General features: G+C 43.1%; 1 protein-coding gene and 3 pseudogenes across 1 annotated transcript; 1 reads left to right on the top strand and 3 right to left on the bottom strand.

Moving 5' to 3' along the window:
- Positions 1 to 68,880: 68,880 nt before the first annotated feature.
- LOC134912323 (5S ribosomal RNA) lies at positions 68,881 to 69,000 on the bottom strand (annotated as a pseudogene).
- Positions 69,001 to 80,264: 11,264 nt separating this feature from the next.
- On the top strand, positions 80,265 to 195,330 carry LOC134909486 (probable cation-transporting ATPase 13A4). The gene is made up of 30 exons (XM_063916410.1): positions 80,265 to 80,575; positions 87,168 to 87,341; positions 88,347 to 88,493; positions 89,790 to 89,860; positions 90,481 to 90,561; positions 101,764 to 101,833; positions 101,953 to 102,087; positions 103,494 to 103,566; positions 107,166 to 107,297; positions 108,495 to 108,665; positions 111,579 to 111,736; positions 114,808 to 114,996; positions 143,075 to 143,136; positions 143,310 to 143,460; positions 143,570 to 143,653; positions 144,689 to 144,845; positions 148,267 to 148,384; positions 150,049 to 150,173; positions 150,782 to 150,951; positions 157,596 to 157,718; positions 159,045 to 159,124; positions 160,313 to 160,355; positions 169,740 to 169,849; positions 172,980 to 173,076; positions 176,029 to 176,101; positions 177,211 to 177,385; positions 189,180 to 189,367; positions 192,327 to 192,415; positions 192,547 to 192,627; positions 194,675 to 195,330. Exons 2-30 carry the CDS (start codon positions 87,171 to 87,173, stop codon positions 194,924 to 194,926), a joined length of 3,576 nt encoding a protein of 1,191 aa, XP_063772480.1. The 5' UTR covers positions 80,265 to 80,575; positions 87,168 to 87,170; the 3' UTR covers positions 194,927 to 195,330.
- A 9,918-nt stretch (positions 195,331 to 205,248) lies between these two features.
- LOC134910903 (52 kDa repressor of the inhibitor of the protein kinase-like) lies at positions 205,249 to 205,881 on the bottom strand (annotated as a pseudogene).
- A 29,867-nt stretch (positions 205,882 to 235,748) lies between these two features.
- Positions 235,749 to 235,867, bottom strand: LOC134913059 (5S ribosomal RNA; annotated as a pseudogene).
- Between the last annotated feature and the right edge of the window lie 52,491 nt (positions 235,868 to 288,358).

Raw genomic sequence — 288,358 nt, 5'->3', positions numbered from 1 at the left:
CCTTGTGGTCAGCGCCTGTATACTTACTGACATCAACTTATCACTTTGCGACTCCCTGTGTCTAGTGATGTTTCTGTCGTGATCAATAGCAGCCTCTCTCAATGTGGACACCGACAGACCTCGCCAACATGGTTGCGTGGTCTGAACCCTAGTCTTTAATGTTTCCTTTAAACCATCCATCAGTACAGATACTGCTACTTCTTGGTGGTTTGGGTTGGTCCTAATGTCTTCTATTCCAGTGTACTTTGCCATTTCTAATAGTGCCCGGTGGAAATATTCTGCTGCCGTTTCGGACTCTTTTTGTCTAATGGAGAATATCTTGTTCCATTTAACAACGGCTGGGAAATACTCCTTTAGCTGTAAATTTATCCTTTTTACATTATCTTTGTTGTACACATCTGAAAGTGGTACATCTTTATCTAGTCCACAATCAGCTAAGAATTGAACTGAGTCGACATTTGAAGGTAAACAAGCTCTTAGCAGTATCTGCCAATCCTTGTTGTTGGGTTCTACAGTGTTACCTAGATCCCTGATGTATTTTTGGCTAGCAACTAAGTCTTTCCTGGGGTCAGGAAATTCGGACACTATTGTTCTTAATTCCATTCGGGAAAATGGTGTGTACATGGCAATGTTCCTTATGGGAGTGGCTCCTGATACATCTGTTTTCCCATTGGGAACTGCTATTACTCTAACAGGGTTAACTCTAACAACCTCATTCTGTGTAGATTCTACAACTTGTGGTGAAATTGTTTCAGTATAATGCATGGTGCCGTACTTACCCGTTGACACGACCTCACCTATCCCTCCGCTAGGGGCCTTCGCTAATCTCGTGGGTGTTGCTGTGCCTACTGTGGTCTCTGCTATGGTGGCTGCGAGAGAGAGAGCTGAAATTGTTGCCGGATCGTCTTCTTGATCACACTCCTGAGGAAAGTTCAAAACAGGGTACAACTTGCACGGGTTAATAATTGTATGGGTTACTTGGTTAACATCATTAACATTTACAGGGTTACTAAGTGTTTGTGTTTTACAACCCAGTGCGTTTCTCTCCGTAATCAACTTTTCTCCTGCTATGTATGGTGGTGGCGGGGCTGTGGCTATCAGTTTCCTGACTGCCCCAGATCCTGCCGCCAGAGCCAAACCTCTCTGTATCTCACCTTCCTGTTGCCACAACTGTAAATAATCATGATGCTGAATTCGTCTCTTTGTTGATTTTATGAGACATATCCTCCTCCTTAAATTTTGTAACACTTCTGGACTGAAGCTACCTATTCTTGGGAATTTCTCCCTGTCTTGTACAGTCATTCTCTCCCATTCATCACATAAAACCTCTGTGTGACTTCCGTATTTTTCACACATGATGTACCTTGCCGACCCGACTGGTCGGTTCTCTGAATCAACCCGAACCGAGGTTGATCGCCCCCTACCTGAACAATTGGCCCCCATAATCTGCAGGTGTTGCTTACTACTCCTTTGATCTTTATATCACGGTCTTCAGCGAACCTTTACAGCAAACCAAATTATTCAAAATAGGCCGGCGGTGGCGGTTTACCGAGTACCCCACTCACTCGCCCACCTCGACCAATACGACCTGATCACACCGATATGGTGCTGGCGTACTCGATACAGGGCCCTACCAAAAAAAACCTTCTGTTTACTGGAACATATGAGGGTTACCCGCAGGACACTTACTCTTTCCAGTAAAGGTGGGGTTGTTAGATAGTTCCTGAGTGACCAGCGAACTTCCCTTTAAAAATAAAAAATTACACAAATCACGTCAGAATGTACAAATAGCGTTTGTGACCACTTTACTCTAATGGTATTAGGTCAGATTACTAACTACTGCACACAATTACGTGCGGTACAATCGTTCAGTACATAAGCACTACCTGTTATGTACTGAGAGATCAATGGAATCGAAAATTGCGGCTGCGAATTCCTTCAGCCAGAGCTTCCAATGGCCTATATGGGTTTTAGCACCAACCCCCGGGGTTGTGCTTCTTGTACCTTTATAGCGAACCTTCTTGTACTTTGTGACCTCCTGGCCTTGTCCTTGTGACCTCCTGGTCTTGTTACCTTGTGGTCCGCTATACTCTAATGCTCATATTTTATTTAACCAAGGATGCCTCCTTAGCCACCGTATATGTCACTTACACGTATGTCCTTTACGAGTACCCGATTTCTTTTTGGTTCAACCTCTAAGTTATATAAACTTATGTAATAAAAACACACTCACTCAACACATGTACACTTTCGTTTCTATATCTATTTCTGCGCAGAAATTTTATTTAGCCCAGCTGTGTTACCAATTAGGAGCAGGATCTGTTAAACTAAATTTCAAATTTTCCAAAAATAGATTTGCGTTATTTACCGCGTCGCGTTATCTACCGCTGTGCGTTACTTATCGCCTTTGCGTTACTTATCGCCTTATCACAACTTGAGCTACGTGGGCGTAACCGGACGCTACGTTGCGTAATGTACGCTGCGTGCGTCTGCCTTTGGATTGCGTACGCTAGTCTTTGTTAGAGACACGTGTACGCAAAACAAAAGATCCACCGTAACACAATTTCTACTTTTATCAATGTAGATGATCCCTGATCATCTACCGCACACCACACTGACTGCCTTATCTCCCAGACAAGCCGTGTGTTGGTCTATACTTTAGCTATTACCTCTACTATGAAATAACAGCAAATCTCTTTTAGCACTTTCTATCAACTATAAAAATTGGCAAACAGGAATAGTGATATACGAAATTGAAAAAGAAATGCAGATATATATGTATGCGTGCGTGTATACGCAAGACAGAAGAGAAATAAACAGTTTTAAAGGACACAAGCATTTTGTTCTTACTTCCGGTTCCCGGATTCCTTCAGCACTCTTTATCTAAGCGAAGCAGACGCTTATCCCGTCAGCACTGTGAGACAACCTCCCACCCTTTGCTGGGGGATAATGTCTGCTGATCTATCTAGTGCAGATATGAGAAGGACAGGACGAGTCCCCAATTGACAATGTTAAATTCCTTTGTCGTATAAACAACCCTTAATGAAGTCTAAGAACACAGTACGCCATTTACTTAAGAAGTACCGTAAGGGTACGCTTGTTGCGTAACGATCGCTTAGCCGTAGGCGAGACGCTCAAGCGTCACGTTCGCTCACGGCCCAGTGATCACAGGACAGCACGTTATTGGTGATGACTAGAGTAATGATTCGCTATGGCGTAGCGGACGCTCGAGACCACAAGGAGATCACCAGCGGCGCAGACGCTCACAACGCTATACCTTTATGTCTAAACCTATTATCAATGAAATACACAGAATACCTTAATGTGAATACAGGGTGTAAGTGCAACCTTGTGTAACCTGACTAACTACAAAGCTGCTTGAGCGTCACCGACGCTCAAGTGAACACTTAAAACTATAGGAAATACACAGATACTGGTTTAGGGTCCAAAGCCTATTATCTGTATTATAACTATTATACTTGCAAAAAGAATCACAGTACAAATGATACACTACAATATAACAGAGACTTCCTAACCAAATAACTATACAAGAAATACAATACAATACTATGCTGATCTAATACAATACGATACTAGTCAATGGGAGATACAAGAGAAAGAGAAGGGAGAGAGAGAGAGACGGAGAGAGAGAGAGAGATTGGCTCACAGTAAGACAATATGATTACGGAGAGAAACTTACGCACAAAGGGTATGATCGCATGCGCCTCGATATCCAGCTCCCGATTATCAGCAAGAAAACCGTTGATGAGAGTGAAGTTGGATATGGTCGGCCTGCCTATTTATGCCCCACACACAATGCAATCTCATAGTCCCTACAATCCCATTGTCCATTGGACGAAGGAATTCGGCTTCGCACTATAACAAAAGGTCATAGGGTGATTCATACAGGTGGGCTGTGACGATTTCAAACAGCTCAGGTGGGTGGGAAACTAGGTTTCCCGCCGCATACCTGAGTAAGAGTAAATAATAGTAATGGACATAAACTTCTTATGTCCATAACTATTCGCACGAGCGATTAATACGCTCCAAACCAACACCGGAATATTGCTAATTAAATACTCTTCCGATGGGTACCAAACACTGCTGTATGATTCCTGTTAGACCCTTCGCACAATACAAAGAGGGATTCCTCCATTCAGGGACATTCTATATTAACCAAACTTTCAGAATCTATCAAAGGGACCATGATCTACAAACTACATTAATTGTGGAAATATGTAACGATTGGGTCGCACGCTACGACTACATACTCTTTACCGTAAATACGCATACCGATGCGAGGGGGTGCACGCATCAGCGGGTATGCGCTATCACGGGAAAGCGCACGCATGCGCAGCGCGGACCAGCGTGAGGTGCAAATATGGCAGCGTGTATAGGGATATTTTTCTGACTTTGACAACACCATAATACCATCGCAGCCCCAATCGGACTAATAGGGAAGATGGTGGATGGGGTCCCTCTGGGATCCCTTATTGATACCGTTTAGCCTAGGGTCCCTGAAAAAATATGTTTTTTTGTTGATGGAAAATTTGTATGTCTGGTAGCCAGGGTCATATAAAAGCTATAGGTTACTTCCAAATCTGGCAACATTGTTTAAAGGTATGTTAAAAATATAAATAAAATGGTATTAGTTTTTTAGGCTAGTATCTAATTTTTTTCTTTACAGTTATTTTGATATTGACAACATAAGGACGATGTCTGAAGAACTAACATATACTACTTTATCGACTGTTAATTTGATTGAAAAAAAAAAAAAAGGAAAGTTGAACACAGGACAAAGAAATTTGACTGGAAAAAAGAAAAAAACAAAGTTGAATCCAGAAGAAAGAATAAGATCTTATAAATTCAGTAACGTGGAAAATGAAGTTCTGGAGGAGTGTGTCTTAAAAAATTATTCTAAGTTATTTGGCCTACCCTCTCCTCAAAATACAGTAGAGAGTAAAGCAGCAGTTTGGCAAAAAATAGCAGATGAAGTGTCCTGTGTAGGAAAATGTCGTCGTACTGGATTAGTCTGCAAAAACAGATACAGCGACTGTAAGTCAACAGTAAAAAAGAAATTAGCAGCTTTACATCGTCATTCCAAGGGAACTGGAGGAGGTTCACCACTGGAAATAAGTTTTCTTCCGTGGGAGCGTAAACTAGAGTCAAAAATTGTAAAGGCAGCAGTTGTTGGAGTGAAAGGCGGAGTCGATAATAGCGACTTCCTCAGCTTTGTTGGTAATTTATGTTTAGTTATTTTTAATTGTCATTTAAATACATATATCTTCTGCAGGGTTCAATGGCTTCCACAGGAAAATCCCTTGGGTTATAGGTGTAGGCGGAGTCCGGGCACCAACAGCAAATCTTTGCTGTATCCCAGAATGCACATCTCCTCTCCCTATAACTCACCCTCCAGGCAAGTGCAAATCATTTTTTTGGAGGTGACCGCGGGGGCACCTTCGCAGGTGATGATACAGGCATCACCAAAAAGCTTACATTTTTTTCACTTTGAGAATGATTGAGCTGATTAACACCGTAACCAGGTATTCTTCAAAACTTTCCTGTCTGTGCCCGGACTCCGCCTTGCATCAGCACACCCAGTCAAAGAAATGTAAAGTTCCCCAGCTCCTTTGGACCACATCTATACCGCATCGTACTAATTCCCCAGTATCCTTTATGGACTCACAGAAAAGGATTTACCAGTAGGTAATCAAAATCCTATTTTCTTGCGGCCCACCCAAGACTTAGACTAGATTATTAGGTTCAGGTGGCATTTTGATTTTGACATGCATGGTATAACGCAGTGAATCTGCATTTATTTAACAATATAAATCTAATTTAAACTTCTTGGAACCAGTTAGAGCTGTTTGCAAGTTTTGACAGTGGGGCACTTGTATAGTTCTATGCTTATCTTCCTGGAATGGATGTAATTTTGAGATGTTATTGGTTTTATTTAAATATAGTTGGCTTATGTTTTGCAAAAATATTCAGGCAAATGGTCTTGCAAAGGGATGCTCCTCTCTCCAAACTCAGTGTTTCTCCGTTCAAGAAAAAACGTTTTTTCAAAATTCTTTTTTGAAAAATGTGTTCTGTATTTTGCAAATTATAGGAGATGAGGAAACATCTCAGAACAAAATGAAAAGTCAGAAGAGACTAAAGAATGATTTAGCCACTTGCTCTAAGAATATCAAAAGTCTGGAGGGTAAGCCTGTTTTTGTGACACTATTTTGCAATTTGTGTATTTTAGTATTATACACTTGTTGGGAAAAAATTTGAGTGATTGTTTTTCTTTCCAGCAATCGTGTCTGTGGATGAAGAAGATACTTGTGGTACAGGGGAAGAAGACTTTGGAGTTCCTTTAGTTAACGTTGACAATCCTGACGAATTATACCCGCCAGAAGATTCTTTTGTGTCATTGGATCACGATCTTCAAGAAACATTATTCGAGAAATCAGATTCTACAATTTCTTCTCTCTCCACCGATACAAGAATTCTACAGACTGGTCAAGTAGATTCTGGAAACAACTATTTGAAAACAAACCCCGTTTCTGAACATATCAATGATGTTTTTGAAAAATCTTTAGAACGTTATAGGAATATGTTAAGTGGTGAGGTCAGTGGAGTTAGGGATGATCTTCAAAAAATTAATGAAACATTACAAAATTATCTGAAAGAAAATTCAACCACATTGAGCAGTATTGCTAACTCTCTAGATATAATTGCCACCTCTTTTTCAAAATCAGCACATACTCAAGATTCTGTCAAAAATTTAGCCCACCCCTTTAAAACAATATGCGTCAAGACTCAAACCAGTCCAGAAACCTTGAATGAGAATTTAGTCGAAACACCTGTGAAATCCTCAATGTGTGACTACAGAAATGAAATCAAGCCGACTAACAAAACACTTCAGAAAAGAGTTAAGAAAGTTCCCAGACGCTTTCTTTTAATGTAGTTTTCTCTTACGTCCTAGAGGATGCTGGGGTCCACATTAGTACCATGGGGGTATAGACGGGTCCACTAGGAGGCATTGGCACTTTAGGAGTTTAACAGTGTGTGCTGTATGTATGGACACAATATGTACTGTATATATCGATGTATGTATGGTTGTATATATGGATGTATGTACTGTATATACTCGAGTATAAGTCGACCCGAATATAAGCCGAGGCACCTAATTGTACCACAAAAACCTGGGAAAACTTATTGACTCGAGTATAAGCCTAGGGTGGGAAATGCAGCTCTAGCCGTACACAGCCCTCAGTGCCAGATATGCCCTCATACTGCCAGATATGCCCCAACAGTGCCAGATATGCCCTCATACTGCCAGATATGCCCCACAGTGCCTGATGTGCCAGATATGCCCTCATGCTGCCAAATATGCCCCACAGTGCCAGATGTGCAAGATATGCCCTCATGCTGCCAGATATGCCCTCATGCTGCTGCCAGATATGCCCCTCATGCTGCTGCCAGATATGCCCCTCATGCTGCTGCCAGATATGCCCCTCATGCTGCTGCCAGATATGCCCCTCATGCTGCTGCCAGATTTGCCCCTCATGCTGCTGCCAGATTTGCCCCCTCCCCAAGTGCCAAATATGCTCCCCCAGTGCTGTTACTTACCCCTCCGTCGATCCCGCGCTGTCTTCGGAAGGAGGGACACGGAGCGCACAGCGCGCAGCTCTCCTGTGTCCCTCCTGCATCTCCGGCGTCCGTGGCGGGTCTATTAAAGGAAGTGCCGGTTCGTGATCAGAGGTCACGAACGGGTACTTCCTTTAATAGACCCGCCACGGACACCAGAGATGCAGGAGGGACACAGGAGAGCTGCGCGCTGTGCCCTCCGTGTCCCTCCTTCACACTGCACTGACTTGAGTATAAGCCGAGGTGGCTTTTTCAGCACAAAAAAAAGTGGTGAAAAAGTCGGTTTATACTCGAGTATATACGGTATTTATAGAGGGAGACAGTGGGTATGGAGGCAGTCATGTGTGTGTGTGTGTGTGTGTGTATATATCTATATGTAATTACGAACTGAGGCAGTGTGTGTATGTATGGTTGTATATATGAGTGTAGGGATGTGTATATGTATATAAATAAAGGCAGTGTGTATATGGATGTATATATGAGTGTACAGATGTATGCATTGAGTGTGTATGGATGTATGTTTGGAGGCAGTGTACGTATGTATGAGCGTTAGTGAATGTATGCATGTATATCTATGTAAGTATGTATGATAGAGGCAGTTTGTGTGTATATGTATATATATATATATATATATATATATATATATACTGTGTGAGAGATAGAATGAAATACAGAGATGTGTGTATGTGGCAGACAGAAAGGTAGATAGTATATATGTAAAAGAGTGCGAGAATGAGAAAGCCCGAGAAAAAGTTGAGAGATGTGAAGGAATGATAGAGACGGAGTGAGTATGTATATATGTATGTATGAAAAAGGCAGTGTATGGATATGAATGTATGTATGAGAGACAAATTTAATAGAAAGAGATAAGCTGCTGGGTAGGGTCCAAGTATCAGGGAAGGGTGTGCCACTGGTTGTAGCTATCAAATAATTAAGGTTGTCTTTGAGAGATACATCCTTGTTGCACACAATCCAGTCAGATGGCAGGAAAACGTATGGGAAAGTGAGTAATTGATGGTGTTAGTGGGCAGTCATTTTGCATAGGGTGCTAAGAAACCTTGCTCCAGGCCTGGACGGGATGAATAGGAGCATAACTAGTTTGCCAATTGGGTGCATAATATACAACCTTGTATGTCCGTGGGAGAGTGTTGTAGTAAATTTTTGTCCAAATTTACAAGTGCTAGTGGCCCTGCCGTGGATTTCATTCATTATGTAGGCTGTCAAGATTTCCACACTGTAGGTGGCACAAATACAAATGACATGTCTATTTTAACTTGTTTTAATTATCCAACATAACCTGTGCTATAGTTACAGTTGTAAACATCGCTTCATTCTGTTGTTAATTGTGTATGCAGGTTTGACATATCTAGTTTCTAAAATTTAAGAATTTTGAAAATATGAACACATTACAGCCCTTTTAAACTAATCTTGATATAGACCACATGCTTTCGCTAGTCTTCAAATAATTTGATTTTTGCCTAGTGTTTAATAAACCCTAAAACCTGTTGTTTGATATATTGTCAAAATACAATTTACTAATTGTGCTTTCACAATGCAATTTTTTTGTAATTTTTACAAATGGTAATTTGCTCAATGCCGTTGTTTTATAGACAATAAATGCACTTACTTACATATTGCCTTGATGTCATACCTATATCAACAATAAGCTGTAACCAATTTGTGTGTAAAGCCATCATTACCTCAAAAAAAATAATAGAAATTTTTGAAAGGTTTACGGGTATATTCAATTGAAGTCTGATCCATTCCTACATTCATTTGTCGGATTGGATCCGACCTGGGCTATTCAATGCTATCTCAATTCGACATTAAAAAAAGTCATATGTTGCTGCGTGTCATATGTTGTCAGGGTAACGAAACACAGGAAGTGGTGTTATTCTTAGCACCAAAGGACGGAGCAGATAGAAATAGCATTAGTAGGTTCTGTTATACAGCATCCCATCTTAGTGTTACTATAAATATTATACGGCTCTCCGTAGGCATATTATTATAGAGGACCAGATTCTGTCATACTAAAACCTGAACTCTATAATAATATGCCTACGGAGAGCTGTACTATCAGTTGAACGCAACGTCCCGGCCACGCTACTCACGCTATGTGAGCCGTTGTCCTAGCCCGGTCATGTGGCTAAACAAAATCACGTGACCGGATCATTACCAAATATGGTCTTTTTCCGGCCTATACTACGGATAGGAGACACCCAATACTATATTGATTGGGTAACATCTACTCACGTGGTCGGGACGGATCACGTGACTAGGAAGTAACCAAGATTATTCTCCAAACTCCATATGATTCTACTATATCCTATGCTCGTTTTTCAATGCTGCTATCATAGTAAGCTTTATATTCCAGTATGATTGCCTTCTGAGTTACTAAAGTTTTATTATGATTACTCCTTTTATGATGTGTTTTTTCACCTGGTGATTATTGATGCCAGGTGTCTCAGTTCATCTATAATTATGAGGGTATATAAGTCTGTCTTAGTTTATCCAAGACATATGCTCCTGAGGAAGCTGGCGGTGACCAAGACCAGCGAAACGCGTTGAGCCCCCTTTCCCTCTTGACCACGGGCATCGCACCTGCCATTCTCAATCATCTGGCAATTTTTGGACTTACAAACTCCCATAGGATCCTCACTAGTGCTGTCTATTTGGAATCTCTGGACATTCCCCTGCTGCCATTGGACCTCGACCTGCAATTGAGAACCAAGGGGACTTCTTCCTGAGACCATGGTAATATCCATATCCAAAATTTACTGAGGACACTTTGGAGGACTGAGCCCTAGCCAGAAAACAAGTGCATATTGCCTAAGTGGAGATAGAAGTGGTCACACGTTAATTTGAGAGACTCTCAATCCCTTATCTATTATATTACCCTTTTGACAATTAGATTTGTTGTAATCATTTTTAGTCTAATTTTAATAAATGTATGAATAATTTTTTATTGATAAATTTGCATCCGTTCATTATTTGAAATTCAGCCGGCGCCAGTATACTCTCTCGTCCTGTATTCACTCTTTTTAGGGACTAACCATCCCTATACAGGCTGCTGGTGACAGCGCACTCACCTATTGTTCTATTGTCTATGTTTCTTAAAGTGTTTTACATTGCAAAAATAAAGTTTAATGTGTACTTCTAATGTTATTTGGGTATGTTTTTTTGTTTTTAAACTTGTGAACCTAAAACCATTATTTAAAAGAGTCGAACCTAAAAACTGTAATATTCATTTAGGTACTGATCACAGCTGAGAGGACTAAAATTGTATGCTGAAAAGTAGTAGGCCAGACCTTGGCATCTTGTGGATTTCCAGATGCGATGAAACTACATGTCCCAGCATTCCCTGCTACAATATTGGTGTTAGGGAATGTTTAAATTGACTCAAGGCATGCAGGAATATGTTCTCACAACAGTTAAACACCCACAGGTTGTCCACAGGCCCGGTGACGGGGAGGAAGGGGTCAAAAGGGACATCCATCAAGGGCCCCGATGTTGTGAGGGGCCCCAAGGACCTCCTGCGGGAGTGCAGCTGCTGCAGCATGGATTCATGCATGTAACTGTAAAAAGGTATTTACATTGCGGCATTGCGCCACCCAGAGCTGGCCCTAACCAATTTGATGCCCTTGGCAAGATTTTGGTTGGTGCCCCCTAGCACCACCGCTAGGTCCACCTCTGACCCTGCACCCCTTTCCCAGCACCATCACCCCTCCCCTATAGCAGTCCTTATTCTGGTGTTCCTACCCCCTATATTTTAAATAGGAACAGTGCGCACATTCGGCACACAGCCTAAAAAGGGGCATCTTCTTGCTGGGAAGGGGCATGGCCACACAATAGTACCCATAATTCAAATTCCGCCACAAAGTGCTGCAATTTTATTCACATTTTATCATGCGATAGTGTCCTTATTCATGTTACATCACACAGTAGTACCCTTATAAACATTACTCCTCACAGTAGTGCCCCTTATTCACAATACATGACACTGTATTGCTCCTTATTCACATTACATCACACCATATTGCTCTTTATTCACATTAGACCACACAGTAGTGCCCTTTCTATACATAACGCCACACAGTAGAGCACCTTATACACATAATGCCACACATTAGTAATGTATTTATACACATAGGGGGTAATTCCAAGTTGATCGCAGCAGGAATTCTGTTAGCAATTGGGCAAAACCATGTGCACTGCAGGGGAGGCAGATATAACATGTGCAGAGAGTTAGATTTGGGTGTGGTGTGTTCAATCTGCAATCTAATTTGCAGTGTAAAAATAAAGCAGCCAGTATTTACCCTGCACAGAAATAAAATAACCCACCCAAATCTAACTCTCTCTGCAAATGTTATATCTGCCACACCTGCAGTGCACATGGTTTTGCCCAACTGCTAAAAAATTTCCTGCTGCGATCAACTTGGAATTACCCCATAATACCACACAGTAATGCCCCTTACACATGACACACATTCTTAATGTCCTTATAAGCATAATGCACCTTACACATTATGCCAACTTTTATTAATGCCCTTATACACATAATGTCCCTTACACATACAGTATGCTGCGCATTATTAATGCCCTTATACACATAATGACACACATAGTGCCCCTTACACATTTGCTGCACATTATTAATGCATTTATACACATGACACGCATAATGCCCTTTACACATATGCTAAACACTATTGCACAAACAACCCACTCACACACAGCACACATACAGCCATTAACACTGTGACCCCTGCCTGCTTGGATACAGATGTGTCCTCATAAATCTTGCCTGGCATGAATCTGCTTGCAGCTCCCGGCCAGCTCTGATAACACCGGGCACCTTTTTTATGAAAAATCATCTTATTTGCATTGCTATGTGGCTAGGATGCTAAAGCGGCTTCTGCTGATTAAAATGATATGCAGCATGCCTATATTCTGTGTGCAACTGTGGCTGTATCTGCATACAAAATGCTACACACAGAATATAGGCATGCTGCATATCATTTTAAGCAGCAGAAGCTGCTGGTGCCCCTAGGCATATCAAATGCCCTAGGCATTTGCCTAGTTTGCCTATGCCTAGGGCCGGCTCTGGCGCCACCCGCCTGCCTGATGTGCATAACTCCCAGCCCCCCAGGTGAGGAATAAAACACTCTCAGGCAGGCTGTCAGCTTGTGGGGACTTGTAGCCTGGTCTGGATAGCGGTAGGCATCTGTGTATATTGGTAAGTGTGCGCTCTTGTCTCTCCAGGAGTTTGGGGATTTGGAACTAGGCTTCTGAAAGGAGCTGATAAATGATTTCTTGACTCAATGGATAGAACAATAGTAATAGAATTAGATGTTAAATATACAAAACATTGTAAAAACAACAATGGCATTAATCAATAAAATAAATCTCACATACCTGTAACACAAACACCGTGGATAAGCAGTGTCTTATACAATTTCGAACAGCATTAGTAGGGGAGCGCCCATTCCTCTGATTGCCACTTATTAGAAAGGAGGTTTAGCAGTTCATGGAAATTTATTCTTGTATCAATAGCATAAGTCCAGTAACCTATGGCAATTATAGGAATGGGCACTCCTCTACTAATGCTGCTCGAAATTGTGTAAGTCACTGCTTATCCAGGGTGTGTTAGGTGGGATTTATTTTATTGATTAATGCCATTGTTGTTTTCACAATGTTTTGTATAGTAAACATATAATTCTTTTAATAGTGTTCTATCCAGTCAAGAAATCATTTATCAGCGCCACCATCTATTGTTTATTGTGGGTCTGACTACCCCCTTTTTATGGTGACAGCATAAATGAAAGCATAGCATTTCAATCGCCTAGGTTGTATTTATTTACCAATTTGGCTTCTGAAAGAAGCTGTATAAATATGGACTGTTTCCCACGGAATGTAGTTGGAATCCCAGAAGTCAGAATGCTAACGTCAGCATCCTAAGTGCCAGAATTCCAAACGTAAGTATGCTGTGGAGGGTTAGGGTTAGGCTGTAGGAGGAGGGTTAGGGTTAGACTGTAGGGGTCGGTTAGGTTTAGGCTATGTGGGGAGGGTTAGGATTGCAGGGAGTGATGTGTGGGTGTGAGATCAAGGGGGGGTTGGGCTCAGATATATCAGTGTACTGGGCACCAAGATTTCTGTTGCCGGCCCTGGTTGTCCGGATCTCTACTAGGAATGTGTTTTGGCATTACATTTTACAGGCTGTGTTAGAAAAATGACATTGACAAATACAACAAATAACCATTCACACACAGCCAGGGCTATTTTTGTGGAAAAATGGTCTGGAACACCATTGTGTTCCTATTCCCGCTTCCCCTGCTGTGTCTTGGGAGCTCCGAGGGTGCTTTGTGTAAAAATGACCCAACAAAAATGGCCACTGTGTAGCAGTATACAGATGCTAGAGGTCATACTGGAACTCTACCATCTGTCAAGACACAAAAGTGTAGGAAATGCTGGTGATGCAGAAATGGTGTTGCAGAAATGTATCTTTTCTCATGAAACCCCTGGCAATGATCATAAAACCCTTGGCAATGAGCAGCAGACCCCTGGTAATGAGCAGGAAACCCCTGACAATGAGCATGAAACTCATGGCAATGGTCTTTACCATTGTAGAGCCCCTGATATACATTATGCCAAGTAGAGTCCCTGAAATACATTATGCCGGATAGAGCACACACTATGCCAGGTAGAGTCCCTGATGCACATTATGCCAGGTAGAGCCCACATTATGCCAGGTAAAGCCCCCGAAACACATTATGCCAGATAGAACCCACATTATGCCAGGTAAAGCCCCTGATACACATTATGGCATGTAGAGTGTATGCGTGTTTGTGTTTGACTCCTCTACCCCTGAAGACACATCTTTACCTTATGATGATACAATCACATAGTGGGAAGCCAGGACTGCACTGCAGCTAATTATCACAGCCTCCCAGGGTGGCACACACTTGCATGTGTTACCGTTGGTTCTGCGCCCATAGTGCATATGTGCTGTGTGCCAGGCACTGCTGGCACACGCCAAGTTATGGCCCTTTCTGAAGTATTAAGGCTAATATTTGGTTTCCAAAGGAAAGCACCTGAGTATTTAATTTCTATATGGTATTCTATTTAAGGTTAGATTTACATGAACCAATCTATTGAGGGTTAAGTAACTACTGACATAGGGACTGATTCATTAAGGATTGCAAATGCAAAGCTGCTTGCATGGCAGGCTGAATATGCTTCAGCAAGCTGAGTAAACTCAAACTTGCCATCGCAGGTCAGTTTGCGATGCCAAGGAAACTGCATCTCACGGCACGCCCTGATTTTCCCAAATGCCGGCTGCCCCGCCCCTGTCCCTCCTCGCAAATGCTTCTGCCTGTCAATCAGGCAGAGGCATTTGCATACCTGTGCCGCAATTGCAGGACCCGCATGCAGGAGCCTAACATTGTAGAAATGCAATAAGGATTACTTATGCTTATGTGATCCTTACTGAATCACCCCCCGTCGTGTGATTTCTCCACCTCAAATGTCTACTAATTTGTGTTAATTGGAGTATTTATGTGGCCATGAGTACACCCTGCCTGTCCTCACATGCTGCAACTGCTTGAAGAAACTGCATCTCTGGATCTATAGGAGGTATGTTTGGCAGTGTTTAGGCTTAAGGGCTTGGTACCATAAGTGGAGAAATATCAAATGAGTAAAGTACAATCTTTTCTTCTCCTTGTTCACTATAGGACTTATTCAGGTTTGTTAGCAAACCAAGAAAGTTAGCAATAGGGCAAAGCCATCTTGTACTGCAGGTTGTGCAGGTGTAACATCTGCAGACAGGTTTAGATTTGTGTGGTGTGTTCAAACTGAAATTTAAATTGCAGTGTAAACATAAAGCAGACAGTATTTGCCATGCACAGAAACAAAACAACCCACCCAAATCTAACTCTCTCTGCAAATGTTATATCTGAGACCCCCCCCCCCTGAAGTGCACATGGTTTTGCCCAATTGTTAACTTTCTTGGTTTGCCAACAAAACTGAATAACTCCCTATGTCCTTCTGCTTCTTGTCCATTTGCAGGTGTCCCAGAAATTACTGGATCTGTGTATGAGAAAGTAAGTTTGTTTTTTTTAAGCAACACTTTATTCATACCACTGCATCATGCTATGTATACTCTTATTAAACAAGGACAATGCATAGGCATTTTGTGTAATGTACCAAAGGAGACAGCAGGCATGAATCCAAAAGTAGTGCAGTCTCTGTTAACCATACCTCCCAACTGTCCTGATTTTGGTGGGACTGTCCGCTGTCCCATCCGCGGGCTGCAGTATCTCGTTGTGGAGGGTAAAACAACATTGGCGTTTCTATAATGGATGCAATGGTGCACATGGGCCCCTGGGTCAAGGGGGGGCCCACACTACACACATTAACCCATTTTAATACTTACCTTGCCAGAGTCCAGCGTCAGGCGCTGCGATCGCGGCAGAAATTGCCACCAAAATGGCCCCAAATTGGTCTCCAGATCATGGTGGGCTCCATGTTTCTGGAGACCTGTGCATGCACAGTAGACCCCGGCAAAATCCCGGAGTCTACAGCGCCGTACAGAGGATGGGGCCCACCTGGAGGTGAAACACCCCTGGCACACAACATTTATTCACCTGCAGAGAGGGACAGGGGGGCATGGCCAGCAGCTCACAGAGCGCTGTTCATGTCCCCATAGTGACAAAAATTATGGACGCATGCCAGAGTCACACACAGATTTACCTCTTTTAAAAAACAAGAAGTTGGAGAAGGGGCATTTCTACAGAGGAGCATTTTGCCAGAATCTACTGCGCATGCGCAGGTCTCCGGGAAACAGGGAGCCCGCCATGATCCGGAGACCAATTTGGCTACCATGCATGCACGGCAGCCATTTTGGTGGTGATTTCCGCCGTAATCGCTGTGCCCACCATTGGACTCCGGTAAGGTAAGTATTTTTAAATGGATGCAGTGTGTGCGGTGTGGCCCCCCCTGGACCCGGGGGCCTGCGTGCACTGCACACATTGCACCCTTTATAGAAACGCCAATGAGTTGGAGGTATAGTTAACACATACAATATTTGGTAAGATAGTTGTGACCATAGTGATGTTTGAGAATTAAAAAAGGACTTAAACTGGTGATCCAATTTCACAGCAGTTATGGGTAAAATTAAAAAAACTTACATATCCATACTAATTAAAAGCAAAATGTTTCTAATACATGATATTTACTAGATATTTTTGTGTTTAAATGTTAAACAAGTACTCACCTACTGGCTGTGTGGAAGGAGTAGATGTGTCATGTAAAAGCTCAGCGACCAGCAGCCTTGGAACACGTAGACAAGAAGAAGGCTGCAATCATGTCAATGGATCTGCACTTGATGGACGTTACAGAATGAAGACATGTTTAAACATATAATGGAAACACGTAACATGTGACCACTGTGCATACTACATTAGTACATTTAAATTACCTACCACCTCATCATCCTCAATTATAGTTTTGTCTGATTTGACAGACAACTTTTTGTGGTGCTGTGAATAATAATAATAATAATAATAATAATAATAATAACATTACATACAACTTATACATTTGTCAACTAGCTTCAAATGTTTTTCAATATAAAATATATGTGCTTTAAATACATGTGCGTTACCACTAGAGAGGAGCGGGTTCGGTTCTCCGAGAACTGAACCCCCCCGAACTCCATATGGTTTACACGGGTCCGAGGCAGGCTCGGTTGTTCCCGCCTGACTCGGAAAACCCAAAAGAGGGAAAATGTCATCATCCCGCTGTCGGATTATCGCGAGATTTGGATTCCATATAAAGAGCTGCGCATCGCTGCCATTTTTACTCATGCATTGTAGAGAGAGCAGAGAGGACGTGGCTACGCTCTCTCAGTGGCAGATCTCAATATCAGTGCTCAGTATAAGTGCTTACTTATTGCTGCTCAGTAATACTAGTAGTGTGTCTCTCTTGCGCTGCATCTTGCTGCTCAGTGTCAGTTCTCAGTAGTATCCTCATCAGTGCTCAGTATCACTGCTCATTGTGGTGCTCAGTAATACTACAGTACATTACTAATATACCAGTCCAGTGTCTTGTGCTGCATCTTGCTGCTCAGTGTCAGTTCACAGTAGTATCATCATCAGTGCTCAGTATCACTGCTCATTGTCTTGTGCTGCATTGTGGTGCTCAGTAATACTACAGTACATTACTAATATACTAGTCCAGACTCCAGTGGCTTGTGCTGCATATTGCTGCTCGGTGTCAGTTCTCAGTAGTATCAGCACCAGTGCTCCGTACCACTGCTCATTTCTTGTGCTGCATTGTGGTGCTCAGTAATGCTACAGTACATTACTAATACTAGTCCAGTGTCTTGTGCTGCATATTGCTGCTCAGTGCCAGTTCTCAGTAGTATCATCATCAGTGCTCAGTACCACTGCTCATTGTCTTGTGCTTCATTGTGGTGCTCAGTAATACTACAGTACATTACTAATATACTAGTTCAGACTCCAGTGTCTTGTGCTGCATCTTGATGCTCAGTGTCAGTTCTCAGTAGTATCATCATCAGTGCTCAGTACCACTGCTCATTGTCATGTGCTGCATTGTGGTGCTCAGTAATACTACAGTACATTACTAATATACCAGTCCAGTGTCTTGTGCTGCATATTGATGCTCAGTGTCAGTTCTCAGTAGTAGTATCATCATCAGTGCTCAGTACCGCTGCTCATTGTCTTGTGCTTCATTGTGGTACTCAGTAATACTACAGTACATTACTAATATACTAGTCCAGACTCCAGTGTCTTGTGCTGCAACTTGCTGCTCAGTGTCATTTCTCAGTAGTATCATCATCAGTGCTCAGTATCACTGCTCATTGTCTTGTGCTGCATTGTGGTGCTCAGTAATACTACAGTACATTACTAATATACTAGTCCAGTGTCTTGTGCTGCATATTGCTGCTCAGTGCCAGTTCTCAGTAGTATCATCATCAGTGCTCAGTACCATTGCTCATTGTCTTGTGCTTCATTGTGGTGCTCAGTAATACTACAGTACATTACTAATATACTAGTTCAGACTCCAGTGTCTTGTGCTGCATCTTGATGCTCAGTGTCAGTTCTCAGTAGTATCATCATCAGTGCTCAGTACCACTGCTCATTGTCATGTGCTGCATTGTGGTGCTCAGTAATACTACAGTACATTACTAATATACCAGTCCAGTGTCTTGTGCTGCATATTGATGCTCAGTGTCAGTTCTCAGTAGTAGTATCATCATCAGTGCTCAGTACCACTGCTCATTGTCTTGTGCTGCATTGTGGTACTCAGTAATACTACAGTACATTACTAATATACTAGTCCAGACTCCAGTGTCTTGTGCTGCAACTTGCTGCTCAGTGTCATTTCTCAGTAGTATCATCATCAGTGCTCAGTATCACTGCTCATTGTCTTGTGCTGCATTGTGGTGCTCAGTAATACTACAGTACATTACTAATATACTAGTCCAGTGTCTTGTGCTGCATCTTGCTGCTGTAGGATGCTGTGGTAGTGTTCTGTCACTGTGCATAAGTCATCATCATTCCAGTCACAGTGGTATCTGGTATCTATCTAGTGGTATCTAATTCCAGATATTACCGCCGTCCAATTCCAGATATATTACTGGCATATAATTCCACACACTAAAAAAATGGAGAACAAAAATGTGGAGGGTAAAATAGGGACAGATCAAGATCCACTTCCACCTAGTGCTGAAGCTGCTGCCACTAGTCATGGCAGAGACGATTCAATGCCATCAACGTCGTCTGCCAAGGCCGATGCCCAATGTCATAGTAGAGAGCATGTAAAATCCAAAAAGCAAATGTTCAGTAAAATGACCCAAAAATCTAAATTAAAATCGTCTGAGGAGAAGCGTAAACTTGCCAATATGCCATTTATGACACGGAGTGGCAAGGAACAGCTAAGTCCCTCTCCTATGTTTCTCATGACTAGTGGTTCAGCTTCACATGATGATGGAAGCACTCATCCTCCCACTAGAAAAATGAAGAGTTAAGCTGGCAAAAGCACAGCAAAGAATTGTGCATTCTTCTAAATCACAGATCCCCCAAGGAGAGTACAAATGTGTCGGTGGGTCTGATGCCTGACCTTCCCAACACTGGACGGGAAGAGGTGGCTCCTTCCACCATTTGCACGCCCCCTGCAAGTGCTGGAAGGAGCACCCACAGTCCAGTTCCTGATATTCAAATTGAAGATATCACTGTTGAAGTACACCAGGATGAGGATATGTGTGTTGCTGGCGCCGAGGAGGAAATTGACGAAGAGGATTCTGATGGTGAGTTGGTTTGTTTAAGTCAGACACCCAGGGAGACACCTGTTGTCCGCGGGATGATTAAGACCATTGACATGCCTGGTCAAAATATCCCCCCCCCCAAAAAAAAAATAAATAAATCACCTCTTGGTGTGGAATTATTTCAACAGAAATGCGGACAACAGGTGTCAAGTCGTGTATTGCCTTTGTCAAGCTGTAATAAGTAGGGGTAAGGACGTTAACCACCTAGGAACATCCTCCTTTATACATCACCTGGAGCGCATTCATCAGAAGTCATTGACAAGTTCAAAAACTTTGGGTGACAGCGGAAGCAGTCCACTGACAACTAAATCCCTTCTTCCTCTTGTACCCAGGGCCGGCCTGAGCTTAATTTTTTTGGTAAGCGAGTTTAGACTGTGTCGCCCCTTGATGGGATCAAATTTTAAAAGAGGTGTGGTCTCACAAGAAATGGGTGTGGCCACACAATAGTACCCCCAAGGGTACAAGGAGTTAGTGTTTGGGGGGGGGGGGGAGAGAGGGGAGGGGAATGCACATGCACCTAGATCAGTGATGGGGAACCTATGGCACTCCAACTGTTGTTGAACTATACATCCCAGCATGCCCTGCTACAGTTTTAGCATGGCCAAATAGCAAAACTGTAGCAGGGCATGCTGGGATGTGTAGTTGAACAACAGCTGGAGTGCCAAATGTTCCCCATCACTGGCCTAGGTGCATGTGCATCCCCCTCCCCCCGCCCCCTCCACCACCCCCACCAACACCCCCCTAGCACCTACACCCTGATTTTGAGTGGGCCACTGTGAAAAACATGGGAGATATAGGGGGCCAAACATTTGAGTTTTAATAAAACACAAGTAAAGATTAAAATGCCATCAGAGCCACAGCTGCTTCTTTCTATGCCATCAGACCCCTCCTCCGCAGGACACCAGTATTTGTCACACATTTGCCCATGCTCACCAGCTACTGACAGTAGTGGCACTTATTCACATTACGCCATACAGTACGAGTCAAAATTCACATCATGCCACACAGGGGTAAATGTTAACATGACTATAATGAGTAAATAAAATACCATTCTGCCTTATTTGCATAAACAGATATTCTGCCTGTTACAGAAAAGCTGGGTGTGCGCCCGGAGAACGTCCCAGTAATTGTCCCTCTGTAATGGGCACTGGGCAAAAGGGGTGCTAGGAGCTGCCTCTGTCACTGTGTCACCCTAGCAGGGACCTTTCTAGACAGATACCTGGTGCGTAAGAACAACTTGATGAGCGGGTGAGTGTAGAACCACAGTCCAGACTTGTCAATGCCGGTTACCCGCACCAGAGCAGCTGCAGGTCCGGTGGGAAGGGGGGGGGGAGGCAGAGGGTGGGGGGGGGGGGGAGAGTGACATGGTCACCCGCGGAAGGGGGAAGAGGCATGGTCACCTGCATACAGAATCTGTTTGGATGCGGAGCTGCGTGTAGAACCACAGCCCGCACCCGATGCTCCAGCAGCTGCAGGTCCAGAGGGGGCGGAGGCGGAGGGAGGAGAGAGACATGGCCACCCGCACACACAATTTGTTTGGATGCAGAGCTGCGAATGTGACTGCCGGAGCTGGCGGTATGCAGCAGGCAGCATGGGCTGGGAGCATGGTCTAGGCTGCCGGCACCCTCCTCACTGTGGCGCCTTACTCTTGCGCATACCCCGCATAATGGGCGGGCCTGCCCTGCTTGTACCCAAGCTCCTGCAAACCACACCACCAACTAACTCCCTCAATGTCATTTTCCCCCTTAGACAGGAACGCCAATAGTCCTGCAGGCCATATCACTGGCAATTGGAATGGGTAGAGTTGAGGGCTGCGCTTAATCACCAGCTATATTTAGGCAGCAGCTGTGCAAGCAAATGGAGGGGATCCACACTCCCTTCCAATATAGACAATGAAAATGTGGGTGTGTTACACTGCGCTTACCATATCAAATTTTAGTGAAAACTGTATTCCAATATATACAAAATCAAGAGGAAGCATGTAAATATAAATAAAAAAGGTTTATTAATAATAAGATAAAAGATTATAATAACCTAATACCGGTATACTATACTATACAGGTAGGACAAAACATATAGACAAACACAAAAACACAAAACAAACAAGGATGGTATTTTGTGGGGTAGATACACAGAATTGCGTTTTACTCGTCCCCCATAATAAAATTCCAAATGGATTAACTGGAGAATGAGGCACGAGTATAAGTGCCTGAATGTTTCTATAAAACACCCTTTGCTGGGATGTAAATCCGTTTCTTATGTCCAGAAATCAAAGTCAATGTTGTATACGAGAGCAGTTTTACTCACAGTAATAACAGGTGTCCGTAGTGAGCAAAGATTGTCCCTGGTATGCAGAAAAGTTCTCCGTCACTGGTGCTGAAAAGGGAAGAAATCCAAGAGTCTGCCGGCAGACTGAATAACTTGTGCTGAGATCGACCGGTTTCACTTGAACCCAGGCTTCATCAGGATAACTGAGCAGTGTGATGTTCCTGGATTATATCCCTGCTGGGCCTTGTATTTCCGCCCACACTCTGATGCCATGCGGAGCGTCACTTCTGCCCTTACTATAGTTAATGCTGTTTAATGAGGCTGATTTTGTCCCCTTCTTAAACGGGACTTCCAGTTTATGTTATATGCAAGTATCTCCATTTAAGCATAAACCAAAAAGGTAGGGACAGAAATAATAATACAAAACAAAAACAACGCAGACAACATAAAACATAGGACACAAGGCATATGGATATTTATAGGAAAAACGGATAAAAGTAAGAAATTTTATAAGAGATTTCATAGATTTTGCATAGATTTTTTTTTTTTAGGATAAAATTATAAACAAAATAATAGAAATATATAAAATAAATAAAAATAGTTATAATAATAATAATAATAATAATAATAATAATAAAAAATATAACAAAAAGTAATATTAGTAATAAGTAGTGGGTAATCGAAAATGACTAATAATTTGCAGAGATCTGAGAGATAGGAACCACCAATTAAGATGATAAATCCGAACAACGTATATGTTGGGTAACTCATATATAATACATGCCTAGAATATAACTAAATAGTGCACATACAAACAGGAATGGATGTATGGGGCTGAGCTGTATATGGGATGTATCTGGAAAAACACATACTAGTAGAGCACATACTGTATACCATGTATCGATTATTTAGTATACACATAGAATGGAATGGATGTATGGAGCTGAGGTGTATATGGGATGTATCTGTAAAAGCACATACTAGTAGAGCACATATATCATAAATTGATTATTCGCATAGGAAGGGATGTAGGTCAATTTCTGCATTAAGACCTTTGGGGGAGAGGGTTTCCAGTTCGAATATCATCCGTGCTTCTTCTTTCTTCCCTTTTAAGCACCAGTGACGGAGAACTTTTCTGCATACCAGGGACAATCTTTGCTCACTACGGACACCTGTTATTACTGTGAGTAAAACTGCTCTCGTATACAACATTGACTTTGATTTCTGGACATAAGAAATGGATTTACATCCCAGCAAAGGGTGTTTTATAGAAACATTCAGGCACTTATACTCGTGCCTCATTCTCCAGTTAATCCATTTGGACTTTTATTATGGGGGACGAGTAAAACGCAATTCTGTGTATCTACCCCACAAAATACCATCCTTTTTTATGTTTTGTGTTTTTGTGTTTGTCTATATGTTTTGTCCTACCTGTATAGTATACCGGTATTAGGTTATTATAATCTTTTATCTTATTATTAATAAACATTTTTTTATATTTACATGCTTCCTCTTGATTTTGTATATATTGGAATACAGTTTTTCACTAAAATTTGACATGTCACTGGCAAGTCTGACGAGTCCTCTCCTAACTGGGATTCCTCCGATGGATCCTTGAGTGGAACGCCTACTGCTGCTGGCGCTGCTGTTGTTGCTGTTGGGAGTCGATCGTCATCACAGAGGGGAAGTCGGAAGACCACTTGTACTGTCCAACAGTCCTTTGCGAGGAAGATGAAATATTACAGCAGTCATCTTGTTGCAAAGCGGATAACTCCTTGACAACTATGTTGGTGTTAGACGTGCATCCGGTATCCACCGTTAGTTCACAGAGACTTAGAGAATTGCTTGAGGTAGTGTGTCCCCGGGAACCAAATCCCTTCTAGGTTACACTTCTCTAGGCAGGCGATACCGATAATGTACACAGACGTCAGAAAAAGAGTCACCAGTGTCCTAAAAAATGCAGTTGTACCCACTGTCCACTTAACCACGGACATGTGGACAAGTGGAGCAGGGTAGACTAAGGACTACAGTATATGACTGTGACAGCCCACTGGGTAGATGTATGGCCTCCCACAGCAACAACAGCAGCGGCAACAGTAGCAGCATCTCGCAAATGCCAACTCGTTCCTAGGCAGGCTACGTATTGTATCACCGCTTTCCATAAGACGCACACAGCTGACAACCTCTTACGGAAACTGAGGAACATCATCGCAGATTGGCTTACCCCAACTGGACTCTCCTGGGGTTTTGTGATATCGAACAATGCCACCAATATTGTGCGTGCATTACATGTGGGCAAATTCCAGCATGTTCCATGTTTTGCACATACAATTAATTTGATGGTGCAGAATTTTCTGAAAAACGACAGGAGCATGCAGGAGATGCTGTCGGTGGCCAGAAAAATTGTGGGCCACTTTCGGCATTCAGCCACAACGTGCTGAAGACTGGAGCGCCAGCAAACACTCATGAACATGCCCTGCCATCAGCTGAAGCAAGAGGTGTAAACGAGGTGGAATTCAACCCTCTATATGCTTCAGAGGATAGAGGAGCAGCAAAAGGCCATTCAAGCCTATACATCTGCCTACGATATAGGCAAAGGAGGGAGAATGCACCTGACTCAAGCGCAGTTCTCCAACCCTTTGAACTTGCCACACGTGAAGTCATTTCAGACACTGCCAGCCTAAGTCAGGTCATTCCCCTCATCAGGCTTTTGCAGAAGCAGCTGGAGAGACTGAAGGAGGAGCTAAAATGGAACGATTCCACTAGGCATGTCGGACTTGTGGATGGAGCCCTTCATTCGCTTAACCAGGATTCACGGGTGGTCAATCTGTTGAAATCAGAGCCTACATTTTGGCCACAGTGCTCGATCCTAGGTCTAAAGCCTACGTTGTATCTCTCTTTCCGGCAGACACAAGTCTGTAGATGTTCAAAGACCTGCTGGTGAGACAATTGTCAAGTCAAGCGGAACGTGACCCGCCAACAGCTCCTCCTTCATTTTCTACCACCACTGGAGCTGCCAGGAAAAGGATAAAATTTCCAAAACTACCCGCTGGCTGTAATGCAGGGCAGTCAGGAGCAAGTGCTGTCATCTGGGTCGGACTGAAGGACCTGCCAACAATTACTGACATGTTGTCTACTGTCACTGCATATGATTCTGTCACCATTGAAAGAATGGTGGATGATTATATGAGTGACAGCATCACTGTAGGCATGTCAGACAGTCTGTATGTATACTGGCAGGAAAAAGAGGCAATTTGGAGGCCCTTGCACAAACTGGCTTTATTTCACCTAAGTTGCCCCCCCTCCAGTGTATACTCCGAAAGAGTGTTTAGTGCAGCCGGTCACCTTGTCAGCAATCGGCTTCCAATGTTACTTCCAGAAAATGTGGAGAAGATGATGTTCATCAAAATGAATTATAATAAATTCCTCCGTGGAGACATTTACCAGCAATTGCCTCCATAATGTACACAGGGACCTGTGATGGTGGATTCCAGTGGGGACAAATTAATACTCTGTGAGGAGGAGGATGTACACAGTGAAAGGGATGAGGAATCGGGGGATGAGGATGAAGTGGACATCTTGCCTCTGTAGAGCCAGTTTGTGCAAGGAGAGATTGATTGCTTCTATTTTGGTGGGGGCCCAAACCAACATGTCATTTTAGCCACAGTCGGAAATTATGGTTATTGAGATTAATAATACTATAGTATCAAAATTACCCCCAAAGTCTATGATTTAAGCTGTTTTGTATAAAAGCACTGCAGGTCTGTTTTCAATGATATGTTTCACAGATGGGCGTGCTTGGCGCTGGGGTGTGAGCTGGCTTTTCCTTTCTGTGTCCATCTGACAGAGGTCTGGTCCCTATAAGTCCCAGTGTGTCTGTGAGTGTGTGTGGTACATGTGTGGGACATGTCTGAGGCAGGGAGTTCCTCCCTGGAGGAAGCCATTTTAGGGACACAGAGTTGTAAGGTGGTGATGCTACCAACACACCAAGAGCCTGCATGGGTGAAAGAAATACGTGGTAGTATGCATCATATCAAAGATTAAATAAGGCTATATCTAATGCTGCATGCTGGATATGTAGAAGATGTGTTTTGTCAACATTCTGTTCTTCCATCTGCAGGCGACCCTCTCTGGGTCACATAAAGTCCATTTACAAATGTTATGACTACTGCTACCGACACAAACTCTGAGTCCTGTGTTGCCGATAGGGATTCCAGGGAAATAGATCAAATAAGACTCCCATGAGCTTTATATTTTCTTTCCCAGCAGTCACCCCCTATGTTAGATAGTGCACTGTCTAGGGTGACAAAGAAGGTAATTCTCCCTGCACCTGACACGGCTTCACTAAAAGAGCCGGCGATCCGAAAGGTGAAACTATATTAAAATTAGTAATGTGCACCGGAAATTTTTCGGGTTTTGTGTTTTGGTTTTAGATTCGGTTCCGCGGCCGTGTTTTGGATTCGGACGCGTTTTGGCAAAACCTCCCTGAAAATTTTTTGTCGGATTCGGGTGTGTTTTGGATTCGGGTGTTTTTTTACAAAAACCCCTCAAAAACAGCTTAAATCATAGAATTTGGGGGTCATTTTGATCCCATAGTATTATTAACCTCAATAACCATAATTTCCACTCTTTTCCAGTCTATTCTGAACACCTCACAATATTATTTTTCGTCCTAAAATTTGCACTGAGGTCGCTGGATGGCTAAGCTAAGCGACCCAAGTGGCCGACACAAACACCTGGCCCATCTAGGAGTGGCACTGCAGTGTCAGACAGGATGGCAGATTTAAAAAATAGGCCCCAAACAGCACATGATGCAAAGAAAAAAAGAGGTGCACCAAGGTCGCTGGATGGCTAAGCTAAGCGACCCAAGTGGCCGACACAAACACCTGGCCCATCTAGGAGTGGCACTGCAGTGTCAGACAGGATGGCACTTAAAAAATAGTCCCCAAACAGCACATGATACAAAGATAAATAAAAAAGAGGTGCAAGATGCAATTGTCCTTGGGCCCTCCCACCCACCCTTATGTTGTAGAAACAGGACATGCACACTTTAACAAACCCATCATTTCAGTGACAGGGTCTGCCATATGACTGTGACTGAAATGACTGGTTGGTTTGGGCCCCCACCAAAAAATAAGCAATCAATCTCTCCTTGCACAAACTGGCTCTACAGAGGCAAGATGTCCACCTCCTCCTCATTGTTCGATTCCTCACCCCTTTCACTGTGTGCATTCCCCTCCTCACAGAGTATTAATTCGTCCCCACTGGAATCCACCATCTCAGATCCCTGTGTACTTTCTGGAGGCAACTGCTGGTGAATGTCTCCATGGAGGAATTGATTATAATTCATTTTGATGAACATTATCTTCTCCACATTTTCTGGAAGTAACCTCTACGCCGATTGCTGACAAGGTGAGCGGCTGCACTAAACACTCTTTTGGAGTACACACTGGAGGGGGGGCAACTTAGGTAAAATAAAGCCAGTTTGTGCAAGGGCCTCCAAATTGCCTCTTTTTCCTGCCAGTATACGTACGGACTGTCTGATGTGCCTACTTGGATGCGGTCACTCATATAATCCTCCACCATTTCTTTCAATGGTGACAGAATCATATGCAGTGACAGTAGACGATATGTCAGTAATCGTTAGCAGGTCCTTCTGTCTGGACCAGATGTCAGCACTCGCTCCAGACTGCCCTGCATCACCGCCAGCGGGTGGGCTCGGAATTCTTAGCCATTTCCTCGCAGCCCCAGTTGCGGGAGAATGTGAAGGAGGAGCTGTTGGCGGGTCACGTTCCGCTTGACTTGACAATTGTCTCACCAGCAGGTCTTTGCACCTCTGCAGACTTGTGTCTGCCGGAGAGATACAACGTAGGCTTTAAACCAAGGATCGAGCACGGTGGCCAAAATGTAGTGCTCTGATTTCAACAGACTGACCACCCGTGAATCCTGCTTAAGCGAATGAAGGGCTCCATCCACAAGTCCCACATGCCTAGCGGAATCGCTCTGTTTTAGCTCCTCCTTCAATCTCTCCAGCTGCTTCTGCAAAAGCCTGATGAGGGGAATGACCTGACTCAGGCTGGCAGTGTCTGAACTGACTTCACGTGTGGCAAGTTCAAAGGGTTGCAGAACCTTGCACAACGTTGAAATAATTCTCCACTGCTCTTGTGTTAGGTGCATTCACCCTCCTTTGCCTATATCGTAGGCAGATGTATAGGCTTGAATGGCCTTTTGCTGATCCTCCATCCTCTGAAGCATATAGAGGGTTGAATTCCACCTCGTTACTACCTCTTGCTGCAGATGATGGAGGGGCAGTCTTCGGCACGCGGTGGCTGAAAGACGAAAGTGGCCCCCAATTCTTCGGGCCACCGACAGCATCTCTTGCATGCCCTTTCGTTTAAAAAAAATTCTGCACCACCAAATTCAATGTATGTGCAAAACATGGGACGTGCTGGAATTTGCCCACATGTAATTCATGCACAATATTGGTGGCGTTGTCTGATATCACAAATCCCCAGGAGAGTCCAGTTGGGGTAAGCCATTCTGCGATGATGTTCCTCAGTTTCCGTAAGAGGTTGTCAGCTGTGTGCCTCTTATGGAAAGTGGTGATACAAAGCGTAGCCTGCCTAGAAACGAGTTGGCGTTTGCGAGATGCTGCTACTGGTGCCGCCACTACTGTTCTTGCTGCGGGAGGCAATACATCTACCCAGTGGGCTGTCACAGTCATATAGTCTTGAGTCTGCCCTGCTCCACTTGTCCACATGTCCATGGTTAAGTGGACATTGGGTACAACTGCATTTTTTAGGACACTGGTGACTCTTTTTCTGACATCTGTGTACATTCTCGGTATCGCCTGCCTACAGAAGTGGAACCTAGATGGTATTTGGTACCGGGGACACACTAACGCAATAAATTGTCTGATTCCCTGTGAATTAACGGTGGATACCGGACACACGTTTAACACCACCCAGGCTTCCAAGGCCTGAGTTATCCGCTTTGCAGCAGGATGACTGCTGTGATATTTAATCTTCCTCGCAAAGGACTGTTGGACAGTCAATTGCTTACTGGAAGTAGTACAAGTGGTCTTTCGACTTCCCCTATGGGATGACGATCGACTCCCAGCAGCAACAATAGCAGTGCCAGCAGCAGTAGGCGTTACACTCAAGGATGCATCGGAGGAATCCCAGGCAGGAGAGGACTCGTCAGACTTGCCAGTGACATGGCCTGCAGGACTATTGGCTTTCCTGTCTAAGGAGGAAATTGACACTGAAGGAGTTGGTGGTGTGGTTTTCAGGAGCTTGGTTACAAGAGGTAGGAGGGATTTAGTTGTCAGTGGACTGCTTCCGCTGTCACCCAAAGTTTTTGAACTTGTCAATGACTTCTGATGAATTCGCTCCAGGTGACATATAAGGGAGGATGTTCCTAGGTGGTTACCGTCCTTACCCCTACTTATTACAGCTTGACAAAGGCAACACACGGCTTGACACCTGTTGTTCACATTTCTGTTAAAATAATTCCACACCGAAGAGGTGATTTTTTTTGTAATTTGACCAGGCATGTCAATGGCCATATTCGTCCCACGGACAACAGGTGTCTCCCAGGGTGCCTGACTTAAACAAACCACCTCACCATCAGAATCCTCCTTGTCAATTTCCTCCTCAGCGCCAGCAACACCCATATCCTCATCCTGGTGTACTTCAACAGTGACATCTTCAATTTGACTATCAGGAACGGTACTGCGGGTGCTCTTTCCAGCACTTGCAGGGGGCGTGCAAATGGTGGAAGGCGCCACCTCTTCCCGTCCAGTGTTGGGAAGGTCAAGCATCGCAACCGACACAATTGGACTCTCCTTGGGGATTTGTGATTTAGAAGAATGTACAGTTCTTTGCTGTGCTTTTGCCATCTTAAGTCTTTTCATTTTTCTAGCGGGAGGATGAGTGCTTCCATCCTCATGTGAAGCTGAACCACTAGCCATGAACATAGGACAGGGCCTCAGCCGTTCCTTGCCACTCCGTGTCATAATGGCATATTGGCAAGTTTACGCTTCTCATCGGACGCTTTTAATTTTGATTTTTGGGTCATTTTACTGAACTTTTGTTTTTTGAATTTTACATGCTCTCTACTATGACATTGGGTATCGGCCTTGGCAGACAACGTTGATGGCATTTCATCGTCTCAGCCATGACTAGTGGCAGCAGCTTCAGCACGAGGTGGAAGTGGATCTTGATCTTTCCCTATTTTACCCTCCACATTTTTGTTCTACATTTTTTAATGTGTGGAATTATATGCCAGTAATATATATATATCAATAGCAATGGCCTACTGTACCGTACTGCTATATATATACTAGTGGTCAGCAAAATTCTGCACTGTCCTCCTACTATATACTGCGCACAACTAAAATGCAGCACAGGTATGGATGGAGAGTATACTTGATGACACACAGGTAGAGCAATGGACTACTGTACCGTACTGCTATATATATACTGGTTGTCAGCAAAATTCTGCACTGTCCTCCTACTATATACTGCGCACAACTTAAATGCAGCACAGGTATGGATGGATAGTATACGTGACGACACAGAGGTAGAGCAATGGATTTCTGTACCGTACTGCTATATATACACTGGTGGTCAGCAAAATTCTGTACTGTCCTCCTACTATATACTGCGCACAACTAAAATGCAGCACAGGTATGGATGGATAGTATACTCGATGACACAGAGGTAGAGCTGTGGACTACTGTACCGTACTGCTTTATATATACTGGTGGTCAGCAAAATTCTGCACTGTCCTCCTACTATATACTGCGCACAACTAAAATGCAGCACAGGTATGGATGGATTTTATACTTGTCGACACAGAGGTAGAGCAATGGACTACTGTACCATACTGCTATATATATATATACTGGTGGTCAGCAAAATTCTGCACTGTCCTCCTACTATATACTGCGCAAAACTAAAATGCAGCACAGGTATGGATGGATAGTATACTTGACGACACAGAGGTAGAGCAGTGGACTACTATACCGTACTGCTATATATATACTGGTGGTCAGGAAAATTCTGCACTGTCCTCCTACTATATACTGCGCACAACTAAAATGCAGCACAGGTATGGATGGATAGTATACTTGACGGCACAGAGGTAGAGCAATGGACTACTGTACCGTACTGCTATATATATACTGGTGGTCACAGCAAAATTCTGCACTGTCCTCCTACTATATACTACAATGCAGCACAGATATGGAGCATTTTTCAGGCAGAGAACGTAGATATTTTCAGTACACTGAGCACAGATATTTGCAGCACACTGAGCACAGATATTTGCAGCACATTGAACACAGAAACTGAGAGAACGCAGCCACGTCCTCTCGCTATCATCTCCAAAGCACGAGTGAAAAAGGCGCCAATGCGCGGCTCCTTATATAGAATACGAATCTCGCGAGAATCTGACAGCGGGATGATGACGTTCGGGCACGCTCGGGTTAACCGAGCAAGGCGGGAAGATCCGAGGCTGCTTCAGAACCGTGTAAAATGGCTGAAGTTCGGGGGGGTTCGGATCCCAAGGAACCGAACCCACTCATCACTAATTAAAATGGTAAAAAAGCGTCTCATCAGAAATTGACACGATTGATAAAGATGAGATACTCCCTAAGTTAGGAAATATCAAAAACGCTGCCGCATACATGCTAGGAGCAATGAAAGATATTGGACTTTTGAGTTCACAAGCCGCTACCAGGGCAGTATTGGCTCGGCGGGCGTTGGGGATTCGCCAGTGGAATGCAGATGCAGATTCCAAGAGAAATATGGAGGATCTCCTATACAAAGGTGAGGCCTTATTTGGTGAGGGACTGGAGACGTTGGTCTCGGCGGCTACCGCAGGTAAATCGACATTTTTGCCCTCTGCACCCTCAAATGCAGTCCTTTTTCAGCCCAGTAAGTACAGCGAGAAGATGTCTACAACGGCTTCAGGTTACCAAGAACAGAAGTCTACCCCTACTTCTGCCAAGTCCACAGCATGATGCTGGGGATTCCTCGCGGGAGGTAGCTCAGGTGGGGGCACGTCTAAAAACTGCTCAGTCAGAATTGGAGTCAATCTGACCTGGATCCCTGGGTGTTACAAATAGTGTTCCAGGGGTACAAACTGGAGTTTCAAGACGTTTCCCCATGCCGAATTTTAAAATTGACCTTGCCAGCGTCTCTTCCAGAAAGAGAAGCACTTATAACTGTATTTCAAATTTTATGTAAGGACCAGGGCATAGTCCTGGTGCCTGGGTCACAACAAAGGAAGGGGTTTATTCAAGCCTCTTTGTAGTTCCGAAACCAGACGGCTCGGTCTGACCGATCCTGAACCTAAAAAAATAAAAATAAAAATCTGAATCTCTACTTAAAACGGTTCAAGTTCCAGATGGAATCACTGGGGGCAGTGATTTCCAGTCTGGAGGAGGGGGATTACAGGGAGTCAGTTGACGTAAAGGATGCTTACCTGCATGTTCCCATTATTCTCCTTACCAGGCTTATCTGAGATTCGCGGTTCGGGATTGCCATTACCAATTCCAGACGTTACCTTTTGGTTTTCTCCACGGCGCCAAGGGTTTTCACCAAGGTGATGGTGGAGATGATGGTCCTCCTGTGTCAAGAAGGAGTCAATTTAATTCCTTATCTAGAAGATCTCCTGATAAAGGCGAGATCCAGTGAGCGCTTGGTACAAAACATCGCGCTCTCCCTGTCCATACTCCAACAACACGGTTGGATCATACATTTTCCAGGAAAGATTATTTGTTTTTCAAAACGATTCTGGACAGGGTAGTTCAGAGAGTTTTTCTTCCGGTGGTAAAGGTTCTGGAAATCCAGAAAATGGTAATACTAGGTTTGAAACCATCAAGAGTGTCGATCCATCAGTGCAAAGATGGTGATGGCCTACGAGGCCATACAGTTTGGCAGGTTCCATGCCAGGGTATTCCAGTGGGACCTGTTGGTAAAGTGGATACCACCTACACATGCACCGGAAGATAGTCCTGTTGTCGAAAGCCAGGATTTCACTCCTGTGGTGGCTACACACCTCGCACCTATTAGAGGGACGCAGGTTTGGAGTTCAGGACTGGGTCCTGGTAACCACGGATACAAGTCTCTGAGGCCGAGGAGCTGTCACTCAAGGAAAAGCTTCCACGGAAAATGATAAAGTCAGGAAGCCTGCTTTCGCATGAACATGCTGGAATTGAGAGCCATTTACAAAGGTCTTCAACAAACGGTACATCTTCTTCAAGATCATCCTGTGCAGATCCAGTTGGATAATGTGACAGCAAGACGAATGAAAAGCAGAGCGGAAATGGCAGAGGTGATAAAGGTCCTCCTCTGGACAGGAAAAAACGTAAGGGCTCTGTCGGTAATTTTCAGTCCAGGAGTGGACAACTGGGAAGCAGACTTCCTCAGCAGACATGGGGGTATATTTACTAAGGTCCCGATTTTGACCGAGATGCCGTTTTTTCTTCAAAGTGTCATCTCGGTCATTTACTAAACTCAAATCTCGGCAGTGATGAGGGCATTCGTATTTTTTTTGAAGTCCAACAAAAAAAATACGAATGAATACACCATCGGTCAAAACGCGGCTGTTTAAGTATGAATCTCGGTCATTTACTAAGAAGTGCAAAGCCAAAAAAAAAAAAACACTGCCGTGAAAAAATACAACTCGTAAAAAAGTGCTAAAAAAAAACAGACCTGCTTTTTTGAGCCGTGATTGGATAGGCATGCACGGATCCATGAGATCCGTGCATGTATATCAGTGGGAAGGGGTGGGAAAGTGTTAATTTTTAAAAAAAAAATTGCGTGGGGTCCCCCCTCCTAAGCATAACCAGCCTCGGGCTCTTTGAGCCGATCCTGGTTGCAGAAATATGGGAAAGAAAATGACAAGGGTTCCCCCATATTTAAGCAACCAGCATCGGGCTCTGCGCCTGGTCCTGGTTCCAAAAATACGGGGGACAAAAAGCGTAGGGGTCCCCCGTATTTTTAAAACCAGCACCGGGCTCCACTAGCTGGATAGATAATGCCACAGCCGGGGGTCACTTTTATATAGTGCCCTGCGGCCGTGGCATCAAATATCCAACTAGTCACCCCTGGCCGGGGTACCCTGGGGGAGTGGGGACCCCTTCAATCAAGGGGTCCCCCCCCCAGCCACCCAAGGGCCAGGGGTGAAGCCCGAGGCTGTCCCCCCCATCCAATAGGCCACGGCCGCAGGGCACTATATAAAAGTGACCCCCGGCTGTGGCATTATCTGTCCAGCTAGTGGAGCCCGGTGCTGGTTTTAAAAATACGGGGGACCCCTACGCTTTTTGTCCCCCGTATTTTTGGAACCAGGACCAGGCGCAGAGCCCGATGCTGGTTGCTTAAATATGGGGGAACCCCTGTCATTTTCCCCCCCATATTTCTGCAACCAGGATCGGCTCAAAGAGCCCGAGGCTGGTTATGCTTAGGAGGGGGGACCCCACGCCATTTTTTTTACAGTTTTACAGTGCTTATTTAAAAAAAAAAAAAAATGAACCCCAGCACGGATCACACAGATCCGGCCGAGATTCATTTAGAAAAAGTCGGCAGTGTTTTGCTAATCACTGCCGTAAAAAACTAAAAAAAAAACACGAATGACATCGACATCGGAACAAAAGAAAATGCAGAATACGACAGCTTAGTAAATTAGTCATAATAAATTCAAAAAGTTGCAGTTTTACACTTTCGATGTCATTCGTGATTATTCTCCCACCAAATCGGGAGAATTACGAATGTTAGTAAATATACCCCCTGATCTCCAGCCGGGAGAGTGGAACTTCCACCAAGAAGGCTTCACAGAGGTGACAAGTCTTTGCGGAATTTCTCAAATAGACATGATGACATCTCGTCTCAACGAGAAGCTTCAGAAATATTGTTCCTGGTCAATAGACCCTCAGACAATAGCAATAGATGCACTGGTGACCCAGTGGCTATTCCGATCAGTGTACGTATTCCCTACACTTCCACTGTTCCCAAAAGTTCTCGGGATCATAAGAAGAACGAGGTTTCGGGAAAAATTTCATTGCCCAGACTAGCCAAGGAGGGCTTGGTGCCCAGATCTTTAGGAGTTAAAAAAAAAAAATATCCTGGGCCTCGTCCTCTTCATGAGGACCTACTACAGTAGGTGCCGTGCGTGTACCTGGACTTACCTCGGCTATGTTTGACAGCATGGCTGTTGAGAGCCGGATTCTAGCCCAAAAGGGTATTTCCAAGGGAGTCATCCCCACTCTTATTCAGGCCAGGAAAGGAGTAACGTCTAAACGCTACCACCATCTCTGGTGAAAATAGGTGTCTTGGTGTGAATCCAAGAAAGCTTCAACAGAAGAGTTTCAGTTAGGGTGTTTTCTCCATTTCCTACATGATGGAGGGAATGCAGTATGAAATGGGACTCCATTAAGGTCCAGTTTTCAGCATTGGCACTTTTCTTTCGAAAACTATTGGCTTCCCTTCCGGAAGTTCAGTCTTTCGTGAAAGGCGTGTTGCGTGTCTACCTTCCATTTGTGCCTCAAGTGGCACCTTGGGTTCTTAATGTGGTGTTGCAGTTCCTTCAATCACGTGGTTGAACCTTTACAGAAGGTGATTTTGCTGTTTCTCACTTGAAAAGCGGTCATCCTGTTGGCCTTGGCATCTGTAAGGCGGGTGTCTGAGTTAGGGGCCTTATCTCACAAGAGCCCTTATTTGATCTTCCATGAAGATTGAGCTGAATTGAGGACACGTCAACATTTCTGCCAAAGGTGTTGTCCTTTTTCTGCAGGAACCGACCTATGGTGGTGCCTGTGGCTACTGACACCATCGCTGAGTCAAAGTCTCTGGCTATGGTTAGAGCTTTGAAAATTATGTTGCCTGGATGGCTCAGATTAGGAAAACAGGCTCTGTTTGTTCTGTATGTTCCCAACAACATTGGGTGTCCTGCTTGCAAGCAGACCATTGCGCGCTGGATCTGTAGTGCGATTCAGCATGCTCATTCCACGGCTGGATTTATACTAGAAGGGTGGGCTCATCCTGGGCAGCTGTCCGAGGGTTCTTGGCATTGCAACTTTGCCGAGCAGCTATTTGGTCGGGTTCAAACACTTTTGAAATGTTTTACAAGTTTGATACCCTGGCCGCTGAGGACCTCATGTTTGGTCAATCGGTGCTGCAGAGTCATCCTGTTATGCACACCAGTGCCTGCAGGAATGTACTGGTGTCAGAACTGTTATGCACTCCAGTGCCTGCAGGAATGTACTGGTGTTTGAACTATTATGCACACCAGTGCCTGCAGGAATGTACTGGTGTCTGAACGGATAGGTATGCAAAGCAAATGAACTCACAGACAGACACAGAAGGTGATAGGGTAACAAAATACACACAAAGTGAACAGAGAAGCCCAGAGGCTAAGGAACTGGGTGTCTCCCTAGTATTAGTAATGCTCAGATGGGAAAAGCAAGATGTTGTGTTTTAATACGTAGAGAACCCGAAATGCTGTTGCTAAGGGCAACAGCAAAACCCTAAAGGGTTACCAACGGGTGTGGCAGTAAACTCCTTGGTCAGAGATGGAATGATAGACACAAGGAGAGTCTCCACAATCCTAATTCTCACTTGCAGTGCACAGGTTCAGCTTACTGCCACTAAACTGACACCTGACACCTTGCACAGTGAGACAGGATTTAGGCAGGCAAGTCTTAGAATACAGCCGCAAACTTGCTAAGTTCACAGAGTAGTAAAAGAACCCCAGCAAGCTAAACGACTGACTCCAGTCTTACTGCTAGGTCTGGATTGGCAGAGTGTAGTACCAAATCCCCAGGCCTATTTGCAGTAAGCAACAACAAATACAAAGCTACACAGTACTGGCTAACTTTCAGGAACTGACTAACCAACAAAGATTCAGCAGCATCTGCTTAACCTGAGAAGAGGCCTTATAAAGCAGGTGCTGTCCACGCCCCACTCGGACCTCACAGACTGTGGGCACAAAAACCAGCACCGGATCCCCTGCCGTGCACAGAGCCTGTAACCACTGCACAGCAAAAGACCCGAACCGGAGTATCAGCTGCGCTCAGGTTACTCCGCTAGCACTTGTCTCCCGGTTGCCATGACGACGTGGCAGCACAGGGCAGGAGACCCTAACAGTACCCCCCCTCTGACGAGGGGTCAAAGAACCCCTACCACCGGGTTTATCGGGGAACTGCGAGAAGAAAGAGCGTATCAGTCTGGGGGCATGAAGATCACAACTGCGCACCCACGACCGCTCCTCCGGGCCATACCCCTTCCAGTGCACCAAAAATGACAGCCGACCCCGAACCATCTTGGAGTCAAGAATCCTTTCAACAACAAACTCCCTCTGGCCACGTATCAGAAGAGGGGAAGGTCTTCCACTGGAAGAAGGATTACTAATCGCCCGTTTTAAAAGGGAACAATGAAATGTTTTATTGATACCCAAAGAACGGGGCAGATCTAACTGAAATGCCACCGGATTGATAACCCTGGTGATCTTATAAGGGCCGATGAACCGGGGGCCTAACTTATGAGATGGCTGTCTCAACTTCAAATTCTTGGTAGACAACCAGACGAAGTCTCCTAATTTGAAGCTGCAGGGTCTTTTCCGCTTATCAAAAACCCTTTTGGTCACTAATGACACAGACACAAGGGCTTTCTTCACTTTCCGCCAAATACCTCTAAGGACCGAAACCACAGAGGAACCACCAGGCGTGGAGTCCAGGGGGTCAAAAGAATTGGCCTTAGGATGATGCCCATACACACAAAGGAAGGGAGAGATCCCTGTAGCAGAGTGAGCCGCGTTGTTATAGGCAAACTCCGCCATGGACAGATGAGCAACCCAGTCAGTCTGACACTTGGAGACATAACACCTGAGGAACTGCTCCAAGGACTGGTTCACCCTTTCAGTCTGCCCATTAGACTGCGGATGGTAGCCTGACGACAAGCTGATAGAAATCTGGAGATCGGAACAAAATGCCCTCCAGAATTTGGCCACAAACTGGGATCCGCGGTCAGAGACCACATCAAGTGGCAACCCGTGGAGACGCACAACATGCAGCATAAATAATTCAGACAGGCGTCTGGCCGATGGCAGCCCAACCAGTGGAACGAAGTGCGCCATCTTCGAAAACCAGTCAACGACAACCCAGATGGCTGTCATCCCCGAGGATTTGGGCAAGTCCACCACAAAATCCATTGAAATGTGGGTCCATGGCTTAGATGGGATAGAGAGTGGATGTAATGGGCCAACAGGAACCCCTCTAGGTGTCTTATTTCGGGCACAGATGTCACATGCCCGAACCCACTGATCCACATCCTTAGCCACCGAGGGCCACCACACCGCCCTAGATAGCAACTCCCGAGTTCTGGCAATACCCGGGTGACCTGCCGACTTCTTGGCATGGAATTCCAGGAACACTCGCTGTCTTAACCTAGGAGGCACAAACAAAAGACCTACCGGAAGGTCTGGAGGAGCCGGCTCCTGTGCTCTAAGGACTAATGATAAGAGGTCCTGGGTAATGCCCACTTTAATACATGATGGGGACACAATGGGCAACGGCTCCTCGGTGGTCTCCTGGATTGGAGCAAAACTCAGCGAGAGCGCATCAGCCTTGATGTTTTTTGACCAAGGGCGATATGTTATCAAAAAATTAAAGCGAGCAAAAAACAAAGCCCATCGTGCCTGCCTGGCATTGAGACGCTTCGCTGACTCTAAATATGCCAGATTCTTATGGTCGGTGAGAATTGAGACCACAAACTTAGCCCCCTCAAGCCAGTGTCTCCACTCCTCGAGTGCATCCTTAATAGCCAACAATTCCCGGTTACCCACGTCATAATTCATCTCGGCAGGCGAAAATTTAAGGGAAAAGTAAGCACAGGGATGAAGGCGATTATCAGACACTCCCATCTGAGAAAGCACTGCCCCAATACCCATCTCAGAGGCATCCACCTCCACCACAAAAGGACGCTCTGGATCTGGGTGTCGCAGCACCTTGGCCGATACAAATGCCCTTTTGAGACGGGCAAAAGCCGCTTTAGCCTCACAAGACCAGTGAGCAACATCCGCCCCTTTCTTAGTGAGTGCCACCAAAGGCGCCACTATAGACGAAAATCCAGCGATAAATCGTCTATAAAAATTCGCAAAGCCCAGGAAACGCCGAAGCGCCTTCAAACTAGTGGGCTGCACCCAATTCAGGACTGCCTGTACCTTGGAACCCTCCATTTGGAAACCTTCTGGGGAGATAATATATCCTAGAAATGCGATTTGCTGAACTTCAAATTCGCACTTCTCCAGCTTCGCCCCAAGCCGGTGGTCTCTGAGTTTGTGGAGGACTAAGCGTACATGCTTCCGATGTTCCTCCAGGGAATGGGAGAAGATTAGGATGTCATCTAAGTATACAACTAAGAATCTATCCAAATATTCCCTGAGCACATCATTCATGAAATCCTGGAAGTCTGCCGGGGCATTACAGAGCCCAAAAGGCATCACCAAATATTCATAATGCCCTGAGTGGGTATTAAAGGCAGTCTTCCATTCATCCCCCTCTCTTATTCGGATTAGATTGTACGCACCGCGTAGGTCAATCTTAGAAAAAATGGTGGCAGTACGAAGCTGGTCAAACAAGACCGAAATGAGAGGCAGTGGGTATGAGTTTTTAATCGTGATACGGTTCAATTCCCTGAAGTCGATGCAGGGTTGCAACGAACCGTCCTTTTTACCCACGAAGAAGAACCCCGACCCAACTGGAGACTGTGAAGGTCTGATAAATCCCTTAGCCAAGTTCTCCTGAATGTACTCTGCCATAGCCTGAGTCTCAGGACGTGACAGGGAGTACAACCTGCTCTTGGGAAGCTTAGCATTTGGCAAAAAATCAATGGCACAGTCATAGGGGCGATGGGGAGGTAGTACCTCTGCAACTTTTTTGGAGAACACGTCCGCAAAATCTGCATAACACCCTGGCAATCCTGGCAAACTTAGCTGCGAGAGCCTGACTGGAAGGCTCAAGCAACTCCTGAAACAATCAGTACCCCAACTAAGAATCTCCCCAGAGACCCAGTCAAATTGAGGATTGTGGGCCCTTAACCAGGGTAAACCCAACACCAATGGGGCAAAAGTACAGACAGTCACATAAAAGGACAATTTTTCAGAGTGTGTGGCTCCAATAAACAAAGAAATCTGGCTAGTGCAAGAGGTAATTTTACCTTGGGATAATGGTTCCCCGTTTAACCCACAAATCTCAATTTCCGATGCCAAGGGTACTAAGGGAACAGAGTGTTTCAGGGCGAATTGGCGGTCCATAAAAACCCCGTCGGCCCCACTGTCCACAAAGGCCTCAGTCTTGACAGTTTGACCGAGGATCTTCAAGGTCACCGGAATGATAAAAGTCTTCTTGGGAAATTCTGACTTCTGGCCTGACAGGATATTTCCCATCACCCTCAGGCCCTGAAGTTTTCCGGCTTTTCTGGGCATGATACTACCACATGACCTTTATTCCCACAGTACAAACACAACCCCTGCTGTCTCCTCCGCGTCTTCTCACGCGAGGAGAGGCGGGTAGCCCCAATCTGCATAGGCTCCTCGGAAAATTCCTCAGAGTCTGAGGTTCCCTTGGGAAAGAAGGAAACCTCAGTCTCCCTTTCAAGCCTACGCTCTCTCAGCCGTCTATCCACCCGGATGGATAACTGCATGAGCTGATCCAAGCTATCAGGCAAGGGATATTGTACCAGTTGGTCCTTTATCTGGTTAGAAAGACCTCTTCGGTACTGGTGTCTCAGGGCTGGGTCATTCCACTGGGTATCATGGGCCAACCTCCGAAACTCCGTACAGTAAACCTCAACTGGCCTTCGCCCTTGCTTAAGGATCAAAATCTGAGCCTCGGCTGAGGCCGTCTTGTCAGGGTCATCATACAACATGCCCAGTGCCGTAAAAAAAGCATCAACACTTTTAAGCGACGGACAGTCAGGCTGCAACCCATATGCCCAGACCTGTGGGTCTCCTTGTAGCAAGGAAATCACTATGCCCACCCGCTGAATCTCCGACCCAGAAGACTGAGGCCTAAGCCGGAAGTATAGCTTGCAGCTCTCCTTGAAACAAAAGAACTGCGAGCGATCTCCAGAAAAACGATCCGGGAGATTTACTTTCGACTCCTTAACCCCTGAAGGTGCTGCTGCTGCGGGAGCTCCGCCTGCGGCCTGGGAGGTGTGAATTTTAATGGACAAATCATTAAATTGTCGAGTCAGGACCTGCACCTGATCGACCACCTGTTGCAACGTATTTTGAGGGGTATGCTCCATATTCCCACAAAATTTCAACAGGAGTATTAGGCTGCTGAATATGTTATGCACACCAGTGCCTGCAGGAATGTACTGGTGTCAGAACTGTTATGCACTCCAGTGCCTGCAGGAATGTACTGGTGTTTGAACTGTTATGCACACCAGTGCCTGCAGGAATGTACTGGTGTCTGAACGGATAGGTATGCAAAGCAAATGAACTCACAGACAGACACAGAAGGTGATAGGGTAACAAAATACACACAAAGTGAACAGAGAAGCCCAGAGGCTAAGGAACTGGGTGTCTCCCTAGTATTAGTAATGCTCAGATGGGAAAAGCAAGATGTTGTGTTTTAATACGTAGAGAACCCGAAATGCTGTTGCTAAGGGCAACAGCAAAACCCTAAAGGGTTACCAACGGGTGTGGCAGTAAACTCCTTGGTCAGAGATGGAATGATAGACACAAGGAGAGTCTCCACAATCCTAATTCTCACTTGCAGTGCACAGGTTCAGCTTACTGCCACTAAACTGACACCTGACACCTTGCACAGTGAGACAGGATTTAGGCAGGCAAGTCTTAGAATACAGCCGCAAACTTGCTAAGTTCACAGAGTAGTAAAAGAACCCCAGCAAGCTAAAAGACTGACTCCAGTCTTACTGCTAGGTCTGGATTAGCAGAGTGTAGTACCAAATCCCCAGGCCTATTTGCAGTAAGCAACAACAAATACAAAGCTACACAGTACTGGCTAACTTTCAGGAACCTCACAGACTGTGGGCACAAAAACCAGCACCGGATCCCCTGCCGTGCACTGAGCCTGTAACCACTGCACAGCAAAAGACCCGAACCGGAGTATCAGCTGCGCTCAGGTTACTCCGCTAGCACTTGTCTCCCGGTTGCCATGACGATGTGGCAGCACAGGGCAGGAGACCCTAACACATCCGCACTCTCCCACCCTTTCTAGAGCTTTGGTATAACCCCATGGTTCTTGAAGTGACCCCAGCATCCTCTAGGACGTATGAGAAATTAGGATTTTAATACCTACCGTTAATCCTTTTCTCTTAGTCCGTAGAGGATGCTGGGCACCCTTCCCGGTGCGTACTGTATCTGCAGTTATTGGTTGTGGTTACACACAGGTTGTGTTACGATTTTTGTCAGCATATTGCTGCAAATTCTTCATGCCGTTGGCTTGTGTTCTGTTGAATGGCCCGTTCTGCAGCATGCCCCATGGTTCTTGAAGTGACTCCAGCATCCTCTATGGGCTGAGAGAAAAGGATTTACCAGTAGGTATTAAAATCCTATTTTAACTAATAGTTTAATAATGCATGGGTAATGTTTATAGCTCCACCTAATTGAAAGACAACTATTTTATAAACTTTTCTTGTAGTGGAACAAAGACAACTTAACCTTAAAATACACATAGAAAAATAAAATAATTTGTCTTGTTACATGCATGAATAGCAGCAGCCTCTGTGCTACTTAAACACTGGTACAGGACTGTGTGTGTGTGTGTGTGTGTGTGTGTGTGTGTGTGTGTGTGTGTGTGTGTGTGTGTGTCTCTATCTCTAGACCCAAATGTTTAGGTGCATAACAGATTACACAGGATTCAGACACCCAGGCGGGGAGGGGGAGAAGCTGGGATCCCGGTGTCACAGCTCTCTCCACCCTCCTAGCTCTCCTCTGGTCAGAATGCTCTGTCGGTAGCTCATGAAACATGATATTCCTGTGTTGCTAGAGATGTCAGTGTGCTCTGGCCGAAGGGCTCCCTGACAAAGGGATGCCCAGGGTACAGTATGCCCTGCATCCCCCTTAATCTGGCTATGACTCAATAACATTCATTTCCAGTCATTTCCAGTCATTTTTGACCACCTCACAGCTCACAATATAGTTTTCATCCAGTTTAGGCCAAAAATTTGCACCAAGTTAGCTGGATGACTAAGCAGTGGGCGGTACAAACATGTGGGGGTATATTTACTAAAATTTTGTGTTTGTCCGATTTTTTTCTTCTAAGTCCCAACACGGGAATTTACGAAGCACAAATCTCGGCAGTGTTGGTGCAATTCGTAATGGTTTTCACGGCTAAGTTCAGAAATACGAATGAATAGACCATCGGCCAAACGCGGCTGTTTGTTCATACAACACGGTAATTTACTAATCATTTGTATTTGGGTGTTAATCTCTGCTTGCTCAATTGCGGCCGTATTTTTTTGCGATTCGTTAAAAAAAGCAGCAAAAAAATACACCTGCTTTTTTCAGGCGTGTTTACATGTGTTGCAAAATCAATGTCACCTGGATTAGGATGCCTATAAAAGGAAGTTAGGCCCATTTCAAACAACCTACACTCAGAAATGGCTGCTGGAGCATGGTGCAGTGATCTTTTGTGTGCTGTGGGATTCCTCAAAGTCGGACATCAGCCTGTAAGTAACCAGGGCCAAGAAACTGATCATGGTCAGCAGGTTGTACATGTTCCGCGAAGGCTGCGCAGGCCTCATTATTTTAGGGGGCATATAAACTTGAACGCATTGTCCGATGACATGGTCATACAGATGTTCTGTCTAAATTGTAACAACATTTTCCATCTGTATGACCTTGTCAAACTGGGCCTAGACCCTGAGACAGCACGCTCTCGCCCTGTCTCAGGCCTGCACAAACTCCTGGCTGTTTTGCACTTTATGGCTACTGAGAGCTTTCAGGCTGTGTCTGGGGATGTCATTGGAATCTCACAGCCCACCTTTTCAAGAATACTGACACAGGTGACGTATACCTAACAACCTCCTCTGTTTCTTTGATGTTATAATTACTCTCAGTGGCCAGTGATGATGTTATGTCATTAACTCGCATTAAATTTTTTTTTTATCAAATATACACACAGGTGTTGAATGTTTTGCAGCCCCACATTGATGCCTCAATCTGCTTCACTACCCAAGAGTCTCAGTGGCATGCTGTCAGGGTAGATTTCTATGAGCTTGCTGGCATACCCAATGTGCTGGGAGCCATAGATTGCACACACATTCAGCTGAGACCACCTAGGGGCAGGCAGCACAGCTATACAAATCGACATCTAGACCACTCCATAAATGTGCAGGTGGTTTGTGATGCAAATCTAAAAATAGTGAGTGTTGTTGCTGGTTACCCTGGGGGCTGCTATGAGTCTTTCATCCTCAGTCAGTCATCCCTCTGTGATAAGTTTGAGGATGGACAAATGCCAGATGGATGGCTGCTGGGTATGTAATTTGAAATGTTTTGGACTTGGTATACTAATTAAAAATACACCATGTTACTTATGTGTTGTTGTATCTTAACAGAAGCATGTTACTATATCTGTCTTTCAGGTGATGGAGGATATGTCTGTTTCTCTTGGCTTCTAACTCCATTGTCCCGACCTGATTCCCCTGCTGAACACAATTACATTAATGCACATGAGTCCACACAGAATGTGATAGAAAGATGTTTTGGGGTGCTGAAAGCAAAGTTTCAGTATCTGGATAAGTCTGCTGGACTTTTGTTGTATAGTCCCTTGAAGGTAACTCAAATTGTGTTCTGCTGCTGCTTTCTTCATAACATGTGTTTGCAACAAGATCTGCCACATGTTGATGAGGACGAGGAGGATGAAGAAAGCAGCCAGGAAGCAGAGGAGTTAGAGACATCTGGCGACACTTGGAGTACAGATGTAGGGAGGCAGGTAAGGCAACAACTCATAAATACACATTTTTAAGGTAAGTATATTTTGCATCTTCCATTTATTGTGTAAGGCTAAATTTTGTAAGATAATCTATCTGTTAAAAACCATTACTCAGAATGTGTCTATCTCCTTTAGACATACAAACATACCCTTGCTATATGCTTTTTAATGCAGTATGTGTATTGTGCTGTTTGAAATTATCCACACATCAGAATCAGAATCACATGTATGAATTTGGGTTAAGTATTCATAAACTTAAAATGTTATATACTTTAAAATAAACAAAAAAACCTTATGTCATTTACTTTATGAATGTGTGTTACTTCGTAATGTAACACTTACACACATTTATTAACTTAGCCTTGATGAATACATGTGTCCCTATGTGTGGTGTACCATTGGATTTAAGGGACACAAACGTAGTCTCATACAAAATAATTTATTTTTTGGGGTTTGCTGAAGTAAACTTTATGTTTTTGTAGACAATACACAGTTTACAACATATATACATTACGCACTTTCATGTTTGTTATTTGAAAAAATACATTTATTTGGTTCTGACTCATGTTTCTGATTCTGATTTATCCTTTTTAACACACGCAAAATGTTAGAACAATAATGTCATTCATGTTTATAAATAATGTTCAAATTTGTATTATAAAATATTAGGACACTATTTACATACACAATAGTGTTCTTATTGTAATGTCCAATATATAAGAAATTTAAAAAAAGTTTGCATTCACAATGTAATTTGTATTGGTCATGGAATAATATGTCTGGCTGCCAATTATTATGGCTGCAGGAGATTAGATTGATTGGAATCAAGAAAGAATCATTAGTGAATCTAATATACTAGTCTTAATTCTGCAGGCTAAAGACATTCTTACTGGCTGCCAATTAGTATGGCTGCAGGAGATTAGATTGATTGGAATCAAGAAAGAATCATTAGTGAATCAAATATACTGGTCTTAATTCTGCAGGCTAAAGACATTCTTACTGGCTGCCAATTAGTATGGCTGCAGGAGATAAGAGTGATTGGAATCAAGAACGAATCATTAGTGAATAAAATATACTGGTCTTATTTCTGCAGGCTAAGATCAATGTGCAGCTCAAAGAACATTTCCCTCACAGAAAAAAAGCAGTTTAAGAATATTTGTTTGGCAACAAAAACTTTGTTTTTTACATTGCTAATTAATGATGTAAAAAAAATTTGCAGGGTGAAAAGTGGTGTATATATATATATAGATATATATATATGCAAACAATCAAACAATTACTAACTGTGTTTGTTTTCTTCTCATAACAGAATTTGTGATGTATATCTTTTATTTTATTTTTGGCTGGCTGGTTGGACTGGCCTTTGCCTTTACCACTGTCATGTTGGCGTGGTTTGGTGGAGCGCCTTGGTGGTGAGGACACAGGCAATAGAATTAGAGTATTCGCTCCAGAACTGCTGCTTGGTTGCTGTTGGTGCTGGGATCTGAGTGTTTCATTGAGGTTAGTGAGGGTGGCATTGAGTTCATGTGTTGCAGCATTTTGATTTTCTAAAATTCTGGTGATAGATTCATTTATCATTTAATTATTTTCTAAAATGTTGATATAGTTTTGCTGTTGTCTGTGCTATTCTTCCATTATGCATTGTAAGTTGCCCATGACATGTGTAATGTCTGCACGCATGATTTCCATGGTATTTGCAATTCTGGTGTTTGGTTCATTTTGGCGGCTGATATTTCTGCTGATCTTCTGAGGTGAGATGATAGGCTTGAAAAAAATTGGGTCTGCCTATGCAGGCAATCCTGATTAGTGGCCTGCTGGGTAGCCCAACTGTCCCAAAACACTTGATCAGGGCCTTGTGCTAATGGTGTTGTTGGGCTGTGTTGTTATGGTGGTGTGTTTTGCTGTGGTGGTGTACTCACAGGTGCTGGGGGGCTGTTTCCTTCAAATACTGGCTGCATTTGTAGAGTGATTGTGTCCTCCATTTCACTGTGTTGATGTGGTTGCATAGGGATGCTGGTACCAGTACTAGAATCTGGGGAAGAATAAATTTAGATGTTAGTTATCCATATGCTTTTTACATTGTTCAAAAGCAAGAATCATGGAACACAGGCATTTCAATGTTGTTTTCAAATATCCAGCATAGCAACATCATCACTCATAATTGATACATATACATATGCCTGTTTCTGGCAAATGTGTGTGGTCACTTCATTGTGAATGGAAGCACATGAGTTGTTTGCTAGATCAGACAAACTGCACCTTAAAAACACCAGTAACCACATAATGTGTTGCCTTGTAATGTCTAAACCAAAAACCGAGTAATCTTTTTGTATGTTGGGGCAATGTTATCTAAAACACACATCTTAAACTGAGGTTTCAAACCTTACTATTTGAGAAGCTTACACATGTGTTTATGTTGCAGCATCTCACAGACAATCTGCTACTCTATGGCTGAAGTGGACATAGATATATTTAATGGAAGTAGACAAGGCATCTTGGCTTGGGTTCCATTTGATGTTTTTGTCGCCTCGGTAAGTAGGACTGATTTTGCAGCTTGAAGACTTATTTAAAATTGTAAGGGATTTTTACGAGATGACTAATATATTTGTTGGTTTCAGATTCTTACTCACCATCCAGATGAGGAGAGTGTGGTTTGCATCTTGGAGGTGTGTCCAAAATTTGCAGTGGTGGTACCAAAGAAACTGCAGACAATCTTCGTGGCGGGGTAGCCTGCTGTGTTTGGGAGTGGCCATCAGACCGGCCTTTCTTTGTTGGCACATGTGTCCTTCTTTGTGGGGGTTCAGGCAGACGCCTTCTGCTGCTCAACACTTCTGTTGAGTGACATATTATTTAAAGTAAATAAATTGGTATGGCCATACCTTTACAAAGTTAACCTGTACTACAATGGACACTTTACCTGCTTCCGCACCGTCATCATCCTCAGATGTCATGGGACTGACTGCAGGACGAGCAGTAGAGCTTTTTTTCAACACTGTAAATAAGGATATAATGTATAATTGTACATTAGTAATGCTTTTGTTGTTAAAGTGAACCATTATTTTGATAAATATTACATGTCAAAAAATTTACTCTGTTTAATGTTGAAAATTACCAAAATGTAAATAAAAACACAGATGCAATATGGGAAGTGCTACACTGGAAATTATGTACAGGACACAAACATCGGACACAATTAAAAATACATACTCTAACAAGGCAAAACACACACAACTAGATTTGTACATCTAATGTAATTAATTTACAATATAATACTGAAATTGGTCACTGATGTGTCAATACAAGCACACACTAGCACCATAACAACAAATACATGCGTTAATCTTTGATTACAAAGCAGAACAAACATAATAGTAATGTCACTAAGTCAGCAGGGCTGTGCCAGGGTACAAATACAACCTCTTAATGGGCCAAATTAAATGGGTTGGTCTGCAACATGAATACATTCTGTACAAATGAAATTACACATATAACTGGTTGCAAAGTGACTTTGCACTACTCCAGCCTATAACATGTCAACCACTGTTTTGTGACCATTGCACATTGATAACTTGACAAATACATCTAAAAACATAACGATAATAAGTAATCACAAGATAAAGGACACAATTACTGCTGTACAGTTCAATGACACACCAAGCCAACAAACACATGGAAGATGAAATGTGACAAAACAACATGACATACAATAAAGTACTATGGGGTAATTCTGAGTTGATCGCAGCAGGAAATTTTTTAGCAGTTGGGCAAAACCATGTGCCCTGCAGGTGTGGCAGATATACCATGTGCAGAGAGAGTTAGATTTGGGTGGGTTATTTTGTTTCTGTGCGGGGTAAATACTGGCTGCTTTATTTTTACACTGCAATTTAGATTGCAGATTGAACACACCACACCCAAATCTAACTCTCTCTGCACATGTTATATCTCCCTCCCCCTGCAGTGCACATGGTTTTGCCCAACTGCTAGCAAAGTTCCTGCTGCAATCAACTCAGAATTACCCCCTATGTTACATTGACTTTTGCATAAAATATTTCCCCCCACAAAAATACGCCCAATTGGAGAGAGTATTAATGTGCAACTTCACATGACACACATTTACAAACACAAAAAAAAAAACATAATGTAAAGAATAAAACACATCCTCACCATCCTTCCTGGCCTGATCGGAATCCCGGACATGGGTTGCTTGCACAACTTCAGGAGGTATTAAACTCTGCATGGGCTCCTCATAGTCCAGATATATGGCAATAAAGGGCTGTCCACCCCCGGTTTTGCATGCTGACTTCGCCTCCTTTGCCATTTTTGACTTGACACGCCGCTTTATGTCATAGTACCGTTTACGGCACGTGTCCTCCGTCCCCTTGACCACCCCCTCACTATTTACAGCAGAAACTACTTTCACCCACAACACCGTCTTCTTCCGTGTTGGCACCTTGGCGGACTCAGGCCCAAATAGCTGCCGCTGATACTTCATCAGCTCCCGCACCAATGCCACAATTTCTGCATAACTAGATTTTACATTCCGCCCATTCTTAGTAGTGGTGCGTGGCTGCGGAGCTGTCCGACTCACTATCACTATCACTTGAGGCTGCTGCTGCAACCTCACCCACCTCCACCACCTCACTAACGTCACTTTCACACACCTCCTCAACCTGACCAACCTCCTCCCCCTCACTCACACCCTCCACTTCACTCACCTCACCCACCTCTGACTCACACATAATTGTGTGTTTAAACAATTAACACAGAAAAATAATAAGACAAACAACACACTCCTCCACTACCACTGCACAACACACACACACACACACACACACACACACACACACACACACACAAACACTGACAAGGGACTATAAATAAAAAAACTAGGACAAAAAATGAGACAATACCAAAAAAAACAAGACTACAAGAATGACAAGATTACTTTCAAACACAATACTACACTCAAAAATCGCAAACCAAACTCCTCACCAAACCAACTACTCACCAACCTCCACAGCACAACCTCCCTCCTCACCACTGACTAAACCCATGAGGTGCGGATGGTTTGGGGCGTATTTATATGGTTGCGCACAGACACTCCTACATCAGAAACACAACCAGTCATGAACGAGGATGAAAATCGAAACTAAAAGTGAAAATGCGGCAGTGATTGAAAAAAAACACTGCCGCGTTGTACTTTGAAAAAAATCATGTAAAAACAACCTAAACACGAACGCAAACGTCATTCCAGGCCGAAAATTGAGCAAAAAAAATGAATGCTATCGACATCGGAAAATACGAAAACCAATAACTCGACAGCTTCATAAATTAGCGTATATAGATTCAAAAAGTTGCATGAAAATGCACCCGATAAAAAATGAGTTTAAATACAACACAAATTGACTCAAACATGAATATTAGTAAATATACCCCGTGGTGCTTAAAATTCCAACATTGCACATCTAGTAAAACAGAATGGCACTGCATTGGCAGACAAGGTGTCAGTTTAATAAATGATGAAAGTGTTTGTTATCTACACAAGAAGAATGTCAGTAATGCTCCAAACAGCGCATAATGCAAAGAAAAGAGGTGCAAGATGGAATTGTCCTTTGGCCCTCCCAACCACCCAGTTTAACAAACCAATCACTTCAGTGACAGGGCATGCCACTTGGCTAAAATGATTGGTTTGTTTGGTCCCTCATAAAACAAGCTGCCAATGGGCAGTGAACATTGCTGGCAATGATCTCTATGTACACAAACTGGCTCTACATAGGCAAGATGATGTAATCGTCACCATCATCTAATTCTTCATCTCCATCATTGTGTACATCCTCTTCTTCACACAATATTAATTTGTCCCCGCTGGAATCCACCATTACAGATGCCTCTGTATTTTTGGACTTAATTGCCAGTAAAGGTCTCCTTTGTGGAATGGGCAAATCATTTTAATGAACATCATCTTTTCCATATTTTGGTGATGTAATTTCCTACACTGATCACTGAAATGGATCCTGGCTGCACTGAAAATTCTTTCTGCGTATACACTGCAGGTTGGGTAACTTAAGTAAATCAAAGTCAATTTGTGCAAGGGCCTCCAAAACATTGTTTTTTTCCTGCCAGTAGTGACTGTCTGAAATGCCAATTTGGATGCTATCACTAAAATAATTATAAACCATTCTTTGAATGGTAACTGTATCCCATGGAGTCACCGTAGACACGTAACTAATTGTAGGCAGTTCATTTAGGCCTAACCAGATGTCATTAGGTTTTACTGACTCATCTCTTCACCACCAGTGGGTCTGTTAGGAAAACTGAGTTTTTTCCTGGCAGTAGCAGTTGCCAGAGAAACTTAAGGAGGAGATGTTGTCGTGTCACATGCAACTTGAGCTGACAAATTGTTCACCAACAACTTTTTGCATCTCTTCAGATTTGTGTCTGTCAGAAAGATACAAAATATGACTTAAATGTAGGATCAAGTATGGTCGCCAAAATATAGTTATCTGATTTCGAGAGATTGACGACCTTTGGATTCTGGCGAAGCAAACACATGGTTTGATCTACAAGTCTGACATGCTTAGCGTACTTGCTTCATTTTAGCTCCTCCTTCAGTTTCTTCAACTGTTTTTCCAAGAGACTAATTAGGGGAATTACCTGTATCAAGCTGGCAGTGTCTGAACTAACTTCACCTGTGGCAACTTCAAAGGGTTTGAGAACCTTGCACAACATGGAAAGTATTCTCCACTGCACTTGAGTATGGTACATCCTCCCACCTTTCCCTATGTCATAGGTTGTTGTGTAACCTTGGATGGCCTTTTGCTGCTCCTCCATCTGCTGAAGCATAGAAAGAGTAGAATTCCACCTAGTTACTACCTCTTGCTTCAGCTGATGGCAGGGCAAGTTCAACGGTACTTGGATCTGGACTGGTTGTTGTTGCAGTTTTAGCCAAAGTTTCTGAATTTTTTAAAAACTTTTGATGAACGCGCTACAAGTTATGTAGCAGGGAGGAGATTCCTAGATGGTTAAGATCCCTACCTTAACTTACTATGGCTTTACAAAGGCTGTAGATGGCTTGCCTTTTGTCCATATTTGGGTAGAAATAACTTCACATGGAAGAGGTGTATTATGTTGTATTTTGCTCAGGCATGACAACGGGCTTTTTCATATAATGGACAACAACTCTTTCCACTGGTGCCTAATTTACACAAACAACATCCTCAGCATCAACATCCTTATCATCAACATCCTTACTAGCGCCAGCTACACAAATAAACTCCTTATCCTGTTGCACTTCCACGAATCATCCTCAATTTGTCAACATGTTGACACTTGCTGCTAATCCCCACATTTTCAGAAGGCACAAAAATGGTGGAAGGAGCCTCCTCTTTGAGTACAGTATTGGAAAGGTCAGGACCACACATGGCACTTGCGGACACACTTAGGGATGACTTTACTAAAGCTTCTAAAACAGAGAATTTGTGATATTGTCCATAGCAACCAATCTAATGCTGTCTATCATTTCCCCATTGTCTTTTAGAAAATGATAGACAGCATCTGATTGGATGCTATGGGCAACATCACCAATTCTCTGTTTTAGAAGGTTTAGTAAATTTACCCCTTGGACCCTTTGTTTCTGAGCACATAGTTGGTTCCTGTGCCTTAACGAGTTTCATTTCTTTTACACTACTACCATCATAAAAGGCAAAACCCCCACTCATAAATACAGGCCAAGGCCTTAGCCTTTCCTTGCAACTTCATGTGGTGAATGGAATATTGAAAATTTTATGTTTCTCTGTAGCTAACTTTATTTTTGATGGGGTTTTCTTTGCCACTGTACAATCATATTGCTTCTGTGATTTTACATGCCCTGTCTTAAGCCGTTTATGTCCTTTAGCATCAGCCTTAGTTGCTTCCTTCAGGCAGGCATTACAGGGCTGTCCCCGCCAGATCCACCAGAAGCCTCAAAAGTTTCTTTCCCCAAGCTGTCCGCCTGCTGAACTCCTGAACATTGACTGACTAGATGTACATGTAACTAACTTGTGTCCCTACGGTATACCTATCTGTGTAACTTTTTACTTGCCCCCCACCTGCTTACCTGTTACCTACTTGGCTGTTGTATAGCAAACCGAAGACAAATTCCTAGTATATGCAAGTATACCTGGCCAATAAAGCTGATTCTGATTCTGATGATGTTGAAGGACCTGTATCGTCATTACTAGTGGCAGCACCTGCAACACTAGTATGTGCTTCCTGCTCTCTTCTTAATTGTTTGTCCTCCATATCTATCAACAAACACGAACAAAGAGGGGTACAGCACACACCACAAGTTCTACAAAAATGTACCAACTACCAATATGTGTATGAGTCAGAGATAATAATCTAATGGTGTGGTTTACTTTCACCTACAGTGTCACACAATATGTGCATTAGTAATAAATAAAATATATTACTGTGGAAGCACCTTCACACACAGGGTCACACAATATAGTATGTATATGTGTATGAAATAAAATATATTACATTGTTGACCTTCACCTACAGTGTCACACAATACATGTATGAATATGAAATAAAATATATTACTGTGGTACCACCTTCACCCATAGTGTCACACAATACTTGTATGAATTGAAAATAAAATATATTACACTGCAGTTGTCTTCACCTACATTGTCATACAATACGAGTCAGAAATAATAACGCTGCAGTTCACTTTCACCTACAGTGTAACAAAATACATGTACATAGTAATCTGACACTTCAATTTAATTTCACCTACAGTATCACAAATTCAATATGTGTATACACTGTGGTCTGACCTGCAGTGTCACAGAAAAATAACAGTATGGTACACTGGGGTTTGTTACAAAAAAAAATACATATATTTTTTAAATCATATATTTAGCTTTTTATAACTGGTGCAGAGCACCCCTAGATTGGCAGAGGACCACATATTGACACAGCACCCCTTTATATACAACAAAGCATGGACCACCTACAGTTTCACAATACGTGTATAATTAATTATACACTGTATGATTATTCAGCAGCCCCCTTATGAACAGAAAGAGTACCCCTGGAGGACACAGTATCCCCAGCCAGCTAATTTCTATACTTTTAATTATTTAATAAATTGGTTCAGCTGCTGCTTCTAATGTGAGGTAAATTGTGGACCTCACAAGATAAAAAAAAAGCATACATTTATGGGGTTTTAATCCCATACTAGAATCAGTCCTTACCAATTTATTATAGAGATATATGATTCAGATATCAAGATTTAAGAGAAATATACATTTTATTAAGAAACACACACATAAAATTACAATATGTAACAATACTTTGAAGGTCATAACCTTATGCACATTAATTAATTACCAATCAATCTATATCCAGATTGACTGGTTATTAATTAATGTGCATAAAGTTGAACTCTTCAAAGTGTGCTATATAACAACAAAAACATTTCTTAGAATAGTGGAGCATTGTTACATATTGTCATTTTAGGTGGATGATGAGATGTACAAGGCACCGCTCACCATGCCCTGCTCCAGCACATAGTATGGCTCATACAGTGACTTCTCCACCACCATTAGTAGCAGCAGCAGCAATGCACGCAACCCCGGAGCCCTGCACCGAGCAGCCATAGTGATTGTTACTGTGGCCATAGAGACTTCTTCTGTGGCGGCCTCTCTGCCCATGAAGACACCATGAAGTGGCCTCTGTGGATGATTTGTGCCTCGACTTCTTGAGCAGCAGGTTAGCTCGTCTGAGTCATCATCCGGTTCCTGCTAGATGGAATTGTCCTTGGGCCCTCCCACTTACTTATATGTTGGATATTAAAAAGGACATGCACAGTTTACTAAACCAAGAATGCCAGTGACAGGTACTGGCACTTTTGTGGCTGGAAAGCTTGTTTTTTTTTGGGTCCTCATAAACCAATTTTTTTTTTATGAGGCAGTTGATGATGAGGATGTTAATTACATTCTATTCTTGTAAAATAAATATCATGAACTTGCTACAAATTACATAACATGTAAGAGGTGCCTATATGGTTAATGTGTTAATGTCCCTATCTCTTCTAACTTTGGCCTCACAAATGGAGCAGATGCCTTCACAACCATTGTCAGGATTTGGATAAAAATAATCACATACCCAAGAGGTGTTTTTGTTGTTGTTCTTATGCCCAGGTATCACAATTGCTTTCTTTTTATCACAGGCAAGAATTGCAGGCACTGGTGGCTGACTTACACAAACAACATCATCAAAGTCCTCATTGTCAGGTAATAGTAGTAGTACACACATATCGCCCTCATCCTGTTCCACTTCCACACAAGCATCCTCAATTTCTATTAGGTCCTCATCACCATCTTTGCTTGTACTGTTCCCCAAATGTGCAGATGATGCAAACCAGCAGAAGGAGTCAAAAGAGGCTTCTCCATGAGGACAGTGTGAGAAATGTCAGACTTACACTTAGCTGATGTGGACACCCTTAGACTCTCCTCAATGATTTGTGACAGTTCTTAACACACAGTTTGTTCTACTGCCTTAGCGGTTTTCATTCTTTGACACCTCTTCTAGATTCTGAGTGAGAACGGCTTACATCATCATGAGAGACAGAAGATGTATTGCTGAGAGTTGTAGAATCACAACTTATAAATAAATGTTATGTTTTTCTGCACCAAACATGTCCTTTATTAGAGGTGTTTTTTTCTTTACCACTGTAAAAGTTAAAATTTTTATTTCAGATGTCCTGACTTAAACCCTGTATGCTAGGCCTGGTCAACATGTGGCTCTTCAGCTGTTGTAAAACTACAAATTCCAGCATGCTCTGTCTGAGTTTTAGCATTCCCTAATAGAAAAACTGTTGCAGAGCATGCTGGGACTTGTAGTTTCACAACAGCTGGAGAGCCACAGGTTGGCCTGGCCTGCTGTATGTCCTTGGGCATTAACTTTAGGAGATGACATTGAGGAGCTTGTATCATCATGACTGCCACTAGCAGCAGCTGAAGCACTATTATTTATTTGCTACTTCTGCTCATCTCTCAACTGATGGTTAACCATATCAAAGAACACACAGAAGTACTGCAAACAATAGAATAATATTTTTTTCTTTCTACTTTTTTTCACTTCGTAGCTCAGCTTGTACTGTGTTGAACCACAGATTTTGTTTTAAATATGTACCTGAACAGATGCACTTTGGAACAGAACACAGACTTAGCTCAAACAATAGAACAATATGTTATTTTTTCTACTTTTTTCACTATGCAGCTCAGTTCACACTATGTGGAGTCACAGCATTTTTATATGTATGCAAACAAATGCAGTGAGGTACAAGACACAGAAGAAGCAGTGCAAACAATAGAGCAATATATACAGTATATATTTTTTTGACTACTATTTTCACAAATGACAGCTCACACTGCGGGGTATCACAACACTTATGTGTATGCAACCAAACACAGCAGTGTACACACATACAACAATTTGCACAATTTTTTTTTTAAAACGTATTCACTTTTTTGTGCAAATGACACTGCAGAGTCACACCACTTATATTTGAAGTGGACACAGCACTACACAGCAGCAGCCACTGACTGGAGTGTACAGATATAGCAATGCTCATCCAACCTGCAACTCCTCTGCACGGGCACACATTCCGCGTCTAGGCACGGGTGTGACTTAGTATGCCTAGCTGCGGCTTAGTGCGCTGCCCATGTATTCCTATGGGCGCGTATACTTAGACGCATGCACACATCCTATTTGTGTGAACACTTACACTTGCTGTGCCTGGATTACCGTAAATGTGCCAAGCTGCAGGCAACACATAACAGCACACATTCCTTCCACAGAGGAGAAGTTGCTGAAGGAGTTCCAGTGGCATGGATAGCTTGGCAAATAGGGATAGAATGACGAAGGTCAAGATATTTATATGGTATGTAGAATGATGAAGTAGGATAAAATGACTATTTGAGAAAGCTACAAATAAATGCATATGGATGAATAATAGAGGACAGTAGGTGTAGGGTGTTTGCTTGGAAGTACAGTATTACATGTTTATTGCTGAGCTTTCTATGTCTTGTTCTCTTTAATGTGTGGATATGCAGCATCTTACACAGGACATATGCTGAGAAGAAATAGTGGAGCTTGAAGTGCCTTTGTGACAGAACTTGGGAACTGATACTGAACAGGTAGTGCTGAAACAGCTTGGACTGAGAGGCATGCAATGGTGATCCAGAAGTGGCAAGACTCTACATGCTAACACAATGTCCTGATTAAATAATTACTCATGTGGGAGGAAATAACATGGGAAACTGGAATGATGGGATAATAGTCAGCCAGACAGTTGGAATTAGAGGCTATACAGGTTGGAAAGGGTGTGCTTATCTGATATGGTCATGGATTTTAACACTAGATGAAAATGATGGAACATAGGGAAGAGCTCAGAAAGTAGACATTACATACATTATAAGTTCAATGTCTCTGGTGGTACTGAAGGTGTAATTCACAGTTCAACAAAAAGTGCGATGTGAATATCAGAAAGAATTGTGTGAATACTGCCGTTCTAATCCTTTATAATTTCTTCATTACATTCATTGAGGCTATAGTGGAAATGCACTCACCAGACATCTAATAAATAAAGGTTTTGAAATATGTTTATCTTTCTCTTTTTTTAGTTCTTCTTTAAACCAACCAATTCCAGGAAACCATTTAATTATGGGGAAGAGAAAGTTGCAACCTCTTCTCACTGCTGAGACATACTTTATCCAAACAATGGGGGCATTTTTGCACAGCGGGTGACCAGCAATGTACTGCACATGCGTATGCACCACAATGCGCACAAGCATCGGGAAACAACAACAGGCATCACCGGACAGCAACAGGATGGTGTAAAAATGTAAAATGCATGAGCGTTCGCAAGATGATTGGCATGAAGAGTCCATTTGTGGGTGGTAACTGACCGTTTTCTGGGAGTGTCAGTGAAAACGCAGGCATTCCCAAGTGTTTTGAGGGAGGGTGTGTGACATTAGCTCTGGACCCGATCAGCCTGTTCTCCTAGCACTGTAGGAGTAAGTCCTGGGCTGCGCACACACTGCACACTGGGGAAAAATCATTCAATAGTGAGTGTGGTGCGAACGGATTTGCAGCTGTCCGCTGACTGAGGGTTTTGTTGCAGCTTGGTGTACACATGCGATCGCACACTTACACAGCAAAAATACACTCCTTTTGGGCTGCGACTATCTGAACGCAGCACCACAAATTTAGCAGCCCAGCGTTCAGGTCTGAATCACCCCCAATCTCAGAAAGAAAAACAAAAACACTCTTATAATGTTTTTACTTAAAATGGTACAACTTTGCTCATAGGAGCAAGCAGTCTCTCCGTGTGCTGGTGCGTTTCATCAGTACAATACCTTCCTTTCTTAATTCAATTGAAACGTGTTGGCCTATGGGGAGACTACTTGCTCCTGTGATCACAGCTGTATACTGTAGTTGAATTAAGCCTGTAAGAAGAGGGTTTGATGTCCTGGCAATAAAAAAAATCTTACTTTATGCTGAGCTCTCCATATATATTTGGTACTGGAAATTTTCTTTCCCTCTGCCTGTCTGCACTTGTGTTATTGACACATAATAGTGTATTACATTTTATAAACTTAAAACACCATGGAAGTAGTCCTTTTTCTCCATTAGGTTGTATGGATGACGTTTGGGGAAAAGAGGGTGTAACATGCTATTCCCTATTATATATATTATATACATGGTTTCATGAATTTGGTTGTTTTGAAGAAATAAAGAGGAAAGAAATAGAAATATGCATATATATATATATATATATATATTTGATTGCCTATATTTATTAGATGTTTGGTGAGTGAGACCACAATGGCAGTATTCACACACAGACAAATGACAAATATCTTCTAGTAAAGTAAATCGATAGCAGCAAATACACTAAGAACAATAATAGTATAATTTGGAGGGATCAAGACACATGTAGCCAAACCAAGGTGGCTGATGAGTGACATCATTATCATCATCATCATCATCATCATCAATGTATTATTTGCACCAGGGGTTGAGCTCCTACAATTGACATGTCTCCTGATAAGCACATAGGCATTTCTACAATGGGTGTAAGATGTGCGGTGCACATGGGTCCAGGGGGGCCCACACCACACATGCTGCACCCATATATTATACTTACCCCTTTGGACTAATGCGGCGGCGGCCCTCCACTGCAGACACAAATCACTTGGAAAATGGGCGCTGCAGCCATTTCTGAGTGATCTGCACATGCGTATTAGAGATGTTGGTGGGAACAAGGTGCGGGTGCCATGTTCCCGGAGACCTGCACATGCGCAATAGACTCTAGCATAAGGTCAGAGTCTACTCACTGCCAGAGAGGAGAAGACCCACATTGGAGGCAGCACGCAGGCCCTCTCCCCTCTTAAAACACCTCTGACAGATATGCATTTTGTTGTGGTTGGCAATAAGATGCTTTTCTTTCACTCACTCTCCACCTTCCGCCTCTATAAGTGTAAGGAGTACAATGACATGTGGTGAGCTAAATAGCTCAGAAGGCACTGGTTAGCACCAGAGCCAGATTTACATGCAATATATGAGCCAAAGCGTACATTTGGGGATTATAGACAGGGAGGTGCAGCAGTATAAACTCCTGGAAATTTGGTGAGCTTTCATCAGAGATGTGCATAAAAGTAACCCAGGTGAGGCACTGCCTCACCTGCCATAGACGTTTTACTCTAGAGTTTTGGGCCCTCATTCCGAGTTGTTCGCTCTCTAGCTGCTTTTAGCAGCATTGCACACGCTAAGCCGCCGCCTACTGGGAGTGTATCTTAGCATAGCAGAATTGCGAACGAAAGATTTGCAGAATTGCGAATAGAAAATTCTAAGCAGTTTCTGAGTTCCTGGTTTGACGTCACAAACACACCCAGCGTTCGCCCAGACACTCCTCCGTTTCTTCAGATACTCCCGCGTTTTTCCCAGAAACGCCAGCGTTTTTTCGCACACTCCCATAAAACGTCCAGTTTCCGCCTAGAAACACCCACTTCCTGTCAATCACACTACGATCACCACAGCGATGAAAAAGCTTTGTTATGCCGTGAGTAAAAGACCTAACTTTTGTGTAAAATAACTAAGCGCATACGCTATGTGAACATTGCGCATGCGCAGTTAGCAGATAATCGCAGTATAGCGAAAATCGGCAACGAGCGAACAACTCGGAATGACCACCTTGGTTATAAAAATTATTAGAATAATGCAAAGAAGATATTTCTAACATATTCTTTGTATTTTTCATATACTTTATACAATCAAAACTCTGGCACAAACGTTAGTCTGACAGGAAAGGCTCTGCCTCACTTGCCTCACCTGCCTCACTCCCCCACACGCATCCTATTCACCGTAGCGACTGAGGGATAAGAATTCTTGCTGCACATGTTTTGCCAGGTTTGAGTATGGTATACGCCAATTTATAAAAGCATATTTTTTTAAAGTCTGTGTCCATCTAATTGTATACTTTTAATTGCATTTCTTCATTGTGCAAATTTCTGTCATGAAACACTTGCCCCTTATTCATAAAAAAAAAAAATTGCAGAGAAGGCACAAGTTTACATCATTCCCCAACTGGGTATACAAATCGGACCTGTGGCACTGTGCACGGGAAGGACATGTTTCAGGTTTGCATCGTGAAAGCTCTTCTGTCTATTTATAAATTAGTATCACACTTGTCTGGTTTTAGCTGGCACAATGTGAATATAATTAATCTGTCTTTGTTCTGCCAACATATTCTCTCAGTGCTGCTATACATATGTACACTTAGAGGAGCACCAGCAGAGCAGTTGGCACACTGACCCAAAAGCCTGTACAATTTTTATCAAAAGAAGTCTTTTTTCAATGAGTTCTCAATGGTACTCAGCACTGGAACCTTTTCTTTGGTATGGACTTTCATTCTTATAACTAGTTCCAGAAACAGAACAAAATCAGTGAAATAATTTTGGAAATGAATAAAAGAAGCACCTGAAGACTTGTTCCAGAATACAGAAGCCACTACAAATTGTGTATCAGCTTGTAGCTTTACTTGAGTACCAGCAGTATTTTTTTTCCATAGAAGAAAATCACTGCATACAGTACTTTGATCTTTAGTGCACAGTTTGGACAAGTGCAGGACTGGCATTAAAATATTTAAATCTGTATGGCGGAAGTAATTTACCAAATTTTGTAATCTATTGACATAAGTCAAATTGTCACCTAGACAATGCAGGAGTGTTAATTAAAGGGGTGTGCACATTACGTAAAAGCTGAGGATAATCTTCATACTGAGCCTGTGGTGCTCGTGGTTATATAAATAGGAATCTAGAGTACTAACATTGTCTGGAATGCTCTTTTGTTGTGTGAACAACAAAAACATGAAGTCTAAAGTACCTCAAGACCACTGTGCAATTATTAATGATGGAGAGGAGAATGAGATGGTGAGTTTAGTTTTATCTGAGTGACTTTTATGTATAGTTTACACAAATTATAGTTATACTTAAAAATAAACTTTTTCTTAAACTGACTGTACTATTGAGTTTATTTAATTATAGAATTGGACTGAAGAACTTTTTCCTAGATTTTTTTTTTAACATATAGTATCAAAAAAACGCAAATCACTCTGGTGAAATTGATATTTATATGAATTTGAGAACTTTTGTCATTCTGCAGTAGTTTTAGGTCAAAGCACTGCAAAATATAACAGGGATTATTTACTAACAGTCTGCAAATCAGCAATTAGCTGTAATTGTTCTATTGCAATTTGAAGAAAGGGTGATGGGAACCGCACAAGTCCAAATTCAAAATATTATTGAATTACTTCTAAATATAGCAACCTTATGTATATGGATAGTCTATCCTAGTACATATAATTGTTGCTTTCAGTGGTGCTCCCTAGAGTCAGAAAATAATCTAGCTAGAGAAACCAAAACAAAGAAGTGTTTGAGAAGTAGACTCTTTTTTGGGGGCACTCTAATTCAGAGGATGACATTATAACATATATGGTACTGATAAAAGCATTTTTAATAGATAGATATTAAAAAAATAATTTTTAGGAGTGTCTATGTGTGGGCAAAAGGTTTCGCGAAAATATAAAGATCAATAATCAATAATGAGTGATATCAATATCACAGTCTCAAAGATGCCGGAAATCAATAACTGTAGTACTGTGATTATATCATCATTGCACATTGTCTCTCATGTACTATATGACCATAATTTATTCTGCAGATACCCATTCTGGGTTATTGTGAATACAGAGAATTAAATCATTGGTCATGTGGGACCGATTGCCAAATGATATAAATGTGAGTGACGTTATATTTGGGAGTCTATTTGTTGCAGTACCAGGGTGTTCAGAGGTGGTCTCCCATCCTATCTATTACTAACCCGGCCTTCCACTGCTTAGCTTCCAAGGTCAGAAGAGATTGGGCATCTCCAGTGAGGTATGACCGCAATTATTGAACTCGCCTTTTTTAGTCACTTCAAACGTATATAATGTAGTCTTTATATACCTGCAATATTGCAATTGATAGACATGTATGGTACAATTGCTAGAAACATGAGATTATATGCAATTACCTGACCTAGTCACCATGTGACACGTCAGCCACAAAACAAAGTGCACAGGTAAATACAGGCCTATTATGTGGGAAAAAATGTTAAAACCACAAAATATTCATAAATGAACTGGCCTGATATTTAGAAATATGTCATAGGAGCACCAGTACGGCCGTGTCAAATTTATACTATATGTAAATATTATTACTCTGCACATACTGCAGGTAAACCATGAAATACACAATAGTATATAGAGAAAATGGCACCTCTATACTTGTTTAAAGCAGTGTTATGTCAATGCATTTGCACCTTCCATCCGTGACTACTCATAACAATGTTATGAAAAAATTAGCCTTTGCTTGCTATTTATCAGCAAATCATGGCTAGAAAAATAGATATAAACTTGAACACTTGTTCTTAGAAGCATACCTATTGAAATAGGAACCTTCAGTACAATAACTGAAACCAATCAGTTTCAAACTGAGATGTGTAACCAATGGTGGTATTTCCACAGTTAAATCCAGCAGTTGTCACAGTATTACTACAATTGTTTACTTTTATGAGTCACATACATTTACCCGGCATTATATACCTCTAAATGGTGAAAGAAAGACCAAATAATCCTTCTGATGTTGCTGGCTGGGATATGTACACAATAATTGTTGCTGGTCGTGATTAAAAAGAAACAGATGTAACTATTAAGTGACTAATGTATCACAAATGTATCTAATGTTCATGTACTGAGTTGCCAGAAATACAGGCAGTACTCTGATAATTCCTGGAGACAAAGTCCCACTATTGTTGCTAATTTGGAAGGAAATCAACCGTTGCTAATGTACAGAGAAATGTTTCAAAGGTTCCAACTGATTGTTACAAATTGTATAAGCAGCGTTCTAATGATTGCTGATGGCTCTAAAGATAGTTCACATGGGTGCGGGGTGTATACGATGCCAGATACCAAGTGGTGGTACTGCCGCTGGGAGTCCCGTTTCCAGCCGTGCACCGGCTCCGGGGATTGCCGCGGCGTGCGGTTGAGGTGTCTGCGTGGCCGTTGCCTGGTGACCGCCTAGAGACTCCGGCTGATGCGGTCACGTGTGCGCATCACGTGATCGCAGTTTCCTGTCCTGACGTACGTTTCGCAAAGAAAGCTTGTTCACAGGGCGTGCTGTAATCTCTCAGAGTATCAGTATTTAAGGATAACTGCTAGTAGCTAATTGGATACTTAGTTATGACAGACATTTGATCCACCAATCCTTTTATTTTTCTCAGTTCGGTTGAATGAAAGGGTTTGGCTCTTCATCAATAAATAATTATTGAGAGTTATATTATTATATTTGTGTGACCATAGAGTGAATGGGGAAGGGAGGGAAGGAATGAGGGGGGGGGGGGAAACAGGGGAGAGAGGGTAAAGGGAGGGGAAAGGAATGGACGATTATTGTATAGCGGTGCAAGCTATGACGTGTGTAATAATATTAGCGGCATGTGAATAATAATAATTCGTGCAGGGGATGCATACCTAGTATGTGATAATAAAAATTTATCATTAAGGTTAATTAATTAGATAATTGTGCTCTGTGCATCTATAAAGCTATGAATGGACGAAATACATATAAAGGATAAGGAAAACAGAAGAAGAATGGGAAAAGATTTGTGTGGATGTGTTTATCTATGCTAGATTATATGGGTGATGGTGAAAAAAGTATTGTTCTTGGAAGGGAAAAAAAAAGGAGAAAAGGGGGATGTGAATGTTAGACGCAGTATTTATAGTGAATTTTTATTATGTGTGAAACTTTAAACAGTAAGAGGGCAATATATAAATAAAAAAACTCTAATGGAGCCCATAGTGAAACCATGTGAGTAAAGTGATTGTGGTGCTAATTGGGTAAGTATTGTTAAAAATGGGGAGAACTATTGCATGATGAGGTATGTTGATGAATGATTAATTATAAGGTATGAGCCATAATTTTTTTTTAAAATGTCAATATACAGCAGATTTGATATTGTTGCAATAGCAATGGTAGGAGTTAATTCAAATATACTCCATAATTTATATTTTCATTCATCCAGGCTGGGTATATAGATCCAATCTTGAAAATCCACTCACTCTCTTTTCTCAGTAGGTTTTCGGTTAAACTGCCCCCCGTATTCCGAGTCTAATCCTCTCCAGGCCAAAAACTTTCAGCTCCTCCCATCTACCTTCATGGTGCGTGTAAAAGTGACGGGCGACTGATGTTAGTTGTTTCATCTTAGCCTTGTCTGAGATGGCATTGCGTATTGATCCTATATGCTCTAAGATGCATTGCTTGAAAGGACGGGTTGTCATGCCAATATATTTCTGATTGCAGCTGCATCTAAGGCAATAGATGACGCCTTCAGTTTGACAGTTCATGTAATCTATGATTTGTATCATTTTTCCATATCTGTCCTCTATTTCCTTTGTTGGATCAATGAATTTACAGGCCTTGCATCTACCGCAAGGATGTGTTCCAGTGATTATTGGTTTTTTGCTGGGAAATTTTTGGAAATGACTCCGTACAAGGCTGTCTTTGAGATTTTTAGATCTGCGCCAACTCATAGCAGGCTTGGGGCCCAACTTTTTGGATAGGATCGGATCTGTATGTAGAATGTGCCAATGTTTTTGTATTGCTTCTTTGACTACCCTCCATTCTTGACAAAAGTTGCCGACAAAGCGAATGGTTTTGTCGGCGGTTTTGTCTTTCTGTTCTCTTTTGAAGATTATATCCTCTCTCTTTATATTCGTGATGGTTTTCATGGCTTTTTTGATTGAGGTTTTACTGTATCCTCTATCACCAAGTCTCTTGGTTAGTTCTGCACTTTGTGTTTTGAATTCTTTATTATCTGAACCGTTTCTACGAAGATGAAGAAATTCCCCTTTCGGTATATTCTCTACAGTTGGGGGGAAATGAGAGCTGGTTTGGTGTAGTAATGTATTAGTTGCTGTGCTTTTTCGATATAAATTCGTGGCAAGCATTCCTTCTGAGTTCCTATAAATCATCAGGTCCAAAAATGGTAGTTCAGACTGACTTATGCTGTGTGTGAGACGGATGTTAAGGTCATTTTTGTTTAAGTGCTCAATGAATTGGTATAGTAGCTGTGAGTCGCCTTCCCAGATCATAAAGATATTGTCTATATATCTATTCCACATAATAACGTGGGCTGTAAATATATCGTTGTTATCTTTAAAGACAATTTCTTTCTCCCACCATCCGAGGAATATGTTGGCATATGTGGGCGCACAAGCTGCCCCCATAGCCGTACCCCTTGTTTGGAGGAAGAATTGATCGTTAAACGTAAAGAAGTTATAATGTAGCACGAAGCGGAGTAATTTAATGAGAAAAAGATGAAAATCTTTTCTTCCTTCATTATGTAGAAAATGTTCTACTGCTCTTATTCCATCTTCGTGGCCTATAGAGGTGTACAATGCCTCAACATCTAGAGATACCAGATATTGGTTGTCCTCTAATCTTAGGTCGTGTACTTTCCTTAATATGTCAGTTGTGTCTTGGACATATGAGGGAAGATCTAGAACGAAATGTCTGAGATGCAAATCAAGAAAGATGCTTGCCCTCTCTGTTAGTCTCCCTATCCCAGACACAATGGGTCTTCCCAGTGGGTTTTGGATGTTTTTATGTATTTTTGGCAACATGTAAAAGTGGAAATTCTGGGGTTCTGAATCAATAAGTAATCAAACTCTTGTTTGGTAATTGTTCCTTGTGCTTGTGCTTGGTTGATGATGTTGTCATAGATTGATTTATAGTTCTGCAATGGATTGAGTAGTATTCGTCTATAGCAATTAGTAGTGCCAAGTTGTCGCTGTGCTTCCTTAATGTAATCTGTTTTGGACCAGATAACAATATTGCCCCCTTTGTCCGAGGGCTTAATAACAACATCATGCCATGTCTGTATTTCTTTAATAGCATTTCTTTCTTGTCGAGTGAGATTGGAATGTCTCCAGTATTTATTTTTGTTTATGTGTATTTGATCAAACTCTTTGGCCACCAGTTTCATAAAGACCTGTACTTCAGGGCAGATTTGCTCTTGAGGGAAATATGTCGATTTCTTTCTACAGATAGGTCTAGTGGTGAGTTCTTCTTCAGTATATGAAATTTGTTCTTGTTCAAGTTCCTGTAATGCAATGAGAGCTTCTTGTTCAATCTGGGATAGATCTGAGGATGTTGTTTGAGAGGTCTCCAGCATCGATGCACCATTGGTTGTCACTTCCAATTGGGCCAGTGGGAGAATCGTTTCTTTTTCAGCATATAGTTTGGTTAACAACAGCTTTCTGCCAAATAGTTTTAAATCTTTTTGCCCTTTGAATCTATTGAAATGTTCAGTGGGGGAGAAAGGCAGGCCTTTATTAAGTATGGATTCCTGTGTTTGTGTAAGTATATGATCTGATAGGTTGATAATCTTCAGTTTAGAGTCATCATCTTCACAGGTTTGAATTACCAGCGGTCCTGTTGGTGTTGTCTCTTGTATGTGTTGCGGGTCGGGGGGGGGGGGTGAGGAATCCCATTGCTGCGGTCCTCTTCTTCCTCTTGTCCCCCCGCCTCGTCTTCTCCCTCTTTGTCTTCCTCCTCCTCCTCGGGGATCCCCTAAAAAAGAAGCTGAGTTCTGAAGGTTGCTGGATGTGTCTTTCCTAGCGTTGGAGTATCTCTCTGTGATGTAATCTATGGTATCTTCTGCTCCAGATGTATCCGCCTCAGATGACGAATATTGGGCTGTATGCCTTGGAGGATCTCTTTTCCAGGATGATTTCTGCCATTTGAAGATTTTGCCAGATACAAAGTCTCTTTTATCTCTTGCATATTTGGTCTTTTTTCTGTCTATGATTGTTTGCTCATAGGCTTGGAGTTTCAATTTGTTTTTTTCAAAGCATCGTTGGAATTGAGAGTCCTTCTCCCAGATTTCCAACTTTTTACCTAGTTCATCCAGGTTACGTTCACACTCCTCCAATATTATGTTGTTATGTTTGATTAAAACATTCATAAGTTCATTGGAACATTTTAGAAGGGTGTGTTCCCATTCTTTTTTAAGATTTTCACTTGCCAGGTCGAATGTTGGAAAAACTCTTGGGCGAAGGCCACGTGGAGATATTTTATTTTTGATATAATTTTCTAGAGTAGTCAGATCCCAATTGGTTCTAATTTGTTTCCATAGTATTGAGTTCAATTTTTTAAAATCCTCTTCCCAACTGATGTGGGGTTCAGTATTTTCCAGGTCACTCGGAAAGATGTCATCTAGATTATCCTTATTTTTACATCTTGAGCAAAGCTCTTGTTTTAAACTGAAACTCATGTTATAGTGTATTTGAAAACTCCTAAATTGTAAATGTATACACGAGACAGGGTTTCCTAAGAGAAGGAAATGCCTGTTCCTATATTATGTGACTGTGCAGGTGTCCCAGGAAAGCTGAGTTATCAGCTAATATATGGTTTTTGAAGAAAGGGTGATGGGAACCACACAAGTCCAAATTCAAAATAGATTTTAGCCTCTGAAAAACTGAATTATTATTGAATTACTTCTAAATATAGCAACCTTATGTATATGGATAGTCTATCCTAGTACATATAATTGTTGCTTTCAGTGGTGCTCCCTAGAGTCAGAAAATAATCTAGCTAGAGAAACCAAAACAAAGAAGTGTTTGAGAAGTAGACTCTTTTTTGGGAGCACTCTAATTCAGAGGATGACATTATAACATATATGGTACTGATAAAAGCATTTTTAATAGATAGATATTAAAAAAATAATTTTTAGGAGTGTCTATGTGTGGGCAAAAGGTTTCGCGAAAATATAAAGATCAATAATCAATAATGAGTGATATCAATATCACAGTCTCAAAGATGCCGGAAATCAATAACTGTAGTACTTTGATTATATCATCATTGTACATTGTCTCTCATGTACTATATGACCATCATTTATTCTGCAGATACCCATTCTGGGTTATTGTGAATACAGAGAATTAAATCATTGGTCATGTGGGACCGATTGCCAAATGGTATAAATGTGAGTGACGTTATATTTGGGAGTCAATTTATTGCAGTACCAAGGTGTTCAGAGGTGGTCTCCCATCCTATTACTAACCCGGCCTTCCACTGCTTAGCTTCCAAGGTCAGAAGAGATTGGGCATCTCCAGTGAGGTATGACCGCAATTATTGAACTCGCCTTTTTTAGTCACTTCAAAGGTATATAATGTAGTCTTTATATACCTGCAATATTGCAATTGATAGACATGTATGGTACAATTGCTAGAAACATGAGATTATATGCAATTACCTGTCCTAGTCACCATGTGACACGTCAGCCACAAAACAAAGTGCACAGGTAAATACAGGCCTATTATGTGGGAAAAAAATGTTAAACCACAAAATATTCATAAATGAACTGGCCTGATATTTATAAATATGTCCTAGGAGCACCAGTACGGCCATGTCAAATTTATACTATATGTAAATATTATTACTCTGCACAGTATATAAATATATATATATATATATATATATATATATAACAAAGTATAGCTCCAGCACTCCAAGCCTCCCCCAAAGGGTGTACCTTGCTCTGGTGCCTTCCCTAGGGAACCCGTCCCTAATGCTTAATTTCCAAACATCAGAGGCGGCACTCAAAGGCTGGTGAACAAACGAATGCTGTATTAAAGTGAGGTTAACGTTTCAGGGACCACCTCCCAGGCCTGAAGATGGGGAGGTGGTCCCCGAAATGTTGACCTCACTTTAATACAGCATTTGTTCACCAGCCTCTGAGTGTCGCCTCTGATTTTTGGACATTATATATATGTATATATATATATATATATATATATATATATATACAGGGGTAGTCTCACACTCTCACCCATCATAGGTAGCGGCTGGGGTGCCAAATCAAAGCCTGACCCAATCAAGGAGCCAGACTCATAGTACAATACAGTGTTTCTCCACATACAGTGGAGAAAGATAGCACTCTCCAGACTTGCGTAATCAGTATAAGCACCAAAGTGATTTATTAAAAAAACTAATGTTTCAGTCCCGTAATGGGACCTTGAAAAAGGTCCCATTATGGGACCGAAATGTTGGTGAGCCCTTTCCATTTTTTCTGACATGAATTTGTATGGAACAAAAAAACTTTTTTGAATAAATCACTTTGGTGCTTATACTGATTACGCAAGTCTGGAAAGTGCTATCTTTCTCCACTGTATGTGGAGAAACACTGTATTTTATATATATATATATATATATATATATATATAAATTACCGATTTTAAGGAAATGGGGTGACTTAAACAAGTTGCACACCCTACCTGCTGCAATGCTCTGTTCTCTCCTTAACTCCCTCTTTTCCTTGCAGCAGACTCATGCATTCTGATTGATGGATAGCTCCAGCCATCCGCCTATCAGTATGTGGAGACATCCCCACCACTGTGATTAGTGTGTGGCCATAGCCTTCCACAATCAGCATCATAATGAATTTAAATATATGTGCTACTGTGGGAGTTAACTAATAATGAAAATGAGGGAGGTAATGGGGATAATTTTGTTGATTAGTGTTGTTAAAAATTAAGCTGAAAGATTACATTATATTTGAGGAGGGTTTAAATAATGATGAGAGGTATTCATGAAATGCACGACTAATCAGAAGATATCGTTAATGATGCAATGCTGCTAAATGCAGCATGGCATGTTAGATTGTGCCATTGTACCATTGCATCATGCAGTGTGTACAGGCGGCATGATAGGTCTGCCCATCTGCTAGTATATCAGCCTGGAACGCATGGCTCTGAAGGGTACCCAGCCTTAGACAGATACTCAGAAGTTATGTTTAATGTGCTCCAGGTGGTTAAAATCAACATATGATTGACATTGTTTTAGACTGATATACAGTATCTAGCATATGATTATTGATGGTAATAATGGTTTGAATGCCATTGTCAGCTGATTACTGAAGACATTACCTGCTGCACAAAATATGTTTAAACCTTCAGCTTTCAAGAGAATAAGAGGTTAAAACAACTCAGGAGAATTTAGCAGATATAACGAAAGCTGTCTCATCCATGTCCCAAACCAAAATTTTTCCTTATCTTGGTATGTGGTAGGTACAGGTCCTCCAACGCGTTTTGTCAATTAGACTTCATCACAGGGCGAAACGCATTGGGTGACCTGTACCTACCTCATACCCAGATAAGGAAAACATTTTTTACTTGATCTTATTGTAGTTTTATATATCCATTTTTAAGTGTTTAAGTGTTTTAGTTCAGCTGTGATTGTATTGTTGTCCCATTCTTTATGTCTCAATTTTATGGTAATAAAATTTTTTTTATATTACTATTGGCAATTTTAGCTCATTGTTTGACACTGGTGGTCGCTATAAATCCCTCATCCCCCCATTTCTCTTACATTTCTCCAGGGAACTACCACCCCTGTTTTTATTGAGGGACCCAGCTGACGCCCCACTAGCAGCACAGGGGACTGTAATTTTATCTTGCCATTTTTAACACAACATATCTGATTTATATCACATGTGGTGCAGTAATAATCCTTTTCATTATATATATATATATATATATACATACAGGGGTGTATCTAGAGGTCAGAGAACACCTGGCAAAGTAGGGACTGGCGCCCCCCCCCATATTTGAAATATGGAAGTTTTGTGCGCCAAAAAGGGGCATGGCCACACAATAGTACCCTTAATTCATATTACACCACACAGTAGTGTCCCTTACTCACATTACACCCCACAGTAATGACCATTATTCACATTATGCTACACAGTAGTACCCCTTGTATACATTACTCCACACACTAGAGCCCCTTATTCACATTACTCTACATAGTAGTAACCATTATACACATTATGTCACACAGTTGTGCCGTCGTCAGACGGGGACTGGTTGGACACATGCAATGTGGGGTCATGCTTCACCACTCTTCCGGTTTTAGTGGGCTTTCCTCTTTCGTATTTAAGGTAATTGAAAACAGGGTGTGTGTGTGCCCGGAAATACTGGATTCTCTGTGTGATTAATTTAATGCTCAGGTGCCATCTGAAGAATAATGTAACCAGGATATATATACCTAAATATAGGTAAGATATTTCTTGATAAATGCCCTGGTGCCCACAGCATGGAAAAAGAAGGCAGGCTGTAGTAAAGTAGCTGCCAGAACTCACAGGTCTTCCTGTAATGTTAGCAATGGACGCTGTGCATCACAAAAGTGGAAAAATCAACACAGTTGGAGGGATTTTTACCCTTTTGTGATGCGCAGCATCCATCTCTAACATTAACAGGAAGACCTGTAAGTGCTTGCAGCTACTTTACTATAGTCTATCTATCTATCTATCTATCTATCTATCTATCTATCTATCTATCTATCTATCTATCTATCTTTATATAAAATCACCCTGCTGCGGCACCCAGAAAAGAAAACAATGAGGCAGGTCTCCTGGTCAAAACTGACCAGGAGACCTGCCTCATTGTTTTCTTTTCTGAGTGCCACAGCAGGGTGATTTTGTGTAAATAATACTGCCATCCAGGATTGTTTAGAAATTAAGCACAGATCTCTTTGTGTATATGCCCCATAGCGAAAATGTTATGCGGCCCCGCACGTCACTATAGCTGACTCTAGGTTGGCCAAATCTAGTTAGATTGCTCACTTCACTGCTGGGAAGTGAAGTTAGCGTGTGTGTCCCTCGCTCAGCACACATCGCGCTGTGTTCTGAGCGGGACAGAGATGTGTGCTAAGGGTCCTGTGCTAGATTACTCAGCACACATCTCTGTACACATCGGTATGTGTCTACGCCCCTTTAGTCTCTCACCCACTTATGTAAATCCTTTTCATTAGAAAAATATGTGTACCAAAAATCATTATGATCTGACCACTTTTACTGTGTGTTCAAGCCATAAATGTGTATTTAGTATTGAAAATGGGTTATTCTGTAGAGTCCGTACCCTCTACCCTGTAATAGCCAACAGAGCCAAAATGAGTTAAAATAAAGGCAATATTCAAAAAAGCAATTATTAGAATGTGAAGGCAGCGGCATCCCGCCTGTCTCGTGAACGCTGGGATCCTGACAACCGGTATATTGACTGCATCCCCCTTATAAGCATCAGGAAAGCACATCTGGGGCTCCTTAGAACAAAATAGGACCATGAGACCTCTAATTCCAGAAACTTTATTTTTTTCACTATATAAGGACTACCCTAATATATATATATAACCAAGAAAGAAGCAGGCGGCACTACAAGGCTTTTAAGTAGGTAAGTTTTAGTGCACGAAATTCAGTGCATATAATCAACGTTTCGGGGCATAACACCCCATCATCAGGATAACAAGTGTGTAAAACAGCAAACATATTTATACTTACAAACTCCCGCCTGCACCTGCCCGCTGCCGGACGCCGGTCCGGGACTCCGCCGCACTAAACGTTGATTATATGCACTGAATTTCGTGCACTAAAACTTACCTACTTAAAAGCCTTGAAGTGCCGCCTGCTTCTTTCTTGGTTGTATTTGGGGTTGCTATACCCCAGGAGGGCACACAAGCAAGTTCTATAATTGGGGGCCTTTGCTGCCCTGCAGGAGTACCAGGTTGGAAATATGCTATATATATATATATATATATATATATATATATATATATATATATATATAACAAAGTATAGCTCCAGCACTCCAAGCCTCCCCCAAAGGGTGTACCTTGCTCTGGTGCCTTCCCTAGGGAACCCGTCCCTAATGCTTAATGTCCAAAAATCAGAGGCGGTACTCAAAGACTGGTGAACAAACGAATGCTGTATTAAAGTGAGGTTAACGTTTCAGGGACCACCTCCCAGGCCTGAAGACGGGGAGGTGGTCCCCGAAACGTTGACCTCACTTTAATACAGCATTTGTTCACCAGCCTCTGAGTGTCGCCTCTGATTTTTGGACATTATGTATATATAGATATAGATATATAGATATATATATATATATATATATATACAGGGGTAGTCCCACACTCTCACCCAACATAAGCAGCGGCTGGGGTGCCAAATCAAAGCCTGACCCAATCAAGGAGCCAGACTCATAGTACAATACAGTGTTTCTGCACACACAGTGGAGAAAGATAGCACTCTCCAGACTTGCGTAATCAGTATAAGCACCAAAGTGATTTATTAAAAAAAACAACGTTTCGGTCCCATTATGGGACCGAAACGTTGGTGAGCCCTTTCCATTTTTTCTGACATGAATTTGTATGGAACCAAAAAACTTTTTTGAATAAATCACTTTGGTGCTTATACTGATTACGCAAGTCTAAAAAGTGCTATCTTTCTCCACTGTATGTGGAGAAACACTGTATTATATATATATATATATATATATATATATATATATATATATAAATTACCGATTTTAAGGATATGGGGTGACTTAACAAGTTGCACACCCTACCTGCTGCAATGCTCTGTTCTCTCCTTAACTCCCTCTTTTCCTTGCAGCAGACTCATGCATTCTGATTGATGGATAGCTCCAGCCATCCTCCTATCAGTATGTGGAGACATCCCCACCACTGTGATTAGTGTGTGGCCATAGCCTTCCACAATCAGCATCATAATGAATTTAAATATATGTGCTACTGTGGGAGTTAACTAATAATGAAAATGAGGGAGGTAATGGGGTTAATTTTGTTGATTAGTGTTGTTAAAAATTAAGCTGAAAGATTACATTATATTTGAGGAGGGTTTAAATAATGATGAGAGGAATTCATGAAATGCACGACTAATCAGAAGATATCGTTAATGATGCAATGCTGCTAAATGCAGCAAGGCATGTTAGATTGTGCCATTGTACCATTGCATCATGCAATGTGTACAGGCGGCATGATAGGTCTGCCCATCTGCTGGTATATCAGCCAGGAACGCATGGCTCTGAAGGGTACCCAGCCTTAGACAGATACTCAGAAGTTATGTTTAATGTGCTCCAGGTGGTTAAAATCAACATATGATTGACATTGTTTTAGATTGATATACAGTATCTAGCATATGATTATTGATGGTAATAATGGTTTGAATGCCATTGTCAGCTGATTACTGAAGACATTACCTGCTGCACAAAATATGTTTAAACCTTCAGCTTTCAAGAGAATAAGAGGTTAAAACAACTGTTTACTACACATACATTATGTATGGGGCATATGGTTTACTTTTGAAACAGGAAAACTATAAAATCATATTAAGCAACAGAATTTTGATAATGCTGCCATTTTGTCTTTCTGCCATGAATATATAAGGGGCCTAATTCTGACCTGATCGTAGATGTGCTAAATTTAGCAAATCTACGATCAGCTTCCCTGACATGCTGGGGGACGCCCTTCACAGGGCTAGTCCGCCCCGCATGTCAGGCCCTGCCCCGTCGCACAAGTACAAAAGCATCACACGACGGCAATGCTTTTGTACTTGAAGAGTAGCTTCCCACCAGCGCAGCTCCTGCGTGCTGGCAGGGAGCTACCAGTCACTGTGAGGGTCGCAGCGGCTGCGTGTGACGTCATGCAGCCGCCGCGGCCCGCCCCCCCAACAGTACAGGCACGCCTGCGTTGCCCGGACCTCCCCCCTAAATGGTGGCCAAATGCCGCTGGCCCTCCCCCTTCCACCCAGTGACCGCCTCTGCCTGTCAATCAGGCAGTGACGATCGCAGGGGGGGGATTGCAGGGCTGAGACAACCGTCGGCTGTCCGGCATGCGCCGGCGCACTGCGGCACCGGCGCATGCTCAGTTCAGACCGGATTGCTGCTGTGCGAAAACGCAGAGCAGCGATCAGGTCTGAATTAGGTCCATTGAACAGTGATCTGATATACCTAATTGGTTTCTCAGGGATTCCGTGTTACAGCACACACAGAATATAATCACAAAAACAGCTATTTCCCCTCTCTTAGGCTATATACTGTACATATTCCCTGTCGTAGATTGATTAACACCTGGTACAACATCCATTAGGTGCATGTTTGGTAATCTATATACATAACAAGATTAGGATAAGATTTCAAACATATTATAATGTATGACTGCTGTAATACAAATAGTATTTTGCCTCTCTTTAATCCACGAATGGTTACATGATAAGAACTAATTAACTAGCTGTTATTCCTTCCTTTATTTGTTTGATGTATCTCCAAGTCCCATTAATCATCCAAATCCCTGAAAATCGGAGGACAGTTTGCTGTCCATGAATTTAATGATTTCTCTATTTAGGTTATTGGTATTTGTGTAATTTTTAACTATCATAATAAAAGTCCTCTTTTTTTGTTTTTAGATTTACATGTTTACCGCATTTGAGATTAGACGCACAACCAACCTTAGCTGGATGACTTGTACCCAGTATAGGAAGTAAATACCCAAATACTGCTGTTTTACTTCATTCTTTTCTACACTTACACTATGCTCTTGTGTGGAATCACCCTTTTATCTTAATGCTACTGGTGTGGCAAGCTACTCTGTGCCTGCTGAGAGTGCATCTGTTGCCATGGCTCTGCCCTATATCATCATTGCTTGACACAACTTTACAATTGTTTCTCGCAGTACACTGTGAAATGCACTTATTTCTGTTAGGAGTTGTCGCTGGTATTTATAAATACATTTCTTTGTACTGTGTACTGCAAAAACATGTTTTCCACTTATTACATTTTTGGGAACTCTAAGGGGCAGATGTACTAACAGAAGCCAAGCCTTGAAAATGATAAATACAGTGAAAATTCTTGTACATAGCGCTCCTCAATATTATGGGGCAGATTATCTGCCGCAGATGTATTAACCTGGAGAAGTAATAAAGCAGTGATAAGCACAAGGTACCGCACCAGCCAATCATTACGAATTTGAAAAACGACAGGAGCTGACTGGCTGGTGCGTTATCACCTTGCACTTATCACTGCTTTATCACTACTTTATCCCTTCTCCAGTCTTAATACATCTGTCCCTATATGTCCTAAAGCATTTTCACTGATATTTATTTGCCTGCACTAAATTACAATATGAATATTGCACTTTCATAGGTTAGTATGGCGGTGATATTTTCCTCGGCTCTTACTAACATTTGAGACGACTGTGGGGGTTCAGACCTGATCACTGCTGTGCGTTTTTGCGCAGTGGGCGATCAGGTCCAAACTGCGCATGCATATGCACCGTAATGCACAGGCACGTCGTACGGGTACAAAGCAGATCGCCACTCAGCGATGGGTTTGTGCGATGGATCCATTCACATGGGCGAACGCAAGGAGATTGGCATGAAGAAGGTGTTTGTGGGAATCAAATGACCATTTTCAGGGAGTGTCTGGAAAAACGCAGGCGTGTCCATGCATCTGCAGGGAGGGTTTCTGACGTCAATTCCGGTCCCAGACAGGCTGATGTGATCGCAGCAACTAAGTAAGTCCTGGGCTGCGCAGAGACTGCACAAAATCTGTTTGTGCAGCTCTGCTACACATGCGTTCGCACATTTGCACAGCTAAAATACACTCCCCCTGTAGGCGGCGACTATCTGATCGCAGCAGTGCAAAATTCGCTTGCTAGCGATCAGGTCTGAATTAGGCCCTGTATCTTTTCATCTGTGTGGGCTGTCATTGGGGGTCATTCCGAGTTGCTCGCTCACTAGCAACTTTTTGCTGTGCTGCAATTAGACAGTCGCCGCCTATGAGGCAGTGTATTTTCGCTAGAGATGTGCACCGGAAATTTTTCGGGTTTTGTGTTTTGGTTTTGGATTCGGATCCGCGGCCGTGTTTTGGATTCGGATGCATTTTGGCAAAACCTCCCTGAAATTTTTTTGTCGGATTCGGGTGTGTTTTGGATTCGGGTGTTTTTTTTACAAAAACCCCTCAAAAACAGCTTAAATCATAGAATTTGGGGGTCATTTTGATCCCATAGTATTATTAACCTCAATAACCATAATTTCCACTCATTTACAGTCTATTCTGAACACCTCACAATATTATTTTTAGTCCTAACATTTTCACCGAGGTCACTGTATGACTAAGCTAAGCGACCCAAGTGGCCGACACAAACACCTGGCCCATCTAGGAGTGGCACTGCAGTGTCAGACAGGATGGCAGATTTAAAAAATAGTCCCCAAACAGCACATGATGCAAAGAAAAAAAGAGGTGCAATGAGGTAGCTGTGTGACTAAGCTAAGCGACCCAAGTGGCCGACACAAACACCTGGCCCATCTAGGAGTGGCACTGCAGTGTCAGACAGGAAGGCAGATTTAAAAAAATAGTCCCCAAACAGCACATGATGCAAAGAAAAAAAGGAGGTGCAATGAGGTAGCTGTGTGACTAAGCTAAGCGACACAAGTGGCCGACACAAACACCTGGCCCATCTAGGGGTGGCACTGCAGTGTCAGACAAGATGGCAGATTTAAAAAATAGTCCCCAAACAGCACATGCAGCACACATATGGATAGTATACTTGACGACACAGAGGTAGAGCAATGGACTACTATACCGTACTGCTATATATATACTGGTGGTCAGCAAAATTCTGCACTGTCCTACTATATACTGCGCACAACTAAAATGCAGCACAGGTATGGATGGATAGTATACTTGGTGACACAGAGGTAGAGCAATGGACTACTGTACCGTACTGCTATATATATACTGGTGGTCAGCAAAATTCTGCACTGTTCTCCTACTATATACTGCGCACAACTAAAATGCAGCACAGGTATGGATGGATAGTATACTTGACGACACAGAGGTAGCGCAATGGACTACTGTACCGTACTGCTATATATATACTGGTGGTCAGCAAAATTCTGCACTGTCCTCCTACTATATACTACAGTGCAGCACAGATATGGAGCATTTTTCAGGCAGAAAACGTAGATATTTTCAGCACACTGAGCACAGATATTTGCAGCACACTAAGCACAGATATTTGCAGCACACTGAGCACAGATATTTGCAGCACACTGAACACAGAAACTGAGAGAACGCTGCACTTCCTCTCACTATCATCTCCAATGCACGAGTGAAAATGGTGGCGACGCGCGGCATCTTATATAGAATACGAATCTCGCGAGAATCCGACAGCGGGATGATGACGTTCGAGCGCGCTCGGGTTAACCGAGCAAGGCGGGAAGATTCAAGTCTGCCTCGGAACCGTGTAAAATGGGTGAAGTTCGGGGGGGGATTCGGATCTCGAGGAACCGAACCCGCTCATCTCTAATTTTCGCTTTGCAAGTGTGCGAACGCTTTTGCAGCCGACATCAGTTTTTTGCAGATTCTGAGTAGCTCTGGACTTACTCAGCCGCTGCGATCACTTCAGCCTGTCCGGTCCCGGAATTGACCTCAGACACCCGCCCTGCAAACGCTTGGACATGCCTGTTTTTTTCCAAACACTCGCAGAAAACGGTCAGTTGACACCCATGAACGCCCTCTTTCTGTCAATCACCTTGCAATTTATCACTCTCCAAGGATTGATAAATCTGGGCCTTGGTCCTTAGGACCCCACACAGTTCATGTTTTCCAGAGCACCTGTGGATTTGTAAATTGTGACAGTTGGTGATTCCCAGTGCCCCGGCCGGATGGTTGAGTCTATATCGGAGTGGCAGGAGGGACCTTCTGACGTACCTAGGGGAGGAGACACGTCACCAGGGGGAGGAGCTACGGCCAAACAGGGTACCCGAAAAGTACCCTCGCGGGCTCGCTTCGCTCGCCACCTGATTACTAAAGGTAATAGTTGGTGGCGTGGATAGTAGAGGAGCTATCCCGCTGGCCTAGCTCCTCCCCCTTGTGTCATGACTCCTCCCCCAGACGGAAAAGGTCCCTTAGCCCACTTGATTCTAGCATCTACCCCGGCCGGATTACCTAGAAAATGTGAACTATTTGCGGTCCTGAGGACCGAGTTTAGAGAACCACTGGTCTTGGGGCAGAATAGTAACAGTTGTGGTATCTGCCTCCTCCATCGCAGCACTGTGTAGGTGAGGCAGGAGCTGCATTACCACTGAGAACATAAAAAGTTAGTACATCTGGCCATAACTTGAGTATGTATTAACGTTATTTTTTTATGCACAATGGGGCAGATTTATTAAAATACTTGCTACGGCCGCTATGTGTAAGAACCCGCTTCACCTCCAGATCGTAGTGAAGTGGGTTAATATAATGCCAGCATGTATTAATAGCATGTTTGCTGAAGAGGAAGAGTGTTAAACTACCTGTGTAGTTTAATACCTGAGATTGTTAAACTACCTGTGTCTTCAGCTGTTTCTGCTCCCACTGACAGGTGCTGCATACTGTCTGCACATACGCAGGTCAGAAAATCCACCAGCGGCTCCAGGGGCATTATTGAGAAAAAAACTTTATTGTTTTTTGTATGCTGACAGCCGAGGACAGTGCTGTGTCCCAGACAACGTCAGCTGCTGCCGTTGAAATCGATAGCTGCAGCTGTCGGAACAGTCAATGCCACTGACTGTTCATACATTGCCTGGGATATCGGTGTTCTATCTTAAAAATAGTGTCAATAATGACAGGGATGCATAGTCATGTAGCAAACATATCCTTCTTCTTACATGGGGAGAAGCTTCTCCTCCATAATGACTGTTAATACATCTACCTCATTGTGTTCTCAGTGATGTAGGACTATCTGGTGACATTTTCCCATAAAAGATTTGGTTTATGCTTAGTAGTAAAAATTCATCCTTATCTGCCCACCATTAAGGATGGGATAGGGATAAATGCACAGAGGAATGATGAGGATGAACTTTTCTATCTTCTCAAGGTCAGTAATCAGCATTTTAGAATTTACTTTTACCAAGAGCCAAACCTGCTGTCTCGTGATCCTTATACGCCAACTAGTGCGTCTATTGGCACCTCAGGTTACCATTCATAGAACCATATTATCTACAAAGGAATGACTAAATAAATAAACAAACCTGTTTCATTTTATGATGGTGACTAGATTATAAGCTCTCAGAAGTTTCATTGTTATATGCTGCCAATTGCTTAACTTGGTGTTGTTAACAAAAACAATGCTTTGACACAGGTAAAGTTTGTTACTTTTCTTTGTGTATGTCATAATTCTCTGCAAAGTAACTGATAGTAAATACAAGTAAGCTGAATATTGTGTCTAGAGCGAGTTGTGTAACTTCATCTCAGTCGCCAGGAGGCAAGATAGAAGTTGTCACTCCCCACCGCTCCCATGCCCATGCTTTGACTTTGTAAAACAAATTTAGACCTGACAGTCAAGTTTTTATAGAATATGAATTGTGTCATTTTGATTAAAGTTTATTTTAGATAAGTTAATTTATCTTCTCCTATAAAACGTGACTGTAGCCATAAGTGTATCTACAGTATTATGGATGCAGGGTGTGTTGTTTACATGGCCCTCTGGTTCCTTGGGGGCCCACACAGCACCACTGCACCCATTCCCAAAATGTACCACGCCATCAGCACTAAATATATTATTGGGAACATGGCACAGGAGCACATGCCAGGTAATAGGGGCTGTGGGACTATTGCAATGGATACAAAATGGGGAAATAGAGGAGAGATGTCCCCTTAGGACTGGTGCCCATAGTTGATTGTCTCCATAGTCTGCTAGAACAAGTTGTACCATTACAACATTTGAGTGAACTGGCAAGGCTCTATTACATCAAACTTTTTCTCAAAAATATTGCATGTTTCTTATTTCGATCACTATTCAACATTACTGAAAAAGGCTATAGAACTTTAGTGTAGCAATAGATGCTAAATTCCTGGGGGGTATACAGTAGTTACTCTAGGTTGATTTAATTGTTTTTTTTTTTATCAATTTCAAATATACAAAAATTTTTATCCAAATTGATGTTGTGCTTCAAGGGTTAAAACAAACACACATTTACTGACATTTAAAAATATTTGAAAAAAATAGTCTGTTAGTAATTTGACCTTTAGTAAATATACTCCCTGGAGTCAGCTTATAGAAACAGGCTAGTTGTGGTCTTTGCCTCTTCACCTGGAGAAGCCACCTTTCTCTCAGGGATGAATGTGCTCACCATACTCAGTAGCTCACAGGTCTTAAAGATATGTTAGTAGCTGCAAATGCTTGCATAAGCGCTGGCACCAGGGATGCTGGAAACACCAAGTAGGAAAAAGAAAGTATTCACACTGGCTGGGGGCAATGAAAAGAATAGTTACAGTAAGTTCAGGCAAAGACATAGTTGCCGACATTCTTCCTACCCATTTCAGGAGAGGGCAGACAGGTCAGCATAATAGGGAGGAGTGTGGGGGGGGTTCAGTGAAGACAAATGAGGCTGGACCAGGCATGTGGTTTTCGTGATCGCATCTTCCCCCCCTCCCTCCCCCCGCTATACAATGGCAAGGTTACAGGCATTGCACAATGGGGGGGCATGACTACAATGACACAATTTAACATGAATTGCATCATCTCTGGGGTAGCTGGTAGGGGCAATAAGATTCCAGGATACTTGCCCACTTTTCTGGTAGCACCACCCAATTTTCAGGAGCCTCCTGGTCATTTTGGGAGACTAGGCAAGTATGTGCAAAGGTCACGGCATCTCGCAACCCAGAAAAGAATACAGGCAAAACCAGTATCAGAGAATGCTGTCAAATGTTGTCTTTGAGCTTAAATGGCTTCGTTTTATAGTATTTTAACATATTAAGGGATCTACGTATGTACTAAGCCTTGTATAGAGATAAAGTGGATAGAGATAAAGTACCAACCAACCAGTTTTTAGTCTTCTAGTGAGGATGTAAAATGTGTAAATAAAAAGTGAAAGATAAATAATACATGCAATCTCACAGAGATATTTGCTCAGCAATATAGCAAAGGTATTGTGTATATGAGTGTCCATTAGTCTCGACAAATAGCCACAGCCATAGTGAGCATCAACAGACATACTGTATCCCTGCAGAGCTGGTGCAAGGTTTCTTGGCACCCTAGGCAAAACTTCAGCCTACTGCCCCCAACCACCACCAACACCCACTTCCCAGCCCTTCAGATGAAAGATCCGCAGACACCACTTGCATTAAGTACAACCAGGATGTTTCTTTTGAGACATCCTTAATTTTGTGATGGTCAGACTCAATGTCCCCTGACTTTATAAAGCTGTAGACATGCAGCACTAAAGCTTGTTGATTTGCTTCTTAATGTTCTATGCACTGTGAATGGCCTGATTCTTCAGTGTGCAATACTGATTTTGCCATTGGCAAATTTGGGGTTAACTCTTAAATTAATGTGTCTACAGCAATCTCTGAGAGTTGTTTGACCTTCAATATACAGACTGGTATCTAGGACGTGTGCCTCTTTGCCAATGGAGAGGCAGAATGGGGGAGGGAAGGGATGTGCAAACTCCGCCAAGTACAATAAAGACGCAAAATGTAGGTTATACACACGGTCACCTTCATAAATATGTATCCACTCATACTAGATGTATTTTTTACACTTGCATACTGATGATTATGATGATGACGACTAGTATTAAGCTAGATGTATCTCCAGATGTGTACGACTCTGCATATTACATTGGATATAACATTAGAAGTGGAATGAGAAATATATTGTATTGCTTATTTTGTTGCTTGTGCATGAAGAGCTCTAAGTTGGTTGCATCTTGGCTGCCAGTCCGAGTGGATCACCCTATTGTAAACTACAATACGTGTCCACTAACCTTTCTGTGAAGGAATTTTTCCTTAAAGTTCAGAGGAAATTTAAGGAAAAATTACTTCACTGAAAGGGTAGTGGACAAGTGGAATAGCCTCCCATCAGAGGTGGTAGAGGCTAAGACTGTAGAGCAATTTAAACATGCTTGGCTTAGGCATATGAATATCCTCACAAAGAATTAAGGTTCAAAAAGGGTTGAGATTACCTAAAGGATAAAAAAGGAGCAGACTAGATGGGCCAAGTGGTTCTTATCTGTCGTCAAATTCTAGGTTTCTATGTTTCTATGTTACAAGTGCACCAGTGCTTAAACAAGCAGTATATTATTGTATACACAGATGTGCTTCCATACACTGTTGCTCAAGTAATGGTAAAAAGCCTCTCTTGACAAGCTAGGGCCATGAGTGACTCAGCCGTGCTGAGGCTCTATTTTTATTCAAAATGTTCATCTTATTCATGTAAATAAAACATCTGTGTTTGACTGAGTCTGACCCTGTGTAAGAAGTGCTATGATGCAGCGTGTGGGGCTTCTTCTCATGCCAAGTTCTGTTGTATTTCATCTGTAACTTTGTACATGTCTAAAACAAATTCTTGTATGGTTAAAGTTGCAGCCCAGCCCAGAGAATTATGTTTGGTCAGAGACTGAGATACGTGAGAGTTTTCAAGGTCAAACACTGGTACTAAGAATCGTATTTCGCTAAATCTGTTTTTCAAAGGTCTATCCAATTATGTTTATTCGCATCCAGACGAATTAGACAGAAATCAATAGACCTGCCTGATTCTGGTCTTTAAGTATGGGCAAAAACAGAATGGGAGATCCCTGTATTTCCACGAACCAGCACCGGTTGCTTCCTGTTCCCATCACCTCTTTTGAACCCTCACACCTCATCTACTGTATCAAATCTTATCCCTAGATAAATATCCTGTTTGGTTTAATCCTCCTTTACATTCATGCTGTTGAGGTTGCATAAGGTAATGTCCCATAGATATAAATCCTTATTTATTTTGGATACACGCCTTCATTTCTCAGAATCAGAGCTATACTTTTGCAAAATTCAGCCACCAGCAAGTTGAGCCGCTAACATTATAACAATGGAGCCTATTTATTATTTATCAGGTTTTTAATTCAATACACAGTTGCATTAGCTGGCTATGACGAGTTAGTTATTCATTGCCAGGACAGCATATCAGAAATGAGGCTGTCTGGACCAGGGGTGCTTTAAGAGAGGAAGATGCACATGTGCAGCCTCCTCCTCTGGGCCCCCTCCTCTCTGCCAGCAATGTTGAAGAGTCTGAGCACTAGAGAGCTCAGACTCTAATGCAGGTGCGCAAATCATAGGGAAAATTACACAGAGGCCATTTTCCCAGTGATTTCTCTACTGCGCATACGCAAAATGCAGTAAAAAATGTCTGCTGGACTCTGGAGGAGTAATTATTCACATGCAGCGTGTGCTGTGTGGGCTCCTCCCTGGACTCACCACAGACACTGCACCCATTATAAATATGCCAGTGGTCTGGACTGATTTGCAAATGGATCTCTGAAAGTGATCCACTACAATAACTGTACACAATTCAGAGTAATAGATAATGTAATTTTAAATATTACCTATCTCATAGTAACATAGTAACATAGTAACTAAGGTTGAAAAAAGCCAATTGTCCATCGAGTTCAACCTATTTGTGGTCTCCTATGCAGTCTTATTATAGGACTAGTTATTTTTATGTTAGGACTAGTTAAATTAACTATAACGCGTGCCTACGCACCATAACCCTGAATATCTTTATCCAATAGGAATTTATCTAACCCATTCTTAAAGGTGTTGACTGAGTCCGCAGTTACTACTCTCTCAGGCAGGGAATTCCAAACACGTATTGTCCTTACTGTGTAAAAACCTTTTCGCCTCAATGTGCGGAAACTCCTCTCCTCTAACCTAAGCAAGTGACCACGTGTTCTCTGTGCTGATCTTATAGAAAACAGATCCCTCCCAAGCTCTGTGTATTGACCCCTTATATAGTTGTAGATGTTGATCATGTCCCCTCTTAGTCTCCTCTTTTCCAATGTAAACATGCCTATCTTTGCAGGCTTTTCCTTGTATTCCAGCATCTCCATGCCCTTGATTAGTTTGGTCGCCTGCCTCTGAACCTTTTCTAGCTCCAGGATATCCTTTTTGTAATATGGTGCCCAAAATTGCACACAGTATTCAAGATGTGGCCTCACTAGTGATTTATATAATGGGAGTATAATACTCTCGTCCCTTGCATCAATTCCCTGTTTTATGCATGCTAATATCTTATTAACCTTCTTTGCTGCACTCCTAATTTGGGTACTGCTGCTTAATTTGTTATCTATGTGAACCCCTAAGTCTTTTTCCAGTACAGAATCCCCTAATATTACCCCATTTAGTATGTAGTTGTAATTTTTGGTCTTGCCCCCACAGTGCATTACCTTACACTTGTCTGTGTTGAATCTCATTCTCCATTTTGCTGCCCATGCTTCCAGTTTACTTAAGTCATTCTGAAGAGACTCAGCATCCCCCTCCATATTTATAACCTTGCACAATTTGGTATCGTCTGCGAAAATTGACAACATGCTCTCTAGACCTAGTGTTAGGTCGTTGATGAAAATGTTGAACAAAAGTGGTCCAAGTACAGACCATTGTGGCACACCACTTAGTACTTTGGTCCAATTTGAAAATGATCCATTGACCACAACACGCTGCTCCCTATAATCTAACCAGTTACTGACCCAAGTGCATATTGTGCTCCCTAGCCCTATTTCTTGTAGCTTATAGATAAGATGCATGTGTGATACAGTGTTGAAAGCTTTTGCAAAGTCTAAAAAGATTATATCCACCTCCTTACCCTGATCCAGGTTCGCACTTACTGTTTCATAAAAGCCAAGTAAGTTGGTCTGACATGATCTGTCCTTCACAAATCCATGTTGGTCCCTTTTAATGACCTTATTTCAAGCATGTCCAAACTGCAGCCCTCCAGCTGTTGTGAAACTACATATCCCAGCATACCCTGACACAGTTTTGCTGTCAGAGAATGCTAAAGCTGTGTCAGGGCATGCTGGGATGTGTAGTTTCTCAACAGCTGGAGGGCCGCAGTTTGGACATATTTTTTTTTCCAAAAAGTCATTTTGTGACTGTGGGAGAAGTTAGTATACTGTATAAACATTATGTCATACTCAGGAGTGTGTCTTAATGTTCTCCTGCCTATGCAGCTCCTGAAAGCCATTTCCTCATTCCTTATACAAAGAAATATTTATACATGAATTGTGCTCTCTCTAAAAGGCAAAGCTTATTGAGACTTTTAGAGCTTTCACTAAAAATGTCTGTTTCTTCATTACTGTGTAACGGTAGTAAAGAGGGATTAGATATTGCAGTTTGTGTTGTGGGGTATAACAGTGAAAGCCTGTAGCCTCTGCCGTTAAACGTATAAACATAATGTGGTCATTCCAATCTCACCTATAGTACAACACACACTCACTGCATTTTTGAGCTTGTATTATAGTTATGCGTTTACCATTTTGAGAGAAATACTATTTAGGCAAGGCTTTACACATACAATATAAAATACGTTTTATAGGACATTTTTCTGATGACATGTTTCTTTTTGGACGTATGCAATGTTGAACTGTTTATTATCAAATATAAACCACTATCACTATTAATACTTAATCTAAGTTTTAACTGTGTTTTATTAATAGGAAATGTTTGGCTATAGAGTGAGTGTTCCATGGATTATCCTGTGTGTGATTGGTTACTTTATATCAGGGGGGATTCTTCTGCTGATGTTCTATTGGAAGCCAGAGTGGAGTGTGTGGGCAAACTGTGTCCCATCTTCATTGGAAAAAGCCAATGTGGTTTTACTAAGATCAACTGTGAGTATTTGTTCTTCACTTTATAAACAGTAAATAGTCCAATATCGCAGAGCGTTATAATGTAGCATCCCCTTTAAAACAATATTTGACTCAAGTACAAACAGATCCGTAGGAATAACACTTGAATTTGTTGTCGAACAATGTGAAGAAGAGATTACATTTATTTTATTTTTATTTTTTAATTAAGACACATTGGAATGCCTTTATCATAAAAAATATACATAAGGCAACATCTTTATTTAGGATACTGAATTGGAGTACATTGAATTGTATTTTGCAAGTATATTAAAAATGCCTAGTGAACTGTCAGTTGCACTGCAAATGTATTATTTATTGATAATACATTTGTAATATGGTTGTATTAATTATGCTGATTAAAACTGTTTGCAGAGCATATCTTCGGAGATTTTCCTCTGCAATGCTCTAATACCAAACTTACGCTAGTGTGGGCCATGCAGAATAATACACTGCATTTCCACTTATGACTGAAGGGGTATAACTGTGCTGTAACAGGGCATCTTATCATAGGCAAAGTTCAGTGTGGGTGTGTTGTTACAACTGAGGTGTGGGACACAGATACACCTGTTTCCAGGTCAATCTCTGGTACCCCTAGTATAGGGCTGGTGCAAGTGCACACTGCTGACAATGACTAGTACCAAACCAAGCATATAGATAGTCGGTGGGCACGCCAGAAGATGCAAATTGCTGTGAACATAGGCATACATACATACATACATACATACATGTTTTCCAATGCACAAAAAGCTGGGGCACATGGCCCGTTTTCCATACAACTCAGTTTCAGGCCTTATGTGTGTATTTCAATGATACATAGATTAAGTTCCTTAAAAGGAATTACAGTAACAACACCCCCGCCCCCACCACCACCTAAAAACTGAAGAAGAAAAAAAGTTGTCATATTTATTAACACAAAACTCATTACATGGGGGGCCTGATTTCTGATCAAACAATGTAACCCACATGGATATCTGCCCTCTCCTGTAGGATGAAAGAAAGAAATACACCAGGAAGAGGGTGCGTTGGATTACTCTGGAGGCATTTAAAGACTCTCTTTTGAGTGGATCACATTGTCCTGTAATTGCAGATGAAGACTCCATTGTGAATAGATCCATAAGAAGGCCAGATCTCAAAGTAAGTTATTCACTTATTCTGTAATGTACATCTCCAAGCGCTATTGTCCCCTGTCAATGAGTTTCTTTTAGGCATGACCCAGATCATTAAAACCTGGGTCATACCTGTCACACACAAGCTGGGGCACTGACCTGAGTTACAAGTCCTAGTAATAAGCCTGGTAGATTGGTGGATGACAGATAAGGGACAATTAATCTGTTCCTTTCACACATAGCCAAAACCTGGGTCGATGTGCATGCACAGGAAAAAATCCTGGGTTTTTGTCGTATGTCTGAAAGGGGTATTATTGCAGTGTTGACTACCTGGTGATGCTGCTGGTGTCTTAAGTTTAGTTGCTGCTTGGTTGAATCATATAATTATGGAGCCCTGTTTGTAAAATATATTTTTGTTACTTTTTACCTTCTTGAAAGCTGAGCAATGAACAAAACTTAGGCTTCCCATCCACCAACCAATCCTACTGTATATTAAATCATTAGCACCCACATTTGGTAGTTTTGCCTTCATCCCCACCAAACAACCAGACATTAAAATAATAGCATTTTTTGTCAATAAATAAAATCTTAAAACTAAATTATTAGCATTCATATTTTAGTAAGTGCAGCCATTGGTGGAACTGCACAGCAAGGTACCTGGTGTCTCCCTTTTCTCACTTCTACTTACCACTAGTGACTCACAGATCCAGAATGTTATTGTTGTAATAAATAAGTGCCAGTTCAAATTCCAGTTTGTTTGTATGCTACTAATAATATTTAACAGACATTCCCTGTACACTATACTTAATAACAACTGTCTTGCTGACTTCAGGGAAGCAAAATAGTAATTAAGGGTCTGTTGTCCCTTATTCTCTACACAAATCATTATCTTTATACTTAGGCTCCTTGGCTTCACAGTCACTCTTAATGGTTTTATTTGGATTGGAGGACTATACATGCCTATAAATGCACACAATGGCAATGAGTCTGAACCGCACACAGACCTGATCGCTGCTGTGCGATGAGTAGCTCCCTGCTCAGCATGCAGGAGCTGCGCTGGTAGGGAGCTATTCATCAAGTACAAAAGCATTGCCGCTGTGTGATGCTTTTGTACTTGAGTGACGGGGCAGAGCCAGACATGCGGGTCAGACTAAACATCAATTAATTATTACTATTATTTTATATTATTATTTTATATTATTATTATTATTATTATTATATTGGAAACTGAAGAAAAAACTAACTTCAAATTAAATTGTGCTAAAGGGCAGGCAAAACAAAATACATGTTTTATGCTTATTTTAAAGAAAAATCCTTTTTTCAGGTGAAATTCATAAGGGTACAGAAAATCCGATATGTCTGGGACAATTCAAAAAGAAAATTTGAGAAAATTGGGTAAGTAGAAAGTTAGGAGGATCAGAACATTGTGTTTAGTGCAGGTCTATCCCTTGTGACAGTGAATAATGAGGATACTACTGTATTTATCTGGCCATACTTTATTTCTGCCGTAGCCCTGAAACTTTATATAAACTTTATAAAATCAAGCACAACGTAGAAGATATGCACTCATAAGGGTTAGTCTTCTACTATTGCTGTCATCTTTTTGGGGTATTTACAGTAATAAAAAGTCAAATAATGGGCCGGATGTAATGAAGTCAGAGTTGGCTGGAGGTATGGGTTTCTAACCGAACTTGGCTGTTTTTTTAAGCAGCAATCATTTACAAGGCATGATTTTGCCTTATACATGATTGATGCTTTAAAAAAAAGTCCAAGTTGAGCCGGAAACCCACACCTCTGGCCAATTCGGAATTCATTACATTCAGCCCAATGTGTTGGTTCTTCCAAATCTTTTGCATTCCTTATAGTTCTTTTATGTTCTTTTACATTCCTTTACAATGTTGAAGGCTTGATAAACAGAACAGTACAATATACATTTTATATTAATCTATTTAAGTAGACAATGTGATTCACAATCTATTATTTAAGTATACATGCAATCATTTCTGGAATTCCAGAACCCTAGAAGAAGAACATACTTGCCATAGCATGCATTCAAAATATGGACTTGGTCTGACCAAAGAGGAACAAGACATCAGGTAAGCAATACTTGAACTTTTTTTGGTCTCTACATAACAACACAACATTCATAGGCTTATTTTCTAAAGTATAAACTTGCAATGTCTTATTAACGGTTATGTAATTGGATTATAAAACACGATGATTACATTTACAAAAGATTCTAAGAAGAGATAAGTAATGCAGTTACTGGTTTATCCCATTTTGAAAAACATAATTGCTTTGAGTCAGTCAGGTGTATCTCAAGACATACCCAACTCTAAAACAGTAGCTTTGGTGCCAGACATATGTCAGGACTGGTTGTATGCTCTTAGAATTGTAGAGATGTGGCTTGATGGTGGTAATGCTAAAGTGGAATGACACTATAGGGCAGGGTTTTTCAACTGCTGTGCCGCGGCACACTAGTGTGCCGCAGGCAGTCCTCAGGTGTGCCGCCGCTACCCGCCCGCCAGAGATGCCTGCCACACCACTAATACCTGCAGCAGTAACTGATATCAGGCTTGGGCAGCGCAGAGAACCTCCGTGGGCTGGCCGTGACCTATTGCAGTGATGCACCGCCGCATGACTCATAGGTCACCCGTTCCACGTGGTATCGCCATCCCCCGCCCGTCCAGCGCTTCTCCATGGTGTGCTCTGCTCCGACGCGATGCAGGGAGGGAACGCTCTGTGCTGCTTCTCACTGCCCCAATGCTAAGGACTGAGCTGTATACTGAGGTTGGAGCCAGTGGGTTTTTTTTTTACCTGGGGGGGGTGGAATTACCATGTGGGGACTGTGTGCGGAATTACTATGTGGGGACAGTGTGAGGAATTACTATGTGGGGACAGTGTGCGGAATTACTGTGTGGGGACAGTGTGTGGAATTACTATGTGGGGACAGTGTGCGGAATTACTATGTGGGGACAGTGTGCGGAATTACTGTGTGGGGACAGTGTGTGGAATTACTATGTGGGGACAGTGTGCGGAATTACTATGTGGGGACAGTGTGTGGAATTACTATGTGGGGACAGTGTGTGCCATTAATATGTGGGGACAGTGTGTGCCATTACTATGTGGGGACAGTGTGTGCCATTACTATGTGGGGACAGTGTGTGCCATTAATATGTGGGGACAGTGTGTGCCATTACTATGTGGGGACAGTGTGTGCCATTAATATGTGGGGACAGTGTGTGCCATTAATATGTGGGGACAGTGTGTGCCATTAATATGTGGGGACAGTGTGTGCCATTAATATGTGGGGACAGTGTGTGCCATTAATATGTGGGGACAGTGTGTGGAATTATTATCTATGTGGGGACAGTGTGTAGAATTACTGTGTGGGGACTGTGTGTGCTTTTTATATGTGGGGACAGTGTGTGCCATTAATATGTGGGGACAGTGTGTGGAATTACTATGTTTTATTTCTACGGGAGCCAATGTATTTTTTTTTATAGTGGGGGTGAAGCTATTTATTTTATTTCTGCGGGGTCCAACTGTTTTATTACTGTTTATATTTGTTATATATTTATATTATATTGATTAAGAAAACTGATGGTGTGCCTTGGCAATTTTCAAATGTTGTTTAGTGTGCCACAAGTTTACAAAGGTTGAAAATCACTGCTATAGGGTATATATGTAATAGCCTCAAAGTTGCACCCAAGGGTTTTTGACAATATATCTGCTATATTTAAATTGATGCTTTAAATCTAGCAGCTAAATTCCCCAAAACTCCCCAGGTGTTTCATTACATTTACGTTTACCCCTATTTGTACACAATAAAATAATGTAAAATAAAGGCATCAATATACAAGAATACAAATACACAAGAATCAATATTGTATTGACAGTTATCCATAAAATGCCAGTCAAACTTTCTATATTAAATAATTAAATAGAAATAGAAATAAAAAATAAAAATTTGAATTTTAAATATAAGCATCTGTTGTTTTCCTTTTTAAAAGTCACGTGGAAATAATTTTTTCAGTATGAATACAAATTAAATGATCAGTTCAGTAATACAAAGGGATGACCATAAATGCAATCTAAAGAATCCTTATGGACCGGGTTCAATTAGCCGTGGTAATTACAAAGTAAGCGCTTGTGGCCTTGGACTTTTATGGCCAGAGCTATTCAATTATAAGCCCTTTTCCTGGTGCAGTAAATCTGCGGCTAAAACATGTTAGATTCTGGGATAATAATCTACTATTCCTGGATACCTGACCAGACCTGCGAAGAAGGCATAAAGCCCTAGTTACAGGTGATTTCTCTTTGAGCCTCTCTCAGACTTGAAGAGAGATCGCATAAAGTGCTGCCTGTGGGCTTATCATAGGCTGCAATTGAATAGCGCTGGCTACTGCATAAGCCCACGGCTAAATGAATCTGGCCCCATATTTATAATATAGTTGCAATTTATAGTGTATAGTAGAGATGAGCGGGTTCGGTTCCTCGGAATCCGAACCCGCCCGAACTTCAGGGTTTTTTACACGGGGCCGAGCAGGCTCGGATCCTCCCGCCTTGCTCGGTTAACCCGAGCGCGCCCGAACGTCATCATCACGCTGTCGGATTCTCGCGAGGCTCGGATTCTATATAAGGAGCCGCGCGTCGCCGCCATTTTTCACACGTGCATTGAGATTCATAGGGAGAGGACGTGGCTGGCGTCCTCTCCGTTTATAGAGATTCGAGAAGAGAGTGAGACAGTCTCACTAGAGAGAGACACAGTAGTAATTTTGGGGAGCATTAGGAGGAGTACTACTACTACTAGTACTTGCTGAAGTGAAGTGATAGATAGTGTGACTGTATTGTATTATCTGACTTGTGGGGGAGACACTGACAGTGGGGAGCAGTTAGAGTCTGAGAGCAGGACTCAGGACTCAGGAGTACATACTACATATAACGTACAGTGCACACTTTTGCTGCCAGAGTGCCACACCAGTATAATATATATTGTGATTGTATGCTTAGGAGTACTACTTGCAAGTTGCTGATAGTGTGACCAGTGACCTGACCACCAGTTTAATAATCACCACCAGTTTAATTAATATATATATATATATAATTGTATATAATTAATATATATATATAATATTATAATTGTATACCACCTACCCGTGTTTTTTTTTTTTTCTTTCTTCTTTATACATACTACTATAGTAGCTTACTGTAGCAGTCTGCGGTGCTGCTGAGCTGACAGTGTCCAGCAGGTCCGTCATCAGTCATTACATAATAAATATATATACCTGTCCGGCTGCAGTACTAGTGATATTATATATACATATATATATTGATTTCATATCATTATCATCCAGTCTATATTAGCAGCAGACACAGTACGTTAGTCCACGGCTGTAGCTACCTCTGTGTCGGCACTCGGCAGTCCATCCTTAATTGTATACCACCTACCCGTGGTTTTTATTTTTTTCTTTCTTCTTGATACATACTACTATAGTAGCTTACTGTAGCAGTCTGCGGTGCTGCTGAGCTGACAGTGTCCAGCAGGTCCGTCATCAGTCATCATTACCTAATAAATATATATCTACCTGTCGGGCTGCAGTACTAGTGATATTATATATACATATATATATTGATTTCATATCATTATCATCCAGTCTATATTAGCAGCAGACACAGTACGTTAGTCCACGGCTGTAGCTACCTCTGTGTCGGCACTCGGCAGTCCATCCATAATTGTATACCACCTACCCGTGGTTTTTTTTTTTTCTTTCTTCTTGATACATACTACTATAGTAGCTTTCTGTAGCAGTCTGCGGTGCTGCTGAGCTGACAGTGTCCAGCAGGTCCGTCATCAGTCATCATTACCTAATAAATATATATCTACCTGTCCGGCTGCAGTACTAGTGATATTATATATACATATATATATATTGATTTCATATCATTATCATCCAGTCTATATTAGCAGCAGACACAGTACGTTAGTCCACGGCTGTAGCTACCTCTGTGTCGGCACTCGGCAGTCCATCCATAATTGTATACCACCTACCCGTGGTTTTTTTTTTTCTTTCTTCTTGATACATACTACTATAGTAGCTTAATGTAGCAGTCTGCGGTGCTGCTGAGCTGACAGTGTCCAGCAGGTCCGTCATCAGTCATCATTACCTAATAAATATATATCTACCTGTCCGGCTGCAGTACTAGTGATATTATATATACATATATATATATTGATTTCATATCATTATCATCCAGTCTATATTAGCAGCAGACACAGTAAGTTAGTCCACGGCTGTAGCTACCTCTGTGTCGGCACTCGGCAGTCCATCCATAATTGTATACCACCTACCCGTGGTTTTTTTTCTTTCTTTCTTCTTGATACATACTACTATAGTAGCTTACTGTAGCAGTCTGCGGTGCTGCTGAGCTGACAGTGTCCAGCAGGTCCGTCATCAGTCATCATTACCTAATAAATATATATCTACCTGTCCGGCTGCAGTACTAGTGATATTATATATACATATATATATTGATTTCATATCATTATCATCCAGTCTCTATATTAGCAGCAGACACAGTACGGTAGTCCACGGCTGTAGCTACCTCTGTGTCGGCACTCGGCAGTCCATCCATAATTGTATACCACCTACCCGTGGTTTTTTTTTTTCTTTCTTCTTGATACATACTACTATTGTAGCTTACTGTAGCAGTCTGCGGTGCTGCTGAGCTGACAGTGTCCAGCAGGTCCGTCATCAGTCATCATTACCTAATAAATGTATATCTACCTGTCCGGCTGCAGTACTAGTGATATTATATATACATATATATATTGATTTCATATCATTATCATCCAGTCTATATTAGCAGCAGACACAGTACGTTAGTCCACGGCTGTAGCTACCTCTGTGTCGGCACTCGGCAGTCCATCCATAATTGTATACCACCTACCCGTGGTTTTTTTTTTCTTTCTTCTTGATACATACTACTATAGTAGCTTACTGTAGCAGTCTGCGGTGCTGCTGAGCTGACAGTGTCCAGCAAGTCCATCATCAGTCATCATTACCTAATAAATATATATCTACCTGTCCGGCTGCAGTACTAGTGATATTATATATACATATATATATTGATTTCATATCATTATCATCCAGTCTATATTAGCAGCAGACACAGTACGTTAGTCCACGGCTGTAGCTACCTCTGTGTCGGCACTCGGCAGTCCATCCATAATTGTATACCACCTACCCGTGGTTTTTTTAATTTCTTTCTTCTTGATACATACTACTATAGTAGCTTACTGTAGCAGTCTGCGGTGCTGCTGAGCTGACAGTGTCCAGCAGGTCCGTCATCAGTCATCATTACCTAATAAATATATATCTACCTGTCCGGCTGCAGTACTAGTGATATTATATATACATATATATATTGATTTCATATCATTATCATCCAGTCTATATTAGCAGCAGACACAGTACGGTAGTCCACGGCTGTAGCTACCTCTGTGTCGGCACTCGGCAGTCCATCCATAAGTATACTAGTATCCATCCATCTCCATTGTTTACCTGAAGTGCCTTTTAGTTGTGCCTATTAAAATATGGAGAACAAAAATGTTGAGGTTCCAAATTTAGGGAAAGATCAAGATCCACTTCCACCTCGTGCTGAAGCTGCTGCCACTAGTCATGGCCGAGACGATGAAATGCCAGCAACGTCGTCTGCCAAGGCCGATGCCCAATGTCATAGTACAGAGCATGTCAAATCCAAAACACCAAATATCAGTAAAAAAAGGACTCCAAAACCTAAAATAAAATTGTCGGAGGAGAAGCGTAAACATGCCAATATGCCATTTACCACACGGAGTGGCAAGGAACGGCTGAGGACCTGGCCTATGTTCATGGCTAGTGGTTGAGCTTCACATGAGGATGGAAGCACTCAGCCTCTCGCTAGAAAAATGAAAAGACTCAAGCTGGCAAAAGCAGTAGCACCGCAAAGAACTGTGCGTTCTTCGAAATCCCAAATCCACAAGGAGAGTCCGACTCCAATTGTGTCGGTTGCGATGCCTGACCTTCCCAACACTGGACGTGAAGAGCATGCGCCTTCCACCATTTGCACGCCCCCTGCAAGTGCTGGAAGGAGCACCCGCAGTCCAGTTCCTGATAGTCAGATTGAAGATGTCAGTGTTAAAGTACACCAGGATGAGGAGGATATGGGTGTTGCTGGCGCTGGGGAGAAAATTGACCAGGAGGATTCTGATGGTGAGGTGGTTTGTTTAAGTCAGGCACCCGGGGAGACACCTGTTGTCCGTGGGAGGAATATGGCCACTGACATGCCTGGTGAAAATACCCAAAAAATCAGCTCTTCGGTGTGGAAGTATTTCAACAGAAATGCGGACAACAGGTGTCAAGCCGTGTGTTGCCTTTGTCAAGCTGTAATAAGTAGGGGTAAGGACGTTAACCACCTCGGAACATCCTCCCTTATACGTCACCTGCAGCGCATTCATAATAAGTCAGTGACAAGTTCAAAAACTTTGGGTGACAGCGGAAGCAGTCCACTGACCAGTAAATAAATACCTTCCTCTTGTAACCAAGCTCACGCAAACCACCCCACCAACTCCCTCAGTGTCAATTTCCTCCTTCCCCAGGAATGCCAATTGTCCTGCAGGCCATGTCACTGGCAATTCTGACGATACCTCTCCTGCCTGGGATTCCTCCGATGCATCCTTGCGTGTAACGCCTACTGCTGCTGGCGCTGCTGTTGTTGCTGCTGGGAGTCGATGGTCATCCCAGAGGGGAAGTCGTAAGACCACTTTTACTACTTCCACCAAGCAATTGACTGTCCAACAGTCCTTTGCGAGGAAGATGAAATATCACAGCAGTCATCCTACTGCAAAGCGGATAACTGAGGCCTTGGCATCCTGGGTGGTGAGAAACGTGGTTCCGGTATCCATCATTACTGCAGAGCCAACTAGAGACTTGTTGGAGGTACTGTGTCCCCGGTACCAAATACCATCTAGGTTCCATTTCTCTAGGCAGGCGATACCGAAAATGTACACAGACCTCAGAAAAAGAGTCACCAGTGTCCTAAAAAATGCAGCTGTACCCAATGTCCACTTAACCACGGACATGTGGACAAGTGGAGCAGGGCAGGGTCAGGACTATATGACTGTGACAGCCCACTGGGTAGATGTATGGACTCCCGCCGCAAGAACAGCAGCGGCGGCACCAGTAGCAGCATCTCGCAAACGCCAACTCTTTCCTAGGCAGGCTACGCTTTGTATCACCGGTTTCCAGAATACGCACACAGCTGAAAACCTCTTACGGCAACTGAGGAAGATCATCGCGGAATGGCTTACCCCAATTGGACTCTCCTGTGGATTTGTGGCATCGGACAACACCAGCAATATTGTGTGTGCATTAAATATGGGCAAATTCCAGCACGTCCCATGTTTTGCACATACCTTGAATTTGGTGGTGCAGAATTTTTTTAAAAACGACAGGGGCGTGCAAGAGATGCTGTCGGTGGCCAGAAGAATTGCGGGACACTTTCGGCGTACAGGCACCACGTACAGAAGACTGGAGCACCACCAAAAACAACTGAACCTGCCCTGCCATCATCTGAAGCAAGAAGTGGTAACGAGGTGGAATTCAACCCTCTATATGCTTCAGAGGTTGGAGGAGCAGCAAAAGGCCATTCAAGCCTATACAATTCAGCACGATATAGGAGGTGGAATGCACCTGTCTCAAGCGCAGTGGAGAATGATTTCAACGTTGTGCAAGGTTCTGCTGCCCTTTGAACTTGCCACACGTGAAGTCAGTTCAGACACTGCCAGCCTGAGTCAGGTCATTCCCCTCATCAGGCTTTTGCAGAAGAAGCTGGAGACATTGAAGGAGGAGCTAACACGGAGCGATTCCGCTAGGCATGTGGGACTTGTGGATGGAGCCCTTAATTCGCTTAACAAGGATTCACGGGTGGTCAATCTGTTGAAATCAGAGCACTACATTTTGGCCACCGTGCTCGATCCTAGATTTAAAGCCTACCTTGGATCTCTCTTTCCGGCAGACACAAGTCTGCTGGGGTTGAAAGACCTGCTGGTGAGAAAATTGTCAAGTCAAGCGGAACGCGACCTGTCAACATCTCCTCCTTCACATTCTCCCGCAACTGGGGGTGCGAGGAAAAGGCTCAGAATTCCGAGCCCACCCGCTGGCGGTGATGCAGGGCAGTCTGGAGCGACTGCTGATGCTGACATCTGGTCCGGACTGAAGGACCTGACAACGATTACGGACATGTCGTCTACTGTCACTGCATATGATTCTCTCACCATTGAAAGAATGGTGGAGGATTATATGAGTGACCGCATCCAAGTAGGCACGTCACACAGTCCGTACTTATACTGGCAGGAAAAAGAGGCAATTTGGAGGCCCTTGCACAAACTGGCTTTATTCTACCTAAGTTGCCCTCCCACAAGTGTGTACTCCGAAAGAGTGTTTAGTGCCGCCGCTCACCTTGTCAGCAATCGGCGTACGAGGTTACATCCAGAAAATGTGGAGAAGATGATGTTCATTAAAATGAATTATAATCAATTCCTCCGTGGAGACATTGACCAGCAGCAATTGCCTCCACAAAGTACACAGGGAGCTGAGATGGTGGATTCCAGTGGGGACGAATTGATAATCTGTGAGGAGGGGGATGTACACGGTGATATATCGGAGGATGATGATGAGGTGGACATCTTGCCTCTGTAGAGCCAGTTTGTGCAAGGAGAGATTAATTGCTTCTTTTTTGGTGGGGGTCCAAACCATCCCGTCATTTCAGTCACAGTCGTGTGGCAGACCCTGTCACTGAAATGATGGGTTGGTTAAAGTGTGCATGTCCTGTTTATACAACATAAGGGTGGGTGGGAGGGCCCAAGGACAATTCCATCTTGCACCTCTTTTTTCTTTAATTTTTCTTTGCGTCATGTGCTGTTTGTGGAGTGTTTTTTGGAAGGGCCATCCTGCGTGACACTGCAGTGCCACTCCTAGATGGGCCCGGTGTTTGTGTCGGCCACTAGGGTCGCTTATCTTACTCACACAGCTACCTCATTGCGCCTCTTTTTTTCTTTGCGTCATGTGCTGTTTGGGGAGTGTTTTTTGGAAGGGCCATCCTGCGTGACACTGCAGTGCCACTCCTAGATGGGCCCGGTGTTTGTGTCGGCCACTAGGGTCGCTTATCTTACTCACACAGCTACCTCATTGCGCCTCTTTTTTTCTTTGCGTCATGTGCTGTTTGGGGAGTGTTTTTTGGATGGGCCATCCTGCGTGACACTGCAGTGCCACTCCTAGATGGGCCCGGTGTTTGTGTCGGCCACTAGGGTCGCTTATCTTACTCACACAGCTACCTCATTGCGCCTCTTTTTTTCTTTGCGTCATGTGCTGTATGGGGAGTGTTTTTTGGAAGGGCCATCCTGCGTGACACTGCAGTGCCACTCCTAGATGGGCCCGGTGTTTGTGTCGGCCACTAGGGTCGCTTATCTTACTCACACAGCTACCTCATTGCGCCTCTTTTTTTCTTTGCGTCATGTGCTGTTTGTGGAGTGTTTTTTGGAAGGGCCATCCTGCGTGACACTGCAGTGCCACTCCTAGATGGGCCCGGTGTTTGTGTCGGCCACTATGGTCGCTTATCTTACTCACACAGCTCAACACACAAACTGCAACCAGGCGCTTAATTGAATTTAATTAATATATCATCAATTAATTATTCTCAAGCTGCAATACAGAGCTACTGACTTGGGGTCTTCAAGTCAGAATAATTAGCACAGGTGGTCCCTGTGCTGATTCCCAAAGCTGCTTTACCAATTAGCTCTCTGCGCTATTTATTATGGTATGGCTGATGTTCAAATGATCAAACTACAAATTTTACTATATTTCATATGTTTTAATACACATAAAAATTAGACCGGTTTATAATATCATAAACAATGTAAAACAATAATAATCAGTATTATCAAAAATACTATAGACTTAACACAAGGAGGTGGAGCCAAGCTACTATATGCCCAGTTCTCGTAATGGACAAATAGTTTTAACTATACTTCAGTCCGCATATTAAACTTATTAAAATGCACATTCATTTATTTCTGTAACCCATGTAGGGATATGAGTTCCTTAAGTGCTTTTTAAAGATGAACAATGTTCCATATTCAACTGCTCGTCAGCAAAGACAGAAATAAAGCATGAAAATGCGCTCCTGGACGGAGCCTTACGTGTAATAACTGTCCGTGCTGTGTATCGCAAATTGAAGCCCCCAAAGGTCTGTGTCGCGGTCCCGGTTTCAGGGGATCAAGCGTCTGCAATGACGCCCGCTGATGATGAGGGTATCCAGCCACAGGGATCAACGAGACCGCACCGTTTTGGTGCTGCTTGCAAGCACCCAGGTCCCGGTCTCTCTCCTCTCAATTGCTGACGGGCTATTGTTGGTGGCGATGAACAGCAATATTGGTAGGTTCAAGAAGAATATATGGGTCCAAAATCCACACTTCTGACGCGTTTCGCTCCTTTTACAGAAGCTTTATCCAAGAGCTACCTCATTGCGCCTCTTTTTTTCTTTGCGTCATGTGCTGTTTGGGGAGTGTTTTTTGGAAGGGCCATCCTGCGTGACACTGCAGTGCCACTCCTAGATGGGCCAGGTGTTTGTGTCGGCCACTAGGGTCGCTTAGCTTAGTCATCCAGCGACCTCGGTGCAAATTTTAGGACTAAAAATAATATTGTGAGGTGTGAGGTATTCAGAATAGACTGAAAATGAGTGGAAATTATAGTTTTTGAGGTTAATAATACTTTGGGATCAAAATGACCCCCAAATTCTATGATTTAAGCTGTTTTTTAGGTTTTTTGGAAAAAAACACCCGAATCCAAAACACACCCGAATCCGACAAAAAAAATTCGGTGAGGTTTTGCCAAAACGCGGTCGAACCCAAAACACGGCCGCGGAACCGAACCCAAAACCAAAACACAAAACCCGAAAAATTTCCGGCGCTCATCTCTAGTGTATAGTGTATATTTTACGAATGTGGGAAAGGAATCTTTCAATATTAATATTTACTCATTAATATCTTAAACTCTTCCTTTGGGTATTGAAATAAATAATAAAAATACACTAAATATTAATATACATAATACTGCATCTAATACATTGAGTAAAATTCTATTGATATATATAGCTTCAAAAGATTATACTGCATTTTATAACAGTATACTGCACGTCTGATCTTAGCAATAACAATGTGAGATCCTATTGTAATTTATTATTTAATTGTTTTACAGGAGATTGGTGTGTGGAACTAACACCATTGAAGTAGAAGTTGCTCCCCTCTGGAAATTATTCATTAATAAAGTATGAACAAATATTTGATATTATTATTATTTAATTACATTGATAGTTTATTATTTGTGAAGCTTGTGATTTTCAGAATGGAGAGGAAGACTGATGATATCTCTTTCTTTCATACACAGGTATTAAATCTGTTCTACGTGTATCAGGGTTTCACTGTGGTCTTGTGGCTGGCTGAAGGGTACCTGGGTTATGCCATCGCAATTCTACTTTTATGTATCTGTACCATCACCATATCTCTCATGGAACTCAGACAGGTATACTGATAACACAATTCTGCATATTTCAATTATGAGTCTTAAAATACATGTCTTTAACTGCATACATTTTACAATCAGAAGTTTCCAATGGTTTTCAAATTTTAATCAATACTGTAATTATATACCTTGTAATGCTAACCTTTCATAGAGATAAACAGCCAACCAGATTATCAGATTGTCTGGTCATAGTAGCAGGAATGATGTGGCAACTGTAAAATACATTTTAAGCATTATGTCCACTGTTAAGTCAGGAAATTATTGCAGCCATTGAGGTAAACCTGTCTGAAGTGTGTCATAATCTTAAACACTACGTAGGAAAGTATAGTGATGAAGTATCATCTTAATTGCTGATGTAGGTAGTGTTAATAGTATACAGTATCTAAAAGAATTAAGCCAATCTTGGTCAGACAAGGGCCTAAAAGTCTGAGGTAATCTCTTTTCTTCCATTTGTGGGAGTTAAATTCCATAAATTGGTTAGAAATTATATCATAATTCCTGCCCCCTCTCATTTGTATTGATATTGATAGGGCTGTAGGGTCTTTATCTAATGCGGAGCCCATCCCTAGTCTTCTGCCACATAATGTTGAGCCTGATAGTTAGCAAAGGGATAATGGGCCAAGAAAATTGGGCCATGAAATTTACTAATACTTGGATGGAGATAAAGTGGACGTAGATAAAGTAACCGGCCAATCAGCTCCTAACTGCCATGTTACAAGCTGTGTTTGAAAAATGGCAATTAGAAGCTGGTTGGTTGGGACTCTGTGCACTTTATTTCCATCCAAGGCTTAGTAAATAGACTGATAGAATGCGAGGGGCCTCCTGAGGATCTTATCAACTAAACAACCAATAGATCCTATACCCTAGGTCGACCACATTGAAAAGGGATTAGTAGCACAGCCATGTTGAAATTATGGATTACATACCAATGAGACAAAAAGGGTCTTGTGTGCATTTAAACCAGCTTTATGGTGTAGTATTTGCCATAATCTACGGGTGTTCCAAAGAAGGGGATCTTTCTCAATTCTTATGATCTCTCGCAGTTTAAGAGTTTAATATTGTTTAGTGCTAGAGACTCTTAGGCAGAAAGGAGTAACAGCTGATCAGTATTTTTATTTGTTTGAATGAAGGAAATAAGTATTTTCTTATTCTACACCCTACCACTGAGCATGTAAAGGATTAAACCTTCAGCTATTGCTGATGCAGAGCAGAACATACAATAATTAGCATTTTGCAGGTTGTACCATGACACCTTTTGCCAACATGTTGCACTAGATAGAAATATTTTCCCTAATACGTTGCATCTTAAGTTATGGGTGGGGATGTCATTTGTTTGCTTGCTACCTTTTAGTAAAGCAGTACTGTACATATGATTTTACATGCATTTCTCATATTTACCAAAACAGCAATCTACAAAGCTCGACAATTTGGTCAAAGCTCATAATAACATGATGGTGACTGTGTGTCCAAGAAACAAAGGTATTTTTACTACAATAGTTCTAACTTTTCTAATAATAACAACCTCAAATTAAAATATAGTATATAGCAATGGAATATGTAGAAAATATCAATAAGTGCAGAGCAATTGCCAGTATATAATAGATTATGTAGAGTGTTTGCTGTACATAAACAGGAGAACTCACTAACAAAACTATTTGTGCGTTGCATTAATATGGAGTCAAATTAGTGTCAGTGTGCTTTCAGAAGCATCACAATATTAAATTGTTGTAATGGAGAAATAATCATAGCAGGGACACATAAAAAGGATTGCAGACATATACTGCACTAATCAGCAAAAATGTTACACTTAATCTCAGACAACAAACTCTGTAATACCCCTTTTATAATGCCAGCTTTTAACACGATTATTGCACATGAAGGTGCATAACCTGTGTTGCTATTTGGTGCAAATGGCCCCATTTGGTATAATCTGGGTCGAGTGACCCATTATTCCAACTTGGGTAGCTTTCAGGGTTGAACACGGGTTCAAACCAGCAAGTTGTGCTGTGTAAATAGGAAGCCGGGTCGCATCAACCTGGCTCCTGTTCAAAGTGTATGTACGGGCAGCACTTGGAGATCATGTTATTTCAAAGCACTGCCCCGCCACATCACTGCTGATGTCGCCAACCCGGCAATGTGCCGGGTTGGATTCAGCGGTGGTAAAGGGGCATGAGGAGGGTCTGGCACGTGAAGCTCCTGTATCAGGCTCCCAGGTGCAACCCGCTAAATTAGGTATAAAAGTGGTATAAGTGACATAAAGGCTAGGATAAAGACCATAATTCTTTGGTTCATAAACTGTCTTGAATCACGGCACCCTAAAGTATCAGCATTTTTTTCATGCCACTCTTAGGGTAAAAGTGTTTTTGTTTTTTTTATAAATGTAAAACTATTTTTTTTTTAATTAAGTATATTGTGCCTACCTATCATTCTTACATACCTCGCAACGTGACCCATCTCTGGAAGGACAAAATACTCTGTTCCCGGAATTCCTTCTTAATTTATAATTGCTGTCACCTGTATGTTCCAGTACTCCCAGCTTAATTTATGATTGCCTGTGTTGAAACACCTTTGTTATCAATTAACTAGCTCAACACCGGTGTTGTCAATCATAACTTAAGAGATAAGGCCAGGAACAATGCATTTTGTCACTCCTGGAATGGCCATGGTGGGAGGTATGTGGCTAGGATCACCCTGGCGCTTTTCACTACGTTTAATGCATAGCATGTATTGTATTCACGTCACATTGAGATAACTACTTTCTAACAGGAAAACAGTAAGGAAGTCAGACTGACGCATTAATGATCGATGCTTTAGTGATTTTGAAAATGCTGAGAGCAGCATTTTAGACATATGTGCAAGTTCTCAATAACAGCATTCTCAAATTAAAATCCATTTTACAGTATTTGATTAGACCCTATCACACAGCGTTTTTTTTTTTTTTTGTCTCCGCTGAGAAAAAACACTATAATTGTTGCCTTGAAAAATGCTTGTGTGACACTACCATGTTTACTATTCCGGTTGCCAGGAAACCCCTTACATTATAGCAATAGTATATTTAGAATTTTAATACAGCTTCAAGTTAAACAGATCTCTTCAGTATCACAAATGAAATAATTAGCACCCATTTGAATCTTTTAAAATGTGTCAGAAGTAATGAATACACCTGTGTGCCAATGAGGAGATCTGGAGAAATGCATTGTTAGGGGTACACTGCTTTAGATCATCAATAATGTTAATTATTAATACTGTATGACATACACTATCCAGTGTATAAGGAATCAAATGTGTACATATGTCCAGGTTCTTCAGCCACTCCTCCAGACTTCTGGTATTGCTCCAGTGCTCCGCATAGCAGAGAACCTGAATTGTGGAAGGTGCTCACATAAAAAAAGCAAACATGCAGGCTGGCCCTACTGCTGCATTGGAGACCACCCTCTAGAAATCCTGCATTTGCTCCTGATCCACCTGATTAGCCCTGAAATTATCAAAATCACATGTATGTACAGTAAACCCTTAACTACATCCGACAATCTCTATAAAAAAAACCTTCATCCTAATAAATCCCATTAAAGCAGAAACCCCTTACCACTTTATTGTCAATATTACCAACATAAACTAGAAAGAGAATGAGAGAGAGAGAGAGAGAGAGAGAGGTAAACAGCAGTTACGTGTGGTGAGGTGAGGCAGGTGAGGCAGAGCCAGAGTTTTGACTTTATAAAGTATATGAAAAATACAAAGAATATATTCTAAATATCTTCTTAGTATTATTCTAATAATTTTTATAGTCAAAACTCTGAAGTAAATAGTCTATGGCAGGTGACCTATCTTTTCTACACATCTCTGATCAAAAGTCACCAAATTCCCAGCAGTACATATTGCTGCACCTGTGTATAATGCACACATACACCCTTTGCCTCATATATTGTTTGTAAATTTATCTCTGGTGCTAGCCAGTGACTCCTGAGCCATTTACCTTACTGCACATCCCTGGTAAACAATGGGGTGAAGGGGACAGCCTAATTCAGATTTGCATTGTACAATTAATAGACTAAAATCCCATTATTTAACTAGTTATGTATTAAAGTATTAAGGTGAACGAAATTACTAAGAAGAGTGCGGAGTCCTTGGTGTATATATATATATTTGAGCAGGTGGTCTCCTAATCCTAATTATGTGTGATATAAACTACCCTTTGTGTCATTTTATTTACTTTCAATTTCCCCCATATGTTGGACAGCTGGGTATGCTTTGCCATCTAGCATACTTTGGGGTAGAAAATAAACCCCGCTTGTTTGAACCCAGCAATGGTTGATGACCATCTCTGGAGTTGAATGCTGGTGTACGTGGTGGTGTAATAAGATTCTCTTGCTTTGGGTGCTGCTGAGGTTACATTTTGGTGCATGTGTATTTGTAGGAGGGATGACCATTGGTGGGCTAACCATCAATGGTTAAACTTAATGGTTTCCTCAGTGATGGTCATCCATTCCCTTGGCTATGCTCTGTGCCCCAGCACCTTGTAGAAAAAAAAATCAAAACTATCAGGTGGTTTTGTGTCTGTGTCATAGATGGTGGGAAACCATTTGCTTATCCTCCATTGATGGTAAAAGTATTCAACATCTGGTATAGACAGACCATCAATGATCAATGATTTTGATTCATCAGTGGTTGATGGCCATCCCTAGTTTGCAGGGGGACAACAAACATCCTAGCACTGTCCCTTTTATAGTTTAAGTAGTTACCAACCTGTCAAACTGACAGAACAACATAGCAGTAATGTCAGCACCAGCAACTGTGTGCGCCCAAATGGAGCACCACTTGAATAAAATTATGTGATGGTAATTGTATGCCATGTTGTTCTTGAGGTGTAACTAAAAATGTAATAAAACATGTGATTCAAATATAGTATCATACACTGCCTAATTGCATACATTACTACAAACATGAATTCTGCCTGATGTAATGAAATGAATACATGATTAAATAAGTGTAGTAAAAAGGCATACGTGATAGAGCTTCTATACATGTTGTGCTGTATTCTGTCACTTAGTTGATGTCTCTGTTTCTTCATCTCCTTGCAGATTGCAGCCAGGTTGAGTCTCGACATTTAGTACCAGGGGATATTGTTGTTTTAAATGGCAAAAACTTTTTCATGTCATGTGATGCAATTTTGCTGAATGGAACATGTATTGTGAATGAGGGTATGCTAACAGGTAGGTGACAGCTGGCATTGTTGAAATTTGCTGTATGTCATCTGACTAGGAAGTAGTAAAAATAGATTCTAATTTACGATGTAGCTACCTGTTATTAAGGCAAGTTGCTCCAGGGAACTATTACAACATACTGTAAATGTAATTTATGAATATACACAAAATGCCTCAACAGATCTATATACAGTACTTCCCAATATGTCCTTAACTTGCAAGCACAGCTTATCCCAATTGTACAGTAAGTGCATTTACTATAAAATGTATCCTTCCACACTCCTAAACATGATTGTATTCACTCTTTGCTTTGAGATTGATACTTTATTGTTTATTGCAACTGAGCAGCTCTGAGAGATCTGTTGTACTGTTTTATATTTACATTTTGGGTCTTATTCGCATCACAGATGCAGCAAAATACCACTCCAATTATACTAGAGACACTGGGCTGTGAATTTAACCACACAGGAAACAGTTCTAAACACATGCACAGGTGCAGATAAAGCACAACTGAACTTGGCTTAAGAAGCCGCGGTTGCCGCATTGTAGCATTTTGTATACAGATTCAGACAAATTTGCACATAGATGTACAAATGACGCACATCAAATAGATCAGTTAAATAAAGCAAAGTAGTTTTGTCACTTTTATTTGTTTTATTTGCGCAAAAAGAGGCACATTTAATGCTAAAAAGACGCTTGGCTTTGCCGAGCTATATCGCTGGTTGCTAATTAGGGGAAATCACCAGTGCATACACACTGAACCATATAGATGAATTATATTGTTCAATGATGTCATCCACCCCCACCCCCACCCCCAAACATGCAGCTCAATGATATAGTTAAAGTTGAGCTGCATGTTTGATAGATAATGCCTGCGTGGGAACAACCCGCTAGTGCGCGCATTATTCATCGTTCAGGCATACACACTAGACGGGATGTAGATATGTAACTGGTGGTCAGGAGACTGCCGGTCACATTACCTCTCCCTACATCCCACCCCTTCACAATCCTGATGGTCAGCATGCTGACCAACAGGGACTATTACCACTCATGGGTGTCCACCCCACTAGATGATATGATATTTTAAAAAAGTTATCGTTCATACCATCTAGTGTATCGCCCAGTGTGTACGGGGCTTGAGATATTTATTACTTTCATTTATGTGAGAAAGTCAGTGTTTAGCCATAACTTTGTCTGTTCCTCTAGGTGAATGCATTCCTGTGACTAAAACACAGTTACCACATGGAGATGACACAATGCCTTGGAAACAGTACAGTGGAGAAGATTATAAGCGCCATGTACTATTCTGTGGAACGGAAGTGATACGAACTGAATCCACTGCACAGGGTCCAGCCAAAGCTGTTGTGTTAAGGACTGGTGAGTTTGATTATTGGCAGACTGACATTGCCAAGTTCCATGTAAAGTTTGTTATATATTAATAATTAGTACTTGAGTTAAAGTCAATAAAATATGTAGTGTAGGTTAAGGTTCATGTTTTTAGTTTTAATAATTTTCCCCTCGTGTATTATTTTTAGATTTTTTACTTATGTTTAATTTAAATCAGGCCTGGCCAACCTGTGGCTCTCCAGATGTTGTGAAACTACACATACAAGCATGCCTTGCCACAGTTTTAGCCTTCCCTAATAGCAAAACTGTGGCAAAGCATGATGGGACTTGTAGTTTTACAACAGCTGGAGAGCCACAGGTTGGCCAGGCCTGCTTTAAATACTTGCACTGGTGATTGTATCTGACTTAAATCTTAAATTATGTACTTTCCCCAAGGCTGATTAATGGGCCTAATTCAGACCTGATCGTAGATGTGCTAAATTTAGCACATCTGCGATCAGTCACACAGACATGCGGGGGGACGCTCAGCACAGGGCTAGTCCGCCCCGCATGTCAGGCCCAACTTCCCCCGCACAGGTAAAAAAGCATCGCACAGCGGCGATGCTTTTGTACTTGAAGAGTAGCTCCCTACCGGTGCAGCTCCTGCACACTGGCAGGGAGCTACTCATCGCTGCGAGGGTCGCAGCGGCTGTGTGTGATGTCACGCAGCCACCGCGGCCCACCCTCCGCACGGTCCGGTTACGCCTGCGTTGCCCAGACCATACCCCTAAATGGTGGCCAAACGCTGCCGGCCCGCCCTCTAACGCCCGTCGACCGCCTCTGCCTTTCAATCAGTCAGAAGCAATCACAGGGCTGAGACGGCTGTCGGCTGTCTGGCATGCACCGGCACACTGTGGCGCCGGCGCATGCGCAGTTCAGACCTGATCGGCTGCTGTGCAATTAGGTCTGAATTAGGCCCAATGTCTTTTAGTGACCATGACTACAGTTGTTATATGTACAGACAAGGGTCATTTTAAAATCCTCTTCATTACTAGTGAATGCCTTTTTAATGTATTTTTAAGGGGAAACATATTATAATATAACTTCAAAATAACATAGAGCACCTCTTGTATAAAAAATGCTTTGATAAAAAGTTAATAATATACAATTTTAGTACACTTGTAGGCCTGTAAACACTCCATGTTTAAAGTTGTTGGTAAGGTTGAACAGGACTGAAGAATGACATACGTAATATACTGTATATTACACCATTAAGATCTCACTAATCTCATTAATCATCCTGGAAGTTAAAATATGTTTACAAAAACTTTTACAAGATACAATAATTGAGTTCAACATATAGGAGTGTATTCAATTCATGTCGGATCCTTTCCATCGGAAAGTATCCGACATGTGAGTATTCAATGCCCGGCCAAACCCGACAGGGCCTGTTCCTGACAATGCCAATCTGACTTTTTTTAAAGTTAGATTGACATTGTCAGAAACGGGGCTAAAACCTGTCGGGTTTGGGCGCACTTTTGACAATACACGTGGATCGGCGGCTTAAGTTTCAAATCCACATGCTTTCCGACAAGTCGGATTTCCCGACTTGTCGGAAAAAAACAAGGTGCATTGAATAGGTCGGAACCCCTTTCCGGCAAGAGGACAATTTCCGACCAGAATTGAATACCCCCATAAGCTTTATAGTACTATGAGAGAGGACACCTTTCTTGACTCAAATTGACAAATTCATGGCCACTGTACTTGACAGCTACCTTTCAATTCAAACAGCTGGTTGCTCAAAGAAAGCCTACAGCCAGTGGTGTCAACAAGGGCCCTAAATTAGAGGGATTGCAGCCCAATCAGAATGCCTTGCTCAGTAACCATGCAATCCTCATTCCAGGCATTACATGAGACTACACAATAGACTGATTTATTTGTAAAGCTTGGCATACATTACAATTATCTGGCATACTATATGTCCAATCTGGCTGCTTGGAATGAAAATCTCATAATGTTTGGGAGCAAATGACAATCAACCATTTGCACCCAAACGCTGGAAAAAAGACTTAAATCTAAGTAATTAAATAAGGAGCAGTCTTGGTCTCACAAGTGTCATCTCCAGCCTAAACAACAATAAACCATCAGGGATAGGCCACAGCACTCTGGCATCAGGGAAAACCCACCTCCCTTCACCTGGCTCAAGGGTTGTGCCCAGGAACACCCACAACCATAACCATGCTACGAAGTCCTTGCACCTATGACTGGTTGCTAGCCTGTGCTTTCCCACCTGCTGTCCCTATCTGCAAAAAATGAGGTTTAGCAAACAAATAAAACATAAGCAAAAACATAAAAAATACAGTAGTGATGACTGAGTGGGAAATCCACTGGGAGCTCTAAACTGTTGCTGGAGACGTTGTTGCCGCTGGACTAGATATGTCCCCGCTAGACCACCAGTGACTGTTTGTCAACATTCTATCATGTCAATATTTCAACCATGTCAACATTCTCAAATCAACATTATGGGCGGTATTCAATTCTTTTCACCTCCTTCCACAACCGTTCTGCTTCTGCTGACAGATGTGGTATAATAATTTCAGCTTGCTACCCCTGGAGTAGCGAGGGCGCTCAACCATTTATGTAGTTAAACCTGGTTACTATGGGCGCAATATGTGCGATAATGGGGATCACTTCAGAAAGGAGATTGGGCATGATATATCATTTGAATACCGCCCTATGAATGCACAGTATGTGACTTTTTGAATACTTGCATAAAGTATATTTTGCTTTTTGACTGTATTTAGTATGTTTATGATATTTACCCATATACTTGTATGTAATTTATATTTCTTTGTGTGTTTGTGTATAGTATAGGTCTGATTGTGTATGCCGAGAATTATGATTATTTTATACTGGAAATTTGTGACATATAATTTATTGTTTTCTTTTATGGTTATATTTTAGGCTTCAATACAACTAAGGGGGACATGGTGAGGTCCATATTGTACCCAAAACCTTTAAACTTCAAACTACACAGAGATGTTAAATGGTTTTTCATATTTTTGGGAATTCTTGCCATTGTTGGCATTTTATATGCTGTGATCATATTTGCACAGAGAAAGGTAATGCAATTTGTATTATAATTATTTACTTTTCCACTGAGATGTTATTTTATTCCATAATGCAATTAAACATTAACAATATAGCTAAACATATTGGTTACACATATGGAACCTGTTCCTTAATTATCTTCATTATATGGTTGTGATGCCTATGGCAACTAATAGAACTATAGCTGTAATTTATTTTAGATGTTTTAGATAATAAATGCAAATTACTGATTTGCACCTATAACTTTGGAGCTATAATCATAAAAGTTTTCCTTTGAGAATCTGAATCAGTCTCTTTAATATACAGTACCAAGGGTAACCAAGAAGTGTGCTTTCTCCCCAATAATCTGAGTCTGACTTTTTTGCAGCAGTCCAAAGAGTAGTAGGAAAAGGTGTTCTCACCTCATACAGTATTGTTGGTTTTACATTCCAAATATGTTCTAGGAAGGAACACTAGAAAACACATACAGTACTTGCCTTCCCAAACTTATCCAGCTATCGTTTCATATAAGTCAGTTGTTAATTCATTTCCTTCAGTGTGAAAACTTGTCTTGTAATGTGTGATCAGCACTGCCAGTGCCTATATCTCTGGTTCTCACACACTTGTTCAACAGGACTACACACTCATTACCAGCGAGATCCAAGCAATGCATGCAGTATATAAAAAAGTGTTGATTAACCAAAGGGATTTGAAACCGCACTAGACCTGTGAAAAGTTTACACAGACAATTTAAACTCACTATGAGTTATGAAACAATATAGTGACCAACATATAGGCTCTTTTGGTAAGATACCTAAGGCACTAGGTTGGTGGTGCTCCCAGGAAATTAGTTCAGCAAACTAGAGTGGGTGGACCTACAAGTAAGTAGGGAAAAAGAGGACTAAAGGTCTAACCCGAGGCACACTTAAATATAATTATTATTTTAAATTTTAACTTTTAATATTTCTACTTATAAAATCTGAAAAAATACACAAATCTGAAGGCAAACGTTCAAAAAATTCAAACAGTAAATAAATTTAAAATGTCACGGCAGACCGTTATGTATAACAATGGTGATAAAGCATATATGTTTACATCAATTTAACAGCAGATGTTTAACAATCATCTGTCTGTACAGCAAGAGCAAAAATATTGTTCAGCAATAAATGTTCAACACTTTTATGTAGTGAGATAATCAGAACATCAAAACATCAATACAGCATGTCGAAATACAATAAATCATAACAAATAAGTGAAAAACAATGCATAAAAGTCTCCCCGAGGTGTATTACCTCTTAATAATATCGTAGGAAAAAAGCACTTGACTGTGTCTTAATTCTGAGCCACCATGTTTAAATCACAAATATCTGTGTGGAGTTTCTATGTGTCTCTAAGACAACGTTGTTTGAAGAGAAAAAATTACGGGCTGACTATGCTCGTACTAACCATATATAGGGGTATATGCAATTGCGGTCGAATTCCTGAAAATGTCGAAAAACGGGACATTTTCGCCCAAAAAAAAATTTCGACAATGCAATTCAGTACTTTTCGTCAAAAAAATGGACTTTCAAAATTCGACTTTTTGAAATTCGACATTTGTCAAATTCGACATTTCTGCAATGGTACAAATGCGGCAATTCGACAAAAGTATATTCAATTGAAGATTGTAAATTCGACAACAGTGCTGTTAGACAGTAAATTCGTCATTTTCAATCTGCCACACTTTGCTGGCGGAATCTAATAAAAAAATTTAAAAACATGTTTTTTTTTGTGTTTTTTTTATTGGTAATAGCATATCTATTTATATTAGAAGGGATTAGGTACTTGGTTTGTCTATTTTGGAGGCACAAGTATTATTTATATATATATTTTTTTTAAATTATTTTTATTTTTTAAATGGAATGGTAAAAATCAGAAAAAAAATGCGTGGGGTCCCCCCTCCTATGCATAACCAGCCTCGGGCTCTTCAAGCCGGTCCTGGTTCTAAAAATCCAGGGAAAAAACTGAAATGATTTTACCGGGGTATTAAAAGGTGCTGATCTTCTGCTGTCCCATATCTGCCTAATGCATCGAATATTGAGATGAGAGAGATCTGCTCCCTTTGCCCCGGTAAGGAAAAAGAAAAGTAGAGGTACCCACTTCTGCTTTTCCAATGGTGCTGCTCAGAGCTCTCTGTTGCTATAAAGCATTGCAGAGTAGCCCGGCTGCTGGAATGAGAGAGTGAGTGGCCTATAGGAAAAGTACACATGAACGATAGGAAGCTGTATGAGGTGGACACAGATAATCTGCTGTACAATGCCTTGTGCGCTGCACATAAATTGCTATCTTGTTAACAAAAACAGTGCACGAATTGGAAAAGCTGCTAACTCATTGAGTACTGTACCAATACAGTGTTATACTCATGCTGCATGCGATGATCCTGGTGCTGCTACAGTGGGTGCATCTGGTGGCTGATGAGTACACAGAGAAGCCGCCGCCGTCTGAAGTCCAAAACCGTCTTTGTGTATTTTTTCAGATTTTATAAGCAGAAATATTAAAAGTTAAATTTTAAAATAATAATTATATTTAAGTGTGCCCGGGTTAGACCTTTAGTCCTCTTTTTCCCTACTTACTTGTAGGTCCACCCACTCTAGTATATAAAAAAGTAATACTTCTGTGTGTAGTCAAATCTAGGAGTCATGGGAGATGTGCATCCACTGGCCTCAAAAGAACAAACGTAATTTTGTTGGCACATTGGCTACCTAAATCCAGAGGTTTGTCCAATTCAAATATGCATGATTTGTGTACATTGATAAGAGACACCACATTGTCAATAGAATAAAAACACTAGTAAGCAAACTGATTTTAGTACTTCTTACTCAGTACACTTCATCACTACACGTCTATAACCGAAAACATAACCTACTGTATATGCCTCTTATGCCTTTTCTCACTTTTAGCCCAACGGAGACTAGTGGGCCTCACATAAACTGAAGGCAAAAAAAATTACCAGTGAGGATTCTCTTAGGTCGGGGAACCACTGCTGTACACTATAATAGAATAGAAATAAAATTATATACTCTATGCTATTCTCCATGATTTCAACTCTTTATTTAACTAATAGATTTCTGCTTGGAGAATTATCGTGGAGTCCCTTGTTCTTTTGACATCTGCAATTTGCCCAATCATACCAGCTGCTCTGACTGTTGGGATTCTCTATGCCCAAAGCAGATTAAAGAAAAAGAGCATATTCTGCATCAGTCCAGACAGAATCAACATGTGCGGCCAGCTCAACCTCTTCTGCTTTGATAAAGTAACTATGTTTTCATTTTCTTTCTACATATTTAATATCACTCTTAGATTATCTCATGTTTTGTACAAATACACCACTGCCACTGAGGATATCATTAATGAGTAATATCATTTGGATCCACCTAAAGAATCTTATTTCATCATTCATAGGACTCTAAATTTCAGGAAAACATTTTTGGACAAGATGTCATGCGCTATAGAGACTGCATAATTTGACGTTTCTATATTTATATTGCTGATTTAAACCAGGTGTATATATACCATTTTTTTCTTGGACTGGGGGTTAATGTATAACACAGCCCAACACGTGTTTTGGTGCCGAGGATTTTTGAGCTGATTTTATGTATATTTAGTGTGCTGATTTCATATATACATTAATTTTCAACTATCAGCTCTAATTTTTGGGATATAAACTAGAGATGAGCGGGTTCGGTTCCTCTGAATCCGAACCCGCCCGAACTTCAGGTTTTTTTACACGGGTCCGAGCAGGCTCGGATCTTCCCGCCTTGCTCGGCTAACCCGAGCGCGCCCGAACGTCATCATCACGCTGTCGGATTCTCGCGAGGCTCGGATTCTATCGCGAGACTCGGATTCTATATAAGGAGCCGCGCGTCGCCGCCATTTTCACACGTGCATTGAGAGTCATAGGGAGAGGACGTGGCTGGCGTCCTCTCCGTTTAGAGAAGAGAGAGACACAGTATTTTGGGGAGCATTATTAGGAGGAGTACTACTATACTGTATACTACTATACTACTTGCTGAAGTGATATTTATAGATTAGATAGTGTGACTGTAAGTGTATTATCTGACTTGTGGGGGAGACACTGACAGTGGGGAGCAGTTAGAGTCTGAGAGCAGGACTCAGGAGTACATATAACGTACAGTGCACACTTTTGCTGCCAGAGTCAGTGCCACACTGCCATTGTTGTGACCACACTGACCACCAGTATAATAATATATTTTGTGATTGTCTGCTTAGGCCTCGGAGTACTAGTTGCAAGTTGCAACGTGACCTGAAGTGACCACCAGTTTAATAATCAATCACCACCAGTTTAATATATATATATATATATATATATATATATATATAAAATTGTATATAATATATATATATATATATATAATATTGTATACCACCTACCCGTGTTTTTTTTTTTTTTCATTCTTCTTTATACATACTACTATAGTAGCTTACTGTAGCAGTCTGCGGTGCTGTGCTGACCTGACAGTGTCCAGCAGGTCCGTCATCAGTCATTACATAATAAATATATATAGTACCTGTCCGGCTGCAGTACTAGTGATATTATATTGATTTCATCTCATTATCAATAATTTATCATCCAGTCTAGACTCTATATTAGCAGCAGACACAGTACGTTAGTCCACGGCTGTAGCTACCTCTGTGTCGGCACTCGGCAGTCCATCCATAATTGTATACCACCTACCCGTGGTTTTTTTTTTTTCTTTCTTCTTTGTACATACTACTATAGTATAGTAGCTTACTGTAGCAGTCTGCGGTGCTGCTGAGCTGACAGTGTCCAGCAGGTCCGTCATCAGTCATCATTACCTAATAAATATATTATCTACCTGTCCGGCTGCAGTACTAGTGATATTATATATACATACATATATATATTGATTTATTATCAATCATCCAGTCTATATTAGCAGCAGACACAGTCCACGGCTGTAGCTACCTCTGTCTCGGCACTCGGCAGTCCATCCATAATTGTATACCACCTACCCGTGTTTTTTTTTTTTCTTTCTTCTTTGTACATACTACTATAGTATAGTAGCTTACTGTAGCAGTCTGCGGTGCTGCTGAGCTGACAGTGTCCAGCAGGTCCGTCATCAGTCATCATTACCTAATAAATATATTATCTACCTGTCCGGCTGCAGTACTAGTGATATTATATATACATACATATATATATTGATTTCATCTCATTATCAATCATCCAGTCTATATTAGCAGCAGACACAGTACGTTAGTCCACGGCTGTAGCTACCTCTGTGTCGGCACTCGGCAGTCCATCCATAATTGTATACCACCTACCTGTGTTTTTTTTTTTCTTTCTTCTTTGTACATACTACTATAGTATAGTAGCTTACTGTAGCAGTCTGCGGTGCTGCTGAGCTGACAGTGTCCAGCAGGTCCGTCATCAGTCATCATTACCTAATAAATATATTATCTACCTGTCCGGCTGCAGTACTAGTGATATTATATATACATACATATATATCTTCCCTTGCATAGATGCACTCTCCTATTCAACATGTAGGGTGCAACATTAATAGTCCCATTTTTGCGACCTCCAATATCTCCCGAAGCAAGTGCACTCACTACTTATTTCAATTCCAAAGTTTCACAGTTATTTTATTCAATTCAATCTGCAGGTACAGTTGTATTAATTCATTCCGTTCATGACCATGTCCATATGGGAGTCAAAACACCACTCCAAATTTATCCATCACATCAATGCACATTTATCGTTCCACTCAGGGTACATAAATATTCTGAATATCTGTAAATATCAATGGTGCAGCTCCATCTGTATATGGCTTTCACTTGTCATGAATTTGTAATACATCATGTCTTTTTATATCTGTCGACTTCGGCCGCTTTTCGTGCCGTTAAAGACCCACATCTAAAACATACCAAAAAACAAATAGACAAATACATACAGTTACAAACTTGAATGGATGCGTGTTACACCAGCGAAATCTTTGTGACTTGTGGCTACCTGGTCCGCCGTATTCCTCGGCGTGCGTTCCACCGTCCTGCGCATGTCTATACTCAATACGGGAGTTCGGGCTCTAAGTCCCGTCAATCCGGTCACGTGGTGCGCCTCGACCACTCCCCTCATTAGGGCCGCGTCCATCGCTTACCACGTCATCTTTAGACTCCTTATGCGTGTCACTTGCGTTCCACTTCATTCTCCCTTTACATAAAGATTCGTCCCCAGTTCACTATACACTAAAATATCTCTCTGGCTATCCATTTCTACTTCGCTGATGATCACTCATCCATACAATTACAAGTTGCAATACACACCAACATTTAGATTAAAATTAAAAACAATTCATGATTTCCTATTCTATTTTAAAAAACACTTAAATTTCATATTGTTGAATAATGATCTTCCTGGCAGTTTATCAAAGTGACATTCCCCTCATCTATTTTTTATTATTATTTTATTATTTTTATGGGCCCCCAACCTTAACTTCCCAAAAAACATTTGAAATTTATATTTTCATTCATCCCCCTTGGGGCTATTGTATCTAGGTCGTAGATCCATCTGGCTTCTCTCCTTAATAATTTCTGGTCCCTATTGCCACCTCGTTCTAACGGTGGCTCGTAGTCTATCACCATACACCGTAGGGATGCTACTGTGTGGGAATTTTGCAAGAAATGCCGGGCCACTGGTTTATCACTTTTACCTTCACTGATGGCTTCCCTAATTGATCTCCTATGATTGGCCATTCTTTCTCTAAAATTCCTAGTGGTCTTCCCCACATAGACTAAGCTACATGGGCAAATTAATATGTAGATCACATATTTGGAGGTACAGGTAAGCCGATACTTGATTTCAATTTGAGCTCCTGAATGTGGGTGGGAAAAGGTTCTACCTGATAACATACCGCTGCATGTTGTACACCCTGTGCAACGGTAACAGCCAAATCGATTCGTGTTCAACCAAGTTCTTGTGATTTTTCTATCAAAGTTTTTAGTTGGCTTCATTAATAGTTGTTTTAAATTTGGACCTCTTTTAAAGGCTACCAACGGTTTTCCCAGAGTTTTCTTTAAAATCTTATCAGATCTTACTATAGGCCAGTGTTTTTTCACTGACTTACTAAATGAAATGGCTTTTGTGTCAAATTGTTTCAACACTATAAACCTTTTATCGTCTTTAACAGGTTTTTTATGCTCCTTCTCCTCCCAAATTTTCCATGCCTTTCTTAGGCATTTCTCTAAGACCTGAGGTGTATATCCTCTTTCTAGAAATCGTTCCTTCATTTCCACCAGCTGTACCTGTGCTCTATCTTTCTCCGTATTATTTCTCAAAACACGTATAAATTGTGAAACTGGTAAGCCCTCCATCAATGGTTTTGGATGGTGACTTGTGCCAAATAATATGGAGTTCCTGTCCGTGCTTTTCCTATATAGTGTGGTTCCTAAACCCTCATCTGTCTTAAAAATAGAAATATCCAAGAATTCTATTTTTTCAGCCTGAAAGTTACTAGTAAAGCGAATCGGACTATCCAATGAATTTAAATGCTCCACCATTTCCTGGAACAGTGCTTCTGTCCCTCTCCATAGGATTAGAACATCATCTATGAAACGGAAATAATGGAGAATGCTGGGACCGTAACTGGGATATATATGCTCTTCTTCATACTCTGTCATAAATATATTTGCGTACACCGGAGCCAAATTAGATCCCATTGCGGTCCCAGCACTCTGTACATAATAAGATGTACCATATCTGAAATGATTGTTTTCCAAAACACTCAGAACCAGTTCACAAACATATTCAATTGGTGGACCATCAAAAATTGCCCCAGTTAATCTTTTTCTTACTGCCTCAACTCCTAACTCATGAGGAATCGCAGTATACAGTGACACAACATCCAATGTTGCAAAATATATCTCATCCAGTGATCCTTCTATCTTTTTCAATTTTGAAAGAAGGTGGGGTGTATCCTTGATGTAACTTTTACTTTCTGTTACTACAGGTTGGAGCAGAATGTCTATATATTGGGCAATTGGTTGTAGGACCGAGCCTCTAGCCGATACTATGGGCCTTCCTGGTGGGGCAATAATTGATTTATGTATTTTTGGAATACTATAAAAGATTGGACAAGCTGGTTCATCTACTGTCAGTAATTCCACCAATTCCATGTCCAACCAACCATGTTGAATACCCCTCTCTAATAATATGTCAATCTTTGATTTTATTTGTAACATGGGGTTATCTTTCACCTCCCTATAAGTTCTTGTATCAGCCAATTGTTGTTTAATCTCACGATCATAATAGTCATAGTCTAACACTACTATTGCTCCTCCCTTATCTGCCATCCTAATGACTATTTCATCATTTTTTTGCAACGAAGATAGTGCTTTCTTTTGATCCAGACTCAGGTTAAATCTATAATGATGTTCCTTATTCATTTCATTATAATCCCCCTCAACCATACGCAAGAAGGTTTTTATACTTGCGTTATTTGACTGGGGGTCAAATGTGCTTGGTTTCCCCTTAAGGGATCCATATTTTCGCTCACTTTCCTCACGTGATTCTTTAAAGAATTCCTTTAACCTTAATTTTCTTCCTAATTTATATAAGTCAACCTGAGTGTCAAAAGTACTATTTATAAACGTGGGAACAAATGTGAATCCTAACGCTAAGACAGATAGTTCTGACTCAGTTAGTGGGTATTTTGATAAATTGAAGACATTATTTTTTAATGCCTCCTTCTTCCCCTTCTTCTTCCCCCTCCTCGGGTGCGGCCTCTTTTTGCTCTTGTATCTGTAATTGGACCTTTGTCCATGTCCACCCCTAAAAAATTATCCGAGCCACTAGGTGGAATTCCTTCCGTCCGTTCTACCTCTGAGGAGGAGCATGAGGAATCTACTGAATAGGGTTGTTTCTGTCTGAAATACCTCTGTCTTTGTTTGGGGTATTTGAAATTATCCCCACTTAACCACCTGTACACATTATGGTTTTTGTAGTCATTTAATACTACATCCAATTTATTTCTTTTAAATGCTACTAGGTCCTTTCTATACCGTTCTACATTCACAGTTAATTTCTGCATCCATTTTTCACCCACATCCTCATCTAATTTCGATTGGTGAGATAATTTAAAATCCCCCAACTCTCCTTTTATTTTTTTAAGGTCACTGCCCACCTCTTCAATCACCAAAAGTAACAAATCCATTGAACATTTGTTCAAAACAAAACACCATTTACTACAGAAAGCTGGATTTGTTCGTCCGATAGTTGGTACGTTGGGGATTCTAAAACCTCTAGGGATTTTCTTTTGTCTATAATAATCCGAGAGGAATTGTCCATGTAAGACTAGGTCTACCTCTTTTTTGGACAATCTTAGTAATTTATGATAATGATCTAGGGTAGTCTCTGCTGGTAATTCACCAAATTCCTCCTTAGCAAATAATACCTTCTCTGCATCATCATCTGTCAAACTCAGTTGTTTATTCTCTGCTTGTGCCAACAGAGCTTCATCCAAAAATCTACTTCCTGATTGTGTCATTTTTATAATTTATACAAACTAACTGTTTGATCTAATGTTCACAATTATACCAATTAGTAATCAGTCAACTACCAATTGAGATTACTATAGGATTTCGACCATTCAACAATCAATAAAGAACCGTTTAAAAACAATTATATATCACCACAGTTAGTGTTATTGCACAAATGCCTGTAGAATGAAATGATTCAACAAAGCAATCAATTATTCTGTCAATCTTATTTCTTCTTCAATTCCAGCTGGGGTGCATCTATATTAGATTTTTAGTCCGTCCAATATCTTCCCTTGCATAGATGCACTCTCCTATTCAACTTGTAGGGTGCAACATTAATAGTCCCATTTTTGCGACCTCCAATATCTCCCGAAGCAAGTGCACTCACTACTTATTTCAATTCCAAAGTTTCACAGTTATTTTATTCAATTCAATCTGCAGGTACAGTTGTATTAATTCATTCCGTTCATGACCATGTCCATATGGGAGTCAAAACACCACTCCAAATTTATCCATCACATCAATGCACATTTATCGTTCCACTCAGGGTACATAAATATTCTGAATATCTGTAAATATCAATGGTGCAGCTCCATCTGTATATGGCTTTCACTTGTCATGAATTTGTAATACATCATGTCTTTTTATATCTGTCGACTTCGGCCGCTTTTCATGCCGTTAAAGACCCACATCTAAAACATACCAAAAAACAAATAGACAAATACATACAGTTACAAACTTGAATGGATGCGTGTTACACCAGCGAAATCTTTGTGACTTGTGGCTACCTGGTCCGCCGTATTCCTCGGCGTGCGTTCCACCGTCCTGCGCATGTCTATACTCAATACGGGAGTTCGGGCTCTAAGTCCCGTCAATCCGGTCACGTGGTGCGCCTCGACCACTCCCCTCATTAGGGCCGCGTCCATCGCTTACCACGTCATCTTTAGACTCCTTATGCGTGTCACTTGCGTTCCACTTCATTCTCCCTTTACATAAAGATTCGTCCCCAGTTCACTATACACTAAAATATCTCTCTGGCTATCCATTTCTACATCGCTGATGATCACTCATCCATACAATTACAAGTTGCAATACACACCAACATTTAGATTAAAATTAAAAACAATTCATGATTTCCTATTCTATTTTAAAAAACACTTAAATTTCATATTGTTGAATAATGATCTTCCTGGCAGTTTTTATCAAAGTGACATTCCCCTCATCTATTTTTTATTATTATTTTATTATTTTTATGGGCCCCCAACCTTAACTTCCCAAACGTTAGAACGAGGTGGCAATAGGGACCAGAAATTATTAAGGAGAGAAGCCAGATGGATCTACGACCTAGATACAATAGCCCCAAGGGGGATGAATGAAAATATAAATTTCAAATGTTTTTTGGGAATTGAATAAAATAACTGTGAAACTTTGGAATTGAAATAAGTAGTGAGTGCACTTGCTTCGGGAGATATTGGAGGTCGCAAAAATGGGACTATTAATGTTGCACCCTACATGTTGAATAGGAGAGTGCATCTATGCAAGGGAAGATATTGGACGGACTAAAAATCTAATATAGATGCACCCCAGCTGGAATTGAAGAAGAAATAAGATTGACAGAATAATTGATTGCTTTGTTGAATCATTTCATTCTACAGGCATTTGTGCAATAACACTAACTGTGGTGATATATAATTGTTTTTAAACGGTTCTTTATTGATTGTTGAATGGTCGAAATCCTATAGTAATCTCAATTGGTAGTTGACTGATTACTAATTGGTATAATTGTGAACATTAGATCAAACAGTTAGTTTGTATAAATTATAAAAATGACACAATCAGGAAGTAGATTTTTGGATGAAGCTCTGTTGGCACAAGCAGAGAATAAACAACTGAGTTTGACAGATGATGATGCAGAGAAGGTATTATTTGCTAAGGAGGAATTTGGTGAATTACCAGCAGAGACTACCCTAGATCTTTATCATAAATTACTAAGATTGTCCAAAAAAGAGGTAGACCTAGTCTTACATGGACAATTCCTCTCGGATTATTATAGACAAAAGAAAATCCCTAGAGGTTTTAGAATCCCCAACGTACCAACTATCGGACGAACAAATCCAGCTTTCTGTAGTAAATGGTGTAGTGTTTTGAACAAATGTTCAATGGATTTGTTACTTTTGGTGATTGAAGAGGTGGGCAGTGACCTTAAAAAAATAAAAGGAGAGTTGGGGGATTTTAAATTATCTCACCAATCGAAATTAGACGAGGATGTGGGTGAAAAATGGATGGAGAAATTAACTGTGAATGTAGAACAGTATAGAAAGGACCTAGTAGCATTTAAAAGAAATAAATTGGATGTAGTATTAAATGACTACAAAAACCATAATGTGTACAGGTGGTTAAGTGGGGATAATTTCAAATACCCCAAACAAAGACAGAGGTATTTCAGACAGAAACAACCCTATTCAGTAGATTCCTCATGCTCCTCCTCAGAGGTAGAACGGACGGAAGGAATTCCACCTAGTGGCTCGGATAATTTTTTAGGGGTGGACATGGACAAAGGTCCAATTACAGATACAAGAGCAAAAAGAGGCCGCACCCGAGGAGGGGGAAGAAGAAGGGGAAGAAGGAGGCATTAAAAAATAATGTCTTCAATTTATCAAAATACCCACTAACTGAGTCAGAACTATCTGTCTTAGCGTTAGGATTCACATTTGTTCCCACGTTTATAAATAGTACTTTTGACACTCAGGTTGACTTATATAAATTAGGAAGAAAATTAAGGTTAAAGGAATTCTTTAAAGAATCACGTGAGGAAAGTGAGCGAAAATATGGATCCCTTAAGGGGAAACCAAGCACATTTGACCCCCAGTCAAATAACGCAAGTATAAAAACCTTCTTGCGTATGGTTGAGGGGGATTATAATGAAATGAATAAGGAACATCATTATAGATTTAACCTGAGTCTGGATCAAAAGAAAGCACTATCTTCGTTGCAAAAAAATGATGAAATAGTCATTAGGATGGCAGATAAGGGAGGAGCAATAGTAGTGTTAGACTATGACTATTATGATCGTGAGATTAAACAACAATTGGCTGATACAAGAACTTATAGGGAGGTGAAAGATAACCCCATGTTACAAATAAAATCAAAGATTGACATATTATTAGAGAGGGGTATTCAACATGGTTGGTTGGACATGGAATTGGTGGAATTACTGACAGTAGATGAACCAGCTTGTCCAATCTTTTATAGTATTCCAAAAATACATAAATCAATTATTGCCCCACCAGGAAGGCCCATAGTATCGGCTAGAGGCTCGGTCCTACAACCAATTGCCCAATATATAGACATTCTGCTCCAACCTGTAGTAACAGAAAGTAAAAGTTACATCAAGGATACACCCCACCTTCTTTCAAAATTGAAAAAGATAGAAGGATCACTGGATGAGATATATTTTGCAACATTGGATGTTGTGTCACTGTATACTGCGATTCCTCATGAGTTAGGAGTTGAGGCAGTAAGAAAAAGATTAACTGGGGCAATTTTTGATGGTCCACCAATTGAATATGTTTGTGAACTGGTTCTGAGTGTTTTGGAAAACAATCATTTCAGATATGGTACATCTTATTATGTACAGAGTGCTGGGACCGCAATGGGATCTAATTTGGCTCCGGTGTACGCAAATATATTTATGACAGAGTATGAAGAAGAGCATATATATCCCAGTTACGGTCCCAGCATTCTCCATTATTTCCGTTTCATAGATGATGTTCTAATCCTATGGAGAGGGACAGAAGCACTGTTCCAGGAAATGGTGGAGAATTTAAATTCACTGGATAGTCCGATTCGCTTTACTAGTAACTTTCAGGCTGAAAAAATAGAATTCTTGGATATTTCTATTTTTAAGACAGATGAGGGTTTAGGAACCACACTATATAGGAAAAGCAAGGACAGGAACTCCATATTATTTGGCACAAGTCACCATCCAAAACCATTGATGGAGGGCTTACCAGTTTCACAATTTATACGTGTTTTGAGAAATAATACGGAGAAAGATAGAGCACAGGTACAGCTGGTGGAAATGAAGGAACGATTTCTAGAAAGAGGATATACACCTCAGGTCTTAGAGAAATGCCTAAGAAAGGCATGGAAAATTTGGGAGGAGAAGGAGCATAAAAAACCTGTTAAAGACGATAAAAGGTTTATAGTGTTGAAACAATTTGACACAAAAGCCATTTCATTTAGTAAGTCAGTGAAAAAACACTGGCCTATAGTAAGATCTGATAAGATTTTAAAGAAAACTCTGGGAAAACCGTTGGTAGCCTTTAAAAGAGGTCCAAATTTAAAACAACTATTAATGAAGCCAACTAAAAACTTTGATAGAAAAATCACAAGAACTTGGTTGAACACGAATCGATTTGGCTGTTACCGTTGCACAGGGTGTACAACATGCAGCGGTATGTTATCAGGTAGAACCTTTTCCCACCCACATTCAGGAGCTCAAATTGAAATCAAGTATCGGCTTACCTGTACCTCCAAATATGTGATCTACATATTAATTTGCCCATGTAGCTTAGTCTATGTGGGGAAGACCACTAGGAATTTTAGAGAAAGAATGGCCAATCATAGGAGATCAATTAGGGAAGCCATCAGTGAAGGTAAAAGTGATAAACCAGTGGCCCGGCATTTCTTGCAAAATTCCCACACAGTAGCATCCCTACGGTGTATGGTGATAGACTACGAGCCACCGTTAGAACGAGGTGGCAATAGGGACCAGAAATTATTAAGGAGAGAAGCCAGATGGATCTACGACCTAGATACAATAGCCCCAAGGGGGATGAATGAAAATATAAATTTCAAATGTTTTTTGGGAAGTTAAGGTTGGGGGCCCATAAAAATAATAAAATAATAATAAAAAATAGATGAGGGGAATGTCACTTTGATAAAAACTGCCAGGAAGATCATTATTCAACAATATGAAATTTAAGTGTTTTTTAAAATAGAATAGGAAATCATGAATTGTTTTTAATTTTAATCTAAATGTTGGTGTGTATTGCAACTTGTAATTGTATGGATGAGTGATCATCAGCGAAGTAGAAATGGATAGCCAGAGAGATATTTTAGTGTATAGTGAACTGGGGACGAATCTTTATGTAAAGGGAGAATGAAGTGGAACGCAAGTGACACGCATAAGGAGTCTAAAGATGACGTGGTAAGCGATGGACGCGGCCCTAATGAGGGGAGTGGTCGAGGCGCACCACGTGACCGGATTGACGGGACTTAGAGCCCGAACTCCCGTATTGAGTATAGACATGCGCAGGACGGTGGAACGCACGCCGAGGAATACGGCGGACCAGGTAGCCACAAGTCACAAAGATTTCGCTGGTGTAACACGCATCCATTCAAGTTTGTAACTGTATGTATTTGTCTATTTGTTTTTTGGTATGTTTTAGATGTGGGTCTTTAACGGCACGAAAAGCGGCCGAAGTCGACAGATATAAAAAGACATGATGTATTACAAATTCATGACAAGTGAAAGCCATATACAGATGGAGCTGCACCATTGATATTTACAGATATTCAGAATATTTATGTACCCTGAGTGGAACGATAAATGTGCATTGATGTGATGGATAAATTTGGAGTGGTGTTTTGACTCCCATATGGACATGGTCATGAACGGAATGAATTAATACAACTGTACCTGCAGATTGAATTGAATAAAATAACTGTGAAACTTTGGAATTGAAATAAGTAGTGAGTGCACTTGCTTCGGGAGATACATACATATATATATATTGATTTCATCTCATTATCATCCAGTCTATATTAGCAGCAGACACAGTACGGTAGTCCACGGCTGTAGCTACCTCTGTGTCGGCACTCGGCAGTCCATCCATAATTGTATACCACCTACCCGTGGTTTTTTTTTTTTGCTTTCTTCTTTGTACATACTACTATAGTATAGTAGCTTACTGTAGCAGTCTGCGGTGCTGCTGAGCTGACAGTGTCCAGCAGGTCCGTCATCAGTCATCATTACCTAATAAATATATTATCTACCTGTCCGGCTGCAGTACTAGTGATATTATATATACATACATATATATATTGATTTCATCTCATTATCAATCATCCAGTCTATATTAGCAGCATACACAGTACGTTAGTCCACGGCTGTAGCTACCTCTGTGTCGGCACTCGGCAGTCCATCCATAATTGTATACCACCTACCCGTGGTTTTTTTTTTTTCTTTCTTCTTTGTACATACTACTATAGTATAGTAGCTTACTGTAGCAGTCTGCGGTGCTGCTGACCTGACAGTGTCCAGCAGGTCCGTCATCAGTCATCATTACCTAATAAATATATTATCTACCTGTCCGGCTGCAGTACTAGTGATATTATATATACATACATATATATATATTGATTTCATCTCATTATCATCCAGTCTATATTAGCAGCAGACACAGTACGGTAGTCCACGGCTGTAGCTACCTCTGTGTCGGCACTCGGCAGTCCATCCATAATTGTATACCACCTACCCGTGGTTTTTTTTTTTCCTTTCTTCTTTGTACATACTACTATAGTATAGTAGCTTACTGTAGCAGTCTGCGGTGCTGCTGAGCTGACAGTGTCCAGCAGGTCCGTCATCAGTCATCATTACCTAATAAATATATTATCTACCTGTCCGGCTGCAGTACTAGTGATATTATATATACATACATATATATATTGATTTCATCTCATTATCAATCATCCAGTCTATATTAGCAGCAGACACAGTACGTTAGTCCACAGCTGTAGCTACCTCTGTGTCGGCACTCGGCAGTCCATCCATAATTGTATACCACCTACCCGTGGTTTTTTTTTTCTTTCTTCTTTGTACATACTACTATAGTATAGTAGCTTACTGTAGCAGTCTGCGGTGCTGCTGAGCTGACAGTGTCCAGCAGGTCCGTCATCAGTCATCATTACCTAATAAATATATTATCTACCTGTCCGGCTGCAGTACTAGTGATATTATATATACATACATATATATATATTGATTTCATCTCATTATCATCCAGTCTATATTAGCAGCAGACACAGTACGGTAGTCCACGGCTGTAGCTACCTCTGTGTCGGCACTCGGCAGTCCATCCATAAGTATACTAGTATCCATCCATCTCCATTGTTTACCTGAGGTGCCTTTTAGTTGTGCCTATTAAAATATGGAGTACAAAAATGTTGAGGTTCCAAAATTAGGGAAAGATCAAGATCCACTTCCACCTCGTGCTGAAGCTGCTGCCACTAGTCATGGCCGAGACGATGAAATGCCAGCAACGTCGTCTGCCAAGGCCGATGCCCAATGTCATAGTACAGAGCATGTCAAATCCAAAACACCAAATATCAGTAAAAAAAGGACTCCAAAACCTAAAATAAAATTGTCGGAGGAGAAGCGTAAACTTGCCAATATGCCATTTACCACACGGAGTGGCAAGGAACGGCTGAGGCCCTGGCCTATGTTCATGGCTAGTGGTTCAGCTTCACATGAGGATGGAAGCACTCAGCCTCTCGCTAGAAAACTGAAAAGACTCAAGCTGGCAAAAGCACCGCAAAGAACTGTGCATTCTTCGAAATCCCAAATCCACAAGGAGAGTCCAATTGTGTCGGTTGCGATGCCTGACCTTCCCAACACTGGACGTGAAGAGCATGCGCCTTCCACCATTTGCACGCCCACTGCAAGTGCTGGAAGGAGCACCCGCAGTCCAGTTCCTGATAGTCAGATTGAAGATGTCAGTGTTGAAGTACACCAGGATGAGGAGGATATGGGTGTTGCTGGCGCTGGGGAGGAAATTGACCAGGAGGATTCTGATGGTGAGGTGGTTTGTTTAAGTCAGGCACCCGGGGAGACACCTGTTGTCCGTGGGAGGAATATGGCCGTTGACATGCCTGGTGAAAATACCAAAAAAATCAGCTCTTCAGTGTGGAGGTATTTCAACAGAAAAGCGGACAACAGGTGTCAAGCCGTGTGTTGCCTTTGTCAAGATGTAATAAGTAGGGGTAAGGACGTTAACCACCTCGGAACATCCTCCCTTATACGTCACCTGCAGCGCATTCATAATAAGTCAGTGACAAGTTCAAAAACTTTGGGTGACAGCGGAAGCAGTCCACTGACCAGTAAATCCCTTCCTCTTGTAACCAAGCTCACGCAAACCACCCCACCAACTCCCTCAGTGTCAATTTCCTCCTTCCCCAGGAATGCCAATAGTCCTGCAGGCCATGTCACTGGCAATTCTGACGATTCCTCTCCTGCCTGGGATTCCTCCGATGCATCCTTGCGTATAACGCCTACTGCTGCTGGCGCTGCTGTTGTTGCTGCTGGGAGTCGATGGTCATCCCAGAGGGGAAGTCGGAAGACCACTTGTACTACTTCCAGTAAGCAATTGACTGTCCAACAGTCCTTTGCGAGGAAGATGAAATATCACAGCAGTCATCCTGCTGCAAAGCGGATAACTGAGGCCTTGACAACTATGTTGGTGTTAGACATGCGTCCGGTATCCGCCGTTAGTTCACAGGGAACTACACAATTTCTTGAGGTAGTGTGCCCCCATTACCAAATACCATCTAGGTTCCACTTCTCTAGGCAGGCGATACCGAAAATGTACACAGACCTCAGAAAAAGACTCACCAGTGTCCTAAAAAATGCAGCTGTACCCAATGTCCACTTAACCACGGACATGTGGACAAGTGGAGCAGGGCAGGGTCAGGACTATATGACTGTGACAGCCCACTGGGTAGATGTATGGACTCCCGCCGCAAGAACAGCAGCGGCGGCACCAGTAGCAGCATCTCGCAAACGCCAACTCTTTCCTAGGCAGGCTACGCTTTGTATCACCGCTTTCCAGAATACGCACACAGCTGAAAACCTCTTACGGCAACTGAGGAAGATCATCGCGGAATGGCTTACCCCAATTGGACTCTCCTGTGGATTTGTGGCATCGGACAACGCCAGCAATATTGTGTGTGCATTAAATATGGGCAAATTCCAGCACGTCCCATGTTTTGCACATACCTTGAATTTGGTGGTGCAGAATTTTTTAAAAAACGACAGGGTGGGGCGTGGCCTGACTGGAGAGGCAGCTGGAAGCAGGAATTCGGTACTCCTGCTTAATCTCCATATCAACACAAATTCCAGCCGAAATATATCCCCCATGTCGTCCTCACAAACCGCCTACTAACCCCAGGTACCTGTGTGTCTGGTCGCGGAGCCGGGGGATCGTTTATATGGTCCCTGCGGGTTGTGGCCTACACCGGGTGCCGGAGCCGCGGCATCGATTTCTGCTCCTGCCCGCCGGGAAGCTCCAGGGGACGCGTTGACGCCGGAACGACCCGAGATCACAGAGCCCCCGCGGGCGACTCTGCACCCGGCTGGAGAGACTGTATGACCGCCCCTGCATCGCGCCTGAGGCCCCGTGAAGCGGGAATCGGGACCCGGCGCTCGGGGACAGAGAGAGCCGCGGGTGCGCACTTCCGGTGCTGCGCTGACACGGATCCCCGTCAGACCGCAGCACCCTCCGGCTGAAGTACTGTCTTCTCTCCTGCGCCTCTCTCCCCCTGGAAATACCACCTCCCGTGGTGGGGTGGGGAGGTGAGGTGGAGGGGGACTGTAGCTATAAGAAAATTAATCCAGGACAGAGTGGCTGCACAAACAGGGAGCTCTCTACTCCCTGAGGAAAATATCCATCTGTTTTCCTCCCCAGACCACTTTTATACCCCTCCATTCCATCTACTACCCCTTTGGGACCCCCTCACACTGGTGGCCCTGCCACGCTTGAGGGGTTGGACGCAGCTCCATCCCCCCTCTCCTGCGACCTCAATCAAACAACTGGCTCTGTGCCCCTCCTGAGACCGAGGGGAGCTCCTCCATTCCTGCCACCCACCTGGAAGCCCCTACACGCTCTCTCGGGAGGTGCCGGCTCGGACCACCCTCAACCTCCGGCTCTCTGCAACCCGCTCCAGCGGCGGCCGCCTGGTGAGTCTCTGGGACCGCGGTCCCTTCTGCCTCCACCCACCTAAACTCCACCGAGGCCTCCACTGGAACCCACCTGGGAGCCGCCTTCACATCAGCCCGCGGTCCTCTCCCCCGTCGGGTCCCCGCCGCGGGGCTGCCCCGATCGCCGGCTGGTCCGTGCCCGGAGCACGTCCCTGTGGTCCCCGAGCGGTGGAGATACTCTCCGGGACCCCCTCTCCTGCGACTTCGGATTCACACTCTCCAGTCCGGGCCGGGGTGCCCTCCCTCTGCTCTCGTGGGCCTCCCTGGGCGGGCTCCATCTGCCGGGCTCGGCTGATGTCCACACCGTAATGTCTCCTTAAAGCCCCCGAGTCACCTTCCCTGGCCCTGAGCCTCACAGCGGGAGCGCCACCCCCATTCCTCACCCTGCTTTCCACCTACCCCCCTACGCCCCCAAGATGACCAGGGGTAACAAAAAATCCCAGGGGTCCGACCTCACACCATTTCTGACCAAAAAAGGCACCCCAGCCACGAACAGGCCCGACAATCCCGGCCCCTCTCAGGGCCCCTCCGAATCGGAGGCCGAGGATGACGATCTCACGCCCCTCACCCGTAAGGACTTCCTCTCCCTCCTTAAGGAGATGCGGGACATTAAGTCCTCAGTCCAAGCTCTACACTCCCTGAAATCCGATATAGCCGATATCGGCTCCAGAACTGACCAACTCGAAAGAAGAGTCGAAGAGGTGGTAACGTTCCAGCAAACAGCAGAGACCGAGTTGCATCAACTCCGTCAGGATGTTGCCCACCTCCGGGAGGAGAACGAGGACCAAGACAATAGAGCAAGGAGAAATAATATGAGGATTCGGGGTATCCCTGAGGAGGTCGAGGCGTCTCATCTTGAACTCTACCTTAAACGCCTTTTCGCACACCTGTCGCCCGACACCCCTGAGGAACATCTCCTCCTGGACCGAGCCCACCGGGCCTTGCGGCCTCGCTCCCAGGACTCTTCTCAGCCCAGAGATGTCATTCTCCGAATGCACTACTTCACTGCAAAGGAGGCCGTTATGAGGGAGGCCCGACGGCTGGGATCTGTGACTTTCCAAAACACCCCTCTCCAGATTTTTCAGGATTTATCCCCCCTAACCTTAGCTAAACGCAGGGACTTCAAACCCATCACTTCCCTGCTCTCCCGTCACAACGTGAAGTACCGTTGGGGTTTCCCTTTCCGGATCCTAGTGTGGCACCAAGGGAAGCTCCTCACAGCTAGAGACCAACCTGAGGCCCAAACCCTCCTCTCCAAACTGGGCATCCCCGCTCCTGACCAAGATGTCCACTCTCCACGCCTCCCACCACGGACACAACGAGATTCGCTTCGGTCTCCTCGTTCTGAGTGGTTCACGGTGCCGTCCTCCGGGGCCCCCCAGGCTCCACCTCCAGTGCCCTGAGAACTCTCACCTCTCTACGCTACAGCACCCCACATTGAATTGGGACGATCACTTCTGGTCGTACCCCCCCACCTGAAGTGCTACATTACCTTAGGTTCTTTGTGACCTTACCTCCTGACCCCTTGGTTGCTTCACAATAGCATTGTTGTTATCCTCTATTGAAATGTTACACTGTTTAGAAGTTTAAATGTCTAACTGCTTACATACTCAAAAGTTACTCTCCCGATATGTTTCTTGACCCACTCTTTCCCCTCCTCCCCCTCCTCCTATTCTCCGCCCCTTGGGGCGGGCGCTCCGGCTATCTTCTCTTCCTGTCTTCTCTCCAGCTCTCTCCCTCAGGTACCCCCAGGGGAGGCTTGCCTCCTGTCTTTCCCCGAGCGGCTCGTGACCCGCGATCGGGGCCCCATGCCGCGCCCCCACAGGGCCCCGGGCCCTACCGCTGACCTAGGTGCTCCCCCAACGCCTAGTACTCCTTCCCTTTGTCAGCTTTACCGGTCCTGGCCTCCTCCGCCAGACGACCAACCACCCCCCCACCCCCTCCGGTCCTCTTTCCCTTCCACCCCTCTTCTGACCACACTCTCTCTCATCTCATGTGTCTTCGATCTGTCTCCCCCTTCTCCACCTCCAACCACTCCCGCCCTTTCAAATCTGCCTACCTCACTGCTGCCTGCCCATGGGTCTCCGGGTACTCTCTCATAATGTGAAGGGCTTGAACAGCCCTCAAAAGAGAGGCAAGCTCTTTGCTTCCCTTAAACACCATAGAGGTGATTTGATTTTCCTACAGGAAACTCACTTCGTGCACGAATCTCACCCTACCCTGCAATGTAAACCATTCCCCGTTTCCTTTCATGCCTGCGATCACCTAGCCAAAAAACGTGGAGTAGCGATCTTAATCGCCCGCCACCTGTCTTTTGAACTCCTGGACTCTCATGCTGACAAAGACGGCCGATTCCTTGTCCTAGTGGGTAAACTCAACAATAATATATGCACCCTGGTTAACGTTTACGCCCCTAATCAGCGACAGGAACGGTTTTTTACAAGGCTAGATAATCTCCTCACCCGAGTCCGACAGGGCGACCTTATACTTGCAGGTGACTTCAACTCCGTTCTCAATCCACAGTTAGATCGCTCTACCTCTTTCCCTACTCCTTCCCCATCAGACTCCCTTCGCTCTAGATCCCTCCTCCGACTTATGCGATCCCAACTCCTCTACGACTCCTGGAGGATAAAAGACCCCTCTGCCCGCGACTACACCTTCTATTCTGCCCCTCATAACTCCTACTCCCGCATTGATATGGTCCTGCTCAGTCATGATCTTGCTTTGAGCCTCCGCGATGCCCATATCCACCCACTAATCTGGTCCGACCACGCCCCCATCTCCTGCGACCTGGCAGGTTTGGCTTCCCGTCCTCGCCCTATGACATGGCGCCTCAACGACTCCCTCTTACACAACCCTGAGACAAAGTCCCATCTCCAAGACAAAATCTCTGATTATTTCACCCTAAATGACTCCCCCAATATTTCTAGACCCACCCTCTGGTTGGCGCACAAGGCTGTCCTTCGAGGACACCTCATCAGCCTAGCCTCAAAAGCTAAAAAGCAATCCCTTTCCCAATACAACAGGCTCTCCATTAAACTCCATGCACTTGAGACCCAACACAAGGCGTCTTCCGACCAGGCGGTCTTGTCCGAGCTTCGCACCATTAAAGCGGAACTCGATCTTCTTCTTACTACACGGGTGGCCAAGCGTCTTAAGTGGCTTCGCCAGTCCTTTTATGAGAAGGGTGACAAGGCGGACAAGATCCTGGCGGCTCGACTTCGCTCCACAAGAGCCAAAACCAACATTGTCACTATCAGAAACTCTCTCAACCAACTTATTCAGGATCCCACAGCCATTAGAGCTGCCTTCCAATCCTACTACACCGACCTATACAACCTTCCGCCCCCTCCACCGGGCTCTTCCCCCCAACCTCGATCCGACCTTATCTCCCACTTTCTCTCTGCTTCTAAACTACCCAGACTACCCCCGGACGCCTTGGACCTTCTCAACAGTGAGATTACGGTGGAAGAAATCACCCAGACTATACTCATGCAAAAAACCGGCAAATCTCCGGGCCCAGATGGGTTCACCGCTCTCTACTACAAGAAATTCTCTGCCCTTCTCTCCCCCCACCTACACTCTCTCTTCAACGGGATTGTCCAAGGCGACCCTTTTCCCCCTGAGATGCTAGAGGCTAGAATTGTGGTGATCCCCAAAGAAGGCAAGGACCCCCTTAATTGCGCAAGCTATCGCCCCATATCTCTCCTGAACCTAGACCTGAAAATCTTCGCTAAGATCCTAGCCAACCGTCTTAACCCATACCTCCCCTCCCTTGTTCACTACGACCAAGTAGGCTTTATCCCGGGCCGCCAGGCAAGAGACAACACCAGACGTGCCATTGACCTTATACATATCTCTAATTCCAGGAGATGCCCCACTATCATGCTTTCCTTAGATGCCGAAAAAGCATTTGACCGGATCTCCTGGGACTTCTTGAGACCCACCTTGGAGGCCTATGGCTTGTCCGGTGGCTTCCTCACTAGCATCCTAGCATTATACTCCACCCCCTCTGCCACCGTCCTTATCAATGGTACCCCATCCGCCCCACTTAGCATTTCCAATGGCACATGGCAGGGCTGCCCCCTCTCCCCCCTAATATTTGCCCTTATTATAGAACCCCTTGCCTCTCAAATTAGAACACATCCGGATATACACGGAATAAAGGTAGGCCCCACAGATCCCAAAATCTCCCTCTTCGCAGATGACATCCTACTCTCCCTGACCCAGCCCCTTATTTCACTCCCAAACCTATTCTCGGTTCTACAAGCCTATAGCCTTATCTCAGGCTACAAGATCAACTACTCCAAATCTGAGGCCATGATGCTACATATCCCCCAACACCAGGCTGAGTCCCTTCGCGACAATTTTAAATTTAAATGGCACCCCACAAAGATAAAATACCTAGGGATATACCTAACCCCGCGTTACGACTCCCTCTTCCGGGAAAACTTCCCACCCCTTCTTACCAACACACTAGCCGACCTGACCTCTTGGAACAGTCTCTTCATCTCGTGGCTGGGCAGGATCATAGCAGTTAAAATGACCATAATCCCCAAATGGCTCTACCTTTTCCAGACTCTCCCTGTGGCGGTCCCGGCCCCCTTTCTCCGCAATATCCAACGAGCCCTTATACGCTTTATTTGGAACCACAGACCTCCCCGCATTGCTGCCAACACCCTGAAAAGAGCAACCTCCATGGGAGGCAGAGGACTTCCTGATATCAAATTATACTACATCGCCTCCCACTTATCCCACATTGTCACTTCCTACGCTCCTCCAGGATCGGTTTCCTGGCTGGACATCGAAGCAGCCTTCATTGGCATCCCAGATCTGACCCCCCTATGGGGACTCCCCTCCGCCTCTCGACCCCCAACCTCTAAACTTCTTCCCACCATCAAATTCAACCTCAAAACCTGGGACACCCTCTCTCTGAAGTGGGGTCTCACTACTACACCCTCACCCTTAACCCCCATCTGGCAGAACCCCATGTTCCCCTCCGGACTCTCAGCTACGAGATCCCGGACGTGGATAACTCTGGGCCTTAAATTCCCAATTGACTTTGCCGATCGAGGCCAATGGCTGTCCCTCCCGGACCTCCAGCAGAAAACCCCCTCACAACCACTCAATCCCTTTCAATTCTTACAAATACGCCACTTTTTAACCTCCCTCCCCTCCACCGCCTTACTCCGTGCCCTTACTCCCTTTGAATCCCTATGTGTCAACTCCCACTCCTCCAAAAGCATAATCTCCCAACTTTACTCTCTCCTACTGGATTTTTCCCTGCCCCTATCCCGGCCCCATGAACTTGCATGGGAACGGGACCTCGGGCCTCCACCTGAAACTCAGGATTGGGAGGACATGAGACTGGGGATTGCTAAAAGCTCTATTGCCACCGCCTTTAAGGAAACGGCCTACAAAGTTTATTACCGCTGGTACTATACCCCCGACCGTCTTAACAAATTTTTCCCGTCCTCCTCTCCAGCCTGCTGGAGGAACTGTGGGGATAGAGGTACTATGCTCCACATATGGTGGGCCTGCCCGGTTATCGTCCCCTTCTGGGATCTGGTCCACTCCCTCCTCAACTCACTTCTAGAATCCCCTGTAATGAAGGACCCTTGGGTCTCCTTACTGTGTTATCCCCCCCCACTACTCAATAAATTCTCCCAAAAGCTGACCTCACACATTCTGGCCGCAGCTAAATCACTGATCGCCCTCAACTGGAAGAACCCCTTACCACCCTCCCTACTATCCCTCAAAGCTAAAATCTGGCACATCGCCTCAATGGAAAAGATAACCTATTACCTCCACGACCGGGGCCACGTCTTCGAGCAGGTCTGGGCTCCCTGGCTCGCCGCTGAACGTGGTTAGCCGGCTCCCTCCACCTGCCCCCGCCCCTCCCGTAGATCCATGGGCATCCACTTCCTTCTCCCTTTGACATTCCTCCTTATCTCATCTCCTATCTTTCTCAATTATCTCCTCCTCCTATTACCCTTTCTGTCTGTGTCTCCTCTCCGTTTTCTCCCCCCCCCCTATTATGATCGTCCTGTTCTCAAGACTTATACTATGTATGGTTACAAATGTGGTTATTTCCCCCCCCCCCCCTGTTTCTCCTCTCCTCCCCCCCCCCCCCCTGATTCCCATGTTTGAACTTGATTGTTTTTCCCACACCAATTAACCCTGTTACTCACTGAAAAACTGTGGTCTATTTTGGACACTGGCTATGTTGGCCATCTGTCCCTTGTATTCCTAGAATGCCTTCTTTATGTACCTGACCACGCAAAATAAAGAATTTCAAAAAAAAAAAAAAAAAAAAAAACGACAGGGGCGTGCAAGAGATGCTGTCGGTGGCCAGAAGAATTGCGGGACACTTTCGGCATACAGGCACCACGTACAGAAGACTGGAGCACCACCAAAAACTACTGAACCTGCCCTGCCATCATCTGAAGCAAGAAGTGGTAACGAGGTGGAATTCAACCCTCTATATGCTTCAGAGGTTGGAGGAGCAGCAAAAGGCCATTCAAGCCTATACAATTGAGCACGATATAGGAGGTGGAATGCACCTGTCTCAAGCGCAGTGGAGAATGATTTCAACGTTGTGCAAGGTTCTGATGCCCTTTGAACTTGCCACACGTGAAGTCAGTTCAGACACTGCCAGCCTGAGTCAGGTCATTCCCCTCATCAGGCTTTTGCAGAAGAAGCTGGAGACATTGAAGGAGGAGCAAACACGGAGCGATTCCGCTAGGCATGTGGGACTTGTGGATGGAGCCCTTAATTCGCTTAACAAGGATTCACGGGTGGTCAATCTGTTGAAATCAGAGCACTACATTTTGGCCACCGTGCTCGATCCTAGATTTAAAGCCTACCTTGGATCTCTCTTTCCGGCAGACACAAGTCTGCTGGGGTTGAAAGACCTGCTGGTGAGAAAATTGTCAAGTCAAGCGGAACGCGACCTGTCAACATCTCCTCCTTCACATTCTCCCGCAACTGGGGGTGCGAGGAAAAGGCTCAGAATTCCGAGCCCACCCGCTGGCGATGATGCAGGGCAGTTTGGAGCGACTGCTGATGCTGACATCTGGTCCGGACTGAAGGACCTGACAACGATTACGGACATGTCGTCTACTGTCACTGCATATGATTCTCTCACCATTGAAAGAATGGTGGAGGATTATATGAGTGACCGCATCCAAGTAGGCACGTCACACAGTCCGTACTTATACTGGCAGGAAAAAGAGGCAATTTGGAGGCCCTTGCACAAACTGGCTTTATTCTACCTAAGTTGCCCTCCCACAAGTGTGTACTCCGAAAGAGTGTTTAGTGCCGCCGCTCACCTTGTCAGCAATCGGCGTACGAGGTTACATCCAGAAAATGTGGAGAAGATGATGTTCATTAAAATGAATTATAATCAATTCCTCCGTGGAGACATTGACCAGCAGCAATTGCCTCCACAAAGTACACAGGGAGCTGAGATGGTGGATTCCAGTGGGGACGAATTGATAATCTGTGAGGAGGGGGATGTACACGGTGATATATTGGAGGATGATGATGAGGTGGACATCTTGCCTCTGTAGAGCCAGTTTGTGCAAGGAGAGATTAATTGCTTCTTTATTGGTGGGGGTCCAAACCAACCCGTCATTTCAGTCACAGTCGTGTGGCAGACCCTGTCACTGAAATGATGGGTTGGTTAAAGTGTGCATGTCCTGTTTATACAACATAAGGGTGGGTGGGAGGGCCCAAGGACAATTCCATCTTGCACCTCTTTTTTCTTTAATTTTTCTTTGCGTCATGTGCTGTTTGTGGAATGTTTTTTGGAAGGGCCATCCTGCGTGACACTGCAGTGCCACTCCTAGATGGGCCCGGTGTTTGTGTCGGCCACTAGGGTCGCTTATCTTACTCACACAGCTACCTCATTGCGCCTCTTTTTTTCTTTGCGTCATGTGCTGTTTGGGGAGGGTTTTTTGGAAGGGCCATCCTGCGTGACACTGCAGTGCCACTCCTAGATGGGCCCGGTGTTTGTGTCGGCCACTAGGGTCGCTTATCTTACTCACACAGCTACCTCATTGCGCCTCTTTTTTTCTTTGCGTCATGTGCTGTTTGGGGAGGGTTTTTTGGAAGGGCCATCCTGCGTGACACTGCAGTGCCACTCCTAGATGGGCCCGGTGTTTGTGTCGGCCACTAGGGTCGCTTATCTTACTCACACAGCTACCTCATTGCGCCTCTTTTTTTCCTTGCGTCATGTGCTGTTTGGGGAGGGTTTTTTGGAAGGGCCATCCTGCGTGACACTGCAGTGCCACTCCTAGATGGGCACGGTGTTTGTGTCGGCCACTAGGGTCGCTTATCTTACTCACACAGCTACCTCATTGCGCCTCTTTTTTTCTTTGCGTCATGTGCTGTTTGGGGAGGGTTTTTTGGAAGGGCCATCCTGCGTGACACTGCAGTGCCACTCCTAGATGGGCCCGGTGTTTGTGTCGGCCACTAGGGTCGCTTATCTTACTCACACAGCTACCTCATTGCGCCTCTTTTTTTCTTTGCGTCATGTGCTGTTTGGGGAGGGTTTTTTGGAAGGCCCATCCTGCGTGACACTGCAGTGCCACTCCTAGATGGGCACGGTGTTTGTGTCGGCCACTAGGGTCGCTTATCTTACTCACACAGCTACCTCATTGCGCCTCTTTTTTTCTTTGCGTCATGTGCTGTTTGGGGAGGGATTTTTGGAAGGGCCATCCTGCGTGACACTGCAGTGCCACTCCTAGATGGGCCCGGTGTTTGTGTCGGCCACTAGGGTCGCTTATCTTACTCACACAGCTACCTCATTGCGCCTCTTTTTTTCTTTGCGTCATGTGCTGTTTGGGGAGTGTTTTTTGGAAGGGCCATCCTGCGTGACACTGCAGTGCCACTCCTAGATGGGCACGGTGTTTGTGTCGGCCACTAGGGTCGCTTAGCTTAGTCATCCAGCGACCTAGGTGCAAATTTTAGGACTAAAAATAATATTGTGAGGTGTGAGGTATTCAGAATAGACTGAAAATGAGTGGAAATTATGGTTTTTGAGGTTAATAATACTTTGGGATCAAAATGACCCCCAAATTCTATGATTTAGCTGTTTTTTAGTGTTTTTTTAAAAAAAAACACCCGAATCCAAAACACACCCGAATCCGACAAAAAAAATTCGGTGAGGTTTTGCCAAAACGCGGTCGAACCCAAAACACGGCCGCGGAACCAAACCCAAAACCAAAACACAAAACCCGAAAAATTTCAAGTGCACATCTCTAATATAAACATCGTCTGATACCCTATTTCATATTAGGCCTATGAGTCACATAATAAAAACAAAAAATTTTGAAAAGCATAGTCTAAAAATATTTTGTAGAATATTTTTGTGACATCAATAAAACATACTAACATAACATTAACACTATAGTGACTCAAGTAAGACTTTTTCTTCAAAATAATAAAATGAAACCATAAATGAAAAGAAAATTAGTTTAGGAAGCTTCTTTTGTGGGACATTCTTGAATGGACTTTGGGGCTAATTCAGACCTGATTGGAGCTGTAGCGATCGTGCCTGAACTGCGCATGCGCCGACACCACAGTGCGCTGATGCATGCCAGACAGCCGACGGCTGTCTTTAGCTAGTGATTGCCTCTGCCTGATTGACAGACAGAGGTGGTCGCTGGGTGGGAGGGGCTTAATGCCACCGTTTAAGGGGCGCAGTCTGGACAACGCAGGGGTGGGCAGCGGCGGCTGCGTGATGTCACACGCAGCCGCTGCGACCCAGGCAGCAATGAGTAGCTCCCAGCCAGCGCGCAGGAGATGCACTGGCCGGGAGCTACTTCTGAAGTTCAAATGCATAGCCGCTGTTCAATGCTTTTGTACTTCTGCTACGGGGCAGGGATTGACATGCGGGGTGGGCTAGCCCTGTGTTGGGCGGCCCCCTACATGTCAGTGTGCCTGATCGTAGCTGTGCTAAATTTAGCACAGCTACAATCAATTCTGAATCATCCCCTTTGTTTGGACAGTCTTTTTATAAGTTTCAGCTGTAATCTGCCATCATATGTATATCCCATGTTCCCTGGTAGTGATCTTCCATTGTTTTAATGTCCTGGTGAAATCTTTCACCTTGCTCATCACTAATATCACCCAAATGTTCTGGGAAATGGTCCAAGTGGCTGTGTAAGTAATTAACTTTTATGCTCATATTACATCCAAGGTCTCTGACATTAATGAGCATGTGGTTTACTAGTTCAGCATAGTTTTGAGCTTTGTGGTTGCCCAGAAAGTTTCTAACATCCAGGATGAATGACATCCTGCTCAGACTGAAGTTCGCCCAGATGACGATGTGCCGCAGTCTGGGCATGCATAAAAAGTATAGCTGATAGAGAAAAACTGTTTTCTTGTTTGGAATTAACACTCCCAATATAACCAAAATCAATACTAACATTCCAGGCACCAAACTATTTTTTTTTTTTTTTGGGCAGTGTAATACGTTCCTGCAAACTTGGGCAGGGAATTTCTATGCAAATTACAAATGACTTAAGTACTATTTATTTACAACTGAGTTGTTAATACTTGCTCATCATTTCAATAACATCAGATTATTTAATTAATGTTCAACTTTAAAAGTAGCCTTTAGCTATTAATGGGTAGAATTAATTCAAACCAATAGCAGTGACGCCACCTTAAATAAAACACCTCTTACACATATAAAACAGGTTTACACACAAAAAAATTGATATAAAGTAGAAATATCCTTTTAAAGGCATGAAATCCTTTCTTTGTGAATAAGATGGATTTTTTTTTCTGTTTCTGAAACTCAGATAAAAACAAATAAAAAAAGCTGAGATTTTATTGGTTCCACTCATGGAAATATCAGCGCATATCACCCTCATAGGGTTTGTGATCCAAAGTGTTGGTACTGTCTTCACAGAGCTAAAACCTGAAGAAATTTAAATATAGGGCTCATTCCGAGTTGTTCGCTCGTTGACGATTTTCGCAACGGAGTGATTAAGGCGAAAATGCGCATGCGCATTGTACGCAGTGCGCATGTGCTAAGTATTTTAGCACAAAACTTAGTAGATTCACTCACGTCCGAAAAAATAATTTTCATCGTTGAAGTGATCGGAGTGTGATTGACAGGAAGTGGGTGTTTCTGGGCGGAAACTGACCATTTTCTGGGAGTGTGCGGAAAAACGCAGGCGTGCCAGGATAAAACGCGGGAGTGTTTGGAGAAACGGGGGAGTGGCTGACTGAACGCAGGGCGTGTTTGTGACATCAAACCAGGAACAAAACGCGCTGAGCTGATCGCAATGTAGGAGTAAGTCTCGAGCTACTCAGAAACTGCTAAGAAATTTCTATTCGCAATTCTGCTAATCTTTCGTTCGCAATTCTGCTAAGCTAAGATACACTCCCAGAGGGCGGCGGCCTAGCGTGTGCAATGCTGCTAAAATATGCTAGCGAGCGAACAACTCGGAATGACCCCCATAGTGCAGTACAGCTTCATAAAAGAACATATATTTAATGGACAATTGCACTCACATAATACAAACAAAAAAGGCATATATCCCCAATTAAGTGATAGTCCCCACTGGAAATCCCTCCTGAATAGGTAGAATTAATTAAAAAAAATGAAAATGAAAAAAATATATACTATTTGTGACATTAGTAGAAAAGTATTTAGTTACCTGTTACTTTTGATTGTTCAGCATAACTATTTTATATAATGCCTTTAAACTATATAATTTGTAAATATCCTCTTCACTTTCTTTTTTTTTTTTTTTCCTAGACTGGCACTTTAACAGAAGATGGACTTGATTTAATGGGTGTTATTCAAACAAATGGAACATGGTAATTTTTATTAACACTAATCCACTGATTACATGATGAATTAAAAGTTAAGAGAATCTCAGACTGCTTCCAAAATCTTTTATCAGTATACTGTATAATTTTTTGGAATTTCTACTACATATCTTAGATTTTTAGATATATATTTTCTGATTTCAATGTTATTATTTCAATAGTTTCCAGGAAATGCTAAAACACAGCCAGATGAATGAGCTAAAATGGGGGCCCATGTTTTGTGCTATGACTAGCTGTCACTCTCTGATCATGGTTGATGGGAACTTACAAGGCGATCCTTTGGATCTGAAAATGTTTGAGGCCACTGGCTGGGTAATACAATACTACTTATGCATCATACTTGCTCATACTTTAGCTCCATATATCTATAATACTGTTTTATGAGCCCAATTAATGTTATTTCTCTATGGCATGTGTCCAGGTGTTAGAAGATACCTGTACAGGTAGTAATGAGGAAGATTCAACCCAGAACGTTCTTCTCCGACCCGGACCAGATGCATGGATTGTAAGTACACTAAACTTGTAGAGATGCCAAGACTACTACTGTATATAACAACTCTTGATATTTATAACACAGAGCTAGTTTTATTGTGCATTACAGAAAATATAAAACATCAAAATAAATCCTAGGCTTTCCGGGCTCTAACTCACAACAGGTTCCCTCTCACAAAATGCCCCTACCACAAATATAGGCATATCTACAGTACTCACTGTCAAGTAAAACACAGTGTCTCATAATAATCCTGCTGCCAGTTCTCCCAGATAGTGAAACCATGAGTAAAGCCTTGTCACAAATTATATCAGCCTCTTACAGGTACAGGTACTAATTAGCCTGCTGTCAGGCTGAAGACCCGAAAGGGGCCTAATAGATGGAGCCCACCCTATCTCTCTATCCATACTCCCAGGAACCCTTAAATGGCTTTTACACCAGGCCAAAATCTTTTGCAGAAGCAGACATTTTCCTGAGGGTCTAAATCATATAGGTCAAAAATGTGGGTCAAACAAATCTCCCATTTATATCTTTACCAGTGCTTTTACCGATATATATATATATATATATATATATATACACTCACAAATCCTGTATTGACAAAGGTACTGTGGGTAGTATAATCATACCCAGAGTGTTACTCCATATAGAATTGTTCTGATATAATAATTTAATGATATTTACTATGCACAAACATAAAGGAAGAAAAATGAAAAAATGAGGGTGTAGCTGGGTGCCACCACTCTAATCCTGCTGTCCAAGGGTCAGGCATAAGTGGCTTTCATACAAGTCTGGTCCAGCACACTGGTTGCATTGGTGCATGTTTAGAAGTATCACTTAACATTGTGCTGTGCATACATGCCTGTTTCAATTTCCTGCCTTCAGAGAATAAGCAGTAAATACCTCTTTGTGGTAAAAAATAAAATAAAAAAATCTGTATTTATATGAAAGATAGTTAATGTGTTTGTATTACACTCTGCAGGATATTCCGCTATTAAAATAATGTACTGTATGTTATTATATTATATGTTTGTTATTGTATTTTTATAGAATACAGTGGAAGGGTTAAAAGTTTTGTTCCAGTACCCGTTCTCCTCCGCCATGCAACGTATGTCCGTAATCACAGAGGTCACTGGAGAGGATGAGTTGCGTGTTTACATGAAGGGAGCCCCTGAGATGGTGGCCAGTTTTTGCAGACCAGAAACAGGTGCTATAACATGTTACTATACTCTCACTTTAAAAGACCATAAAGATTAAATACAGTTATTTCCAATATAAAATCTTATAACATTCGCATATATACAGTATATGCAAACAATCTAATGCTATGGTGGATCTTCTCGTATCTTGAATAGTATTTAGCCTATCTCAGAGGCAGAGGTGTATCAAGGGGACCGGGTGCCCCTAGCAAAGTAAGGGACTGGCGCCCCCCACATATTTGAAATAGGGAAGGTGCATGGGCAAAAAAGGTGCATGATCTTGTGGGAAAGCGGCATGACCACACAATAGTACTCCCAATTCAAATTACATTACACAGTAGTACCCCTTATACACGTTATGTCACACCATAGTGCCCCTTACAGATCATGCCCACACAGTAATCCTTGTCACACTGTGGAGAAATCAGCAGTGCCTAGCCAAGGAGGGGCGCTGCCCAGCGATGTTTCTTGCAGTCAGGGGTATAATCAAATATTAATGGCAATGAAAAGGTATCTCTGTGCACTACCTAGTAGTGGTGATGTAATGATATATAAAGAATAGCATTCTAGTAGTTTATTTTGAGTTTCTTCTTTGTGGTGCATTGTGGTGCCGAACACTGGTGCCAGCTCTTGGCTGCTGTGCGAACCACCAGCCCAGGCACTGTCACTACTAAATAATTCCACCCCCTGACCAAGGGTGGCAACACCAGGCAGCACCCCCTCTTCAGCCAGTGCACCTGGTGAGTGCCATCCTGGCCAATGGGTAGATAACCTCCTGTCCCCAGCACATAGCCGTAGTCCCCACCCCCTCCCAGCACATAAAAGTAGTCCGAATCCTGCTCCCAGCACATAGCCATAGTCCCCACTCCCTCCCAGCACATAGCCGTAGTCCCCACCCCCTCCCAGGACATAGCCATAGTCTCCATCCCCCTCCCAGCACATAGCCGTAGTCTCCCCCAGCACATAGCCATAGTCCCCATCCCAGCACACAGGCACAGTCCCTATCCCCCTCCCATCATATAGAAGTAGTACCCATCCCACTCCCAGCACATAGCCTTAGTCTCCATCCCCCTCCCAGGACATAGCCATAATCTCCCCAGCACATAGCCATAGTCACCATCCCGCTCCCAGCACATAGACGTAGTCTCCATCCCGCTCCCAGCACATAGACATAGTTCCCCTCCTCCTCCCAGCACACAGCCATAATCTCCATTCCCCTCCCAGCACATAACCGTAGTCTCCATCCCCCTCCCAGGACATAGCCACAGTCTCCCTAAGCACATAGCCATAGCCCCCATCTTCCTCCCAGCACATAGCCATGGTCTCCCCCATCCCAGCACATAGCCATAGCCCCCATCTTCCTCCCAGCACATAGCCATGGTCTCCCCCCTCCCAGCACATAGCCATGTTCTACAAATATATAAGGGGACAATACACAGAGCTTGCGCGGGACCTGTTTTTGGTTAGATCAACACAGAGGACTTGTGGACACTCGCTCAGGTTAGAGGAGAGGAGATTCCGCACAATACGGCGTAAAGGCTTTTTCACGGTAAGGACAATACGTGTTTGGAATTCCCTGCCTGAGGGAGTTGTAATGGCGGACTCTGTCAACACCTTTAAGAATGGGTTAGATAAATTCCTAATGTATAAGGATATCCAGGGTTTTGGTGCATAGTCACGCACTATAGTTACTATAAAAAGGGATAAAACGCAACGGCTGACATCAGCATCAGTCCAAATTTTATACCAAATAATCCTGCATAGGAGACCACAAATAGGTTGAACTCGATGGACAATTGTCTTGTTTCAACCTTAGATACTATGTTACTATGTCTCCCCCTTCCCTGCACATAGCCATGGTCTCCCTCCTCCCCGCACATAACCAAGGTCTCCCCCCTCCCTGCGTATAGTCTTCTCCCCTCCCAGCACAGAGTCTCCCCCCTCCTTGCATATAGTCCTCTCCCCTCCCAGCACATGGTCTCCCCCTTCCCTGCACATAGCCATGGTCTCCCTCCTCCCCGCACATAACCAAGGTCTCCCCCCTCCCTGCGTATAGTCTTCTCCCCTCCCAGCACAGAGTCTCCCCCTCCTTGCATATAGTCCTCTCCCCTCCCAGCACAGAGTCTCCCCCCTCCCTGCATATAGTCCTCTCCCCTCCCAGTACATAGTCTCCCCTCTCCCTGCATATTATCCTCTCCCCTCCCAGCACATAGTCTCCCCCCTCCATGCATATAGTTCTTTCCCTCCCTGCATATAGTCCTCCCCCTTAAAGCACGTATCACTTAATATGTTGCAGTACCTAATGTGATGAGCTGGGCATCGCCTGGGCTGGAGGATTGCACAGCAGGCAGGAACACCAAACTTCGGCACCGCACCACACTTCGTGAAGAAATTGAAAGTAAACTACAGCTCCCAGCAACCCTTGCTGCAAGGAGCTCCCGACAGCAAGGGTTGCTGGGAACTGTAGTTTACTTTCACGTTCATCACTAGTGCTTTGCGGTGCCTAACACCGGCACCTGTTCCTGCCTACTGTGAGATCCTCCAGCCCAGGCGATGCCACTACTAAGTGATTCCACTCATTGGTCGAGGGTGGCACTTCCGGGCGGCGCCCCCTCCTCGACTGGCGCCCCTGGCGAGTGCCATCCTGGCCAATGGGTAGATACACCCCTGCTCAGAGGTTCCCAAACATGGTCCTCAAGGCACCCCAACAGTCCAGGATTTAGGTATATCCATGGCTGAGCACAGATGGTTAAATCAAATTGACTGAGGTGTTAATTAAGTCACCTGTGGCCAGGCATGGATACATTTAAAACCTGGACCGTTGGGGTGCCTTGAGGGCCGCATTTGGGAACCTATGGCCTATCTACTAATTGTAAACTATTTATAATAAGTAAGAACAATGAGAGCAGATCATTGCGTCCTGGATAAATAAGTTATGTTAAGAGGTGTCATAACTGTAGGCATAAGAGCAATGGGGGAGATTTATCAAAGATTGTAAAGAGATAAAGTAGAGAGAGATAAAGTACCACCCAAACAGCTCCTGCCATTTTTCAAACTCAGTCTGCAGATTGGTTGGTTCTTTCTCTCCCTCCACTTTATCTCTCTACAGGCCTGATTCTGTAAGCAAAGCAAAAAAGCAAGCAACTGGGCAAAACCAAGGCACATTACAGGTGTCCCATGTGCAGAGAGATGGTTTGAAGAACATGGTTTGTTCCACACACAAAGTTCTTGCTTTACTTACAAATCTGAATAAGGCCTACAAACTTTGATAAATCTCATTGCCCTATTGTTTTTTAACCCATCGGCAGCATGAAATAACCATCTCTGAGGACTTTCCACCATGAAATAAATCTGACCCAAGGTCTTTAAAATTAAACATAAAATTTATGGCTACTTTTTTTGTTTTTGTTTTATGCTTTTCATATACAGTTCCCAAAGTGTTTTTGGATGAACTCGAGATCTACACTTTTCAGGGCTTAAGAGTCATTGGAGTAGCATCCAAAATTCTCCAGAATGGAAATCGGGACGATTTAGAGAGTATTGAAAGGTAATTTAAAAATAACTGTTGGTGTTCATCTGAGATGTAGATACTGTATGTTACATTGCTTATCTGTATTTGGGAGTACTTTCAGAATGAAATTGAAATAGTTTATTACATTTTTATACTGCATTTATATATGTTAGGATGTAAAAGAGTTGTTGACTTTGTGTTGAATGTACAGCTAAAAAAGTCTGATCAGTAAAATAGAAACAAGTATTGGTTATATATTTGCATACCTCACAGAAAGTTTAAATACATCCATATACTCAGTTTTAGGCATTTCCTTTCTATGTTTATGTTACCATTGTATTGATAATTTTAGTATTCATAACAGAATAGGATTTTTATACCTTAGAGAAGGAGTGAGGAGTTTTTCTTTTTCACTTTAGGTAATGTTGAATGAATTGATATTGCTGGAAAAAAAACAATGTCTCCAGGGTAGCTAAGTTAGGATTTGGATCCTCCACATACCCATATGTGATGTTCTTTGGGGCTGTTGTAGAAATTCTGACAGTCAATATCTCGACCATCACAAAGTATCTTAACCCTAACCCACCTCTCTTGCAGGCTAACACTAACTGTTCCCTCCCACAACCTAACAATAATGCCCCCCCCCCCCCCCTCAGCCTAACCACCCCACTCCCCTCATCTTAACCCTCCCTTTAGTGCTTAACCAAGTAGTACAGTCGGGATTCTAGTCATCAGGATTCCGTTGTCGACATACTGACTGTCAGGACTATCCTAACCGTATTTCGTTCTTTGTGAGTTTCCACAGTAACATTTTTGCCGCTCTTTGGAGTGGCAGTTGAGTATGAAAATTATACAAGGTAACCAGTGCCTAAATACTTAATATATAAATTAATTAATTAATTAATAATCTATAAATGGACAGATAGGATAAAAAAAAGCATGCACTTTTATTATAGAACATTTAAAAGTTTAAATGGATCAGATTGATCACAATCAGCAATAAAAATCAAGCCACTTTACCAGCTACCGAGTCAATTGGAAGATTATATTAGGACTATATATATAAGTCCAGTTTATGCAGCGAGGTAGTATCAAAAGGTGGATAGAAGTCCCAAACAGCTCTTTTAGCAACTGAATTGCAGATATAATGTTCTGTAGCGGTTGTCCACTAGGTATCCATAAGCTGCAGACGGAGATGGAGAATAAGTCCAACAACAATTATACTAGATGCTTGGTAAGTAACAGGAGTCCAGAGGCAGTAGGTGTTCTAGGGCGGCGATGCAGTGTTGTGGGGGAGTAGAGCAAGAAATGCAGGTGTATCATGGCTGTTTTTGGGGTGGCCTGATGACATTGTCCAGATGGTATGGCACAGAGTTGGTGTGTGGCAAATATCTGCAGCTTATGGATACCTACTGTAGTGGACAAATATCAACACATATTTGCCCCCAAATGAGTAAAATCTTTGATAATAAAGATCACACAGCCAGGCCCCCATGAGAACCAGCTCAGCCAACATACAGTACAAAGTAGCTAGATCTGTCCAATTAGGTTTCCCGTGTGTGCAGCCAATTGGAAATGGAATCCTGCCTCTTGTGGTGTGAAGGATTGGGCTGTGTATGGCAAGTTTAAGATAATCAACTAAGTACAGTAACTTGGAAATAACCCATTGTCCTAATGTTTGTTTGTTTTTTACTCTAAAGGGAAGACGTTGAGTGTGACATGGAATTTCTTGGTTTGCTAATATTAGAAAATCGTCTTAAACCAGAAAGCAAGCCAGTCCTGGAGGAACTGAATGCAGCCAACATCAGAACTGTTATGATTACAGGTGTGATGGAGGAAACAGATATACTTTTAATTTACAGCATAGATTTACTTGCCTTTTATGTAAATACATACAAGGAATGTTTTTCTCAGTCCTAATTCAAATGTATACACAGAATGATTAGCATCTTCAACTCAATAAGCAACAGTATGATAACCTGCCAATGCTCAATTGCAAAATTGGCACAGCTGTGGTTGCCCAAAAGAGCAATTTATGTCAATGGAAGGAACATTATACATTTCCTGATATGATTTGATGTACAGTAGTTTCACACTTTCTGTAATATGGCAGATCCTAAATGTGTTCATAAATCTAATGGAAAAAATGTACGGTTCTCTGTGCAGGACAACTTATCAATATACAGTAATGAGGGTTGAATACTGACTGACATTGCACAAATAACAACTACAGTAGTTAACTGTTTAAACAATTATCCATCTAGTACATTTAATCGAAGTTATGAAATACCTCATTTGTTACCATGGTATTAGTGGAAATTTTAGATTTTCTAGTACCTGTATATCAGTATTTTCCACTTCCACTGCAGTAAGAGAGCAAGCAGCTGAAGCATAAAAAGCAATAATGATTACAGCTACATTCTCTGGTTTTAGGTGACAATATACAAACAGCAACGACAGTTGCCAAAAACTGTGGTATGATTCCTGAGTGCAGCAAAGTGATTCTGGTGGAAGCTCTTGGACCCAATGACTCCTCTCCTGCGTCTGTGACCTATAAACTTCTAGAGTATCCACAGGGTGGACAAAATGATAAAGCATTTCAGGTCTTGACCACATTTTTCTTAGTTTTTTTTTTTTTTACCTTGTTTTAGGAATTTAGGGCTTAATCCAGGGGTGGGCAATAAGTGACCCTCCAGCTGTTGTGGCTGGAGAGCTGCTTGTTGCCCACTCCGGGCCTAATCAATGGTCTTTGAGGCTGTCTATTATTTCAACTTTTTCCTATACAAGTAACATTCAATCAGATTTTCTACTGATGTGCCCACATTGAGTTACCTGAAGGATTTATTATTTGATTTTGTCCACTATAGAAATAATGACTCGTAGACAGAAAATTGGATTAAAGGGGTTGCAGCCATGAGATTTATCGGTTAGATCAAAATTAATTATTATTGTGGCTTAAAAAGGCAGTGCTACCTCAGCCACAGCCCAATAACAATTTAAATAATGGGGGAGTATACCTGCCTCAGTGCAAACTGTATTGGGCAGTACCATCTTCCCCCAACTGGCTTATCTTTGCTCCTCTGTAAAATGGAGACCAGGTCCTCCCCTGAAGTGACCAACTCGCTGTTCTCAGAGGGTAAATACCACTGCACCACTCTTGTGCCTTAATAGGTCGTCAGGAGCACTGCTTTCTGCAATGCTGTATTACCTTTTGTTGGAAAAGCACAGAATATGAAATACCATGTTCAAATGAAAACAAAAAATATACAAACCATAAAACAGTCAGGTGGGTGGAAAAGAGGGAAAATGTCCCTCAAGACAGATTTTCATATGCCTGACTAAACTCCTCCCATAGCTAATCTGATAGGCTAACCTTATGACGAGACAACTCACCCACTCAGCTACTGTAATTTAAACCATTAACCCTTGTTACTCTGGACACAAATTCCCATAAAAAGCAGGTGCTTATCTATCCTCTAACAATGACAGTATTGAAATACTTTTATACTGACTGAAATTTATTAGAAAAACTCTATGACCCTCAATAAGAGGAGCAAACAACCTAGACATGGTTTTTGCCCCCCCCCCCCTTTCTTTTCCATTTTCTTCAGACACATTGGGCACGAGCTGCAGGGCTATTTAATTTTGGTGAATGACTTCAACCCCATATTAGATCCTACCTTAGACAAAACAAATTTCTCCCCCTCTACATCCCAATCCACTTGCGAATCTATAATTCTATCTGATCACCTTACACAATTTGCCCTGCGTGATTCTTTGCGCCTCTGTCACACCAATACCAGGGACTACACTCACTTTTCTGGTCCTCACTAGCTAGAAAGGATATGTTGTTTGCTTGTCACTCTATTTCTCTTTTGAGTGTGGGTATCTTTCCTTTTTCATTGACTGACCAAGCATGGGTCCATCGTCATCTCAAATTTTTAAAAACCTGCATATTGCACCCGCAAATGGAATTTAGATGACTCCATCCAAATTAAGTCATCAATTCTCACAGTAAGCACTCACTGACTCAGTAGGAGCTCACTGACTACTTTGCCCTCAACTCTTCAGATGACCTCCCACTTAGCAATATATGGGATGCCCACAAATCCACTATCAGTGGTACGATTATTAGTAAAGCTTCAGTTCACAAGAAATATCAACAACACAAGGTTTCTGTACTGGTGGCAGATATAGCGCAACTGATAACCCAACACCAACTATCTCCCTCCTTAGAGATTCAATCACGCATTGTTTCTGTCATGGTCTTGCCTCGGCAGTTGCGGGAGGGCCAGGACTTACCAGTCCGGGTGCTCTGGCGGGGTACCTCCGGCGGGGGTGTGGGCTGCTGCTGGGCGAGATGCACAGGAAGGCATGCTGAGGCCTGTGTGAGGAAGCAGGAGAGAGGCAGGCTGGGTGTAGTGTCATCAGTGCCTGCTCCTGGTGTCGCCATCTTGGGTTCTGGCAAAGGTGTTTTTTGCCCTTCCTTCTCTCAGGAAGAGGTTCTGGCTGCAGCGACCAATGGGATCTGTGCCACAGGTATAAATCTGTGAGAATACAAAGCAGAATTTGCCAGTGCAACATCCTCCACAGCCTAGGCTGGGGCAACAGTTCTCTGTGCTCTGCAGCAGCATCCGTGCAGCACTTGTCTGAAACCAGCTCCCAGCTTTTGGCTGCATCATATCCTGAGTCGGTCTTGCTAAATCCTATTCCAGCCTCAGTACCCTCCAGTACTCTGCAGCCTACCTTGCCTCCGAGCCTCAGTCCAGAGTTATCTAAAACCTCAGAGTCCTCCATCAGCATTGGATTACAGGAGCCAGGGTTTTCCCACCTCCAGAAGCCATATTGAACTTTCCATGTTGAATTGGGACAATACTCTAATCTGGAACTACTGTTCATTGCTCCATTAATAAATAACATCCATGCGAAAGTCCTTCATTCGTCCTGCACGTTTTTTGTTCAAAGAACCTTGGACTCCAGAGTCTCCTGATCTGAACCCAGATCCAGAAATTTCCCAGAAAGTGATAGTCTCTCTTAAAGCCCAACGAAACATAATTTTATCCCATACCTTCCAAATCTCCAACAGAGATTTTACAATAAAGAGCCGAAGGTAGATTCACTTTTGGCAGCCAAACATAGGAAGAAAGTCTCCACTACAGTAGGTTGTAAATAAAATTGTTCCTAGCTTTGATGCAAAACCTATCTATGATCCTTCTTGTATTACTGATCAATTTACATTTTTTTGTCAAGCCCTGTATAATCTCCGTGTATAATCTCCCTGATGTCACACCATTGTCCATGTATGACAATATAGAGCATTACTTGACTCCGGGACTACTCCCAACTTTCTCGGACTCACAACTTGACCTTTTGAATGCAGATATTACTCCTGATGAAACATTGGCCACAATGAAAACCCTTAAATCATTGTTGCCTGGTTCTAATGGGTTTATGCCCCAATATTATAAAAAAAAAATTCTGTGATATTACAGATGTGTCCACTTTCAGTTTTGCTACGATGCATACGTATTGCAGCACACTGGGGGTATTCAGAGGTGGGGGAGTAAAGCAAGAAATGCAGGTGTATCATGGCTATTCTTGGGGTGGCCCGATGACGTTGTCTGCTTTTCCTGTGATCTGAAACATGGCGGCGGTACTCTTGTATATTCAGTCCGGACGTGATCCAGGTCTCATCCTCTATTTCCCTAATATGCAATTACATTGCAATCGCAATGCAGGGCAGCACCATACATGCTGAGTGGCCTTGCCCTGTGCTGGGTGGCCCCTAGCATGTGAGTTGATCCTTAGCAGTTTTTGCTAATTAATCCCCACTGTTTGTAGCATAGCGGGCTGTATGCTATGCGTATGCCCGCTATACCATTCAATTCAATAGAATGTTCTATGCCATTTATTTCAATGGAAGCTATTGATTCCTATGGGAGCTGCCAGCGATGCGAATGGATGTGGCATGATACACAGCAAAGCTGTAGCAGGACACATCTGCAGTACCCTATTTAACCTCCTTTTTAATATGATCCTAGATTGGCATAATTTGATATCACGACCACCTTGGCAAACATTTTGGTGATTCCAAAGCCAGGATGTGATCCATCCTATTGTGCAAATTTTTAAACCAAATGCCCTCTTGAACATTGACCTCAAAATTTATGCCAAAATTCTGACGAATAGACTTAGCCCACTTCTCCCCTATTTCATCTATCCCAAATCAAGTTGGTTTCATCCCTGGATGGCAGGCCTTGGATAACCCCAGATGAATAATTGCCCTAATATATGCTAGTCACTCCCAGAAAACCTCTTCCGTGGTAATTACTCTTAAAGATGAAAATGCATTTGACAATATCTCCTGGCTCTTCACATTTTGTGTTTTTTGTCAGATGGGTTTCATCTGTAAATTTCTTGATGAGATTAAAGCTTTACATTGTAATCCCAGAGCCATGGTTTCTTAGAATGGGTGTGCTCTTCACTATTCCCAATCTGTACCAGAACTAGACAGGAATGACGCCTCTCTCCCCTTACATTTGCCCTTATTATAATAGAACCTCTCGCTGCCAAAATCTGCTCTGCTCCTGATGTCCACGGAATTGGTGCTCGCACTAATAAAATTGTTCTATACACGGATGACATTCTTTTGAGCTTAGTGGACCTGATGTCACTTCCCTCCCCTACTCCTTGAAATTATGTAGGAGTATGGCACTCTTTCTGGCTATAAAATCAACTCTCACAGAAGATGGAAGTTCTAGACTTTTTCCTCTCCCTTAGAATGCGCACTGCCCACTGACACATACTTATTCTTTTCGATGGCATCATCAATTATTTTAAGCAAACTACCCTCATCTTCTTTCTCTCATAAAATTATACTTAAAAACATAGTCAACAGCATCAAAATGAACATCCTACACAGAATATTATACTTACTCAAAACCTTCACAATCTGTGTCCCTCCACGTGTATTTAATGCTCTAAAAAATTATGCACAGCAATTTATCTGGGCTATCAAATCCCTAGTGTTTGATACTTCAATGACCATCTCAGCGTAGAGGTTTGGAATACCTAATATCAAACATTATTGCTTAGCAGCTCACCTAGCCCAATGTGTCTTGTGGAACTACGCTTCTACAGATAGGGATTTGATCTTTCTACTCCCTAAAAAGCAGCGGCTGAAATTACTCCTAAACACCCAGTAAAACACAACTCTCTTGCGATCTAGGACATGTCCATTTGCAATTTTGACATAGCTCCCTACCCTAATTCTCTAATTCCTTTATAGAATAATCAATTTCCTCAAGGCACCCCCCTTCAATTATAAACTTTGGCAGATGCGAGGAATTTACTTTTTGAACGACATCACCACTAGGTCTTCCTTCCCATAGTTTTTAGACCTACAATAACAGTTCACTTTCCCTTATAAATGAATTTTTCAATTCCTCCAACTCCATCACTTTCACTCTACAGTCCACCACCGCTTGATATGTAGGCCCCTCGCCACCTATGAATCCATGTGCTTCTGACATGCCTCCACCAAAGGCATAATCTCCACTATATAGTCTGTGTTACAGACCTCTTCCCCTAGCACTAGTAACCTCCATGAGTCTTTTTGGAGGTGGATATGGGAGATAGCCTAGACAATGAATGGGTGGATATTTATATTCAGAAAGCCTCTTGTTCTATTTGTGTTTAGGTTAGATTAAAGATAACACCTATAAAATGCTTTGCAGCTGGCATTCCGTTTCCACCCAACTCCATAAAATGAACTCTACTTCTCCTTCCATTTTTTGGTGGAATTGTATGGTGGAGGGCACATTTCTTCACATCTTCCGGCAATGTCCCAATCTCCATCCATTTTGGTCAGAAATAAGAAATGGGATTCTGGAAATGTGATAATTATTCACAGTCTAATTTTCTCCCAGATTCTATATTTTGCAGTCCAAAATCCTTGGGGGCCTCTCGTCAACTATCAAAGCTGATCCACCATATACTCTCAGCAGCTACAAATTGCTGCACATTGGAAGACACGTTCTGCCTCCTCGCTGTAGGCCATCCTCCCTAGAATTTGGCATATATACAAAATGGAATACATGTTGAACGTTATCCATAATGCATCTATGTTATTTACTAAAATGTGGGACCCCTGAACCTTTTTTTTTCAGTCCAACCCCAGTTTACGCAATTACGGTCCTTTTTTTAATATCCCTGTTTTTTTTAATATCCCCTTTTTTTAATATCCCCTGTCTACATTGCCTATTCCTAATGTAAAAATTTGGTACACGTTTGTTTGATTATTGATACCATATTTATGTTACATCCTAATTTAGGCCTGTCAGTTCAAAAGTTGGTGCTTTTGTTTACAATTATGTCTGGATGTACCATCTCTATCTTTCTTGTTTCTTGTTTTAGATTTTTATATGTGACTGCATCTTCCATTATATGAATTCTTTAAAAAATAAGAAAAAGCAAAAAAAAAAAGAAACAATTTGCTCCTGTCAATGTTGCAATGCGGCCCGGTATCGCCAGGGTAGAAAGAATTGATAAAAAGCAGGAGGCTGATATTAAGTTATAAATAAACCCTATAAAACAAATGGGACTTTTCTAAAATACTGTAGGAGTTAGTCTCTTGGCTTCTTAAACCCTGTACCTGTGTGCTGAGCGATCTACCATAGACCGCTCAGCACACATCTCTTCCCCCGCTCAGCACTCTACACGATGTGTACTGAGCGAGGGCGGAGGGGTGGGGGTGGGGGTGGGGGGTGGGATGCTCATTTCACCCAGCGGTGAAATGAGCAATCTCACTAGATTTGGCATGCATAAATGGCAAATGTAGAGCCGGCGATAGCGATGCACTGGACCGCGCATCGCTGTTGCCGGCACCCTACACACGGAGACATTGCACAGATCTCTCCGTGTGTACCCCCTTTACAGTATATGTGCATATTTAGTTATCTAGATAATTTGATTGTTAGGTAATTGGCAGATAATACATAACTGAAGCTACTTCATAACAACATACTTGTTTATGCTGTGCATGTGGCTTAATTTCATGCGTTAAATTTAAATGTGTTCATGTACAGTATCTTTAGTCAATATACAGTAAACGTATACGTATCTTTAGTCACAAACTGTGCCTGTTAAATGTTTTTGTATACTTTCAGCTGTGTCTGGCTCAGGAATGTACTGTATCATGATTCCATAGTAAATATAACATAAATTATATATAATTTACTGTTAACAGGATATTTCCATCAATATTGAAGAAGCATTGGATACCAAAAAACAGACCAGGGATTATCATTTTTCAATGAGTGGGAAAACTTATGAAAATCTGGAAAAACACTTTGTTGAATTATTACCGAAAGTAAGTGAAGTTATATTTATGCTGTAGTACTCCATTTTGGCTCTCCTGCTCTCCAGTCACAACCTCCTTTGCAATACCTCATACTCTCCCTCCCACATACTTTGTCATATTATCCACTGCTTGGGCGTCACTATTGACTCCTCTATCTCTTTTTTCGCTCCATGTCCAATGCCTGGCTCTGGCTATGTAACATCGCTCGCATCAGGCCGTTCCTCTCCCAGAGTGCGACTAAACTTATTATCCACTAACTGGTCATCTCACGGCTCGACTATTGCAATATTCTCATCACTCACCTCCCGCTCTCCCATCTTGCTCCCCTCCATTCTGTTCTCAGCTCTGCAGCCAGACTTATCTTTCTCTCCTGCCGCTTCACATCTGCCACTCCCCTTCGATTAAACCTGCGCTGGCTCCTATTCCCCTACAGAATCCTCTTCAACCTCCTCACCCTCACACACAAGACCCTCTCTAACTACACTGTTCTCTACAGCTCCAAACTCATCTGCCTACATACAGTACTCCCTCCCGCCCTCTCCAGTCGGCCAATGACTGTCGCCTCTCCTCTACCCTGGTCACTGCATCCCATGCGTGGATCCAAGATTTTGCCCATGCTGCCCCTCTTCACTGGACTGAGCTCCCTTGCTTTATGAGACTATCCCTGACCTTGCAAAGCTTCAGACGGGCACTGAAACCCCACCTGTTCATCAAAGCATACACTTTTGCATAACCTAGTTTTGAGGCCGCTCTCCCAAATCCCTGCCTCATGCCTTGGCTATCTCTGCCTTGCTTACTTCATGCCATCGGCCACCTTCTGCTTGCTTGTGCCTCATGTTACTTGTTTGTCTCCTGCCTCCCCCTAGATTGCAAGCTCCTTGGAGCAGGGCCCTCTTCCCTCCTGTTCTCATAGCCCTCTTCTCTCGCACTTCAGTTACAGCCCTCTCCTACTCAACAAATGTCTATACCCACATCTCCTGCAATAGTCAACATGTGGTCACCATATAATAGACATTTTTTGCTATAATAGTTAATGCATTAGTTATGGGGCACTGTGACATATGTGGGGTGGACTGAGAGGGAAACAGGTGCCCACTTATTCTTGCATAATGTTTTATAGATTCCTCCATTGTGAAATCAATCAAAAAAATGCCTTTTAGAATACATAGAATAAGAAAATACACTGTACAGTGTATATCACACATCAATACCATACTAGAATATAATAATACCTAATAAGACCTTATGTAAAAATAATTTATGCAGGCTTTATTTAGTTTGTATTGATTTTTGCAAGTTTTGGGGAATTTAATCCAATGATACATTGTTTTGCAGTTACTAATGAATGGTACGGTTTTTGCAAGAATGTCCCCTGGGCAGAAATCGACTATTATAGATGAGTTTAGAAAACTTGAGTAAGTATCATTGTGCTAATTTAGTGCTAATTTACCTGCTATCTAGTTATATAAAACATCTCACAGTATACTGTATACAGAAAGATAATCATGATCCAGCCTAGCTATATATAATTTACCAGACATATAAGGGTCTATTTACTAAGCTTTGGAGAGAGAGATAGTGTGGAGGGAGATAAAAAAAAACAAGAAACCAGCTCCTACTATAGCTGTCATTTTTCAAACACATCCTGTAGCATGGGAGTTAAGTGCTGATTGGATCGTACTTTATCTTTCTTCAAGGCTTAGTAAATATACCCCATAATACATTGATTCACTATAGAGGGAAATTATTTATTGTGCTATGTATGTGTTCAGTGTTTAAAGTGTATCCTGCACCTTAAATGGAATTCATATAACCAGTAAGCAGTATAGCACATTTCTAATTATTTAATAAATTACGAACTAAGGGTGGCTTCAGAGATGGACGCAGATTTTGCTTCCGCAGCAAGATATGCGTCTATCTACTCACATGGTGGGGGGCCGTCCAGCACAGGGTAAGGTTGCCAGCATGCATGTTGTGCCGCCCAGTATGCGTGTTGCGCCGTCCCATGATGCACGATTAGAGGATGACCCCTACCCTCGATTAGACGATGACCCCTGCCAGTACAGCCTGGAGCGGCTGCATGTGACTATGGTCTGGAGACGCTTGTATTGACTGGACCATTCCCACTAAACACAGAGGCACCGCCGCCTGGAGCTGTCAATCACTATGCGATTGCATCCTTCCGGGCATGTGCAGATCAGATGGATGCGGCCACTGCATGCGATTACAGCAGCTGCATCCATCTCTGAATAAGGCCCCAATTCTCGCCTTTTCTGTACATATATTACTATATCTACAGTTTACATTTTTGTTATTTAGATTTTAGAACATTCCAGATTTATGATTCCCATACCTGTAATAGTTCAGCTGTGGCGTATTAAACAGTTCAATATTTTTCTTACACAAAGGGACTAAGGGATCTATGTAATAAGCCTTGGAGAGAGATAAAGTGGATGGAGATAAAGTACCAGCCAATCAGATCACAGCCAAACATTATTTTTAAATATTTCATATTTTGGGTAGGGATGGATTTAGGGGATTGGCAGTTTCTAGGCACAAGATTAGTGGCAGCTCTTAACCCTCCAAACAATTGTGTTTTCCAGCTATTATGTGGGGATGTGCGGAGATGGAGCCAATGACTGTGCTGTAAGTACACATAACATTATAGTACATTTCTGCATTTGATATACCATAAGTAATGTCCTTTTTACTAATATAATGTACAGTCTTTTATAGTTTCTGACATGCTTGGATTTTAAAAAGCAGCCTGAAATTTTGTAGATATAGCCTATAAATATTTATCTCTGGCAATGTCCAAGATTTTTAAAGATTTACATTTTTAGAGAAATTATATTCAAAGATTTAAATAAACCACAATAGGAAATAATGTCAACAGAAACACCTAACTTGTAGTTACAGTATGTCTATATAAAAAATACAGCTACATATTCGTAGCTCTAATGGCTGCCTGCCTTTCAATCACTTCCTCTGGTAGCCGAAAAGCTCAGTGTGACCTATGAAGGAATGATATCCCTTTACCTGTGCAGAGTAACCTGATTTCAATGTATAAAAATAAGCATTTATTTGTCACAAGACTTTGGTGGCATTATGCTGCCCTAATGGCAAAGGGATACAACAATTAATGCCTGGTAAAGGCATACTCTTTTTCGGACAAGGCTGCAGCAATCTAATCAGTTGTTGCCATTATGTTAAGTGTTGTCTCTTTTGTAAATGTAATCTGTTTGGACAGCTGTGCCCGTATATGTGTAAACTGCAGCTATATCTGCAGATAACATTTTGGTTTGAGGCTGGTCCGGTTCTAGACTTTGTGGCGCTGAGGGTGAAAGTTTCGTTTGGTGCTCCCCCAAATTCAAAATAGGGACAGTGCAAAAAAATATAGTGGCGTGGCTTCATGGGGAAGGGGTGTGGCCACATAATAGAACCAATTCACATTATACCACACAGTAGTGTCCGTCAGTCACATTACACCACACAGTAATACCCCCAATTTAAATTACGCCTCACAGCAGCACAATCTTATTCACATTGCCCCACATACTAGTGCCCCCTACACACACAATTCCCACAGTAATGCCCTCCGAAGCTTTAGATCTTTTTAATTTTTGATGTGATGCACAAAGTGCATTGCATCAAAAGGATATGTTGAACAACCTTTGTTCCCCTCTCTTATGTTTTCCATGTGTACCTTCTGTATTCTTATGTTTCCTTTGTCTGTCACTCTCCTCGTGTCCATATCTTCATCCTAGGTAACCTTTTTACTCCCTATATACTCTCCTTTCTGTCTGATCACCTGCATCTTTCTCACCGTTACTTACCCCCTACACCTCTCACTAGAGTCACTACCCTTTCAACCTCAGCTTCTATCTCACCCCTGTGCTTCTCACTCCCTATCTCACCCCTTGCCTCTCTTTTTCGCCCATCTCACCATCTGCACTTCTCACTCCTTCATCTCGCCTCCTGTACCTCTCACTTCCCCATCTCACCTCCTGCTCTTCTTACTCACCCATCTCTCCGCCATCTCACCTTCTGCTCCTCTCACTCCCCTATCTCCCCTATTGCTCCTCTTACTCACCCATCTCACCCCCAGTGCTACTCCCTCCCCATCTCACCCCCTGCTCCTTTCACTCCCCCATCTTACCCACTGCTTCTCACTCCCCCATCTCACCCTCTGCATCTGTCACTCCCCTACCCACTTCTACACTTCTGTTGATGATGCAGAGGTTGCCAGTAATGGCTCCATGTGTCCAGAGAGCCAAATTTTCATTTTGGCTGTAGTATAGGAATGTCCAAGCTACAGATGCATATAAAGCACAGTGATTGTTAGACAAGGGTAGATCAGCCAATGAGGAAGCGAGTGCAGTGTATACCAACTATCAGGGGAGTGGGTGGGGTGCCATGATGATGCAATTCACTTTGCCCCCCATAATATAAAGCCAGGTAATGCACTGTTTCTTGGACACTAGTCAGTAAACATCTTATCTTGAAAAAAAGACCTTCAGTATGGACTGATGCTGATGTGGAATTACCACTGTAGGGTTTATCTTGTGTGTTTAATACCTTTTCTTTTCAATTTTCCCACACTTGGGGCCAGATGTAATGACGGCCAAGTTCATCGGCCGCGTCGGATGCCGGCCGTACTCTGACATTTTTTAAATGGACAATCACAAACAAAGCAAAACCATGCCAGTTAAGTGATTGCCCCTTTACATCCGTGTTCAGCCGCCATCCCGCACGGCCGCTGAATTCGGGCGGCATTACATCTGGCTCCTATTATCAATAATGTGGAGAGATATTGAGTTGTAAACGGTGAAGTTATTACCACCTAATAAACTAAAAGTATTAGGTAAGACTACTGTACTCACCTTTTTGTATAAATAATGAATTTAATTGTTCTGTGGTCTTCAGTTAGTGAAATATATATAGTAATCCCCTTCAATTAGTTTTTAATAAAAGGAAATCCTTAAATTGTGTATAATTGTCCGAGTTATATTGCAGAAATATAGTAACACAAACACATTTATTGGATTCTCCTAACAGCTGGGTTGAAACTATTATTCTTTTATCGGCAAGTTGATGACACCATTGACTATGTACCACAGTGTTTTCAATTCAGCAAAGATTAGTATATATTTTAAGTAGCTAATGTTGAAACTTCATTTCCTTTGCTTAGGACAGTGGTTCTCAAACTGTGTCCTCAGAGCCCCAAACAGTTCATGATTTCAAGGTCACCTGTGGATCTTTGAAATGTGACATCTTTGTACCTGCTCGGTGGCGTTGACCAAGTCGGAGAACCCCTGGCTTAAGCTGTCTGTCAGGGCAGGATTTCTGATGCTGTGCAGTCCAGTGTTCCATGACAAGGTTAGCTTCGCTTTTATAGTAGCTTTGATAGTATTGATACAATAAACCTTGCAGTGGCTACCTAAAAGACTGTTTTAATATACATTTTAGAGAGACATAGTATTAGCACAGTAACCCAGTGTGAACCTGCCAACATGCTCTTGGCCACTCTTCAGCCAGGTTTTATATACTATTGTTGGTAACTGTTGGAGAGTGCCCTGACTTGCCTTGATAAAGCTGACATAGTGAAACACATAGTGGCATGTTTGCACTGGGTCACTGGGCTAATACTACATCTCTCTAATGTCTATATTGACATAACCTTTAAGGTAGCCAGCTCAGGGTTTGTTATACTGACGCTATCGAAGCAGCCCAGCTAACTTTGATATGGATCGCTGAACTTCATAGCATCAGAAATCCTGTGCTGAGAGACAGCCTAAGCGAAGGAATCTGTGTAGCAACATTAGCTCATTACAATATATACTTTGTTTGCTGAATTGAAAATTCTGTGGTCTAGACTTAATAGTATCATTAACTTGCAGATGGAAGTATACTATCTTCAACCCAGCAGTTTGCAGAACTTAATAAGCGTGTTTGTATTAACAGATATTTACTAGATATATGTGTGGACCCTTGTGTGTTTTTGGTTCTAATTAATCATCATCGTGTTTTGGTTTTGGCAAAACCACCTTTAAGTGTTTTGGTTTGTATTCGGTTTTTGTTTTCATTAAAAATCGACAGAAATCTTTAATCATTGATAAAGAAATACAGGTTGAGTATCCCATATCCAAATATTCCGAAATACGGAATATTCCGAAATACGGACTTTTTTGAGTGAGAGTGAGATAGTGAAACCTTTGTTTTTTGATGACTCAATGTACACAAACTTTGTTTAATACACAAAGTTATTAAAAATATTGTATTAAATGACCTTCAGGCTGTGTGTATAAGGTGTATGTGAAACATAAATGAATTGTGTGAATGTAGATACACTTTGTTTAATGCACAAAGTTATAAAAATATTGGCTAAAACTACCTTCAGGCTGTGTGTATAAGGTGTATATGTAACATAAATACATTGTGTGCTTAGATTTAGGTCCTATCACCATGATCTCATTATGGTATGCAATTATTCCAAAATACGGAAAAATCCGATATCCAAAATATCTCTGGTCCCAAGCATTTTGGATAAGGGATACTCAACCTGTACATACAAATTAATAAATGGCTACAATCATGTACATTTTGCAATTCAAAACTCAAAATTTGGATTTAAAGTCTGAATTACAATTTGCAGGAAGATCAGAACCGGGACTCAGTTTGGATCAAATCTTTTCAGATAATCTTTACTGGGTGTTGGTTCAGATACACAATTTAGAGGATTTTTTCTTTATTGCTTTCTTTGTGAGACTCAAAGCCCTGAATTGCTACCTACAATAATAACACACAACAGATACGCTCTGACTTTTTTACCCCACGTTTTTTCCCTTACCTTCTTAATATATTCTGTTTGCTAAAAAAAAAATACAAACTATTTTGCGTCTTATTATAATGAGCTATAAACAAACCCTTATATACTGTATGATATTAATAAGTGTTAAGTTTTACTTATATTTCTCTTTGGAGACAATATTTGGATACATAATGTAATAATAATACAATATTAATAACTAGGCCTGCACCCAGTTAATGTTCCTCTGATGCCCTATTGTATATAGACTCTTCTTTTTTCTTTGTGGTTTCTTGTCCTTAGCTGCCAACAAGATACAGTATGATCATCAGTGAACGGTGGTTATATCTTGGCTGGGTATAAAATATTCCATATCGACATATGGAGAAGCATACATATGGTATATATTACTAACTAACCTGACCTAAACAATCAACCTCCAGACTCAGTCACTAACAAATGAAGAATATTTGGTTAATGCACTGTGTATTTTACGGCAGCCTCATATTGTTTAGTAATTGGTATTACACTCTGGAGAGTAGCTTTTCAAAGTGATCTTTATGGCAGCATTATTTTAAGGGACCATGGGGTCTATGTACCAAAAATGTGATAATTTTCATATTTTTTATCATCAGTTATCGGGTCTTTTTCGTGTTTTTAACCTTTTTTTCCCGACATATGTATAATTTTTTTTCATCGAAAATGTGATTGCAATAAAAGCCCAAAAATGTGATAATTATCGCTCTACTTTTTGGTCGTTTTATCGCATTTTTTATTGCATTTCAAAAAAATTAAATGAAGTGCACATGTTCTGTTTCAGAGCTGGACATGCACAGTGAGTTCCTTGGTGGCGTTCAGCACATACCTGACCTACAGCAGAAAAGAATAGCTAGTTTACTATGGGGACACTTATTAGAAAACTGAAAGAGGAGGGAACATTTACAAAGTCAATTTGATTGGTTATTCTAATGACTGTTATAAACATGTTACTAAGATGAAATTCCACTGGCCTTTAGTAGTGTGTGCTGTTTACTTCCAACAGAACTACTGTATTAAGAGTCTCACAAACAAAACATCTATCTATCTATCTATCTATCTATCTATCTATCTATCTATACACACACACACACACACACACACACACACACACACACATACACACACACACACGTGTGTGTATATATATATATGTGTGTGTGTATATACAGGGGTTAAAGTGGGGGGGGGGACGAGGTGAACCTGTAATGGTAGGGGGAACTAGTTCCACCTCCTCCATTGCCCTGCACAGTAATTCCAACAGAAAAGCCCACCCCATCATCTGCGTCAATCGATGATACAGGCGGCACTAGTGTTGCTGATGAGCTGCAGCCACCTACTCCTTCCTCAGGTCCTGGTGCCTCCATGGTCCTCCTCCAAGAGTTCCACCACCTCACCAGGACCACTTTAAGCCCTGTGTGTGTATATATATATATATATATATATATATACACACACACATATATAATATATACTGTATATGAGAGAGTTATTATATGTATATAATATAAATCTCAAGCAAACATTTAGAAAATATTAGTACATTTTTAGACTAGTTCGATATATATAAGTATAATTTAGATAAAGGGAGATATTTTTAGTATATTCTTTTTGTAAAAAAAGTAAGTTTAGAGGTGGAACGACAAGAACAATCATGGCCTATTGCTAAACTCGCCAGTAAAAGCTGGCGAAAAAAAAGATCTGAAAAGTTACAGTCTATTTTCACGATAATACAATGATACATAAGGTTCCCATTCATTTTCAATAGAGGTTGGAAAAGTTTGAAAAAAAATGTGAAAAGTAGATTTTTGCGAAACCCCCCAAATAAAATCGAGAAACTTACAGACATACAGACAATACTTAAAAAATACGAAAAGTATAAAAAAAAAAATCAAAATTTATCTCATTTTTTAACGCAAAAAACTGTTGATACATAAACCCCATAGACCCCAATATGCATTAAAAACATCAGAGTGAATATACTTATTTCTAATGTACTATGTCAGTGTATATATCAGAATTCTGTTTTGTTTACTATGCATTCATTAAATATACTTACATACTACAATAATAGTGCCAGCACGCCTTATTTATTTTTATGTTTTTTTCGTGTTTCAACACACGGTGCATACACACGGTGAGATTTTGACTATCTTCAATTTGTCTGGGGGTAAGTTGAAGGTTTGCCTGGGGTGCTAAGAAACAATATGCTGACCCTGGATAAAATATTATAACAGAGAAGACTTTCAATGCAAATTTAGTCAGTTTTTATGAACCCTTGGCCCGAAAGCCGATAATCATTCGTTTTTGCAACTCGGATAAATTGCCCCTTTTACCCATGACAGCAACAAGTGACACATGTGCAGATGGCCTATTGCACACCTTACATATCCAGCGCACGACACGTGATGTACTTCATGGGCTATGCGCTGCCGACGTCAAATGTAGGAGGTTGTCATAATGATGTGACACAACCGTGTATATTATACTTAGATATTTTTTATTATTAATTTGAAGTAAGTTATAGCGCTTGTGGGGGGGGGGGGAACGAGGTGAACCTGTAATGGTAGGGGGAACTAGTTCCACCTCCTCCATTGCCCTGCACAGTAATTCCAACAGAAAAGCCCACCCCATCATCTGCGTCAATCGATGATACAGGCGGCACTAGTGTTGCTGATGAGCTGCAGCCACCTACTCCTTCCTCAGGTCCTGGTGCCTCCATGGTCCTCCTCCAAGAGTTCCACCACCTCACCAGGACCACTTTAAGCCCTGTGTGTGTATATATATATATATATATATATATATATACACACACATATATAATATATACTGTATATGAGAGAGTTATTATATGTATATAATATAAATCTCAAGCAAACATTTAGAAAATATTAGTACATTTTTAGACTAGTTCAATATATATAAGTATAATTTAGATAAAGGGAGATATTTTTAGTATATTCTTTTTGTAAAAAAAGTAAGTTTAGAGGTGGAACGACAAGAACAATCATGGCCTATTGCTAAACTTGCCAGTAAAAGCTGGCGAAAAAAAAGATCTGAAAAGTTACAGTCTATTTTCACGATAATACAATGATACATAAGGTTCCTATTCATTTTCAATAGAGGTTGGAAAAGTTTGAAAAAAAATGTGAAAAGTAGATTTTTGCGAAAACCCCCCAAATAAAATCGAGAAACTTACAGACATACAGACAATACTTAAAAAATACGAAAAGTATAAAAAAAAAATCAAAATTTATCTCATTTTTTAACGCAAAAAACTGTTGATACATAAACCCCATAGACCCCAATATGCATTAAAAACATCAGAGTGAATATACTTATTTCTAATGTACTATGTCAGTGTATATATCAGAATTCTGTTTTGTTTACTATGCATTCATTAAATATACTTACATACTACAATAATAGTGCCAGCACTCCTTATTTATTTTTATGTTTTTTTCGTGTTTCAACACACGGTGCATACACACGGTGAGATTTTGACTATCTTCAATTTTGACTTTGCAATTTCCCTTGAAATCCCCCAGAGCCCAGAAGCACAGATTTTGACGATTATTATTATTATTATTATTATTATCCTTTATTTTTATGGTGCCACAAGGGTTCCGCAGCGCCCAATTACAGAGTACATAAGCACATAATCAAAACAGGAAAACAGTGACTTACAGTTGAAGACAATATAGGACAAGTACAGGGTAACTAAGCAGAACTACACCAGTAAATGACAGAGATAAGTTCCAGGTGGCCAAAAACTGTGAGATTTGGGCAGTTGAGGATTATTAAAGTAAGAAAAGGATAAGAACATGAGGGAAGAGGGCCCTACTCATGAGAGCTTACATTCTAAGGGAAGGGGTAGACAGACAGGGGTGACACAGATGGGGTACAGAGAGAGCGTGGAACAGAGGGTTAGGATGAGATTTGGCTGGGTTTGGTAAAGAAATGGGTCTTAAGAGCCGTTTGAAGTTTTGTAGAGAGGTGGAGAGTCAGAGGGGGAGAGGTAAAGAATTCCAGAGGAAAGAAGCAGCACCTGAAAAATCTTGGAGATAGGAGTGGGAGGAAGTAATCAGAAGACAGGAGAGTCGGCGTGCATTAGCAGAGCGAAGAGGACAGGTGGGAGAGTAAAGGGAGATAAGGTCAGAGATGTAAATAGGAGAGGAGTGGGTGAGTGCTTTGTAAGTGAGTGTGAGAAGTTTGAATTGGATTCTGAAAGGGAAGGGAAGCCAGTGAAGGGCTTGTAGGAGAGGGGAGGTGGACGTAGATATGTACCTTCGATTTTGACTATGTGCGATTTTGACTATACTTTGTACTAGATAGTACACTATATAGTCAAGATTGACTTGCCTGCACAGTCTATCTTTCCTTGCGATACTGACCCCACGGGAGTGCGTATCGGTATCGCAAGCTGTCTAACACAGTCTGATTTGCACTAACTTTCCTTGCAATTTTGACTATATAGTCAAAATAGCAAGGATAAATCTCACCGTGTGTACACAGCTTAAGAAGATGCAGAAATATTATTGTTATATGGATTATACACGGTTGTGACCACCAGAGTAACCGCCATTTCTAGCACGGATAGCAGCTAGACGGGCTGGAAGTGACTCAGTAAGGTGCTGGTAGGTTAGCACAGGTACATTTTGACGGTGAACTGCTCCACTGTAGCGTGTTGGTCGGCCCTTATGCACCTTTGCAGCCGACGTTCATCTCTTACATTAATGGTACATGGTGCTCTGCAGTTTCCACATTGGTTATTTTCAAGTGTGCCATTCGTCCACTCACAATACACCTTCACATCTGCAGCAAGCTAACAGTTCACAAACTGCGCTGTTTCAGAAATACGGCAACCCTTGGCCCGAAAGCCGATAATCATTCGTTTTTGCAACTCGGATAAATTGCCCCTTTTACCCATGACAGCAACAAGTGACACATGTGCAGATGGCCTATTGCACACCTTACATATCCAGTGCACGACACGTGATGTACTTCATGGGCTATGCGCTGCTGACGTCAAATGTAGGAGGTTGTCATAATGATGTGACACAACCGTGTATATTATACTTAGATATTTTTATTATTAATTTGAAGTAAGTTATAGCGCTTGTATCCTTTTTTGTAGTTGTTTTGGTCACTTTGTACATAAATAATCATACAGCTTTTTTTTTCAGGCTCTAAAAATGGCCAATGCTGGGATTTCATTATCCGTACAAGAGGCCTCTGTGGCTGCACCATTTAATTCTCTCCTCACAAATATTCAGTGTGTGCCAGAATTACTCAAGTAAGCATTTTTTTTTCCACCTAAACACACATACTGTAGTATTCCCAGCATTCCTTTACACCACTAAAACAATACATATTTATATCAGAATTCATTTTAGTACTTATTTTGGATTATAAATGTTTTTGTCAGGAACATGGCACTTATAAACTTAGAAAATGTGACCATCATAAAATATATATTTATTTTCTATTACATTCAGTAAAATTTAGGGGAAAAAAGTATTAAAAAAATAGCATTTTATAAATAGATACTTTAGCTTGTGAGAATATTGCTGTTTGGAAGCAACTATTGATGGGACTCTGGTTCTCATTGCTACAAGTTACTTTAAACTAGTGATGAAACTATGGCCTATGGGAAGCAATAAAGACACAGTGCCACCCAAGATGCTTTTTCTTTAGCTGATACCCATTATTTTTAGAATGAATGATCTGCACTCTTATTTCTATCCCTGTACGACTGGTGAACCTAGTGACTAGTTAAGGGAGCCTGGGAGCAGAGGTATTTCTATGAAGAGAAATATGTTGCTACAGGGGTGGAGGTGGGAGAAGTGTTACTACATAGATGAAGAAATGATTCACTACAAAGGAGATGGAGATTTTACTACAGAGGTGAGGGTGGGATGTATTAGTATAGATTTGTTCCTACAAGGGTCAGTGGGGAATGTGTTACTACAGAGGTGAGGGTAGGATGTATTACTACAGATTTGTTCCTTCAAGGGTCAGTGCGGAATGTATTACTACATAGGTGAGGGTAGGATGTATTAGTATAGATTTGTTCCTACAAGGGTCAGTGGGGAATGTATTACTACAGAGGTGAGAGTAGGATGTATTACTACAGATTTGTTCCTTCAAGGGTCAGGGAGGAATGTGTTATTTCAGAGGTGAGGATGTGATGTGTTACTACAGATTTGTCCTACAAGGGTGCTAACAAGGCGCTAACTAGATGGGCCAAGTGTTTATTTTCTGCTTTGAATTTCTATGAATTCATGTTTCTGTATAAGGGTCAGGAAAGAATGTGATAATATCAGTATTTAGCAAAATCTAATCAAAAGCCCTAGTACCAGTATATACAGGACAAGTATGGATTCCAAAAATGGAGTGTTGAACAACAACTAGTAGGACAGTACAGTGGGAGGGTAGCAGGAGTACAGGAGCCAGAGCGATACAGGCAGATTTATCAGTGAGTGATATCCTTGTAATCACTCGTTACAAATGTTTAATGGTAATCCAGTCAATCTCCTTCTGTCATGTTTTTAAAAATGACAGGAGCTGATTGGCTAGAGCACCATTTAACATTCATAACACGAATGTCACTCGTTGATATATCTGCCACATAGACTTTGAAAGTCAAGGGTCAAAGGTAAAAAGCCAGAGAGGAATATGTCCAGATTGAAAAGGTCAAACACTGCTAATCAATCAGCAGAAGAGTTAAACAGGAACACTGATCCAGAAAAGAAGGTTCTACAAACTTTTGATTTGATGGTGGTCAACTAGCACCTTTTATTGTTGGTGTTTTAGTCTCAATTTGTTTTGTGCTATAGAATATACCATAGGCAAGTTTTGCCCATGTGTAAATGTGCAGATGTAGAATGTGCCAGGTTGCCTGTTTTTGACATGGGCAGAGAGCTCACACCAGAAAACTTCAGTATTCGGCAGTGAAGTGACTTTGCCATTTTTAGAATAATGGAGATTAGGGAGGCCAATCCCGGGATCGGGGGGATCCCGGGATTTTGGCCCGAATCCCGGGATTGGAGCATCCAATCCCGGGATTCACAGGATTACACTGTGCATGTGCGGGAGGGAGGGTGTGTAAGTAATACTACTTACAATTAGGCGGGCGGCAGCCATATACAAACGCTGAACGCGGCGGCGCTTCAAATGTGGCGCCGGCCGCCAGCCAATCAGAGCTGGCGGACCGGCAGCCAATCAAGGAAGCTGCCACAGCAGCGGCAGCCGACGCTTTATTTGAAATGCCGCAGCGTTCAGTGTGTCCATGGCTGCCGCCCACCTAATAGTAAGTGATATTACTTACACCCACCCTCCCTCCCTCCCTCCGTGCAGTGCTAACAGCCTCCCTCCTGCGCCGCTACCAACCCTCCCTGCTACCTACACCCTCCCGAACCGCTATCTACATCCTCCCGCCCAGCTACCTACACCCTCCCGCACTGCTATCTACACCCTCCCTCCCTTCCGCACCGCTACCTACACCCTCCCGCACCGCTACCTACCCTCCAGCGCTGCTACCTACACCCTTCTTAACTGATCCCTACTACAATCCCGGGATCCTGGGAATACCGGGATTGAGCGTTTTTAAATCCCGAATCCCGGGATTGAAAAAATGGCCCGGGATTGGCCTCCCTAATGGTGATTGTAGGGCCATACAGGCATATACTGAGGCCTTCCAGACCTAAGAAAGTCTTAGATAAGATTAGAGATGAGCGGATTCGGTTGTACTCGGATTTACTCGGTTCTCAAAACGGCATCTGATTGGCTATCCAAAACATGTGACATCCGTGAGCCAATAAGAAGACGTTTTGAGAACTGAGTAAATCCGAGTAAAACCAAATCCGCTCATCTCTAGATAAGATCAGGGCTGGCTCTACCATTAGGCAGCTCCCTAACGCACCTGTATCTGGGGGGCAGGGATGGGGGAGGGATTAAAGCTAACTCTGAGAGATGTGTATCCTTGTTAAATTTGCTGGAAAGAGGGTATTGGTGTTTGGGTTGGGAGAGTGTCTGGGGTAAGTTGAAGGTTTGCCTGGGGTGCTAAGAAACAATATGCTGACCCTGGATAAAATATTATAACAGAGAAGACTTTCAATGCAAATTTAGTCTGTTTTTATGAACCTAACAAATATAAATTGATATCACCATGGAGGAGACGTATAAAATGTTCAAGAGAGATTAAATGGAGAGAGATAAAGTGGAAAATGTATTATCATGTGGATATCATTCGTTAATTGTCTGGTCTGCTTCACCCATTATCGTGGTGAAGCAGGTCCAGAAACCACCTGTGTGTGTGAACAGGTCAGCTGCCTAAGGTCAGCTCGCCCTCTTTCATCTCCTGTGACCGTTGCTTCTTTGACTGATGCTATGTTTGTCTATTTTTTTGTTTTGTTTTTTAACAGGGAAGGACGAGCTGCCCTTGTCACATCTTTCTGCATGTTTAAATACATGGCTATGTTTGGATTAATTGAATATATCAATACATTGCTGCTTTACTGGGTAAGGTTTTTGTAATTTTTCTCTGCATTTATCTTGATGGGGTTTTTTTTTCACTGCAAACAATGTAGTACTGGTAGGAATAATAATTTCATGCCTTTGCCACTCAGGTCCAGTGGAAGTGCCCCGAGTGCCCTAAGCTTGCCCCACTTCCTTCAGGTGTCCCCTTCATCCACTGTTTCCCTAGCCCCAGCCTCACTATTTACCCAGACTTGGGTGTAAATTTACTAATTTACTGTTCAATTTGGTATTTGATTTTATGACTCAAAAAAATTAACTGAGATCGAATCAAAATCGAACTGCAAAATTCCTTAAGAAATCCCTCATTTACTAATATTCGATTTAGCATTCGATTTTCTAATCAAATTCAATTCCTGATGATATTAAGAAGGATTTTGTGTTCAGTTTATGAAATCCCTTCAAAATCAAACCTCTAATTCCCATTAAAATCTAATGCAAAATTGAACTCAACTTCCTCATTACCTTCTATTGGGCCAAATGTATCACATGCACTCTAACTAACAGGGGAAAAAAATCTCTCTTTACACTGTTTTTTACCTGAACACCTAACTAAAGAATAAAATGTTGTGGTATTTAATAAAAACAAATATTAGTTACAGCTGAAATAGTTGGCTGTAAGTGTAGCTCTAATCTGCCTTCTACATTCTGTGCTCACATAGACAGTTGTTGGTAACAACACCTCTGCCTGCTCACTGTCTATTGCATAATCTGGGGGACTGGTTGATTTAATGTGAAATTATGCAATAGACAGTAGCAGAGCACAAATTTGGACACTTTTGCTGGATTATATAATAATATGCCTCCCGAATTATCAAACTTGTTTTTAAAAGCTCAAAGGTGGATTCTGTCACGAATCATAAGGCTATAGAGGCCTTAATCACCTGTTGGGGGAAGGGGAACATATTAGACACTACAATAGCAAATACTATTAGCTGCTTTATTAACACATATACAAATAACGTACCCAACAATCATCCCTCTGGCAGTTGACCCATCTTAACTTTTTCAGACAGGGATGAATTGCTGAGGATGTAGGCACGATGGACGAACTAGGATAGCCAGTCACAACATTCATGATTTTTAGTTTTGAATCCCAGACCACCAGCACATTCATGGAATATGTACTATGTTGGTTAGTATATATTTGTGCAGTATTCCTGGGTGGTCTCAGCCCAATGTGTGTGCAATCTATAGCTCCCAGAACATTAGGCATGATGAGAAACTATGGAAAGCTACCTTAAGTTCATGCCACAGTGATTCTGGCTGGGAAAGCAGATGTAGGTGTTGCACAGGGGGATCAGTGCCCGCATTACTTGGGTCAGGTGTCTGCTAAAGGTAGGCTAGGAAATACCTAGCACTCTACCTGAAACTGAATAAAAGGAGCTAGTAGCATAGAAATGCATAGCACACAGCAGCTTGTACAGATCTGATACGGCATGTGACCGTGTAGTGTCTGGCTCAAGATGAGTCTTGATGAGGTCATACAGCATCATTATGTTGGAACGTAAGAGGTGGAACATCTGTATGATCTCCCCAGCAGTCAATTCATTGAGGTTTATCTGACAATGAAAGACCCTAGACCTGCATAGGTTGTGGGGTACTTCATGAAGCTGCTAATGTTGCTCTGATTGATGCTCCTGGGTTCTCTCAGTCAGGTGGTCATTTTCACACTGCAGGTAGGTGCACAGCATAGCTTAGCCTTGAGAAGCCATTATTCCTATAGCCACACTACTCCACATGCTTTTAGGGACTTTTAAAGTCATCACAATCAATTTCCAATCATTAGAATGGTGTTTAGATGCTCAAATCGAATGTCTCTCATTATTCTATTGATTTGGAGATTTGAAGTACAATTTTCAGTTCGATTTGTGTTGGATTTGCAAAACGAATGTTAGTAAATGACGGGATCCTATATTTGACTATGGGAAAACATTGATATGTTGCAGTAAAACAATTTGAGTGGAATTCGGTTTTATGTTCGATTTGACATTCAATTTTGCTTTTAGTAAATCTCCAAAGTCAAAATCGAATGGAAATCAGATGGAAATCGAATGCCAAATCCCTCTAAACTGAAAATTAATCATTAGTAAATATGCCCACTGGAGTGTGACAATGGACTGTGACATCATAGTGCCACACTCCCAGACATGGTGAATCAGTTTTAATGAACTTCACATTTAAGAAACTGCTGGCTGCTGCACCTCCATGGCAGTGGCTTGCACCTAGTATAAATTAAGTCTATAAAACAGAATAAGTGACACTGTCATTCAGGGAGAGATATATTAAAACGGCACAATCTCTCTTCCTGCTTTGCCTCTTTATGGAAGTGAAGCAGGAAACAATACCAATGAGTGAAAACTCCCCCCTCCGGGAATCTCTGCCAGTGCCGCAGCGCATCAGCCGAGTGCCAATGCTCTGTGCCTTACCTCCTGGCTGGCTCCATTGGGGCATGCGTTAGATCTCACAACTATAACAAGAGCTCACGTGAACAGCTGGGACCCCAGCAGCCGCCAAAGGTTAGCACACATACCAGCAGGTAATCCCTGACAATAAGTAAAAAGTTATAAGATGCAGATGTGCGCTTATTTTTTAAAACACCTCAATAATTTTCCATTGCCATACATTTGTAGATTGATGGCAAAATCATTAGATGTTGGCAGATAACATAGAGAAAAGTGATTTTTCTCTACGTTATCTGCTTTCATACATACAAAGGCTTGTTTTTAAGCGTTGTCTATAGTGCATTTGACACTTACCACCTCTTCTTACATCTCCCCCTCAGTGTCTAAGTTACTTAGTAGAAGACCCTGCTGTCTCCACATCAGCAAAACAAATAATCAGCATAACTGGAGATAATACCAATAATTTTGTAAATGCTAACAGTGGGAATTCTGTAATAAGCAAAACCATATTAATATATTCTATGTTTTCCAGCAACGAAACATCTTTGGGAATAATCAATTTCTGGTCCATGATTTCGCAATTATGTTTGTAATTTTCTTAACAAGTGAGTAAATATGTTACTACGGCATTAATGACTCAGAATTTCATTTTATAAATCCCACTGTTAACTATCTTTAAACTCATTTGTTTAACTTTCTTTGCCACCTCTGATTTAATTTCGCTTTAAGACATACAGGAAAAAAAGAGTACAAAAAATGCTGCATGCAAGAAGATTGTGTACCTAAAGTGAATATGGCACAGAACTGATATACAGTAGGGCCTGATTCTGACCATTGGGTTTGTATACTACTCCAAGGGGGGAATTCAAATGTTTGAAAAGTCGGCTGGGTGTCTGTTTTTTCCTGTGTATTAGCTAGGAAAAAACAGACACCCAACTGACTTTTCAAACAATGAATATCCCCCCAAATTTTGTGGGTTTGCGCATGTGCAAAACGGGTCCTGTATTGTCGCTTGCAGTTCCCCCATGCCGAAGCATGATTGACATTGGCGTGTCTGGCCTGCATTCTTTAGATGTGAAACTGTGATCTGCAAAGCTTTTAGTAGGCGTTTTTCCTCCTCAGATGCCTTCTGCAGCATTAGCATATTAGTTGTACGGTATTGCACAGCCGCATCTCTGCGGCCCATAGGCCACCCAAAAAAAGTTATATTAGTACACTATGGGCTATGTTATATGTAAATGCATTTTGCTTTTACTGCAAATTTAACTTTTTTCAGTGTGGATGTGCATCAACAATTCCTAGGTATAACTGCTGAGACACATTGTGCTGTAGCTTACTCAGGCTCCATAATATCCGTAGGCCGGGTTCCAGGAAGCCTGTGCCTGATGACGCAGACCATGTGTCTGTCACGTCTTCAAAAGAGGGGCAGCACAGACCAATTTTGAAGAACGGTGCCACTCATTCTCTGACTCCCAAATGCTGCAACATGTCAATCATGTTGCGGCTGATAGGGGGCTGCGAGCGACATTTCAAGACCTGTTCTGCACATACATAGAGTGGGTCTTGCACCTGTGCAGACCCCCAAACATCGTATCTATACGCAAACCATCATGTTTGCAAACACATGTGAATCAGGCCCGGGGTGTAATGGATGCAATTCCATTAAATTTATTATAATATTACCAATCACTACTTATTCCATCTTCTCTTACAGTGAGCTCTACACCTGCGTACCATAAACTTGCACCGTACAGACCACCAGGCCAACTGATTTCTCCATCTATGCTTTTTTCTGTGGTCTACAATGTTCTGTTTACAATAGCCATGCAGACATATGCCTTTCTCATAGTCCAGAAGCAGCCATGGTACAGCCATAAGGATGTTTATAGGTGAGTCCTTGACCATATCATTGATAGAAGTATGAGAGAGAGAGAACTGAAGCATTGATGGGAGGTGAACCAGGTTTCATGCATTTTAAGTCCCATGAGTACCTCTGCTTTCCACCTTTACAGGTTTCAAGCTGTGGAAGGAACCTATGCAGGCTACGAGTGCTAGCATAAATGCTACAATATACTATATATATACTCAGTCTCTGCGCAATTAGTCTGAATGCTCCAGAGTTATTTCCTTTCCTCCTTTAACTCCTCCACATGCAGCTACATCCAGCTCCAGGCCAATGGAGTAATGGGTATTGTTGCTAAGAAGAATTAGGAGATCGCACTTATGAGTTAAAAGATATTTCCTTTATAAATAAAAATGCAATATCCACGTACAATGCGTTTCAACCAATAGCGGTCTTCGGAACTCCCCTGATGAAGACCGCTATGGGTTGAAACGCATTGGGCGTGGCTACACCCCGTGGGCGTTGTTACGTCAGCTGCTGGTTCCGGAGCCAGTGTAACAGAATCGTCCAGACGGAGCACAGCCATTACAGTTTTTAAACATTGCTGTGATTGTGATTTTAAACTGAAATGTACGTGGATATTGCATTTTTATTTATAAAGGAAATATCTTTAAACTCATAAGTGCGCTCTCCTAATTCTTCTTAGCATATATATATATATATATATATATATATTTACAGGACTGTAGAGAGATATATCTATATATCCCTAGCGTTTACCCACAGCTTTCCTTGCGTGGATGATTACTCAGTGGAACTATTATTTTTACAAGGACAGTACTGGCAAGGGTTGCGGTTATGTTGGTCACTATACTGAAGCTGGGATCCCGAACAGTGAATAGCCCAATGGTCGGCATGCTGACCAACAAGGACTATTCCCACTCATGGGTGTCCATGACACCCGTATAGTGGGAATAGAACCTGTGGCGAGCGCAGCAAGCCACCAAGACCACTGCTTGACAAGTGCAGTTAGCCTTGAAGGGGCTTCGTTGCGCTCGCCCTGCCGGCCATTTAACAGCCGGGAACTGGCCATCAGTATCACTCGAACCCAACCCTACTAGCAATCCATTGCTGCTTACCGTAACATAACCAGCGTCTCTATGCAGAGGCGTCGCTCAGCCCCTAGACAGCCAGTGGCGGGCACAAAAAGGGGTGTGGCTTTGCGGGACAGGGCATGGCTAGCTGTCCTGACCCCCATTTTCATCACATCGGGGGTCCGGGAGGAGCGGGCTGCCCTGGGGAGTGCTCTTTCTGCAGTGTCGGCTCCTGCTCAGTGACAGGAGCCGGGTTGCTGCACTGTAATGTTACAGAGCAGCACCTGGCTCCTGTCACTGAGCAGGAGCCGGTACGTTGGTGTCACCCCTCGGCAGGTGACACCCAAGTGGGGGCCGCCCCCCCCCCCCCGCAGCCCCCTTCTGACACCACTGACTCTATGATGTATATCAACTCACGTTGATAGCATGTAGTATTTGGCTTGGTGAGCAATCTACTGGATTGATGTGTAAATTGTATATATATATATATATATATATATATATATATTCCTTTCTGTCTTGAGGAGCCTGCACACTGCATGTGCTGATTGTCAAGCATATGATTTTTCCTTTATTGCTCCTCTCCCTGATGTCACATCAAGATCATACATACTTCAGGCCACTGAGCTATACAATAGTGAAAACACGATCCAGAATTTATTTCTTTCATCTCCACAGTTCATGAACAGTCCCAGTATCCTACTGCAGTGGCTTGCAGCCACATATGCCATGCTCTCCTGGCAGGGCCAATGTCCACAGTCCCTGGTGCTACAAACTGTTCCCTGCCCACTTGCCTCTAACTGGCATCAGCGCACAGAACTCTGGGGAAAAATTGGATTTTTGAACCCTTCTCCTGCACCTGACTTCCTGCTGTCTCTGGGTTAACTGAAAAATCTGGACCTCTGTTTGTCCAGTTACAGCTGTGCAATTCTGAAAACCTGGAATTATAAATCTCCATTGCAGAATGTGCAGGTCTTGTTTTCCACAGAAACATGGGAAATTGTGCTGAGACACAAACCCTCTCACCACTATATATATATATATATATATATATATACATATATATATAGGTAGCGGCTGTGGTTCGGCACTCAGAGGTAGGGTTGTAATTACTTGCTGCGGTGCCCTCCGAGGATCAAAGGCAAGATCCAATGTAGACGCCGTTTCGGGGACTGCGCCCCGTCTTCAGGGACAAATCATACACGGGCGCAGTCCCCGAAACAGCGTAGGACCGGATTAAAGACTTTTTATCTTATCACAAGTCTGCTGAGTGCCGCTGATTTCCTTCTGTCTATATATAAATATATATATATTTATATATATATATATATATATACAGTATATATATATACTTCCATTATCACCCAGCACTCCATCTCAGTGGGGCATCTTTCTACTGTGCCCATGCATCATCAAACATATATCAGTAAAAGGACAGCACTGGTAACTTCTTCATCAAGCAAGTAAATCTTGCATTTTCAAAGGACAACGTTTCGGAGCTGTTGCCCCGTCGTCAGGACCACACAAGAGTAACAAACAAACATGCACTTACCCAAATACCCCTTCACCCTCTGATAGTGGCATCCCCGCCTGACCCGCAGCAGGCTCCGGATGTCTCTGTCTCCATGGTGACCCACTGTTTGAGATTCATCTGGAGCCAATCACAGAAAACTGAGTAGTCTCAACTCGCTCCACAGAAGAGGACCTGTCAGATATTGCGGGAGCCATCACCATTCTGCAATACATAATATATACAATACATATAGTTAATAATATCCAAATCTAAGCACCTAAAAGGTAAAGCATATATACCAATATCAAAACATTAAAAAAAAAACATACATGCTGAGTGTTAAGAATAGAGATGTGCGGCAGAAACTTTTCGTGTTTTGTGTTTTGGTTTTGGTTCTAAATCCCCGCTCGTGTTTGGTTTTAGCTTGGTTTTGCCAAAACCACCCTTTCAGGTTTTGGTTTTGGATCTGGGTGATTTTTGAAAAAACATAAAAACAGCTAAAATCACAGAATTTGAAGGTAATTTTGATCCTACAGTATTATTAACCTCAATAACATTCGTTTCCACTCATTTCCAGTCTATTCCAAACACCTCACACCTCAAAATATTGTTTTTAGGCCAAAAGGTTGCACCGAGGTGGCTGTATGACTAAGCTAAGCAGCACAAACACCTGGCCCTTCTAGGAGTGGCACTGCAGTGGCAGACAGGATGGCAGATTTAAAAAAAGGCTCCAAACAGCACATGATGCAAAGAAAAAGAGGTGCACCGAGGTTGCAGTACGACTAAGCTAAGCGACACAAGTGTGCGGCACAAACACCTGGCCCATCTGGGAGTGGCACTGCAGTGTCAGACAGGATGGCAGATTGAAAAATAGGTCCCAAACAGCACATGATGCAAAGAATAAAAAGAAGTGCACCGAGGTTGCTGTATGACTAAGCTAAGCAACACAACCACCTGGCCCATCTAGTAGTGGCATGCAGTGGCTGAATGTCGAAAGTGGCCCGCAATTTTACAGTCCACTGACAGCATCTCCAGCACGTTCCTGTCATTTTTAAAAAATTCTGCAATTGGTGGACTTATACGGCAGTACCCCTGGACTAATACAGCAGTACCCCTAGACTTATACAGCAGTGTCAGACAGGATGGCACTTTAAAAAACCATGCCTCAAACAGCACATGATGCAAAGATGAAAAAGAGGTGCACCAAGGTTGCTGTATGACTAAGCTACGTGACAAGTGTGCGACACAAACACCTGGCCCATCTAGGAGTGACACTGCAGTGTCAGACAGGAGGGCAGATATAAAAAAAGGCCCCAAACAGCACATCATGCAAAGATGTAAAAGAGGTGCAATGAGGTAGCTGTATGACTAAGCTAAGCGAAACAAACAATTGGCCCATCTAGGAGTGGCATTGCATCGTCAGAAAGGAGGGCACTTAAAAAAAAATAGAACCCAAACAGCACATCATGCCAAGAAGTAAAAAAGGGCAATGAGAACCTGGCCCATCTGGGGTTGGCACTGCAGTCCCACTGAACTAATGGCGGATACCGGACGCACGTCTAACACCAGCATAGTTGTTATGGTCTCAGTAATCCACTTTGCAACAGGGTATATATATATATATATATATATATATAAACAACAAGCAGGTCCGGCTCTCCCATAACTCCATGCAATAGCGCTGGGTGCCTCCACAATAGTAGTATACAAACAGCAGCAGGTGCGGTACTCCAAGCGGCGGGGATAAAGTAACTCTTACGTCCTTGTAGTAGACAACGTTTCAATGCTGTTTATTTGTGCATTTTCATCAGGTCAAAGTATACAACCAAATGTGCTTACCTATATAGTGCATGCAGACGCCATCACCGCGCTTCCGGAACACAGGCACCCGCCAGGTCCGTCGGCACACCCACATGACGTCATCACCCATGGCTGGTAACTATGGTGACAATAGTAAACAGAGTGGTATGCATAGCGTAATGGTACAATCGTGCAGGCAATACACACATATAAAACCTTACTCGGTCTAAATATACATAGCATACTGGCTACATATAACGCATCTGAACAACCTAGTATGTACATAAAGCACAACGAACCTAGATCATTAAAAGGCATAAAAGACATTTAAAGGCATATTACCACTAGATAAGCCACACATAAAGATAATCTTACAAGAATGCATTGAGCCCTAACTGCTCATTAAGGCCTCTAGGGTAAAGGGTCCCCAGACGGTGAATCCACCTGGTTTCAAGTTGAAGTAATTTAAGACCCCTGTCACCCCCCCCCGGGGGAGAGGGGGGACATGGTCTATCATCCGGTAACGTAATTCCACTAACGGATGGCGTGCCACAGAAAAATGTCGTGCAACCGGCTGGTCACTTGATCCTTTGGCAATGGCCGCTTTAATAGCCGACCGGTGGGCTGCCATACGTTCTTTAAACATTCTTTCAGTTTTGCCTACGTATGACAACCCACACGGACACAGCAACTGATAAACAACAAACTTAGATGAACACGTCAAGGTATAATTAATCGTCAAAGGTCGACCCGTCAGGGGATGTTGAAAGGTTTTTCCACTAATCAAAAATTGACATGTGGTACAAGTACATCTAATGCACCCTCTTGCATTGACCTGTACTAATCGCTGTGGGCTAGGAGTAATATCTGCTTTAACCAGCATGTCTCTGATGTTACATCGTCTAGTGTAACACGACATTAATTTAGTGTGGCCAAGATTTAACTCCTGGTCGGACTAGACTATATGCCATAATTTCTTGGATATATGATTAATACCACTGCTGGTAGGACTAAATTGACCTACCCATGGGAAAATCCCTTTCTCATCTGGTACTTTCATTTTAGCCTGTAACAATTGTGGACGGTCAATGGATAAAGCTTTAAGTTTAGCTTGATGAAGTAAGGCTGCTCGGTAACCTCTGGCTAAAAATTTCTTGATCATACTATTCATTTGGGTCTCAGCTGCCACAGGGTCAGACGTAATACGGCGAACCCTCAGCAGCTATGAGTAAGGCAAACCACGTTTAAGCGGAGTTGGATGAAAACTTGAGTAATATAAAAGGTTATTCCTGTCCGTAGGTTTACTATAAATGGATGTATGAATACATCCATCAATGATGGAGATCTTAACATCCAAATAGTCCACTGACTGCGTACTCATATTGTATGTAAATTTGACCGGATGGTTACAGCTATTATGTGTCTCAATGATCTCAACTAAACGTTCCTGAGTACCCTTCCATAAGATAAGTAAATCATCAATGTAGCGACAGTACATGATGATATCTGATGCTACCTCAGGTTTATCAAAGAATATCTCCTGTTCAACCTTGAACATATAAATGTTCGAATACGATGGGGCCACAGGGGACCCCATCGCACACCCAGTTTGTTGCAAATAGATCTTACCATCGAACAAAAAGAAGTTCTTGGTAAGGATCATATGCAAAAGATCCAGGCAAAATTGTAACTCCGGCCCTTTAAATTCAGGGTGACCATCCAAAAACTCTCGTGTCGCATCTATACCCTTATCATGGGGGATTATGGTGTACAAACTCTGCACATCAATGCTACAGAGGATAACATCATGGTCAAATCGGCTCAACAATTGCAACTTACGTAACAGTGTGCTGGTGTCTAAAAGATATCGAGGGTGTGACTGAATACACGGCTGAAACAGAGCATCAAGGTATAGAGCTACCGGTTGGAAAAGGGATTTGTTGGCCGATATAATGGGCCTCCCAGGGGGTTTAACCAAACTCTTATGTATTTTGGGAGTAGTGTAAAGAAGCGGTATAACAGGGAATTTGGGCAACAATGCTTTACTGAGGGAGCGTGAAATAATCCCTGTTCCAACCGCCTGCTCAAGCTTGCTGAACAATTCAATTAAAAAAGCAGAAGTCGGGTCCACAGGCAACAGGCGGTACGTGGTAGAATCACTTAATTGTGATACAATTTCAGCTCTATAGTCCGCTATATCCTGCAAGACTAATGCACCACCTTTATCGGCAGGTCTAAATATAATATCAGAACATGCTGCCAGACGTCCCAATGCCAATCTCTCAACTTTGGTAACATTACTCCTATTATCAGGTGCGGAGGAGATAAATTGGTCAGTCTCAAGATCTAGAAGTCACATAAAAGTTCTTACTGATGCGTTATGTGTCTGCGGTTCAAACGTGGACTTAGGCAATATTTTTTGAAGCTTAGCCGGTACTTCAGAGTTATCTTCCACAGACACAGGGCTTTTGGCAAAATGTTCCTTTAGCTTTAACTGGCGATGTAACCGATATTTGTCAACTTTCCACTGTAGAGGGTCCTGTCGGCAAGATGGTATAAATGACAAACCTCTAGATAATATTGATTTTTCAACGTCACTAAGCACATAACTTGAAAGATTAATGACTAGGTTTTCCGATACCGTGGATTCTTCGGAGGGCGCCCCACTCTTCCCCTTCCTTTGCCACTGGTGCCCGCGTCTTGTGTAACGCCGTTGCCTCTTGCACCAGGGATCTTGGCCCTGGTGGCTACTCCTAAAGGGTGGTCATTACGGGTTGTTTGGGCTGTTGAATCGGAGTCACTGGTAGTGGAAGTATGCTCATTAGAAGACTCAAGATCATGAGTACGGTGCATTCTACGTCGAAAGAAAGGTCGCTTGAAATCACGTTTGGTGGTCCCATCCACCCACTTATACACATTGTGCTGCTCGTAGTCAGTATCAACCTTTTGTCGCTTGGCTGCCTTAAATTTAATAAGTTCCCGCTTATGGAGCTGTAGTTGGTCATTAAGTTTAGAATACCAATCAACTGTAGTGTCAGCCTCAAAGTTCGCTTTATGCTTCAGCTCAAATTCGGCCGCCTTGGTTTTAAATGCATTCATTTCTTTTGTAGATTGCTCAATAATGAGTAGCATTAGATCCATTGAGCAACGGTTCAGTATGCCCACCCATTTGCGGCAAAAGTTGGGATCATTACGGCCTATGGTAGGGGAGTTACGTACACGTAACCCACGGGGAATTTTTTTTGGCTCTGTAATAATCAGATTTAGACAGGCAATGGTAGAAATAGTCAATTTCTTTGCGTTTAATTCTTAGTAAGTCATGATAGAGGTCTTCCAATGAAAGTGACTCTTGCTGGTCACTCAATAGTGCTGAGTAAAGAATAGCATCTGCTTCTGCTTCTGTGTAGCCATGTAGCTCACCAATCGAATAATGAGACAGAGACATACCCTGTATATTGCTATCCAACGACTCTTCAGCCATGTTGCACACAAAAGAGGGCACACAGACAAACACCGCAGGCTGTGGAACTAGAGCGACCTAGCTAGTCTGCTCACATATGCAATGTCACCACGCCATGCAGCGATGGGTGATAGCGTACAGGTAGGAGTGCTACCAAAATGCAAAAAAAACAAAAACAACTGTAAAAGTGCCTTGAGTGCAACCTAAAGTCCTGTAAAATGGGCTTAAAAATCAGTCCATAGATCACACTAAAGTGCAGTCCAAGTATCATAGAAAGTGCTATCCATATATCATCATAAAGTGCAGCAGTGCGTGCAGCAGACACTGATAAATACTTCAGAATCATTCATAGATAGGGAGCCCTGACAGAGAGTGTCCACATAGGAGTTATGAGCACTCATATACAAACAACAAGCAGGTCCGGCTCTCCCATTACTCCATGCAATAGCGCTGGGTGCCTCCACAATAGTAGTATACAAACAGCGGCAGGTGCGGCACTCCAAGCGGCGGGGATAAAGTAACTCTTACGTCCTTGTAGTAGACAACGTTTCAATGCTGTTTATTTGTGCATTTTCATCAGGTCAAAGTATACAACCAAATGTGCTTACCTATATAGTGCATGCAGACGCCATCACCGCGCTTCCGGAACACAGGCACCCGCCAGGTCCGTCGGCGCACCCACATGACGTCATCACCCATGGCTGGTAACTATGGTGACAATAGTAAACAGAGTGGTATGCATAGCGTAATGGTACAATCGTGCAGGCAATACACACATATAAAACCTTACTCGGTCTAAATATACATAGCATACTGGCTACATATAACGCATCTGAACAACCTAGTATGTACATAAAGCACAACGAACCTAGATCATTAAAAGGCATAAAAGACATTTAAAGGCATATTACCACTAGATAAGCCACACATAAAGATAATCTTACAAGAATGCATTGAGCCCTAACTGCTCATTAAGGCCTCTAGGGATACCGGACGCACGTCTAACACCAGCATAGTTGTTATTGTCTCAGTAATCCACTTTGCAACAGGGTATATATATATATATATATATATATATATATATACAGCAGTATCATTGGACTGGATTTATATGCCAGTACCACTGTAATTATACGGCAGGATCACTGGATTTATACGGTAGGATCACTGGATTTATACGCCAGTAACACTGTAATTATACAGCAGGATTACTGTAATCATATGGTAGGATCACGGTAATTATGCGTCAGGATTACTGGAATTATACGGCAGGATCACTGTAATTATATGGCAGGATCACTGTAATTGTATGGCAGGATTACTGGAATTATACGGCAGGATCACTGGAATTATACGGCAGGATTACTGTAATTATATGGCAGGATCACTGTAATTATACGGCAGGATTACTGGATTTATACGGCAGGATCACTGTAATTATACGACAGTACCACTATAATTATACGCCAGGATTACTGGAATTATATGGCAGGATCACTGTAATTATACGGCTGGATCACTGTAATTTTACGGCAGGATTACTGTAATTATACGGCAGGATCACTGGATTTATACAGCAGTACCGCTGGACATATACGGCAGTACCGCTGGACATATACGGAAGGATCACTGGACATATACGGCAGTGTCACTGGACATATACTGCAGCACAGGGACACCACCACTGGACTCAAGCAGGACAACACAGCACCACTGCAATGGACTGGACTTATACAGCAGCACTGGACATATAGCAGTAGAGGACACCACTGGGACTGGTCACTGGACTGACTGATGCACAGCACACTACCACTGGTCTGATGCAGGACAACACAGAAACACTGTAAGGTACTTATTAAACAGCAGCACTGGACATATGGCAGCAGAGGACATCACCACTGTGACTGGACTGATGCAGCACAATGCACCACCACTGAACTGATGCAGCACAACACAGCACCCTATACAGCAGCACTGGACATATGGCAGCAGAGGACACAACCACTGTGACTGGACAGATGCAGCACAAGACACGGACACTGAGGACGGAGACATGTCCTCTCTCTATGCTCTCCAATGCCGGAGTGAAAATGGCAGCGACGCGCGGGTCCTTATATGGAATCCAAACCCCACGATAATTCAACAGCGGGACGTTTTGCCTCGTTCTGGTTTCCGAGTCAGGCGGGAAAACTCGAGCCTGACTTGGATCTGGGCTCGTGATGTGAAGTCCGGTAGGGTTCAGTTCTCTGAGAACCAAACCCGCTGATCTCTAGTTAAGAATAGTGGTTGGCTCCAGGTGAATCGCAAACAATGGGGTCACCATGGAGACAGAGACAGCAGGAGCCGTAAGTGCATCACAATTACCATAACCACAAGTATGAGCCTGCGGAGCAAGAGTGGATACCGCTACTGGAGGGTGAAGGGGTATTTAGCTGGGTAAGTGCATGTTGTTTGTTACTTTTGTAACATATATACAGTATGTTGTTTGTAACATATATATGTTGTTTGTTACTTTTATATGGTCACATGCCCTTGTTCTTTACAATATGTGGTCAAAACAGAGCTCCAGTTTAAGGAGAGAATGGCGCATCGATCTGCAATAAAAGCAGCCATCCTGAAAGGCACAAGTAATCAGCCTCTGGCGTGGCATTTTGCCGCAGCCAGCCATAGTTTGATGGCCATCAAATATAGAATTGTTGATCATATTCCGGTACTCCCTAGAGGTGGGGACAGAAAGATATTATTATTACAGCAAGAGGTACAATGGATTGATAGACTGGGCACCCTGGCTCCAAGAGGGTTAAGTGAAACTCTCAGGTTACATTGCTTTTTATGAGATTCAATCCATACATCTGAGATTCAGTTGTAACTAATTTCTGTTACATATTTTTTACACATGGCTATATATATGTGATGTATTATGTATATTTTGTTACTACTTTGTATTCTTTAACTGTGTAGCACTCTCTGAGCCACGTTCTGTGTAATGTATGCATTGTGTAGGCATTGCTAGGCAACACGGTTCACGGGTGGCCCGACGTCACTGTCCTGCGCCCGGATGTGAGACGGAGAGGCAGTAAGTGGCGCCGGGGATGCCTAGTCATGGGTGCTATTTAGGTGGTGAGTACAAGTGTGTGTTTGTTGTATTGTGTGCCAAATCTTGATAAAAGTGCTGACAATCCCTGTAACATTGATGTAACCAGGATGTTTTGGTGAATTTTTTTGCTGATGAAGTCTGGAGTGCCGCCATTCCATAGATGTATAAATGACTGATAGCACTGTAGTCTAATTTGGAGGGCACCCTGCCTGCAGGTATATATTGGGATTATATCTGAGTGCCAGATATTTGCATATATATATATATTAGTGATGAGCGAGGTTCGGTTTTACTCGGTTTTACTCGGTTTTACTCGGTTCTCAAAACGGCATCTTATTGGCTATCCAAAACACGTGACATCCGTGAGCCAATAAGATGCCGTTTTGAGAACCGAGTAAAACCGAGTAAAACCGAGTAAAACCGAATCCGCTCATCACTAATATATATATATATATATATATATATATATATTTATACAGTATATAGGTGATCTGTGGTAATTAGCTTGGTAGTTTGGCCATTGGTGCAGTGTCTAGGTTCTTAAAAAGCTTTCCGGGTTAGAATAATGAAATGGTACTTTACTGTATGTCCTCAGGCTCCATCCTTGCTTTCACAACTTTTCAACTACAGTCTTAGGGGAAGATTCAAATGTTTGAAAAGTCAGTTGGGTGTCTTTTTTTTCCTGTCTATTAGATAGGAAAAAATAGACTCCCAAATGACTTTTCAAACATTTGAATCTCCCCCTTAGAATGTCAGCTTTCTAATTCTCACTGACCTCCAGGCTCACTGGACTCTGACTGGATGGAAAAAGTCTACTATAGTTCCCAATTAAAATCTCTGTGCTAAGATAATGGCTGTTATTTCTATAATTTTCAGTGTCTGTTATCCAGGGAACACAACCTTAAACACTGAACTTACAACTAACCTAATCACAAAAAGAACTAAGAAGAATTATGAAAGTTTTGAGAACACATCACTTTGGCTGCTTACTGCTTGTCACCTTGTGATCTTGGCCTTCGTCTTCTCCAAGGGAAAACCATTCCGTAAACCCTTGTATACAAACTGTGAGTTACATTATGATTTCCATATACATGTACATTGATTATAAATGTTTTTTTATGATGACTACACAGATATAAAAGCTATAAACACATTACATAAATATGTGTAGGGCCCATAAGTCTGAATGCACAGTTGATTTTTCCTGTGCTTTAACAAGCTTTATTTCTTTAAATTTTCAAGAGGGAGGAGGGCTTTCATCTTCATGAAAAGCTGAACCACCAGTCATGGACATAGGCCAAGGCCTTAGCCTTCCCTTGCCACTATGTGTCGTGAATGGCATATTGTCAATTTTACATTTCTTATCATATAATTTCCCTTTTTTTCTTAATTTTTGCTTCTTGGATTTTATATGCTATCTATGACATTGGGCATCGGCCTTAGCAGACGACGTTGATGGAATTACATCGTCAATGTCATGACTGGTGACAGCAGTAGCTTCGGCACTAGTACTAGGAACTGGAAGTGGTTCCTGATCTATCACTATTTTTTCCTCCAAAATGTTGTTCTCCATTTCATAGGACAGCAACCCTTCATTATTACAGCACACAGAGAACAGTGCCCCTTAATTTTCACAGCACCCCTTTATTTTTACAGCATATAGGGCAGGGCCAGTGTACTCTTTTTACAGCACCCCTGTATTTTTACAGCATAAATGACAGGGCCAGTGTACATTTATTTTTCACAGCACCCCTGAATTTTTACAGCATACAAGACAGTGCCAGTGTACATTTATTTTCAGAGCACCCCTGTATTTTTTACAGCATACAGGACAGAACCAGCACCCCTGTATTTTCACATCATACAGGACAGGGCCAGTGTACATTTATTTTTACAGCACCCCTGTATTTTACAGCGTACAGGACAGGGGCAATGTACATTTATTTTCACAGCACCTCTGAATTTTTACAGCATACAAGACAGGGCCACTGTACATTTATTTTCACAGCACCCCTGTATGTTTAACAGCATACAGGACAGAACCAGCACCCCTATATTTTCACTGCCCCCTGACTTTTTACAGCATACAAGACATGGCCAGTGTACATTTCATTTCACAGCACCCCTGTATTTTTTTACAGCATACAGGACAGAACCAGCACCCCTGTATTTTTACAGCACCCCTGTATTTTTACAGCATACAAGATGGGGACAGTGTACATTTATTTTTACAGCACCCCTGTATTTTTACAGCATACAGGACAGGGCCAGTGTACATTTATTTTCACAGCACCCCTGTGTTTTTTTATGGCATAGAGGACAGAACCAGCACCCCTGTGTGTTTACAGCATATGGGACAGGGCCAGCACCCCTGTATTTTAACAACACCCCTGTAATTTTACAGTATACAAGACAGGGCCAGTGTACATTTTTTTTCACAGCACACCTGAATTTCTACAGCATACAAGACAGGGACAGTGTACATTTGCAACACCCCTGTATTTTTTACAGCATACAGGACAGAACCAGCACGCCTGTATTTTCACAGCAAACAGGACAGAACCAGCACCCCTGTATTTTCACAGCACCCCTATATTTTCACAGCATACAGGACAGTGCCCCTGTACAGCACAGTGACAGCCAGGATGGCAACACCCATGTACAGCTGCAGCACCCCTAACAGCACATGACACCACAGTGTCAGGACAGCACCCCTAACAGGACAGCACAGTGACAGTACAGCACCCCTAGAGAGCCCACACTGACCCCACCCTGTGCCACCACCCACAGAGAGAGACAGAGGTCTGTCTCCCTCACTCTCCAAGTCCAGAGTTAAAATGGTGGCGACACGTGGCTCTATATATGTGATCCAAAACCTGTGAGAATGTAGCAGTGGGATGATGACATTTCGCCTCATTCTGGGATCCGAGTTAGGCGGGAAGTCCCAAGCCGGACTCGGTTCCCAGCTCGGATCATGATTATTATTATTATTATTATTATTTTTTTTAGGGGGGGGGCGGTTCTCTGTGAACCGAACCCGCTCATCTCTATTATAAACCAACACCAACAGTGTTGTATTTAAATCATTTTTATATTTACTAGCACGGTGTTTCTGTCTATATACTGGGTACTTACATAGGTTTGTGAATGACAGACAATTGTTATGTGACAGTAACATGCATGCTATATACTGTTTCTTAATATAATGGGACATTTTATGAGCTACACACAAAAGCAAGTCAAGATAAAATAACTGACCATTAGTGAAAATAATGATGACTTCTACTGAAAAAAAAAAAATAAGTAAGTGAAATAATAACCTTGGACAATACAAAATGCCAAGCAGAGTTGCATAGCATTAGTTATTTGCTTCTGAAATGTGTTGATACCTCCCACAATCCAGAAGCATATCTGTGGGTTTCTTGGCTGTTGGCAATAATGGACACAAGTCGAAGTTTGTATGTGTGCAGTAAACAATTTATTTTAAAAGCTCCAATGGAAAGGTGCTGGATTAAATTTGTTCTGCACATAATTCTATAATATGGTGGTGCTATATAAATAAATAGTGATTAATAAAAGGTATATTTTGACATTCAGAAAAATATTTGTACATGTTCCCATATATAACATGAGTAGGACACATTCTTAATGACAGCTATGGGTCTTTTATTTAAGTTGTTATAGGCAAAGATTGATTGTAATGTCCTTTTAGTGATTGGAATTATAACCAACTCTTTGCCTTATTAGTAGTTCAACATGCAAAGTTATGTAAACTAAGTTTTTTGTAGGAGTCAAGTAAATTTGGTCTTATGGTACTTTATTGAGCTTCGATGAGAAGCAAGATTTTTTTTTTTTTTTTTTTTTTTACCTTAGTGATTTTTTAGTATTGTTTAATGCTATTTTACTTATTACTCTTTTTGGGACAGGAGCTATTACTCCCTCTACCTACTGTACACTTTTTTTAGTTTTTTACAAGCCAGGATGTGCTAAATGACCTAACAATTTTTTTCTTTCTTTATATAGACATATTTGTGGCTACGCTAATAGTAGAATTTACCCTTACCTTGTTCTTCATATTTGCAAATTTCAAGAACATGTATGTTGTTTTAGAGGTAAGCATATTTAAGACAAAATATTTGCTTTGTAACATATAAAAACTGTGTTTATGTTTGCTTGTGTGTATATGTGTTTATGTAAAAACCTGTTTACATCATGTTAATAAGATCTGTTTTTTTCTTTATAGCTTCTCTGCACGCCAACCAGCTGGAGGATTCACATGTTAGTGATGTTGATTATATGTCTTGTTGTATCATTCGTGGTGGAGGTCAGTATCATTGTAAACCAATTAGCTGTTTAATAAAGTGTAAGAAGGGTGGGGAAGATATGACATTACTACACAATGATGCCCGCAAGAGGCTCTACCCACATTAATTCTTGTGGCATTCATGTGTGCAACACAAACAATAGAAAACTATGTAACCTAATACAAAACAAATATTCACAAAATGATATTATTCAAGTTTGAAAGCTTTGATTGCCAGTTTCTGGAAAACAATTGTATTGTTATCTGTCTGGGTATATTAAACAATTATAATTAAAATATTTGTGATCATGCTCAAAATGTCAATTATATAATTTCCAATATTTGAAAATTAGATTATACAATAATAAAATATTTGTTTATTAATTACATTATTTAAAATATTTTTTTTTAGATATTTTGTTTAATACCGGATTGTTTATTGAATTTACAAAATGTAACAAAAACATAAAGAAACTAAAAACATTCACATCTGAGACACAAGTGAGATAATAATCATGATGCAATAATGACAAACAATACATTGTGTAAGTGCATAACAAAATTAGCTCAAATATGTTTCCATGTTGGCAAACTCCCTCAATGAGGAGAGTCAGTCCAGGAGACATTGCGACAGAACATATTAGTACATACAGTATATCTCAGAGTACAAAAAACCCAGATTTGTAAATGGATAAGAATGAATAATATGATTATATTTGTGTATCATTTCTATTATTATAATTATTTAATTTTAATCAATATAATTGTTGTTTATGCAAAAAGGAAATGTGTCTAAACAGTATAGACTGTTTAGTCCATTTTGCCTTGGATTTGGCTGTTCTCTGTCTCCTCTTCATTAATTAAGTTACTTGAACGTAGTGTCATGGTACTGCGGCACATACTGGCTGTTTGCCTGCACTGACTGCTGGAGAGTCTGCCTGGAGCTAATTAGAAACTATTCATGCAATAAGTTATCATTTATCTGTCTAGCACCAAGCCTATACCTGCCCCAGTATAGTGAACATGGGTTGTATTTTCCCACTTAGACAAATATCTACTCAAAGTAGATCATTTGTAAAGCACCAGCTCAATTATAGTTAACATTCATACAACAACAGGCAACAACAGCAATACAGGGGAACAGAATCAAATTGATACTGTACATAAACAATATAGCCAATCCCTGGGACAGAATTGTAGGATCCACTTATCTTTGTTCTTCAAAGGCAGGAATCTTATCTAGTTACACCCTGTTTTCCTTGGGCACAACCAAACAGACTCACAATGTTCCTCAGCATTTAAATGGCATGTCCCAATCCACCGTATATGTCTGGGATGCCAGTACCCAACGGTGCAGCTGCAACAGTAATCTGCATTTAGTCCTGTCATTTAAGGCTCTCTTAGGTCTCTGGCCCTCACTCTGCTGCAGGTGACTATAGCATCTGGTTAAGTACATCTCACACTCTTAATCCAGGTACATAGCATCCAATTAGAACAGAGTAAGCTCAGATCACTTTTGGTTAAAATGGAAACCCAGATACTGAATTGCAAGTTCCCTTTGGGGCAGTCTACTTACATACTGCTGGAACATTGACAATACATGGAATACATGGCAATATGTAAGAAATATGAGGAAGTGCCAGTGGTCTTCTTTTTTTCCTGGCTATTATTAATGTTTCATGGTATACCGCTATTCTCATACTTACTATAGTTTTATATTTCTATCTTAAAAAGTGGACTCCTAATCATGATAAATACTAGTCGATCACACCCAGTTAAATGCTACATATATAACCCACATTATTATTCAGTCCTGTTATGCACAATTTAAAAGTTACTGTTTCATGATGTACTTACAGAACAAACCTAAATTGCATAATAAGAATAAACTGTACCATTCAGTTTGTCAGGATTAGAAATATAGGAGCAAAAACAAAATGTTACAACCTTATAAACCTCAAATGTGCATTCAATGTACAAATCAGAGACTTCCGTTGTACATACATTAACTCCACTACCTAATTTACATAAATGGTCTAACGTCTCATATCACATTTTAATTTTTTAGGAATTTATCCTGGATAACAGAACTCTATGGCTGGCTTTGAAAAGATGTCTAAAGTTAAAACCTGGAAGTAATTACAAAAAATTAAGGGCAGTTTTGGAAGAGGACACCCAGTGGCCGCCCATTGGAACTACAACCTATGAAGAAAGCAAGGTGGCCAATGGTGACTCTAAAGTTTACACTAATCCTGCGTTTGAACATGAAGATGTTGTACCAAATGGAAAAAATGTAACCTATGTGCATCATGGGGACTAGAAAAAGAAGAGAAGGACTTCTACCGCTACAATTCACAAGCTAATGAACATTTTGCCTAATGCACATGTGCTTTACCCTAGCATGTGTAACCTCCACCATATGCACAAGGGAAAAGCTAAATGTTATCAGTCATACCTGTACCTGTATGGAAGTGTGATTAGTGTCCCTGCATTTTTCATAGCTTCCTTCTATATGTTTACTCACAATGGTCTATTCACAGTGGTCTATTCACAATGATTTATTCTAATCCTGCGGTCTGTGCAAAAGGAGGGACATATTCACCAATCCTGACAATAGACCTTTGCAGAGCTGAACACATAAATAAAACTAAAAGCTAGTCATACTTAAGAATGGTAGTTTCCCATTAATTTGCATATTATTTATAGTACATACATTTTATAAAATATGTGCATTAACATGTAAATACAATTATCAATTGTTTGCAGTGATATTAGTTTCTCAACTTGTGTGTTAAAGATTTTTTTCTTCAAACTTAAAATAAAATACTGTAAATTGTCTGAGCAAAAATTCACAAGTACTGTAGGACTCTAGGGTATGGAGGCGGATTGGCCATAGGGCTTACAGGGAAGATTCCCGGTGGGCCGGCGCACCTGTGGGGCCTTTTTTTGTTTGAGGGCATGTGGTCCTGTTTATAGACATAATGGAGAAGATGCAAAATAATTTACATATATGAAAATGACTTTGCCACTTAACCTGTGATTGCAGATGATCTAGTGTATGCTCTGTCTGCCTGCTTGGCTGACATATAAGATTGAGTTAATAGTGATTGGGATACAGTTGGTGTAATAAGCAAGAAAATATATCTTTCTAAAGAATTATATAGTTTCCTAAATTCTGAAGGTGTATCATATAATGTGCTCATAATATTTAATTTTATTTATTTTTAACTTACCCTTGATGCTGGACATGCCCACTATCTGGAAAGTCTTGGGGGGAGGGTGCTGCTGCCATGGCCCATGGCTAGACCTTACACCGCTGGTGCTGCCCATGTGGGGCCACTAGTACAATTTTTTCCAGGGCCGCTTTTTGTTCCCAATCCGCCCCTGCTAGGGTATATCATATATTCCTCCACTAGTGCAAAGTACTGAACAGCAACCCAATGTGCAAATACAGTATAATACCTCAGTAAAGCTAATTGCTTCATTAATCTATAACAATGGCTCCTTGTTGCCTGACAGGACAAAATATGTTTGATACATCTACAAAAATTAATTTTGCCAAATAAACTTGTGGTACAATGGAACCCAATAGTAGAACCACAGCAGGTGCATCTGCTCCAGGGCCAGATGTGAGTGAGACCAGTGGCGTAACTCAGGGACGTGCAGTCAGGGGAGGCAGGGGAGGCAGTGCCTCCCCTGTGATTAATTATTAAAATAATAAAAAGAAGATACTTATGACACATATTCTGTGTCATAAGTATCTTCATTATTGAATTCTAATCATTTTACGGCTTTAAAGCAGTTTGGGAGGCACTGATAGCAGTGCCTCCCGTGGATAATGGGAACGGGACAGTGCGGGGGGCGGAGCCTAGAACTGGGCTGTAAAAGCCCATGAAAAAACTTCGGGAAAGCGGCACTGTTCCAAGTGCCTCGCTGACAGGGACACCACCCCCATGTCAGCGAGGCACCTGTGATTGGACAGCGGATCCAGGGCTGGATCCGCTTGTCCAATCACCCACATGCGGCGCTGGAGGCGGCGGGTCCCGGCGTTAATGATAGCCAGGAGTAGCGGTGGGCAGTGTGTCTGCGGCTCCCCCCCCCCTTCCCGTACGCCGGCTCCCGCTCACCTTACCAGCGGTGGCGGCGGCGGTCCTGCGGAGTGTGCAGCTCTCCCCCCCTGGCTCCGTCCTCCCAGCTCCCGATCACCTGACAGGCAGCAGCGGTGGCTTGTGCGGCTGTCCTCCTCCGCCGGCTCCAGCAGCAGCAGCAGCAGCAGCAGCAGGTTAGTTCCGTGTCTCTCTTCTCTTTTGCTCCTCTCTCTCTCTCTCTCTCTCCGTCCCCCTCCTGTGGATCATATGTAAGTATAATGTTCATATTTACAGGTACCCCTATTGGATTCTACTGGACAAGTGGACGTGACCGGCGTGGGATGTAGGTAAGTATGTGTGAGTGTGTCAGTGTGTTTTAATAAGATTTTACTGTCACGGTGTGTGTGTTTGTGTTTTTATTTGGGTATTTTTGTTGTTGTAGAACTACAGGTACCAGCGAGCCCGTTATTTCCCCGCCTGCTGGTACTTGAGGTTCTCCAAGTACCAGCAAGCGGGGGAGGCTTGCTGGGCCTTGTAGTTCCACAACAAAAAACCAATATTCTTTTTTTACACAAATGGCTATCAGCCCGGCACCCACCGCCCAGGGGTGCTGGGGACAGCCTCGGGCTTCACCCCTGGCCCTTGGGTGCCTGGAGGGGGGGACCCCTTGATTTAAGGGGTCCCCACTCCTCCAGGGTACCCCGGCTAGAGGTGACTAGTTAGGGGGGTAATGCCACGGCCGCAGGGACCAATATAAAAGTGTCCCCCGGCTGTGGCATTATCTCTCTGGCTAGTGGAGCCCGGTGCTGGTTTTAAAAATACGGGGGACCCCTACATCTTTTGTCCCCCGTATTTTTGGAACCAGGACCGGACTAAGAGCCCGATGCTGGTTGTTTAAATACGGGGAACCCCTATCCAATTTTTTCCCAGTATTTAAACAACCAGGACTGTCTCAAAGAGCCCGAGGCTGGTTATAATTAGGAGGGGGGACCCCACGCATTTTTTTTTAACCCATTCAGACCCTTCTCCATTAAGTTAATGGAAGCCCTGGACAACAAAATTGCATTCATGTCCTCCTCCCACTCCCTTCCCAGTCCCAAACACTCATTTTATTTATTTTTCTATAAAAATGTACAATATATCACAAGTATGATGAGCAGGCAGGCAGCGGGCATTGGCGGCATCGGACTGAGATAGAAATTAGTGGCGGAGGGCTGGGTCAGTTGATTGTGGGCGAGTTTGTAAGCCATTGGCGGTGGCAGCGGGTACCGGCTCAGAGGCAGTAGCGGGCATTGGCTCGGCAGTGGTAGGGGTCATCGGCAGGATTCGGCGGACATTATGGCTGCAGTGCCTCACTAGCCACTGACCTCACCGCACGCCACTGGCGTAACTACTGCCCCCGCAGCCCTCGCGGTGGCTTGGGGGCAAGGGGCTGCGGGGGCGCCACTGACTTTGCACAGATTGACATGCGGACGAGCGTCCGCATGTCGATCTGCGGTCTCCTCTCCCTCCTTCCCTCCGCTGCTGCCTCCTGTGTTGGAGGGACACGGAGCGCACATCACGCGCCCCCCTGTGTCCCTCCTGGCTCTCCCCCGGCCGGTCTAATAAAGGAAGTGCCGTTCGTGAGCTCTGATTGGCTCACGAACTGGCACTTCCTTTATTAGACCGGCCGGGGGAGAGCCAGGAGGGACACTGGAGAGGCGCGCTATGCGCTCCGTGTCCCTCCAACACAAGGGAGGAAAGGAGGGGGGGGAAGCAGGCACTGGGGGGGCATATACCTGGCACTGGGGGCATATACCTGGCACTGGGGGGGCATATACCTGGCACTGGGGTCTGGGGGCATATACCTGGCACTGGGGGGCATATACCTGGCACTGGGGGCATATACCTGGCACTGGGGGGGGCATATACCTGGCACTGGGGGGGCATATACCTGGCACTGGGGGGGGGATTATCTGGCACTGGGGGCATATACCTGGCACTGGGGGGGAATATCTGGCACTGGGGGCATATACCTGGCACTGGGGGGAATATCTGGCACTGGGGGGGAAGCAGGCACTGCGGGGGAATATCTGGCACTGGGGGCATATACCTGGCACTGGGGGGGAATATCTGGCACTGGGGGGGGAAGCAGGCACTGTGGGGGAATATCTGGCACGGGGGGGGGCATATATCTGGCACTGGGGGCATATACCTGGCACTGTGGGGGAAGATCTGGCACTGGGGGCATATACCTGGCACTGTGGGGGAATATCTGGCACTGGGGGCATATACCTGGCACGGGGGGAATATCTGGCACTTGGGGCATATACCTGGCACTGTGGGGGAAGATCTGGCACTGGGGGCATATACCTGGCACTGTGGGGGAAGATCTGGCACTGGGGGCATATACCTGGCACTGTGGGGGAAGATCTGGCACTGGGGGCATATACCTGGCACTGTGGAGGAAGATCTGGCACTGGGGGCATATACCTGGCACTGTGGGGGAATATCTGGCACTGGGGGCATATACCTGACACTGTGGGGGAATATCTGGCACTGGGTGCATATACCTGGCACTGTGGGGGAATATCTGGCACTGGGGGCATATGTGGCACTGGGAGCACGGCCCTAGCAACAAGCACTACCCCCTAGCAACGAGCATGACACCCAGTGCATGAAACCCCTGGCAACGAGCATGACACCCTGAGCATGAAAACCCCTGGCACCGTGCATGGAACCAAGAGCATGAAACCCCTGGCAACGAGCAGGTAATTTAAAAGTAATTGGAAGCCTTACTGTAGAACTTAATGTGTAATGGGCATTACGGTGTGTGGTATACTATATCACGGGTATGTATATATATATACGGGTGTGGTATGTGGTATAATGTCTCAGGGTCACTGCAGTGTTTGGCATAATGTATCACGGACATTGCGGTGTGTGTCATAATGTGTCAGGCATTACGGTGTGTTGTATACTATATCACGGGCATTGTGGTATGTGGTATAATGTCTCAGGATCATTGTGGTGTGTGTCATACTGTGTCACAGACATTGTATGTGCTATAATGTATCAGGGGCATTGCAGTGTGTAGCATAATGTATAACGGGCATTGCGATTCCTGTCATAATGTGTCACAGGCATTACGGTGTGTGGCATAATGTGTCGGGGGCATTACAGTGTGTGCATATTGTGTCATGTGCATTATTGTGTGTGGAATAATGTCTAAGGGCCATTGCAGTATGTGGCATAATGTATACTGGGCATTACTATAAGGAGGAAAAATGACAAATAATGTAAGGGGCATGAATCAGGATTATTTTTCTTTCCTGTGGTGGCTAACGTCTGGGCGTGCAGGTTGCAAAACTGGGGTATAAGGTAGTCTTTTCCTGCAATACCACGCCCCTTTACGCGAAGCCACGCCCATTTCAATGAAGCCACACACCCTTTTTGGCGGCGCGCGCATATTTGGCCCTTTACTAGTGCCAATTATGGGGGGTATTGGGGGGGGGGGGGGGGGGCGCCGAAGGATTTTTTGGCTTGGGGGAGAAAAATTTCTAGTTACGCCACTGAGTGAGACCGAACAATAACAAGTAGCCCTTCCTTCAAGGTTCCCCTCTCTGCTGTCAAAAGAGTGAGTGGTGATCTATTCTGAGCATGCACTGAAATTCATATACTCAGAATATGTGGCTAGAACAGCACCAAATCTATCAACAGTACACTTCATGTTTGATTATTATATGTGAAATTCTACATTGTTTCTCAAAACATAATTACCTCTGTCTTCTGATTGTTGGATTGTTTTGGGGTTGTGTTGTAAGTAAATGATATGGAAATATATTTTGATCCAATTAAAAAAGTCCACCCAAATATTTCAAGTGAAAAAATATATTTTATTTAAGGCTTTTCAGTTAAAGTGTATGCATATGGGAGCAATACTAATCTAGAATGCTGACCCCCTCACATTAATCTCTCAGACATTTATACCAGGAATCTGTACATATCACAAAATTATATTCTTAATAACTGATATTGATGGAAATAGGGACAGTGAAATCAGGTTGTCCTTTGCGCTGTATCTGCATCTGGAACATTTTGTATGTAAGATAAGAAGCAAGACACGTGGGTTTCAGACTTAAACTATTGATCAACAAGAATCAATAAATGTAATTAGGTTCATCCTAGTCCCTTATTGATTATCCATATATTACAGCACAAATCTACTATTCATCATGGATTTATGCCAGGTAACATTTCTCTATAAGCACAATTTCTGTATAATATAATGAAACCATTTTGACAAGCTTTTCTAATGATACATATACTATAATTTCCCCTATATATCAATTATCAACTAGAACTTTTTTCCTTCCACATCACATCATAATTTGGTATCCCATTTCAGTATTCTAAAATTTGCCATGGGAAATCTTTTATTACTTACTATGCTAAAGTTTAGATTCTGGCATCCAGGATTCAGATGGGAGCGATTGTTGGTAGTATGTGTAACAAAAAGGTGACATGGCATATCTTTCATGGGCTAAACAATTGTCAAGTCACAGGGATCATTAATATACTGTAGGAGCCTTATATATTACATGGATAGAGAAATACAGGCATGGCTTTCAAATGGTTAAAGTTGTAAGTGGTTGAGTAAAGATATAAATTATTTTAGTCCCAACTTGTAATTCACCCCACAGTGGGGCTCAACAGTGCTTCACTAAATAGTGTCTACTAAAAGCAATGCATAGGAATCCTAGACTTATCCTGAGAACAGAATAGTGATTGGAACCTCCTACAACTGTACTGATGTATTTATAGGGTTAGGTGTGAAAGATGCCTGAATCTTAGTACTTGTATGTAGAATATCTAGCTCTAAGTCAGGATATCCGATTGTGAACACTGTGTATCACCACCAGGATCTCATCCTTTGGTAATCATTGAGACAAACTACTGTTGTTCATCCGGGATGTAGTCATGTTACCAGCGGTCATCCTATATTTATCACTATTCTCCTGTGGATTAGGAAGATACATTGGGGCAGATGTATTAACCTGGAGAAGGCATAAGGAAGTGATAAACCAGTGATATGTGCAAGGTGATAAAGACACCAGCCAATCAGCTCCAATATATAAATTAACAGTTAGGATCTGATTGGCTGGTACCTTTATCACCTTGCACATATCACTGGTTTATCACTTCCTTATGCCTTCTACAGGTTAATACATCTGCCCCATGATTTGAAAGCATCACTACTTGGATAACAGCTACACACCTGATTTATAGTCTGTAGGAGCATACAGAATGTTGTGTACAATTCCTTCATATTCTCCATTAAAAGCATTGATGTCCTTCCTCTCATGAAGTAGCAGTTCCAATCACCCAACAAGCTTCTTAGTATGGTATCTGGTACATGATAAAAACTTATATTTGTAAGTATATGGGGGCACTTGATGCCAACAATATGTAAATATAGTTTTTCTGTCTCTGCACAAATCAAGATGTTTAATGGTGTGCTTCATTAACATTGTCTACTGTGATGACCTGATCGAATCTTTGGTAATGTTATATACAGTTGTCTAAACTACATTTATTTTCTCACCAGTAACAGAATTTTGGAACACGTTAAACAGAAATCCTGGGCAGCCTGCATCATTTTACCCCATAGCAGTAACACCTACTACAATTACATCAGAACTTGCCTAAGGCAAACTAGAGTCATATTTATTTTGTAACTATGTATATTCTAGTGCAGTATGCTTGGATTTAGAGGACAATTATTTTGTCTCTATTTTAGCTTGGTATGATCCTATTATTATTATTATTATTATTATTATTATTATTATCATTATTATTATTTGGTAGAATTGCACAATTGTGGGTGATATTGGGCACTTCTTGAGCTCAGTCTCATGATAACAACACACATACTGTAGAAGATTATCAGTGTTAAAAGGGAAATTTTACCTGGTTCACAGTGTCATATGGCAGCCCATGAGCACTTGTTTGTGGTGCCAAGACAAATAAATGATTGTAAAACCGCTGCTGAATGCTATACTATATCTTTGTGTTAATTATTGTGTTTACTGTCTAATCCCTCATGGCTCAGGGCAATTTCCACACCAACAACCATGAATTCACCATGTGTTTGTTCACCTGAGGAAATATATATATATATATATATATATATATATATATATATATATATATTTCGAGTGAAGAGAAAACAAACTGCGCCAATATGCGATTGCCAGTCAGCGCTAGTAGTTAGACCAATACACTAATAGGTAAAATAAATGAATAAATAATTATATACCTATACAGTCTCCCTTGGAGGACACTCCCTTTTCTATAATAGGGCGTCTGCTACACCTTAAAAAATAAGCATTGGTAAGATGCTTTATAGGTAATGTAGATAGGAAGGTGGATAAGGTGTTTTTAAGCGACCAATGGTGTCACATAAAATTGGGGGAGACCAAAATTGCATTTAAAATATGTTTACAATTTATTATAAAAATACACCAGTAAGAAATATGTCTAGTACCAGAACCACAGATAAAAAACTATTTAAAATCCTTGGAGCTGGCTAAAAAATACAGACTGTTTATCCGTAAAATGCAAAATATGGGGACCATAAATAGCATAAAATGACAGTAAAACAAGATAAAAAAAGAACCATAAAATAGCTTAACTTGAGAGGATGGGTTAAGTCTGGTAGCATCCAACGCGTTTAGTCCTATCTGGACTTCATCAAGGGGTGATGTGTGAATTTCATAATAAATTGTAAACATATTTTAAATGCAATTTTGGTCTCCCCCCAATTTTATGTGACACCATTGGTCGCTTAAAAACACCTTATCCACCTTCCTATATATATATATATATATATATATATATTAATACATTGTTTTTTTCCCCTGATGGCACTCAATGATACTGTATGTAGTGATGGCACCTGTTTGTGGTATTTAATTCTTACATTTAGTTCAGGAAACATGAAGAAGTCAGTTAGATAATTTCAGAAATTAATAAAAGAATTATGTTATTAATTTATAACTTTAGGTGATCACTTGCACATTTATTGATAGATAAAAAGGCACTCTATGTATATAGGACAATATAAATACATGGCTGGGAGCATTGATATTAAGGCACTCTATGTATATAGGATGGTATAAATACATGGCTGGGAGCATTGATATTAAGGCACTCTATGTATATAGGATGGTATAAATACATGGCTGGGAGCATTGATATTAAGGCACTCTATGTATATAGGATGGTGTAAACTAAACTGAAGGGTCCAGTATGTAATACCAGCAGTCGGGATCCCGGCGGTCAAAAGGCTGATGCCGAAATCCCGACAGCCAGAATCCCAACGGAGAGTGCATAGAGTCCCCTCGCAGCCTCGTTGCGCTCGCCACACTTCGGGGCCATATTATATTCCCACCACCCGAGTGGGAATTCTAGTGTCGGCCTCCTAACCGCCAGGATCCCGACAGCCAGTAAATTAACTACATCCCAAACTGTCAGTCTGAGACAATTCTAATACCAGGGGAAGACATCGAGTATTACCTGAAAATCCACTAGCTTCCTAAAATCAATTTTTCCATATGTTAAAATATAATTTTCTGTTAGGTCCATAATGTAATACACAGAGAAAGGTTTGTTTTGGTACCGCACTGGATTATAATAATTAGAAAGTAGAGCTTTGATCAAATATTACCCTTGGTATTACCAACAATATCTCATATAAATGATCCTTGTTCTCCTAGGGTATCAGTGCAGTTTCTAGACAATCTGGTTCCCAGTGCGAACTTTGAAAATGCGCCCCCCCCCACAAATCCCAAATGCGCCCCCCCAAAAAATTCCAAAAAGAGCCCCCCCCCCCCCAGTAAATTTCATATATACTGTTTTGATAAATGGTGTAAATAGGTTTAAAAATTTTGTAATGTAATATAAAACTTTAAATCAGAAAAAAAAGTCAAGAGGCATCACTTGTGATAAGTGCACAAAAATAACTTTATGTAAAGAAGCAGGATAAACATTGTTCAGCTTTTATAAAGTTCACTTTATACAATATAGAGTGTACATTAATATAAATTAGTTTAGTTACAAGAAAAGAGTGAAGAGGCTTCACTTGCAATAAGTGCACAAGAATAACTTTATACAGAGAATCAAGATAAACAATTTAAAAGTCCAATAGAGTAAATTGATTAAAATAAAACTTATGATTAAAAAAAAAAAGTAAATAGCCTTCACTGTCACAGATTGCACAAAATGATAAAAGTATATCAAGGTTTATCTTTATTTACATCATGGTAATGTTTTGTAATATATAGCAGCTTACAATAGAAAATAAAAAAGATCAAGTGCTGTAAAAATAAAATAAAAAAAACTTTAAGACCCTTCACTTGCATTAAGTGCACAATAACGGTTTACCACAAATGCAAAGCCTTTTTTTTTATTTTTTTACGGTTCACATTATACTCTATAGCTCACATTTTAAAGAATCAAAATATAATAGTGCTCCAAAGGTCAATCCTTTAAAGAAAAGGAATGTAATGATTTCCTACACAAATGAAACTTTCCTAGACTTCGCAGCAGCAAAAGATTGTACTGCCGCAGTATAATCTATGCTTTCGACCATTTCGTTCTCAATTGACAGTATAGCAAGTGATGATAACCTCTCTTCAGACATTGTGGATCGTAAATAGGTCTTTATCAATTTTAGCTTACTAAAGCTTCTTTCACCACTAGCAACTGTAATTGGAATGGTAAGCATGATTCATAGTGTGACCCACACATTTGGAAATAATCCTACTGTATCAGTTTGGGAAATTGGCTGCAGGACTTCTAAGGGTGTGACAGAGTCTTTGACAATAGTAGGCTGAATATATTTTAGTTCTTCAGACAACTGAAAACCATCATTATCAGATTCAGTATTATTGTTCAGGATATGCTCCAAGTCATTGCACAATTTAAGCAGCTCTTCTTTTTCAGGTAACATTTTGATGTTGTAGAGAAAGCTCCATGTTTTGTTGTGCTTAGACAATTGTCTAAAACGCCTTTCAAGTGATGTAGTCATGTTGTCAATTAGTGGGTAAAATACTGTTGCCCTGAAACAATCTTCATCTTCTTGAGGAGTCTCATCATGGCCCTCATACTCAAACATTCTTTTCTTGGTTCTCTGCCTTTTATGCATCTTTACTCTTGGCTCCCTAAAACTGAAGCTATTTCTTTAGCAGTAACCATAGCGGATACGTAGCCAGAACTTCGATAATCTTTCACAAATCTAATGCAGACCTGTAGTAGGTTGTTGCAAAGTGGCAGATCAATAGACCCAGATTGCATAGATTTGCTAACAATGTTCACTTGGAAGAGAAGATCATACCATATAATAAGAGTAAAAATAAAACTAAAGTCTTCCAAAATTAAAGAAAGTGATTTTGTCTCCGACGATAATGATGGATCATCTATATTTTCTTCCATGTCCAAGAGTGCCTCATGTATTTCAACCATCTGATAACGGACTGCTTTCAAGCTTTCTATTCTGCATTCCCATCGTGTTTCACAGACTTTTTTCAAAGACATATTTTTTACGTGTTCTTTGAGAATGTTCCATCGTTTTGTAGAAGATGCAAACAACGTAAACAATCTCTGAAGAACACCAAAAAGAAAAATGGATTTTACAGATGATTTTGAAGTATCACCAATCACCAAATTCAAACTGTGACAACCGCATGGATTAAAAAATGCTCAGGGATATTTCTCGAGAACTCTCTTTTGTACACCTTTGTTTATTCCAATCATGTTGGCTCCGTTATCATACCCCTGGCCACGGCAATTGTCCATATCAAGACCACATTCTGACATTTCACTGTAAAGAAGTTCCACAAGTCCTTTTCCAGAAGTGTCATTTGCTGGACGATAAGTTAAAAAGTATTCTTTAACAGAGATGTCTTCTCGTGCAATATCCACAAACCGTATGGTCAGTGACAACTGTTCTGTACGGCTAACATCTGGAGTGCAATCCAAAATTATTGAAAAATATTTTGCCTTCTTTGCCTTATCAAGAATCACATTTTTTACTTGTTTCCCCATTAAATCGATGAGTTCATTCTGAATGAGATTGCTGCAATAATGAGTATGGATTTCTTTTGAGGTAACTCGACGCAAGTGATCTATCATTATTGGATCAAATTTACCCAATAGCTCAATCAACTTTAAAAAGTTTCCATTATTCGGTGTGAATAACTTGTTAGAATTGCCACGAAAAGCTAAGTTATTGCTTGAGAGAAATACCACAACTGCCATGATTCTTTCCAGTACCGCCTTCCAACGACTGGTCTCGGATTGTATTTGAGCTTGCATGTCTCTATCTATGCCTTTGTTTCTCTTCAGGCTTATTTCTGCAGAAAGCCACTTTTCACTAGCTTTAAAGTGTTCTGGAGATCCATCATGCATTTTCAAATATGTACCAATATGTTGCCAGTTATTAATGACATCACTCCCAAGTTTAGATTTTGGATTAGGATCGAACAGCTTGCAGCAAAAGCAGTAGACCTTGTCAGACAAAACCGAATACTGTAGCCATCGCCTGGTTACCCTCTCTTTATTTGGTATTACACGGATTCCAAAGGAAGATGAAAAGTGCCTCTTTTTATTATCCCTTGGGTAACTGTAGTTTGAAGATAGCAAAGGTTGTGGTCCTTCCATAACTATGAAATCACGTATTTTGCTGGTTATCAACTCAGGCCATAAAGAGATATCATTGTACTTATTTCCAAATTGGTGTTCAGTTATCAATTCCATTTGACCATCTGAGACTTGGGGTTCCATGAGCCTATGCAACTCAGCTTCCTCTGCAATTTCTACTACATAATCTCCAGGTAATTGACTACCTGAGACTTGCAGCTCAGTCTGCGCATGAAATCCAGCTTCCTCAACGTCTGCAACATATTCTTTACCAACTACTAATTGGCTACCTGAGGCTTGCGGTTCAAGTGGCAAATGAAATTCTACTTCATCATCACTAATGTCTACTACATTATCTTCACCAGGTAATAATTCTTTACCCGAGGCTTGCATTTCAGTGGGCACATGGAATTCAGCTTCCACAATGTCCGCTACATACTCTCCACCAACTACTAATTGGCTACCTGAGGCTTGCGGATCAAGGGGCAAATTAAATTCTACTTCATCATCACTAATGTCTACTACATTATCTTCACCAGGTAATAATTGTTTACCAGGAGGCTTGCATTACAGTGGGCACATGGAATTCAGCTTCCACAATGTCAGCTACATACTCTCCACCAACTACTAGTTGGCTACCTGAGACTTGCGGTTCAAGCGGCACATGAAATTCAGCTTCACAAGTACTGTCTACTACATTATCTTCACCAGACAATTTGCTACCCAAGTCTTGTATTTCAGTTGGTAGATGTAATTCAGCTTCCTCAATGTCTGCTACATATTCACCAACTAAGTGACTACCTGAGGCTTGTGATTCAATCGGCACACGCAATTCAGCTTACTCAGTAATGTCTGCTACATCGTCTTCAACAGGTAGATTTTGGTGCAGTTTCCCTGTTTTTGATAGAGTCTTGTCTTCTTTCCTTAAGAACAAAGCCATTGCTTTTGCACTTTTGATGTCTTGGATCTTTTGCCTCATTTTTCTTTTTTCGATTTTGTGCTCCTGATGATTTTTTAGTCGACATTGGAAAGGTTTGACACACCTGCTAAAAAAAGGTTTCTATAAGGTTTCTAATCTAAAAGTAGCATCAAGCAGTTAAATTTATACATTTGTTATAGTACATTAGTGTGTATTCATAGATATGAATAATTTCAGTTTTAGCAAAACAGCCGATACAACAAATATAAAAAATGCAGACTTAGGACTTTTGGTTCTAAGTGCTCTACAGACAATGTTCACCAAAAACGAAAAAGAAATTCAAAAAATTTAATAAAATATGAAAAATATGTGGGGGAGATTCAATTGTTGTTTGTGTGTCCATGAGCAATTAGCGCACATCTCACTGTTCAATTGTACTGCATGATTTCTGCTAGCAGCTTCATGATGGGGTGACCATAAATATCTAAAAAGTCAGAAGTTTAGGTGTTCTAACCACTGGTCTATGCACAGGTTTAGCCTCTTTAGACATCTAAAACCAATGCTTTTTGACGTGACAAGCAAAAGTACTGTCCATCCGCGGTACTTTTAGGAACGGAGCAACTGAATAGTTAAGTTTATTCACCCATTACTTACAGTGCCCCCCCACCAAAAAAAAACCATCTGGGTGGGGATTCAATTGTTTGGGATGTCTAAGTTTCCCCCTCTAAATGGGACTGTTTAAATGCCCAAATAATCGTCACTATTCAAATGTTATTTGGAGGCACGTGATCCCCGTGGCTCCTGAAAATCTGAATGGAGAAACAACTTAAACGCTCCATTTTGCGCCCCATAGCGGTAGAATTGGGTAAAATATTAAATTCTCCCTATATATATATTAAAACACTTTATACTGTATCATGATACAATCTTATATAAATCTATTGACAAAAATCAAAAGCAACATTATAACTGTGGTTTACATAGAGTCCTGTTCATGTAAAGTACTGTATATGCTGAATATGAAGGCCACAAACTGTGGTGAGTACTCACAGTATGTGAAGGCTCAAAATAGATACTCAAGGTGTATGTCTGTTCTGCTCTGTTCTGAATATGCCAGACCTTTGGTAACACAGCAAAGCAAGATACAATCAATAAGCCACTATGGCATAAAAAAGCCCATCTATCCCCAAAAATAAGAAATTATAAAATTGCACTTATTATATTGCACTCTACAGTTGTGAGCATACTAGCAATAACAGCACATTGGGGGGTATCCTATTACCACCAGATTGCCACAGTGACATGAGGCAGAACTGTTCCTGTTATACTAACTTATAAGCCAGAGCTTTGACTATTTAAAGTATATGAAAAATACAAAGATTATATTAAATATCTTTTGTATTATTCTAATAATTTTTTTATATTGAAAACTATGGAGTTAAAAAAAATGTATAACAGATGATGCACCTATCTTTTATGTACATTTCTAGCAACATACTCTGCTGCATCTTTGTATAATGCCCACATGAACCCTTGCGCTCATATTGTGTGTCAATCTCGCTGTGGTACTAACCAATGCCTCTTGAGCCATTTACGTTCCTGCACCTCCCTGGTACGCCGGGATTATCCAATTAGCTGTAGGAAAAAACAATGGTTCCCTAATGCACACCTAGTGAAAATTATTACTACATAATAGTCAGATAATACGGAGATCTTGGTTGCGTATATCTGCAGATATAGGGTTAAGCCCCCAAGCCGATCGACAAGGCCTCTCCGTCACTGGGGGTCCCTAATACTAGGTATGGGTCCGGGGTGCAGGACCCCATAACGTCGGCACAGGTCGGCTACCCCAGGTCAGCACACAGGTGAGAGTTAATAAGGGTTAATAAGAAGCACAGAAGTGCTATGTAAGTGGTGTGATTAAAATAATACAAAAATATATACAAAGTGATAGGGAAAATCATAAGTGTTAATAAAGTGTTAGGGTGTGCCGACCTGAAGCAGTAGGAGGGATTGCTGACTTCAGACTGCCACAGGAGAATCTAGGGGTATCTCCAGGTAAGCTGGCTCTCAGATGCTGTAGGTGCCATTACCATGTGGCCTTACACTGGGAATTCAACCCAGACATATTTGTAATTATTTATGGGGTGGGTGTGGGGTGTGGTGGCCCCTGTGTCGGTATGGCTGGGCTGCTTCAGGTTCAGAAGCACAGAAGTGCTATATAAGTGGTGTGATTAAAATAATACAAAAATATATGCAAAGTGATAGGGAAAATCATAAGTGTTAATAAAGTGTTAGGGTGTGCCGACCTGAAGCAGCCCAGCCATACCGACACAGGGGCCACCACACCCCACACCCACCCCATAAATAATTACAAATATGTCTGGGTTGAATTCCCAGTGTAAGGCCACATGGTAATGGCACCTACAGCATCTGAGAGCCAGCTTACCTGGAGATACCCCTAGATTCTCCTGTGGCAGTCTGAAGTCAGCAATCCCTCCTAATGCTGACCCATCCATGCCTCTCATTACAATACAAAAAAATGGTGAGCTGCTCAATCAGATAGTGATGTCACTCAGGTGCTAAAAGGTAGGGGTAATTCTGTGTAGGAAAAAACAATGGTTCCCTAATGCACACCGAGTGAAAATTATTACTACATAATAGTCAGATAATACGGAGATCTTGGTTGCGTATATCTGCAGATATAGGGTTAAGCCCCCAGGCCGATCGACAAGGCCTCTCCGTCACTGGGGGTCCCTAATACTAGGTATGGGTCCGGGGTGCAGGACCCCATAACGTCGGCACAGATCGGCTACCCCAGGTCAGCACACAGGTGAGAGTTAATAAGGGTTAATAAGAAGCACAGAAGTGCTATGTAAGTGGTGTGATTAAAATAATACAAAAATATATACAAAGTGATAGGGAAAATCATAAGTGTTAATAAAGTGTTAGGGTGTGCCGACCTGAAGCAGCCCAGCCATACCGATACAGGGGCCACCCCACCCCACACCCACCCCATAAATAATTACAAATATCTCTGGGTTGAATTCCCAGTGTAAGGCCACATGGTAATGGCTCCTACAGCATCTGAGAGCAAGCTTACCTGGAGATACCCCTAGCTTCTCCTGTGGCAGTCTGAAGTCAGCAATCCCTCCTAATGCTGACCCATCCATGCCTCTCAATACAATACAAAAAATGGTGAGCTGCTCAATCAGATAGTGATGTCACTCAGGTGCTAAAAGGGAGGGGTAATTCTGTGTAGGAAAAAACAATGGTTCCCTAATGCACACCGAGTGAAAATTATTACTACATAATAGTCAGATAATATGGAGATCTTGGTTGCGTATATCTGCAGATATAGGGTTAAGCCCCCAGGCCGATCGACAAGGCCTCTCCGTCACTGGGGGTCCCTAATACTAGGTATGGGTCCGGGGTGCAGGACCCCATAACGTCGGCACAGGTCGGCTACCCCAGGTCAGCACACAGGTGAGAGTTAATAAGGGTTAGCAGAGTCATTTCAGCACTATAAGGAATGTAACAAAAATTGCAAAAAGGAAATAAGAGCGGCTAAAGTAGAAACTGAAAAACTAGTAGCAAAGGAAAGCAAAGCGAATCCCAAAAAATTCTTTAAATACATTAATAGCAAGAGATTAAAAAAGGAGAGTATAGGCCCTTTGAAAGACAAGTTGGGAGTCTTAAGCAAAAATGATAATGACATAGCGTACACACTAAATGAGTTTTTTTCAACAGTATTCACTAGAGAGGACCCAATTCAGGGACTGGCACACAATCTCAATAATGAGAATATCACACTGATAGGTACTTATTTAAGCAAGGAAGTAGTCTGTGACCGATTAAAACATTTAAAGATTAATAAATCACCAGGGCCCGATGGTATTCATCCAAGGGTTCTAATGGAGCTTCACTCTGAACTGGCAAAACCGCTATCTTTGATCTTTGAGGATTCAGTTATATCAGGTATGGTTCCCAAAGACTGGCGTATATCGGAAGTAGTGCCTATATTCAAAAAGGGAAGTAAAGCTGAACCAGGTAATTATAGACCAGTTAGTCTTACATCTATAGTGGGGAAAGTATTGGAAGGTATTCTAAGAGATAGTATTCAGAAGTTCCTTGAAACCAATAAGGTCATTAAAAGGAATCAACATCGGTTTATGAAGGACAGATCCTGTCAAACCAACTTACTTGGCTTTTATGAAACAGTAAGCGCAAACCTAGATCAGGGTAAAGACGTGGATGTAATCTTTTTAGACTTTGCCAAAGCGTTCGATACTGTACCATACATGAGACTTATATACAAGCTACAAGAATCAGGGCTAGGAAGCACAATATGCACTTGGGTCAAAAACTGGTTAGATAATAGGAAGCAGTGCGTTGTGGTTAATGGATCTTTTTCAACTTGGACTGAAGTGCTAAGTGGTGTGCCGCAAGGCTCAGTATTAGGACCGCTATTGTTCAATATTTTCATTAACGACCTAACAGAAGGTCTAGAGAGCATGGTGTCAATTTTTGCAGATGATACCAAATTGTGTAAGGCTATAAATACAGAGGAGGATGCCGAGTCTCTTCAGAACGACTTAGTTAAATTAGAAGCATGGGCAGCCAAATGGAGAATGCGCTTCAACACAGACAAGTGTAAGGTAATGCACTGTGGTAACAAGAACAAAAATTACACCTACCTATTAAATGTGGTAAAATTAGGGGATTCTGTACTGGAAAAGGACTTAGGTGTCCTCATAGATAGCAAGCTAAGCAGTAGTACCCAAAGTAGGACTGCAGCAAAGAAGGCTAATAAGATATTAGCATGCATAAAACGGGGTATTGATGCTAGGGACGAGAGTATTATACTCCCGTTATATAAATCACTAGTGAGGCCACACCTTGAATACTGTGTACAGTTCTGGGCACCGTACTACAAAAAGGATATCCTGGAGCTGGAAAAGGTACAGAGGAGGGCGACCAAACTAATTAAGGGCATGGAGACGATGGAATACAAGGAAAGGCTTGAAAGACTAGGCATGTTTACATTGGAAAAGCGGAGACTAAGAGGGGATATGATCAACATCTACAAATATATAAGGGGACAATACACAGAGCTTGCGCGGGACCTGTTTTTGGTTAGATCAACACAGAGGACTCGTGGACACTCGCTCAGGTTAGAGGAGAGGAGATTCCGCACAATACGGCGTAAAGGCTTTTTCACGGTAAGGACAATACGTGTTTGGAATTCCCTGCCCGAGGGAGTTGTAATGGTGGAATCTGTCAACACCTTTAAAAATGGGTTAGATAAATTCCTATTGGATAAGGATATCCAGGGGTATGGTGCATAGTCATGCATTATAGTTACTATAAATAGGGATAAAATGCAATGGCTGACAGCAGCATAAGTCAGAAAGTTTAGTCAAATAATCTTGCATAGGACACCACAAATAGGTTGAACTCGATGGACAATTGTCTTTTTTCAACCTCAGATACTATGTTACTATGTTACTATGTTAATAAGAAGCACAGAAGTGCTATGTAAGTGGTGTGATTAAAATAATACAAAAATATATACAAAGTGATAGGGAAAATCATAAGTGTTAATAAAGTATTAGGGTGTGCCGACCTGAAGCAGCCCAGCCATACCGACACAGGGGCCACCACACCCCACACCCACCCCATAAATAATTACAAATATGTCTGGGTTGAATTCCCAGTGTAAGGCCACATGGTAATGGCTCCTACAGCATCTGAGAGCCAGCTTACCTGGAGATACCCCTAGCTTCTCCTGTGGCAGTCTGAAGTCAGCAATCCCTCCTAATGCTGACCCATTCATGCCTCTCAATACAATACAAAAAATGGTGAGCTGCTCAATCAGATAGTGATGTCACTCAGGTGCTAAAAGGGAGGGGTAATTCTGTGTAGAAAAAAACAATGGTTCCCTAAAGCACACCGAGTGAAAATGATTACTACATAATAGTCAGATAATACGGAGATCTTGGTTGCGTATATCTGCAGATATAGGGTTAAGCCCCCAGGCCGATCGACAAGGCCTCTCCGTCACTGGGGGTCCCTAATACTAGGTATGGGTCCGGGGGTGCAGGACCCCATAACGTCGGCACAGGTCGGCTACCCCAGGTCAGCACACAGGTGAGAGTTAATAAGGGTTAATAAGAAGCACAGAAGTGCTATGTAAGTGGTGTGATTAAAATAATACAAAAATATATACAAAGTGATAGGGAAAATCATAAGTGTTAATAAAGTGTTAGGGTGTGCCGACCTGAAGCAGCCCAGCCATACCGACACAGGGGCCACCACACCCCACACCCACCCCATAAATAATTACAAATATGTCTGGGTTGAATTCCCAGTGTAAGGCCACATGGTAATGGCTCCTACAGCATCTGAGAGCTAGCTTACCTGGAGATACCCCTAGCTTCTCCTGTGGCAGTCTGAAGTCAGCAATCCCTCCTAATGCTGACCCATCCATGCCTCTCAATACAATACAAAAAATGGTGAGCTGCTCAATCAGATAGTGATGTCACTCAGGTGCTAAAAGGGAGGGGTAATTCTGTGTAGGAAAAAACAATGGTTCCCTAATGCACACTGAGTGAAAATTATTACTACATAATAGTCAGATAATACGGAGATCTTGGTTGCGTATATCTGCAGATATAGGGTTAAGCCCCCAGGCCGATCGACAAGGCCTCTCCGTCACTGGGGGTCCCTAATACTAGGTATGGGTCCGGGGTGCAGGACCCCATAACGTCGGCACAGGTCGGCTACCCCAGGTCAGCACACAGGTGAGAGTTAATAAGGGTTAATAAGAAGCACAGAAGTGCTATGTAAGTGGTGTGATTAAAATAATACAAAAATATATACAAAGTGATAGGGAAAATCATAAGTGTTAATAAAGTGTTAGGGTGTGCCGACCTGAAGCAGCCCAGCCATACCGACACAGGGGCCACCACACCCCACACCCACCCATAAATAATTACAAATATGTCTGGGTTGAATTCCCAGTGTAAGGCCACATGGTAATGGCACCTACAGCATCTGAGAGCCAGCTTACCTGGAGATACCCCTAGATTCTCCTGTGGCAGTCTGAAGTCAGCAATCCCTCCTACTGCTTCAGGTCGGCACACCCTAACACTTTATTAACACTTATGATTTTCCCTATCACTTTGTATATATTTTTGTATTATTTTAATCACACCACTTACATAGCACTTCTGTGCTTCTTATTAACCCTTATTAACTCTCACCTGTGTGCTGACCTGGGGTAGCCGACCTGTGCCGACGTTATGGGGTCCTGCACCCCAGGCCCATACCTAGTATTAGGGACCCCCAGTGACGGAGAGGCCTTGTCGATCGGCTTGGGGGCTTAACCCTATATCTGCAGATATACGCAACCAAGATCTCCGTATTATCTGACTATTATGTAGTAATCATTTTCACTCGGTGTGCATTAGGGAACCATTGTTTTTTCCTACACAGAATTACCCCTCCCTTTTAGCACCTGAGTGACATCACTATCTGATTGAGCAGCTCACCATTTTTTGTATTGTATTGAGAGGCATGGATGGGTCAGCATTAGGAGGGATTGCTGACTTCAGACTGCCACAGGAGAAGCTAGGGGTATCTCCAGGTAAGCTGGCTCTCAGATGCTGTAGGAGGAATTACCATGTGGCCTTACACTGGGAATTCAACCCAGACATATTTGTAATTATTTATGGGGTGGGTGTGGGGTGGGGTGGCCCCTGTGTCGGTATGGCTGGGCTGCTTCAGGTCGGCATACCCTAACACTTTATTAACACTTATGATTTTCCCTATCATTTTGTATATATTTTTGTATTATTTTAATCACACCACTTACATAGCACTTCTGTGCTTCTTATTAACCCTTATTAACTCTCACCTGTGTGCTGACCTGGGGTAGCCGACCTGTGCCGACGTTATGGGGTCCTGCACCCCGGACCCATACCTAGTATTAGGGACCCCCAGTGATGGAAGGCCTTGTCGATCGGCCTGGGGGCTTAACCCTATATCTGCAGATATACGCAACCAAGATCTCCGTATTATCTGACTATTATGTAGTAATAATTTTCACTCGGTGTGCATTAGGGAACCATTGTTTTTTCCTACACAGAATTACCCCTCCCTTTTAGCACCTGAGTGACATCACTATCTGATTGAGCAGCTCACCATTTTTTGTATTATCCAATTAGCGCCAATGCGGGGCACTCCTCCCCCTCAGGCACCCAAAGAATAGTCCACAATAACTCATCATAGCTGCCATAACACATAGGATAGGGAACTTAGCCAGTATCCCATATGTCATTGCACTATCACAGATCTATTTCTGGCCAATAAAAAATGGCCTCAAATTTGATACCACACTGACCATTGGTCCAAAATTACAATCTCAGGCAGTTATTGGTCAAATAATCACTGTAAGTAATTGGATACCCATCAATAGGTAATTAAAAAAAAAAAACACAGCAGACTCAAGAATCTCCAAATAAAATATAATAAGACATTTATCAGGACAGCCATAAGTAATTATCCTGTATACAGTATGTATGCACCAACAAGTCATAGCATCTGCTCCCTTAAACCCTCTGTATTCAAATACATAATCACTGCATCAAAAACAAAACATCCTGTACAGGGCTGTATTTAGGGTCACATGGCTGGAGGAGAAAAAGATTAAAGGTCTTATGAAACGTGGCAAAGGGTTAACCTGTTCTGTGTACAAACTCTAAACTATCAGCACCAATATCTATATATCGCTGTCCAACTACATGTAGTACAATTACATCATCTTGTGAGGATTATTAATATACAATATTGATACTTGTGCTTTTTGGACAGCATGGTTCATGGTCATCATACTGGTACGATGATTATGGTGATGGATGGGCCTCACCATCATACCAGCATAATAACCAGGCACCAAGCTGGCAATAAACCTTAAGTATTAATACTGTATATCAAGATTCAATTTTATTTGGAGGCTTCGTGGTATATTTACTAGTGATGAGCGGGTTCGGTTCCTCGGAAACCGAACCCCCCCGAACTTCACCCATTTTACACGGGTCCGAGGCATACTCGGATTCTCCCGTATGGCTCGGTTAACCCGAGCGTGCCTGAACGTCATCATCCCGCTGTCGGATTCTCGCGAAATTCGGATTCTATATAAGCAGCTGCGCGTCGCCGCCATTTTCACTCGTGCATTGGAAATGTTAGGGAGAGGACGTGGCTGGCGTCTTCTCCGTTTATTAATGTTGATGCAAATATTTGTGCTTATTGCTTAATTGTGGGGACTGGGGAGCAGCTGTATTATATAGGAGGAGTACAGTGCAGAGTTTTGCTGATCAGTGACCACCAGTTTTATCCGTTCTCTGTCTGAAAAACGCTCCATATCTGTGCTCAGTGTGCTGCATATATCTGTGCTCACACTGCTTTAATGTGGGGACTGGGGACCAGCAGTATTATATAGGAGGAGTACAGTGCAGAGTTTTGCTGACCAGTGACCACCAGTATTATACGTTGTCTGCCTGAAAAATGCTCCATATCTGTGCTCAGTGTGCTGCATATATCTGTGCTCACACTGCTTTATTGTGGGGAATGGGGACCAGCAGTATTATATAGGAGTAGTACAGTGCAGAGTTTTGCTGACAATGACCACCAGTATATATAGCAGTACGGTACGGAAGGCCACTGCTCTACCTACCTCTGTGTCGTCAAGTATACTATCCATCTAGATTCTATACCTGTGGTGCATTTTAGTTTTGCAGTTTGCTGACAGTGACCACCAGTATATATAGCAGTACGGTACGGAAGGCAACTGCTCTACCTACCTCTGTGTCGTCAAGTATACTATCCATCTAGATTCTATACCTGTGGTGCATTTTAGTTTTGCAGTTTGCTGACAGTGACCACCAGTATATATAGCAGTACGGTACGGAAGGCCACTGCTCTACCTACCTCTGTGTCGTCAAGTATACTATCCATCTAGATTCTATACCTGTGGTGCATTTTAGTTTTGCAGTTTGCTGACAGTGACCACCAGTATATAAAGCAGTACGGTACGGAAGGCCACTGCTCTACCTACCTCTGTGTCGTCAAGTATACTATCCATCTAGATTCTATACTTGTGGTGCATTTTAGTTTTGCAGTTTGCTGACAGTGACCACAAGTATATATAGCAGTACGGTACGGAAGGCCACTCCTCTACCTACATCTGTGTCGTCAAGTATACTATCCATCTAGATTCTATACCTGTGGTGCATTTTAGTTTTGCAGTTTGCTGACAGTGACCACCAGTATATATAGCAGTATGGTACGGAAGGCAACTGCTCTACCTACCTCTGTGTCGTCAAGTATACTATCCATCTAGATTCTATACCTGTGGTGCATTTTAGTTTTGCAGTTTGCTGACAGTGACCACCAGTATATATAGCAGTACGGTACGGAAGGCCACTGCTCTACCTACCTCTGTGTCGTCAAGTATACTATCCATCTAGATTCTATACCTGTGGTGCATTTTAGTTTTGCAGTTTGCTGACAGTGACCACCAGTATATATAGCAGTACGGTACGGAAGGCCACTGCTCTACCTACCTCTGTGTCGTCAAGTATACTATCCATCTAGATTCTATACTTGTGGTGCATTTTAGTTTTGCAGTTTGCTGACAGTGACCACCAGTATATATAGCAGTACAGTACGGAAGGCCACTCCTCTACCTACATCTGTGTCGTCAAGTATACTATCCATCTAGATTCTATACCTGTGGTGCATTTTAGTTTTGCAGTTTGCTGACAGTGACCACCAGTATATATAGCAGTACGGTACGGAAGGCCACTGCTCTACCTACCTCTGTGTCGTCAAGTATACTATCCATCTAGATTCTATACCTTTGGTGCATTTTAGTTTTGCAGTTTGCTGACAGTGACCACCAGTATATATAGCAGTACGGTACGGAAGGCCACTGCTCTACCTACCTCTGTGTCTTTAAGTATACTATCCATCTAGATTCTATACCTGTGGTGCATTTTAGTTTTGCAGTTTGCTGACAGTGACCACCAGTATATATAGCAGTACGGTACGGAAGGCCACTGCTCTACCTACCTCTGTGTCGTCAAGTATACTATCCATCCATACCTGTTGTGCATTTCAGTTGTGCGCAGTATATATGGTAGTAGGCCATTGCTATTGATACTGGCATATAATTCCACACATTAAAAAATGGAGAACAAAAATGTGGAGGTTAAAATAGGAAAAGATCAAGATCCACTTCCACCTCGTGCTGAAGCTGCTGCCACTAGTCATGGCCAAGACGATGAAATGCCATCAACATAGTCTGCCAAGGCCAATGCCCAATGTCATAGTAGAGAGCATGTAAAATCCAAAAAACAAAAGTTCAGTAAAATGACCCAAAAATCAAAATTGAAAGCGTCTGATGAGAAGCGTAAACTTGACAATGTGCCATTTACGACACAGAGTGGCAAGGAACGGCTGAGGCCCTGGCCTATGTTCATGGCTAGTGGTTCAGATTCACATGAGGATGGAAGCACTCATCCTCTCGCTAGAAAAATGAAAAGACTTAAGCTGGCAAAAGCACAGCAAAGAACTGTGCGTTCTTCTTAATCACAAATCCCCAAGGAGAGTCCAATTGTGTCGGTTGCGATGCCTGACTTTCCCAACACTGGACAGGAAGAGCTTGCGCCTTCCACCATTTACACGCCCCCTGCAAGTGCTGGAAGGAGCACTCGCAGTCCAGTTCCTGATAGTCAAATTGAAGATGTCACTGTTGAAGTACACCAGGATGAGGATATGGGTGTTGCTGGCGCTGGGGAGGAAATTGACAAGGAGGATTCTGATGGTGAGGTGGTTTGTTTAAGTCAGGCACCCGGGGAGACACCTGTTGTCTGTGGGACGAATATGGCCATTGACATGCCTGGTCAAAATACAAAAAAAAATCACCTCTTCGGTGTGGAATTATTTCAACACAAATGCGGACAACAGGTGTCAAGCCGTGTGTTGCCTTTGTCAAGCTGTAATAAGTAGGGGTAAGGGCGTTAGCCACCTAGGAACATCCTCCCTTATACGTCACCTGGTCCGCATTCATCAGAAGTCAGTGACAAGTTCAAAAACTTTGGATGACAGCGGAAGCAGTCCACTGACCACTAAATCCCTTCCTCTTGTAACCAAGCTCCTGCAAACCACACCACCAACTCCCTCAGTGTCAATTTCCACCTTACACAGGAAAGCCAATAGTCCTGCAGGCCATGTCACTGGTAAGTCTGACGAGTCCTCTCCTTCTTGGGATTCCTCCGATGCATCCTTGAGTGTAACGCCTCCTGCTGCTGGCGCTGCTGTTTTTGCTGCTGGGAGTCGATCGTCATCCCAGAGGGGAAGTCGGAAGACCACTTGTACTACTTCCAGTAAGCAATTGACTGTCCAACAGTCCTTTGCGAGGAAGATGAATTATCACAGCAGTCATCCTGCTGCAGAGCGGATAACTCAGGCCTTGTCAGCCTGGGTGGTAAGAAACGTGGTTCCGGTATCCACCGTTAATTCAGAGGCAACTAGAGACTTGTTTGAGGTACTGTGTCCCCGGTACCAAATACCATCTAGGTTCCATTTCTCTAGGCAGGCGATACCGAAAATGTACACAGACGTCAGAAAAAGAGTCACAAGTGTCCTAAAAAATGCAGTTGTACCCAATGTCCACTTAACCACGGACATGTGGACAAGTGGAGCAGGGCAGACTCATTACTATATGACTGACAGCCCACTGGGTAGATGTATTGCCTCCCGCAGCAAGTACAGCAGCGGCGGCATCAGTAGCAGCATCTCGCAAACGCCAACTCGTTCCTAGGCAGGCTACGCTTTGTATCACCGCTTTCCATAAGAGGCATACAGCTGACAACCTCTTACGGAAACTGAGGAACATCATCGCAGAATGGCTTACCCCAATTGGACTCTCCTGGGGATTTGTGACATCGGACAACGCCACCAATATTGTGCGTGCATTACATGTGGGCAAATTCCAGCACGTCCCATGTTTTGCACATACATTGAATTTGGTGGTGCAGAATTATTTAAAAAACGACAGGGGCATGCAAGAGATGCTGTCGGTGGCCCGAAGAATTGCGGGCCACTTTCAGCATTCAGCCACCGCGTGCCAAAGACTGGAGCACCAGCAAACAGTCCTGAACCTGCCCTGCCATCATCTGAAGCAAGAGGTGGTAACGAGGTGGAATTCAACCCTCTATATGCTTCAGAGGATGGAGGAGCAGCAAAAGGCAATTCAAGCCTATACATCTGCCGACGATATAGGCAAAGGAGGGGGAATGCACCTGACTCAAGCGCAGTGGAGAATGATTTCAACGTTGTGCAAGGTTCTGCAACCCTTTGAACTTGCCACACGTGAAGTCAGTTCAGACACTGCCAGCCTGAGTCAGGTCATTCCCCTCATCAGGCTTTTGCAGAAGAAGCTGGAGACATTGAAGGAGGAGCTAAAACAGAGCGATTCCGCTAGGCATGTGGGACTTGTGGATGGAGCCCTTAATTCGCTTAACCAGGATTCACGGGTGGTCAATCTGTTGAAATCAGAGCACTACATTTTGGCCACCGTGCTCGATCCTAGATTTAAAACCTACGTTGTATCTCTCTTTCCGGCAGACACAAGTCTGCAGAGGTTCAAAGACCTGCTGGTGAGAAAATTGTCAAGTCAAGCGGAATGTGACCCGTCAACAGCTCCTCCTTCACATTCTCCCGCAACTGGGGGTGCGAGGAAAAGGCTAAGAATTCCGAGCCCACCCGCTGGCCGTGATGCAGGGCAGTCTGGAGCGAGTGCTGACATCTGGTCCGGACTGAAGGACCTGCCAACGATTACTAACATGTCGTCTACTGTCACTGCATATGATTCTGTCACCATTGAAAGAATGGTGGAGGATTATATGAGTGACCGCATCCAAGTAGGCACGTCAGACAGTTTGTACGTATACTGGCAGGAAATAGAGGAAATTTGGAGGCCCTTGCACAAACTGGCTTTATTCTACCTAAGTTGCCCTCCCTCCAGTGTGTACTCCGAAAGAGTGTTTAGTGCAGCCGCTCACCTTGTCAGCAATCGGCGTACGAGGTTACTTCCAGAAAATGTGGAGAAGATGATGTTCATCAAAATGAATTATAATCAGGGGTTAAAGTGGGCCGGAACGGGGCGGAACTGCGTTCCGTCACCTCTAATTGCAGGCGGAACCAGTTCCGCCTCCGTCCGGCCACAGCATCAGGTCACGGCTGCATTGTAAAGTTTGCAGCGTCCGCCAGCCAATCCCGGCTCGCGGACCAGCTGCAGATCCAATTAAAAGAAGGGGCGGCTATTTCAAAAGCTGGCGTGAGCCAATCACGGCTCGCGGACCGCCAGCCAATGAGAAGCTGCCTAGTGGCAGTTTCTCATTGGCTAACAGTCCGCGATACGTGATTGGTGCGCAATCGGCGCTAGATTCAAAAGCGCAGCCCCTTCCCCTATACGGATACTGGGACCGGCAAATCTGTCTCCCCGCAGCACAGCGTAATGGGACCGCCGGAGCCCGTGACAGTGGGTCCCCCCGCACACATGCATAGGATCATAGGTGTGCGCACCCCCCACACGTGCCCTACATTTATTGCTGCACATTCCTGTGCCCTTCTCCTGCTGCGCCCGCCGTCAGGTTATGTGAGTGAGTGTGCTTTCATTATTTAGGCATACATGTTTCTCCAGCGGCACACAATAAGGACAAGAGTTGGCTTTAGTCACTAAAGCCGACTCTTGTCCTTATTGAGTTCTGCTGGAGAAACATGAGATATATATATATGTTTACTTATTTAATGGTGAGCACTACTGGGGGCATTCTGTAAGCATGTGGGGCGGGCAATGTGAATAAGATTGTGCTACAGTGAGGCATTACTTTGAATTTGGGGTACTTTTGTGTGGCCACGCCCCTTCCTTATGAAACCACACCCTTTTTTGCGGCACGCGCGCCTACGGCGCGCGCTAAGGGGGAGGGGTTGTGGGGAAGATGAGTTCCCCCACCTCTCCAGGACCACTTTAAGCCCTGATTATAATCAATTCCTCGGTGGAGACATTCACCAGCAATTGCCTCCAGAAAGTACACAGGGATCTGAGATGGTGGATTCCAGTGGGAACGAATTAATAATCTGTGAGGAGGGGGATGTACACAGTGAAAGGGGTGAGGAATCGGAGAATGATGATGAGGTGGACATCTTGCCTCTGTAGAGCCAGTTTGTGCAAGGAGAGATTGATTGCTTCTTTTTTGGTGGGGGCCCAAACCAACCAGTCATTTCAGTCACAGTCATGTGGCAGACCCTGTCACTGAAATGATGGGTTCGTTAAAGTGTGCATGTCCTGTTTATACAACATAAGGGTGGGTGGGAGGGCCCAAGGACAATTCCATCTTCACCTCTTTTTTCTTTCATTTTTCTTTGCATCATGTGCTTTTTGGGGACATTTTTTTGAAGTGCCATCCTGCCTGACACTGCAGTGCCACTCCTAGATGGGCCAGGTGTTTGTGTCGGCCACTTGTGTCGCTTAGCTTAGCCATCCAGCGACCTCGGTGCAAATTTTAGGACTAAAAATAATATTGTGAGGTGTGAGGTGTTCAGAATAGACTGAAAATGAGTGTAAATTATGGTTATTGAGGTTAATAATACTATGGGATCAAAATGACCCCCAAATTCTATGATTTAAGCTGTTTTTGAGGGTTTTTTGTAAAAAAACACCCGAATCCAAAACACACCCGAATCCGACAAAAAAATTTCAGGGAGGTTTTGCCAAAACGCGTCCGCATCCAAAACACGGCTGCGGAACCGAATCCAAAACCAAAACACAAAACCCGAAAAATTTCCGGTGCACATCACTAATATTTACCAAAGTGCAGGATTTTAGAAGTGGAGATGTTGCCCATAGCAACCAAGATTCTAGCTATTAACTTCTAGAAAGTACTAAATACATGCTAAGTAGAATCGGATTAGTTGCTATGGGCAAAAACTCACTTTAGTAAATATAACCCTTGGAACTGCAGGTCTCTTCCACATAATCTGTGCCTAATTGCAACCTATACCATCTAAAAATATTCTAATTAATAATTCTAATTATTAAAGGGAACAATATTAGAGATGAGCGGGTTCGGTTTCTCTGAAACCGAACCCGCACGAACTTCATGTTTTTTTCACGGGTCCGAGCAGACTCGGATCCTCCCGCCTTGCTCGGTTAACCCGAGCGCGCCCGAACGTCATCATGACGCTGTCGGATTCTCGCGAGACTCGGATTCTATATAAGGAGCCGCGCGTCGCCGCCATTTTCACACGTGCATTGAGATTGATAGGGAGAGGACGTGGCTGGCGTCCTCTCCATTAGAAATTAGATTAGAAGAGAGAGAGAGATTGTGCAGAGTCAGACAGAGTTTACCACAGTGACCAGTGCAGTTGTTGTTAGTTAACTTTTATTTATTTTAATATAATATATCCGTTCTCTGCTATATCCGTTCTCTGCCTGAAAAAAAACGATACACAGCAGCAGCCAGTCACACAGTGTGACTCAGTCTGTGTGCACTCAGCTCAGCCCAGTGTGCTGCACATCAATGTATAAAAGGCAAAGCTTATAATAATTGTGGGGGAGACTGGGGAGCACTGCAGGTTGTTATAGCAGGAGCCCCCAGGAGTACATAATATTATATTAATTTAAAATTAAACAGTGCACACTTTTGCTGCAGGAGTGCCACTGCCAGTGTGACTAGTGGTGACCAGTGCCTGACCACCAGTATAGTAGTATATTGTTGTATGTATTGTATACTATCTCTTTATCAACCAGTCTATATTAGCAGCAGACACAGTACAGTGCGGTAGTTCACGGCTGTGGCTACCTCTGTGTCGGCAGTCGGAACTCGGCAGGCAGTCCGTCCATCCATAATTGTATTACAATATATACCACCTAACCGTGGTATTTTTTTTTCTTTCTTTATACCGTCGTCATAGTGTCATACTTGTTACGAGTATACTACTATCTCTTTATCAACCAGTGTACAGTGCGGTAGTTCACGGCTGTGGCTACCTCTGTGTCGGCAGTCGGCAGGCAGTCCGTCCATCCATAATTGTATTATTATTATAATATATACCACCTAACCGTGGTTTTTTTTTCATTCTTTATACCGTCATAGTGTCATACTAGTTGTTACGAGTATACTACTTTCTCTTTATCAACCAGTGTACAGTGCGGTAGTTCACGGCTGTGGCTACCTCTGTGTCGGCAGTCGGCAGGCAGTCCGTCCATCCATAATTGTATTATTATTATAATATATACCACCTAACTGTGGTATTTTTTTTTCTTTCTTTATACCGTCGTCATAGTGTCATACTAGTTGTTACGAGTATACTACTATCTCTTTATCAACCAGTGTACAGTGCGGTAGTTCACGGCTGTGGCTACCTCTGTGTCGGCAGTCGGCAGGCAGTCCGTCCATCCATAATTGTATTATTATTATAATATATACCACCTAACCGTGGTTTTTTTTTCATTCTTTATACCGTCGTCATAGTGTCATACTAGTTGTTACGAGTATACTACTATCTCTTTATCAACCAGTGTACAGTGCGGTAGTTCACGGCTGTGGCTACCTCTGTGTCGGCAGTCGGCAGGCAGTCCGTCCATCCATAATTGTATTATTATTATAATATATACCACCTAACCGTGGTTTTTTTTTCATTCTTTATACCGTCGTCATAGTGTCATACTAGTTGTTACGAGTATACTACTATCTCTTTATCAACCAGTGTACAGTGCGGTAGTTCACGGCTGTGGCTACCTCTGTGTCGGCAGTCGGCAGGCAGTCCGTCCATCCATAATTGTATTATTATTATAATATATACCACCTAACCGTGGTTTTTTTTTCATTCTTTATACCGTCGTCATAGTGTCATACTAGTTGTTACGAGTATACTACTATCTCTTTATCAACCAGTGTACAGTGCGGTAGTTCACGGCTGTGGCTACCTCTGTGTCGGCAGTCGGCAGGCAGTCCGTCCATCCATAATTGTATTATTATTATAATATATACCACCTAACCGTGGTTTTTTTTTCATTCTTTATACCGTCGTCATAGTGTCATACTAGTTGTTACGAGTATACTACTATCTCTTTATCAACCAGTGTACAGTGCGGTAGTTCACGGCTGTGGCTACCTCTGTGTCGGCAGTCGGCAGGCAGTCCGTCCATCCATAATTGTATTATTATTATAATATATACCACCTAACCGTGGTTTTTTTTTCATTCTTTATACCGTCGTCATAGTGTCATACTAGTTGTTACGAGTATACTACTATCTCTTTATCAACCAGTGTACAGTGCGGTAGTTCACGGCTGTGGCTACCTCTGTGTCGGCAGTCGGCAGGCAGTCCGTCCATCCATAATTGTATTATTATTATAATATATACCACCTAACCGTGGTTTTTTTTTCATTCTTTATACCGTCGTCATAGTGTCATACTAGTTGTTACGAGTATACTACTATCTCTTTATCAACCAGTGTACAGTGCGGTAGTTCACGGCTGTGGCTACCTCTGTGTCGGCAGTCGGCAGGCAGTCCGTCCATCCATAATTGTATTATTATTATAATATATACCACCTAACCGTGGTTTTTTTTTCATTCTTTATACCGTCGTCATAGTGTCATACTAGTTGTTACGAGTATACTACTATCTCTTTATCAACCAGTGTACAGTGCGGTAGTTCACGGCTGTGGCTACCTCTGTGTCGGCAGTCGGCAGGCAGTACGTCCATCCATAATTGTATTATTATTATAATATATACCACCTAACCGTGGTTTTTTTTTCATTCTTTATACCGTCGTCATAGTGTCATACTAGTTGTTACGAGTATACTACTATCTCTTTATCAACCAGTGTACAGTGCGGTAGTTCACGGCTGTGGCTACCTCTGTGTCGGCAGTCGGCAGGCAGTCCGTCCATCCATAATTGTATTATTATTATAATATATACCACCTAACCGTGGTTTTTTTTTCATTCTTTATACCGTCGTCATAGTGTCATACTAGTTGTTACGAGTATACTACTATCTCTTTATCAACCAGTGTACAGTGCGGTAGTTCACGGCTGTGGCTACCTCTGTGTCGGAACTCGGCAGGCAGTCCGTCCATCCATAATTGTATTATATACCACCTAACCGTGGTTTTTTTATACCACCTAACCGTGGCAGTCCGTCCATAATTGTATACTAGTATCCAATCCATCCATCTCCATTGTTTACCTGAGGTGCCTTTTAGTTCTGCCTATAAAATATGGAGAACAAAAAAGTTGAGGTTCCAAAATTAGGGAAAGATCAAGATCCACTTCCACCTCGTGCTGAAGCTGCTGCCACTAGTCATGGCCGAGACGATGAAATGCCAGCAACGTCGTCTGCCAAGGCCGATGCCCAATGTCATAGTACAGAGCATGTCAAATCCAAAACACCAAATATCAGAAAAAAAAGGACTCCAAAACCTAAAATAAAATTGTCGGAGGAGAAGCGTAAACTTGCCAATATGCCATTTACCACACGGAGTGGCAAGGAACGGCTGAGGCCCTGGCCTATGTTCATGGCTAGTGGTTCAGCTTCACATGAGGATGGAAGCACTCAGCCTCTCGCTAGAAAAATGAAAAGACTCAAGCTGGCAAAAGCAGCACAGCAAAGAACTGTGCATTCTTCGAAATCCCAAATCCGAATTCCGAGCCCACCCGCTGGCGGTGATGCAGGGCAGTCTGGAGCGACTGCTGATGCTGACATCTGGTCCGGACTGAAGGACCTGACAACCATTACGGACATGTCGTCTACTGTCACTGCATATGATTCTCTCACCATTGATAGAATGGTGGAGGATTATATGAGTGACCGCATCCAAGTAGGCACGTCACACAGTCCGTACTTATACTGGCAGGAAAAAGAGGCAATTTGGAGGCCCTTGCACAAACTGGCTTTATTCTACCTAAGTTGCCCTCCCACAAGTGTGTACTCCGAAAGAGTGTTTAGTGCCGCCGCTCACCTTGTCAGCAATCGGCGTACGAGGTTACATCCAGAAAATGTGGAGAAGATGATGTTCATTAAAATGAATTATAATCAATTCCTCCGCGGAGACATTGACCAGCAGCAATTGCCTCCACAAAGTACACAGGGAGCTGACATGGTGGATTCCAGTGGGGACGAATTGATAATCTGTGAGGAGGGGGATGTACACGGTGATATATCGGAGGATGATGATGAGGTGGACATCTTGCCTCTGTAGAGCCAGTTTGTGCAAGGAGAGATTAATTGCTTCTTTTTTGGTGGGGGTCCAAACCAACCCGTCATTTCAGTCACAGTCGTGTGGCAGACCCTGTCACTGAAATGATGGGTTGGTTAAAGTGTGCATGTCCTGTTTTGTTTATACAACATAAGGGTGGGTGGGAAGGGCCCAAGGACAATTCCATCTTGCACCTCTTTTTTCTTTTATTTTTCTTTGCGTCATGTGCTGTTTGGGGAGGGTTTTTTGGAAGGGACATCCTGCGTGACACTGCAGTGCCACTCCTAGATGGGCCCGGTGTTTGTGTCGGCCACTAGGGTCGCTTATCTTTCTCACACAGTCAGCTACCTCATTGCGCCTCTTTTTTTCTTTGCGTCATGTGCTGTTTGGGGAGGGTTTTTTGGAAGGGACATCCTGCGTGACACTGCAGTGCCACTCCTAGATGGGCCCGGTGTTTGTGTCGGCCACTAGGGTCGCTTATCTTTCTCACACAGTCAGCTACCTCATTGCGCCTCTTTTTTTCTTTGCGTCATGTGCTGTTTGGGGAGGGTTTTTTGGAAGGGACATCCTGCGTGACACTGCAGTGCCACTCCTAGATGGGCCAGGTGTTTGTGTCGGCCACTAGGGTCGCTAATCTTACTCACACAGCTACCTCATTGCGCCTCTTTTTTTCTTTGCGTCATGTGCTGTTTGGGGAGGGTTTTTTGGAAGGGACATCCTGCGTGACACTGCAGTGCCACTCCTAGATGGGCCCGGTGTTTGTGTCGGCCACTAGGGTCGCTTATCTTTCTCACACAGTCAGCTACCTCATTGCGCCTCTTTTTTTCTTTGCGTCATGTGCTGTTTGGGGAGGGTTTTTTGGAAGGGACATCCTGCGTGACACTGCAGTGCCACTCCTAGATGGGCCCGGTGTTTGTGTCGGCCACTAGGGTCGCTAATCTTACTCACACAGCTACCTCATTGCGCCTCTTTTTTTCTTTGCGTCATGTGCTGTTTGGGGAGGGTTTTTTGGAAGGGACATCCTGCGTGACACTGCAGTGCCACTCCTAGATGGGCCCGGTGTTTGTGTCGGCCACTAGGGTCGCTAATCTTACTCACACAGCTACCTCATTGCGCCTCTTTTTTTCTTTGCGTCATGTGCTGTTTGGGGAGGGTTTTTTGGAAGGGACATCCTGCGTGACACTGCAGTGCCACTCCTAGATGGGCCCGGTGTTTGTGTCGGCCACTAGGGTCGCTGAGCTTAGTCATCCAGCGACCTCGGTGCAAATTTTAGGACTAAAAATAATATTGTGAGGTGTAAGGTGTTCAGAATAGACTGAAAATGAGTGTTAATTATGGTTATTGAGGTTAATAATACTATGGGATCAAAATGACCCCCAAATTCAATGTTTTAAGATGTTTTTTAGGGTTTTTTGAAAAAACCACCCGAATCCAAAACACACCCGAATCCGACAAAAAAAATTCGGTGAGGTTTTGCCAAAACGCGGTCGAACCCAAAACACGGCCGCGGAACCGAACCCAAAACCAAAACACAATACCCGAAAAATTTCAGGCGCTCATCTCTACAATATATAAGGTGTGGTACTGGTGGAAAGTAATTTCTCCACTTTCTAAAATATACATCTCTCAGATTATGGCCCTCATTCCGAGTTGGTCGCTCGCAAGCGGATTTTAGCAGATTTGCTCATGCTAAGCCGCCGCCTACTGGGAGTGAATCTTAGCATCTTAAAATTGCGAACGAAGTAATCGCAATATTGCGATTACACACCTCGTAGCAGTTTCTGAGTAACTTCAACCTTACTCGGCATCTGCGATCAGTTCAGTGCTTGTCGTTCCTGGTTTGACGTCACAAACACACCCAGCGTTCGCCCAGACACTCCTCCGTTTCTCCGGCCACTCCTGCGTTTTTTCCGGAAACGGTAGCGTTTTTTCCCACACGCCCATAATACGGCCTGTTTCCGCCCAGTAACACCCATTTCCTGTCAATCACATTACGATCACCAGAACGATGAAAAAGCCGTGAGTAAAATTCCTAACTACATAGCAAATTTACTTGGCGCAGTCGCAGTGCGGACATTGCGCATGCGCATTAAGCGGAAAATCGCTGCGATGCGAAGATTTTTACCAAGTGAACAACTCGGAATGAGGGCCTATATTAGAAAAGACCATTGCAATCTTGTAGGTAACTGTCTGGCTTTATCTTCCTAATTAAGCAGCACAAATCATTCTCCCTCCATTTTAGGAAAAACTGAATGCCCACACACTGACAGTAGACTGCAGAGATCACCCCCTTTGATAAAAATGTGAAGGCCCAAACAGCGATGTACCGGGCTACTTATCCGCCTCACAAGTCCTGCTTGTGGAACTACAAGTCTAAGGTTCAAATGCCTCTTAACAATGCCAGCCTCCTATAAATAAACAGCCGATCCGGTGCACTCAATACCTTCTTAATTAGGTTGGCATCCTCCCTTATTTCCGTTTACACCGTCCCTTGATGTCTGCATCTCAATTAAAAAGAAAGTGTGCGCTCCATAGTGCATACAAGCAAATTAGGACTAAAGGCCCATACACACGGTGAGATTCGGGCTAAGCCCGATTCTCCCTATGCGACAGGGGCTAGGTCGGCATCGCAAGCACATGACGACTGTGCTTGCGATACTGACTATGTGCGATTTTGGCTAAGTGTCAATTTTGACTCTCTCTTCTATAGAGATAGTCAAAATTGGCTTGCCTGCACAGTCTATCTAGGCTTGCGATGCCAACCGCGCATCGGATCGGGATCGCAAGGTGACTTTCACCCTGCGATCTGCACTAACTTTTCTTACAATTTTGACTATATAGTCAAAATCGTGAGAAAATCTCACCGTGTGTACACACCATAACACATACAATTAAATATTGACTCATGTACCAATGGTGGCGGTACAAAAACACTGCAAGTAACATTAGAATGAAACAAGTGTGCACAGCACAAGTGGCATAGCATTTTGATGTTAAAATTACCTTTCCAGCCATGGTAGTCTGCTGAATATACCACTTGTGCTGTGCACATTGGTTGCATGCTGATGTTACTTGAGGTGGTTTGTACTCTGTTCTAAATCAAACTACTGTATTTCCCATGAATTTAAAATGTTTCAGGGCTGAACGCCCCTTTTTCAAGGCGAGTTACTGTAACGACGCAATCAAGAAGCTACATACCTAAAATACAGACGTCGCATGGAGGTTCGTTCACACGACTTCACCCAGGACCCTGATAGTAACGTGGCGTCGGCAGCAGCGGGTTCCTATGGTAACCACCACGCTCACCTCCTGCTCCACTGGCCTGCACATATCAAACCACCAAAATGTTATTTTTTTCAATAAGAAATAAAAGGAACATTGCTGGCTCGCCCTAGCCCTCACACTCCCCACAGAGGAACATTGCAGGCTGCTCCCCCATACAATTTACAAAATACAAAAGATCCACACAGCAGTTGAGGCTGAATACATCAAACAACCCTCTCCTCTTGAGTGAAAAAAAAATGAAAAATAGAAACACCCCTCCAAAACACTTAATATACACATTGCTAGCTCCAAGGTGCATTACCAAACCCTCCCTGCACCACTTTGGAAATACAGAAACGCAGCAGGTGATGCATATAAAAAAAAGGTGACATTGCAGCAGTGGCGTGCGGTGAGGTCAGTGGCTGGTGAGGCACTACAGCCATAATTTCCGTTGAATCCTGCCGATGACCCCTACTGCCTCTGAGCTGATGACCGCTGCCACCGCCAATGGCTTACAAACTTGCCCACCATCAACTGACCCAGCCCTCCGCCACTAATTTGCATCTCAGTCCAATGCCGCCAATGTCTGCTGCCTGCCTATCATGATATATTGTACATTTTTATAAAAAAAATTCAATTGTGTTTGGGACTAGGAAGGGAGTGGGAGGAGGACATGAATGCAATTTTGTTGTCCAGGGCTTCCATTAACTTAATGGAGAAGGGTCTGAATGGGTTAAAAAATGTAAAAAAAAAAAGCGTGAGGTCCCCCCTCCTAAGTATAACCAGCCTCGGGCTCTTTGAGCAGGTCCTGGTTGTTTAAATACTGGGAAAAATTGGACAGGGGTACCCCGTATTTAGACAACCAGCACCGGGCTCTTAGTCCGGTCCTGGTTCCAAAAATACGGGGGACAAAAGATGTAGGGGTCCCCCGTATTTTTAAAACCAGCACCGGGCTCCACTAGCCAGGGACATAATGCCACAGCCGTGGCATTACCCCCCCAACTAGTCACCACTGGCCGGGGTTCCCTGGAGGAGTGGGGACCCCTTAAAACAAGGGGTTCCCCCCCTCCAGGCACCCATGGGCCAGGGGTGAAGCCCGAGGCTGTCCCCAGCACCCCTGGGCGGTGGGTGCCGGGCTGATAGCCATAAGTGTGTAAAAAAAAGAATATTGTTTTTTTGTTGTGGAACTATAAGGCCCAGCAAGCCTCCCCCGCTTGCTGGTACTTGGAGAACCTCAAGTACCAGCATGCGGGGAAATAACGGGCCCGCTGGTACCTGTAGTTCTACAACAACAAAAAATACCCAAATAAAAACACAACACACACACACACACACACACACACCGTAAAAGTAAAAGTTTATTAAAACACACTTACACACTCACACATACTTACCTACCTACATCCCACGCCGGTCACGTCCACTTGTCCATGTAGAATCCAATAGGGGTACCTGTAAAAATTAGAGCGAGATTACTTACCTACATCCCACGCTGATCATGTCCACTTGTCCAGTAGACTCCAATAGGGGTACCTGTAAAAATGAAAATTATACTTACAAACGAAGTAATGAGAGGAGAGGGAAAAAAAATAATATTATGCACTTACTGACATGGGAGGACGTTAGCACAGACAGGGAAGAGTGCTGCTGCTGGCTGGGAGGACGGAGCAGGCACCGGAGGAGGAATAAGGGGGAGATTCCTACCCGGCCACCGCACACAGGCGCCCCGCTGGAGGAACTCAGTCTCAGGCACACCGGCGCCGCCACTTCCAGCTCCACCTGTGAGTGATTGGGCACAGGGCCAGTTCAAGACTTTGTGGCACCCAGGGCGTGGCTTCTTCATAGGGAAGGGGCTTGGCCACAGTTCTCCTTGTAGCTGTGCCCACACCCTTTACAAAAATTATAGGCTCCCTTGCGCAACCCCTTTAAAAAAAAAAAAAACATTTAAGGGTGGTGTGCACGGAAGCCTGTAACTGTAATGTCACCTTGTTTTATTTTAAAGGGGTGGGGGATTGTTTGATATATGCAACCAAGGGTTTTTTCTTCTTTTTTTTTATTCCAGGGTGGGGTAATGTGTTTGGAACGCACTACCCCACCCAAACACCACACGAATAAAAAAAAAAAATCCAAAAAGCAGCAATGGCTGCATGCATCAATCAATCCCCCACCCTTTTAAAATAAAACAAGGTGACATTACAGTTACAGGCTCCCGTGCACACCACCCTTAAAAAAATTGTATTTATTTTTTTAAAGGGAGGGGTAGGGGAGGGGGAGATGACATTGAAATGGCAGGCTCCCAACCATGAAATGCACTACACCAAACCCACCCTGGAAAATAAAGACATTGCCACCATTCAAAAATAAGTTACTTTATGGGATTCCATGCTGCTCTGGGGGGCGCCCCACAATTAGACTGCTGGCTTGCTGTGTTTTTTTTTCAGGGAGGATTTGTGTCTTTCCGGGGGGGGGGGGGGGGGGGGGGGGTCATGTGTGTGTGTGTGTGTGTGTGTGTGTGGGGGGTAGGTAGGTAATTGGAGGCTATAAATAGGAGCCTGCAATTTATCCCCCCCCCCTCCACCCAAAAAAAAGGGTGGAGAAATACATTGCAGGCTCCTATCTATAGCCTCCATTTACCTACCCCCCCCCCCTACCCTCCCTGGAGAAAGACACAAATCCATCCTAAGAAAAAACCCAGCAAGCCAGCAGTGTGACTGTGAGGCGCCCCCCCAGAGCAGCGTGGAATCCCATAAAGTAACTTATTTTTAAATAATTTATTTCCTCTCTCTCCCCCCCCCAAAGACACAAACCCAACAGTCTGACTGTGACTGTGTGAGACTGACTCACTGACCGCGCTTATTCTGCAGCCAGCAGTCTCTCACAGTGAGAGACTGCTGGCTGCAGAATAATCACGGTCAGTGAGTCAGTGCTACGCTACCTTTGAAATGCGGCCTCCAGCTACTCCTCCGCAGCCGCTCCACCATCAGCAGCCACTGCCAGCCAAATTACCTCAGCCTGCCCCTGGCGCCTTCCTAAGTGACGGACTTGTCACTTTTAAAATGGCGCCCACCCGCTCCTCCGCTGCATCTACCTAAAACCCCGGCGTTTGACGTCATGACGTCACGGCGTCATGACGTCTAGACGCAATCGCGTCAAAATGCATAACTCCGCCCAGTGAGCGGAGTAAAACGGAGGGGAGGGGGGAAGCAAAACACTGAAGGCAGCAGCTGGCAGCATGAGCCGCGGTGGGCGGCCCGTGCATATGCACGGCTCGCACGCCTGTAGAAACGGCCCTGTAGGGTATCAACAATTATTGTGAGTTGGCGGTGCTGCCAGAGTCAGTAAATAGACTTATGTGAGAGGAGAGAAGGAAAGACTCTATGTTGGGGCACACTTGAAATATATAAATTATTAAAACTTCACTTTTAATTTCATGTAACAAAAAAAATAGATACACCGAATTCACACAAAAAAGATAGTCACCTCCTGAATTATTCAGTTATCAAGAGTAAAGATAATCATAGGATTCAAATAATCAATTTTAAAGCACCTAAGGTGAAAATATTAACTACCATTGGAGTCCCTAGTGGATATCCATAATGGTAAGAACTGAGGCATAAATGAAAATAATTAGAAATATAATGTAAATCAAATCTAAGTATCTTTTGTTAAAGGAGGTCTCCTGGTATGAAGTAAAATGCTACGTGGTAGATCCAAAGATAAAGATAGAAGGAAAATGGTAAGGGTCAAGGTTACATAATAACGCATATAGGTAGATAGAATGCATGAAAGGAGAGAAGTGGTAGAGGTCAAAGCTTGCTCCAACACTTCTATTTGTTGTCGGATACGGAGTTATATTTACAACACCTGATATTCCCTAGTGGTCTCCCATCTGGGTACTAATCAGGCTTTTCACTGCTTAGCTTCCAAGATCTGATGAGATCGGGCATAACCAGTGAAATATGGCAGTAATTTACCCGATTTGGAACAAATGAGAGAGTGTGGTTATTGACATGTACCTTAGTTAGAGTAGTTCTGCTGTCCAGTTAATAGTAGAGATGAGCGCCGGAAATTTTTCGGGTTTTGTGTTTTGGTTTTGGGTTCGGTTCCGCGGCCGTGTTTTGGGTTCGACCGCGTTTTGGCAAAACCTAACCGAATTTTTTTTGTCGGATTCGGGTGTGTTTTGGATTCGGGTGTTTTTTTCCAAAAAACCTAAAAAACAGCTTAAATCATAGAATTTGGGGGTCATTTTGATCCCAAAGTATTATTAACCTCAAAAACCTTAATTTCCACTCATTTTCAGTCTATTCTGAATACCTCACACCTCACAATATTATTTTTAGTCCTAAAATTTGCACCAAGGTCGCTGGATGACTAAGCTAAGCGACCCTAGTGGCCGACACAAACACCTGGCCCATCTAGGAGTGGCACTGCAGTGTCAGGCAGGATGTCCCTTCCAAAAAACCCTCCCCAAACAGCACATGACGCAAAGAAAAAAAGAGGCGCAATGAGGTAGCTGTGTGAGTAAGATAAGCGACCCTAGTGGCCGACACAAACACCGGGCCCATCTAGGAGTGGCACTGCAGTGTCACGCAGGATGTCCCTTCCAAAAAACCCTCCCCAAACAGCACATGACGCAAAGAAAAAAAGAGGCGCAATGAGGTAGCTGTGTGAGTAAGATAAGCGACCCTAGTGGCCGACACAAACACCGGGCCCATCTAGGAGTGGCACTGCAGTGTCACGCAGGATGTCCCTTCCAAAAAACCCTCCCCAAACAGCACATGACGCAAAGAAAAAAAGAGGCGCAATGAGGTAGCTGTGTGAGTAAGATAAGCGACCCTAGTGGCCGACACAAACACCGGGCCCATCTAGGAGTGTCACTGCAGTGTCACGCAGGATGTCCCATCCAAAAAACCCTCCCCAAACAGCACATGACGCAAAGAAAAAAAGAGGCGCAATGAGGTAGCTGTGTGAGTAAGATAAGCGACCCTAGTGGCCGACACAAACACCGGGCCCATCTAGGAGTGGCACTGCAGTGTCACGCAGGATGTCCCTTCCAAAAAACCCTCCCCAAACAGCACATGACGCAAAGAAAAAAAGAGGCGCAATGAGGTAGCTGTGTGAGTAAGATAAGCGACCCTAGTGGCCGACACAAACACCGGGCCCATCTAGGAGTGTCACTGCAGTGTCACGCAGGATGTCCCTTCCAAAAAACCCTCCCCAAACAGCACATGACGCAAAGAAAAAAAGAGGCGCAATGAGGTAGCTGTGTGAGTAAGATAAGCGACCCTAGTGGCCGACACAAACACCGGGCCCATCTAGGAGTGTCACTGCAGTGTCACACAGGATGTCCCTTCCAAAAAACCCTCCCCAAACAGCACATGACGCAAAGAAAAATTAAAGAAAAAAGAGGTGCAAGATGGAATTGTCCTTGGGCCCTCCCACCCACCCTTATGTGGTATAAACAGGACATGCACACTTTAACCAACCCATCATTTCAGTGACAGGGTCTGCCACACGACTGTGACTGATATGACGGGTTGGTTTGGACCCCCACCAAAAAAGAAGCAATTAATCTCTCCTTGCACAAACTGGCTCTACAGAGGCAAGATGTCCACCTCATCATCATCCTCCGATATATCACTGTGTACATCCCCCTCCTCACAGATTATCAATTCGTCCCCACTGGAATCCACCATCTCAGCTCCCTGTGTACTTTGTGGAGGCAATTGCTGCTGGTCAATGTCTCCGCGGAGGAATTGATTATAATTCATTTTAATGAACATCATCTTCTCCACATTTTCTGGATGTAACCTCGTACGCCGATTGCTGACAAGGTGAGCGGCGGCACTAAACACTCTTTCGGAGTACACACTTGTGGGAGGGCAACTTAGGTAGAATAAAGCCAGTTTGTGCAAGGGCCTCCAAATTGCCTCTTTTTCCTGCCAGTATAAGTACGGACTGTGTGACGTGCCTACTTGGATGCGGTCACTCATATAATCCTCCACCATTCTTTCAATGTTGAGAGAATCATATGCAGTGACAGTAGACGACATGTCCGTAATCGTTGTCAGGTCCTTCAGTCCGGACCAGATGTCAGCATCAGCAGTCGCTCCAGACTGCCCTGCATCACCGCCAGCGGGTGGGCTCGGAATTCTGAGCCTTTTCCTCGCACCCCCAGTTGCGGGAGAATGTGAAGGAGGAGATGTTGACAGGTCGCGTTCCGCTTGACTTGACAATTTTGTCACCAGCAGGTCTTTCAACCCCAGCAGACTTGTGTCTGCCGGAAAGAGAGATCCAAGGTAGGCTTTAAATCTAGGATCGAGCACGGTGGCCAAAATGTAGTGCTCTGATTTCAACAGATTGACCACCCGTGAATCCTTGTTAAGCGAATTAAGGGCTCCATCCACAAGTCCCACATGCCTAGCGGAATCGCTCCGTGTTAGCTCCTCCTTCAATGTCTCCAGCTTCTTCTGCAAAAGCCTGATGAGGGGAATGACCTGACTCAGGCTGGCAATGTCTGAACTGACTTCACGTGTGGCAAGTTCAAAGGGCATCAGAACCTTGCACAACGTTGAAATCATTCTCCACTGCGCTTGAGACAGGTGCATTCCACCTCCTATATCGTGCTCAATTGTATAGGCTTGAATGGCCTTTTGCTGCTCCTCCAACCTCTGAAGCATATAGAGGGTTGAATTCCACCTCGTTACCACTTCTTGCTTCAGATGATGGCAGGGCAGGTTCAGTAGTTTTTGGTGGTGCTCCAGTTTTCTGTACGTGGTGCCTGTACGCCGAAAGTGTCCTGCAATTCTTCTGGCCACCGACAGCATCTCTTGCACGTCCCTGTCGTTTTTTAAAAAATTCTGCACCACCAAATTCAAGGTATGTGCAAAACATGGGACGTGCTGGAATTTGCCCATATTTAATGCACACACAATATTGCTGGCGTTGTCCGATGCCACAAATCCACAGGAGAGTCCAATTGGGGTAAGCCATTCCGCGATGATCTTCCTCAGTTGCCGTAAGAGGTTTTCAGCTGTGTGCGTATTCTGGAAACCGGTGATACAAAGCGTAGCCTGCCTAGGAAAGAGTTGGCGTTTGCGAGATGCTGCTACTGGTGCCGCCGCTGCTGTTCTTGCGGCGGGAGTCCATACATCTACCCAGTGGGCTGTCACAGTCATATAGTCCTGACCCTGCCCTGCTCCACTTGTCCACATGTCCGTGGTTAAGTGGACATTGGGTACAACTGCATTTTTTAGGACACTGGTGAGTCTTTTTCTGACGTCCGTGTACATTCTCGGTATCGCCTGCCTAGAGAAGTGGAACCTAGATGGTATTTGGTAACGGGGGCACACTGCCTCAATAAATTGTCTAGTTCCCTGTGAACTAACGGCGGATACCGGACGCACGTCTAACACCAACATAGTTGTCAAGTCCTCAGTTATCCGCTTTGCAGCAGGATGACTGCTGTGATATTTCATCTTCCTCGCAAAGGACTGTTGAACAGTCAATTGCTTACTGGAAGTAGTACAAGTGGGCTTACGACTTCCCCTCTGGGATGACCATCGACTCCCAGCAGCAACAACAGCAGCGCCAGCAGCAGTAGGCGTTACACGCAAGGATGCATCGGAGGAATCCCAGGCAGGAGAGGACTCGTCAGAATTGCCAGTGACATGGCCTGCAGGACTATTGGCATTCCTGGGGAAGGAGGAAATTGACACTGAGGGAGTTGGTGGGGTGGTTTGCGTGAGCTTGGTTACAAGAGGAAGGGATTTACTGGTCAGTGGACTGCTTCCGCTGTCGCCCAAAGTTTTTGAACTTGTCACTGACTTATTATGAATGCGCTGCAGGTGACGTATAAGGGAGGATGTTCCGAGGTGGTTAACGTCCTTACCCCTACTTATTACAGCTTTACAAAGGCAACACACGGCTTGACACCTGTTGTCCGCTTTTCTGTTGAAATACCTCCACACTGAAGAGCTGATTTTTTTGGTATTTTCACCAGGCATGTCAACGGCCATATTCCTCCCACGGACAACAGGTGTCTCCCCGGGTGCCTGACTTAAACAAACCACCTCACCATCAGAATCCTCCTGGTCAATTTCCTCCCCAGCGCCAGCAACACCCATATCCTCCTCATCCTGGTGTACTTCAACACTGACATCTTCAATCTGACTATCAGGAACTGGACTGCGGGTGCTCCTTCCAGCACTTGCAGGGGGCGTGCAAATGGTGGAAGGCGCATGCTCTTCACGTCCAGTGTTGGGAAGGTCAGGCATCGCAACCGACACAATTGGACTCTCCTTGTGGATTTGGGATTTCGAAGAACGCACAGTTCTTTGCGGTGCTTTTGCCAGCTTGAGTCTTTTCAGTTTTCTAGCGAGAGGCTGAGTGCTTCCATCCTCATGTGAAGCTGAACCACTAGCCATGAACATAGGCCAGGGCCTCAGCCGTTCCTTGCCACTCCGTGTGGTAAATGGCATATTGGCAAGTTTACGCTTCTCCTCCGACAATTTTATTTTAGGTTTTGGAGTCCTTTTTTTACTGATATTTGGTGTTTTGGATTTGACATGCTCTGTACTATGACATTGGGCATCGGCCTTGGCAGACGACGTTGCTGGCATTTCATCGTCTCGGCCATGACTAGTGGCAGCAGCTTCAGCACGAGGTGGAAGTGGATCTTGATCTTTCCCTAATTTTGGAACCTCAACATTTTTGTTCTTCATATTTTAATAGGCACAACTAAAAGGCACCTCAGGTAAACAATGGAGATGGATGGATACTAGTATACAATTATGGATGGACTGCCGAGTGCCGACACAGAGGTAGCTACAGCCGTGGACTACCGTACTGTACTGTGTCTGCTGCTAATATAGACTGGATGATAATGAGATGTAGTATGTATAAAGAAGAAAGAAAAAAAAACCACGGGTAGGTGGTATACAATTATGGATGGACTGCCGAGTGCCGACACAGAGGTAGCTACAGCCGTGGACTACCGTACTGTACTATGTCTGCTGCTAATATAGACTGGATGATAATGAGATGTAGTATGTATAAAGAAGAAAGAAAGAAAAACCACGGGTAGGTGGTATACAATTATGGATGGACTGCCGAGTGCCGAGTGCCGACACAGAGGTAGCTACAGCCGTGGACTACCGTACTGTACTGTGTCTGCTGCTAATATAGACTGGATGATAATGAGATGTAGTATGTATAAAGAAGAAAGAAAAAAAAAACCACGGGTAGGTGGTATACAATTATGGATGGACTGCCGAGTGCCGACACAGAGGTAGCTACAGCCGTGGACTACCGTACTGTACTGTGTCTGCTGCTAATATAGATTGGTTGATAATGAGATGTAGTATGTATAAAGAAGAAAGAAAAAAAAACCACGGGTAGGTGGTATACAATTATGGATGGACTGCCGAGTGCCGACACAGAGGTAGCTACAGCCGTGGACTACCGTACTGTACTGTGTCTGCTGCTAATATAGACTGGATGATAATGAGATGTAGTATGTATAAAGAAGAAAGAAAAAAAAAACCACGGGTAGGTGGTATACAATTATGGATGGACTGCCGAGTGCCGACACAGAGGTAGCTACAGCCGTGGACTACCGTACTGTACTGTGTCTGCTGCTAATATAGACTGGTTGATAATGAGATGTAGTATGTATAAAGAAGAAAGAAAAAAAAAAACACGGGTAGGTGGTATACAATTATGGATGGACTGCCGAGTGCCGAGTGCCGACACAGAGGTAGCTACAGCTGTGGACTACCGTACTGTACTGTGTCTGCTGCTAATATAGACTGGATGATAATGAGATGTAGTATGTATAAAGAAGAAAGAAAAAAAAAACCACGGGTAGGTGGTATACAATTATGGATGGACTGCCGAGTGCCGACACAGAGGTAGCTACAGCCGTGGACTACTGTACTGTACTGTGTCTGCTGCTAATATAGACTGGATGATAATGAGATGTAGTATGTATAAAGAAGAAAGAAAAAAAAAACCACGGGTAGGTGGTATACAATTATGGATGGACTGCCGAGTGCCGACACAGAGGTAGCTACAGCCGTGAACTACCGTACTGTGTCAGCTGCTAGTATAGACTGGATGATAAATAATGATATAAAAAATATATATATATCACTACTGCAGCCGGACAGGTATATATTATATAATGACGGACCTGCTGGACACTGTCTGTCAGCAGAATGAGTTTTTTAATTTTTATAGAATAAAAAAACACCACACAAGTCACACGACGAGTGTACTTTTTCAGGCAGACATTCAATCACAATATATATACTATACTGGTGGTCAGTGTGGTCAGGTCACTGGTCACAGTGGTCAGTGGTCAGTCACACTGGCAGTGGCACTCTGGCAGCAAAAGTGTGCACTGTTTAATATGTACTCCTGGCTCCTGCTATAACCTATAACTGCTCCCCAGTCTCCCCCACAATTAAGCTGTGTGAGCACAGTCAGATATTATACATAGATGATGCAGCACACTGGGCTGAGCACAGATATGGTATGTGAGTGTGACTGAGTCACTGTGTATCGTTTTTTTCAGGCAGAGAACAAGAACAGAACGGATTATTAAATAATAATAAATTATAAAACTGCACTGGTGGTCAGGTCACTGGTCATCAGTCACTAGTATAACTCCTCCTAAGCTCCAGTAAGTAAATGAAGTGTCTCACTCTCACTCTCCTATCTATTTTAATTTCTAAACGGAGAGGACGCCAGCCACGTCCTCTCCCTATCAATCTCAATGCATGTGTGAAAATGGCCGCGATGCGCGGCTCCTTATATAGAATCCGAGTCTCGCGATAGAATCCGAGCCTCGCGAGAATCCGACAGCGTGATGATGACGTTCGGGCGCGCTCGGGTTAACCGAGCAAGGCGGGAAGATCCGAGTCGCTCGGACCCGTGTAAAAAAACATGAAGTTCGGGCGGGTTCGGATTCAGAGAAACCGAACCCGCTCATCTCTAGTTAATAGCACAGGTTCTCTGATACTTTAGGCATTGCAGAGAGATAGTCTGGCATCTGGATGAGAGAGTACAGATTTAAGATAGAGGCATACAGAATAGGATAAGGGCTCCACCTTCTGCTGTCTACTGTCATATAAAATTACAGCGGATAGTAGATGAGAGGGGTGGACTGATCTTACCTATTGAATTGAGATTTTTCAGATTTGATACAAGAAATCATAGTATTAAGGTACAATTAGCAATAGTTAATTAAAGCAAAGATGTTGGGAGTGGTAGTATGTCTAATAATTAGCTATTGATGTTGAATAAAAGTATAAAGTACTGGCATATAGAATTGAAAAACGTTCAATAGCACAAACAGAGAATATCTTTTGCAAAATGCTCACTAATTAATGCAAAATTACTGAAAGTGGTCACATTTATAATAATCAGTTAATGAAAAATAATGATATATATAGTACATGCTGAGTCTGAAAATCATTCAATAGCAGCAAGCTGAAAGTATCTTTCTGAAGTGCTGTCAGTCTGAATTTCAAAGCATTTCAATTGGGCAATACCATATAAAAAAAAAAATCCCAACAGATCTTCTATCTCAAAACATAATGATAGTCTTAAAGAGAACTGGATCACCGCAGCATAAAAATAGAAATTGAAAAGTCCCAATGGACATATATGATACCAGGAGATACCAAGATGTGGGCTGAACCGTGCACAGTTCAGCTCCACTGTGCACAAATGGCCGCTTCACTGGGGGTGGCTTGTTCACAGTGAAAACTGTCTCTCAGAGTAAAAAACAAAAACACAATGGCCCTCATTCCGAGTTGTTCGCTCGGTATTTTTCATCGCATCGCAGTGAAAATCCGCTTAGTACGCATGCGCAATGTTCGCACTGCGACTGCGCCAAGTAACTTTACTATGAAGAAAGTAATTTTACTCACGGCTTTTTCTTCGCTCCGGCGATCGTAATGTGATTGACAGGAAATGGGTGTTACTGGGCGGAAACACGGCGTTTCAGGGGCGTGTGGCTGAAAACGCTACCGTTTCCGGAAAAAACGCAGGAGTGGCCGGGGAAAAGGTGGGAGTGCCTGGGCGAACGCTGGGTGTGTTTGTGACGTCAACCAGGAACGACAAGCACTGAAATGATCGCACAGGCAGAGTAAGTCTGGAGCTACTCTGAAACTGCTAAGTAGTTAGTAATCGCAATATTGCGAATACATCGGTCGCAATTTTAAGAAGCTAAGATTCACTCCCAGTAGGCGGCGGCTTAGCGTGTGTAACTCTGCTAAATTCGCCTTGCGACCGATCAACTCGGAATGAGGGCCCATGGCCCCTTCTGTACAAAAAAAAAAAAAAATAGCACAAGAGAATTCCTGATTTTCGACACTGCTGATCTGACTTTTTTTTTAAGTCGAATTAGCATTGTCGAAAAACGGGCCAAACTCCTGTTGGAATCGGCTGGTAATTCGATTGTCTTTTGACAAGTGCCTGTCGGAAAAACGGCACTGTCACTGAATAGGTCGATTGCAAATTCGACCTATTTCTGTCGAAAATCGACTGTCGGAAAAGCCGGCACCAATTTAATAGATCTCTTAAATAGTAGTTAACTACCTGCAATGTCAGTAATCTTGCATAACTTTCATATGCATGCACAGAAAATGTTATTTGGGTGTGCACTGCCAGAAGCGGCATGTCTAGCACCACCTACTGGGTGTATCTAACACAGCCTATTGGGCATGTCTAGCACTGCCTATTGGGCATGTCTTTAACTATTGTATGTTATTTAATGTTATCCTCAGATGAGTTTAAGCATTACAATTTTGCGTCTGTTACGCAATACAGATGGCATTTTTATGACCACCACACAGTGCGTACACTGAGAATACACTAATTATTGCCATACCGCATTTTTGTGACCATTATACAACATGGAGAGCATTTTGTACACCTCCATATAATTCATTGATCATTTTTGAGACTCCCATAGAATTAAAAGGCTATTGTCACGATCCGGGTATCTGGACGCCATTACCTGCCGTTTAGGTGCCTTCTGAGACTGGCCCAGCGTTCCAAATCCGGATCTCATCTGTGTAAACACTCTGCACATCCCTCCTGTCATTCTGAGACACTATCACAGCGGCGCCATGTTTGAATCCAACATGGCGTCTCCCGTCCTCCGCGGCCTCCGCCGCCGTTACTGTGTTATTGCTGCAGGTTCTCAGAATCATGTATCATGCCTGCCGCGGCCTCTGCTGCCCTCCAGGTGTCTCAGCATGTAGCTGTCGTCTGGCGTCTCCTGTCCTCCGCAGCCGGCGCCGTCATTGTCATTGTGTTTGCACATTTCATTCAAACCAGTTTTCCCTCCAGGTTCCAGCATGGGCGCAGCCATGTTGGATTTGATCACATGCTCCAATTCCTCCAATCCACCGTCTCTGGAATCTGCATAATTGCCCAGCCAATGCCTGCATAGCAGCAGGTATAAGTATCCTGTGTCTGGGCCAGATAGATGTCAGTGCTTTGAATGTCATACCTTGTTCCAGTCTCTCTCTCCTGTGGCTTGTTTCTCCAGGTTCCAGCTCCTGTCTCCAGCATCCACAAAGAGACCCGCACCTGCTTTCCATCCTGCGGTGCAGCCTGACTTTGCAATCCTCTGTGACTGATCCAGCTTTCAGCTATTACCTCGTTTGCTTCCAGCTTCCAAGCTTGCAGCTATTAACCCATCTGTTTCCAGCAACCTGCTTCCAACAGAATTCAGCCTCCTTAAAGAGCCGGTGTTCTCCCAGCGGATTTCTACTTACCAGCAGTATCCACTACCACCGGTAACCACTCTTCATTTCATCTGTTTCCACGCACCATAGCATCTTTCAGTTTTAACTCCGTGTCTCCACCATCTGGCTGGTTCCGTCCAGTGACTCCTACAGTGCATTCCAGTTACCAGCATCATCTCATACACCTACTGGCGTGTTCCTCGGTTGTCTCCACTACTACAGCTTGGCCTGGTAAGGTTATTCTACCCAAGGACTATAACATCCGTTCTGCAACCTACCAGTGCTCTGTTATACCTTTTTATGGTTTAGTGATCCAGGAACTGTATTATCTGCCACTGCTAATACTGACTGTGAATGCTGTTGTGATTATACGGAGTCTGTTTAATAAACTTTCATTTGACTTTTAACCTGCTTGTCATGGTCACACCTTCGGGTTTCCTTCCACACTTACATGTCCAGGGGTCTGATTAAACCATCTAGGTTTAACTTCATTCCAGCCCCTACAACTGAGGCTTCCTCCCGTCAGCCTAAACCCTCAGTTGTGACAGTAAGCACTGACCATATGAATCCAGCCGGAGACCAGGATCAAGCGGCTAGACCTATGCAAGAACTGGCAGCCAGACTCGAACATCAGGAGGCTGCACAAGGTCACATCATCCGCTGTCTCCAGGATCTCTCTACTCAGCTGGATGGGATTCAGACGACCCTCCGTGGACCTGGCTCGTCTGGTGCGTCCACCACAGTGACTCCAGCTGTAACCCCAACCACCTTGCCCATTTTCATACCACGTCTTCATCTTCCAACGCCAGCAAAATTTGACGGATCTCCAAGGTTCTGCAGGGGATTTCTTAACCAATGCGAAATCCATTTTGAGCTTCAATCTGGCAACTTCCCCAGTGACCGTACCAAAGTTGCTTATATTATTTCTCTCCTCAGTGGCTCAGCCCTTGATTGGGCATCACCGTTATGGGAGAAGTCTGATCCCCTGCTGTCCTCCTATACTGACTTTGTAGCATCATTCAGGCGCATCTTCGACGAGCCGGGCCGGGTTTCCTCTGCTTCATCTGAGATTCTCCGTCTACGCCAGGGAACACGTACTGTGGGACAGTATCTTATACAGTTCAAAATCCTGGCATCTGAACTGGCCTGGAACGACGAGGCCCTGTATGCTGCATTCTGGCATGGCTTGTCAGAACGCATTAAAGATGAGTTAGCTACCAGAGACTTGCCTTCTAAGTTGGATGAGCTAATTTCACTATGCACGAAGGTTGATCTACGGTTCAGAGAGAGAGCAACCGAGCAAGGAAGATCATCCGTTCCTAAATCTTCTGCTTCTCCTCCTCGTCAACCATCTCCATCCAAGGATGAGTCTATGCAAATTGGTCGTTCCCGTCTATCTCCCGCTGAGCGCCGAAGACGCCTCTCCGAGTCTCTATGTCTCTACTGTGCAGCTCCGTCGCACACTATCAACGCCTGTCCCAAACGTTCGGGAAACTCCAGATCCTAGCTCGCCAAGGAGAGGGCCGGCTAGGAGTAATGATCTCCTCTCCATCTCCTCATGATTGTAACCTCCCAGTGTCGCTCCAAATTGCTCAACGTTACAGGAACGTCATTGCCCTCCTTGATTCCGGAGCAGCTGGGAATTTCATAACCGAAGCTTATGTTAAACGGTGGTCCCTACCCACCGAGAGACTGTCCTCGTCCATCTCTTTGACTGCCGTGGATGGCAGCAAGATTTTTGACGCAGTCATTTCCTTAAGGACTCTTCCAGTTCGTCTGAGAGTGGGAGTTCTTCATTCTGAGTATATTTCTTTTCTAGTGATTCCAAGAGCCACACATCCAGTGGTTTTAGGCCTTCCATGGCTCAGTCTCCACAACCCATCGATTGACTGGACGACTACGCAAATACTGGCATGGGGTCCCTCCTGTGCTGAGACTTGTTTAGCCAAAGTTCTTCCTGTTTGTTCTTCCTTCCCCAGGTCATCTGATATTCCGCCTCCTCCATATCAAGACTTCACGGACGTGTTCAGTAAAGCCTCTGCTGATATCCTTCCTCCTCATAGAGAATGGGACTGCCCAATCGACCTCATTCCAGGGAAGGTTCCACCACGAGGCCGAACTTATCCGTTGTCTCTGCCTGAGACACACTCCATGGAAAAGTACATCAAAGAGAACCTGGCGAAGGGTTTCATCCGACCATCTTCTTCTCCAGCCGGCGCAGGCTTCTTCTTCGTTAAGAAGAAAGACGGTGGTCTGCGTCCGTGCATCGACTACAGAGGTCTGAACGACATTACCGTCAAGAACCGATACCCTTTACCCCTGATTACCGAGCTCTTTGATAGAGTTAGTGGTGCAACCATTTTCACAAAGCTGGACTTGAGGGGTGCCTACAATCTCATCCGAATCCGTGAGGGTGACGAGTGGAAGACCGCCTTTAACACCCGTGACGGACATTATGAGTACCTCGTCATGTCCTTCGGATTGAGCAACGCTCCAGCAGTCTTCCAGCACTTCGTGAATGAGATCTTCAGGGACATCTTGTACCGCCATGTCGTGGTTTATCTAGATGACATCCTCATCTTTGCTAATAATCTCGAAGATCATCATTTCTGGGTAAAAGAGGTTCTTTCCCGTCTCCGTGTCAATCACCTCTATTGTAAATTGGAGAAGTGTGTGTTTGAAGTTAAAACCATTCCGTTTCTAGGTTACATTGTGTCCGGTTCCGGACTAGAGATGGATCCTGAGAAACTCCAAGCAATCCAGAATTGGCCTATACCCTTAACCCTCAAAGGGGTCCAGAGGTTCTTAGGGTTCGCCAATTATTATAGAAAATTTATACGAGACTTTTCCACCATTGTGGCGCCTATCACTGCATTAACCAAGAAAGGTGCTAATCCGTCCAAGTGGTCCGAGGAAGTTACGCAGGCCTTTCACCTTCTGAAGCAACGGTTCATCTCTGCACCAGTTCTGAAACAGCCCGACACCGACTCTCCTTTTATCTTAGAGGTAGATGCCTCCTCCGTTGGAGTAGGAGCAGTGTTATCCCAGAGAGCCAAAGATGGACATCTACATCCTTGCAGTTTCTTCTCCCGGAAGTTCTCCCCAGCTGAGCGCAACTATGCCATTGGCGATCAGGAGTTGCTGGCCATCAAGCTCGCTCTGGAGGAGTGGAGATACCTGTTGGAGGGAGCTTCCCACTCAATCACCATACTTACCGACCACAAAAATCTTTTATATCTCAAAGGCGCACAATGTCTGAATCCTCGTCAGGCCAGATGGGCACTTTTCTTCTCTAGGTTTGACTTTAAACTCCAGTTCTGTCCGGGTTCTCAGAATCGTAAGGCCGATGCCCTTTCCCGCTCATGGGAGCAAGAAAATGAGTCCGAGTCTGCAGACAAGCATCCTATTATTAATCCGTTGGCATTCTCCACGGTAGGGATGGACTCTACGCCTCCACCAGGGAAAAGTTTTGTTAAGCCAGTTCTAAGGAAGAAGCTCATGCATTGGGCCCATGCTTCCCGTTTTGCTGGACATACAGGCATTCAGAAAACCCTTGAATTTATTTCTAGGTCCTACAGGTGGCCAACTCTGAAGAAGGACGTTATGGAATTTATTGCCTCCTGCCCAAAGTGTGCCCAACACAAAGTCTCCCGCCAGTCGCCTGCGGGGCAACTGGTTCCATTATCTGTTCCCCGTCGACCATGGACCCATTTGTCGATGGACTTTGTTTCCGATCTACCTATCTGCAACAAGTTTAATACCATCTGGGTGGTAGTTGACCGGTTCACCAAGATGGCACATTTCATCCCTCTCACCGGTCTTCCGTCAGCTTCCAAGTTGGCTCAAGTATTTATACAAGAGATCTTCCGACTTCACGGTCTTCCTGAAGAGATCATCTCGGATCATGGAGTACAATTTGTAGCCAAATTTTGGCGAAGTTTGTGTCAAGCCCTCCAAGTCAAGTTAAAGTTTTCCACGGCTTACCATCCTCAGACCAATGGTCAAACCGAGAGGGTGAATCAGGACTTGGAGGCCTTCCTCCGTATATATGTGTCTTCCTCTCAAGATGACTGGGTTCAACTCCTTCCTTGGGCCGAGTTCAGCCACAACAATCAATACCATTCCTCATCTTCTTCTACACCATTCTTCATTAATTATGGATTCCACCCTAAAGTCCCAGAATTTCAACCGCTTCCCGCAACTTCTGTTCCAGCAGTGGATGTCACCTTGCGTCAGTTTTCAAATAACTGGAAGAACGTCCGCGCAGCCCTGCTTAAAGCCTCATCCAGGTATAAGAAGTTTGCCGATAGGAAGCGTAGAGCGGTTCCTGCTCTCAAGGTGGGTGATCGTATGTGGTTGTCCACGAAGAATTTAAGGTTGAGAGTTCCCAGCATGAAATTTGCACCTCGCTACATCGGTCCCTTCAAGATTGAACAAGTCATCAATCCTGTTGCCTACAGATTACAGTTACCACCCTTCTTGAAAATACCCAGGACATTTCATGTTTCCTTGTTGAAACCGCTGATCCTGAATCGGTTTCATTCCGCACTTCCTCCAGCTCCCAAAGTTCAGACTCAACGGGGAGTCGAGTACGAGGTGGCCAAGATTTTGGACTCACGTTTCCGTTACGGTCAGTTACAGTATCTCATTGACTGGAAGGGCTATGGTCCTGAAGAACGCTCTTGGACCAATGCCTCAGACGTCCATGCTCCTGCCTTGGTCCGAAATTTCCACTCAAAGTTTCCTTTAAAGCCTAAGAAGTGTCCTGGGGCCACTCCTAAAGGGGGGGGGGGGGTGCTGTCACGATCCGGGTATCTGGACCCCATTACCTGCCGTTTAGGTGTCTTCTGAGACTGGCCCAGCGTTCCAAATCCGGATCTCATCTGTGCCAACACTCTGCACATCCCTCCTGTCATTCTGAGACACTACCACAGCGGCGCCATGTTTGAATCCAACATGGCGTCTCCCGTCCTCCGCGGCCTCCGCCGCCGTTACTGTGTTATTGCTGCAGGTTCTCAGAATCATGTATCATGCCTGCCGCGGCCTCTGCTGCCCTTCAGGTGTCTCAGCATGTAGCTGTCGTCTGGCGTCTCCTGTCCTCCGCGGCCGGCGCCGCCATTGTCATTGTGTTTGCACATTTCATTCAAACCAGTTTTCCCTCCAGGTTCCAGCATGGGCGCAGCCATGTTGGATTTGATCACATGCTCCAATTCCTCCAATCCACCGTCTCTGGAATCTGCATAATTGCCCAGCCAATGCCTGCATAGCAGCAGGTATAAGTATCCTGTGTCTGGGCCAGATAGATGTCAGTGCTTTGAATGTCATACCTTGTTCCAGTCTCTCTCTCCTGTGGCTTGTTTCTCCAGGTTCCAGCTCCTGTCTCCAGCATCCACAAAGAGACCCGCACCTGCTTTCCATCCTGCGGTGCAGCCTGACTTTGCAATCCTCTGTGACTGATCCAGCTTTCAGCTATTACCTCGTTTGCTTCCAGCTTCCAAGCTTGCAGCTATTAACCCATCTGTTTCCAGCAACCTGCTTCCAACAGAATTCAGCCTCCTTAAAGAGCCGGTGTTCTCCCAGCGGATTTCTACTTACCAGCAGTATCCACTACCACCGGTAACCACTCTTCATTTCATCTGTTTCCACGCACCCTAGCATCTTTCAGTTTTAACTCCGTGTCTCCACCATCTGGCTGGTTCCGTCCAGTGACTCCTACAGTGCATTCCAGTTACCAGCATCATCTCATACACCTACTGGCGTGTTCCTCGGTTGTCTCCACTACTACAGCTTGGCCTGGTAAGGTTATTCTACCCAAGGACTATAACATCCGTTCTGCAACCTACCAGTGCTCTGTTATACCTTTTTATGGTTTAGTGATCCAGGAACTGTATTATCTGCCACTGCTAATACTGACTGTGAATACTGTTGTGATTATACGGAGTCTGTTTAATAAACTTTCATTTGACTTTTAACCTGCTTGTCATGGTCACACCTTCGGGTTTCCTTCCACACTTACATGTCCAGGGGTCTGATTAAACCATCTAGGTTTAACTTCATTCCAGCCCCTACAACTGAGGCTTCCTCCCGTCAGCCTAAACCCTCAGTTGTGACAGCTATTTTAAGAAGTTATCATACAACACAGAGAGCATACTAACTCCCGCCATGCAATACAAACATAATTATTGTGACCACCAGACAATGTGGTCTGCATTTTAGTGACCGCCAGAAAATGCGGACAGCATTTTAGTGACTGCCAGACAATACTGATAGCATTTTAATGACCACCATACAATATCTAGAGCACTTTATTGACTATCATACAATACTGAGAGCACTTTTGCGACTGCCAGGCAATATGGAAAGCATTTTAGTGACTGCCAAGCAATACAGATAGCTTTCTTGTGAATAAAAAAATATATATTTACAATGTGGCACTCCACTTCTACAATTGAGCCCTGTAATACCCCCCAATATGAACCCAAGCTGGATGTATTGGATATAAGTGAGGGAGCAATTGCTGGTGTATATAAATATATGGTGCCCTTTATGTAGCCAGAGACCCATTGATGGCAGTGGACACAAGAGCCAGTGCATGGGAAACAGAACTGTACCCCACATGCTAGCTACACAAGGGGGGTCATTCCGAGTTGATCGTTCGCTGCCTATTTTCACAGCGCAGTGATCAGGTAAAAAAACAGCAAAACTGTTCATGCGTATGCACCGCAATGTGCACGCGCGTCGGTCGGGTAAAAACAGCATCGTTGCTGTGCAATGCTTCTAGCGATGGTTCCATTCGCACAGCCGATCGCAAGGAAATTGACAGGAAGAGGACATTTATGGGTGTCAACTGACCATTGGGAGTGATAGGAAAAACACAGGGTGACCAGGCATTTGCAGGGCGGGTATCTGACGTCAATTCCAGGACCTCCATCGCTAGGATCATCGCACAGGATAAGTAACTTCAGGGCTGGTCTTGTTTAGCACAAAATGTTTTTGTACCACTCAGCTGCACATGCGATCGCATACTTGAAAAGCGAAAATACACTCCACCGTGGGCGGCGACTATGTGTTTGCACGGCTGCAAAAAGTAGCTAGCAAGAGATCAACTCAGAATAAGGGCCAAGGTCTTGCAGCCAGAGTAAGAAACATTGGGGAGAGGAGATAAAAGAGGGACCTGTTAGGAAGTGCAGAGGCAGCTTTCTGAAGGGATGGAGCTGCAGTGTGTACCTGTGACACAGCTGTCCCCAAAGGAACAGCTGCCGGGAAAGGGAAAGCTGGAGGCGTACCTGGGTGGGATTGTATACTAAGTGCTGGCCTTCCCTCTGTGCCTGTTTGGGAAGGAGTCAGGACATGGAGGAGTAGCTTAGTAAGTAGAGTAGAGCCAGATCCTGGCCTGGGTACAGTAGCTCAGTGACCAGCCAGAAGTGGAGCTTAGGTGGTGGCTAGACTAATTTGAGACAGCTGCAGCAGTAGAGTGAAATGTCTGTAAGTTAATTGTCATCAGTCGTTGGGCACAGTACTACACAGACAAAAAGGTAGTGGGTGTCGCTGCATACATCGGCGTCTAGTTTCCCTTCGTGGAGAGGACCTTTAATGTAATGATGTGCGGTGCGTAGCGTCTAGTTTCCCTTCGTGGAGAGGACCTTTGCTGTGCGGTGCGCAATGACGTCATCACGCACCACACATTATTTCAGCGGCGCTTCTACTGTACAGGGGGCGTAACTGACCACGCCCCCTGTATGAAGCCACGCCCCTATTGCCGCCCGGGTTGCAAAAAGCCCCTTAACCGGCCCTGCTCACAGCTCACAATATTGATTTCATCCAGTTTAGCCCAAAATGTCACAAGTGGGCTGCACAAACACGTGCCATTTCAACTTCGAACAGGGCACATCTAGGAGTGGCACTGTAGTAGCAGACAGGATGGCAGTTTAATAATCTATGCAAACTATGCAAACAGCACATAATGCAAAAAAAAGATGTGCACAATGGAATTGTCCTCACACTCACCCTTATGTTGTATATTTAAACTAGGGATGTGCGGTGGACATTTTTGGGGTTTTGTGTTTTGAATTTGGATCTAAACCCCTCTCGTGTTTTGGATCTGGATTGATTTTGCCAAAACCACCCTTTTGGATTTGGTTTTGGATATGAAAAAAAAACATAAAAACTGCTAAAACCACAGAATTTGGGGGTAATCTTGATCCTACTGTATTATTAACCTCAATAACATTCATTTCCATTTAATTCCAGTCTTTTCTGAACACCTCAAAAGGTTGCACCGAGGTAACTGGATGACTAAGTTAAGCGACACAAGTGGGCAGCACAAACACCTAGCCCATCTAGGAGTGGCACTGCAGTGGCAGACAGGATGGCAGTTTTAAAAACTAGGCCCCAAAGACCATATAATGCAAAGAAATAAAAAAAGGTGCAAGATGGAATTGTCCTTAGGCCCTCTCACCCACCCTTATGTTGTATAAACAGGACATGCACACTTTAACAAACCAATCATTTCAACAACAGGGTCTGCCACACGACTGTGGCTGAAATGATTGCTTTGTCTGGGCCCCCACAAAAAAAGAAACAATTATTCCCGCCACCAAAAAAGAAGCAACTAATCTCTCCTTGAAAAAACTGGCTCTACAGAGGCAAGATGTCATCCTCATCCTCCGATTCCTGGAATCCACCATCACAGGTCCCTGTGTACCTTCTGGGGGCAGTTGCTTATAAAGGTCTTCCTGAAGGAATTTATAATTCATTTTGATGAACATCATCTTCTCCACATTTTGTGGAAGTAACCTCCTATGCTGATCCTTTTTCCTGTCAGTATACATACTGACAGTTTGACATGCCTACTTGGATGCTGTCACCCATATAATCTCCCACCATTCTTCAATGGTGACAGAATCATATGCAGTGACAGCAGACATATCAGTAAGTGTTGGCAGCTCCATCAGTCTGGACCAGATGTCAACACTTGCTCCTGACTGCCCTGCATCACCGCCAGCGAGTGGGCTCAGAAATTTTATCTTTTTCCTCGCATCTCCAGTTTCGGGAGAAAATGAAGGAGGAGCTGTTGATGGGTCACGTTCCGCTTGAATAGACAATTTTCTCACCAGCAGGTCTTTGAACCTCTACATACTTGTATCTGCTGGAAAGAGAGATACAACGTAGGCTTTCAACCTAGGATCGAGCATGGTGGCCAAAATGTAGTGCTCTGAATTCTAAAGATTGACCACCCTTGAATCCTGGCAAAGCGAATGAAGACCTCCATCCACAAGTCCCACATATTTAGCGGAATCGCTCCGTATTAGCTCCTCCTTCAATTTCTCCAGCTGCTTTTGCAAAATACTGATGAGGGGAATGACCTGACTTAAGCTGGCAGTGTCTGAACTGACTTCATGTGTGGCAAGTTTAAAGGGTTGGAGAACCTTGCACAAGGTGGAAATCATTCTCCACTGTGCTTGAATTAAGTGCATTCCCCCTCCTTTGCCTATATCGTAGGTGGATGTATAGGCTTAAATGGCCTTTTGCTGCTCCTCCAGCCCCTGAAGCATATAGAGTGTTGAATTCCACCTTGTTACCAACTCTTGCATCAGGTTATGGCAGGGCAGGTTCAGGAGTGTTTGTTGGCGCAAGAAGAAAAGAAGGTAAGGGCTGTATTGTCGGTGCACATAAGGAAGACTAGATCTGGTTATCACATCTGCCTTTATTTTAATAAAATTTAACTTTTATTGATGTCTGTTTAAAACCGGTTTACATTACTTACACATAACCATGAGTATAAGCGAAACACAGGGGTTAAAATTTTGACATAGACAAAACATACAATGTGCAATGAAATAAAGGTGATTTAAAGATTAAAATGTGTGTCCATGTGTCTTATTCTAATGTCCAGATATATATATATATATATAAGGACATATCAGTGTGAATACCTAACAGATTGCTATAGATTTGATCCAATATAAAACAACAGAGGGAAAGATATATCCCCTTATAATATATTGTACATTATAACCAGGGCCGGTTCAAGCCCGCTCTGCGCCCCGGGCAGGAAATGGGGGCGTGGCTTAATACAGGGGGCGTAGTCAGTTACGCCCCCTGTACATTAGTAGCGCCGCTTGAATGCTGAGCGGTGCGCGATGACGTCATCGCGCACCGCACAGCAAAAGGTCTTCTCCACGAAGGGAAACTAGACGCATAGCATCTAGTTCCCTTCGTGGAGAGGACCTTGCTGTGCGGTGTGCGATGACGTCATCGCGCACCGCTCAGCAAAGGTACTCTCCACGAAGGGAAACTAGACGCTACTTCACAGGAGGCACAGACGGGGGACACAGCGGGCAGCGGTGGCGGACGGGGGACACAGCAAACGGGGGACACAGCGGGCAGCAGTGGCGGATCTCGCCATGGTGCGGCGCCCTCCGGATGGCGCCAGCACCCTCCGTAAGGCGGCGCCCCGGGCAAAAGTCCTGCTTGCCCGTGGCAAGATCTGCTACTGATTATAACAACAGTAATACAATAAAGGTTTTCCCTTCTCAATAAATTGTTTTGATGCTTGATGATGGTGTATAATTCAATAGTCTAGTTATATATTGATATACAGAAAGGCGTCACTAATCCTTTATAATGAGGATGTTTTCTCCTCTAGGGATAATAATATTGTGAACACCTAACTATTATAACCAACTGTCATATACCCAACCATGAATAACACCAAGCATTTGGAAGGGAATGAATCAAATTAATTGAGAAGGTATCACCAGCCTTTATGAATGAAGGTGTTCTCCTTCAAGGGACAATAATAGTGTGAATACCTAAATATTATAAGAGAGTGTTATATAGGTTATTGATTATAAACAACTGAGGAAGATATTCATTCCCTCAGAGCGTATTATGTATCTATATTGAATTTATAGCATCACCTTTGTATTTTACACTTTATTATATATCTGATCCAATTAGATATTGCGACGAATATTCTGTTACATTTAAGTTGAAATCAAACAGCTCATATTGAAATCATATTTAAGGTACTACCACAACTAACATCTATATTCTCCAAATGCCTCTTTCAGGAATTTAATGATGACTAAACACATGAATGAATATTGATCCCATTATGGAATAATAGATTATATATATCTGGACATTAGAATAAGACACGTGGACAAACATTTTAATCTTTAAATCACCTTTATTTCATTGCACCTTGTATGTTTTGTCTATGTCAAAATTTTAACCTCTATGTTTCGCTTATACTTATGGTTATGTGTAAGTAATGTACACCGGTTTTAAACAGACATCAATAAAATTTAAATTTTATTAAAATATAGGCAGATGTGATAACCAGATCTAGTCTTCCTTATGTGCACCGACAATACAGCCCTTTCCTTCTTTTTTTCTTGTATTTATGATAGCTGTAGTTGGTAGGACCCCCACAGTAGATGGTAATTACCTCAAACTTAACAGGGGTCCGTGATGGAACTTATGTTCCAAATGTAGATCAAGATAAAGATAGTGTGTGTGCAGATACAATTTTTGTTTCCTGTGCTTGTTGGCGCTCCAGTCTTTGGCACGCAGCGGCTGAATGTTGAAAGTCAGAGGGCGCTCAGTTCACTTTCAATATTTATGCCAGCATTTGGTACAGAAAATCAATTTATTTTCATTTTTTTAAATTAAAAGTGAACATTGGGGGTGATTCCGAGTTGTTCGCTCGCTAGCTGCTTTTAGCAGCATTGCACACGCTCTGCCGCCGCCCTCTGGGAGTGTATCTTAGCTTAGCAGAATTGCAAATGAAAGATTAGCAGAATTGTGAATAGAAATTTCTTAGCAGTTTCTGAGTAGCTCCAGACTTACTCAGCCATTGCGACCAGCTCAGTCCTTTTCATTCCTGGTTTGACATCACAAACACACCCAGCGTTTGCCCAACCACTCCCCCATTTCTCCAGCCACTCCTGCGTTTTGCAACTCGAACGCCTGCGTTTTTCCGCACACTCCCATAAAACGGCCAGTTTCCGCCCAGAAACACCCACTTCCTGTCAATCACACTATGATCAGCAGAGCGATGAAAAAACTTTGTTACGCCGTGAGTAAATTACCAAACTTTTGTGCTAATTTACTTGGCGCAGGCGCACTGCGTACATTGCGCATGCGCAGTTTGCGACTAATCGCTCCGTAGCTAAAAAAAATAACGAGCGAACAACTCGGAATGACCCCCATTGTTCAAAACAGATGAAGAAGCAAACCTTTTCCACATACATATGTATTTGAACATAATTTTATGTTAAAATAGTTTTTGGAGGGGTATTGCTCTTCAGGGTTGTGAAGAGCAATACCCCTCCAAAAACTATTTTGACATGAAATGATGTTCAAATGTATATGTATGCGGAAAAGGTTTGCTTTTTCATCTGTTTTGAACAATGGGGGTCATTCCGAGTTGTTCGCTCGTTATTTTTTTTAGCTACGGAGCGATTAGTCGCAAACTGCGCATGCGCAATGTACGCAGTGCGCCTGCGCCAAGTACACTTTTAATAAAATATTTTTTATAAAGTAAATTGAATTTCTGTACCAAATGCTGGCATAAATATTGAAAGTGAACTGAGCGCCCTCCAATTCATTTGGTGGTTATATGTGGCCTGGATCCTTTCTAATAGGAAGATTGTATTGAAGGTGCTGCGCAAAATACGGGCAAATTTGTGGTTATTTTATCTATCTATCTATCTATCTATCTATCTATCTATCTATCTATCTATCTATCTATCTATCTATCTATCCCAACAAATAGAAAACCACAGCACTCGCCACTAATAGGGTGGGGTAGACAAACAATTTGGAAGCTGCTCAATCATACCTGGAGATCTCCTATATATTTGGCTTACATCTGTGACTCTGTGCCTGCCCGTAACGCTGGGCGGAGTCACAGTCACAGATCTACCAAGAACAGTCCCCTCCCTCAGCCCGCCCAGTCTCCTCCCTATCTCCGCCCACTCCCCTGTCTCTCTCCTCCACGTACACTCCCTGCAGCAGTGCTATATCCAGCCAGTACCCGGGGCTCCCGCGGCAGTACCTGCTGTCACACACGTGCTCGGGGCGGCTGCATCCAAGATCATAATATTATTGCAGTCAGCAGTGTCAGCAGCGGTGAATAGACGCTGTGCGCATAGCGTCTATTCACTGGAGTCAGAGGGAGAGGGGACATGCCAGCGGCTCACAGAGCGCTGGGCATGCCCCTTCAGTGCCAAAAACGGGGACGTGGCTCGCGATCGCCCCCTTTTCATAGGCCACGCCTCCTTTTCGCGCGCGTGTCCCTCTTTCAAAAAGAGAAAAGTTGGGAGGTATGCTGGCAGTGACATGGACGGGTTTCCTATCTCACCCTGCCTCCCGCCCCTCACCTATTGCGGATCATTAAATAGAATAGCCATTGACTACTCCTAGCCCCACCACTGCGTTACACAGGCGGCCTCGGGATAGGGAAGATATTCTATCTCCCTCCTATGTCATAACACCGCGGCCATAGGGATCTGCTATGTGGTGCAGTACTGTAAGTCCAGGATGTGACTGTTCCTGTCACTGTCAGCCGCACGGGCGACGTCACTGTGTGATGCAATGCTGCAGCAGTATTAATGTATTATTGTCATGTGACGTCACTGTTCTACCAGCTGCTGCAGTGTTGCTGTATTGTGCCCGGGTGACGTCACGGTGTGACGTTGCTGCTGCTGGCCACATGCCTGGGTATAGTAGCTGTGCGAGAGACGTGTCTCCCAGGGAGTCGGGTGACACTGCAGCCGCCGACTGTAAGCGGGACTCTTACTAACCGCCTCAGTCTTGCAGCTGCCTGCAGAGTTCAGGGGAAAATGCTACTATACAGTAGAAGGCTACTGACAGCCGCACTCGCCCCCCACCCACCCGTAGCACTAACGCCCGCGGCCCCCCGCCCGCTCCCCCACCAGTAGCAACAACACCCACGGTACTCCCGCATGCTCCCCCACCAGTAGCACCAACACCCGCGGCCCCCCACCTGCGGCACCCACCGCATCCGCCCCCCACCCCTTGCACCAACACCTGCAGCCCCCCTTCCCCCCCGCGGCACTCCCGCCCCCAACCGTAGCTCCCACCACCCACAGCACCTCAGGACCCCCTCCCCCATCCACGGCTCCCCTGCAGCCACCCACAGCATCTACATACCCCATCCCGCACCCACACCTCCCCCACCCGCAGCACTTCTACAACCCAACCCCCCCCCCCTGCAACCCCGCCTCCCCCTACACCCCCCCACTACATCGGCCCTCCCCCACGCACAGCACCTCCAGACCCCCTCCTTCATACACAGGCTCCCGTACCTGCCCCTCCACCAGCAGCATCTACAGACCCCATCCGCACCCCCTCACGCCCCCACCCCTGGCGCACCGCCCGCAGCACAGGCTCCCGTACCCACCCCTCCCCCACCAACAGCATCTACACTTCCCACCCGCACCCGCCCCTCCCCGCAGCGCCTCTAGACTACCTCCCCCATCCGCGCCCCCTCCACACCTCCCCCTCCCCCACACACAGCACCTCTGCACCCTTTCCGCCATCCGTGCCCCTGCACCCACCCCTCCGCCACCCGCAATACCTCTGGACCCCCTCCCACACCCACCCCTCCACCACACGTAGCACCTCGGACACCATCTGTAGTCGCTACAAGGGATTCCCTGAATCGGGGTGATCAGCGGCACGGATAGCCACCTCACTGAACCCACCCCATTTCCAAACCCCCCCCACACACACTGAACTTCAGTGAGTATAGTTGCTACCAATGGACATTGGATTAATAAGAAACACTAATGCTGTGGCCATTCTGTGTCTAAGCGACACTGCTACCTGTGGGCATTGTGTATAAGTGGCGCTGCTACCTGTGGCCACTGTGTGTATAAACGCAGCTACTACCTGTGGCCACTGTGTGTAGAACCAACTCTGCTACCTGTGGGCACTGTGTGTAGCTCTGCTACCTGTGCTCATTGTGTGTATTAGCGGCTCTGCTACCTGTGGGCATTGTGTATAAGTGGCGCTGCTACCTGTGACCACTGTGTGTATAAACGCAGATACTACCTGTGGCCACTGTGTGTAGAACCAACTCTGCTACCTGTGGGCACTGTGTGTATAAGCGGCTCTGCTACCTGTGCCCATTGTGTGTATAAGCAACACTGCTACCTGTGGCCATTCTGTATAAGTGGCGCTGCTACCTGTGGCCATTGTGTGTAGAACCAACTCTGTTACCTGTGGGTATTGTGTGTATACGCGGCTCTGCTACCTGTGGGTACTGTGTGTATACGCGGCTCTGCTACCTGTGTCCATTGTGTGTATAAGCGCCTCTGCTACCTGTCGTCACTGTGTGTATAAGCGCCTCTACTACCTGTGGGGGGTGGTATTCATGTGACCGCCGGTCAGCTGACCGACAGTCACATGACCTCCTCCATGAGCCCGACGGCTCACTATCCCGATGGTCGGCATGCCGACCAACAGGGACTATTTCCACGCGTGGGTGTCCACGACACCCATAGAGTGGGAATAGAACCCGTGGCAACCGCAGGTCGCCACCGAGCCCGCAGTGTGGCGAGCGCAGCGTGCCCGCAAGGGCCTTGCTGCACTCGCCCCTCCCCGCCGGGATCCCGGCGTCGGTATGCTGCCGGGATCCCGGCTTCGGTAAGGTGACCGGCGGTCAGGAGACCGCCGGTCACCAGTACTACACCCCCTGTGGGCACTGTGTATATAAGCGCCTCTGCTACCTGTGGGTATTGTGTGTATAAGCGCCTCTGCTACCTGTGGCCATTGTGTGTATAAGCGGCTCTGCTACCTGCGGGTATTGTGTGTATAAGCGACTCTGCTGCCTGTGGGCACTGTGTGTATAAGCGCCTCTGCTACCTGCGGGTATTGTGTGTATAAGCGACTCTGCTGCCTGTGGGTATTGTGTGTATAAGCGGCTCTGCTGCCTGTGGGTATTGTGTGTATAAGCGGCTCTGCTACTTGTGGCCATTGTGTGTATAAGCGCCTCTGCTACCTGCGGGTATTGTGTGTATAAGCGACTCTGCTGCCTGTGGGTATTGTGTGTATAAGCGGCTCTGCTGCCTGTGGGTATTGTGTGTATAAGCGACTCTGCTACCTGTGGCCATTGTGTGTATAAGCGGCTCTGCTACCTGCGGGTATTGTGTGTATAAGCTACTCTGCTGCCTGTGGGCACTGTGTGTATAAGCGCCTCTGCTACCTGCGGGTATTGTGTGTATAAGCGACTCTGCTACCTGCGGGTATTGTGTGTATAAGCGACTCTGCTGCCTGTGGGTATTTTGTGTATAAGCGGCTCTGCTACCTGTGGCCACAGCACTTTGGTGTCTTATCTACAGTGCATTGCTGTTACTCATCTGGTACTTCATGATGCAGACACTAGCAGTATAAACTACACTATGGGGGTCATTCCGAGTTGTTCGCTCGCAAGCCGTTTTTAGCAGCTTTGCACACGCTAAGCCTACGCCTACTGGGAGTGAATCTTAGCATCTTAAAATTGCGAACGATGTATTCGCAATATTGCGATTACACACCTCGCAGCAGTTTCTGAGTAACTTCAACCTTACTCGGCATCTGCGATCAGTTCAGTGCTTGTCGTTCCTGGTTTGACGTCACAAACACACCCAGCGTTCGCCCAGACACTCCCCCGTTTCTCCGGCCACTCCTGCTTTTTTTTCCGGAAACGGTAGCGTTTCTTCCCACACGCCCATAAAACGGCCTGTTTCCGCCCAGTAACACCCATTTCCTATCAATCACACTACGATCGCCAGAACGATGAAAAAGCCGTGAGTAAAAATCCTAACAGCATAGCAAATTTACTTGGCGCAGTCGCAGTGCGGACATTGCGCATGCGCATTAAGCGGAAAATCGCTGCGATGCGATAAAACTTACCGAGCGAACAACTTGGAATGACCCCCTATGTTATTCATTGTGCCCTGCGGCCACTCTGCACGCCCTCACAAAGGGCTACGCCCCCTTGACAATCGCACGCCCTTCCCCCTTGCAATATTTACCCACTGGCATAAAAAAAAAATTCTCGCAACGGTATTTTCTCTCTAACACCTTCCCTCTCTTTATCCTCTACCTACCACCCTGACTCTCCCTATCCTTTACCGATCGCACAGCATTTCTGTACATTCCCTCCCCCCTGACATCTCTCTATCTTTTCTCAACCGGACACCATTTCTGTATGCCCTCTATACTGCCCTGAATTTCTGGATCTATTATCTACCGGGCTGCGTATGTTTAAAGGCCTGCAGGGGTTAACGGGGCGTAGCCCCTAACGACGGTGTGAAGAGCGCCCGTAGGGCGCGATGAATCACCTAGTAATTATATATCAGGTGCTGGAAGGGGGAAGGGTCACAGACAAACAAACAAAGAGGAAGGGGGGTGCAAATCCCCACCCCCCAATTCCCTTCCGCACACTGAAAATTACCTGTAACCATCCCTGAATCTATCTGGTAATAAAATTCAGAGAATTCGTCACAAATGTTTGCAAACATATGTTTAGCTGCTGGCCACTTCACGGCTTCTCTGATACAGCAGTCCTAACTACTTGATAGCAGTGCCCACATTGGGCCATGTAATTTGTCACAGTATGCCTCATAATAAAGGCCATTACTAAAACAGTTCCAGACTGAGAGCTAACTTACCAGGGAGCCACCCCCAGGATCTCCCATTGGCACTACAAGGAACAGCATGCCTTCCAAATGCTGCTCCCATTTAATGCCTCATGCACACAGGCAGACAAACAATTTGGAAGCTGCTCAATCATTCCTGGAGATAATTATATATCAGGTGCTGGAAGGGGGAGGGGTCACAGACAAACAAACAAAGAGGAAGGGGGGTGCAAATCCCCACCCCCAAATTCCCTTCCGCACACTGAAAATTACCTGTAACCATCCCTGAATCTATCTGGTAATAAAATTCAGAGAATTCGTCACAAATGTTTGCAAACACATGTTTAGCTGGGTTCACTACGGCTGGCCGGCGGTCGGGCTCCCGGCGACCAGCATACCGGCGCCGGGAGCCCGACCGCCGGCTTACCGACAGTGTGGCGAGCGCAAATGAGCCCCTTGCGGGCTCGCTGCGCTCGCCACGCTACGGGCACGGTGGCGCGCCACACTATTTTATTCTCCCTCTATGGGGGTCGTGGACCCCCACAAGGGAAAATAAGTGTCGGTATGCCGGCTGTCGGGCTCCCGGTGCCGGTATACTGAGCGCCGGGAGCCCGACCGCCGGCATACAGAAGACCACCCGTTTAGCTGGGGTGCATGTAGCCCATGGCCACCTACTCAAAAATATAGAAACAGAAAGTTCAGCACTCACCAAAATAAGCTCACTTATCCTTACAACATCAATGAATAAATGAATAAATGATGGGGGTTTAGTTAGTGAATTGGCCAATGCACGGAAGCCTGCAAACCACTCGCCAAGGTACCCCACCTTCATCAGGTCCTACACTATCACAAAATCATAAAAATTAAAACCTGGCAACTGTATCACATAACATAACTGCAAATATGCCCACTTGGTTTAAGGTGTACCTGCCATGAACTCCATGGCTTTTAAAAGGTACACTAGTCACCTGACACTGGCTGATAAATTACTGAAAGGCAGCTGACACAGGTTTAAGATAATAGGGGTGCATGAACAAAGCTTGTGGCCACAGTTAATGAGTTAACCAGGGATTACCCCTAAAATATACCAACAAAAAGAAAACCACAGCACTCGCCACCCCAGAAGTAGGGTGCAGTATCCGCACTCGCCACTAATAGGGTGGGGTGCATGTAGCCCATGGCCACCTACTCAATAATATAGAAACAGAAAGTTCAGCACTCACCAAAATAAGCTCACTTATCCTCACAACAACAATGAATAAATGAATAAATGATGGGGGTTTAGTCAGTGAATTGGCCAATGCACGGAAGTCTGCAAACCGCTCGCCAAGGTACCCCACCTTCATGCAGGTCCTACACTATCACAAAATCATAAAAATTAAAACCTGGCAACTGTATCACATAACATAACTGCAAATATGCCCACTTGGTTTAAGGTGTACCTGCCATGAACTCCATGGCTTTTAAAAGGCACACTAGTCACCTGACACTGGCTAATAAATGACTGAAAGGCAGCTGACACAGGTTTAAGATAATAGGGGTGCATGAACAAAGCTTGTGGCCACAGTTAATGAGTTAACCAGGGATTAACCCTAAAATATACCAACAAAAAGAAAACCACAGCACTCGCCACCCCAGAAGTGGGGTGCAGTATCCGCACTCGCCACTAATAGGGTGGGGTGCATGTAGCCCATGGCCACCTACTCAATAATATAGAAATAGAAAGTTCAGCACTCACCAAAAAAAGCTCACTTATCCTCACAACATTAATGAATAAATGGATAAATATTCATAAAAATTGGCATTGGCCAATTCACTAACTAAACCCCCATCATTTATTCATTTATTCATTGATGTTGTGAGGATAAGTGAGCTTATTTTGGTGAGTGCTGAACTTTCTGTTTATATATATATATATATATATATATATACACACATATATATATATATATATATATATATATACACACATATAATATATATGGTAGTTGGGATTCAGTGAGGTTGCACTTGTTCCTGTAAAAAGGAATAGTTTCGTTCAGGATTTGAAATTTTCCTAAGTTCTCTGTTTGGTGACATGTATAAACAGAGGTAGACTATAAGGTTCCACCATTCTTGATTGAAAATAGATATTATATTTATCGAATTGAATATGTGATTGGATGTAATCATTGGATATTCTAAACCTTTCTAATCAATGGTAATCACTCCTACTATAAGAACTGATTCCAAACCCCTGATGAAGTCCTAACGGACGAAACGCGTTTGGTTTTGCAACGTCTGGTTAACAAAGTCCTTATCACAAACATCTGGTTGGAGATACATCCATTTCGAGTTCTGACTGTGATCACCTGGCTGTAAAATCCTCACATCCAACTGTAATTTATGTATAAGATTGTAATATTGTTTTATATGAATTTTTAGAAGGTTGTGTCAATAACGAACGCTTAGGATAAATATCGTTTGTTTCTGTACAATAAAAACTTTTAATTATTGTCATACAAAAGGCATATTGGCTCCCACGAGAATCCATTTCTATTTGTAATCTACTTTTAATACCTTATCTGACAGAGGGTATTTCTTGTTGGTTTGAGACTAGAGGTATAGCGCAAGATATTAGGGTTGATTTTTTGTTTTACACATATATATATATATATATATATATATATATACACTGCTAAAAAAAATAAAGGGAACACTTAAACAACACATCCTAGATCTGAATGAATGAAATATTCTTATTAAATACTTTGTTCTTTACATAGTTGAATGTGCTGACAACAGAATCACACAAAAATTATCAATGGAAATCAAATTTATTAACCCATGGAGGTCTGGATTTGGAGTCACACTCAAAATTAAAGTGGAAAAACACACTACAGGCTGATCCAACTTTGATGTAATGTCCTTAAAACAAGTCAAAATGAGGCTCAGTAGTGTGTGTGGCCTCCATGTGCCTGTATGACCTCCCTACAATGCCTGGGCATGCTCCTGATGAGGTGGCGGATGGTCTCCTGAGGGATCTCCTCCCAGACCTGGACTAAAGCATCCACCAACTCCTGGACAGTCTGTGGTGCAACGTGGCGTTGGTGGATGGAGCGAGACATGATGTCCCAGATGTGCTCAATTGGATTCAGGTCTGGGGAACGGGCAGGCCAGTCCATAGCATCAATGCCTTCGTCTTACAGGAACTGCTGACACACTCCAGCCACATGAGGTCTAGCATTGTCTTGCATTAGGAGGAACCCAGGGCCAACCGCACCAGCATATGGTCTCACAAGGGGTCTGAGAATCTCATCTCGGTACCTAATGGCAGTCAGGCTACCTCTGGTGAGCACATGGAGGGCTGTGCGGCCTCCCAAAGAAATGCCATTACTGACCCACTGCCAAACCGATCATGCTGGAGGATGTTGCAGGCAGCAGAACGTTCTCCTTGGCGTCTCCAGACTCTGTCACATCTGTCACATGTGCTCAGTGAGAACCTGCTTTCATCTGCGAAGAGCACAGGGCGCCAGTGGCAAATTTGCCAATCTTGGTGTTCTCTGGCAAATGCCAAACGTCCTGCACGGTGTTGGGCTGTAAGCACAACCCCCACCTGTGGACGTCGGGCCCTCATACCACCCTCATGGAGTCTGTTTCTGATCATTTGAGTAGACACATACACATTTGTGGCTTGCTGGAGGTCATTTTGCTGGGCTCTGGCAGTGCTCCTCCTGTTCCTCCTTGCACAAAGGCGGAGGTAGCGGTCCTGCTGCTGGGTTGTTGCCCTCCTACGGCCTCCTCCACGTCTCCTGATGTACTGGCCTATCTCCTGGTAGCGTCTCCATGCTCTGGACACTATGCTGACAGACACAGCAAACCTTCTTGCCACAGCTCGCATTGATGTGCCATCCAGGATGAGCTGCACTACCTGAGCCACATGTGTGGGTTGTAGACTCTGTCTCATGCTACCACTAGAGTGAAAGCACCGCCAGCTTTCAAAAGTGACCAAAACATCAGCCAGAAAGCATAGGAGCTGAGAAGTGGTCTGTGGTCACCACCTGCAGAACAACTCCTTTATTGGGGGTGTCTTGCTAATTGCCTATAATTTCCACCTGTTGTCTATTCCATTTGCACAACAGCATGTGAAATTGATTGTCAATCAGTGTTGCTTCCTAAGTGGACAGTTTGATTTCACAGAAGTGTGATTGACTTGGAGTTACATTGTGTTGTTTAAGTGTTCCCTTTATTTTTTTGACCAGAGTATGTATGTATATATATATATATATATATATATATATAAATATGCACATATAGTATATATCTACTAGGGATGTGCAGGTTCGGTTCCCTGAGAACAGAGCCCCACCCAAACATTACGTCACAAACTTGTATCTGAGCCTGGCTCTGTACTTCCCGCCAGAATCGGAAACCAGAATGAGGCAAAACGTCATCATCCCACTGTCGGATTCTCACGGGTTTTGAATTCCATGTAAGGAGCCACACGTCACTGCCATTTTCACTCCAGTCGTGGAGAGTGTAGCTAGAGGACGTGTCTCTCTCCACAGTGTCTGTCAGTGTCTGTCTGTGCGGGAAAGTGGTGTGGCGACCTGCTCTGTCTTATGTGTGTCATTCCAGTGCTGTTTTGTGCTGCATCAGTCCAGTGGTGGTGTCTTGTGCTGAATCCGTCCAGTCACAGTGGGGTGTCCTCTACTGCCATATGTCCAGTACTGCTGTATAAGTCCAGTCCATTGCAGTGGTGCTGTGTTGTCCTGCATCAGGCCAGTGTTGGTGTCCCTGTGCTGCTGTATATGTCCAGTGGTACTGCTGTATAAGTCCAGTCCATTGCAGTGGTGCTGTGTTGTCCTGCATCAGTCCAGTGTTGGTGTCCCTGTGCTAATGTATAAGTCCAGTGGTACTGCCGTATAAGTCCAGTGGTACTGCCGTATAAGTCCAGTGATACTGCCGTATATGTCCAGTGGTACTGCCGTATATGTCCAGTGGTACTGCCGTATAAATCCAGTCCAGTGATACTGCCGTATATGTCCAGTGGTACTGCTGTATAAGTCCAGTGATACTGCCATATAAGTCCAGTGGTACTGCCATATAATTCCAGTGATACTGCCGCATATGTCCAGAGGTACTGCCGTATAAATCCAGTCCAGTGATACTGCCGTATATGTCCAGTGTTACTGCCGTATAAGTCTGGTGATACTGCTGTATAAATGCAGTGCTACTGCCGTATAAGTACAGTGATACTGCCGTATATGTCCAGGGATACTGCCGTATATGTCCAGTGGTACTGCCGTATATGTCCAGGGGTACTGCCGTATAACTCCAGTGATACTGCCATATAAGTCCAGTGATACTGCCATATAAGTCTAGTGATACTGCCGTATATGTCCAGTGGAACTGCCATATAAGTCCAGTGATACTGCCATATAAGTCTAGTGATACTGCCGTATATGTCCAGTGGAACTGCCATATAAGTCCAGTCCAATGGTACTGCTATATAAGTTCAGTGGTGCTGTCCTGAGTTGTACATTATTTACTCCAAATAAAGGGGTTATTAATATTTAATCCAAATACATTTTACAGGGTTTGCCCTGTGTGGTGTAGAGGTATGCTGTCCTTTGCTGAATTTTGTTATATAACTCCAGAAAAATAATGGAGAACAAAAATTTGGAGGATAAAATAGGGAAAGATCAAGAACCACTTCCTCCTACTGCTGCTGCTGCTGCTGTTGTTGCTGCTGGGAGTCGATCGTCCTCCCAGAGGGGAGGTCAGAAGACCACTTGTACTACTTCAACTCAGTAAATTACTGTCCAGTAGTTCTTTGCGAGGAAGATGAAATATGACAGCAGTCATCCTGTTGCAATGCGGATAACTGAGGCCTTGATAGCTACGTTGGTGTTAGACATGCATCCAGTATCCACCATTAGTGCAGTAGGACTGCAGTGCCATTCCTAGATGGGCCAGGTGTTTGTGCCGCACACTTGTGTCGCTTAGCTTAGTCACACAGCTACCTCATTGCACCTCTTTTACTTCTTTGCATGATGTGCTGTTTGGGGACTAGTTTTTTTTAAGTGCCATCCTGCCTGCCATTGCAGTGCCACTCTTAGATGGGCCAGGTGTTTGTGCCGCACACTTGTGTCGCTTAGCTTAGTCATACAGCTACCTTGGTAGATCTTTTAGGCCTAAAAACAATATTGTGAGGTCTGGGGTGTTCAGAATAAACTGGAAATGAATGTTATTGAGGTTAATAATACTGTAGGATCAAAATTTCCCCCAAATTCTGTGATTTTAGATGTGTCCGATCTTTTACGGTGTTCCCAAAATACATAAGTCCCTGGATTGTCCCCCGGTCACCCTATTGTTTAGCAAAACATTCAGTATTGCAACCAATTGCTCAATATATTAACTTTTTGTTGCAACCAGTTGTAACGCAAAGTTTGAGTTACATTAAAGATACACTTCACTTGTTGTCAAAAATTATGGATATAAGGATGGATTTGAAAAATGTGTATTTTGCCACTGTAGATGTAATGTCATTACACATGGTAATTCCACATCTACAGGGGATAGAGGCCATGAGAGAGGCTTTGGAGAAGACTGAGTTATTTGGGCCATCCACTGAATATATATGTGAACTGATATTATGTGTATTGAAGAATAATCATTTCCAATATGGGAATACATTTTTTGTGCAGAATGCTGGGAACGCTATGAGTTCAAATTTGGTGCCAGTGTACACTAATTTGTTCATGACCAGGTATGAATGAACACATATATACCCTAGATATGGTCCCAGCAATCTGCACTATTTTTGTTTTAGTGATGACATCTTGCTCATATGGGGTGGCTCGGAACAAGCCTTCCATGAGATGGTCACTGAATTAAACCTACTGGATAGTCCGATAAGGTTTACAAGTAATTTTCAGAGTGAGAAAATAGATCTTTTGATACTATACTGTTTAAAGAAGAACAGAGTTTAGGTACCACTCTATTCAGAAAGGTAACTGATAGGAATACACTATTGTTTGAAACCAGTCATCACCCTAAGGCACTTGTTGAGGGACTCCCAGTATCGTAATTTGTTCAAATTATTCGTAATAATACACAACCAGAGTTGGCAGCAATACAAATTCAAGAAATGAGGATGAGATATCTTGAAAGGGGCTATTCATTAAGGGTGATAAAATGATGCCTTAAGAAAGCACAGAAACTTTGTCATAGGGAAAGGATTGTAAAATATCCAAAGACAGAGATGCCATTGGTGATTACAATCCAGTTTAATACTAGAGCAATGACTTTTGTGAATTCGGTTAAGAAACATTGGCCCATTATTAGTAAAGATAAGAGCTTGCATGGATTGAGTAAACGTCCTCTAGTGGCCTTTAAGAGGGGGCCAAATTTAAAACAACTTTTAATGTGCACTAGAAATTTTTTTGATAAACAGACGACAAAGTCCTGGTTGAGAAAGAGAAATGTAGGTTGTTTTCATTGTACAGGGTGTACCACCTGTAGTGGAATGTTGGCAGGAAAGGAGTTCTCATACCCACATACAGGGGTTAAGATACCAATTAAACACTTTATTGTGTACTTCAAAATATGTGATATATATATATTAACTTGTCCATGCGGATTGTATTATGTTGGGAAGATTCGTGAACGCATGGCTAATCCCATACGTTCCGTTAGGGAGGCTGTACAAGAAGGAACAAGTGATAAACCTGTAGCTAGACACTTTTGCAGAAGAAACATTCAGTAGCAATGTTAAGATGTATGCTGATAGAGCATGTCCCTGCCCTTTTGAGAGGAGGGGATCGAGACAAGATGCTACTGAGAAAGGAGGCACAGTGGATTTTTGATCTAGACACTGTGGCCCCTAAGGTATTAAATGAGAATATCAACTTCAGGTGCTATTTATGAAATAGATTTAGCTTAGTGTGTTGATCTCATGCTTTGACAATGAACAGGATCTTTATACTTTGTGTCAATTTTTATAAATGTCTGTGGGAAGGATTTTTGGAAAAATTAATTTTTTGTAATGTTTTTAAAGTGTTTTGTGTATTCATCGTGTTTTGTGTGGAATATATGTGGATATGAATATGTATTGTAAAAGCCACTGTGAGGGGACACGCAAGCAAATTCCACTGAGATGTATCACATTATTAACATTTATGAGGGATAGATCCTGTTATGTTAGTAAAGATAAACTTGAGACCAATAAGCACATTATTCTGTTGTCTATGATTGCTGATGTTGTGAGGATACAGGATAAAGTTGGACCGCCTAATAGTATCAGATCAGGTGAATTTGTGACGTGAGCTGATGCTGAGGGTCCATGAGGAAGTAATAATTGATGATGGAATACATGGTGACAAGTATAGAAGCTAGGAAGTAGAGAGGCGCAGTTTGGCGCAAGTAAGTCTGGGAGCTGTAGTCACTGTCTGGAGCAGGAAATAGGATGCAGCCTGATGTAAATGGTGTTTCCGTGTTCCGGGAGGAGGGGGTTTTAGACCCCGCAGGGAATGGAAAGATTATGCTGAAATGCGCATTGGTGTGGAACGCACGTCAGAGGTCAGGCTGGACAGGTATGTGGACAATGATACTATGCGGAATTGAGGGTGGTTGGTCTCCTCAAATTGGCTTAAGAATCTGTTCTGATTGGGACAATGGCCCTCATTCCGAGTTGTTCGCTCGTTCTTTTTCATCGCATCGCAGTGAAAATCCGCTTAGTACGCATGCGCAATGTTCGCACTGCGACTGCGCCAAGTAACTTTACTATGAAGAAAGTATTTTTACTCACGGCTTTTTCTTCGCTCCGGCGATCGTAATGTGATTGACAGGAAATGGGTGTTACTGGGCAGAAACACGGCGTTTCAGGGGCGTGTGGCTGAAAACGCTACCGTTTCCGGAAAAAACGCAGGAGTGGCCGGGGAAACGGTGGGAGTGCCTGGGCGAACGCTGGGTGTGTTTGTGACGTCAACCAGGAACGACAAGCACTGAACTGATCGCACAGGCAGAGTAAGTCTGGAGCTACTCTGAAACTGCTAAGTAGTTAGTAATCGCAATATTGCGAATACATCGGTCGCAATTTTAAGAAGCTAAGATTCACTCCCAGTAGGCGGCGGCTTAGCGTGTGTAACTCTGCTAAATTCGCCTTGCGACCGATCAACTCGGAATGAGGGCCAGAGTACAGTATTTCTATGCATTTTTAGTAGAGATGAGCGGGTTCGGTTTTACTCGGAATTACTCGGTTCTCGTAACGGCATCTTATCGGCTCACGGATAGCTCGTGTTTTAGATAGCTAATAAGATGCCGTTTTGAGAACCGAGTAAATCAGAGTAAAACCGAGTAAAATTCGAACCCGCTAATCTCTAATTTTTAGGTATCAGTCTTGAACGGCGCCGAAGTCCACCGACAAACGCCGCTTGGTGATCATGGTAAAGATACCATTTGATGATTGACCTCATGCAACAAATGTTTTCCGCTTCGGTGACAAAGGATATATGTAATCTTCTATGGACAACAACAAATAATGATATGGACAATCACAAATTGTGATTTAGTCACGGATGATGCCTGGTTGCTGTCAGTAATGTCATATTTGATCTGATGTTTATGTTTTGTGAACCTATGGAAGAATAATGACCCTATGAATAGATCCTCCTCATTTGGGGAAGTGAAATAAAATGATTTTGAACATTGTGCTATAGATTGGAGAGTTCGACTTGTATCTTTCTCTCTCTCTCTATATATATATATATAGCAGGGCCGTAACTAGGTGTGTGCCGATGGTGCCTTGCCCACAGCGCAAGTGCAGTGAAGGCGCACCATCAGGCAGCATACCCCTACCTACGGCTGTTTTGGTCAGTGATGGAATAGTGAAATTTCCGCTGTCTGCCGGTGCCTGCCTCTGTAAGCGACGGGAAGTGTGCCATTTGGTGTTACCCTTTGTGCGGTAATTCTGGCTATGAGCTCTGCTGCCACCTCTGAAGTGGAGAGGGAGCACTCCTTCAGCCACCTGGTCCCGTATAGGAGGCGCCGCTGCTTCTATTGATGCCGCCACGGAGATCCGCCACCTCTGAAGTGGAGAGAGAGAGCGCTCCTTCAGCCGCCTGGTGCCGTATAGGAGCCACTGCTGCCTCTACTGTGACACCCGCCGCAGCCTGAGCACTGGAGAGGGGACTGTGAGTGCCAGTAAATGAGTGTCTGCGCCTGGTAGTCCTGGATGCCGCATTGCCCTAACAGGTGACTTGAGACACACACACACACACACACACACACACACACACACTCTTTGTTGCTGTAATATGTAACAAAGGGTGACTCTGCTGCTATAATGTGTAAAACGGGACTCTGCTGCTGTAATGTGTAAAACGGGACTCTACGTGCCGTACTGTGTTAAATACCTGCCTAATGTGTAAAAGTGGACTCTACTTGCCATACTGTGTAAAAGGGAGCTCTGCCTACCTTACTGTGTAAAAGGGAGCTACGTGAACACGCCCCTTCCCCATAAAGCCACTCTCCTATATTTTGGCGTGTGCCTACGGCGCGCATTGGCCCAGTTTTATATTTGGGGGAGGGGGTGCCGATGCTGTTTTTTTTGCACACAGCGCTAAAATGTCTAGTTACGGCACTGATATATATTTATATATATATATATATATACATACATACATACATACACACACATATATATGTATCTATATATATATATACATATATATTTGTGTGTGTGTGTATATAATATGTGTGTGTGTGTGTGTGTGTGTGTGTATATATATATATATATGTGATCCAGAGCCTACTGTGTAAATTTATACTAGCAGGAATGGGTAAACCAATAAAACAGTACAGACAGCCTTACTTGTTTAGGCTGCTGTGAAGCACAGGAGAGCGAGAGCCTCTGCCTCCATGCTGCCAGGGACGTCTTCCTTCTTCCCTGCTCTGTGCAGCCTGCGCGCTCAGCCAATGACTGAGCCGCAGGCTGCTGCTTCGCACACTATTGGACAGCTGAGCCCAGTGGTGTAACTAGGGGCCCGCAGCCTCCGCCACTGATTTCTGCTGGGAAGGAGGGACACGGAGGGCACAGCGCGCACCTCTCCTGTGTGTCCCTCCTGGGTCTCCGGCGGCAGCGGCGTGTCTGTTAAATGAAGTACCCGGCACTTCATTTAACAGACACGCCGCTGCCGATGGAGACGCAGGAGGGACACACAGGATAGGCGCGCGCTGTGCCCTCCGTGTCCCTCCTTCTCGAATCGTCGCACAGCAGCGGGGGAGCCCGGGGGGGGGGGGTGTACCTGGCACTGGGGGAGCATATTTAGCACTGGGGTGGGGGTGTACCTGGCACTGGGGGAGCATATTTAGCACTGGGGGGTGTACCTGGCACTGGGGGAGCATATTTAGCACTGGGGGGGGCATATTTGGCACTGGGGATGGGCATATTTGGCACTGGGGATGGGCATATTTGGCACTGGGGATGGGCATATTTGGTACTGGGGGCGCATATTTGGCACTGAGGGTATATGTGTACCTGACACTGGGGGGGGGGATATTTGACACTGGGGGTATATGTGTACCTGGCACTGGGGGGGGGGGGTTATTTGGCACTAGGGGCATATGTGTACCTGGCACTGTGGGGGAATATCTGGCACTGGGGGCATATGTGGCACTGGGTGACAGCCCTAGCAACAAGCATTACCCCCTGGTTACAAGCACAACACCCAGCTCATGAAATACCTGGCTACAAGCATTACCCCCTAGCAACAAGCATGACACCCAGTGCATGAAACCCCTGTCTACGAATATTACCACCTGGCAACAAGCTTGAAACCCAGCACATGATTCCTCTGGCAACAAGCATAACACCTAGCGCATGAAACCCCTGGCAACGAGCAAGACACCCTGGCAACGAGCAGGTAATTTAAAAGTAATTAGAAGCCTTACTGTAGGACTTAATGTGTAATGGGCATTGCGGTGTGTGGCATAATGTATCACGGACATTGTGGTGTGTCATAATGTGTCACAGGCATTACGGTGTGTGGCATACTATATTACGGGCATTGTGGTATGTGGTATAATGTCTATGGGGCATTGCAGTGTGTGGAATAGTGTATAATGGGCATTGCAGTGTGTGGCATAGGGTTTAACGGGCATTGCAGTATGTGTCACAGGCATTGCGGTGTGTGGCGTAGGGTATAACGGGCATTGCAGTATGTATCACAGGCATTATGGTGTGTGGTATACTAGATCACGGGCATTGTGGTATGTGGTATAATGTCTCAGGGTCATTGCAGTGTGTGGCATAATGTATCATGGACATTGCAGTGTGTGGCATAATGTATCACGGACATTGCGGTGTGTGTCATAATGTGTCACAGGCATTGTATGTGCTATAATGTATCTGGGGCATTGCAGTATGTAGCATAATGTATAATGGGCATTACGATTCCTGTCATAATGTGTCACAGGCATTATGGTGTGTGGCATAAAGTGTCACAGGCATTACGGTGTGTGGCATAATGTGTTGGGGGCATTATGGTGTGTGGCATAATGTCTAAGGGCCATTGTAGTATGCAGCATAATGTATACTGGACATTACTATAAGGAGTAAAAATGACGAATAATGTAAGGGGCATGAATCAGGATTATTTTTTTTCCTGTGGTGGCCAACGTCTGGGCGTGTAGGTTGCAAAACTGGGGTATAAGGTAGTCTTTTCCTGCAATGCCACGGCCCTATATGCAAAGCTACACCCATTTCAGCAATGCCACGCCCCTTTTTGTGGCTTGCGCCTTCGGCATGCGCAGATTCATCGCTTTGCTAGTGCCAATTATGGGGGGGGGGGGGGCGCCAGAGAATTTTTGGGCTTGTGGGAGAAAATTTTCTAGTTACGTCACTGGCTGAGCTGTCGCTTAGCTGACCTGTACTAGTGTCTGCTATGCAGCTGACAGCTTATAGTTTGCCTGCCAGTGCTGCGGGGAGTCAGGAGCCCTGCAGATCAGATAGATAAGAAAGATACGATCTGTGGCAGATGGCGGGGACTCCTTCTATCCTTCCCCATAGTCTCTTCCATCTTCTACTCCCTCTATCTCCCCTCCTCTGCCTGCCTCCCACTGCTCTGCTTCCCTCCCCCTCCTCTCCCATTACTCCCATTTTATTAACTTCTTCTTCACCATGTTTCTACTACACCATCACTAAGCTCTGATTCCTCAATCCTCTATGTTACAGTGTGCTGAAACACGGCTCAGCACTGGTCTCTTGATCCCAGGATGGGGCAGTGAGCGGGAGGTCTCTGGCGCCAGCTGTGGTAATCTGGCTCCCCCTCTGGCTGCAGCATCAGTTAGTCTCCTCTCTTCCAGGTATTTCTTCCATAGGGATGTGCACGTCACGTTGCCCTGTGTTTAAAGGGCCAGGTGTGCCAAAAATGTGACGTCACATTGGCGTGCAATTTGAAATCCCTCCTATATAAGGAAGTTCATGAGGATACTCCTCCCTAACCTTATTCCAGCATCGGCCTCCATTTAATAAAGTTCCTGGTTCCTGTTTCCCTGTGCCATCCCAGATTCTTGTCTCCGTGCTCCCTTCCTTGTTCCTATACTGTCCCTGGTACCTGTATCTTTTTGCTCCATGTTCCTACAGTTCAGTCCTTCAATCTTTGTATGCCATTCTGCGTACTCCACTGTCTACTCCAGTGCATACCACACAGGTAACTGGAAACCCAGACAGAGGGTGGAGGTTGGATGAAACTAAGTCCAAATCTCCTTGGTGAATACCACCATCACATTAGAATCTGCACCTCTTTTCTGGGTCTCTGACATTCCCATGGTACGAGTTTGTATCCACTATCTATCCATGACGTTTTGACATAATTCCCTGGCCTACAAAATGGATGCCATTGATAATCACTTGCCACGAGTCGAGAGTCAACGGTATGACCAGGCCCAGATTATGCAGTGCCTACAGAAAGTTATGTAGCAACTTGGTTCCATTAAATCACCTCAGGTATAGCTGGCATCAGCACCTGATGTAACCGTTCAAGCTGCAGGAGACTCCACACCACTATGGATCCTGACCCCCCCCCCCAAAATAAATAAATAAAAAATAATAATAATAATAATAATTTTGAAATGGCATCCAGAGAGCTGCCATCATCCCTATACAATCTAATATCCTTGTGCATCCAGGTAGATCTCTGCCATGAAAGAGTGCAGGACAAGGAACAGTCATAATGCTTCAGCTTAAAGCTGGCTCTTCATTTTTTGGCTTCTGTTGTTCCTCTTGAAGAACCCATGCAGGTCGGGAAGTCCTGTCTCCTTGCCACAGAGAAGGAAAGGAGATTCAAGATTAAGTTATGTCTGTATTGTGGTGAACTAGGTCACCTTCTCACTGGTTGCTCCAAGCATCCAGGGAAAAAGAGGGCCTAACTGATCATGTGGTGGTTAGACTAGGTGGATTTAAACACACCTCAAAAGAAAATGTCTTATCACAGTTTTTGATTAATGCGATCCTGCTGCTGAAAAAGCCCTCTGAAACTCTCTAGGCCTTTTTGTATTCTGCGGCCTGAAATTTCAGGAGTTAGTAATTCTTAGGGGTCTATTTACTAAGCCTTGGCTGGAGATAAAGGGCACGGAGATATAATACCAGCCAATCACCGCCTAACTGCCATGTCACAGGCTGGATTTGAAAAAAAAAAACAGTTAGGAGCTGACTGGCTGGTACTTTATCTCCATCCAAGGCTTAGTAAATAGACCCCTTTGTGTGCCTCTACAGACTGCACTCTATATAATCACAGTTGATGGGAATACATTTCAAACTGGCTACCATCTTCTCCCAGGCTTCAGAAGTAACATGCTGTTGGCATGCTGACCAACAGGGACTATTCCCACTTGTGGGTGTTCACGACACCCATAAAGTGGGTATAGAACCCGTTTCTGTCCTTTTTATATGCATGCGCATTGAATAGGGACCACTCTCCGATGCCCAGACAGCCTTCTCATAGTAAAATATGAGTTGCCGTTGGTTAAAAATCCTGGTTCTGGTGTTGGTAGTTTAGATTATTGATGGCATCTGCTGATTGGTGTCACACTCAGACGTTTTTGGATCGTCTACACATAATAAAAAGATTTCTGAAAAAGTAAACATTGGATGTTATACAATTTCAGGTTATCCCAGGACACCTTTTAAAATGTATTGACTCACCAACTCTGAGATAGTAAGAAGGGCGTATGTCTAAGAATTGCACATGCATAAAGCTGAGTTAATACCTTAGAGCAATTATTGAATTACGGGACTTTTGCCAAAGAGGTTGGCCTGCCAATAAACATTTGGATTCATAGTTATTAAGAACTGTGGAATAACACAAGTCACAAAATACAGACGTCAATTTACACCAGCACCAAGGAAAAACGGAAATCCAATATGAATGCTGAAAGCATTTTAGATGCTATTATAGTTGGATTAAAAGGGTGAAACTAGCCGCATAGGTAACACCTTTAATACATATAAACAGAATAATTGCTTCTGTGTTACTTAAAAACACAAAAACAAACAGTAATTAATTAAATGAAACTGGTATTCACCTGTATTGGTTACAATTACCACGTAATGCATTGCTAAGTATATTCACATGCACAATATCTGTTCTGGAGACTAAAAATAAAACATGTTAATTCAGTATTACAGTCCACTTGCCTTCTTGTCTAACTGCATAGAAACTGAAAAAACTGCTAATAGAACTGTAAAGTATGCATGCAAGAGCATAGTGGAAAAAAATAAAAATAAATTGCCATTCAGTTAGTGTGGGAACTGATTGGCAGTGGCGGTTCTTGCCACGGGCAAGCGGTACTTTTGCCCGGGGCGCCGCCTTCCGGAGGGCGCCGGCGCCATCCGGAGGGCGCCGCACCAGGGCAAGAACCGCCACTGTGCCCCCCGCAGTGCCCCGCTGTGCCCCCCGCTTTGAAGGGAACCAGACGCGTAGCGTCTAGTTTCCCTTCATTGAGAGGACCTTAGTTGTGCGGTGCGCGATGACGTCATCGCGCACTGCACAGCAAAGGTCCTCTCCATGAAGGGAAACTAGACGCTACTGTCTAGTTTCCCTTCATGTAGAGGACCTTTGCTGTGCGGTGCGCGATGACGTCATCGCGCACCGCACAGCATAGTGGCACAGACACTAGGGGTCATAATTGACCTCTAGTGTCTATGCTGTTCTATGGGAGAGACATAATAACGTCTCTCCCATAGATCGAGGAAAGGAGAGAAGAAGAGCGGCGCCGGCGGAGGAGGTCTGCAGCAGTCTGGATCAGGAACGGGGATGGTAAGTATACTTTTTTTTTATTTTATCTTTCAGCGTCGCTACAGGGGCATAAATGGGGGCGTAACTGACCACGCCCCCATTTGAAGCCACGCCCCTATACTTCGCCCGGGGCGCCACAATCCCAAGAACCGGCCCTGCTGATTGCATGTCCTTTTTTACATATGCTTCCACATACACAGCCATACTATAGGAGCAGGTTGGCAGTATGTGTTAATTACACAGTTGTATGCATCTTATTATTCAGTGATTTCCAAATATATCTATCTAATTCCCCTCAATTTCTTGCTGTTGCACTGTCAAAATGTAGCTACAGTATCAACTAAAGATGATCCAGATTAATTGGAATCTAAGCCGCTCTGATGTTCCAGGATCCAAGTCGCTCTGAGCTGCGGCTTGGGTGTTCATGCCAGACTCGGATTCCAGCTCGAGGCAAAACATCCTCCTCCCAGTGTCAGATTCTCACGGATTTTGGATTTGATACAAGGGGGCCGCGGTAGTGACTTGGTGCCATTTCATATCAGTCCAGGCAAGCTGCTGTATGCTGCGCTCTGCTGATTTAAGTGACTGTGCGGCATCCAGCTATGCACTTAGCGATGGGATTTATACTCTAGGTCCAATGTCTACAAATAAGCCAAATTATGATGATTTGCCAAACAATTTTTTTCGTTACAAAAAAAAATCATACAATTAATGTTTTTCATATTACACCAATTTGATAACTTTAATTGTGTGAGACTTGTGTCTGTTACTGTTAGCAAATTCTACTAGGTTCTACTGTTTCATTGCTCACTCCCTGCATACTGTATCTCCTTGATTGATCCTCCATTGCTCTATTATTACCACTTCCACAGCTCTCTCCTTCCATATCTCACTAACCCATCTTCACAGCTCAGACTGAAACATCTCAGCTCAATGTTCTATACAGTTCACACTACTCCCCTCATGACTAACACTGCTCCCCTCAAACTGCCCCCACAGCTCACACTGCTTCGCTCACACTGCCCCATTATACCTCACACTACTCCTCTCACACCTCACACTGCTCCCTCATGCCTCAGACTACTCCCGTCACAGTGCACACTGTGCTACTCATGACTCAGGGACCATTCACACTGCTCCCCTTACACCTCCCACTCTTGTACTTGTGCCTCACACTGCTCTCCTCGCAACTCACACTGCTATGCTCATGTCCCTGAGCCGCCTCATGCCCTTGACTTCTCCTAGCATTCCAACTCATTTCTCTCACTACCATCATTTCTCCCAGCACCTTATTACACCCCCTTCCCCCTCCCAGCGCGCACCCCACGCACACACACACACACACACACACACACACACACAGTTACCCTGTTTCTATCCCAGCATTCACACACAGGGGCTCACATGCAAGTCACATACACACAACACTCACACACATTTCCCATGTAGCCTCCACTCTCTCTTTCCTTACAAACAACAGAGGTCAGTTTTCTGCTGGCCTGAGATCTGCAGCAGTACAACTTCCTCTGATGACAGCCACGCTGGCAATGTATAGTTCTGTAACCCCACTCCCCGCTCAGACTTCACTATCCCTCTTCTATTACACTGCTAGCACACTGGCTCATAAAGCTTGTACTGAGAATCAGCCCGCCCCTGGACGATGGGTTCCTATTTTCATGGTGGGCCTGAAGCTTCTGCTCCATGTGCCCCATTGTTATTAGAAGTAAATTGTGCTGAAATACAAGTGTATATTGCTTAATGCTAATTATTAGCAATTTGCCATCTTACTAATTCAATATATAATATTATTCTATTAGGTCATACTTTAGGTGAAAATGTGTAATGTAGACTCATGTAGTTTGTAAAAACCATAATTTGTGCATTGCCTCACCCGTAACCCTACACATAACAGCAGCCATAAACTGAATTACACAACATGCAAACACCCTAATAACATACACTGAATGGATGCACAATCTTGTCAGTCATGCAGCACTTGCCAGTGAACTCTCTCACCTGCCATCTTGTAGGCTTTGTGCAGCTGGCTATGATGGACTCATTTCTTCTCCTTGCTCCATGGGATCTTCTCCAGTGCTCAGTGGCTGACGCAGAGTCAGACACAAAGATGATTATTCTCATTGGATGTTTGTGGATCTACATCTCCAAATGAAAGTAATTTGTTAGTGAAGTTGCTATACTTTATGAAATAAGAATCATCTATACTTCTTTCTTAATTAATATTTCTACTTTCTATAGGGTAAAATAACATGTTTGTATTTAATTTAATTTCACATAATTTCTTAAAAACATCCTTATTTTAGCATTAGTTTACCATAAATGTAACCCACCATGCGACACACTAACATTGTGAATTACCACTTATATGAAGTACCTACATCTAAGCTTGGCAATTACATTATGTGTAGAGAACTCGATCAAGTAAGCCCATGTATATATATATATATATATATATATACACACAAATAGAAAATTCAGAACTCACCATAGCAAGCGAGCCTTCAAAATTAAAACCTGGCAACTGTATCACACATAATATAACTGCAAATATGCCCACTAGGTTTAATGTATACCTGCCACAAATCTTATGGCTTTTAAAGGTATACTAGTCACCTGACACTGGCTGATAAATTACTAAGGAGCAGCTGACACATGTTTAGAACAATTGAGATTACACAGGGGTGCATGAAAAGGCCTGTGACCACGGTTAATAAGAGATAACCAAAGATTAACCCTTTTTTAAGGTATTGTGATAGTGTGGGACCTGCATGAAGGTGGGGTACCTTGGCGAGCGGTTTGCATGCTTCGTGCATTGGCCAATTCACTTAGTAAACCCCCATCATTTATTTATTGATGTTGTGAGGACAAGTGAGCTTGCTATGGTGAGTGCTGAATTTTCAATTTGTATGTATTTGGGTAGGTGGCCATGGGCTGCATGCACCCCACCCTATGAGTGGTGAGTGCAGACACTGCACCCCGCTTCAGGGGTGGCGAGTGCTGTGATTTTCTATATTTGTTTGTATATTTTGGGGTTAATCTTTGGTTAACTTTTATTAACTGTGGTCACAGGCCTTTTCATGCACCCCTGTGTTATCTCAATTGTTCTAAACCTGTGTCAGCTGCTCCTTAGAAATTTATCAGCCAGTGTCAGGTGACTAGTATATCTTTAAAAGCCATAAGATTTGTGGCAGGTATACATTAAACCTAGTGGGCATATTTGCAGTTATATTATGTGTGATACAGTTGCCAGGTTTTAATTTTTAAGGCGTTGTGATAGTGTAGGACCTGCATGAAGGTGGGGTACCTTGGCGAGCGGTTTGCAGGCTTCCGTGCATTGGCCAATTCACTAACTAAACCCCCATCATTTATTTATTGTGTTGTGAGGACAAGTGAGCTTGCTATGGTGAGTGCTGAATTTTCTATTTGTATGTATTTGGGTAGGTGGCCATGGGCTGCATGCACCCCACCCTATGAGTGGTGAGTGCAAACACTGCACCCCGCTTCTGGGGTGGCGAGTGCTGTGATTTTCTATATTTGTTTTTATATTTTGGGGTTAATCTTTGGTTAACTCTTATTAATCGTGGCCACAGGCTTTTTCATGCACCCCTGTGTAATCTCAATTGTTCTAAACCTGTGTCAGCTGCTCCTTAGTAATTTATCAGCCAGTGTCAGGTGACTAGTAAACATTTAAAAGCCGTAAGATTTGTGGCAGGTATACATTAAACCTAGTGGGCATATTTGCAGTTATATTATGTGTGATACAGTTGCCAGGTTTTAATTATTAAGGCGTTGTGATAGTGTAGGACCTGCATGAAGGTAAGGTACCTTGGCAAGCGGTTTGCAGGCTTCAGTGCATTGGCCAATTTACTAACTAAACCCCCATCATTTATTTATTGGTGTTGTGAGGACAAGTGAGCTTGCTATGGTGAGTGCTGAATTTTCTATTTGTATGTATTTGGGTAGGTGGCCATGGGCTGCATGCACCCCACCCTATGAGTGGTGAGTGCAGATACTGCTACCCGCTTCTGGGGTGGCGAGTGCTGTGGTTTTCTATATTTGTTTGCATATTTTGGGGTTAATTTTTGGTTAACTCTTATTAACCGTGGTCACAGGCCTTCTCAGGCACCACTGTGTAATCTCAAATGTTCTAAACCTGTGTCAGCTGCTCCTTAGTAATTTATCAGCCAGTGTCAGGTGACTAGTATACCTTTAAAAGCCATAAGATTTGTGGCAGGTGTACATTAAACCTAGTGGGCATATTTGCAGTTATATTATGTGTGATACAGTTGCCAGGTTTTCATTTTTAAGGCGTTGTGATAGTGTAGGACCTGCATGAAGGTAAGGTACCTTGGCAAGCGGTTTGCAGGCTTCCGTGCATTGGCCAATTCACTAACTAAACCCCCATCATTTACTTATTGATGTTGTGAGGACAAGTGAGCTTGCTATTGTGAGTGCTGAATTTTCAATTTGTATGTATTTGGGTAGGTGGCCACGGGCTGCATGCACCCCACCCTATGAGTGGTGAGTGCAGACACTGCACCCCACTTCTGGGGTGGCGAGTGCTGTGATTTTCTATATTTGTTTGTATATTTTGGGGTTAATCTTTTGTTAACTCTTATTAACCGTGGTTACAGGCCTTTTCATGCACCCCTGTGTAATCTTAATTGTTCTCAACCTGTGTCAGCTGCTCCTTAGTAATTTATTAGCCAGTGTCAGGTGACTAGTATACCTTTAAAAGCCATAAGATTTGTGGCAGGTATACATTAAACCTAGTAGGCATATTTGCAGTTATATTATGTGTGATACAGTTGCCAGGTTTTAATTTTTAAGGCGTTGTGATAGTGTAGGACCTGCATGAAGGTGGGGTACCTTGGCGAGCGGTTTGCAGGCTTCCGTGCATTGGTCAATTCACTAACTAAACCCCCATCATTTATTTATTGATGTTGTGAGGACAAGTGAGCTTGCTATGGTGAGTGCTGAATTTTCTATTTGTATGTATTTGGGTAGGTGGCCATGGGCTGCATGCACCCCACCCTGTGAGTGGTGAGTGCAGACACTGCACCCCGCTTCTGGGGTGGCGAGTGCTGTGATTTTCTATATTTGTTTGTATATTTTAGGGTTAATCTTTGGTTAACTCTTATTAACCGTGGTCACAGGCCTTTTCATGCACCCCTGTGTAATCTTAATTGTTCTAAACCTGTGTCAGCTGCTCCTTAGTAATTTATTAGCAAGTGTCACGTGACTAGTATACCTTTAAAAGCCATAAGATTTGTGGCAGGTATACATTAAACCTACTGGGCATATTTGCAGTTATATTATGTGTGATACAGTTGCCAGGTTTTAATTATTAAGGCATTGTGATAGTGTAGGAACTGCATGAAGGTAAGGTACCTTGGCAAGCGGTTTGCAGGCTTCCGTGCATTGGCCAATTCACTAACTAAACCCCCATCATTTATTTATTGGTGTTGTGAGGACAAGTGAGCTTGCTATGGTGAGTGCTGAATTTTCTATTTGTATGTATTTGGGTAGGTGGCCATGGGCTGCATGCACCCCACCCTATGAGTGGTGAGTGCAGATACTGCTACCCGCTTCTGGGGTGGCGAGTGCTGTGGTTTTCTATATTTGTTTGCATATTTTGGGGTTCATTTTTGGTTAACTCTTATTAACCGTGGTCACAGGCCTTCTCATGCATCACTGTGTAATCTCAAATGTTCTAAACCTGTGTCAGCTGCTCCTTAGTAATTTATCAGCCAGTGTCAGGTGACTAGTATACATTTAAAAGCCATAAGATTTGTGGCAGGTGTACATTAAACCTAGTGGGCATATTTGCAGTTATATTATGTGTGATACAGTTGCCAGATTTTAATTTTTAAGGCGTTGTGATAGTGTAGGACCTGCATGAAGGTAAGGTACCTTGGCAAGCGGTTTGCAGGCTTCCGTGCATTGGCCAATTCACTAACTAAACCCCCATCATTTACTTATTGATGTTGTGAGGACAAGTGAGCTTGCTATTGTGAGTGCTGAATATTCAATTTGTATGTATTTGGGTAGGTGGCCATGGGCTGCATGCACCCCACCCTATGAGTGGTGAGTGCAGACACTGCACCCCACTTCTGGGGTGGCGAGTGCTGTGATTTTCTATATTTGTTTGTATATTTAGGGGTTAATCTTTGGTTAACTCTTATTAACCGTGGTCACATGCCTTTTCATGCACCCCTGTGTAATCTTAATTGTTCTAAACCTGTGTCAGCTGCTCCTTAGTAATTTATTAGCCAGTGTCAGGTGACTAGTATACCTTTAAAAGCCATAAGATTTGTGGCAGGTATACATTAAACCTAGTGGGCATATTTGCAGTAATATTATGCGTGATACAGTTGCCAGGTTTTAATTTTTAAGGCGTTCTAATAGTGTAAGACCTGCATGAAGGTGGGGTACCCTGGCGAGCAGTTAGCAGGTTTCCGTGCATTGGCCAATTCACTAACTAAACCCCCATCATTTATTTATTAATGTTGTGAGGACAATTGAGCTTGCTATGGTGAGTGCTGAATTTTCAATTTGTATGTATTTGGGTAGGTGGCCATGGGCTGCATGCACCCCACCCTATGAGTGGTGAGTGCAGACACTGCACCCCACTTCTGGGGTGGCGAGTGCTGTGATTTTCTATATTTGTTTGTATATTTTGGGGTTAATCTTTGGTTAACTCTTATTAACCGTGGTCACAGGCCTTTTCATGCACCCCTGTGTAATCTTAATTGTTCTAAACCTGTGTCAGCTGCTCCTTAGTAATTTATTAGCAAGTGTCACGTGACTAGTATACCTTTAAAAGCCATAAGATTTGTGGCAGGTATACATTAAACCTAGTGGGCATATTTGCAGTTATATTATGCGTGATACAGTTGCCAGGTTTTAATTTTTAAGGCGTTGTGATAGTGTAGGACCTGCATGAAGGTGGGGTACCTTGGCGAGCGGTTTGCAGGCTTCCGTGCATTGGCCAATTCACTAACTAAACCCCCATCATTTATTTATTGATGTTGTGAGGACAAGTGAGCTTGCTATGGTGAGTGCTGAATTTTCAATTTGTATGTATTTGGGTAGGTGGCCATGGGCTGCATGCACCCCACCCTATAAGTTGTGAGTGCAGACACTGCATCCCGCTTCTGGGGTGGCGAGTGCTGTGGTTCTCTATATTTGTTTGCATATTTTGGGGTTAATCTTTGGTTAACTCTTATTAACCGTGGTCACAGGCCTTTTCATGCACCCGTGTGTAATCTCAATTGTTCTACACCTGTGTCAGCTGCTCCTTAGTAATTTATTAGCCAGTGTCAGGTGACTAGTATACCTTTAAAAGCCATAAGATTTGTGGCAGGTATACATTAAACCTAGTGGGCATATTTGCAGTTATATTATGTGTGATACAGTTGCCAGGTTTTAATTTTTAAGGCGTTGTGATAGTGTAGGACCTGCATGAAGGTGGGGTACCTTGGCGAGCGATTTGCATGCTTCCGTGCATTGGCCAATTCACTAACTAGACCCCATAATTTATTTATTGATGTTGTGAGGACAATTGAGCTTGCGATGGTGAGTGCTGAATTTTCAATTTGTATGTATTTGGGTAGGTGGCCATGGGCTGCATGCACCCCACCCTATGAGTGGTGAGTGCAGACACTGCACCCCACTTCTGGGGTGGCGAGTGCTGTGATTTTCTATATTTGATTGTATATTTTGGGGTTAATCTTTGGTTAACTCTTATTAACCGTGGTCACAGGCCTTTTCATGCATCCCTGTGTAATCTCAATTGTTCTAAACCTGTGTCAGCTGCTCCTTAGTAATTTATTAGCCAGTGTCAGGTGACTAGTATACCTTTAAAAGCCATAAGATTTGTGGCAGGTATACATTAAACCTAGTGGGCATATTTGCAGTTATATTATGTGTGATACAGTTGGCGGGTTTACATTTTTAAGGCGTTGTGATAGTGTAGGACCTGCATGAAGGTAAGGTACCTTGGCAAGCGGTTTGCAGGCTTCCGTGCATTGGCCAATTCACTAACTAAACCCCCATCATTTATTTATTGATGTTGTGAGGACAAGTGAGCTTGCTATGGTGAGTGCTGAATTTTTTATTTGTATGTATTTGGGAAGGTAGCCATGGGCTGCATACACCCCACCCTAGGAGTGGTGAGTGCAGACACTGCACCCCGCTTCTGGGGTGGCGAGTGCTGTGATTTTCTATATTTGTTTGTATATTTTGGGGTTAATCTTTGGTTAACTCTTATTAACCGTGGTCACAGGCCTTTTCATGCACCCCTGTGTAATCTCAATTGTTCTAAACCTGTGTCAGCTGATCCTTAGTAATTTATCAGCCAGTGTCAGGTGACTAGTATACCTTTAACAGCCATAAGATTTGTGGCAGGTATACATTAAACCTTGTGGGCATATTTGCAGTTATATTATGTGTGATATAGTTGCCAGGTTTTAATTTTTAAGGCGTTGTGATAGTGTAGGACCTGCATGAAGGTAAGGTACCATGGCAAGCAGTTTGCAGGCTTCAGTGCATTGGCCAATTCACTAACTAAACCCCCATCATTTATTTATTGATGTTGTGAGGACAAGTGAGCTTGCTATGGTGAGTAGTGATGAGCACCGGAAATTTTCGGGTTTTGTGTTTTGGTTTTGGGTTCGGTTCCGCGGCCGTGTTTTGGGTTCGAACGCGTTTAGGCAAAACCTCACCGAATTTTTTTTGTCGGA

The sequence above is a fragment of the Pseudophryne corroboree genome, chromosome 4, assembly GCF_028390025.1.
Source record: "Pseudophryne corroboree isolate aPseCor3 chromosome 4, aPseCor3.hap2, whole genome shotgun sequence".
NCBI lineage: Eukaryota > Metazoa > Chordata > Amphibia > Anura > Myobatrachidae > Pseudophryne > Pseudophryne corroboree.
This window is presented reverse-complemented; position numbering and strand designations above follow the sequence as displayed.

Bases quoted from the DNA above. Each gene is read 5' to 3' on its own strand.
- LOC134909486 (XM_063916410.1), top strand. From the start codon at position 87,171: ATGTTTGGCTATAGAGTGAGTGTTCCATGGATTATCCTGTGTGTGATT. The intron at 90,562-101,763 runs GTAAGCAATACT...ATTGTTTTACAG, and splicing joins AAAGAGGAACAAGACATCAG to GAGATTGGTGTGTGGAACTA. The intron at 177,386-189,179 runs GTGAGTCCTTGA...TATAATTTTCAG, and splicing joins AGCCATAAGGATGTTTATAG to TGTCTGTTATCCAGGGAACA.